At 42.4% G+C, this 212,491-nt stretch overlaps 2 protein-coding genes across 4 annotated transcripts; both read left to right on the plus strand.

Moving 5' to 3' along the window:
* Nucleotides 1-14,601: 14,601 nt before the first annotated feature.
* On the plus strand, nt 14,602-31,389 carry ING3 (inhibitor of growth family member 3). Of its 3 annotated transcripts, none has more exons than XR_014784447.1 (12): nt 14,602-14,781; nt 14,952-15,023; nt 17,200-17,300; nt 18,617-18,682; nt 21,060-21,156; nt 22,097-22,168; nt 22,455-22,574; nt 24,389-24,549; nt 25,421-25,611; nt 27,364-27,556; nt 28,962-29,649; nt 30,370-30,508. XR_014784447.1 is itself a non-coding variant. In XM_084810851.1 (12 exons), exons 1-12 carry the CDS (start codon nt 14,754-14,756, stop codon nt 30,484-30,486), a joined length of 1,278 nt encoding a protein of 425 aa, XP_084666977.1. In that variant the 5' UTR covers nt 14,602-14,753; the 3' UTR covers nt 30,487-31,389. The 3 variants fall into 3 exon arrangements, 2 of the variants coding, with proteins under 2 accessions (XP_084666977.1, XP_084666978.1); XM_084810851.1 differs by having other exon boundaries at nt 22,434-22,574; nt 29,611-29,649; nt 30,370-31,389; XM_084810852.1 differs by having other exon boundaries at nt 29,611-29,649; nt 30,370-31,389.
* A 10,129-nt stretch (nt 31,390-41,518) lies between these two features.
* CPED1 (cadherin like and PC-esterase domain containing 1) lies at nt 41,519-194,997 on the plus strand. Its single transcript, XM_084811823.1, has 24 exons — nt 41,519-41,641; nt 42,111-42,583; nt 64,881-65,058; nt 85,798-85,904; nt 87,640-87,715; nt 104,512-104,647; nt 105,659-105,827; nt 110,616-110,758; nt 112,069-112,141; nt 114,436-114,603; nt 116,421-116,525; nt 116,732-116,901; nt 119,557-119,613; nt 122,373-122,440; nt 128,977-129,021; nt 129,718-129,904; nt 133,545-133,713; nt 167,226-167,343; nt 168,195-168,331; nt 176,272-176,492; nt 179,455-179,556; nt 182,509-182,596; nt 185,869-186,015; nt 192,660-194,997. Exons 2-24 carry the CDS (start codon nt 42,323-42,325, stop codon nt 192,885-192,887), a joined length of 3,153 nt encoding a protein of 1,050 aa, XP_084667949.1. The 5' UTR covers nt 41,519-41,641; nt 42,111-42,322; the 3' UTR covers nt 192,888-194,997.
* The last annotated feature ends 17,494 nt before the right edge of the window (nt 194,998-212,491 follow it).

A 212,491-nucleotide genomic window follows, 5' to 3' on the forward strand; every position in this document is an offset into this window, starting at 1 on the left:
TGCATCTTCAATCTTCCATTGACAAATCAACTACTAAATTTAAGATCCAGAACTACTTTAGGCATGCCAGGAAGTTTGGGCGTGGGCTGTGGGATATAAAACAACAACAACACACAACTCTTTAAACAGCAGGTTCCTGTACCATGTCACTAATGATGTCTGATATTGACTTAGGCTCCAATCCTAAACACGGTGTATGGAGTAAACCCTATTAAACCTTTTGAGTGGGCTTTCTGAGTAAACGTGCATAGGATGGCGCTGTTGGTATTGCAGATATCCTTCTCTGTTGTCTTAAAAGATATACATTGTTATAATATTTTTAATTTTAATTATTTTTAGGCCACCTGCAAGCGTAAACATCCTCCCAAGGTGGTTTCCAGGATTAAATGCAGTACAACAATAAAACCTTGGGCAGAATCCAATGGGACGGTTCCGCCCCCAATCAATTCTTTTCCACCCTGTCGATTCCCGTCCGCAAGTGGTGGGTCCCGCTGATTGCATTGCACAAGCGGGACCCACTTCTTGTGCAAGGGAGACTTGGAGCTTCTTCGGGGAAGCCCTTAGCAGAAATGAGCGGAAACGCTCATTTCTGGAAGGAGACAGGTCAGCAGAGCTCCCTGTGTGACCTCTGCCAATCTGCCTCCTTCCAGAAACATTTCAGGTTGCCCTGGAAGCACTACATCACAGTTGCGCATCCGGTGGGGGGCACGTGTGCAACACAGTTGGTGGGGCAGAAGAGAATCGGCAGGCGCCCCATTGGATGCTGCCCGTTAATCAGGAAAAGCCAATGTTAATAATAAAGCATCCCTTCCCAAACATGCTAAAATTGAATAAACACTTAGCACCAAGCCATCAGCCATCCAATAAAATGCAACACAAGAAGAGGCCAATGAGAATGAATGGGAATTTATCTTTAGGGCTTTCCTGAAAGGCTGTAGTGATGCAGCCTGCCAGACCTCAGTTAATAATGTGTTTCAGAGATGTGGGGCCATTATGACTTCTGATCTCCATCCCTGGATTTATTTATTTATTTATTAAATTTATTAATCGCCCATCTGACTGGTCACCCAGCCATTCTGGGCGATGTACAACCCACCATAAAACAATTTAAAACAATAAAATTTTACCATTTTTTTTTTTTTTAAATACCCTAACCCAACCCAAACCTGATATTTTACAGGTTACTTGAACATAATAAGCAGCATGCTCAGCAGATGCAGACCTGTCGTAAGACTAACAAAATGATGTGCAATGTTTTTACATATGCAAATTGTTCTGACAGCTAGATGGCTCCATTAAATGATGAAGAAAGGCAAGAAATGTATTAACATGCTTACAGCAGCTAGAATGTTAATAGCGACAAACTGGAAGGGAAGTAAAGATCTATGTATAGCGGAATAGTACCAGAAAATTTGGTTTGTTATGGTAATGAGCAAAAGTTCAACGATGATTTATTCGTAAATCAGTAATTTAAATGCACTTTTTTCATTAAGGAATGGGACACTTTTATAAAGTATTGGAAACTTAGATTCCCTTATGATGACATTTTTTAGATTTAATTAGTATAGTATCGCCTGTTGTTTGTTGTCCACCAGTGAGAGCTGTCAGGCTGGCAGTTTCCAGGGGCAGGGCCTTTTCTGTGTTGGCCCCACACTTCTGGAATACCCTCCCCAGGGAAATATGAATAGCCCCTTTGTTATTGGTTTTTCAGATATCTGTAAAAACATTTTTATTACAGTCCACATTACAGGATACTTTTATAGAGCTGTGGTTTAGCAAATATTTATCTGCTGCTGTTATTTTAATGCTAATGTTTTGTACTATTTTATTGTTATTTTATTCTTGCATTTTTCTATTGCCTATGCAAGCCTCCTTGTGAGGATAGATACCCTGAAAGGCAGAATAGAAATATAAATGATTACTATTTTTGTTGTTATATGTGCAAATGTGCATGTGTAAAAAATCATTGGGGTTTTTTTGGTATTATATATGTTGTAAATAAATTTGTTTTAAAAAGAGAAGATTTTTTTCTTCATTTAGAAGATTTCAATCAAATGAAGACCCAAGTTCAAATCCCACACTACACCCTGAAGCTCACTGGGTGACCTTGGGCCAGTCACCAACACTTATTCTATACAAAACTACCTCACAGGGTTGTTATGAGGATAAAACGGGGTGGAGGGAGGATCATGTATGTGGCCTTAACTTCCTGGGAGGAAATATAGGATATAAATATAATAAACAAATACAGCTTACAAACACTGTATAATTAATAATACACACACACACACAGACTGAATGCTTTGCTAACTTCTCTTGTTATAAGAGGTATTGTAGCATACTCTCATTTGTGATTGAAATGTTTTATGCCAAATCGTTTCACATTTTAAAATGTTTATTAAAAAAATATTTTACAATTCATGAGCTGAATGCACAATTGCTGGTCATTTACTGTGGTCTGGAGTGACGTGTCATGTAGGTCGCATCGCCTATGTATCAGTTTTATAAAAAAATATAAAGATGGGGTTTTTATGGCTTTGGAAAGTTCCTGCAATGTCAACAATAGAAGGAGAGGGCTGCTGTTTGAGAAACAAGAATCCCAAAGTCTCCTTGGCAATGTAGAACTAGTTACACCATTCTTTGAATTTTAACTCACAGAGAATTGTATACACCAAACAAGAACAAATGCATCATGATATCTGGAGGACAATGTGTGGAGGATGTGAGAGAAAAGCTAACCAACCAAATGCATACATACATACATAAATTGCCTGGCTTTATTGACATGGTGTGCACAACAGGAAAACAGTTCTAGGGTTGTATCCAGTGACTCTTACTTTAAGTAGAATTATTTAAATGAATGGGACTCAAGTTAATCATGATGCATTTAAGTCTCATTTATTTCAATGGGTTTACTTTAAGTAGGACTAACACTGCGTAGAGCCCCCTGTGCCATTGCAGATGTGTGTAAAGGAAGCCTTATTCCAGTAAATACATTTAGGATTAATCATTTTATAAAACCTGTCAATTACCTTGCAAGATGCTGCAACCATAATTATTTTAATTAATCCCATCTCTGGGAAACTAAATTTATTTTTTTATTTCTATACCGCCCAATAGCCGGAGCTCTCTGGGCGGTTCACAAAAATGAAAACCAAAGAGCACACAGTAAAACAATACAAAACATATAAAATATTAAAACCACAGTAAACAATACAACCAGAATAAAACCTAGCAGCAATGCAGGGATTTAAAATACAGATTTAAAACAGCAAAGCTAAAAGTCTAAAGAGCTAAAATGTTAAAATGCCTGGGAAAATAAAAAGGTCTTCACCTGGCACCAGAAAGAATACAATTTAGGTGCCAGGCAAACCTCACTAGGGAGCTCATTCTACAGCTGGGGTGCCACAGCAGAGAAAGCCCTCCTCCTAGTAGCCACCCACCTCACTTCCTTTGGCAGGGGTTCATGGAGAAGGACCGCTGAGGATGATCTTAAGGTCCGGGCAGGCACATACAGGAGGAGGCGATCCTTCAGATAACCTGGCCCCAAGCTGTTAAGGGCTTTGAAGGTTCCAATTCTTACAGTGCAATCCTATACAGAAGTAAGCCCCATTTCATTTAATGGGATAAGTATGTATAGAATTTCAGCCTTAGGGACCTACATCCAATGTTAGGCCCTTTTGGGTCAACAGATAAGAATATCTGTTTTGCTCACCTTGGCTGTCTGGCTGCAGAAAAGATAAGTTGATTGTGGTTACAAGTGAACAATTACATGCAGCTGAATTCTACATCTATCTACTCAGATACAAATTAAGTCCCACTAAATTTATTTGGTTTTACTCTCAATAAATTTGCATAGGATTACAGCTGTAGGTGCTATCCATGCGGCAGTTTTTGGATTCTGTCCTGCTTGGAAAGTGACACAGCACAGTATGGGAGGTCCATCTAATTCTAAAGGATGTTTCCATTTTTTCGCTTACGCTTGCCACTTTGGCAGTCATTAAAATTCCCAACCTTACTGGCTAGCATATAAACAATGACCATTCACATCCTGTAGCCTCCAAAGAACAGCTGAAATCTGAAAGTAATTTCAGCAGACTCAGTAGCAGATGAAGTTAACACAGAGAAGAAGATATAATTGCTTGAGACAGACAGGAATTCAAACCTGAAGACAAATAGCCTCTCCGTTCTCTCACTCACTAGTCAAATAAATTATCTGAACCTATATATTTGTTTCCAGAAATAGCACTGCAAAATATAGAAATACATTACAGTAGTTTGCAATGCATCAAAAAAAAGAAAGATGACTGCCTAAAATAAATGATTATATGACCATTCCACCTCATTTTCCCCGTGAACATTCCATGAATTTCATACAAGACTACCATTTTCTGTAGATCATTGGTGCTTCTGACAAGGTTTTTACTGTACAATCACACTGCCTCATGCACAGAATTTTGCAGGGTATTCAGATGTCATTCTGGATGTCCATTTGTAGCCCTTCCAAGTTTTCCCTCATTTCTATCCCTCTTTTTTCTTACAAAAAATATCCGTTAGGGGGAAAAAGACATAACAGATGCACAACGCCTTTTGATGATGAGCACTAGAAGCCCTCCATCTCGAAGAAGCCCATATTATGGGGATGGCTTATGATCCCATTGTTCGGATTGTGTTTTAAAATACTTTTCAAAGTACCTATATTTATGGACTGACCTTAATATCTTAAGGGCTCAGTCTGAGTTTCAAACCAAAAAGTCTGGCTTCATCTAAAAGCCCAATCCTGTTTATTTCTAAATAGTTATCCCACAATCCTTAGCTAATGGGACCTCTGGAAGTGGCAAGTACACTTTAAAACATCCTTCCTCAATCTGGTGCCTTCCAAATCTGTTGGACTACAAGTCCCATCTTCCCCAGCCAGCACAAGCAATGGTCATGCTGGGAGGTGTAGTCCAACACATCTGGAGGGCACCAGGTTGGGAAGGCTGCTTTAAAAGAATGCTCTAGAACACACAGGATCTTATTTTCAGCTGCCAGTGTGTGAGAATCCTCTCCGTTTGTTCTAGCATTGAAAGCTGGAACAAACCAACCGCCTACACCACTGCTTGCGTGCAAGGAAGATGAGGCCACGCAGCAGCATTGCACATGAGGCCTTTCTCAGGACAGTGCTTAACGGGCCCCATTTAGTGCTGCCAGCCTTAAATCATGCTCTTTAAAGCACATCTATGTTTCTGGTTTAGTGCTGAAATGCACAACAGGGAATACAAGAAGTGCCTTGTTGAAAGGTAGGAATGTTTTGGCCTGGGACAGCCCTCTGCACTCCACAGCAGAAGTGGTTCCTTATGAGAAGTTCTTTAGGAATAAGGCTTTGTAAAACTAGCTTACGCTGTGCCTTATCCTCACTAGCTTCACACGAGGCAAAACATTCTTAAACCCCATATAGATTGCTATGCTGACAACTGCTTATGAACGCATCGCACTGCAATATGCACATCCTGGGAAGCCGGGAGTGACCAACGCTTGCCAGAACATGTCCACCCACAGCACAATATGAGATCCACACAATGAGGAATTTTGTCCACCTAGGAGTTTTGTCTTGCATCAGTCCACTATAAGTGCAAGCAGCATTAAGAGCTCCATTATTCTTGACAGCTCTCCATAAAAGCAGCTGGAGAGACGCTGGCTCAGCAAGTGTGAAGGGGAAGGACACAGAAGAAGGAAGGTGAAAGTGGTTGAGTTAAAAATACGTATCTTGAAGAAAAAGATCTATCTTGAAAAAGAAGAGGACAGAAGAACTCATTTTAGTTTAAGTCGTTCATTTAAGTTAAGACTCATTTAAGTCAAGCCAAGTCAGGGACATAAGATTGAAGACTGATAATTTTGTGAAGTGTTGTTTTAAGGTGATAGACCTGTACGATAGCCTACCACAGATTTAACCAAACAACTACAAAATAATAAAGACAGAGGCAGGGAAGGCAAACTGGGGGAGAAAGGTAGGAAGGTGAGCCAAGATTTCATAGAAGTGTGCTGGACCCCACTGGAACCACCTAAGTTGTCCTTTGAACTGAAAATAGTCCTTTTTAAAAAAAAAAAAAAAAGCTTGGTTGTGGGGAGGTTTTTCCTCCTTAGGATCCAAAACAGGGGGAGAAGGGAAGTAGGTAGGTTTTGTTTTCCCCACCATAGCTTTTTTGTGCCAAAGTGCAGAGTGTAAAAGGACGGCCATGTGCAATACTTGGGTGTGGGTCCCTAACCTTGACCAATGCTACTGTGTGTTAATGTGTTTGCTGGTGGTGACAGGGCCTTGTACCCAAAGCAGACATGGTAGAGCACATGCTTTGTATGCAGAAGGTCCCAAATTCGATCCCTGGCATATCCAGGTAGGGAAAAACTCCTCCCCAAATCCCTGAAGAGCTACTGCCAGCCAGTGTTGATAATACTGGGCTAGATGTAGCTATGGTCTAACTCACTGTAAGGCTGCTTGCTATGTTCCCATGATCCAGCTAAGTACTATGACTTTTTCTGTCTAGAATGAACACAGGGAGCCCAGTCCAGATTGGGACCATAGAATGTGGGGGGAGGGAGCGTTAAATCCCCCCCCCCATGCTGTTAGCATTTGCTTTAATGGATCACTATTTGGCAATAAAAATTGCAGGTGCAGGAGGGGGGAAAGGATTAAAGCTGCCCTGTCCCCGTGTCCTTAGACATGGAACTTTCTTCATCAGGGCTCCAGATAAGCCAGTTAAACATGTGTCCGGATGACTTATTGCATTAGAAACCTGGCAGAGAGTAAGACTTCTGCACGCAGCCCTTGCATAGAACAAGAGTCACTTCTGTGATGTATATTAATGGAGGACACCCAACGCACTCTGTGACTTTGATTTCTTGTCCTGGTAGCCTAAGTCCCTAGTCTACCCTTGCCAGACAAAATGGAGGTTTGAGAGTCAAAGTGCCATGGAGATAGTCAAACTGCCAGCAAGGCTGATTCTCTTTGTAACAATTTGCTTTACTTTAAGAGGTGGATCAAAAGAACAAATAAAAGATTAGTTTAAAACAGGGGTGCACAACCTGCAGCCTCCCCATGACCCTCCACTGCTGCCTTGGTAAGTTGCCAAACTCACTGCTGTGGCCATTTCCACAACTGCCACCACTTCCCTAACTGGCAATCACTGCTGCTAAGATCGCAGCTAATTAGGGATGTATGGACTATGTAAAAGCCACTCCATCTGTGTTTCACAGACTATCAGGCGCCTTTTGTTCAGTCGTCCTTTCATAGATGGATTCAATCTGTTATGTGGAAAAATATGCAACGAATTCCATGAGAAGATTCGCAACCATTTACATAATTTACCCTCATACGTAACATTTAGCGTATTGTCCCCCACTTCATTCAACTTTTCCTCAGCAGAAACATGTGTATTTTCCTATGAATAAATATGCATACATTTTGGGATAGTTAAAAAAAAATGATCTGAAAGTCCAGAGACTCCGCGTGGCCTGAGGAAGGTGGTCCACAGCGGATTCCACAGGTCGGATTCTTAGAAATCCGAGCTCATTATAGTCCGTCTCGAATTTCTCCAGCCTCCCTACTGCTAATGGTGATGGGAATGTTGATTGGGGGCATCTCTCCCAGCAACCACAAAGCTGTGTGGAGGCTGTGTGCATGCATGCATGCACACCCATGTGTGGCACCTGCCCCCAACACCAGCTGACACCCAATGTGGAACTCGGGACCAAAAAGGTTGTGCACCTGATTTAAAATATTCTGTTACTTTAGAGTGTAAAACGTTTGATTTATAGCGAATGTTTGCAAGACAAGTAACATGGATACTGCTGATTTTGAAATGTTAAATTATTGGAGGGAAACTGTAGTATCTCCTTCGGGATTCCCTACCATATACTTTGCTCCAAAGCCTGATCGCTGTATAGAGCACTTGCCAACAACAAGTATGGCAACAGAAGCAGAAAATTTAATTTCCCATTCAATTTCATGAATGTGTCATGTCTGGGGTTGGGTAGTTTAGTTTCTAAACTTTATTTGCATTTCAATACTCTCTGTCTTTCATCAAAAACCTTCTTGATTGGAAGCTATCAAGGCACTACCCAAGCCAAGTCGGTAAGCAGTGTTTATTCCCACAGCAGGAAACTGTTCAACATCAAAAAAAAATACAACTCCCTCTCTTTAACTCAATAATTTTAAAATCTAAGTTAACAAAGACATTTGCAGAGGTGAGTCACAAAAGCAATTTAAAGTGGCCATACATACAGTCCAAAAGAGGGAAGGAGAAAATTAATTTAGAGGACAGGAACTCCACAGGTACTGTTGGTACTGGAGTAATAAGGGGAAATGTTGCCAGCACAAACTTAGCATCAGCTTTGCAATAGGGTGCTGATACATATTTAATACATAACACATGGACTTTCTTTCCTAATTATTCTGGAGTTCATGCCACAATTTTAAGGCCGCAGCCCTATGCATATTCAGAACAAAGGCCTATTCACAGGGACAGACCTACCATTCGGAAAGATAAAGTGGCTGCTTCAGGCAGCAGATGCCAAGGGGCAGGAAGCACAGGTGAGGTGCTTAAATTTACAAGGCATTGCATGTCCAAAGTCATTCTGCTCCAATCTATACTTTACAGCCGTAACTGTCTAACCAGTGCTCAGGTTCTAGAATTGAGGTCTACCAAGATGCAGACCTTTATCTTCTGACATGGAAATGAAGCGTTTTAATCCTACAAATGTAGAAGCGGGCTGTAGTCAAATCAGGGGTCAAGCAAATGCTCTTCCTAAATATTAAGCAGCTCTCTAGTCTTAATTATTACTCCATATAAAACAGATCCTGGGTCTGAACTTTGTCAGTATAGGGGGCTTTCATGACAGGCCAAATATCCATAGCTGTAAGTGCAGCACGTGTTTTCACAATATAGCTGGAGGTAGAAGGAGCAAAATTTAGAACCACCCATTCAACTCAGGCATTGGGTGAGTTCGCGTACCATGCTAAGCCAAAGATAAGCCACTGTGGGTTGGTTGTTCGCTCAGTAACCCACGTTGCTCCCAACAGACGACTGGGCACTCTGCAATTTGCTGTGGTTTGTTTCCCACCTCAGTACTCCTGCCACATATCTCCGGTAACTTTGCAGCAGATATCCTCATTTCCTCATTCCCTACCTCAGCACCCTTTCAGCAATTGGTCTGCTGGGGTTGCCATCTCTCAAGGGAAACTCCCCCCCTTCCCACATCAGATTGCCAAACACATATAATTTTCTGAGCTCTTATGAAAGTTGTAAAGCATTCACAATTTTTTTAAAAAAATCAGGGTCATGTGCAAGTGTGCAGAACCACCAGACCAGCTGTCCACTTATTAGCCCAGCATACTGATATCCGTCTTGTCAATGACCTTGTCAATTTCATCTTCCACTTAGGGGTTTGCCTTGCTAGCCAAAACCATTTTTGTTTAAAGGCTGCTTCACTTACTACCGAAGTAAGTACACCTGCCCGAAAGGCTCCTTCTCCTGCAGCCACCAGCTGCTTTCAGCTCCCCACAACCCCTTTGTGCTTGTCACTTCCCTCCACTAGTCTCCTTTGTTCCCTGTCAGATATACAGTTAAAAAGCAGTGATGGGATTGGTAAAGGTATGCAAATTTTAAGGCAGAGCAGTGAGGTGGACTGGTAAAGCTATGCAAATTTCAAGGCTGAGCAATGAGTGAGATTGGACTTTCGAGTGTGTGCACTTGCATAAGACCGAAAATAAAAATATATATTTTTAAAAGGTTGAGAGCATGGTTGGGATACTCTCTGGTGTCCTTTCTTCACGATCTTTAGGAGTACAGGGCAGAGAGCACTGAGGGAGGATAATGACAGCACAACAACAAGCAAGAAAGATCATAAGGACCGAGAGGCGGTTTTGCTGCTCTTGCCAGCTGGCTCTATAGTTATTCCCGACAACCCACAATGAAGCCGCCCTGCCAGGTTCAAACGTCATGACAAGCCACCCTGAATAACCCAACAAGCTATGGGTTCTCAAGGTGGCTTGTTCATGGAAAACCCACAATGAAAAAATCACTCCAGTTTCAGACATCAGGACAAGCTACCCTGAAACAACCCAGGGTGTCAACCCAATGTGGCTTGTGTTTTATTTTATACATTTATACTCCAGCCTTCATTACATAGCTGACATGATTTCAATTTAAAAAAAACACTAAAAGGCTGAAATCTCAGCAGCATAACACCATCAAGGATATATTGCGGGGTTTTTAATTAGGCAGCATAAACATAATGATTAAAAGGAAAAATAAAAAGGTCTTAGTACCAAAAAGACATCAGAGTATGTGTCAGACAAGTTGCCCTCTGAAGAGAATTCCAAAGACATGGTGCCACAACTGAGAAGGCCCTCTCCAGTTGCCACTCTTATGTCATATAGTGGGAGGGACACTTGGAGGAGGGCCTCTGCAGATGACCTAAGATATGGGCAGGTTGATGAGAGAGATATTCCTTCAGGCAGCTAGGTCCCAAGGCATGTAGGGCTTTAAAGGGGCTCAGAAATGAACTGAAAGCCAGTGGAGCTCTTTAAGCACTGGTGAGATATGTTCCCATTGACTGGTGGCAACCTCACAGCTGTATTCTGGACCAACCTGTTTGGGGATCATCTTCAGAGGTATCCCTATGTAGAGCACGTTCAATGTCCTATTAACAGCAGAAGTCTATTGGCATGGAATTCAAATACTAGAAGGGAATAAAGGGGGGAATTCATAGAATAGTAGGGTTGGAAGGGGCCTACAAGGCCATCGAGTCCAGCCCCCTGCTCAATGCAGGAATCCAAGTCAGAGCATCCCTGACAAATGGCTGTCCAGCCTCGTCTTGAAGGCCTCCAGTGTGGGAGAGCCCACCACCTCCCCAGGTAATTGGTTCCATTGTCGTATTACTCTTACAGTCAGGAAGTTTTTCCTGATGTTCAGCCGGAATCTGGATTCCTGTAACTTGAGTCCATTATTCTGTGTCCTGCACTCTGGGATGATCAAGAAGAGATCCTGGCCTTCTTCTCTGTGACAACCTTTCAAGTACTTGAAGAGCGCTATCATATCTCCCCAGTCTTCTCATCTCAAGGCTAAACATGCCCAGTTCTTTCAGTCTCTCTTCATAGGGCTTTGTTTCCAGTCCCCCGATCATCTTTGTTGCCCTCCTCTGAACCCTCTCCAGTTTGTCTGTATCCTTCTTAAAGTGTGGTGCCCAGAACTGGACACAGTACTCCAGATGAGGCCTAACCAGTGCTGAGTAGAGGGGAACTAGTACTTCCCGGGATTTGGAAGCTATGCTTCTATTAATGCAGCCCAAAAGAGCATTGGCCTTTTTTGCAGCCACATCACATTGTTGGCTCATATTCAGCTTGTGATCGACAACAATTCCAAGATCCTTCTCGCTTGTAGTGTGGTTGAGCCACGTATCCCCCATCTTGTAACTGTGCATTTGGTTTCTTTTTCCTAGGTGCAGAACTTGGCATTTATCCCTATTAAATGTCATTCTGTTGTTTTCTGCCCAGCACTCCAGTCTATCCAGATCGCTTTGAATTTTGTTTCTGTCTTCCAAAGTATTAGCTATCCCGCCCAGTTTGGTGTCATCTGCAAATTTGATCAGCATTCCCTGCACCTCCTCCTCCAAGTCATTAATAAAAATGTTGAAGAGCACTGGGCCCAGGACTGAGCCCTGCGGTACCCCACTCGTTACCTCTCCCCAGTTTGAGAAGGTCCCATTGATAAGCACTCTTTGAGTCCGATTCTGTAGCCAACTGTGGATCCACCGGATCGTTGTTTCATCTAGCCCACTTTGAGCTAGTTTGCTCATCAGGATATCATAGGGCACTTTGTCAAAAGCTTTGCTGCAGTCGAGGTATATGATGTCTACAGCATTCCCACGGTCTACAAGGGAGGTGACTTGATCAAAAAATGAGATCAGATTTGTCTGGCAGAACTTGTTTTTGACAAATCCATGTTGGCTTCGAGTAATCACGGCATTATTGTCAAGGTGCTTCCAGATGGATTCCTTTATCATCTGCTCCAGAATTTTCCCAGGGATTGTCAGACTGACTGGTCTGTCATTCCCAGGTTCCTCCTTTTTACCCTTTTTGAAGATAGGGACGTTAGTCCTCCTCCAGTCATCTGGCACTTCCCCCGTCCTCCATGATTTCTCAAAGAGAATAGACAGCGGTTCTGAGAGTTCTTCTGCCAGTTCCTTTATGACTCTAGGATGCAGTTCATCTGGCCCTGGAGATTTGAACTCATTCAAAGTAATTAGATGTTCCTTGACCATATGCCTATCGATCTTGAGCTGCAATCCTGCCCCTTCAGCCTGTACTTCGCCTTTGCCATAGACCCTCTTTTGGGAGAAGACTGAGCCAAAGTAGGAATTGAGCACCTCTGCCTTTTCTTTGTCATCTGTTATCATTTTGCCATCCTTATTTAATAGCTGAACCACCATTTCTTTCCTCTGCCTTTTACTATGCACGTAGCTGAAGAAAGCCTTTTTGTTGCTTTTAGCATCCCTTGCTAACCTCAGCTCATTCTCAGCTTTAGCCTTCCTGACGCCATCCCTGCAATTCTGTGCTACCTGCCTGTACTCTTCATTACTTAGCCTTCTTTCCACTTCCTATATGTGTCCTTTTTTGCTTTCAGGTCATCCCTAAACTTTTTGTGACGCCACATTGGCTTCTTCTGTTGTCTTCCACCTTTTCTTCTTGTTGGAATTGTTTGTGATTGTGCCTTGAGAATTTCCTTTTTTAAAAGCTCCCACCCATCTTGGACTCCTTTTCTCGTTAGCGTCGCTTGCCATGGGACCTTACTGATCATTGTTCTGAGTTTATTAAAATCAGCTTTCCTAAAATCCAGGGTATGCGTTTGACTACACTCGGCTTTTGCTTCCCTTAGACCCAAGAACTCAAGTACAACATGGTCTCTTTCCCCCAGAGTTCCTGTAACTGCTACTTCATCCACTAAGTCATCTCTGTTGGTTAGGATCAAGTCAAGGATAGCCGATCCTCTAGTTCCTTCCTCTACTTTCTGTAGGAGGAAGTTATCCGCCACACAAGTCAGGAATTTCCTGGAGGGGCCATGTTTTGCAGAATTTGTCTCCCAACAAATATCGGGGAAATTGAAGTCCCTCATTACTACTACATCATGCTTCCTTAAAACATTGGCTATTTGCTTTTCAAAAGTTTAATCCTTGTCTTCTCCTTGATTGGGTGGCCGGTAGTAGACTCTGACCACCAGGTTCCTTTTATTCTTTGCTCCATTTATTTCAACCCAGATGCTCTCGATGTCAGAATGAGGAATTATGTCCTCATTCTGACATCTGCAGCAGTAACAGCGCTCTCCTAGATGAGGAAATATGGCAAGATCCATCAGTGTGTGGTGACTACATTTACACTGAGGAATGAGTGGGTGTACAAAATGATAGCTGGGCACTGGAAAATGGGAGAAGGTAATACAGAAACCCTAACATTGCAAAAAATAAAACCCTCCACTTTGATGAGAAGAGCAGCTGTTTTTCTCCTAGAAGTATGGTTCCAAGTCTAATACAACATGAGTAACAGAAGCTTTCATGTTGGCTGAGTTTAACAACATGTGCTTTAGACTGACTGAAATGACTTAGAAAGTGCTCACCAGGCGAGATATCACAGTATCAAAACTACTACCAAGGCTGCTTCTACATGACCAAACTGGCAAAGAGAATGAAAGAGACACAACTGAAGAGGTTTATTGAAGGTAGACGAACAGGTGAAGCATTGTCTCTGATCTGACCTCCCTGCGCCTTGCTCCATGCCAAGGTTTTGCCCGCTCAGTTTGATTTTGTAGCTGGTGTGGTGGTTGTTATGGGCTGTTTTCATGATAAAATACTGTATCGCCATCAGTGTTGCCCTTCTCTTCTCAGATTATCCCAAGGCTTCCAGAGAAATACATCAGCTTGAGCGTTTTGAACGCACCTCGCCTATGCAAGCTCGCCTGGCAGCGCGCTTCTCACCGAATACAGTGGGACTCACTTCGAAGTCAACTTGCATAGCGTAGCAGTTAAGGAGTCATGATCACGCTGCCAGTCGCACTATTTTAATGTTAAATTGTGTAAAACAAAACTTTCGTTCCTTCCAGAGATGCAGTGGTCAATGTTAATGTACCGCAGGCCAGATTCTTGACGCAACAGCTCCCTGGCTGACTAAAGACTAAAACCGCAATCCTGCCTACGCTTACCTGGGAGTAAGCCCAGAGAGACAGGCTTCCTTCCAAGTAAGCAAGAACGCCTAACGTTGCTTTCTTGGCTAATATATCAAGTCTCACAACAGGAAGACTCCTACTGGGGCGATGCGCCACAACCCACCACGGGACGATTCCGAGTTCCCCGCGCCGCTACAGCACCCAACTGCTAATACCGCGTCGGATCCCGCCGCTTGCCGGGATATGTAGTCCCTGCGTGGTCCCGTCCTCCCTCCCTCCGGCCACGGAACTACTTTTCCCAGAAAGCAACGGGGCGGCGCGAGCCGCAGGCTTACGTCAGCTGCTCGGGGAGCCAATCGCGTCGCGGCCGAAGCGAGCGCCGTCAGCCGCCAATGTTGTTTTCGCTGAGTCGAGCGACGGGTGTTGTTGGCGGCGCCGGCGCCATATTGGAAGGGACGAGGCGGTGTTTTTTTCCCCCCTCCACCCCACCCAAGCCCCCCTCCTCGCCCGTCGTAGAGACAACGGAGCCCCCTGAGCGCGGGGCTCGCCGCCGCCGCCATGCTGTACCTGGAGGACTACCTCGAGAGTGAGTCTTTGTAGTGGGGAGCACGGCGGGGGGGCACCAGGCCCGAGGGGAGGGGGGAGCGGAGCAGGGCGGAGGCTCCGCCCACCACCTCCCCCTCCCTCCCCCCCTTCCATGGCGGCGGCCGCCGCGTCTAACTGACTCGCCTCCTCTCTCCTCCCCCCTCCCTGCAGTGATCGAACAACTTCCCATGGATCTCCGCGACAGGTTTACCGAGATGCGCGAGATGGACCTGCAGGTGCAGAGTACGTGAGTCAGCCCCGCCCACGGACCGCCTCCCTGGCGCGGCCCCGCGCGCAGCCCAGCGAGCGGAGGGCGGGGAGAGTCCGCTTGTGCCAGCGACGTAGGCGGTGCCGCCAGCCGCGCGCGCGCTGGGCGGGCGGGCCTGGGCTCCGGTTCTGCGCACGCTTGCTGGGGAGCGAATCCCGTTGCGTTTAGTGGGGCTTCTGAGCGAACGTGCATCGGATTGGGCCTGTGGAGATTTACCAGCAAACGAGCTCCATTGAACTCAGTGGGACTTACTCTTCCAAGGACACGTGTACAGCGGCAGGGCGTTAGACGAAAACTTTACAACATGCGGGTTGGGGGCGCTCATCCACATTTCTTGACAGCATTTCTATAATTAGTGTTGTTGACCCCTTCACAGAACAGTTTTAGGTCGTTCAGATGTCACCAGGTGCAATTATTTAGAGCTACCCAAGCATGATATATCCAGTCATGGGACATGGGAAAGCCATATGTCATATGCTTCATTATAGAGAGAGGAAAGCAAAGGACTCTGAGGCAGGACTGTTATTTTCCTATATATAGGTATGCTATAATGCCAAACACAAACATCTATGAATTACAGTAAAAGTGAAGAGTGGTCTCTTTCATACTAGCTAGTCAGGGAGGTAGTTTCACATTCTTTGTTTTCTGGAGATGCACATTCTGGCATGTACACAGATACTTGCATTTTTGCAAAACAAATACAGAACCATTCTTTTTCTAATGTAGGTGTTTTGTCTATCAGATGCACACAGGAATACATATGTTTTCATGTAAATTCAGGACCTACACATACAGAAAGACAGACACGGGCGTGGGGAGGTGTAAGCACATTTTCTCCCAAAAGTCTGTTTACACTGATGAACGTATTCTCTGTGTGTGTACACATACAGGTACAAATAACTGTAGGGTTTAGTTCAACTTTTGGAGTCAGCCTTGCTCCACAACTGTAGTCACTCTATAGGGGTTTTGAATGAGAAAACAGTGTTTGAACATTTGCTTTTCTATTTCCTGTGCTGTAATGTTACTTTTCCTTGAGAATTCTTTGAGAATTTTGGTTGTGCTGCACTTGACAAGAATCTCAATCAAGTTTGTTCAATTAAGGAAGCAATCCTATGGCTGCTAGTCAGCAGCTAGACGGCCATAGGATAGCCGGTTTTCCGGGAACCAACCTCGAAGCCCGCACTCCAAGGTCGGTTCCCAGAGAACCAACCTTCCCCCCACCTTCTGCACTGCCTTGCGGGCAGTGCGGAACAGCTCCGTGCTCCAAAAAGGAGCAGCCAAAACGGGGCGTTCCAGGGTGAGGAAGGTGGAAATGCCGGTATGGCACATCCTATGTGTTGTCTGGCAGCCTCCTCCCCTGCTCCACCTTCCTGTGGCTAGACAGCCGAAATTTGCTGTCTAGCTGCAAATGCAGGGCAGGAGAAGCATGGAGGGAACGATCCCCTCTGTGCTTCTCCCGCCCTGCTTTGGATAGGCGGTTGCCTCTGAGTTTGGAGGTGGCCGCCTATCCCCATCTGTACCCTAATTTTGCTTCAGCAAGATAGAAGATGCAGCTCTTCCAGTCCATATTGTCCCACTGCTTTCAGTGAGGCTTGTTCCCAATTAAGGTTGCATAGGAGCTGTGCAGCACAACATTTTTCATGTTTAATCAGAAGTAAGTTCCGTTCAGTGTGTGTATTCCCAGGGAAATGTGCATAGGATTGCAGCTTTTAACTTGTGTCTGTTCTGTTGATGCACTCATTGCTTGATGTAAATAAACTCCTACTATACTGGAGTTGATCTGTTTGCTGCAGGTTTCAAGATCAGGCGCATCTTTCCTAAAAACATTACCAAAAATAAACCTTATTCTTTGTGATAGAACTTGCCTCCAACTAAGGCTGTGATCTTATGCATGTTAATTTGGAAGTAAGTCTCACTGAACTCATTGAGACTTACTGCTGAGAAATATTCTAAGGATTCTGCTGTACACCACTCAACATCTTTAAATAAGATTAATAGAAAAGCCAAATTACATTTCATGATCACTCCTGAGTGTTCATTTTCCTAATAATGTGGCCAAAAGTATATTTACCTATTTCTGTTTTCCTATTGCAATCCATTGCATATTTATAGAAGATAAATGAATGTACTCTAATGTTCTGTGTGTTTAAGATGCAATGGATCAACTGGAACAAAGAGTAAATGAATTTTTTATGAATGCAAAGAAAAACAAACAGGAATGGAGAGAAGAACAAATGACTTCAATTAAAAAGGTAAGCATAAGGCAAATTCTGATCAAAACAAACTAAACTTCCAAACAAGACTTTGAATTGGTTCTGGCACTACTACTTGTAATAGACTTGAGGAAAAACTTTTCACACAGTCTACTCATGTGAGTAGTGTAACGTGGGAGCCACAAATTCATGGTAGACTATAGCTCCTTTTTGTTAAATGCAAAAAGGCAATTTGTGATTTTTCATCAGATGTGATTCTGTTTTGCCTGAAAATGAACAAGTTACTTACAAGTAACTTGATAACAAAATAATACTTATACTACTTGATGAGAATTCCTTTTGATTTCAATAGGACATTTATATTATAGATTTAGGACAGAGGTGGGGATCCTTAGTCAAGCCCAGATAGAGATGTGAAGACCCGGAAGAAACACTGAAACATTTTCAGTGGAACTCACTGCCACAGTTTTTAATAAAGTTCTCGATTAGACCTCACCACTAGGGAATACTGCCTTAGCTCTAAAACCTTTTAACTGCTGCCACTAGAATTAACCTTCTCTACCTAAAAAACTCAATAGTCTGGTTCCTGTGGTATAGGCATGGGATTGACACCACCTCTAGAGACAGCTATTTAAAATGAAACAAAAATAAGATGTTCATTAATGGAAATTATTTACAAAAGCAAGTAGAATTCCCCTTTTCAAATAATAGGTTGAGATTACTTAAAAGATGAGACATCTTTCCCAGCTAAATAAAATCTCAGCTTTTTCTTTAGATCAGATTTCCCTAAACTCCATCCCACAAACAGGAACAAGTTTAGGAATTTTCTTAAACTTCCTTACAAAGAGGAATAGATACTGTACCGTCTACACTAGTCTTCCTCTGCCTCCAGTTCTTCCTGCTTCTTCTGGCTTTTAGGATGATTGAAATATTTCAGGGTCTACTTGCCAAAGTTCCTGAGAGCTTCTCCAAAATTGAATTTGGCCCTCAAGCTGAAAGACCATCCCTGGTTTTAGATCACTTTGTACTGTAAATTTGGAATAATAGCAGAACAAGTTCATAAGCCCACCAAAAGCAGTTGATATGAAGATAGATTTTAATGGATTACCAGAGCATGAATCATGCCTTTGGAAACAGGTTCTGAGGTTTAGGTGGGCTTCATATTTAAAATTCAGAATGCCCAAATATGAACACTAGCAATCATTCAAATGCCTCAGTCTTCAAGGACATTTTTTATTTTAATGTAGTTGTGATCGCTAGGTAACATCACCCTAGTTTAGTTAGCAATTATTAATTCATAATAATAACTAAAAATGATGTGAAGAAATTTTACTGTTATTATTTCCCCCGTACAGGATTACTATAAAGCTCTGGAAGACGCAGATGAAAAAGTACAGTTGGCCAATCAGATTTATGATTTAGTAAGTAAAACAGAGAACTTAGAACTGATTTAACTACTGGACTTTAATTGACATATTTTTAAAAACTTAACACTCATTATTCTTAACATTTCTTATAACATTCTTGTAAATATGTAATAATGCATTTTTCTGCTTATAGTTCCCTTTTTTTTTAACTTTGGGCTAACTAGTTTGTGTATACATTTATAATCTTTTAAAGAGACTGTTATGAACAGTCAAAATTCTTAACTAGAAAAACAATTTTGTATTCCAATCCATTGTGGTCTTAATATTGTAAACCGAAGTCCACTTTAGATAAATAAGCACAAGGCTTTAGGAGCACCCAATGGGATTTGTGGCTTTCTAAAAAAAAATTAGTAGCAGGCTCCCATCTATTCCATCTCACAGGGGTTTTTTTTGAAAGCCCCTCAACTTCAAAACGAGTTTGTTATGGCAAGGGGGTGAGGTGCAGCTAATTCAGTCTTCTTGGGCACATGGAACTAGTTGTATAGTTTTCTGGTCACAGCCATACATTGTAGCCATTTGGGTACATCATATATTAAAAGGTTCTGGAAAAGATAACAGTGTTCGTAAGGCTTTACAGTACCTTTTTCCCCCCTTAATTTCTTTAAAAATCTTGTTAATAAAATAGGCTTGTGAGATGTACATGGTTTGTATATGATTGCTTAAATCTCTTCAGCTAGTATGCATCCACAGCAATCTTATGCATGTTTACTCAGAAGTAATGCCCATTTTATTTATTTATAGGCTGTCCTATAATAAAGTTCTCAGGGCAGCTTGCAACAAGAAATAAAACAGTTTAAAATGTAATAACAATAATAATATAAGTATAGCATAAAAACAGGTGGAGAAATTAAGAATAGCTGAAAGCTAAAACAGATTAAAAGGACTGAAAAATAATACAGAAGAAAAAGAAGCGAAGAGGGAAAAAGCACCATGGACTAATACCAAAGAAGGGGGAGGCAGGCTCTGGTGCTCGAAAAAGCAAAATGTATTGTGCTCTGTGCATTTCGGAATACCTCCTTCAGGAGCTATAAATCAAATAAAACATTTACATTAGGAATAGTATCTTTTAAATAACAACGTTAATACTTTAAAATTGTTTTAGGTTGTGGAATTTTAATACAGAAATGTTTTTTGAACTTTTGTAACATGGAATAGGGTATAATCCATAAGATGTTATTCTTAATGTAAATGTTTTATTTGATTTATAGCTCCCGAAGAAGGAGATATACACATTAACGCAATAAATTATGCTTTTTCGAGCACCGGAGCTTGCCTCCCCCTTCTTTGTCGCTGAAAAATAATACAGCGTATTGCAGTAGTCCAAATGGGAGATTACCAGGGCATGGATAACTGAAGAGTTGTAGCTGGTGTACCAGCCTAAGCTGTTAAAAGGCACTTGAAGTCGCAGAGGCTTCTTATGCCTTCAGTGACAAAGATGGATTAGTGAGCACCCCCAGACTATGAGCTTGATAAGTTAGGGCAGGGACAGGCAACCCTCCAGATGTTCTGGACTACAACTCCCCAAATCCCGAACTATTGGCCATGCTAGCTGGGGCTTATGGGCATTGTAGTCTCAAACATCTGAGGGGTACCAAGTTGCCTACCTCTGCTTTAAGGAGAGTGCAGTCCCTTCTAGAACACTTTGAACATGACTTACCTGGGCAGATAAACCACCCCCTAACAGAACCTCTGCCTTGTCTGGATAGAGCTTGTGGGCCCTCATCCAGCCCATTACCATGTCCAGGCACTGATTTGGGTTCCAGTGCTAGTGAGGCACTCCCACTGCCTCACTTACATTGGATGAAAAGGAGAAGTAGAGTTGGATGTCACCTACATTTTGATGATACTTCACTCTAAATCTGTGGATGACCTCAGTTAGCAGTTACACTTAGATTTAGAAAAGCATGTGGGAATAAAATAGAACCCTGCAGGACCCCAAAGCACGAAGAAATCCCTCAGCACCACCTTCTGCAATCAGTTATCTAGGTCTGAGCAAAACCACTGGAAAATGGTAGCCCCCAATATGGACAGCCTCTGCAGAATTATACCATAGTGGTTGGTAACAAAAGCTGCTATAAACGGTTCAGGAAAATAAAGATGGCTTACTTCTAAGTAGGTGTCTGTAGGATTGCAGCCATGCAGTGCAATCCTATTCATGTCTATTCAGAAGTAACCCCTATTGAACTCAGTGGGGCTTACTTCTAGTAAGTGTGTGTAGTGTTTTTATGCTAAGAAATTATATTATGCAGATTCTTGTTGGTGATATATATAAAAATGTGTCAAACTTATTATCCGCAACTTTTTGATCCTCTGAAGTGATAAAGGTGGCTGGAAAGTAGTTTGACATTTTAAAAATCTGTTCTTAAATCAGGTAGACCGTCACTTAAGAAAATTGGACCAGGAGTTAGCTAAATTTAAAATGGAGCTCGAAGCGGATAATGCTGGTATTACAGAAATATTGGAAAGGCGTAAGTATGTGTGATGGTCTTTTAGAATTTTGCCAGCACATAATATTGCACTGGCCATGTTGAGACAATCAAATCCTGGCTTTATCAGGCAGGATATGCACAAGCCCCTTTGCCCCTGCTTTATTGCTCCTTTTGAGCTACCAAACAACCCAGGAAGCCGTAATCGTAGTTTCCCATTACGTCTGAACTGGGAAGGTATAATTAATGGCTTCCAAACAAGCCAAGATAGGGAAGCCAACTTTAAAACATGGTTTCTGAATAAGGAAGCTGTTAACCTATGTTTCTAAGTTCAGACATAACTGTGGCTGCCTAGGCACGCAAAGGGAGGAGCAAATGGGCTGTGTGGCTTTGTAGAATGTTCATGCGTATCAGCCAGCACTCCTATCATCCGAACTCAGCCATTATGTTGGTACTGCAGCAATAGCATGCTTTCTCCTTTTTGTCTCTTTACACAATAAACCATAATTAATAAGACTGTGGCTCAGACTTGAGAATCTATTGCTTCTCAAAACAAGTAGCATGAATACTAGCAATACTAGCAGAAGCAATACTGGAGGTAGATACCTTATGTCAGCTTTCAGTTTCATGGGATGCCTATTTTACGCTTAATTCCAAGCCATCTTTAAAGTTTACATACCACACATAGATAATAAAAGTAAATATTCAGTTTTCTTTGGGAGAATATGTATCTGTTTATTTACTGTATTGGTTGGGTTTCTTTCCAGGGCTCAAGATACTGTTGGTTTTAATCTGAGAAAAAAACTAGGATACAGAACAGAAATCTTCCCAGTTAATTTCAAAGTGCCTAGTTCTGCTGACTTAATCTTTTGGAGATGAAAATAAAATGCAGTTTACTTTAAAAATAGTAAAGGCTAACGAAACTGCAGTTTTTAAGGTGGTCATAACTGTGTTTTACTCTTAAAAACTGTTTTATCAATAGGTTCTTTGGAACTGGATACACCATCACAACCACTGAATAATCACCATGCTCATTCGCACACTCCAGTAGAAAGTAAGTTGAATATTTCAGCCTTCGCTTTTGATTTGGTGTGAATGTAAGAAATAAGAGCATAGAATTATTCTCCTGAACAAATATACATCATAAGAACTATCTGTATCTTAAAACCACCACCAGAATTTGGCACAATCTTTTGACTGAAGCCTCTAGAGTGAGACCTTTTGGTGTTTTTCATGGTGGAGCCAAATTGTGTATGCTTACTTTTTAGTGTTATGCCTTTTGCATTTAAACACTTCAAATATGACTTTTGGATTACTAGAGCATTTTTCTCTTCATAAAGAACGGAAGCATAATCCCTCATCTCACCATGCAACAGCAGATCATGTCCCTGAAAAGAAATTTAAGTCTGAAGCTCTTCTTTCAACTCTCACTTCAGATGCCTCTAAAGAAAATGCATCAGGTAATTGCAATTTCAAATGTAAGTTTTGGGCATACATATCAAATCGAGGTTATTGTCTTTGATGTCCCATATTCAGTAATGGAATTGCTTCCACTCGCCATTGGAAGAAAGGCAGGTGCTATTTTTTTTTTCTCAAGGGTTCTTTATCATAGCAGTTAAAGATAAAAACTGTATAACAGATCAGGTGCATAAACATAAAGCATCTCAAAGTTGGCCGATTGAACCCTGGTAAGTTATTTGGAGTAAGCAGAACAGAATGCTGATATTGTGGCAGCTTTCTGGGGAATTGCTGTCCCGAATTGCAAGCATGGGCCTCTGACAGAGAAATGGGTAGGGTAAAGATGAGGATTTTCCCCACTCCTTATATCCTCCCTCTGCAACCCTCACCATGTTTCTCAGCTCCATGGAGCTGGCTTTGGGGACGGCCACAGTCTTAAGCAAAGGATCTGCAGCAGCTTTCCAGTCACTGCAATGGGCTTGTGTGTGTGTGAATTTATCTCCCCAGCCTCAAATCCATCACAGAGGCTTTTGTCTTGGGCTCAGGAGAAGAAAGTGGTAAGGTGTAGTCAGTTCTTGATAGCAAAGACTTGCTTCCTCTTCCTCAGAAATGGTGGTGAACTTGGCTAGGAGAGTATGCCTATAGAGGAGAATTGCCCCCTCACACCTTGAAGAATCTTGATGGAGCAGAAGGAAAATACAGCTCTGTGCCCCTTCATCCAACAGTCCCATTTACATCCTCCCCTCACCCAATTCATCTTAACATTCGCCTCCTTTCTTCTCTCCCTACATCCTTTCCTCATCCATCCTCTCATCATTTTTTTCCTCTCCCTCAGTCCTGTCCTTACTTAACTCCGTCAGGTCCTCCATTGACACCACTGTATTTCCTGCAGCATCTTTTCAGGGCTTTGGTGTACTATTAGGAAAGAGTTCCCCAAGGCCAATCTCCCACCCACCCCAATGTACTTAAAGCTGTGAGAGAGACTCATCCATTTTTATTGGTGAGAAGGCTGTTTTAAACACAGATATTCTGTGTAACTGCAGGACAGCCAGTCTATATATACTTGGAAGGAAACCTCTTACTAATATTGTGACAGTTGTCATAGGCCAGATTGCCTCTTTAATTATGGTAGATTTAAATTTTTATTTGGCTCAGAAATATTTTATGACGTTTTAATGACATGCATTTTCTTTCTAAGAAGGATATTTATCATTGCACTGCTTTGAATTGCATACTCTAGAAAGTGCAAGAGAATTGACCCACAGGTAAATTGGATCTGTCGTCTAACAAGAGGGACAATTTTTTTAATTGCACCCAAAGCATTCATATTGCACGTCCTTGTCTCATTTTATTTTGGAGAGTCAGCATCTAATTGAAATGAGGAAAACAATTAGTCAATTATTTTATTACCATTAATTTGATTATCAAGAAATGCACTTTTGAGACTATGTATTGTAGTGTTATCATCTTCATTAAAAGGAGTGCCCTGTACTCAAATTTGAATACCAAAAGCACTGCTCTTTTAATCATTTTATATGATTTATTGATGTGTGAAGTGAAGACTCACTTTTCTCCACAGTCTTATTAAGCTTCAGTCCAGGATTTCAGTCCTGGGGTGAAAGAGCAAACAAATAGGGGGAAATCTGAACAGTGCCAAGACTTTTCACACATCATTATATCCTATCAATCTATTACTTAATTAGAGCACTGTCTAAATTTTCACTGGTAAATACAGCTGATTTTCAGCTTCTGAAATTTACATCTACTTTTAGCGTTCACTTTAGACTATATAAATATGTTCCCTTTGTTCATCAAGGGTGTCGAAACAGTAATTCATCATCCTCATCCAACAGTGCATATAATGCAAATTCTTCTCAGCCATTGGCATCGTATAACCTGGGCTCATTATCTTCAGGAGCGGGAGCTGGAGCTGCTATTACCATGGCAGCAGCTCAGGCAGTGCAAGCCACAGCACAGGTAAGGAATTCAAAATATCTTTTAAGTACCTGCCACAAGCAGTTTGATTTGGGAGCAACTTTTACTTAGTTTAGATTGTTGGCAGCAGTTTAAAATTGCTTAGATTTTCAATGATGTCATTTCTATCAGCTGAAATTAATGGCACTAGATCTTATAGAAAAAGAGACATTATTGTTTTTACACAGGGTATTCTAAATAATCTTCCAGTAAATAGTAGCCTAGTGTTTAAGATGGCATAGTCTGCAATCTTGTGCATACTTATTTGAGAGTCCCATTGAAATGAGGTGTAAGCGACAGGTGGGAATATGCAGTGATTCTTGGGACATGAAAGATCAAGTAACAGTTTTATAAAGGTTTAGGAACACTAGTGTATTCTTTAAATAATGTTATACAATTTATAGCTCAAAGCATATTTTAAATGGGTTGGTTCCAGGATCTGCTTTCCACAAGAGGAAGGGACTTTCTGCGAAAGGAAGGATTCTTCTTGCAGGAAGTGTCTCCATCCAAATTTGAGGGATCCACACACACCCTGCGCACGCGCACACACACACACACATGCATCACAGCTCACCCTGTTCATCAGGGTCTTCTGACTACATGTAGCATTTTCAAGGAGCCAGAGGAGCTGCCGTTGGAAGGAGGGGGAGGGGAAGTCCACTTGCTCCACTGTAGTTGATCCAGCATAATTCTGGATCCAGCCCAATATTTCTAAGCACAGCTCTGTAAAGTGGATCTAAATTAAATCATGCTTAGTATTGAAATCAGTAGAACTCAACTTAATTGTAACTAACTTGTCCCATTGATTTCAGCGGGTCTGCTCTTAGCATGACTCTGGATCTAACCTTATATTAATATCCCTGTTTTCTTTTAGATGAAGGAAGGAAGGAGAACATCTAGTCTAAAAGCAAGTTATGAAGCCTTTAAGAACAATGACTTCCAGCTTGGAAGAGAATTTTCATTATCCAGAGACACAGCTGGATATTCATCGTCTGCCTTGGCATCTACATTATCACAGACATTGAGTTCATCAACAACAGATTCACGGAGTGGTCGAAAAAGCAAGTAGGTTAATAAAAATGGTTGCTTCTCTTCAGCTGCGCTCAGTTAAGAATCAGAAAAACCATAAAATCTGTTATCAGTCATGTTAAGCTGTTTTTAATGGAAACTGAATTTCCTGTTGTTACCTGTCCAGATCCCTTAGGCTGAAACAAGCTTCAAGTTTAAAAAAGAAAAACTGCACACCTTCAAACTTGTGTGTGCATGGCATTTGTGCATAGAGCAATCTGATTTATAAGGGATTCCTACTAAGATAGAGTCCTTACTGAGGATAGAGCAGAGAAGTATACGTATACATAATTATGCGGTGGTAGTCCTTTCCTTCCTTCTGCCATCAGCTAAACTATCCACTCCTTTACTTCGTGGTCCCTTTTTAATAGCCTGAAAGGGCTTTTACCTGAATTCTAGAAAAAAATGAGCCAGTCACTTATGCAGTCTCTATGGCTTTACTCTGATCATCCTGAATGTATATCTTTTCATCTCTTAGGGAGCAATCCTATGGCTGCTAGACAGCAGCTAGATGGTCATAGGGTATCTTGTTCTCTGGGAACCAACCTTCGAGCCCATGCTCCGAGGTCGGTTCCCAGAGAACCAACCTTCCCCCACTTCACTGCCTCGGAGGCAGCGCGGAACAGCCCTCTCCTCTGCGCTCGCAAGAGGAGCGCCGAGTGGCCAAAAGGGGGCGTGTTTGGGGGTGTTCCGGGGCGGGGAAGCCGGAAATGCCTGTACGACATATCCAATGTGTTGTACAGCAGCCTCCTCCTCCACTCCGTCCTCCCATGGCTAGATATCTGCAATAGGCTGTCTAGTCGAAAATGCAGGGCAGGAGAAGAGCTGGGGGAATGATCCCCTCCATGCTTCTCCTGCCCTGCATTGGATAGGTGGTCGCCTCTGAGTTTGGAGGCGCCCGCCTATCTGGATAGGATTGTGCCCTTAGTAAACGTATTATGTCTGTATTAAGTGGAAGAAACACATTTTTTAAAAAGCTGGACAAGGTGAAAGGACTGTTGGGTGGCTAGAATGGCTACAACAGAATAAAATATGCTGTCATTTCTTTGAAATAAAGTTTTAAGTGCTCTAAAGAGAATGTGACTATTCTAAATGTTGCCACCAACTAATTGGTTTATAGCACTTAGAAAGAGCCTAAAAGCTCCATAGAAGATTAACAGGGATCTCCAAGGAAATGATAGATACTAATCTGTGTTGTTGGAAGTTCCAGACCAGTAAAGAAATTGACTGAGGCACCATGGTGGTTCTGAAATGAGAACATATACTGTATATAAGCAATCAATATTGCTGTTGAGACAGTAAAAAGTCAGTCTTTAAAGAACATGCTGTGTGTGACAATCTCAATCCTTTAACTATGGGATATAGTATAATTTAAATATATAGAACTTTGCTGGATAGTTTTATCAGTTCTACAGTTCACTTTTTAACAATCAAAGACAGTGTATGAGGATTTTAATATGAGGATTCTAATTCTTCAGGCACATAGTTTCTTCTGCAGTGTAGGTGTCAAGTTGATGCCTGCAATTGAGGGAAGGGTGGGGGATGGCATGTATTTGCTTATACTGTTGCCCATCTTGGAAATCCTCATATTTTGCAAATTTACAGGGCTGTAAGTAAAAAACGTTTATATGAGAAATACTTTATCATCCCACAGCTTAACTAAAATTCAGTTGTAGAGTCTCTGTAGTTTCAGTACATATCGCTTTGTGGAAAGTAAGGGGGGAAAACCTGGATATATTTATTTTTCAGAAACAATAACAAATCTTCAAGTCAACAGTCCTCCTCATCCTCCTCGTCTTCCTCTTTGTCATCGTGTTCCTCATCCTCGGCTCTAGCACAGGAACTGTCTCAACAAACAGCAGCAATACCAGAGTCAGAATCTAATAGCCAAGTTGATTGGACCTACGATCCAAATGAGCCACGTTACTGCATTTGTAATCAGGTATATTTTGCCAAATATGATGTACTATAGAATAGACATATTGTAATTCTAGTAGATGGTTTCAATTTTTAATAGGACAATTTACTTGGCTTCTTGATCTTGGCTTATTTACTGAAAATAGAATGCTTCAGGTTGCAGATATTATATAATAAACTATTCAACTTGAAATATTGGCATTTAAAATAAGATAGCATAAGAATACCATATGGCAGCGGTCCCCAACCTTTTTGGCACCAGGGACCGGTCTTGTGGAAGACAATTTTTCCACGGACCCGGGGGGTGGTGTTCGTTGGCAGACTTCTGGACACTGGGACGCAAATGGCGTTCGCATAGTGGACGCCATTTGCGTCCCTGTTCTTTGCAGTAATAGGCTACGTAAATCTTTATGTAGCCTATTACTGCAAAGAACAGGGACGCAAGTTTGCCAGCAGCTCCACAGACTCAGAGTGGAGCCAGCCAGGGCTGGCAAGGATTCCTGGGGGGGAGGGACGGATCACCCCCCCCCCCATGGACCCAAGGTAAGGGGGATTCCCACACTCCAACTGCGGCCCACTTCCTAACAGGCCACGGACTGGTACCGGTCAGCAGCCCGGGGATTGGGGACCCTTCCATAAGGGGTATAGATAAGATCTTCCAGATACTAACTTCTGTGCTTTGTCTTTTTTCTACTGTTCATGATCCCCAGTCCCTTTTACTGTACCTTTGTTCATGTAGAGATCCCTCTGTATTCCCATGGGCTCCTTACCTTCACTTAAGTTTTGTAGTTGCAGAATTTGTAGAGTGTAGTGTAGAAATCTAAGTTCATTTTCTGCCCAATAACATCCAAAAGACAATGTTTATAAGAAATGTTAAACATTTGCTCTGGAGGTAATAATGTTTATTACTTATAAAGTGGTTACAAAATCTCAATATTGTAGAAATATTAAAAGCAGAAGATAGGCCTGGCTGCATATAAACTAATGAGACAAGAAGGGGAAAAGGAAATAAGATATAAAGAGGAAGAGAGAAATCAGGTGGCATATGTCTGAATAAACAGGTCTTTAAGCACTTGCTTAAAAAGACTGAGTGAGGAAGAAGTCCAAATGTCTGATAACAGGACATTTTAGAGATATGGTAGCGCGAGCAAAAAAATCTTTCCAATTGCGTAACATTAAATAAATTGTCTAAAGTCTAAATGTAGTTTGAGGCATTTTAATGCTTTTGGAATTCATTAGGGAGATATGGTGCAGTACTGATTCAGGTAATGGAGTTAACTGATTAAAGTTTGGTTTTATTATTACTGTTGCTTCATTACACTGCTTTTCTTTTTTGTGCACTGTACGCTTTAATGCAGATCTCCCTTGCTGATTTTCATCTACCAAAAAGCAAAGCATGCTTATTATACCTTTTTTTTTTTCTTTTTAAGCCAAATCCAGTCTGTAAAAACATGATCCAACTCACCATTTTGGTCTTAGAAGAGTTCTCTGTTGAGAAACAGACAAAATTGCAACCAGGACTGTCTGCATACATACTTACAGAACATAAGATTGGTGCTAATCTCACCTAAGGCAGGTGTGTGCAACCAGATCTACAGACTGGGGCCTTTCAGGTTTTTATCTGAAAACAATAAGGCACTTAAAATGAAAGGCAGACATTCTACCTAGAATAAGAAGAAAGTAACTTGTGCTTGTCTTACCTTGTTCTTGTAGAAAGATATAATGTCCTCATAGCTTTTAAAAAAAACATTTATTTTCCTACAGGCAGTTTACTGAAGTGACTACCCAAAGAAGTTTAAAATTGATGTTAGTTTATCTAGTATCAATAAAGTAGAAAATCAAAACAGTTCTACAGTATCTAAATAGGGAGGGGGTTTGCATTCTCTGATGGTCCTCCTGTCCAGTCTGAAACTTGCAAGAACAGAAACATGAATGAATAACAGGAATGTATTTCCAGCATACAATAGTTTGGCATAGTATCACATTTATGTCCTCTTAATAATGAATCTTTGATGTGAAATATGTTTTAGTCCTGGAAGATGTTATTTTCCAAATAGTGCGTATTGTGTTCTTTCATAGGTTTCCTATGGTGAAATGGTGGGCTGTGATAACCAGGATGTAAGTATGGCAAAGCTTTTTAAAAATAGATGTAAGGTTACGTTGCTGAAAATCCCATTTTTCCATTTTAAACTAGAATTTTGAGTCATGTGCCAAAGAGATATATGGAAAGGCATGTGCATGTGTACCAGGTTTTCACTCTTTCTAGCAGTGACTCCTCATAATGTAGCTGAGGATGAGTTGGGACCAGACTTAGTCATGCATAGAGTAGACCCACTGAAGTTAATGAGACAAGTTAGCCATTATAAATTTAAGTTGCATTGGTTTTAATTTGTCTGCTCAAAGCATGATTAAGTCTGGATCTAACCTGAGAGTTTTAAAGGTTGCTTTGTGTTTCAGGGGCTGATTGTCGGCCTTAGGAGTGAATGAGTATTGTAGTTGGAAGGAGATCTTGGAAGCCCTTTGCACATATAGAGCTTTCCAGAGCTTTCCACAATAATTTTCAAGAATATTTCTATATGAAGAATTATACTACTTATATCACACATAAGGTTAAAACTATTAAGCTTTCCAAGCAAATCAGGTTTTCCTTCTATACTATATAATATTAAACATAATATTATATTTAAATAGTATGAAAGTTATTAAAACTAGTAATTTTATTTTTTATACAATAAAATGTGGCTTTAAATATCTGCCTAAATTTATACTGTATAAAAGAGTCTATCTTAATGTTTTGTAATATCAGTGCAATATGTCTTCCGTTTACTTATCTTACAGTGCCCAATAGAGTGGTTCCATTATGGCTGTGTTGGATTGACAGAAGCACCAAAAGGGAAATGGTACTGTCCACAGTGTACTGCTGCAATGAAGAGAAGAGGCAATAGGCATAAATAAACATCTTGTTCACTTCAGTTTAAAAAAAAAAATCTACTTTTGGGATGTGGGGCAGGAGGGAATGCTTCTTTGCAACCAGTCAAAGGAGGATTGATAATAGCTGTCATAAATTGTTGACTTCTTAATTTTGCTAGCTGTGTTTTAATATTGTACCTAAATTATTTATGCACTACTCTTGTGCTATAAATACTTTTCCAGTTAGCCATGGATTGTTCCAGTGGCAAATGTATGCAGGAATTTGTACTCTCAAACTATTTTCTTTAAGCAGTGGGCAATCTACTATAATTCAGTCTTCAATTAATTCCAGCAAATGGAGATTTTGAATGGTTTTATATTCAGCTGGCATTCTGCTGCATGTTCTGTACTCAAGAGCTGTTATGTGGAAGTTTGTGTATATAAGTGGTGCAGAAAGTCAGAATGTTAAGAGAATGGATTTTTTCAGATGCCTTTATAGTTTTGTTTCTTGTTGAAACTGAATTCAGCAGGCTGAAGAAAATGGTTCTTGTATACACTGGGCTAGTGTCCCCTAGAGTACCTGGTACATGAAAACAGGCTCTTGTACACATTAAACAAAAACCGTGTACCACCAGTCTTTATATGTTTGGGGGCCATTCAGGGCACAAGTGATTAAAATGGTGTTAAAAGTGATAAACCTTTTATACCAAATGTGTTTATTTTTTTGTGCAAGTGATCCTTTAAATTGAAACTGTATTAGGTGTTAACATTTTAAAGAAATCAAACACTAGTGTTAATGCTTTGCATACTTTATCCAAAAAAAGTACAGTAAAACATTTCATGGAAGCTTTCATAATATGCTGTCTAACTGGAGGATTTTAAATAGTTTTTATTTTTTTAAAAAAATATATAAATAAAAGGTTTCCATCTCTAACATACTAAGCACTATGTCTGTTGTGTGGTTGTTTTCTCTGTCAGGATTTTTCCATTTTTAACATTAAATAATGCTAGGTACAGAACAATTAAAAATGAAATGTTCTCATAAAACAGAAACCTCCTAAATTTTATAATACTCTTAGGAAACACATCCCTCTATTAAATAGCCTATTTAAATGAAAACCCATCACATAGTTGGGCTAAGTTCATCTCACATTTAGCACATGTCAGAAGTAGTGGTTTGAATCCAGATTTTGTTTCTGCCAGGAGGAGCCACCCCCTAGAGTTCTGCTCAGGTCTCTCCCATTGGTGGAAAGGCGGAGAAGGCTATTTTTGTTGAATTCCCCTTCAGCCTCCAGCTCCACCTCTCACACTGCTCCAGAGGGATGTCCAGCCCCCCAGAGCAGATTTTCAGGGGGCATAAGGGGAGGAGGAATCAAAAATTTTCACTTCCTTTCCTCCGTTTCGCCAGGATTCCTCCACTGGATCAAAAGGCTTCCACAGATGGAAAGAGCACTTTTGTTCATGGGAATATCTGGATCCAAACCAATATTTGTAAAACTTGAATCATGCCTTTGAGATGTTGAACAGTACAATATCAGAGTCCAGCTCCAACATATACATATGAAGATTGTTTCTGTGTGTGGATCACAACAAGCAGTCAGGTTTACACAGAAGGTTCTCCCCTGAATCTAATCCACAAGAGCCACTGGATGGCTTTGGGCAAGTCACCATGTCTCAGCCAAAATGATCTCACAGACCTCTTGGGAGGATAAAATGGGATAACCCTGTGTAACTTCCATGCTGCTTTGGGTACGATACATATGTGATAAATGAAATAAAACCTACTCCAAAGTGAATTTAGTTACAAGATACAAAGAATAGCCAAAGTTTCAAAAGAAGCATTAAAGCACTGTTTATGGAATCCCTCAATGGGGTAAGAATTGATTGCAGACACCACTTCTCCTTGAATGGGATAAAAGGGTAAGAGAGATGCAAGTGCTTGTGCTCCTGTGTTTAACCACATTACAGGTTCTGTTTTTCACCTAAATTCTCTTCAGGACTTTTACATTAAAAAATGGTTGAGGGGAAGTAGCTGGTCAAAATAATTATTGGATTATTAAAAAAACCCCAAATTCCTAAAACCTTTATTGCAAGAGTTTCAGTATTGTCAGCTTGAAGTATAAAAGTAAAATCGTCTTGATGGCGATCCAATTTGGAAGTAAGTTCTGTTGAAATCAAGATTGTTTTCACATACTGGGCTGCTCCATACGATCACAGCCAAGCCATGTTGGCCATTTTGAATATTCAGCCCCCGTCAGGTGGTTGCCATGGTTTGCCATGTTGTACGAACCCAGGTAGCAGGGATTGTCTGACGGTTAAACAACCCTCAAATAACCCTACAACAGACCGTGGGTTATTTGAGGGTTGAGTAGGAGGGAATGCTTCTTTGCAACCCTTAACCCATTCCTCCTGGGTTCAGGTGACATAACTATGGGCAACCACCGTTCAGGGGTTGAATATTCAAAATGGCCACCAGCATGCAAAACAACCCACCATGACTTAAGCCATGGTGGGCTGAAGTGATTGTGCGAACCAGGTCAATGTTTTTTAATGTATGAGGAAATAACCACTTTGTGTTCTTGTTTGCAAGGCAGTCTAGAAACTGAAAAAAAAACCCTAAAAGTTAATTAACTAGTAAATTATGTCCAGCAATGAACATATCAATATTGCATCTCTACATTTGACATATTATATTTTCCTACACAAAAATGATCTTAGTATGCAAAATACATACACCATTATACATGAGTTTGGTTTTGCACAAGTACACAAGACTAAATGGAAGAATTCTGAAAGTGAACTTTGAAATGTGTAAGAAAGATGGGTTTACGAAAAAATCCAATAAATTATAGTAAAACATTAATGGACAAAATAGTCTTGAATGGCAACACAAGATAAATTTGAAGAGACTTAAGATCACCTCTTGACAATAGAACAGGCTGTGCTGAATGCTAACTTCATATCAATTTCTGTCATGAAAGTAGTGCTTTAGGAGTGGTCAAAACATTCCCCCACACCCTAATGTGCTCACCTGTCCACAGCCTGCATTCCTTGACTGGTTGCTGATCTGGCACCATTCCCCCCACACAGACCTGGCCTTCTTCCTGGGAATGGTGCTCTCAGCCAATCAAGCAACACATATTATTAAGCTTACTATCATGACACTTTACTCAGTTCAGAGTAAAGGCAATATTTCCTGGGACAGCATTGCCTTATTTTTATGGAACACTTTCTCCCCATTCCCAACTTGGAAAGGGTAGTCATTTCTTGCTACCACTGAATGTTTTTGCAAAAAGGCCCCCCCCCCCCGCCCCCGGTCCTTTGGCTCAGCCCTACAATTTGGGTGGAACCCAAAACTGGATTTCGCCAGTTAACCATCTCTGCTAGCAAATGACTGTAGGGGCTTGAGATAAGCTTTTTAAAACCTCATCCTTATATATGATGCTTAAATATGTTTACACATTACTTTGACGTCAGGAAATTAAGGGTCTCTTTCCAGGGGTGGGGAACCTGTAGCCCTCGACATGTTTGACCCTGACTCCCATCAGCCCCAGCCAGCATGGCCAATGGCCAGGGATAATGGGAATTGTAGTCCAGCATCATCTGGAGGGCCACAAGTTGCTCATTTTATTTATTTATTTTTATTTATTTATTTCATTTCTATACCGCCCAGTAGCCGAAGCTCTCTGGGTGGTTCACAAAAATTAAAACCAAGCAACACACAATAAAACAATTTAAAATATATAGAACATTAAAACCACAATATAACAATACAACCACAATAAAACCTAGCAGCAGTGCAAAAGTTTAAAATACAGATTTAAAACAGCAAAGATAAAAATTTAGAAAGCTAAAATGCTAAAATGCCTGGGAAAATAAAAAGGTCTTCACCTGGCGCCGAAAGGAATACAATGTAGGCGCCAGGCGAACCTCACTAGGGAGCTCATTCCAGAGCCAGGGTGCCACAACAGAAAAAGCCCTCCTCCTAGTAGCCACCCGACTCACTTCCTTTGGCAGGGGCTCACAGAGAAGGGCCGCTGATGATGATCTTAAGGTCCGGGCAGGCACATATGGGACGAGGCGATCCTTCAGGTAACCTGGCCCCAAGCCGTTAAGGGCTTTGAATGTTAACACCAGCACTTTGAATCGGGCCCGGAAATGGACAGGCAGCCAGTGCAGCTGGAAAAGTACTGGCATAATATGAGCTCACAGGCCAGTCCCTGTTAACAATCTTGCTGCCCTATTTTGGACCAGCTGAAGTTTCCGGACCGTTTTCAAAGGAAGCCCCACGTATAACGCATTGCAGTAATCCAGACGAGAAGTTATCAGAGCATGGATAACTGTAGCTAGGCTATCTCTGTCCAGATAAGGGCGTAGTTGGTATACCAGCCTAAGCTGATAAAAAGTGCTCCGTGCCACTGAGTTCACCTGTGCCTCAAGTGACAGTTCTGGATCCAAGAGCACCCCCAAACTACGAACCTGATCCTTTAGGGGGAGTGCAACCCCCTCCAGAACAGGTTGAATATCACCTAGCCGGGCAGACGAACCACCCACTAACAGTACCTCCGTCTTGTCTGGATTGCGTTTCAGTTTATTAGACCTCATCCAGTCCATTACCGTGCCCAGGCCCTGATTCAGAACAGCCACTGCCTCACCTGGTTTTGATGAGAAAGAGAGGTAGAGCTGGGTGTCATCTGCACATGGATGGCACCTCAGCCCACACCTCCGGATAACCTCCCCCAGCGGTTTCGTGTAGATGTTAAACAGCTTGGGGGATAAAATAGAGCCCTGTGGAACCCCATGGCACAATTGCCATGGCACAGAGCAGTAATCCCCCAGCACCACCTTCTGGAAATCGGCCATCCAAGTAGGAGTGGAACCACTGTAGTGCAGTGCCTCCAACTCCTAACCCAGACAACCTATCCAGAAGGATACCATGGTCGATGGTATCGAAAGCCGCTGAGAGGTCCAGGAGAATCAACAGGGTCGCACTCCCCCTGTCCCTCTCCCTGCAGAGGTCATCCCACAGGGCGACCAAGGCAGTTTCCGTTCCAAAACCAGGCCTGAAGCCCGATTGAAATGGATCTAGATAATCCGTTTCATTCAAGAGTGCCTGGAGCTGTCCTACAACCACCCACTCAAGCACCTTGCCCAGGAAGGGGATGTTGGCCACTGGCCTATAATTGTTAACATTCTCTGGGTCCAGGTTAGGCTTTTTCAGGAGTGGTCTAATTACTGCCTCTTTTAAAGCGGCAGGCACTCCCTCTCTCAAGGAGGAATTTACAACCTCCTGGACCCAGCCGGACAACCCCTCCTTGTTTGATTTAATAAGCCATGAAGGGCAAGGGTCAAGCACACAAGTGGTCGATCGGACTTGGCCAAGCACCTTGTCCGCATCCTCAGGCCTCAGTAACTGAAACTCATCCAATAAAACTGGACCAGACGGTGCTCTGAACGCCTCTACCAATGGAACTGCATTAATGGTGGTGTCCAATTCATGACGAATCTGAGCGACTTTATCCTCAAAGTGCCGTGCAAACTTGTCACAGCGTGCTACCGAGGGTTCCACCATCTCTCTCCCTGGCCCAGAATGTAACAGGCCACCAACCACTCGGAAAAGCTCCGCTGGACGACACTGAGAAGATGCAATGCTGGTGGGAAAGAACTGTCTCTTTGCCACCGTCACCGCCACAGAGTAGGCTCGATAGTGGGCTCTGACCTGTGTTCGGTCAGACTCAGCACGAGTTTTCCTCCACCTGCGTTCTAGCCGTCTCCCCTCTTGCTTCATTGCCCTCAGCTCAGGTGTATACCAAGGAGCTGGCCGGGCTCTGCTCAGAGGGAGAGGGCGCTTGGGCGCAATCGTGTCAACCGCCCGAGTCATCTCTGCATTCCATAGAGCGACCTGGGCTTCGACAGGAGCACCAGCCATACCAGCAGGAAAATCCCCCAGAGCCCTCTGGAATCCATCGGAATCCATTAATCTCCGGGGGCAGACCATTTTAATAGGTCCCCCACCCTTGCAGAGGGGAAAGGCCGCCAGGAGTCTAAACCTCAGCAGGAAGTGATCTGACCATGACAAAGGGACAGATGTTAATTCCTCCACTTTCAGATCACCATCCTCCTGCCCAGTCGAGAAAACCAGATCAAGCGTGTGTCCTTTTATATGCGTTGGGCCAATGCTCATCCCTGCTATACATTATGAAAAATTAGATGTTATTGTGGGATTAATACCCTGGTACATATGGTAATAATGTGCACAATAAATCAGTGAGTTTTAAGATACAGTAGAATTTTAAGGTACAATAATAGGGTTCTTTGTCATTTTGTTGGAGAAGACATAATGTTGATGGCTCTTCTGGAACTGAAGATAAACAATAATAGGATCATTTTCTGGTAGCCATAGCCACAGATAGATTAATAGGACTTAAAAGTACTTAACTTTAATGGGATGCCACCCAAATTTTCTTTGTATGCAGCATGCAGTATACATTTGCCCTGGGCCTCCATGTGGGGAATAGTATTTTTTTCACACAAAGACCAGTATTTGTTTTAATGGCACGGTACCATAACTGAATTGTTGGAAGGTGATATAGCGGTGCCAGTGGTTTATAAAATTGCATGCCTGGGTATATTTGAACACATTTCAGTTATTTCTATATCCTAGGTCTTTCAGTTGGACAGTTCAAGCACCCTAACCTTTACATAAAAATTACACTATTCCAGGAATGTTAGCAATCAAGCCAGGATTAATTTCTCGTAGTCTTTTGTGAAGGAGCCAGATGTGGGTGAAGTTCCTGCTATAGCCACTAGAGGTTACTCTTGGTAGGCTTGGCTGCTTTGAGGTACCATATTCTGGTAATAAGATTTACAGCCTGATCCAATGTGTGTTTATATGGAAGTCAGTCCAAATGAGTTCAATGATAAGTATCAGTTGAATTTTATTCTATCTGTTTTGTATGATTTTTATCTTGTGCACCACCTTGAGAGGGTTTTACTGTTAAAACTGGCCTAAAAACAATTAAAAATAATAACATGAGGCGTAGTCCCCGTAACAGTGTGTAGAATTGTGGCCTTAAGGCCTAGGGCTTAATTGTGTATCCATTTTTGCAGCATTTGTAATATCTTGATATACCATAACTGGGTTAAACAATTGTTACCGATGATAATACATGAACCAAATGTATGAATCGTAATTTCATGAACAAAATTGTTCCACTGTTAGTTCAGAATGTGTTTTCCATGACATGCATAATATACAAGAGCATATTAAAGACAATTTTGGAAATTCTGTTTCATTGCTACAGAGTGATAGGTGTGGCAGACTGGCCTTAAATGGCTCACAACATGTGTGAAGTAAAATAACCCAAGTGTGTTCATTTATCGTACTTTCCTAAGACAAGGCCCACCATGTTTGGCCTGGAAGCTCCGGAGATACGTTTAAGTTTGTCAGTTCCAGTATGCCTACCCTGCTTGAGGATGTGGCTATGGAAACAAAGGGATGCGATGTGGAGATACTGTAGGAGCTTGTCTGCAAGGCAGTTACCTGTACTCACCAGCATTTGATTTTACTTATTTAAAACATATCCTGCTTTTCTACCAAATGTAGGCCTCAAAGGCATTTGCAACCAACAGTTAAAATTTCATAACAATAAAAAACAAAATAAAAACAGAAGGCAAGTCCAACTGCTGAAAGCAACAAATAAGCGAAAGAAAGAAAGAAAGAAAGAAAGAAAGAAACCCAGCAGAACAAGTACACAAATAAACCAGCGTTAATACCAGCCAGCTGTCCCCCAAGGCTCAGGCAAATGGAAAAATTATTAACTGGTGCCTAAAAGCTAATAGCATAAGCACATGACAAGCATGGCTTAGGGAACAATTCTATGGCCACTGGACGCTGTCTAGAGGGCCATAGAATATTCTCATTTCCAGGAACTGACCTTGGAGCCCACGTTCCAAGGTCAGTTCCCGGAAAACTGACCTCCCCCCTTTTCCATGCTGCCTTGGAGGCAGCATGGAGAAGCCCCATACTCCATGCTAGGAAGAGGAGCGTGGAGCGACTGAAAAGGGGTGTTCCGGGGCGGGGAGAGCGGAGCTGTGCATATGACACATCCAATGTGTTGTACGGCAGCTTCCTCTCCTGGTCCCCCCCCCCCGCAGCTAAACGGCCGAAAACAGCAGTTTAGCAAAAAATAGCAGGGCAGGAGAGGTGTGGAGGGAAAGATCCCCCCGGTGTCTCTCCTGTCTTGCTTTGGATAGGCAGTCATCTCTGAGGTCGGAGGCAGCTGCCTATCTTGATAGGATTGCGCATTTAGGCTTTGATATTCCTTTTGTCAAAGTGCCACCACAGAAAAGGCCATGTTCTTGGTAGCCACCCACCTCCACTCAGGGAACACCCTGGTTTTGCCGCTCTGCAGTACTCTTCTGAGTGCGGAGCCTACAAGACAGCATGGGAGGGGGTGGGGTGGAGGTTGGTTCTCAGGGAACCTCAGAGGGCGGGCTGGGAACCGACCTATCATATGGTTCCTGGGAACCGACCTATCATATGGCCATCTAGCTGCTGACTAGCGGCCATAGGATTGTGCCCTAAACCATTGTATGTGAAGCTGGCTCATGGATGTGAAGCTGTACAAGGATTGTATGTGAAGGTGGCTTTTGCCACCCACTACCGTACAATATACTCTCTCCTCCCTTGGAAAGTGAGGTGATAAAAAAAAGAGTCAGTAAAAAGCTCTATTCCCACCACCTGGGCTTTCTGCAGTATGGCAGTTACAAGAAGAACACTAATATTTTAGAGCTTCCATGGCCTGATAAAGAGCCAGCAACACCTCACCCACTTGGGCTGGATCTACATTAGTGCTTTTTATCGGTATTGAAGTGCATCAATAATTGTTGGGCTACATTACATATTCCGTATACTGCATTCCTAGCATTATTTACCGCTTTTTCTCCTGTATTATCCAAAATATTGTAACAGATGTCATTGTGTGTGCTACAAGGTATAAATGCACAGGAGAGATATAGCGTCACCATGATGGGATCGTATCGATAGGACATGAGCTTGTAGATATGGCCTTGATGATTGTGCCCTCTGTCTCTTTCTGGGCTGGTTCACACGGCACACTAAGCCAGTCTGGAGAATAAGCCACCATGGGTTGGTGTTTACTCGCACATTTGCAGCAGAGAAAATGGTTTGAGGCTCAGGCAGCAGCCAGCAAAATAAAGTATCCAGGGATGCTTAGGATTCATAGTAGTATGAGTCAGGCAGTGTTTCTCAAATGTGTAATATTACAGATGGATTGATTGATTGATTACATTTATTTTAAAATACTGCATTAGTAATTATGCTTAGAGTACTGGTGCTATAACATTATGGGGTACATGGCTCTTCCCCATGGCTTTCTCTGCTGTCAACCCCTGCCATTGTCTTCACAACAACCCTGACAGATAGGTTAGGTTAAGATACAATGAGCTCCAAGGATAGGTGGGGATTTGAACCTCAGTCCTAGGGCTTCTCCACCTGGAGCTTTTATCCTGCGATTGAGATTGGTTTCTTGCAGAAGTTTGCAGGTCCTTTACATGATGTCATCTACCTCCATTGCCTCTCCCAGGCTTTACGATCATTTCTGCGGCTTTATTTGAAACAGAGATAATAAGGTAATAAAAGGAAGCGGTTTGAATTGGTTTGAATTTGTCCGTGTAAAGAGGAAGTGGTGCTATAACAATAGTGGCTGTATAATGAAACATATAGAACTCACAGATAAAGGGGGGGAGGGATAAAAAAGGAAAGCGCATGTAAAGTGCTAATGTTAATCCCACAAAGAATCCAGAAGTAGAAGCTCCAGTAAAATCGTGGGATAAAAAGCCCCTGTGTAGAGAAGCCCCTACTCTGCCAATCTAACCACTACACTGGCTCTGATAGCTGATGCTCTTTGTTTCTGAATTAAAAATAGATGGCACACTTCACTATTACATCCACATCCACACACGTACATGGGTTACCTTGAGAACAGATAACAATTACCTGCCCTTAGAACATTCCGCCTTGTGTGTTTGTGCATGAGTGACTCATCTTGATAAGCTATGAGTAATATTACATGAAGGGATGCAACAGGCAACTTCCTCTGACAGTGAATAATTCCATTGCATCTCCATGTCAGAAGTGATTGAACGATACAATTGCTAGTGCTGAACCAAAACTTTTCAGCTCAAATGCGGGAAGATGAAATGGGGGTGGGGGCGGAGGTGAAATTCCCCACATCAATTTTTGGGGTAGGACTAAAACTCACTGCAGCCACCACGAGAAGCTCCAGGCAACAGTTATGATTTTTGTGCCTCCATCCTGCAAATTCAGACCCTCTGGAAATTGGCTCCAATCCCCCCTCACTTTTATGCCCTGTGTATGTGGCTGTGAAAGTGTGGCTGGCTGAGAGCATTTCGCTCAACTCTACTAGTTACACCTGATGCAGAGATGGGACAGAATTATCTGCCTCCAATAGAGACCATTTGGAAGAAGAAAAAGCAAGACCAGTAAATAATACAGAGATTTATAGTGCAATCTTCTGCATGTTTACTCAGAAGTAAGTGTGTACACCCAGATAAGTGTGTATACTCTACAGCAGCCTCCTTCAGCCTTGCGCATTCCAGATGTATATGACTACAACTCCCATCACCTCCAGCCAGTATGGCCATTGGGCCTGATGGGAGCTGAAGTTGGATTGCAGCCTTCCTCCTTATTGGGAGAGGTGTTTTGAACTCAAAGCAGTCTTCACTTATAAAGTTAACTAATTTCTTGTACCACGTTAGTATGGTGCATCGCTTGGTTTTGTTAGCTAGAGTGACAGACAGAGTCCCTTAGTGTCCTAATTTATCTTCCTGCATTAGATGTTAAACTTTCGTCTGAGTTTCCTGTAACCCAGTCACATTTTTGAAGCGCCTGGTTAGAACGTGTGAGGGAAAAGGACATTGTTTCTGTGATCCGGCACAAGTTTCCAGCCTTTTCAGAACTTAGGAAACTTAACCCCACCCCTCAGGGCAGTCCTGCTTTTTATTTATATATGTCTGTGGTCCAACTGAGTTCAGATGGAGTGCTGCGTGCGTGTGCAGAGAAGCGCCGGAGTCATCAGGCTGGGCTGTTCCGAGTGGTTTTAATCAGAAACCCGTTAGGGGAGAATGGAAAACGTCTGACAGGGCTAAGAACTGAGTAAGTAAACATAACTTTGAACTCAAAAAGCTGGGGGCTGGGTAGGGGAAGAAATCGCAGCGAGGGAAAGCGAGTCTCTCGGCTGGTTAAAAGCCAGATAAATTCTCAATGAGAGAAGGCGGCTGTGTGTATTTGCTGACAGGAAAAAGGCAATTTAAAAGATCTGGACTGAAGGAAATGGTATTTAAATCCAACAGAATGCGAACTGGAAACGCAAGAGGTCCAGCAACAGCAACAAAAACCTTGACACTGTTCAGCTGTGCAAAGCACATCCTAATTTTTAATCCATTGCTTTCTTAAATACAATTGTTCAATTGGAGTTTCTGACCCTGTTGTGGGATTTCTTCCAAACGGTAAGATTTCTTCTGCTAAGTATCACAGGATGGTGAGGTCTGTTAATTCACCGCCCTCACTGCGTACGTGTGACTCCTTTCACTCCCCCCACCCCAATCCCTGCTCTTTTGTATAGGACAGGCACTGCTTCTTGGAGGGCTGTTTGTCTGCTCTGGGACCTATAACTTCTTGCCAGCTGATGCCATGGGAAAGCTCCAGTCCAGAAATGATGGAGAGGACTTGAATGATCTGTGGGAAAACACACATTTGTCCCTTGATTTCCTGCTGACAAAAAGTAGCCACAGAGGCTGTTCCCACAATGTGGAAATGGGACGAAATTAGAAACCTATGGGGGCTATGGCTTGCCAGCAGATCCTGCCTGGCCGGAGGTGGTGTCGACTTCGCCCGTTTCTGGTGGTGCTGGTGCTGGCTGCCTGTCTTTTCTACCAAACCTTGACGCCTTCAAGAATGCGAAGATCCCTTTCAGCAGTTGGCAATGGAGTCCTACCAGGCAAAGCAGCTGAGGTGTGGCATGGGCCGTTCGGGGAGGTCTCCGCAAGTCATATCCGTTGCTTTCTTCCTTCAAGCAACCTACAAGTATGGAAGGAGGTAAGAGAGCCTACGAGTACAGAATGAAAAACTGACTCAGAAGCTGGAGGAACGTGTCTAGCAGGCACAGCTAAAATTAACCTTCAAATAAGTTGGGATGGATCTGCTTTCTAATAAATGTGCATCTAGGAACAGAGAATAGGGAAATGTTTTGACTGAGTTCCTTGGCCCAGTTATAATGCCTAGATGAGGGTGTCCCAAAGTCATGTCTTCCTGGGGTGAAATCTAAACAGCTAATTGGAAAGAAATGGGGGAGGGGAAAAAAAATAAAGACATGGGAGGGGGGACATAGAGAAAGAAAGTACAGTTGCCTGATAATTATAGCACCCCAACTTTAACTGAAATTGTGTACAGCTGTGTATATGCTGCCCCAAATTGCATAACCAGAAATCCAAGATGCTGTAATTAAAACAACTGTGCACATCCAATAGATTTGCATTTATTTATTATCTTCTGAAATTTAAGGTTACAAATTGCTTGAATATTTTAATAAGAAATTGGGTGAGACAGGGTTTGAAGGGTATGAATTAGCTGACAAATAGAATGAAGGAAGTATAGGGCACAGTAGCTATCAGAGAACAAATTGGGCAGGGTGTTATCCTGTCCTCTGGCTACAGGAAGTGGTCTACATAACAGCACCACTCAGCCTTTAGCAACCACTATCCACACATTTTCATGGTTTTCTCCACGATCACGAAGGCTAGTGTGTTGGAATTTGCTGGGCAAAGAGTCTGCCTTTCACCCTTCAAATACATAGTGACTCACATTGTGATCCAATATATGTATATGAGACTCACTCCCAAATAAGTGAGCTTAGGACTGCAGCCAAAGGCTTCTGTAGGCCCGATCTTGAAAAAACCTGATTGTGCCTAGTTGCAATCCATAACTTTCTTTGCACAATTCTGGATGGACAACACAGTAATAGGCTGATTTATTCCTTCCAAAGCGACCTATATACCCTCCAAAGTGGCCCTCTAACTGGCAAACCGCCAGAATTATGAACTGTAAAACACACACACAGTGTGAATGTTCAGATTATCAGGACGCTGCATTTTTGACAGATCCTGGATTCTGTACTTGTTCAGCAGACCTACAGAAGCACAAAATAACATCTTCTGTTCATAGCCACTAACAAGGGTGTAAAAATCACAGAAGCCTAGTTATCCGGGTGCCTAAAAAGTGGATGCAGGCACCCAGAACATAGAAATATGTTTTCCTTCTGCATGTTGGCCTAGTGTGATGCCAGCTCCCAAGCTCCCATGTGATGCGGGCATCTTGAGGAATCAAAACAATTTCCCTTGTCCTGCTCATTGTGACCTGGAACAGCCAACGTGAGTTGCAGCGTCACAACAAGGGAGGTGAGATAACAAGAAGGGGAACCCTAGCTCTCTCCTGTGTGTCACCCACATTCACATCAAAGGGTTCGGATGACCTGGATTGGATAAGCCAAAAGAGAGAGAAGCGGTGCTGCCTCTGGCTGAACTAGTAATAGGATGGCTGAATAGGGATTCTAGGAAGTGGTGTGTATTTATGGGTCTCTCAGTGCTTTGATTGATTTATTAATAAATACAGAGATAATACATAAATACATAACTATGTAAGTAAATAACACTTTTATACTGCTTAATATATTAAAATCCCTAAGTGCTTCACATTAAAGCAGTTCACAGCAAGTGGTTCTTGCTGGGACACAACCAATGGATGTCAAAGTATCCTGAGTGTGGGTGGTGATAGGGGTTGAATGTTGTCCATCATCTTGAAGAAAAAGCACTCCTGGGTTCATACCTTATTTATTTATGTATTACATTCTTCCTGCCCTTCCTCAAAGGAGCTCGGAGTGACATGCATAGCATTTCTCTCCTCCACCGCCCAATCCCACAACCACTTCATCTTAACAATAAGCCTATGTGTGGGTTAGGCTGAGAAGTTTTTTTAACATTTTTTTTTTATTTTTTTTTACTAACTTTTTTTCATTTATTTGTCTTGTAACACACACTTCCACACCAGTGGGACTCTGCTTTTAACCTCTACTGAGTAGAGGAGCAGGCACAGGCTAGTCTAGAACAATCACAAAGCTAGACACAAAAAGGGAAAAGAGGCAATGGAAGGACAAGACTCTCCAGTGGTGGTGACCTGCAAGGTGTGTGCAATGTTTGTTTTCTTGCCTGAGAACAACATGGCCTACACCTGCAACAAGTGCAAGTTGATCACGCTGCTGGAGGAAAAAGTAAGTGGACTGGAGCGGCGACTGTCAACCCTCCGGGGAATAAGAGAACACGAAGAGTTCTTGGACAGTATGGGGGAACTACAGCAGCAAAGGGCAGACCAGAAGCTTGAAGAGCAACAGCAAGATGAGGCAGTGGGAAATGCTGAGGTGAAAAAAAATGGAGTAGAGGATACTCCTTGGAAAACGGTGACAGTTAGGAGAAGAAGAACTAGATGCCACTCTGCACCAGTGGAAGCGGTGGAGCTGTGGAACCGATTCCAGGTACTTGCAGATGAGACTGGAGGACAGCCTGCAGAGGAAGAATCACAGGGGAACCTGCATGAGAGTGAGCAAGAGGCTAAAGGTCAGTCAAACAGAGGCGATGAAACCCAGGCCTACAAGAAGAAGAAGAGAAGAGTGGTAGTAGTGGGAGACTCCTTGCTGCGTGGGATCGAGACCCAAGTATGTCGCGAAGACCCGTGGACTCGCCAGGTATGTTGTCTCCCGGGAGGACAGATTAGAGACGTGACTGAAAGGTTGCCTGCACTCAAAGCCCACTGACAGGTATCCCTTTCTTCTCATCCATGTGGGAACAAATGATACCGCCAAGCGGAGCTACGAAGAGATCACGTCAGACTTTGAAGCTTTGGGAAGGAAACTCAAGAACTTTGGGGCCCAGATAGTTTTCTCATCCATCCTTCCAGTAGTTAGAAGAGGGATAGAAAGGGAACGAAAAATACTCCGGGTGAATGACTGGCTACGAAGGTGGTGCCGACGAGAGAGATTTGGATTCTGGGACCACGGGCTATACTTCCTGGAAGATGGGCTGTTGGCTAGGGATGGGTTGCACCTCACAAAGGCTGGGAAGAATGTGTTTGGCCACAGCATGAAGAACTTCATCAGGAGGGCTTTAAACTGAATCCTACGGGGAAGGGAGATGTAATGTAACAATGGACGTAGGCGCATGCACTGCAATGGAGAGAACAGCTCTGATAGCGCCCAATAATAGTCTTCAGACACAGGTAGGAAGAAAGCCAGACTATGAAGCACATGGTCTTCGATGTCTATATACTAATGCCCAGAGTATGGGAAACAAACAGAACGAACTTGAACTCTTAATACAGGAGGGAAATTATGACTTGATAGGTATAACTGAGACTTGGTGGGATGACTCTCATGACTGGAATACAGCAGTTGAAGGATATAACTTGTTCAAAAAGAACAGGAGGAACAGAAAGGGAGGCGGGGTTGCACTGTATGTGAAAAATACATATCTCTGCACAGAAATACAGGAGGAGGAGCTTGGTAGCCCCATCGAGAGCATCTGGGTTGAAATAAATGGAGCAAAGAATAAAAGGAACCTGGTGGTCGGAGTCTACTACCAGCCACCCAATCAAGGAGAAGACAAGGATGAAACTTTTGAAAAGCAAGTAGCCAATGTTTTAAGGAAGCATGATGTAGTAGTAATGGGGGACTTCAATTTCCCCGATATTTGTTGGGAGACAAATTCTGCAAAACATGGCCCCTCCAGGAAATTCCTGACTTGTGTGGCGGATAACTTCCTCCTACAGAAAGTAGAGGAAGGAACTAGAGGATCGGCTATCCTTGACTTGATCCTAACCAACAGAGATGACTTAGTGGATAAAGTAGCAGTTACAGGAACTCTGGGGGAAAGCGACCATGTTGTACTTGAGTTCTTGGTTCTAAGGGAAGCAAAAGCCGAGTGTAGTCAAACGCGTACCCTGGATTTTAGGAAAGCTGATTTTAATAAACTCAGAACAATGATCAGTAAGGTCCCATGGCAAGCAATGCTAGCGAGAAAAGGAGTCCAAGATGGGTGGGAACTTTTAAAAAAGGAAATTCTCAAGGCACAATCACAAACAATTCCAACAAGAAGAAAAGGTGGAAGACAACAGAAGAAGCCAATGTGGCTTCACAAAAAGCTTAGGGATGACCTGAAAACAAAAAAGGACACATATAGGAAGTGGAAAGAAGGCCAAGTAACAAAGGAAGAGTACAGGCAGGTAGCACAGAATTGCAGGGATGGCGTCAGGAAGGCTAAAGCGGAGAACGAGGTGAGGTTAGCGAGGGATGCTAAAAACAACAAAAAGGCTTTCTTCAGCTACGTGCATAGTAAAAGGCAGAGGAAATAAATGGTTGTTCAGCTATTAAATAAGGATGGCAAAATGATAACAGAGGACAAAGAAAAGGCAGAGGTGCTCAATTCCTACTTTGGCTCAGTCTTCTCCCAAAAGAGGGTCTATGACCCCCCTGGCAAAGGCGAAGTACAGGCTGAAGGGGCAGGATTGCAGCTTGAGATCGACAGGCATATGGTCAAGGAACACCTCATTACTTTGAATGAGTTCAAATCTCCAGGGCCAGATGAACTGCATCCTAGAGTCATAAAGGAACTGGCAGAAGAACTCTCAGAACCGCTGTCTATTCTCTTTGAGAAATCATGGAGGACCGGGGAAGTGCCAGATGACTGGAGGAGGGCTAACGTTGTCCCTATCTTCAAAAAGGGTAAAAAGGAGGAACCTGGGAACTACAGACCAGTCAGTCTGACATCAATCCCTGGGAAAATTCTGGAGCAGATCATAAAGCAATCCATCTGGAAGCACCTTGACAACAATGCCGTGATTACTCGAAGCCAACATGGATTTGTCAAAAACAAGTCCTGCCAGACAAATCTGATCTCATTTTTTGATCAAGTCACCTCCCTTGTAGACCGTGGGAATGCTGTAGACATCATATACCTCGACTTCAGCAAAGCTTTCGACAAAGTGCCCCATGATATCCTGATGAGCAAACTTGCTCGAAGTGGGCTAGATGAAACAACGATCATGTGGATCCACAGTTGGCTACAGAATCGGACTCAAAGAGTGCTTATCAATGGGACCTTCTCAAGCTGGGGAGAGGTAACGAGTGGGGTACCGCAGGGCTCAGTCCTGGGCCCAGTGCTCTTCAACATTTTTATTAATGACTTGGAGGAGGAGGTGCAGGGAATGCTGATCAAATTTGCAGATGACACAAAATTAGGAGGGATAGCTAATACTTTGGAAGACAGAAACAAGATTCAAAGTGATCTGGATAGACTGGAGTGCTGGGCAGAAAACAACAGAATGGCATTTAATAGGGACAAATGCCAAGTTCTGCACCTAGGAAAAAGAAACCAAATGCACAGTTACAAGATGGGGGATACGTGGCTCAACCACACTACGAGCGAGAAGGATCTTGGAATTGTCGTCGATCACAAGCTGAATATGAGCCAACAATGTGATGTGGCTGCAAAAAAGGCAAATGCTATTTTGGGCTGCATTCATAGAAGCATCGCTTCCAAATCCCGGGAAGTACTAGTTCCCCTCTACTCAGCACTGGTTAGGCCTCATCTGGAGTACTGTGTCCAGTTCTGGGCACCACACTTTAAGAAGGATGCAGACAAGCTGGAGAGGGTTCAAAGGAGGGCAACAAAGATGATCAGGGGACTGGAAACAAAGCCCTATGAAGAGAGACTGAAAGAACTGGGCATGTTTAGCCTTGAGAAGAGAAGACTGAGGGGAGATATGATAGCACTCTTCAAGTACTTGAAAGGTTGTCACAGAGAAGAAGGCCAGGATCTCTTCTTGATCATCCCAGAGTGCAGGACACGGAATAATGGGCTCAAGTTACAGGAAGCCAGATTCTGACTGAACATCAGGAAAAACTTCCTGAGTGTCAGAGCAATATGGCAATGGAACCAATTACCTGGGGAGGTGGTGGGCTCTCCCACACTGGAGGCCTTCAAGACGAGGCTGGACAGCCATTTGTCAGGGATGCTCTGACTTGGATTCCTGCATTGAGCAGGGGGTTGGACTCGATGGCCTTGTAGGCCCCTTCCAACCCTACCATTCTATGATTCTATGATTCTAAGTTGTGACTGGCCTTTAGGCTGAGTGAGAATTTGAACAAAAGTCTCTCAGGTCTAAATCCAAGACCTGGTCCACAGCACCACACACCAGCACCACACACTCTATTTTATATAAAAACACATGTTTGCTAAAAGGTGTGATGTGTAAGCCAATGATTTTTGCACTGCCAGTACACCAGTTGCACACTACCTAATTGATGTACTTGTTTTATTTGTTTGTTTACTGTATTTTAATCCCACTTTTCAGACAATTAGGTAGCAATCCTATGGTCGCTAGTCAGCAGCTAGACGGCCATAGGATATGTAGGTTCCTGGAGAACCAACCTTCCCCCCTCCCGCGCTGCCTCGCAGGGAGCTCGGAACAGCTCCATGCTCAGAAGAAGAACGTGGAGTGGTGAAAATCGGGCATTCCGGGGGGCGTTCTGGGGTGGGGAAGGTGGAAATGCCGGCACGACACATCCTATGTGTCGTCCAGCAGCTGCTTCCCCCGCTCCGCCTTCCTGCAGCTAAACAGCTGAAATCGGCTGTCTAGCCACAAATGTAGGGTGGCTGAAGCGCAGAGGGGATGATCCCCTCCACATTTCTCCTGCTTTGCATTGGATAGGTGGTCACCTCCGGGTTCAGAGGTGGCCGCCTATCCCCATAGGATTGCGCCCTTAGACTCTCCCAAAGTGGCTCACACCAATAAGAAAATGAGAGACAGGCCCTGCCATCAGGCATACAAACTAAAAAGACAAGGCACACAAGGGAATGGAGGGTCAGGTGGCCACTTACTCATTGCTAAAAAAGAGGACAAAGGAGGGAACAGATTTGTAATATTTGCATATGATAATTAAACACATTGATGCAAATTTAGAAAGAATAAAATCATTTAAAGAGAACTACTGTACATCTCACCATAATGGGGAAGGCTGTGACCAGGTGGCCAGTGCACCTTGCTCAGTCTGCGGCCAACCTTCAAGGCCCATGTTCTTTCTTGTGATGGTGCTTTATCTTTAAACCAAACTTGCACAGGGCAGCCCTTCAAAAGCAGGAACATCTTCAAATAAAGGACTGTCCTCTGTAAAGGAGGACACATGGCCACCCAAGGAAAAGGCAGGGGAAGGAGATCAGTTCTTCAAGGCCAGAACAAAGTGGTGAGCCATAAGTAGGCACTGATATCCAATTCAGGCCAGGCTGGCCTTTCTTGCACTGAATAGCAATTGGTGGCTCTTGTGCCTTTGACCAATGGATGGGGCCAGAATATCCTTTCCCTTTGTTTCTGCAGTCCCAGCTGAAGAAGCTGAGTGTTCTTTCTGGCAGGGAGGGGGAAAGTGAGCTCCTTGCAGGCAGCTGATCGTATTTTGGCCAATGGCTGGAGCCAGGGCTGTCTCCCCACTGCCTTGACATTATTCAAGGGAAGCCGGTCCCCTGGCTAGTGGCAGAAGTCCCAGTGTGCTTCTGTTGTGCGCTGTAGTCCCAGGACAACCCCACATATATGCATACGTGTGCAAAAACATTTGCATTGCACTTTGCACTTTATGGGGGGCAGGAATGCCCTTTCTTCTACAGAATTTATCTCAGGATAGGAAAATTAGTGTCTGAAGCAACCCTGGGTGAACTTTTAAAGGAGATTTGCCTATGCCCTCAATGCTCTGACCTGGCATTATTAAGACATTAAGGGGTATTAAATGTTGGTTCTTCTAACACATCCTTTTTGGCAAGCTTTGGCATGCATATTCTGTAACGAACTTCAAAATGAGGTTAGGAATTTCATGGCATTAAGACACCCAAGCCAAATGCTAGGGCTTCATTCAAATGACCTGAAGGTTAATTAGCACAGCTTCTTGCATCTAATTAGATGTAGAGATCTGCAGTATTTTAAAGCTACGTGAAAGGCCATTTTCAGGTTCATTAAATAATGTTCTGGAAACCTATCAAAATAACAAGAAGAAATAAAAGAGATCTTCACAGGCATGATCTAGACTCTAGCACAGGGGTTTAAATGTGCTTAACTTTGGCTGGATCATGACCCCTGTTCATACTAATCATACTATTTGTTTATAGATCCATTGTGTGACAGAAACTACAGTTTGTCCTTGAGTTACCTACTTTACGGCTGTTTGCTGTACTCTTGTGCTGAAATATTTAAACCTTGGTCCTTTGTTTGAGAGTAGTTTATGAAGTGCATTTGTGGTTGTATTAGCTATTTTTATTGTGGCATTTGTTATTAGCATTGGCGCAACTGCATCAGTTTCTGTTAAGTCTCTAGGAAGTGGAATGCTGCTATAAACCATGCGGATGGCTTTTTAAATTAAATGTCCTCCGGGCCATTTCTCTTATTACAAGCAAAACTATGTCATGACTATAAATAAAATATCCCTTGCCATCCTTGATAATTGGGCAGTTTGCCTCTAGGCAGGGTTCTGTAATCCAAATTTATTTTCATACAAGATACCAAATAATTCGGATTGCCTTTTGCTGGCTTACTTATCAGGACAAAGTATGATTTGATGACATTGTTGTAAGCAGGTATGACCAAATAGTATATCTAGATGTTTAAATTTGTAGGCTGATTGCCAGAGTTCTCCCATGATGAAAATATCACTAAGGGACACTTCCAACATCGAAAAATATGTCTAGGGTATGAACATATCCAGAAAATGGTGGAAGATGCATGGACTTTGCAATATTAGATAAAGTTTCCAGAATATCTGATAAAACTTCCAAGACCTTTGCTGGAATTCATGTGTCTCATTCTTACACCTAACTTTCCAAGATTAAAATCTTTCCAAGATTTTTTGGTCACTTCAGATATAGATTTTAAAAATGTGAGTAGGGAAAGGTAAAATCAGAAGTTCACCTTCAGCTTGAAAAAGCTTGCTCAGGTAGAGTGCTCTGATAAGAAACTGGTTGTCATCCTGGCCTATTAATATGGTTTTCCAGGCTGTATTCTCATATTATATCTGAGGCTAGGTTGCTTGATCAAAAGGTGACAGAAGGGGCTTGGCTTTACAGTCTTCCACATGTATCTAGGCCTGGTAGGAAAGAGGCTTGCTCTTGGACCATACCCTAGCAATACCCTTAGGGCATCTGTCACACCTCAAGAGGGCCCTGGGTGTCTACAGCTTTAGTCTTGTGAATGTGCGTGACACGTAGCCTTTGCAAACATGAAGTAATGCTTCACTACTGTGGAGGGGGTGGAAAATTCTGGGATCTTGGCAGTACTGGCTCCGGGTTTTGGAGAGCCCTGTCAAGTCCCTTGGTTCTCTCTGCTTGCAGTCACACACTCCAAGGCACCAGGTTTCAGGCTCACTATGTTATTAGTTAGCTACCTGGTTTTTTACAAATGCAAATCCTTGGAGACTCTCAGACTACCAAGGAAAACAGCTACTCCACACAATTAAGAATATCAATAGAGGGGACAAATGGGAATCAGTGATGTTGCAGGAACTTTGAACAAGACTTGCCAGCCAGAATAACTTAGGAGGGAATGCCCCTCCCTTACAGTTGTGCTCCCCTATGTAGGCTATCATGCATAGCCAACGGGATGGAACGTTTGAGCTCCGCCTCTAACTTTTCCTGCTTCCCTCTGTGCTGGACTCCAGCATCTCTCAGGTCACACCCCGCACTCTCCTCCGAAACCTGGGTTCTCACGGGGGAGGAAAGGGGGGGCCTTCAGGCCAAGCCATCTGCAAGCCAAGTTCCTGACAAGAATGTGTATCCATATCTGAGCTCACTAGGGAGGAAACCTCCCCCAGTTCTGGCTGTTTCCCTTCTGAGTCTGAGCTGCTAACTATCTCCACACGCCCAGAATCATTCCTGACAGACTCTTGGGCAAGACACCCTCAAAAGGCCTCTTCCCTCAGCGAGTCTACTTTCTCACTGCCATTGTCACCAGCTGCTATTGCTCCTCATCCTCATCCTCTTTCTCATCATTGCTACTGCTTGCTTGCTTGACAGGCTGAAAGCCAGTCAGCAAGTAGGCAGTGACATCTACTGCTCCTTCTTCTCTCCACCACCACTGTCTGGAGCAAAGTAAGAGGCATATGTACAAGCCGGTTGCAGTGATGAAGAGGAGGAGAAAGCCCATAAGGTTCCTGTCAGTGGGCCCTTGCTAGGGGTGTGAGCCCTCAGCAGGTGTCCAAACATGCCAACATTAACACTGGCAATGGATCTTAGTCTTCAGCTGGTACATTTTCCCAGAAATTCATAGCCACCTGCTTGTAGTTTTTCCAAAGTGTGTGCAGTCTTGAGTAAGTCTTGCTTACTGAGGAGCTGGGAAATTGTCAGGCAGCTCGTCACACTGGGGTAGAGTTCTGGCATGACACCTATTTATGGCAGCCTTCCCCCACCTGGTACCCTCCAGATGTTTTGGACTACCACTCCCAGCATCCTGACAATTGAACATGCTGCCTGGTACTAATGGGAGATGAAGTCCAAAACATCTTGAGGTCACCAGGTTGGGGAAGACTGGTCTATATATCTTTGCAAGAACAGATATGGGAGAGATTCCCAATCCCAGTTTCAATCAGTACATAAACTGGGCCCCCTATCCTTCACTTTGTGACTGTCCTGGACTGATCCTTCTCCTCTACGTATGGGAAATGTAATCAACCTAAACAAGAGACAGCTGGCTACAGGACCATTTTAGAGTCAGTTGAGCTGAAGGTTTCTAATTTTGGAGGCTCTGAATTTAAAGAATGGTGTTTAAAAAACACACACACACACACAAAGAGACTGCAGTAGGTGAATGTTTTGTGCACGGGAAACTTATTTGTATTTGTCCTCTAGATGATGTTGCAGGTCTAGAAGCAAATATTTGGTTCTAGAAGCTGATCTCAGGAAAGGAGATAACTCATAATTTTGGTCACTTGATTATAATCTACATCGTTGTTGTTGTTCAGTCGTTCAGTCGTGTCCGACTCTTCGTGACCCCATGGACCATAGCACACCAGGCCTTCCTGTCCTGCGCTCTCTTCTGGAGCGTGCTGAAGTCCATATTCATTGCATCGGTGATGCTATCTAGCCATCCCATCCTCTGCCGTCCCCTTCTCCTTTTGCCTTCGGTCTTTCCCAGCATCAGGGTCTTTTCCAGAGAGTTTCCTCTTCGCATTAGGTGGCCAAAATATTTCAGCTTCAGCTTCAGTATCTGTCCTACAGTATCTGTCCTTCAGTATCTGTCCTACATGTATAATCTACATCAGCCTTCCTCAATTTGGTGCCCTCCAGATGTTTTGGACTTCAAGTCCCATCAGCCCCAGACAGCATGAAAAGAAATGCTGGGTGTTGTCCAAAACATCTGGAGGTCATCAGATTGGGGAAGGCTGATCTACATGACACAACTCATACGTAGTGTGAAGTACAGCCTGTATCTTCCTGCTGGTATACATATAAAATAATTAAGCAGTTTTGAGCTTTAGCACTATCCTTCCTCCCAACTCAGAGTACAGTTGACTGACCACACGAGTTATTCTGCCCACTTTTGTGTGGCACCATGTCAACAATCAAAGCAACATTCTTTGATTTAGTGACCTGCTCTATATTTAGGCAGCAAACAATGCGAAGCAGAGTAACATTCCAGTCATTTCAATCCAAAGCCACTCCTTCCTGAACAAAAATACTAGGGACATAAAAAGCTAACAAATTTGAAGTCGCCTCCAAAAAACCACACACACAGGACAGGAAATTAACTTCTTTCTAGCAATGTAGGAAGCAGCCAAGCAATAAAGTCCAGTAAACCAGATCCAAGAAATGTTTGTTGGGGAGTTGTGTACAGCTCTGAGGGAGGTCCATAACATAATGCATTTATAAAGTATTTTAGGAATAACAAAGTGTACACTGGGGATGTTGTTCACAGGTAGTTTATACCATTTTAAAGAATGGCACTGACTTGGGTTTTACCTGACTCGATCTATTTCCATTGGGTTTATGGCTTTTAGCCAATGTCCGACTGACTTTTGGCACCACTGGCAGTAAGACAGCAAGACTCCACTATAGCTCCTTTCTACTCCTGGTGGTCCCAGTCAATTTAACTTGCTTCCCAGAGAGTCCCTTGCCATTCACAAACTGTCTGGGTGGTATGCAGCTGGTATGGCTAGCCCATACTATTCTCCAGCAATGCGCTCACTCACATGAAACACTCCGATGTCAGCTTGCTTTCATCTAATCCCAAATGGGTATGCTCAGTGTTTACATTCTGCTTTATTTAGTAATCCATGGTTAAAACACATTGATTTCAGGTAAGTGTCTCTTCTTACATTACTGCTTGGGGATGCAAACCTGCCCCAGGACAAACACGATGCTCAGTTGAGTAATCCCTAACAGCCATTTTATGTAACCAAGTGACTGTTGTTCAGAATGTGGGTGGGTTGAGTGAATCCAGGCAGACTAGGCCAGCTTCAGAGTATCCTCCTCCAATGTGGTTTTTCTTTGTGGATTGTGTTTCTAATCAAAGTCAGGCATAGATGAGGCAAGATTACTGAAATTACATTTTATGCCAAGAGAGTTTTATAGACCAAACTCCCGCCCTCCCCCTCTAGCTTTGAAAGCTTCATCCATTTAAAAAAGGCGTTGGTTGGGGGGCAATAATTATGTGCTCTATGAACATGTTCCTGAGCCAATTTCATATTTAAACAGAAAGTGCTTTGAAATTATGTAAGTTAAAGAGAGCACCAGAGGCCAGCAAAATGTCTTGCATTAAAAATTAAACAAAAAGACAAAGTGTTCTTTCCTAGTATATATACTTTTTTAAAAATGGAGACAGTTGATGTTTTGCCATGAACAATGAATGGCCTTTATTTGATTTAGAACTCTAACTTTATATAAAGCAAATCATTTCAGGATTGAAAACAACAGGAATCTGAAGATGATTTATTGCTTTAGGTTGCAATCCTATGCATGTTTAGACAGAAACAGGCCCTACAACTTTTTGTAGGATATTTTTCTGTCTAAACATGCATAGGTTTGTGCCCCTAATAGTTTAACCCATCAAAATTCAAGAATATTAATTTGGTTAGAACAACCCATGCATTTCTTTCTTGGTTTTGAATCAGTTATGTAAGTAATCTTATTTATTTAAATAAATAAAATATTTATTTTTATATTTATAAATATTTATTTATATCCACTAAAATATTGCAGCGAAAACACACAGAAAAAAATGACCAAGTTAAAGTAAAGCACCCAATAAAAACACATCAAATAAAACACAAATAAAAATAAAAGAGAAACAGAAGCACATCAATAAGAAAGAAATAACTACCCACTAGCTGTGTTTACACCCTGTTTCATATAATTTGTGGTTAAAACACAAGGCAAACTACCTCTATTGATTTCAGGTAAGTGTCTCATTTGCATGTTGGTGGAAGAACAGAGATGGTACTAGCCAGACCAATCTTGGCAGGGAGTTCTAATTAGAATCCTTGTCTTGACTGTAAGATAAGGTAAGGAAGTTTGTGGAAGGAAAGTCTTGCATTCCCTATTTCCCCTGCTCCCTCCAAAAGCCTTTCCAGAGATCAACAGGCCCTCCTGAATTATAGGGAAATGCTCTTCGTGTAGTGCTCCGAGCTCAATTCTGCAGCAAAACTGAAAGTAGATACAGCAGATTAACAGCCTCGTGTAGAAAAGCTCACAGAGTCCGTCTTAGTGGGTTTTAGACTATGGGAAGTGTGCCCATCATTCTTAGACATCATCCAGAAGCAGTTTGACACATGCTGCTATATGAACTAAAGAAAGAGGCAGTCACTGCATCTGGGATGTAAGGACCCACAACTTTGAGGAACACGGCAAATCAATTTCAGCTGTCTGAGTCTACAGTAGCAATCAGTCCACAAGCTATCTTTGAATGTGCCTACCCAGGAAAGGATTGGCAGAGTCTAGCTGTAGTAATGGGTGAATTGTAAGAGTTAATTTTAAGTCTTTGCTATATTTGGTTCGAGCTCAAGACTTCACCCTCAGACTGTTCTTGTGTTTCATTTTCATTTTCCTATTCAGTTCAGTTTGCTTGTTCTTCAATAAACAGCGTGTGATTTGGGCCTACAAAAGTGAGCTTTCTTACACGAGGCTGTTAATCTGCTGTATCTACATTCAGTTTTGTCACAGAATTGAGATCCAAAGACTATACAAAGAGCATTTCCTTACCGGCTTTTCTGCTACATAAACTCTAGGTGGCACTGCAGTATAGCAGAATAGCACAATTACACAAGTGGAAAATGTGTTTTCTTTCACTTTCACAAGTAATACTGCATTTTCCCTCCTGTAAAAAAACCTCACTGAAAGTGTTCTTTAAGAACAGAAGCGAAACTGGAGGGTCACGTTGTTGTCTAAAGAACCTGTAAACAACTGTGAGTAGGGAATGATGAGCACACAATAAATGCCTAGTACAGAAACGCTCAGTGAGTAGCCTCTGACTTCTTTTAAAAGTGAGGAATGCAACACGAGCCAGAGTGCCAACTAGATTTTTTGGAAGGCAGCACAGTAGCAATGTCTAGCATGGCTGGTGAGTCTCACACAAAAGCATAAGTGGGAGAGACTGAGAGAGTACTACAGCATTCCCCAACATGGTGCCCTCCAGATGTTTTTGACTACAGCTCCCATCATCCCTGACCATTGTCCATATTGGTGAGGGTCTGTGGGAGTTATAGTCCAAAGCATATAGAGGGCACCAGGTTCGGGAAATACTGGTTTACTAGACTGCTGGACAAGGGGTGGGATTTTCTTTCTCTAGTGCAGTTGTTTCCCAGTGTGTGTGTGTGTGTGTGTGTGTGTGCGCGCGCTGCTGTATGTCCCCTTCACCCTGCAGTGCTGCAGTTCCAGTAACTATAGCAACAGCAGCAGATTTGGGGAGTGTGGACTCCCTTCTCCCTCAGTTTGTATAGGGAAATTATGGGCTGCTTTCATCTTGCAGTGTCACTGGAGAAGTGGAATTGAAAAGCCCCCACCGTCACCCCCAGGAGACTAGAGAAGGAAGAATCCTGCATGCTAAGGCACATTCTTGAGAAGAACTGGGTCTTGCTGTGGAAAAAAAAAAAAAAAGGAGCTAGTGAGAGGCAGGATAAGATTTTCCTCTCCCTATGCCCCCCACAAAAGTTATGTTCAAAAACTGAGAATTTTAGTATGAATTCTAGTATGACGATTCCAAATGGATAAATCTAACAAGATTGCCATGGTTCCTCCAGCTACGGTGGACACATTAGTCTCCTTCCAGCTTCACTACAGGAACCCTTGGAACTTTTATTCCTGCAATCAAATCTTCCCTCACAATATCTCATGTGATCTTGGAACTGTTTGCCTCCTTTCCACAGAATCGTGCAAGGTCTGGCCCCAAACAGTATGGTTGCTGGGGCTCCTTTATTACTTAAGCAAGCCTTTTGTGGCAGAGATAACTATGGCAGCTATTTTACTTCTTTCATATATGTGTGTGCTGTTTTATTATTAATAGAATCCATAATTCTGCATTGTGTAAGTAATCTACTGGTTCATTTGCTTGACATTTCTAACCAGATAAATATACTCCATTAAAGTATCATGTACATTTATCTGTTTGAAAATTGTTCTTGAGTGTGGCAAATAACTCTCCTCTTGAAAAGTGAAACCATCGTCCCATACTTTAGACAGAAGAGTGTTGGGAAGTGTAAAGACTAGCAAAAGCGTAAATTACTTGAACAGACTCTTTTCATCTCTTGATATTGAGTCTTTTCATGCCAACTCTCAGTCTGAGGTACATTTTTATGGCTGAAAAAAAGGGGGGTTGAAAAAGCAAGACTGGCAAACCTTTGCATAAATTGGAACGCTGTTTCCATATAACATCGGAAATTCTGACTAGCTGCAACCAATAATTAGATCAGCACGAATAGCGATGTTGACATTTTATGTACAGAATGGTTAACAATTTAATAGGACTTGTTTAGAAGAAGGGAAACTTTATTAAGGGTGCGATTCTATGCAAGTTTAGACAGAAAAAAGTCCTACAACTCCCAGCATTCTCCAGCCAGCATGCAGAATGCTAGGAGTTGTAGGACTTTTTTTCTGTCTAAACATGCATAGGATTGCCCCCTAAGACAGGCTTTTCAATTAATACGGAGTTACAGGGTATTAAAATATAACTCGAGAAGGGGGAAGAAAACGGTACAGGTTGGCCAGAGATGTCAGTGTAACAAAAATACAAACACTGTTACTGTGTTTGTGAACCGCCCAGAGAGCTTCGGCTATTGGGCGGTATAGAAATGAAATAAATAAATAAATAAATAAATAAATTACTGTTTAATATGAATTTACTGCCTACAGTATAGCAATAACTCAGAATACAAACCTGAAATAAGTTTGAACCCAGGTCTCTCCACACCAAAACCCAAGTGTCTGCCCAGCAGATCATACTGGCTGAGCAGAATACGTAACAAAATGTCTAGTTTGGTTGAGGAAGTGCTATTAGTATCTGGCATAATTTAAAAAACTGAGGAAACTGAATTTCAAAGGGGAAGGAAAGTTTCTACGAAAGAAGCCAAATTCCTCATTGACCAGTTAAAACATATTTCTTCAATTAGTGCTACATGTGTGTGTTTTGTAGGAGGAGACATTGATGGCTAAAATCCAAATGATCTCTGTTTTACATTTTGGGCTGTGTATGACAAATGGCCAAGGAAAGATTCCCAAGAACCTGCATTTAAATCAAGTCAAGGGTGTTTATGAAGAAACTGGTTAAGAAAATATTTGGATCAATTCCTTGCAAAAGCAGAAGGATTTAGCACAAATGCCTTTTGTCTAGACATTTTGGGATTCAAAGGCTGCATGACCTATTGTGCTGTTTTCCAAAACTGACTTGTGCAGTGGTTTTTTTGGAACTATTTTTAACCATTATCACTGCCCATGATGGAAAATAACTGCTTGGTTTGGCTATACTCCAGTTGTGTCATTTTATTACCAAGTATTTATCCTGTCAGAATTTATATTTGCTCATTGTAAACACAGAAATGAAAAGGCCCTCATTTCTATTATACTTTCAGTGGTATATTTGAAACCACTGACTAGAACTTTTATGATCCTTGAGTTCTTCAGCAGGCAGGTTATACATTAGTAATTTTTCTCTCCACCTTTAGAGAAAAGTTGTGAAAAAAATCTATGACATCTTTTTGGAAAGATTTTTATATTACAGAGATGCTTATTTAACCTCTTGAGTGACACTGCTCATGGGCAGGAGTTTCACGTGTCCCCCAAATCACAGATGACAAATAACACTGTTTCTGTTCCTGTATAATTATTTATTTACCCAATTTTCCCTTAGTTGTTTTATTTATTCTCAGGATACCTGGAGGGCGCAATCCTATGGGGATAGTCGGCCTCCTCTGAACTCGGAGGCAGTGGACTATCCAAATGCAGGGCGGGTGGAGTACAAAGGGGATCCTATCCTATCCTCCGTGCTCTGGCTGCCCTGCTTTTGTGGCTAAGTAGCCAATTTCAGCTGTCATAGGAAGCATCGTAACAGCACTTCCACAGTCCCCTCCCCTCCTTGCCCCCAGGAACTCCCCTTTTTTTGCCCACTCTGCACTGCTCTTACGAGCATGGAGCCGGGGATGAACTGCACGGCCTATGAGGCGGCAGGGGAGGGGGAGGGGAGTCAGGTTCCTGGCAACCGAAAAATCCTATGGATGTCTAGATGCTGTCTAGCAGCCATAGGGTTGCACCTTAAGGGCACATGGCTGTGTTGGGGAATGCTGGGAGTTGTAGGCCTTTTCTCTGTCTAAACATGCATAGGATTGCGCCCTTAGTCTTTAAATATTGGATGATATGAAGAGGAGAGAGAACAGGGACAAGCTGACTGGGATCAGGGGGATGTTTACCGTTCATATTGTATTGAAAAACATTCCAATAAATCCTTAACAAAAAACCCCCACCCTTGTTTTTATGCCAAAATGGACAGAATTATCTCTCTATGTAAGAATGTTTCCAGTGGAAGGCCTGAAGAAAGAGGGACAGCTAGGAACATCAATGAAATCCTCAATGGATTCAAATGAGTTCAGATTTCTATGAATCCGAGCTGTGGATTCCTCAGTGGATTGTCTTTTTACTTTTGGGGAGGACTTGTGCAAATGTGGTCTTGCACAACTGCACATTAGCACAAATGCATATTTGCAAGCAGGAACAAAATCTTCTTGCATCCCTAAGGAAAAAAAAGATAAAATCAGTGATGGAGCAGATGACAGAATGAAAGACAATCCGTGAAACACAGACGGAACGGATTTAACAACATCCATACATCCCTAGGGACAACACATGATAGGCTCTAAGACCTCTAAATGGGGATGCAGAACTGTCATAGTTTTGGAATCTGAGTGTCCGCAAGCAAATGAGTCATGACTGAGCGTGAAACAGTGGGCTGGTTCACACATGCAAATTGAATAGGCCTTTTATTTTCTCCAGTGCAATTATTGTCTATAGTAGGATCATGTGGGAAAATGGCCAAGTGCATCAGGCTGTAAGTCAGTGGTGGAGAACCTTTTTTCCAGTTGACCCACAGAAATTGGGGCTGTTTCTGATGATAGGTGGAGCCAGACCAAATGATGGGTGGAGCCACATCCCAAAGTGGGCTGGGCCAGAGCCAGATGTGCATGGAGTTTGTTGCATTGCAGAATTGCATTGCATGCTTTGCTCTGTGTACCACCCCATCTCTCCCCTTCCTCCATGTAACTAAGCTGAGGGGTGCTGGTTCCCCACCACAGCTGTGTGCAGAGACAGGCATGTCCATGATGGCAAAAGCATGTTTTTGGAATCTCAGATTCAGAAAGTCTGGGGGTTCAGTTTGGGGGTTCAGCTGCCAAAAGGGACAAGTTTGGAGGTTCAGCTGCCAAATATTCCACTGTGTATCTGGATGGTGTACCTGTGATCTTTTTTTTTTACCCAATTCTTTGGCTTAACCAAATTGTTAAAAAATCAGTCCAAGTCAAAACATTTTGCAACAGTTGTGAAAGTTAGCTATGCTTTGGCAGGTTTCCAGTGGAAGGGAATTCCACAGTTGTGGGCAAGTCACTAAAATTGTCTCACTGTGTTCCTTTACTGGCTGTCCTTACCGGGCACACAGATGGCATCCTCCCTTGACCTTCCAGATTCCATTGGGACATAGGAGATGTCTCATAGGTATGTCAAACTCAAGTGGTACAGGGCTTTATAGGTAAAAAACGTGACTTGCTCCCAGATTCTACTGAAAGTGGAATTTGGCTCAAAATTTACTTTTTATTGAAGAAGAATAGATAGTGTTCTAAAACAGCTGACTTACCAAAATCTGCAGTTTTCCATCAAATCCGCTGCAGATTTATTTATCCAGGAAGTGATCTACTGCTTTGCACGCTGCGACAGTGGGCATTCTTATCTTTATCCTCACAATATTTCAGTCCTTCTGTACTGAACCAACTTCCATAATATTGAATCCTATAACCATTCTGCCAAGACTCACTGAAGTTTATGCTCCAGTATTCATTGCATTGTAATACAACTTTGTGAGATTATCTTTTGTGAACAAATGACTGCATTTCTCTGCAGATCTCAGGGCCAAACTACATCTGATAAAAAAGATATATGAATGCATATCACCTCTTTTTAAACTTTTGTAAATAGCAGCTGAGGGAGGGGGTGTCATCTGGATCAGGATCTTGGTGCAGAGAAAGCAGATTTAACCCTTTCCCCCTGCACCACTTTCCCCAGTGAAATTCCTCCCCACCAGTACCAGCTCCAGGTTTTTGAGGGCCCTTGAGCAAGACACTCTCAACGGGGCCCTCCTTCAGTGAGTCTATTTTCTTACCACCATTGTCACTCGATGCTGTTGCTCCTCCTCCTCTTTCTCATCATTGCTGCCATTTGCTTGCTTGATAGGCAGAGAGCAAGTGGGCAATGACATCTACTGCTCCTTCTCACCACCACCATTTTCTAGGCCATAGTGAGAGGCAGGTGAACAAGCAGGTTGCAATGGTGGAGAGGAAGAGCAACTCCAGGGTGCTGTTGTCAGTGGACCCCTGCTGGGATGTGGGTCTTGGCAGGTGCCCAGCCATGCCGTCCCTTGATGCTGGCCTGGCTCCCCACCCTTACTTCTTTGTTAGGAAAAACGTATGTAAGTACATTTTCTTACTGCTGCTATTTCAAAAGGTTTAAAGAGAATATCGGTGCATGCTGTCATCTCTGTTGCCACATCTGGTTTGGACTTCAGGCACCTTTTTTGTTTAAAAACAGTCAGCAGCTTTATACAGGGTAAAGACTGCAACACCCAAGATGCAGTGCAGTTGTGTGAAATATGTATATGTATAAGTGTCCAGGGCCTTTGGTTGAATTCAAATGGAAAGATGGATTTCCCATGGCAATCCATTGCCTTGCAAACAAATCCCTGTCTCCTCCTCCTCTATTTTTACAATTGAATTTCTCTACTGGCTTTTGAAGCCTAGTTAAAACCAGCACCTTGAATTGTATTCGGAAGATAGTAGGGAGCCAGAACTGGGAAGCAACAGGAGGTTTTAGTAGACCTCATACTGAGAATAATGGAATAAGGGTGCTTCCAGATGAGACTTTTATTGCACTATGCCTTGTCTCATTCATGGAATTTTACGTGGGGGTCCAGCTAGTGTTGTCTTCCACTTGTAAACCTCCTCTGTTTCCCCACCCCTTCTGTCTTTTTTGTTACCACAGAAAATCCATTTAGCTGGTGGGGTGGGGTGGGGTGGAAATGACAGAATTGCTGCAAGATGCCTTCTGATAGCTAGTGCTAGGAGCTCTCCGTCAGGAAGCACCCAATGTGAGGAAAGATAGGGAGAGGGAGAGGATAAAAGCAGCAAAGGGTAAAAAGGGACAAAGCGTGATCTAGAAGAAGGGGTATTTTGAGGTAAAACAGCACTTCATTTCTCACTATTGGACAAATAGGTTATAAATACAGCAAGGATGGAGAGAGGATAGATTACAAGACAGTGTAAGATAACTCTTGTGAGCTGATCTCTTTCTATCTACTCCTGTAACTCTTACTTTTGCTTATGAACACAATGCACCTGATGACTGGGATATTTCAAATGTTCTTGCTTTACACATTCATTCAATGTATTTAATAAAGTGTGAATGAAATATTTTAACAAGTGTCAGTTGTATTGACTGTAGCCAGGGAAAGATGCATGTTTTGTATTAAAGCAGAAAAGTGTTAGTCATTCATCTAAGATTGAACATAGTTAGGTGTCTCCTTCCTGCAAAGCATCTTACACTTGAGCTAAGTGTAACATAAATCTACTTCCTGTGACTGAGGAAAAGACTGCTGTGAGCGTCACGTTATAGCTGGCTACCAGACCCTTCAACAACTTGAAGCATTTTGAATGACACTTGTTTACACTGAAACATCTGCCATTCTCCTTTTAGCCAATAACCATTCAAAGACTCATAATTGCCTGTTTGCATAATGCTTCCTGTCTAAGCATTCCAATCATACATTTAAGCAAATATAAAGCTTTCTCTGGCCATCTTTTTTAACTTTCCAATTTTAGTTTTTGTGGTGGATGTTGGTGGCAATATCAAAAAGGCTATTGTAGAGCTGGAAAAGGTGCAAAAAAAGGTAGCTAAAATGATCACAAGGCAGGAGGAAAGATTACAAGATGGGCTTCTTCAAACGGAGCTTTTATCCTGCTATTGAGATTGCTCACTCTCGGAATTGCAGGCCCTTTAGATGATGTCATCAACCTCCAGGGTGTCTCCCGCACTAAATGACCCTTATTCCATTGTTTAAAAGATCGGAGATAATGAGCTATCAAATTACAGCGCTTGAGTTCTGCTTGGGTTCCATCCATTAAAAAGGGAAATCCGCAAGAGGAGGAGCTGGATCAATGCAACATATGGAAGACTCAGATAAGGAGGAAAAGGAGGGGGAAAGGGGAGGAGGAAAAGGAAGCACGTGTAAAGGGAGTCCAATGTGATCCTGCATTTAAAACGGATCCAGAAAGCCCCCTTGTAAATGCGAGATTTTAGGCTGGTGTAGAGATGCTCCATGTGGGGCTTTGTTAGCTTAGAGAAATGGTGGCTAAGGAAGGACATAATAGAGATGCATGACATTATGCATCATGTGAATAACATGGCTTTTTGAAATCATTCTAAGGAAAAATAAATGCTATTTTCCTTTGGAATAGGATCTCATGGTCCTCTGCATTGCTTTACACAACATATGACTATGTCTTTCTTGTTTCTTGTTTTAGATTGAGGATGCCATTTTTAAATTCTTTAGTAGCCAGGCAAGAGCAGTAATACTGTACATCCCCTCTTCTGGCAGTAAACAAGACCTTCAGTTATATCGGCACATCCTTACACAACACAGCTATACAGTTACGGTCCTTGAAGACAGGAAACTGAGCAGATGTGAAATCCCCAATCCAGGTGAGAATATTGAATATGATAGCAATATATTTCTTTACTGTAAAGTGATAAGATGTTGTTTTTTAAATGGCCATATATTCCAGAGTTTATAAATCAGATGCTTTAGGAATTTAAACATATTGTGGTCTATGATTACCACATACAATATTATAAATAGTATAATATTTTACTATTTTTATTTCCAAAAGGCAAGGCAGCCTTGGGCTTGAGTGCTTTTCCCTCCCATCTCTTCCTCTCCCCTTTTGCACCTGCAAGGAGGAGATTGGAATGTTTCACTTCAGTCTTAAACAGATTATAGTCCCCCATGACATCCAAAATTGGAAAACCATGGTTTCAGATCTTGGCTTGTTCTCAAACCGTAGTTTAAACAAGCCACAGTTTCCTGGAACTGATATTATGGAGAATTATGGTTCACTTCAAATTGGAAGCTTATTGTAAACTAACCACTATGACTGAGGAAATGTAGCTATTTACATAGCAGGAAACCATGGTTATCCAGGAGATTTGTGGCATCCTAGGGCCTCTCAGGTGCTGTCTAGGGATGATAGGAATGTTATTATGTATTTACCATGTCTGTATTTCTTATGCTCCTACCAAGTGGGCAACCATTTCTTGTTGAGGGCCACACATTGATGATGAGCAGGGCCTCAGCCAGCAGTGGGCAGGGCCAAATGCAAAAGCGGGTGGGTCACCCCCTTTCTCTTTGTGTTTCTGCCACTGCCGTTTCTCTCTCTTCCTTCCACTCCCTTTGTTTCTCTCCTTCTTCCTCCCCATTCAGTGGGGCTGGCAGTGGCATAGTAGATCGCTGTTGTCAGAGGTCTTAACTGATCGCATGGGGAGGGCTTTTGAAATTCAACTGAAGGCTACAGCTTACCTGCTACAGCCCTTCACCTAGAAGCTCAGACTTGTTTGTATGAGGGTGTGAAATCCTGTTCTTGCAGTTACCCGGTGAGGTAGGTTAGGCTGGGAGATAGTGACCAACCCAAGGACAAACCCAATAGGTCTCATGGTTGAGCAGGGACAGTGACCCATGTCTCTCCATTCCAGTTCAGCGTTCCGTCCGCTGTACCCCACTGGCTCCAAGAGTGCCAACTATAAGCACAAGGCTCCTAAAGTGGCGGGTGTCCATTTATTTATTAGAAAAATACATTCCGTTCATTCACTTACTACTGGGACTCCCAAGACAGTCAACAACATTACAAAAATGCACGGAACAATTAAAAGAAACCCATAGTATACACCATGACAAGGAACAGCAGTAAACTAGTCAGAATTTAAGAGACAACTAAGCCAAAGTCTAGCTGATATAAAATAATAATAATTTGATCTGGTATCGAAAGACCACGAGGGAAGGGCCAGCCTGACCTCCTGGGCCAAGGAGTACCAAAGACTTGGTGCCATGATGGAAAAGCCCCCCTGCCTCAATTCCCAGGACACAGCAGGACATGGGGTAGACCCCAGCTCCAGTGTTCTGAGTGGATGGACAGGATCATATAAATAGAAGCAGGTCAGGCTGTCTACTTTTTGGTTATGAGAGATGTGCATTTTATTTATTTATTGCATTTATATCCCACCTTTTTTCCTCTTGCAAGGAACCCAAGGTGGCTTACATTATCATGTAATGATATTACATCCGGCTGAACATCAGGAAAAACTTCCTGACTGTAAGAGCAATACGACAATGGAACCAATTACCTGGGGAGGTGGTGGGCTCTCCCACACTGGAGGCCTTCAAGACGAGGCTGGAAAGCCATTTGTCAGGGCTGCTCTGACTTGGATTCCTGCACTGAGCAGGGGGTTGGACTCAATGGCCTTGTAGGCCCCTTCCAACCCTACTATTCTATGATTCTATGATCATCCACCTCTCCATTTTATCCTCACAACAACAACCCTGTGAGGTAGGTTGGGCTGAGAGTCTGTGACGGGCCCAAAGTCACCTAGTGAGCTTCCATGGCTGAGTGAGGACTAGAACCCGGATCTCCCGGCTCCCAGTCCAGCAGTCTCACCACTACACCACACTGGCCCAAACTTGCAAAGAACAAGATACTCTTTTCTTTAACAATACACGGGGGCAACCTGTCGCCCTCTAGACGTTGTTGTTGAACTATGATTCCAATCATTGCCCATGGTGGAGGGCCACAGGTTGCCCACTCCTCATGTAGCATAAAAGCCACCATTTTCACACTGTGGTAGCTAAAGTGGGCTTATAGAACCAAGTTGTTCATGATCCACAGTTAACATGGTAAAGGCTTACCAAATACACCAGTGAACTGTGTAGCTCACTGCCACAGGTGATATTTATCTATGTTTTGAGATCAACAACAATCATTCCTTACATTTTTCTCCAGCAATAATGAAGGGTTTAAGTGCTTTCTGTCAACATCTGGATGTACCTGCAATGTATGGTAAATAAACATCAAATATGCAAATTTTAATGCCCACCCCCGCAAATCGGCTGCCAATTCCATCCCATGCATTGGAAGTGTTGTGTAGCTTGTTCAGATTCTCAGATTTGGGAATAAGCTTTTCAAATAACTTCAAGTGAAGTTTCTTGCTTTCATACCAAACTGATGTTCTTCTCTGAAACAGATGGAAAATAATTCTTTTTTCTCTTACTACCAAATACCATTTTTGTATGTTTTTGCAAGCCGGGTACTTGATGTACTAGTTTCTGAAGGCATATTGTTTATGTTGCATCATAACATTTTCGTGGTAAAACTATTCTGCTTTATAAAAACGTGCTCCTCAAAGGCACAATTTAAAAGATTCAGGCAATATTTACTGAAACATATGAACTGAAAATGCTAGGGTAAACAGACAAGAGTCGCTTCTTCTCGTTTGTTATAATTTAGTAGCCTTATCCAGTGCTTTTTTAAAACTCAGTTTCAAATTTCAAGAACCGTCTGGTTCTTGTTTCTCCTGGAGTTAAGAGGAATATTTTAAGGATTTTTGAAAGCTGGCTTTGAACAAGCGATCCAGGAAAGCTTATCTGAGAAAAATGAAACTTTTCACCTTTACCCTCCCTGCACCCAAATACTTGTAAGTTTTGAGGAAAATAATATTCCCATGTAAAGTCTATATCTAGTAATCTATGGCTTAATCCTAAAGACTGCTTGTTTATTGAACCACTCATAGGACTGACAGTAGTCTGGGGAACATAGCTCAGTGGTAGAGGTTATGCTTTGCATGCAGTAGGATCCAGGTTCAGTTCCTAGCACCTTCAATTAAAAGGATCAAGTAGCATATGAAAGACGTATGGCTGCGAATTTGGAGTGTGGCTGCCAGTCAAGTGTACACAATATAGAAGGACCAATGATCTGACCTAGTATAGGGCAGCCTCCCATGTTCCACATCTGCTTATGCAAGCGGTGTAAGAAGTAAGACAGGAGCCTATTGATCTCTGTCATGGAAACATCCATAGCCTTGAGACTGGGGAAACTGAATGGCCAGGCTCTGTGGACACTTCACATTTCATAAGTGAAGAGAGAACTTCTTTGAATAATGAAAGTAGTCTAGAATAACAGCTGAATAGCTCCTTAAAATGTGTTGTGATGGTAAATAAGTATGTAGGAATGGATACATCAACTAACATGCCAGCATATTACCAAGTATGCCATTAAACAGGTATTGCAGGAATTCTACAGAAGGGTTACACTCAGATACACCAGTACAACTCCTATAGGAGCGGGCAATTAGTGAACCAGAATCTTTCTTAAATTTCAGGCTGTGCCTGCAATTATACATACTCCTCTTGCTTCTATACATATGCTATATCTCCATTTCTTCTTGCTACAATCCTATGTAAACAGAATATGTCATCCAAAGGTAGCCTTTCTGAAGAACCACTGTGTGCGAGTGTGCGCGCGTGCGCACGCACATGTGTGTATTCATGTAAATTTAAGAGTCCAAAGGGGGATATATTCCCTGTGTAGCTCTTGGCACAACAGTCCTATGCAGCTGCTGAAGAAGAAGCAGAGTTGGCCATTTTAGGACAGAAAAAGAGATTGCAAAATTATAATGGGTCACAAAGTAAACATGTATCAGCAAAATGATTGCTTTGTAAAACAATGCAGCTGCCATTCTGAGCTACAGCTACCAAGACACTGTTACTTACTTTACTTACCATCTTACTGTACTTATTTTTATACCACTTTACTCAGCAGGGGTTAGACCTCTTGCTGCAGTCTGGTTTTGCTGAAACCTTTTAGGAAAGACATAGATGGAGTTGAGAAGATAAACAGATGGCAAAAAGATATAAAATGCAGAACATAGGAAGTGTTAAAGGCACTAAAATAGTCAGCTTGGAGAAAATAATGTTAAGAAGGGACATGACTGGCACTCCTTTAGGCTGTTGTAAAGATGGAAAACCATTATTCTCTTTTACCACTAAGGATAGAAAAAGATAGAGTAGCCACAATCCAATGCTGAAATAAGCATGTGTAAACCCATTGAAATCCCAACATCCATATTAGGATAAAAACATTTATTAGGCCAACTCAAAGGTCACCAAAAATGTGCAAGTTTCAAGATGTCTGGACCTCTTAATTAGACAAAATGTTACAAAAAGTGGGGTGGGTGGAAAGGAGAAAAGGTGACTTTATGTCAAAGTCAAGAAGCCTATATAGTCAGAAACTTAAGATGAAATGTGGAAGGAGGCTGCAGGCATTCAAATTAGGCTCTACTACATGGTGTGATGGTTTCAGCTCACATGTGGGACTGCCCCTTGGAGCCTTTCTACATGAGGCTTTTATTGTGTATGCATGATTCCTCACTCTGGGTAGTTTGTGGATCCTTTACACAGTGTTATAATCCTCCAGAGCCTCTCCCATGCTTTGCAGCCATTATTGCAGTTTTTGTCCCAACAAGAAAAGTGTGGTATTTTTCTCAGTGGCATTATAGATGCCTCGTGTATTTGCGCAATTTTGCAAATTCCACAGTACCCACCTAGTGGTTGAGTAATGAAACATATAGAAAGGCAGAGAAAGAAAACCCACAGAAAAAAACACATGCAAAGGAGCTGATCTTAATCACGCAAAGAATCTGGAAGCAGACGCCTCAATAAAGGTGCAGGTTAAAAGCATCATGTACAAAAGGCCCTAGGACTGCTGAGATGAAGAAATCAAACCTGAAATCAAGTTGTAAGAAGGCAGTTTTCAATATATAAAAGACGGGTTATATCAGAGGTGGGCAACTTCAACCAGTCCAGGTGCCAGTTTCCAGCCCCTGGACACCCCCATGTGCCACACCCCTGATTTGCTGCTGAAATTTGGCAGCAAATTGCTACAGAGCCAAAAAGCTAATTTTGGTCTTTTCTAAGGCTCTGTAGTGGTTTGCCAATGAAAAAAAGGGGAAACTGCCTTTTTTGCCATGGCTACACCACTGAATTCGGTGGCATGGTGGTGGGGGCTGCAGAAGAGGACAGGGGGCACCTGCAGCTCGTGGGACACGTGTTGCCCACCCCTGGGCTATATGGAACAAGTTTCCAGGTGGAATTGCCATCTCTCCTTTATTGAGGATACCTGAGAAACGTTTGTGAAAAGATGTCAAGAGCAAATGCTATCCTAAAGTACTATGTCCTTCTAATTTCTGTTCTTAGAACACCCAATTCTCATGTTACATTTTGATATGGTAAGTAGATTTTGCCATATCAGTTTTGTGATGTTGCATGAATGTGCCATGGATCACTGCCTTGTTGTGGCGAAGGGGCTTGTGTAACTCAGTGAAGCCATAAGCTATGCCGTGCAGGGCCACCCAAGACGGACAGGTCATGGCAGAGAGTTCTGACAAAATGTGGTCCACTGGAGAAGGAAATGGCAACCCACTCCAGTATTCTTGCCAAGAAAACCCCATGGAACGTATCACAAGGCTAAAAGAGATGACGCCGGAAGATGAGCCCCTCAGGTTGGAAGGTGTCCAATATGCTACTGGGGAAGAGCAGAGGGTATTTCCAAGTAGCGCCAGAAAGAGTGAAGCGGCTGGGCCAAAACCAAAAGGACACTCAGCTGTGGATGTGTCTGGCGGTGAAAAGAAAATGCGATGCTGTAAAGAACAATATTGTTTAGGAACCTGGAATGTCAGATCAATGAATCAAGGTAAGCTGGAGGTGGTCAAACATGAGATGGCAAGATTGAACATCGACATCTTGGGAATCAGCGAACTAAAATGGACAGGCATGGGCGAATTTAATTCAGGTGACCATCATATCTACTACTGTGGGCAAGAACCCCTTAGAAGAAATGGAGTAGCACTCATAGTCAACAAAAGGGTGGGAAAAGCAGTACTGGGGTACAATCTTAAAAATGATAGAATGATCTCAGTACGAATCCAAGGCAAACCATTCAACATCACAGTAATTCAAGTCTATGCCCCAACCACTGAGGCCGAAGAAGCTGAGGTTGATCGGTTCTATGAAGACCTACAACACCTTCTAGAACTAACACCAAAAAAAGATGTCCTCTTCATCATAGGGGATTGGAATGCTAAAGTAGGAAGTCAAGAAATCACCAGGATAACAGGCAGGCATGGCCTTGGTGTACAAAATGAAGCAGGACAAAAGCTAATAGAGTTTTGCCAAGAGAACATGCTGATCATAGCAAACACTCTTTTCCAACAGCACAAGAGGCGACTCTACACATGGACGTCACCAGATGGTCAATATCGAAATCAGATTGATTATGTCCTTTGCAGCCAAAGATGGAGAAGCTCCATACAGTCAGTAAAAACAAGACCTGGAGCTGACTGTGGCTCAGATCATGAGCTGCTTCTTGCAAAATTTCGGCTTAAATTGAAGAATGTCGGGAAAACCACTAAACCGTTCAGGTATGACCTAAATCATATCCCTGATGAACATACAGTGGAGGTGAGGAATAGATTTCAGGGATTAGACCTGATAGACAGAGTGCCTGAGGAACTATGGACGGAGGTCCGTAACATTGTTCAGGAGGCAGCAACGAAATCCATCCCAAAGAAAAAGAAATGCAAGAAAGCCAAGTGGCTGTCTGATGAGGCTTTACAAGTAGCTGAGGAAAGAAGGGACGCAAAAAGCAAGGGAGAAAGGGGAAGATATACCCAACTGAATGCAGAGTTCCAGAGAATAGCAAGGAGAGACAAGAAGGCCTTCTTAAATGAACAATGCAAAGAAATCGAGGAAAACAACAGAATGGGAAAGACTAGAGATCTCTTCAAGAAAATTGGAGATCTCAAGGGAACGTTTTGTGCAAAGACGGGCATGATAAAGGACAAAGAAGGCAGGGACCTAACAGAAGCAGATGAGATTAAGAAGAGGTGGCAAGAATACACAGAAGAACTATACAGGAAAGATCTGAATGTCCCTGATAGCCATGAGAGTGCGGTCACTGAACTTGAGCCAGACATCCTAGAGAGTGAAGTCAAGTGGGCCTTAGGAAGCATTAGTAACAACAAAGCTAGCGGAGATGACAGTATTCCAGCCGAGCTATTTAAAATCCTAAAAGGTGATGCTGTTAAAGTGCTGCATTCAATATGCCAACAAATCTGGAACACTCAACAGTGGCCACAAGACTGGAAAAGGTCAGTTTACATTCCAATTCCAAAGAAGGGCAACGCCAAAGAGTGTTCAAACTACCGCACAATTGCGCTCATTTCACATGCCAGCAAGGTGATGCTCAAAATCCTACAAGCTAGGCTTCAGCAGTATGCGAACCGAGAACTACCGGAAGTACAAGCTGGGTTTCGAAGAGGCAGAGGAACTAGAGATCAAATCGCCAACATTCGCTGGATCATGGAGAAAGCAAGAGAATTCCAGAAAAACGTCTATTTCTGCTTCATTGACTACGCTAAAGCCTTTGATTGTGTGGATCACAACAAACTGTGGCAAATTCTTAAAGTGATGGGAGTACCAGACCATCTTACCTGTCTCCTGAGAAACCTGTGCAAGGGTCAAGAAGCAACAGTAAGAACCAGAGATGGAACAACCGATTGGTTCAAAATTGGGAAAGGAGTACGACAAGGCTGCATATTGTCACCCTGCTTATTTAACTTATATGCAGAGTACATCATGAGAAATGCCGGGTTGGATGAATCAGAGGTCGGAATTAAGATTGCCAGGAGAATTATCAACAACCTCCGATATGCAGACGATACCACCCTAATGGCAGAAAGCGAAGAGGATCTCAAGAGCCTCTTGTTGAGGGTGAAAGAGGAGAGTGCAAAAGCTGGTTTGAAACTCAACATTAAAAAAACGAAGATCATGGCATCTGGCCCTATCACTTCCTGGCATATAGAAGGGGAAGAAATGGAAGCAGTGACAGATTTTACTTTCTTGGGCTCCAAGATCACCGCAGACGGTGACTGTAGCCATGAAATTCAAAGACGCTTGCTCCTTGGGAGGAAAGCTATGGCCAACCTAGACAGCATAGTAAGAAGCAGAGACATCACCTTGCCGACAAAGGTCCGTCTAATCAAAGCTATGGTTTTCCCAGTAGTAATGTATGGCTGTGAGAGCTGGACTCTAAGGAAGGCTGAGCGCCGAAGAATTGATGCTTTCGAACTGTGGTGCTGGAGAAGACTCTTACGAGTCCCCTGGACTGCAAGGAGGTCAAATCAGTCCATCCTAAAGGAAATCAACCCTGACTGCTCATTGGAAGGACAGATACTGAAGCTGAAGCTCCAATATTTTGGCCACCTAATGCGAAGAGAAAACTCCCTGGAAAAGACCCTGATGCTGGGAAAGACTGAAGGCAAAAGGAGAAGGGGACGGCAGAGGATGAGATGGCTAGATAGCATCACGGATGCAATGAATATGAACTTGAGCACGCTCCGGGAGAGAGCGCAGGACAGGAAGGCCTGGCGTGCTATGGTCCATGGGGTCACGAAGAGTCGGACACGACTGAACAACTGAACAACAACAACAACATGAATGTGCCATCATGGAGATAGAGTTGATACTTTCCATCAGAGCAACCCCTCCTTTTCAGAGGGCTTCTCTCTTTTGGTATTGGTAAACAACAACACCCATTCGCTCCATGGTGAAGATGCATATTTACCATAGGAAGCTAATGTAATAAAATCACTTCTTTGTGTCTCTACCATGGGCCGGTTTATATAGTCTGCAGGATCAAGTGGTAAAGCTTTTCCTGGACTCTGCCAGTTAAGGCTGAAGATGGGGTTCCTACACATACACACAAACACAACTTATACACATGTAAAAACAGCATATGAGGAAGGCTAGGCTGAAGTTCCAGGGGCAGCCAGGTTTGTATGCAATCTATGTTTGTAGAATGCAAGCTGTACTTACAAGTGATCTTTCACTGAAAAATAAACTATAGCAAACAGAAATAAAAGCGTCAAAGGCCCCAAGGAAAATGCTAGTGTGTTCTGTAAACATCTGGTTGCCATTTTCATGTATAATTAAAGGACCCACCTTTTTAAGCAACTAAAATATGTTTTTAAAAAAACCACACAGGACACTGGGTATGTTGTTCTTTTCATTGCGGGGGGGGGGGTAAAGGAAACATCATGAATAGAGAGGTCACAAGAAGCTAGCTTTTATAAATAAAAAAGTCTGAGAATTTTAAAGTGAACTAAACTCATGTTCCAGTAGTGTAAACAATCCAACAGAGTTAAGGTCAAATAAACATGACTAGGGACCCACTGATGCTAATACCAGCACAAATGTTCTTCCAATATTAATAAATCCATCTTTAACTACTACAGAAACATATTAATAACAAACTTGGGCAGAAAAACATTGTGAAGTAAATAAGAATATCAGTTTTCCTTCTTTTCTCTTAAATAAAGACCCAAGCACAACTGACATAGTACAGGGAACATTTGTCTCTTAATTCAAAGCATATGTTGCATGCATTAATTTTTGCTTTGGAAAGCAAAATATACATTTCAATTGCATCCTTTAGTTCTGTCTTTAGCAAAAGAAGTCCATAGAGCAGAACTCCAAAAACATTTTTTTAAAATAACGTTAGTTGTATATTTAGTGTAGATATTTGTGATTCAGTGTTTTGGCTTACAGTGAAATATTTGTGAAGCTCATTATATTAAATGTTCAGAATCTCAGATTATTTTTTTTAAGGAGAACAATCCAAGGCTGAGAGTAAGCATGAGGCAAGAAAATAAATGGGCATATGTTCATTTCAGTGAGATAGTTTGAATTATGTCAAGAATGGATGCAGATTGAAGAATTTATTTAAGTGTAAAGACATTAAAAGGGTAAGGCTAATTATTGGTTCGAGCATTATCTGAAAAGGCAATATAAATTAAAACATGTACACATTTTGTTCACATACTGGCTATGATCCATAGAATCAGATTAGTACATCTGATGCTACAGTGGCATTTTCTCTATTCCCCTAAGAACAGATCATCACCACCCTCACAAGCTAGTTTTGGAATCTGGGGATGTGTTGAAACCCTGGGGCACTTCCTAGCATAAATAGACTCCAGTTGATCCAGGAATTACATGATAAGCTAGCAATAACTAGAGCTGTGTGCAAATGGCCTCTCAAAATTATCCACCCTTTCTGTGGGCAGAGAAACTGGGGGGACGATTTCACCGAATTTCTCCAGGGGGAGGAGAAATTCTCAGCAGTTTCTCACAGGTAGGGCTCCCCACTGGCAGGGCTTGTAGCACAACCTCTTTTTTCATAAGGGGTTTGGGGGTTTCTGTGCTCTCACTGCAAGTGGCAACAGCGCCAACTGTGTTGGCAGGCTGGCCCCCAGTTTGCATCCACCACAGTGCAGGGGGCGTTGTTGTGTCTAGCTGCAGAGAAGAGGTGGAGCTAGTGCTGAGCCAAAATTTCCTGAAAGTTTTCTTCCCCCATGGAAGAAGCTTCCATTTTTATGCCTCATTCTCAGGGTGTTTTTTAAAATTTATTTTCATGGTGTTTTTGAGCTCACCTAGGGCCGATCTACATTGCACCTGCCATCGCAACGAAGTCAGGGTCCTGTCGGGTTAAACGCACTCGCATTAAAACGTGATTATCCACACTCAGCCATTTTCCCCGTTGCGGTTCTTGATCGAATGCGCGAGCTCGGTTCACACTCGAGAGCTGTGCTGTTTTCCTGCTCTTAAAGATGGCGGCTGTCATTGGAGGAGCAGAAACTCTTCCTGTTTCTGCTGATTCCCCGCCCACCATCCCTTTCTTCTTCTATTGGTGTGTGTGTGTGTGTGTGTGTGTGTGTAGGGATGGTACGAGCATCCTGTTGGGGCTCGAAGCCTGGTGAGAGCTTGTCCCTTGCTGCCACTGCTGTACCAAGTGGGGGTGGAGTGAAGAAGGAGTCACCTATCCTCTTCTCCCCCTCCCCACCTGCTGGAGGCCAGAGCGAGAGGCTGGGGGGTGTCTGCTGATGCTCGTTTCCTGCGCCAGCCCTTTGCAGCCAGTGCAAGGAAGAGGGACAGCAGCGATGGCACCCAGGGCTCAGCTTGGGAGGGAGGGCTGCTAGCTTCTTCGAAGCTTCAAAGCTGCCCAGCTCCACAGACCATGAGGTGACATTGCATAGGTTCCTCAGCACTCAAAGCTTTATCATGAGCAAGGAAACAGCTGGAGGTGCATGCTCTTGTCTGATCTTGGAAGCTCAGCAGGGTTGGCCCTGGTCAGAATTTTGGATGGGCAACCACCTGGGAGGGAATCAGCCTTCCTGTACTGAGCAGGGGGTTGTTCTCTCTCTTCAAATGACACTAACTTTTACCTCCTTCTATCCCCTGCTTTGGCTTTTTTTAAAAAAAAAAATTAAGGATCACAACTGAGTGCCTTTACACATGCTGCCTTCCCTCCCTCCCCCCCCCCCATTCTCCAGGTAGCTTAACTGGTGCTTTAATGTTTTCTCACAGCCCCAATCCTGGGTAATCACTTACTTGGGAGTAAGCCACATTTAACTAGGGATGCACAAAACTCCCCTTACCTGGCTCCGCCAGGTTGCGCTGGGGGGGGAGGCGCTCCGTCCCTCCCCCCGGAATCCTGGCCGGCCAGCTCCACTCCACGGGAATTCTGCGGAGCTGCCGGCCAGCTCCGCCAGCAGCCGGACATCCGGCCGCTGGCTAGCAGGGACGCAAATGGCGGCGGCCGTAGCTGCCGCCGTTTGCGTCCCTGTAGTCAGCCGTGATAGGCTACGTAAAGACTTACGTAGCCTATCACGTCTGGCTTAAAAAAAACAAAACGCGTGTACGCAAATGGTGGCGGCTACGGCCGCCACCATTTGCGTTCCTAATTTTTGGCCGTCTTAGTCTACGTAAATATTTATGCAGACTAAGACAGCGAAAATAAGGGGAATGCAAATAGCGTAGCCGCCGCCATTTGCATCTGCATTTTGTTTTTTTAAAAGCCTGATGTGATAGGCTACGTAAGTCTTTATGTAGCCTATCACGTCTTGTAAAAAAAAAAACCCCGACAAGACTGTAAATGGCGGTGGCAGCAGCCGATCGGAAGACCAGCCGAAGCCGCCGCCGGAGCTGCTGTCGCCCAGAAGATCCGCCCCAGGTAAGTCTCGTCCCAGGGGGGATCCACGGGGGGGGGGGGGTGGCAGGCCATTCCGCCACAGATTTCAGGCAGCCGAATGCACTGGCATTCGGCCTCACCGAGATCCGTGGTGGAATTCTCTGCCATCCCTACATTTAACTCAATGGAACTTACTACTGAGTAGACATAAGATCACCCTGTAAGTCTGCAAGCCTCGAGTAAGCCCCATTGAGCCCCATAGGGTGCTCTGGAACAAAAGAGGACGCTGCTTCTGAGCTTGATGGGGTGGGGGATCAGAGGTGTTTCCTTCATTGCAGGGAGGCATTTTACCCTGTGCTCCCTCTGATTGAGAAATGCAGAGGCAGGAGATGCTCAGGTCAGGGGGCATGGACTGCTTGCATCTTCGAAGACTGCCCAGTGAAGAAATTTGTGCTTGTGCGCAGGGAAAACAGGCTGGAGAAGCCCTATTCTTCGAAGATTTGAAGATCTGAAGATTTGAAAATTTGAAGATAATGCCTTAATTAAAAAAAATAAAATAAAAGATCACTCACAGGGTGATCTTATGTCTACTCAGTAGTAAGTTCAATGTGGCTTACTCCTGAGCAAGTGAGTGCCCAGGATTGGGGCCACGAGAAAACATTACAGCACCAGTTAAGCTAGAATCGGGAGGAAGGGTGGGGGAAGGCAGCATGCAGCACTCAGTTGTGATCCTTAATTTTTTTTTTTAAGCCAAAGCAGGGGATAGAAGGAGGTAAAAGTCAGTGTCATTTGAAGGGAGTGAACAACCCCCTGAAGCCTGATTCCCTGGCGGTCTCCCATCCAAAATTCTGACCAGGGCTGACCCAGCTGAGCTTCCCAGATCAGACAAGAGCCGGCACCTCTAGCCCTCTGCTGGTTGGTGATAAAACTTCCATTGCTAAGGAAGCTATGCTATCAGTAGCCGGAAGACCAGATGGGGGCATCTAAAGCTGTGATTGGACAGGAAGGAAATACAAACACTGCCGTATATGGACAGGCGTGGAAGGGGACTACGACCTTATAAGGTAATGAACACGGAACAGCAGAGCACATGAATGGGAAATACCAGGATATCAGGGTATTGAAAGTGAGAGCACAGAAGTAGGAAATTCCGGTCCCAATTCAAGGCAGATCCTGCATTGTGTGAAAGACGAGCAGTGAAACCTTATTGGACATGGGGAAAAACCTAAGTGTAGATTGGCCCCTAATTACAGCAAGATGGCCGAGGGTGCTGTGTTTTCTTCCTGTTACACATCTCTCCATTGCTCTGCAGCCTCCTAGACTACCTGCACTTCCTGATCTGAGAAAGCCCCATGGGAGGAATTACCTCATGATGTCTTCCCCTGGGCTTTAATTGAAGCATGGGAAGCTGAGGAGGCTACAGGCTCCTGGAGAGATGATTGTAGGATGAAAAAAAGGGCACACTGCTTGGCTGTCTCCTATGCAAGGAAAGCACAAGAACCCCAACCCCAGCCCATGAGAATTTCTCAGAAATTTTCTCCACTACTGAATTTCTTTTCAAAAGCAATATCTTTTCTATCACATTGAATGAGAATGGTCAAAAAAATGTGGGAGAAATTTTCAGCACAGCTCTAGCAATAACATAGCTGGAATAACTGTTGGACCCAGCATACAATAAGAGTGTATGCTCCTATTGTGGTGATGAGTGGAACCTGAATCTGGGCCCATGGCAGAACTTTCACATAGGCCATTCACCACAAGCAGACTCGAGGTAATGGTGAGTGCTGCTTACTGCAAATTAGCAGTCATGTGAATTGACACAGTAGACAGGGAATAGGAGACCTGATGATACAGAACATTCTTAGCAGAGCTGTACACAAATGGTGTCTGGAAATTCTCCACCTTATTTGTGGACAGAGAAATTTGGGAGACAATTTCACCAAATTTCTCCAGGGTTAGAAGACATTCTCAACCATTTCTCACAGGTAGGGCTCTCCGTTGCCTGGGCTTGTAGCACTTCTTCTTCTTCTTCTTCTTCTTCTTCTTCTTCTTCTTCTTCTTCTTGTGTGTTCTTTGGGGGTTTTCATGCTGCAACAGCATCAACTGTCTTGGCAGCCCGGCCCCCAAGTTGCATCCATCCACTCGGGGTGATGGTGAATGCTGCTTACCACAAATTAGTGGTCATGTGAATTGTCACAGTAAAAAGGGAAGAGAAGAATTGGTGATATAGAACATTCCAATCAATGGGGAGTGATACATTGCAGATGGAGCTGCGAGCAGCTCTTTCTCATTCTGTCCTAGGCTACTGTTATTGGATGTCAGCAGCCTGTTTCAAGGTAAAGGAATTAAGTATTGTAGTTCTAGGTTCACACATCGTGGAAGAACAAGTTCTGGCTTAGAAACGAGTTCCTGACAGATGCATCCAGGGTGTAGGAAGTAGGACTGTGAATGCCAATGTGATGAGTGCATTCTATGGAAACCTGAGGGTTTATCCAAAGTACCAAGGTTAAGGGCAGAAGCAGAAAAACATAACAAAGTACTTGAATTTCTATTACTTGTTTGCTGTGAGTCGGTGTGGTATGTTTGTCTTTAAATAAAAGTTGCCATATTTTTTCTCATTAGGAATGTTATTCAGGGCACCTGAAAGTTGCAAAGTCTTATTTATTTTGCTCTGTTGGTAGTAAAATGCATGTATTTATCCTGTCAGTAATTAATTCATTTTATAGACCCAGAATAAGAATAGTGATAGTGTATATCAAACACAATTTCATTGTGTGGGTTCATTCACACTGATCAGCTGAGTGGTTGGTTTATATTTATCTTTCTGTCCCTCTGGATCGTTCAGATGATGGCTTCCTGCACTCCTGTTTCTTCTGTGGGATGTAAAACTGGGATTATAAAGAGCGTCCAGGGGAAAGACAAGCCCCTTCTTTGTGGGAACACCCGTACAGTAAGCACACAGTCAGCCATGTAGGCTGCATGTCTTGTGCTAGTCCTCCTGACCCTCTGAGCTGAGGAGATGAGGAAGTTCACCAAGCCAGATTCCAAAATGGGAGCCAACTGGACAGGCTCTGAGACTGTGTCTGCAGTGCCAACATAGTACTCAATGGGGTGAGCATCAGCAGGGGTACAAAACTGGCACATTACATTGCAAGACAAACTGGTGCTGATGCCACTGTTGATTTGGAAAGGTCATCATGCTAGAGATCAAGCAGCTCTGCGTGACAGGCAAAAGTTCAACAGGTTCCACAGCATGCCTGCATTTCTGACTGTGTCAATTTCCTTGCACAGATTGCTTGTCCACAATATCTGGATCATTTTTAAAATGCTTTCTTGCTCCCCTGTGTAGAAACAGTAAGGAATTCACATATTAACATACTTTGGTTCTGATATCCTCATCCATTAAAATCATAATATTTAGGGTTAGTCTCCCACTGACTTCAATGGGAACTGAACTGACATAAATCCAGTTTTATTTGTGTGTGAATCAGGCTGTTAACTCCTCATCAAGCTTGTTCCCCCTCCACCTTTAAGCCTTCAAAATTTGAAATATACCAATAGTCTCAAATGTGACTCACTAAAGAAACAGATGGTGCTAATTAGCTTTCCCATCTGAACTGAAATTTCACATTTTTGGTGTATAGTCAGTCTTATCAAGTCATTTGGCTTTCTCTGCTTGACATTGTCTAAGATGTTTGCATGTGCTTTGGCTACCAGCTGGCGCTGAAGTACTAATAAATAATAATTTAAAGGGCCCTCTTCATGTCCTCAGTAGCTTGTTGTCATAAATAGAAGCAGTATAGCATGGTTTTTTCGTCATCATGGTAATCAGATTTTAATAGTTGTCTCTTCTCCTCTCCTCTGCCCTCCAGAACTGGCCTGGTGTTTTGCCTTTAACAGCACTCTGCAGAAATAAACAGGCGATAGCATGGAGATAAACATTATCACCTGATAATGTCTCTCTCTATACCTCATGCTGCTACAGACTGAGTTTTCTGCTTACCAGGGACCCACCATTGTGGGCGCATGAAGGTCCAGTGGCGGAAAAAGAAGGGAGCCGGCAGGAGCCTGCATAGCAGCGGCAGCGCCTCCCTGCAGCCCGATTGCGCTGAGCCAATTGAAAGGCTGATTGGCTCGGCTGGGGTGGGGTCATGAGGAGTCAAACTGAATGGGAGCAGCAGCAGGCGGTTCCCTGTCTGGGCCACCAACGCTCCTGGCAGGTGGGCCAGGAAGGAAAATCGGACAGCAGTCAGGCTGTCGGATGGCGGGATCCATGCCCTATGCCTCTGCCAATCCTATTCAAAATTAATAAAGTTTTGGCCAATTTAATAACCCATTTAAGTTAGTATCTCCGGTTTGTTCCTTTCTTCTGCTGCATGGACACAATTAGATGCTGCGACACACAATGGATGTTTGAAAAGTTGGCAGTCCTACACCTGCTACTCTGTTACATGTATGACTCACAGCTGTGCAGTTTTCCAAGATATCTCTCAAGTACAGATTTCATGGAATCTGTCCATTGATTTCATTTTCACAAACAAGAAATAATATGCAAGATTATTTAACATATTACAAAGAGGAGGTGTTGCTGTTGTTTTTTACCCTTTTGGTATGTCTTCTTTATTATGTCAAATGTTTCCAAAGGTACCCACATATATTTTTTTAAGCCAATTTGTCATGCCGGGTCTTTGTTTTGCTGCCTCCATTTGCAGAATAATATCTCCCACTCCAAAAGCTCTTCTGATAAAAGAATGTTTATCTTCTACTCCTACGAATGCTTTGTCCTTCTTTATTTATTGGCCATCGTAGGCATTCCAAGTGGTCTGTTTAGAGGGCTGCATTCAAAAGAATGTGTTATCTTACTGCCATCTGCTATTTGGATGAAAATATTGAATCAATGAAATGCTATTTGTAAATATGCTGCTTAATGTGTACCACATGTTCTCAGGACCTGGACTATTTGAAAAGAACATTAAGGGTGAAATCCTATGGCCTCTAGTCAGCAGCTAGATGGCCATAGGATGGGTCGGATCCTGGGAACTGACCTCCACCCCCTCCTGTGCTGCCTCGTAGGCAACGTGGATCAGCCCCGCGCTCAGCACTCGTAAGAGGAACACGGAGCAGTGAAAACAGAGAGTTCCTGGGGGTGGGCTGGGATGGGGAGGGTGGACATGTCTTTCCGACATTTCCTATGCGTTGTCTGGCACTGCCCCTCACTCCGACTTCCCATGGCTAGACAGCTGAAATCAGCTGTTTAGCCACGAATACAGGGCAGCTGAAGTGTAGAGGGGAGATCCCGTCCACGCTGCTCCTGCCCTGTATTGGATAGGCGGTCGCCTCTGAGTTTGGAGGTGGCCACCTATCCCAATAGGATTGTGCCCTAAGAGTCAAATCCTATGAACTGATATAGTGAGATGGCACCCTAGAGGGTGGGTGAAGGAGCAGGAGAGAGGGGTTAAGTTCCTAGCACCAGTGTTGTATTGCTGAACCAACACTTCCTCTTCTGCCTCCCCATCCTTAAGCAATACAGCAGAGATGGGGAGCGCGTGGCCTCCAGTTGTTGTTGGACTGCAACTCCCATCAGCCCTAGCCAGCATAGCTAATAGTGAGCATAGTTCACTGTATTGCCCATCCCTGCAATACAACAATGCTTATTTAGGAAAGGAAGGAGTTGGACTCATCTGGATATCTCTCAATGGATCTAAAGGCCCATCAGAGTGACCCCTGAGATCCCCAGGAAGGGGTAGGACTCCTACAATGGGAGTTGTAGCCTAGCCTTTCCCAACCTGGCACCTTCCCAATGTTTTGGACTACAACTCCCATCAGCCACAGTCAACATGCCCCGTAGTCAAGGGTGATGGGAATTCTAGTCCAAAACACCTGAAGGGCAATAACCTGGTTGGTTGCTATAGCCTTTTCCCCACTTTAGCTGCCATGGTGCAAACCTCTGTGTAGTTTCAACAAATTATGTCTATTTCCATTGTGCTTCCCAAAGAAAATACACATTTGCTATTGGTGGCTCTAATTCTCAGAGTTAATAATTGCACGCAACAATAATTCTGGTGACAATGGAGGGAGGTTCTAGTTGTATTAGTAGAAGAAGTGATTCTCTGCAGTGTGTTACTCAGAACCAAGGGAGACACTGAATTGTGTATGCAATGAATACTGCCAGTTTCCAACGTTCAAGAATGCTGCTACTGTGAAAGTACAAAAATGTTGTCAGTGAGTAGGCGGTGGCACTGTGTCTTGTCAAGATTTTTTCATCCCAAACCCGAGTGCTCTGAGAAGAGGTGGAGTAGCCACTACTCACGGAGTGTTGACATGAAGCCGTCTTGAGTACCATTTTTGGTAGAATGGTGGGATATAAATCAAACAAATCAATAAACAAACAAACAGTTCAGGAATAGGGCTACATATGCGTCATTTAAGAGGAGGCCATGCTGCTCCTCACTTTAACCTCCCTCCCACAGAATAGGAGTTATAGCATAAGAGGTGACCATGAACTATATAAACACAATCTTAGCTCTACACGTTTTCTACACATTCTCACCCTTTTTCCCATAACAGAGGTCACATACAGGAAAAGTCATGTGAGGCTATCCCAGAGTTCTCATCTCTTTTACTTCATAATGAAGAGGATAGTTGTTGTTTTTTCAATCTAGGATGAATAGAAACTCTCTAAGAAGGAATGGAAAGTCTGCCTTTGGAACATTAACAGAATGACTATAATGAGACAAACACTTAGCATTTATATAGCACTTACTTTTGACTGTTCAGTGTCCTTCACATACATTATCTTGTTGTAATCCTAACAACACCCTTTCCAGGGAGCCATATTATTATCCCAATATTGCAGATAGGGCATTTCCTTTGGGGAACCTAGTGGGCTGGTTCAAACATGGCAACAAATCGTGATTTGTCATTGAATGAAGGGCTCTTGGCTTGCACTGTCCCTCTTTCCTGTTCTCATGTGCAGTGATTCCACCCCACTTTTCCTGGCTTGAGGCAAACCATAGTTGAGCATTTCATATGAATTACCAAACTACTGTTTTATCCTGGTTTCCAATTTGGTTTGCAGGGCAAATGCAAACCATAGTTTCCTAGGTATGGAAAAAAATGGCGAACTATGGTTTACCACACACTGGGAAGGAAGGAGAGATCATAGCGCATGAGCCTCATGGTCCTTGAAGGCTCATTCTTACAAGCAATGGCTTGGCATTATATCTGAACCAGCCCAAGGAGTTTGTGGATAAAGTGACTTTGAAATGAGGACTTTTCCAACTCCTAATAGTCAGCTTTAATAGCAGAAAGTGACGTTTGAGTTGATGTGCCTTTTTTATGCCAGATTTAGCAAATTTAACTTTACTCTGGTCCATGTGAAACTGGGTTTGTAAGTTTACAAATACTTAGAAGTCTGATTCTTCATTTCATGCAGATGCATGTATTGAAAGGGTAAAAAAAACACCTGCTGGTTTAACATTCCTTAGCAGCCTTGTTTGTGTGATTATGGAAAGATGAAGAGTAGAGCATACAGTTTCTAATTCCTATATAATAAATTATCTCCAGTTTATCTCCATGCACTATGCAAACTAGCACAAGCTCATTTTATAGCATCTACGTGTAAAACATTGAAAGACCACCACTTTAAACTTCAGAATTTTCAGAATGGGAAATGGAGCAGCCAGAAGCAAAAGCTTCCCTCAACACAGGGGAGTTCCCACGGGACCTTCTGCCAACAGCAACAGATGTATAAAGTGTCTTTTCCAACAGCAATTGCAAGTCCTGTGAGAGACAGCATGAAATGGCACCATATGCCTCATTTCATGGTGAGGAGGAGACCCCATAGAACCTGTTATTGTCTGCAAATGATGCACAAAGTCCTATACTACCTTGTACCCTCTCTCACTTCCTCAAGGTAGGGCCTTTTTTGGCTTGGGGAGGAAAAGGGGGCGGGGTATAAGGGGTACAGGAAAGGGACATCAGTGACTAAACTGGCATTTTTGACTGTATATCTTTCACCTGAAAATCCTCTTCGAGCCATTTTGAGTGATCAACATGTACCCTCAAAAGTTGCCAGATTTTTTGTGTGGGATGATCATTGGGTACATGTAATTATCACCTCTTCATACCAGTGAATACAACATTCTAAACATTAACAAACTCAAAAGGTTTTTTGGCTCAGAATCTTTTTGGGCTCAAAAGAGTTTTTTTGCTCAAAAACAACTCAAAGTTGTTGTTTGGCTTCTGTGTTTCCTCAGACTGGAAAGTCACCCCAGTTCCTTCCCATTGTGCTTCTCTTTCTTTTTTATAGATGAATTAAGCTCTCGGGATCTGTTCATTTGCCTGTCTTCCAGCAAAGCCGATCATGAAACTTGCTTAAATACAGTGGAATCACATCCAACAATGTTACTGCAGAAGGTACAGTTCCAAAGCATAATCTTTGTTGGCATACCCTTAAGTAAATATTTTAAAACACACAGAAGTTGACCTTTTGTTTCGTTACCAAACACCCTGTCAGATGCCAGTTCTGGCACCTTTCTAGCTATCCAATGTCTACAGGAATTTGTTGATATTTGAGCAGATGCTTTGAATGAATGAAATCTCAGGTGCAATCTCCAGAATCTTCATTTAAAAGGCCTGAGGCAGCAGGAGTGGGGGGGGCATGTGTCTGCCTGAGAGCTTGGACAGCTACTGCCACCACAGTAGCTCTCCAACACCAACACAGGTGGGCCAGTGGTCTGACTCAGTCCAAGGCAGTTTTGCCTAACCTGGCGTCTTCCAGATGTGTTGGACTACAACCCCCATCAGTCCCAGCCAGCATGGTTGGGGATTATGGGAATGTAGTCAAAAACATCTGGAGGGCACCAGATTGGGGTAGGCTGATCTAAGTCAAGGCAACCTCATGTGTTGGGTGCAGGGTCATAGCCCTGTGCTTTGCATAAAAGAGGCCCCGGGTTCAGTGCGAGCATCTCCAGTTAAAGAAGGGATGCGGAACCTTTTGAGCCTGGAGTCTTCTGGGATTATATCAAGCCCCGCCCCCTGGAGAAATCCGCATGGTTATCTCCATTATAAGATCAGAGATAACAGGGAGGATTCCCCTGCACATCTCTCTCCCTCCCTTGTGGCAGCTTCATGGAGAGTGAACTGCGTTTCTCATACTGTAATCAGTGGGATTTACAACAGCTTAACTTTGGCTGTGTTGCTGAAATTACTATGTGATGCCATAATGATCTGCTTTGCTCTTACCGAATCTGGATTTTTGTAGTTCACCTCACCCACAATAGGAATTCAGCTCTCACACATTGCAGCAAAATATAGGACTCCAAAGAAATTTACACAAATGTCTCATTGATAGAAGAATGTTTGGGAACAAAGGAAAACAAAGTACAGAACACACACACACACAGCATTTTCAGAGGATTGGGTCCCATTCTGATGGGTGCAAGTGGGAGTCACAACTTCTCTTGCCAGGGCAGGCTTGACTTCAATATATTTTTTTAAAAACACGGATTGCCCTCTTACAAATGTCTAGTGTAAACATCTCTCCTAGGCAAGTGGGCAGCTGTGTCCATGAACAGCAAACTAAAAGCTGGTTTCCTTTTGGAGTGAATGCCATGGAGTGAGTGAACTATTTAATTTCAGAATCGCAGCCAATATCAACAAGGTTTTTCTGTTTCTTCCTAAGTGAACCTTAAATTACCCACCTGCTTGATATTTGCATAAATATTTGATTACATAATTTGCTTGGAGATGTTGTACACACCTATGGTGCTTTTAATTAAAAACAGAGTGAAGTTAAGGCTGACTGAAACCTTCTGCGCAGGTTTAGTCCATAGCTGACTGAAGCTATTTCTCATCCTATGCAAGAGAATGATTCCCAATTCTCTTTCCCGTCTGACATCACTGGACCACATGAGTTCTACTGGCAGCCTTTATTTGCAGCCTTCCTCAACCCAATGCCCTCCAGATGTGTTGGACTACAACTCCCCCCACCCCTGCCAGCAGCACCGCACTGGCTGGGGATGATGGGAGTGGTTATCCAACACATCTATAGGGCACCAGGTTGGGGAAGGCTGTTTTACTGGCATATAAAAGTTATGCTAAGGTTACCAAAGAAAACACAGTTGACCAAAATTTTGCCCATTCATTTCAGGCAAATGCCCTCCCTCAAATACAGCGCCTGCTTTGCAGAAAAGAAGGATTGTGCCAGATAGTGAGAACATTTCCAGGTAAAATGCTGTTTTACATCAATAAATTATTTCATTTGGTTATCTTTGGGTTTGCTTGCTCAACAGAATAAAAATGCTGGAATGTGAGTGCATGTTGTTACATCTTGCATTGCTCTTGAAAATAACTTGGTGTTACTCGTTTTAGCTCAGCCTCATTTATACAAATTACCAAAAGGCCGTCAAAAAATATTCCGCTAAAGGAGAGAGTTGTTTTCCTAGGCTTATGCTAAGGCCTGGTTCTCCCTGAGGGCAAAAACAGACATTACATTAAATGTGTGTCTAGCAGCTACGTCTTCTTTCATTTTAACTCTAGAGCAGGTACAGGGCCTCCAAGCCAGATCAGGATACTAGAGGGGGTGGGGGTGGGCATTTAAGATCGGTATTGGGCCTGATGCACCTGCTTTAGAATAAAAATGAAAAGAAGAGATAGCTGCTAGACACACATTTAAAGTGATAAACTTTTTGGCCTGCAGGTGGAAAACTTATTAGGGCAGTATCACTTCAGAGTGCAGGTAGGGGCCCTCATGATATAATGTTCCCCAATACAAAAAACAAAACAAAGCCCAAAACAAAAACAAAAACCAGCCTTGCACATAGATAATTAGGTATCTGGGGAAAGGATTCTAGCTTAGCATTCTCCCTGTCATGTTAGTTTTCTACATGCAAGGGATTATTTTGTATATAAAAACAACACCTTGTGGCACCTTAAAAACTATCAAATTTATTCTGGCACACGCGTATGCTTTCCGTCACAAAAGCTTATGCCAAATAAATGTGTTGGTGTTTAAGGAACTACAAGACTCTTTGTTGGTTTTGCTGCAATAGACTAACACAGTGACGCTCAAGATTTTGTATGTAGGAGGTCATATGAGCCCTCGGCTGTAGTCTGAAGTGAGACAGCCCAGTCATAGGTTTGCCACCTTGGTGAGCACTAGATGTGAAATACAAGGAGTTGCAATATGTTGCATAATAGTTGCATACTTTCTCCCCAAAACTCCCCAAATCTGGATGTTATTGTATCTTTTAACTTCATGTGTAGCCCAACGCAGCCTCGTTGCCCTTGTGCATTATGCTATTAAACTAAGGGAGCCTGCTAAGAATAATTGGACACAATTAGATTACAGATGTTTGGGAAAGAAGAATTTTCCATGCCCTGTCTAAAATTACGCAGTTTCTTTAGCCATTGTGAACCAGAGATGAGGAGGAGCACTTAATTTGAGGCATGGCTCATTGGCCCCGAGCACCTCTTCTAAGAGCTAGGAATCAATCCAGAAGCATAGGAAATAATAATAAAGAAGAAGAACCCTGAACCTGTGCAGTGTACCTTGATCCTGTCACAAAGTAACCCGAGGCACCTCCCAGAAAGATACAATGTTTCTTCCAGGTTGTGGCTCTCTCTGGCACAGTTTTCCCTGTTATTGCATTGGTGCTGGCTTATGCACATGTCCTGAATTTTCTGCCTTTCACGCACCTCTTAAAAAGGGTGCAGAACTTCTTTCAGCCTGGGGGCCAAATGCCATTTCAGAGCAGCTCTTGGGAACCACCTTCCAAAGGTGGGTGGGACTGAAGGCAAAAGGGGTGGAGCCAAATGCAAAAGAGAGGGGCCAAAATACCAAACATACCAGCACATTTTATCTAAAAGCTGTTACTGCCAGTAACTAGGCCCTAGGAGAGGCATTTCAGCCCTTTAGAGTGGCAAACAAAACATCATAAAAGTCGGGAGCCACCAAACGGTTGGTGGTCAGTGGAAAGCAGAGGGGGCCAGGAAAAGGAAACATGGGAAAATAGGAAACTCCAGAAAGCCAAGCTGGGATGCCCAGAGGGCCGGATTTAGCCCCTGGGCCTGAGGTCCTGCACCCCTGTCATAGCCTCTGTCAGATTTTAAAAGTGGCAGCCTCACCCTCCAGAAACCTGGGACAGGCATGGCAGGGCAGGGCTGGATAGTTCAGTGGGGAAAGTGAACTATCCAACATTTACCTATATCAGAAAGGAAAGCAGTGAATGTTCTGGCTTCAAGTTGGCTCGCGAAGCCACATGTATACCAAGGAGTGGTCCGTTCTTACAGCCCAGGGATTCCAGAGTCCTCACACAAACTTGGAGTCTTAAACGAAAAGAAAAAAACATTGTCTTTAAACGAGGCTTTAGAACATCTCAAATCATATAAGTTGATTGTTTATTCAAGATGACTGATTTTGAAATATAAATAAAGCACTTCCCTATTGTTCCACTTTCTCTTGGTTCTTCATCAGGATATCCTCCTCATTGTTTGTAGTGCTAATTTTATTCTTGTGTTGCTTTTTTCCTGGCATTAATTTCCTTTCAAGTGAATGCTCTGTGCAAGTGCCATGGCTTGGAATTATGGAATTCTGGCATGGGTAACCTTGGAGGGAAAATCAAAATGGGCTCCTTCAGAAGCTGCCCTGGATTACTGTTGTACTTGACCAGTGTGAGGTTAGAGCAGCCTTCCTAACCTGGTGCCCCCCAGATGTGTTGGACTGCAACTCCCAACATTCCCAGTCAGCATGGCCAATGGCCAAACCATCTGGAGGGCGGAGAATTTCTCCCCGAAACTTCGGGGGGCCGAGCGCCAACGTGTTCGGCCCCCCGAACAAGTTTCGGGGAGAAATCCTCCGCACCCCCCCCCCCGGGATGGGACTTACCTTCGCCGAATGTCCCTCCCGGCGGCGGGTCCGGCCGGCGGTTCGGCGGGTGTTCGTGCGGGGCAGGAGCGGCAGCCGGTCTTTTGACCGGCTGCCACCGCCACCATTCCAATAAAAGAAAAAAAAATGCCCCCGTGATAGGCTACGTGACGATTAACGTAGCCTATCACGGCTAGATTTGCAAAGTCAGCCGTGATAGGCTACGTAAATCGTCACGTAGCCTATCACGGGTGAATTTAAAAAAAAAAGCGCGTACGGATAATGGTGGCCCCCATAGGGAACCGCCATTCCCATTCCTTATTTGGTCGCTGTAGTCTACGTAAATCTTTACGTAGACTACAGCGACCAAATAAGGAACATGAATGGCGGCTCCCTATGGGGGCCGCCATTAGCATACGCGCTTTTTTTTTTTTTTAAGTCACCCGTGATAGGCTACGTGACGATTAACATAGCCTACCACGGCTGACTTTGCAGATCTAGCCGTGATAGGCTACGTTAATTGTCACGTAGCCTATCACGGGTGACTTTTGAGTTCGCTGCCGGGCAAGGTGGGAAGCCTCCTCCCCGGCCTGAATTTCGGCCGGGCAAGGCAGGAAGCCTCCCCCCCGGCCTGAACTTCGTGGGGGGAGCAGCGAAGCGCCTCCCCCCCACCGCGAACAAGCTTCAACGACAGGTAAGTGACTTTCGTCCACCCCTAGCCAGGGTAGGGAAAGCTGGATTCAAGAACCTTCCCTCCCTACAAAGTGGCAGATGGGCTCAATAAGGACAATTACAATGAGTGAATAAAAGATGCAAGAGAAAGAGATACAAAATAAATTTTGTGTTCCCCTAATAGGGGTTGGGCACCATAATGCAGATTTAGGACAAGATCCAGCCAAAGCTAAGCACTTTTTAAGTCCCTTGAGTTTTGTGGAGAGCTTTTCCGCAGATGTTTCATTTCCACATTGCAATTAATGGACTTTGAGATGTTTACTCTTGACTGGATCGCACCCTTAGTAGATTCTCTTGGATTAAAAAGTGAGCATGCTGTCAGATGGTCTGTCTTTAGTGAGCATAGCCTTTTCTAAGACATACATAAACTTGTTCCAACTTCTGAAGTGCTTTTAATATTGCCTTTGTATGGCCAGCCTCCTGCTATTTTAAAAGTGCTTTTGAAACAACAATTTTGCCATAGGCAGACTCTCTCTCTCTCTCTCTCTCTCTCTCTCTCTCTCTCCATTCTCTGGCCTGATGGGGGCATGTGGTGAGCCTGCTGCTTAGTTGGCTCCTAGCCACTGTACACTCCCCTAGTCCTGGCCGCAGAAATCTGGCTCTGTGTCCTGCATCCTTGTTGCATCATGCGGCCGAGCGTCTACAGCTTGGAAAGCTGCCACGGACACTGTGTCTCTCTTCATCCTGACAGTCTCTTCTTCAGTAGCTAAAATATAAGAAAACTGCAGATGTCAACACTGCAGAGATCGGGGGTCCCTTTGGAAGCCACATAGCCAGCTCCACTGTCTTGGAGGAAGCAAGCGCTGTTTGTGAGGCGATGCTTCCTGCTTCCCCCTCATTCTTTGCCTTGGAATAGGCTGTACTTACATGAGAGACAGTCATATCGTTTCCTCATTTTCCCAGTTATAGTTTCATAGCAGCAGGTGGTTGGCCAGGACTATCAGTTTGAGGTATGTCTTATTCAGCTGCATTCCTTCTGTGGGTTGACTGATCAACAGCTGCCTTAATGATCCACACGGTCATATCCTCTTCTTAGATTTCTCTTCACGCTGGGCTTGCACCCAAAGATCCATTTAAAAAAAAGATTATCCTAAGATGAAATTATATAAAAATGCAGTATATTCTATGCATGTTACCAACATAGGTATGAAGTAATGGTTGCTAAAACTTGAAACATGTCTGTAGAAATCACTTTGGGCGAAACCATATGTATTTGCATTGGGATGAAATCCCCCATTGGCACCAAGCAAATACCTGCTTCAGGACCACAGCAAGAGAGGAAAGGGTTAATTTCCACCTCCACGCCTGCTCTGATCCCATTGTCAGCCAACCCCCCTCCCCCCACAAATGCAATTTGCATTTTTTTAAAAACCTGCAGTAAAATGCAAAGACATTTAACTTCACCTGTCCTTTGGCCCTTGGTCAGAAGGCACTTAGGGGTAGCTCTTTTGAAAGACAGGATAAGACCTATCATTAGTTTGTTTTAACCTCATAGGTATTACTTTTTCACCATATGAGGGTGGAATAAAGAAATTTTTCCATCATCATCATCAAACTGAGAGAGATGAAACTGCCCCTCCCCCACCTACCGCGCACACACACACACACACACACACACACACTATGCACTCCACGCTATAAATGTTTCAGGAGGGTATAGCTGCAACCGGTACTCTGCTGCTTTGCCCAGCAAACATGCACAGCAACAAAGCAGGAGAGTATTAGCAGCCCAGTAGAGAAAATCTCACTCAGCTGGGCCCTTGTTGGGCTGTCACGTTTCCCTTGGGTCCCCTCCTTCCTGGTGCAGTCACACACACAAATAGAGAGGCTTCAATCTCAGGCCTTTAGTTCATTATCAACAGGTTCATTACAGATGCAAATCCTTGAAGACTCTCAGGCTACAAAGGAATGCCTCCAGGGGATTCAAATGGGAACACTGAGGTTGCCTGCAGTTTGAAGTGCGGCTTGCTGGCTAGACTAATGTAGGGAGGGATGTCCTACCCTTCCAGTGATGCTTTCCTACGTCACCTCTCATGCATCGCTAACCAGGTCGGCCGTCCAAGCTCCGCCCCTGATGTTTCGCTCTTAGCTCTGAGCCACAGTCTAGCATCTCTTAGGTCACAGCCCCCACTCTCCTCCTCATACTCCTCCCGGCTTCTCACAGAGGGGGGCAAGGGGGGGCTTCAGGCCTGACCACCGGGGAGTTAGTAACCTGAGAAGCACACCTATCCATATCTGAACTGGCTTGGGAAAATGCATCCCCCAGTTCTTTCTGTTCCTCTTCTGAATCTGAGCTGCTAACTATCTCCCTGTGCTCAGAATCAATCCTGACACTGGCTGCCTGGGCATGTTTAGCCTTGAGAAGAGAAGACCGAGGGGCGATATGATAGCACTCTTCAAGTACTTGAAAGGTTGTCACAGAGAGGAAGGCCGAAATCTCTTCTCGATCATCCCAGGGTGCAGGACACGGAATCATGGGCTCAAGTGACAGGAAGCCAGATTCTGGTTGAACTTCCTGTAAAACTTCCTGACTGTTAGAGCAATACGACAATGGAACCCATTACCTCGGGAGGTGGTGGGCTCTGCCACACTGGAAGGCATTCAAGATAAGGCTGGACAGCCATCTGTCAGGGATGCTCTGACTTGGATTCCTACATTGAGCAGGAGGTTGGACTTGATGGTCTTGTAGGCCCCTTCCAACCCTACTATTCTATGATTCTATGCCCTGCACACTCTCCTATGCATAATCTTGCTTGAAAGTTGTCAGCATCAACTCCTAATGAACAGTAGGAGCCAAGGCCATGCTATATTCAGCAGCCCTGGGTTGTTGCTTTTTTCCCTTCCCCTGCAAACTCTTGGGTTTCCCCAAGCCTGCTGATGCTTTCCTTTTGTGTGTGGATGGTGCCCTTTTGGCCATATCAAGATCCACACTCAAAGAATGAGTTCAGTGTTAATATATAGTTGAGATAATTAGCATTAGTAATTATACTAATTCATAGACTACACTTTGGGCTCCTTCACACTGACTTCTATCCTGCGATTGAGATTGCTCCTTCACGGAAGTTTGCAGGCTCTTTACATGACGCCACAATCATTTAAGGCATCTCCTGCACTAAATGCCCTTTGTTCCATTTTTAAATAGATCGCAGATAATGAGCTATCAAATTACCCCGTTGTGTTCCGCTTCAGTTTCCTCCATGAAAAGAGGAAAAGCAGCAAGAAGAGGAGTGATCAATGAAAGATAATGGAAGGCTCAGCTATGGGGAGAAGGAGGGGGAATGGGGTGGGGGAAAAGGAAGCACATGAAAAAGAGAGTCATGATCCTGCATTTAAAACAGAAGCAGAAAGCCCCATTTTAAATGCAGGATTTTAGGCTGGTGTAGAGATGCCCTTTGTTTGCACCAAACTAGATTTTCTTTACTTTATGACCACATCAAATATGTCAAATTTCCTATAGCATGCAATGGTGGTAGATTATCGTGTGTGACAAAGCTGCAGGTGCAGCACATGTACAAGCAGTGGTGAATCATCAACGTGAGGTGCAGATCCCCCCGCAGGTTTTGGTGCTGCATCTATGGGGGAATTGACCCGGCTGTGTGAAGGCCAGGACCTCATTCGGCAGGCCTTGGCCGATTCGTGAGCCGGGGATAACTACCATTTGTCTTGTGTGTTCACAAGAATGAAGTGCGGAATGTTCTGACCCAGATGGCCATGGAGAGGGCCCGTCAGAAAGTGGACTGGGAAAGTAGCCTTCTGGCTATGGGAACACGGTGATGGGATCATCACTCATCAGGAAATCAAATGGACAAGGAGGGAGCCCTACAGACAGGATGGTGTTTACCTGTCTGATGCAGGAAATAACAGATTTCTGTCAGATCTACAAAGCGGCCTGCAGGAAGTTCTTCTGCGCAGAAGGGGGCAGGGGGGGGGGAGTTTGACAAGCAGTAGGCTTGTCACTCCTGGTGGCAGCTAGGACAGGCAAAAGGAGAATGAACTTAGGGATGGTGAGCATTCAGAGGCACCTTTTGGTGACAGGTGACGCCTGAGGCCTCCCAAACAGGTTTTGCGGCACAGCGGGGGGATAAGGGTTGCCTGGGAGATCGACTCACCTCACTCACCCTATAGCTGTGCAGCCCCAGGAGGGGGTGACATGGGAAGGTCTACCTCCCCCATAAGGGCAGTCCGGGGGGCGGCAATGCTGACACGCCGCCCCTCAGACTGGGTATGTTTCTGCTGGCATAGACAGTGCCTGTCCTAGGTTTTCCCCTTTGCGGATATTTCAATAAATGTGGCCCAATTTCAATCCAAGCTTTGTTATCTGTCTCTTCATTTCCACATCTCCGCTGACAAGGCCCTTATAACCTGGTTCTGCATTATATTTACTCAGAAAAAGGGCTCCTTCACACTGGGCTTTTATCCTGCGATTGAGATTGCTCCTTCACAGACATTTGTGGGCTCTTTACATGACACCGTGATCATTCGAGGCATCTCCTGCACTGAATGCCCTTTCTTCCATTTTTAAATAGATCACAGATAATAAGCGATCAAATTACCCTGTTGTGTTCGTTCTTTCAGTTTTCCGTGAAAAGAGGAAAAGCGGCAAGAAGAGGAGTGATCAATGAAAGATAATGGAAGACTCAGATACAGGGAGAAGGAGGAGGGAGGGGGGAAAGGAAGCACGTGTAAAGGGAGTCAGTTGCAATCCTGCATTTAAAACGGAAGCAGAAAGCCCTGTTTTAAATGCAGGATTTTAGGCTGGTGTAGAGATGCCCAAAGTTTCACTTATTATACTTCCTAGAAAGTATGTCTAGGGACTATACAACCTTTGCATGGGCAAAGGGAGGGGGTGCTTGCTTATTTATTTATTTATCTGTTGCATTTATATCCCGCCTTTTTTCTTCTTACAAGGAACCAAAGGTGGCTTACACTATCCTCGTCCTCTCCGTTTTATCCTCACAACAACAACCCTGTGAGGTGGGTTGGGCTGAGAGTCTGTGACTGGCCCAAAGTCACCCCGTGAGCTTCCATGGCCAAGTGGGGACTAGAACCCGGATCTCCTGGCTCCCAGTCCGTCACTCTCACCACTACACTACACTGGCTCTCTTAAGAGGTGCTTAAGCATGAAGTTATGCATTTTCTAGGGGGAAAGTAGTGCTTTATGGGACCTCTGTTTTGCAGTGCTTATTTTTGAGGTCCAAAACACCGAGATCATTTGGCTAATACTGCTTTGCATTTTCAGAATCCTATGTCCTATCTTTGTGACTGATTGATTGAAGGTTTCACCCTTCACTGAAGGTTTTTCTGGTTTTCTGTCCCAACCACTTTGAAAACCATGGAGAATTATACAGCTGTACTTCAGAACAGTCTGCTTATTTAATAGATCATTTCACTGGTATGTGTAAGCTTTTTAGAAAATTCAGGTCACTGTGTTCTGAGAAATAAAAAAAAGTATCGTTGTTAGGCTTCCTTGTTCCATTTAATATATATATATATATATACACATATATACACACACACACACACACCAAGCTTTTTTTTTGTCCTTGCACCTCTTTCCAAGGTATGGCTACGCCATACAGCAATACTTCCTGTGCAAAATATATTGCATTATAGAAATTCATACTGTAATGGGACAGATTTTTGATATCATTGGTACATAATGTTTTTGGATTGGTTGGCTGACTCATCTATGCCACCTTCTTTCACCCAGAAGGGTTCTAGAGCAATGTACAAACATAAGATAACACATCAACAGTACAATACAGTAAAACATCAATCCCAAAATGACGGGAATAAAAATGACTCATCAACCAGCAAAAAAATATGACAATGTTAAAGACTAATGAAAATGTCCAGATAAATAAAAACATTTTAACCTGGTGACTAAAAGAATACAACACTGGTGTAATTTCCATATAATACATAGCTGTTGCAGACATAACCAATTGATCAGAATGTTTGTTTGCAAAAACCTTTCTCTCTTGATGAAGAGAAAAAATGAGTTGATATGGAAAAATTAGAGATACTTTGCTTCCCCTGATGCAGCCATTAACAGCTCCTTCAGGAACACTATAGCCCCTTGGGTCTTAAAGCATATGTTGTAGTTTGCTCTGAGATTTTGGAACAGGGTGGATTAAATAACTAATGTAAAAAGAGATGAATCAAGGACACAGTTATTATTTTCCTGATATGACTCACAACGTGGTTAACATTTGCCTAGGATTGAGGGTGCTGAATCACGCTGAAATACTCTCTTACATAAATTGGGGATTGGACAGTTGTCACAAATATGAAAATAATTTTGCATGTGTTTCTGCTAGGCCAGCTATGTGGTGGTTTTTTAAGCAATGAAATGGAAAAACAAATGGTCTTGAACTTGTGAATATGGTTGACACACCTAGGTAGACCATAGAGAAAGGAATTTTAATTTCAGTGATAAACCCTAGAAACATGGCGATTTAAGCCAAGTGTTTGCTCTGGTGAATGTTCCTTTAAAAAAAGTGCCATGATATAGCCAGACATTATTGGTTGATGATTTGCCATTTTTACCACAGAAAAATACAGCATCTAGGTATTCTACTTCAGGATGTGGCCTTACCTACAATATAATGCTGTATTAGAGGTACATATTTTCCCCCCTGTGGGCAGACTGGGAGTGTGATTTTGATCAGAAAAAGATGGCGTAGGGAGAAAGTGTTAAACACCTCTCCTCTCCACTGCTACTTCAAGAAAATTGGCCAAAAACAAGCTGTTGTCACCACCACCCACAACTTGCGTCATTGATCTTGGATTTTATACGTACCGTGGAACTTGTCTATGAAATGCCCTTTCACAGGGCATCTCTTCAAATGCCAAACTAATTCAGCAGATATGTTAGAGCCATCTTGACAGCAGAGAATAAGAAGTGCCAAGTAAAGCAGAAGGATATGTATTATTTTATCTGTCGTTATTGTTGCTGAGTGTGACAGCCCGCAACTGCTATCAAAGGAAGTTGCTTAACTTCCTAAAGGGAAATACGATAAAGGCACGTAATTTGGTCTCCTTCATTTTCATATACCCACAAACTTTAATTGAATGGGCTGCCTGATTTTTTTAGTATCCCATTGTAAGGTCTCAATGTTCTGGTTCAGATCACTGATGAAAACCAAAGAGAGTTACTGTAGCACTTTCACAATCAGCACCTTGAAGAAACCAAGAAGCAGCACATAATGGGCTTTTCTGCATGAGGCATTTATTGGGCAGTCATCGTTCCCCACTCACAGTTGTTTATGGGTTCTTTAGGTAATGTCATGACCCTCCAGTTTTGTTTCTGTGTCTAACTAGCACTTTTGGAGAGTTTTTTTTACAGCAGGGGAAATGCAGCATTTAATTGTGAAAGCAAAAGAAAGTATGATTTCCTATTGTGTGATTCTGCTATAGCACAGTGCCACTAGAGGTTATGCAGTAGAAAAGCAGGAAAGGGAAGCTCCTTGTGTAGTGCTTGGATCTCACTTCTGCAATTAAACCAAAAGTCGATACAGTGGATTAACAGCCCATTAACAGCCTTGTTTAGAAAAGCTCAGTGGCTTCTATGCAGATTACCTTGGTCTGTGTTGAATCTAACTAGAGAGTCCCAGAAGGTGGTACTCTTTAGTAGTCAGATCCAAACAAAACAAGGTAAACGTCATAGAAGCCATTGTGTGATGCTTCTAGGTTTGTTCAGGATGCTGGTTGTGTGAAGATACCATAGTTATGTGTTGCAATAACCTCCTTTGGTACAGCTTACAGCTGCTTGTGTAAAGGAAAGGCCTTCTGAAGGGCTCACCCTTGTTTTTTCAGGATAAACTATTCTTCCTTCCATCCCAGCTTAGCAGGATCAAGAAGATATTTTCAGTCTCCAAAGCACATATACAGGCCCCATCTATATGGCACCACTTTCACCCCCTACCCCGTCGCAACTGCGCAGCAATGCGCCTTCGAACAAGCATCCCCTGCAATACACTCGCGATTTACTGCAGGCTTCCCTAACAGACACGCAGTGCCCTTTTTTTGCCATTATACTTATATGTGCAGCTGTGCAGTCCCATGAGCATGGGAGTGCAACACTTCATTGGCTGTTTTGTATTTTAGGGATTCTGTTGTGTCTTTCCCTCTCTTGTTAGTTAAAAATTGGTTGTTCTGTGCTCCTTCATTTCCACGTCTTCTGTTCGTCAGTTCCCCAGCCCAAGACTCTCACAATGGTTTGCACTCACAAGTGTGAGTGGTACGTGCCTACCCATTGCTCTGAAATGGTGGCCGGACAGAAGCTGGTCCTCCCCCAAGACTCCCCCAGCCCTTGGGCACTGAGTCCAAAAGCAACCATTGCGAAGACACAAAGCTGCAAAAATCTGGGGAAGTATGATTAAATAACTGAAAACGCCTCTCTGTGCCTCTGTAACTGCGCAGCTGCAAAGGGATGGGGGGATAAAGGGCATCACAGAGCGACACAAGCACTATGCCTGCAACACGCCCACCGCAAAATGCGAAGTCAGTTTGGGGAAGGGACAGACAGCCCACAACCATGGGGAAACCCACAGCAACCCCCCAAAATCGCAGCAAAATGCCACCTCGAAAATCTGCCATTTCTGGGAGAAAACTACGGATGGCTTCAAAGTGGCAACTGCATCATCTATCCTGAGGGACCTCAACTCACAGCTGCTCCCAAGTAAAAGGCTCGTGTAGATGAGGCCACAGTTATATGTGCATTGATGAGTCAATTAGTATACAGACCTCTCTCATTTTACTTTTGCAGGGGAAAACATGGAATATGCATTGTCAGAAGGCTCAAAAGTGAGAATTAAAAAGATTAAATGTAGGAGTTAGCTATCATGTTCCATTGCCACAAATCAGCAGTTGTTAACTGCTGCTCAAAGCTCATGCATTGACGACTCTTGCTCACAGCTTACTCACTGTCATGTTAGGCCTGGATAGATATAGTGAACTCTGGGGTGTCTGCCATGGCACTGGAGCTTGGCGGGGAGGTCCCACTCAGCAGGGGGTGGGATCTCTTTTTCCAAGCGAGTTGCATGGAAAAAAGAGATCACTGTGTTTGAAGGGACTTCACACATGGCAGTGGTGAGTGAGTGAACACCTAGATTGGGTGGGGACAGCACTTCTCCCCAGCTCCACCTCAGCCCCTTTTGCTTTCTACTGCTGCAAAACCTGTTCCAGGCAGCTACTCTGCAGGCACAACTGAGCCCACACTGTTTCAATTTGTCAGCCCCCCACAAAAGATCTCTGGAGCAGCAGCAGAAGCACTGGGTGTCTGCAAGGCCAAGCAAACCTTGGGCTATGGAGTCAAGAAAAGTGAGATCTACAAACACCCATAGCAGGGCTGTTTAACCTCAAGCTCATGAGCCAAATCCAGGCCAGCTGAAACTCCAGTCTGGACCCTCCTTGGGTCCATGCCCCTTTTCCTCCAACCGCCAATCATTTGAAGGTTTCCTGGCTTTTGCAGAGTTTTCCTCCCATTCTAAAAGGCTGAAATCCCTCTCCGAAGGCTTAATTACTGGCAGGAAGAGTTTTAAGTTAAAATATGCGGGCATTTTTGGCCACACCCCATTTTGCCTTCAGCCCCACCCATCACTGGAATGCAGCCCTGAAGAGTTTCTCTGAAACTGAATTTAGCCCTTGGGCTGAAAGAGGTTCTGCCCCCCTGACCTTAGAGAATGAGGTGACTCTAAGAAAATGCAATTGTTTTCCATTTCATCCACTCTCTTCCTTCCCCAGCCCCGTTTTTTGTTCCATTCAAGATATACATTTTTCTTGAGTGGCAGATGAGTGGCAGATTAGGGTTGCAGTAAAAACTGCAGTAAAAACAACCTGTGAGACCTATTAAGGATGAACACATTTATTGTGGCATAAGTTTCTGTGGGATGGAGGCCACTTTATCAGATGCATGGTGTTATCCTCCATTGGCGGCCATAGATATAGGTCTTGCACTGTTTATAGCATATTTGATATATAAAACAAATGCAGAAAGACAATCTTTCTTTTGTTGCTCTGAATAAAACCTTTTCTTGGTGTGTGTTTGAAACCTGGACCACATTTGGTAGTGGGGGGAGGAGAAATCTTGAAACTATTTTATCTCAGTATTGATTTCCATTAACAGTACATTTGTGGCTGTTCGTTGCTTTTGGTCTCCTTCTTTCGTACCCTGATCTAGACTTCTCCTATTCCAGTTCTACTGTATCGGAAATACTGATACAAAGAGAGCTTCTGTGAACAATGTTTCTACTGAAGCATTTTTATGTCCTTTCCCTCTTGCAGTCATTTGATCACACTTGCTTTATTGCATTTGAGGGAGGCAGTTCATTCGCTCATCACTTTGCCACGTCTCTGGAATGTAGCTTTTAAATGACTCCAGCTCTGATTCACTCACCAAGCCACGTGCATCACATGTCCTTAAGTAAATGTAAACAATGATCCTCTTCTGCTCAGCAAATCTTACAGCACAATCCTGCCCATAAGTAAGTCTAAATGTCTCCAATGGTACCGACTCCCAAATAAGTGTATTTAAGATTGCAGCCTCTATTTACCTAAAATGTTCTGCTTGTTCTTTATCTTCAGTCCGGCTTGTTCTTTAAGAACTAGTTTGTGTGCAAACATAATCTTGAATTCTGTGAATACTCTAGCTTCAGCCATGGGGTGGTATAGAAATGCAAATAATAACAATAACAACAACAACAACAATAGATGATGATGATGATAGCTGAGGCTGCAGTCCTAGGGAGGAAGTCTCCTTCATATCAGTAGGACTTACTTTTGCATGAACTTGTACAAAAACAGATGGGTGAGGCAGGAAACACTGTCAGTAATTAAAACAAACTGAAACAGTGCCATCAACATTAAATACCACCAAAAAAGTGCTTCCCCCCACTCCCATGCTTACTTTAATGCAGTGGTGGTGGGGACTCCATTTCTGATGGGGCAGTGATTCCATTCTGGGTTTTAGTTACCACCAGCCAAAACTCTAAAGGTGCTATCCGAGGTGCTGAACCTTATCCCCAAAATGGGTTCAGCACCTTGAATAGCACCTTCAGAGGTTTGGCAGGTGGTAACTAAAGCCCAGAATGGAATCACTGCCCCATCAGAAATGGAGTCCCCACCACCATTGCATTCCACCTTCAAACCCTGAATGTCATCATTACCCCTCCGGAACTGGAGTCACCAGCCACCACTGCTTTAATGGACAATGACAATATACACAGAGGTATACATTGCACAATATGTGTCAAACTCCTTATGAGCATCTCACGCTAGTCTCTTTTGCACAGCTGGTGCAAGTGATACGATCTCCTGTGCCCCAGAATAGAAGCAGGGGGCAACTTCCTATTGGCTGCTAAAATCACCCAATCAATGGTTCCATCCACATTCCTTAGTATAGCAGGATCTGCTGGAAGACTTTGGGGCAATTCTATGCATTGGCTCATGTACCTAGTGGTGCAGGTTGTAGGGAAACATCCTCCCGGACTAAAGGGAAAAGGCACAAGGTCTGCTTGAGTTTTCCCTGCAGAAGATAGTACACTCTCCAATCCAGGAATTCACCAACATCATTTAGAATTTGTGGACTCCAGTAGAAGCTCACTTTCAAAATGGTGACTGCAAACTGAGTTAGTCACTTTATTTCTGCTCTCTGCCTGCTCAGGGACCTGTGTGTTTTGGCTAGGGCAAGGGGCAGATCTTAGTTATACCTGGCCTTTATGTTTTCAGAAATGGGGCTCAGCCATCGCTTCTTTGCTGCAGCATAAGAACATAACAAGAGCCCTGCTGGATCAGACCAAGGGTCCATCTAGCCCAGCATTCTGTTCACACAGTGGCCAAGCAGCTCAGCTGTCGACCAGGGACCCACACGCAGGGCATGTGCGCAACAGCACCCTCCCAACCATGTTCCCCAGCAACCGGTGTACATATGCCCATTGCCTCTGGTACTGGGGGTAGCACATAGCCATCAAGACTAGTAGCCATTGATAGAATGCCAGGTGTTATCTGTTACCTGCAACACCTACCACTAGGGACTCATTCAGTCTGCATTCACCATAGCTACGATCAGACCACTGTGACTATGGATATGCCGTTGGCAAGGTACTTCAGAATACACATACCTTTGAATAGCATTTTTTGTCACCAAGGCCTTATTCTTGTATAATCATTAGAAACCCTACAGCCTCAATTATGCTTTTACATTGGCATATTGAAATAAAATGAATCTGTTTGAAGGCAAGTTGTACTAATCACTTAATACACTTAGCACTGTGTGGTCTCATGCTAAGTAATGAGCTCTGGGAATAATAGGAACAGTTTGACTTCTCCCTTACTTAAGCATTTGGAAATGTCTAAAAATGGACTTTGCTGTAGTTAATAAAAGCCACACCACATATGAACAAAAAAGGCTTTGTGACAAAACAGGGGGGAAAGCAAAGAAAGAGAACACCCTCTGCTGGTAGATCTCATAATAATATTGTTGTACTTTCATTACTACACATAACTTCAGTGAAGAAAGGTATCAAAACCATAGTGGAAAGTATTTATGCTTGCTTTCGCTCAATTGGTTCAGTATTCCCATATATATTATTTATAAAACGTCTAGTATTTTCACTTCATGTCCTACCATTTCATGTAATATGCAATGTTATCTTAAGTCCCACAGAAATCAGTGGGACTTGCAGCCCAATCATACCCATGTTTACTCAGAAGCAATCCCCACTGTGTTCAGTGGGGCTTACTCCCAGAAAACGGTGCAGAGGATTGTTGCTTCAATCACATAGGTGTGAATCAATTTCAGTTGAATTTAGGTGTATAAAACTTTTTCTAGATTTTATCTGGTGGCCACAATCCATTACATGCTTATTTCAGAATAAGCACCACTGAAGTCAGTGGGTGTTACTTTAATTTAACCTAGTATTTGGTTGGTCTGTATTTTGCAAATACTATGTGGCTCCTGCTTGGTTGGAATAAGAGTGCAATCCTATGCATGTTTAAACAGAAAAAGTCCTACAACTCCCAGCATTCCCCAGCCAGCATGGGATTTCTAAACTATGCATCCTAAACATGCATAGGATTGCATCCTAAATGAGGTATGGTAGGCCCTAGTAAATGGTCTGAGGATGTCTAATTCTTTGCCTTTACCAATGTGAAGCAAGCTAAGCAGGTATGGATCTAATATGTGCCTGCATGAAACGCCACTGGCAATCCTATATAAGCCATTCTGAACTTTCTAAAAGAAGAACATACATATAATCAATAACGGTAAGAAGAGGGAATATAAAGCACAGTGCACACTGAAAAGTGTTAAAAGTGTGAAAAATAATAGAATAAAAGCTTTGATTTCATTGCAATTCTTGAAAAGAAAGGATTCTCTATTTTCAACTAATTTTGATCTCTCTTCTAACTCAATGTCTTTTTCAGATTTGCATCTTCCGATTTCTCTTTCCACTTGCCCAGAATCAAACACTGTACTTCTTCGTACTGTGAAGTCCCATGATAATAATGAAAGGACAAGATTGACCCAAATGTTGTATCGGCCAATCAAGAATATTCAGGAGTAAGAGAATGGTTTTGTTTTCTTAACAAAATATTTGTGGGTGGAATTAGAGGCTACATTAGCATCATGGTGGGACCAGAGGGGGTATTTGCAGATGCATAATTCTTTTCTTGTCCACCCATCACCACCCTCATTTTCAGTTTTAAAAGTCCCCCACTCCATACCACCACACCAATTATCCTCTGCAAGTACTGTCCACCTCTGTATTTCTGTTATCTTGGCAAATGCAAGGTAGAGAGGTCATGCTTTTGGTGAGATAATTGTCTAATCCTAGCCCATGTTACTTGTAATATGATCGTAAAATTGCCAGGGATGATTAAAACACACACACACACACACACACACACACATCCCAGCAGTGTTCTAGATGTAAATTACCAAGTGGGGTATTACACATATTATGGCAATGAATATTAAAGAAGTCCAGTTCCTATTAGAACACCCAAGTTCAAAATATCGCTGCATAGAAATAAGTAGGAATAAGCCTGAAGGCTAACAGCTAGTCTGTCCAAAACCCATTCCAGTAGAGAAGCACACAGGTTCTTCAGAGTTTTAGCTATACCTCTGCTGTGGCAGAGGGAGAGATATTTTGTTCTTACTTAATGTGTTCAACCTCACAGCAGCATAGTAAAACAGCATCTATAGGATGTACTGGGAAAATAATTAACACAAAAGAATAAATATCAAATAACCAGTGAGTCCAGGGCTAGTCTTAACATGCAGCATAATTAAGCAATTTGCTTCAGGCACCTCAGGATGAATACATGAACTACTGTCTGAATGGTAGAGCAAGGCTTTTTGTTGGCCTTAACATGGGAGAGGAAGCTATTTGGGCTCTGCCTCAGGCAGAAAAATGTTTTGGGCCTGCACTGAGAAAGTCTTATTATAAACTGTTATCTGCACCCGGAAGGACAAATTTGGCATAATCATTTTAGTATATTGGCAAAGTATATAAGACCTTTTTATACAGGGGAAGCAACACTTCCCTAACATTGTGTGGCAATTTTCCAGTCATCAGATACCCAATGAAGCTGACCATAAAGAAACCTTTAAAATGCAAGACCTTTCAGTCATCATCAAAGTTTATGTACTGGTGACATCTTTAACCCCTTTGAGGGCATTCATTCATTCAACTGGCGTTGTCTGGTATCCACCCAAGAAGAAGCACTTTTCAGTCAAGGTAAAACTGTGCTTTCCTCTTCATTTCAATGGGGCTGAAAAGCTTTTGGATTTTCTGTTTGTCAGTTTTGGTTTGGTTTTTCTTTTGTTTTCCTTTCCCATCTGGATTTTCTCATGAAGGATACTGTAGACATCTCTCAGGCCTCTACAACTTGTCAAATGCAGCCCATCAGTCATGTACTGTAGCCTAGCGGGAGCTCAATAACTTTCTGGTAATGCTGCCTCCCTGGTTCTAAACCAACAGATTAGGGAGCAGTTGCCACAGTATAGGACTTAATTTGGATTATCGGGTCACAAGTTGAGCAATTCTATTTTGCAATATGTGTGGCAACCACCTATCCTTTTTAATTACACCTGAACTATATAAATACAAGGCAAGGAGCCAGGACCAGTCACCTTGACGTCTAGAGGTAGTATTGGATGTGGCCCTTTTTCTTGATGCCCACATAACATCTGTGGTACAAAGGGCCTTTCATATTAGCCGAGGCTGGTGAAGCAACTGGGACCCCTCCTGGACAAAGATAACATGGCCACTCTTCTTCTAGTAGCTTCCAACTTGGACTACTGCAATTCATCTTACACAAACCAACTTTTAATTCTATTCAGAAATGGCAATTTAGAGTGTTGAATAAGAACAGCTGCCATGTTCAGCCCAAGATGGAAAGAGAAAACCCAATGTTCAGAAAATCCCCGAACAGCATAAGGATGGCAGACACACCCACAGTGTTCCTAGAAACACTGCCCAATCCCACCAATCACAGACAGCCGGGGATGATGCCCACATGCCACCTACAAATTGAGGGAGCCAATGAATGTATGATAGTGTGGACTCCCAGTACCCATCCCTGCATCACCACTCGTATAACATGCAAAATGACTTCACAGTGACCCAAGTCCATCACCCACCAACAACCCTTTAGAAAAGGTTTTGAATCCCCTTATGTTCTTCACAAGCACCATATTGGATCCCAACACCCAAAGGAAACAAGCAGCTGCCTAACAATCAACTGGGAGGTATACCTGGCCTGGATCCTGGGTAGGGCAATTCATCCCATGCATGGGGCAATTAAATAACCATAGAGTCTTTGCTTCATAACAGAGTTGAATAATGAGTGGGATTTTATTTTTAATCAGCTGATGTGTAAAGAGTAGAGGCTAAGACACAATAATACATTTGGGGTTTAAAATGATATGTACCCCAGCTAGCATTTGAACCTAATGATGTATGACTAGACTTTTCTTTCTGTTTTCGTTGATGTTCTCTGGAGACACTTTTTTGTATTTTTTTTTATTATTAAGATTTTTTCATAACAGTAAATTCATCAACATAGAAAATCTTATGGGTCTATTTTTCTATCCTTACAGCTATAGTACTGTAAGTTCTGTGTACTGTTAAAGAACAGTGTGAAGAAAATTGTGGTGGAATAAACTTCGGGGGGGGGGGTGTCCTAGCATAGCAGAAGATCTAATAGCTCTTAAGCCTTTCTCAGATCTGCAAATAAAAAACCCCTCTCCTTAAGACTAACACTGATTCTCTACACACTTACCTGGGAGTAAGTCCCACTGAACTCAGTGAGACTTACCTCTGAGTAGACATGTATAGGACTGCCTTATTTCTTTGTAAGTTGACCCAAGAGGTATAGTGACCAGGTACAAAGAGACAAGCCTCTTGTACCTTTAATAGTTCTGTAGAACAAGAACATTTTGCAGGTCATGTAGACATGTGAAAAGATGTGCCTGCCCAGATTCCTTTTTCGATACAACCATTAAAGGTTCTGGGTCCCTGTCTTCCTTTGCATAACTTTTTCCATAGTCCAACAACAAAAAGCTACCTTCAGCCACACTTGTGTCCTGTTTTCTACATATGCATATATGAAAACTTTTAACTGGGAATAACTTGACTGATTAAATCTGGGCATTACAAACATTTGACTGACGGTCCAGAACTTTGTGCATTCCTAGCAATAGGAAAGTACAACACAATTTTCCATACCACTAAGTTTATTTTAAATGACTACAGGTTTTTAAATCTAGTGTGAAATATATGAGCAACTATTTTAATACTGTTTTTGGCATTTATTTGTTTGTTTTATGGTGGCTTGTCCTAAGGCAAACGCAATTATCAATGACTTAAACTTCTGTTTCTTTCTCAGTCATCTTGCATTTAGTCAAAATGGTTAGAATCATGCAAATTGGCGCAGGCTTGGATCCTAAGAACTGTGGGCAAAGTCTGGCTTGCACAACAGGGCTTTCCTACCTCCTTCTCTCCGTGCAGCCTCAAGAGGTGCTTGAAGGTTTAGTTCAGTCCACACGTTAAGGCAAATCAACCTTATTTGCACTTCCTGAACTAGTACACAAATCATAATGCAGTCATCCTTTGTTTTTCATATTTCTCCAAATTTTGCAATAAAATTCTCATCTTAAAAAATGTACCAAACTGTACATAAAAATTTAAGATTGAATAAAAGGTTAAATGCTATAAAATTATGTATTTTAGGTGAAAATCCATGCAAAAATGTGTATGGGGGGGAATGCATTTAAGCATAATGTGAATTTCTGTGCATTTTTTAAAAAGTCATTGCTCAATGGACTTATGAATGAATACATGCAAAACGGACATGGACCAGAAAGAGGGATGATCTGTCTATCCATAATATCCCCCCACACATGCCCAAACCTGTTCCTGGGGCCCTAAAAAAAAACAAAAAAAAAAACGTCAGGGAGCCCTTCAGAACTGTGTTTGATATGTGGGCAATTGGAAAACAGAATCAGTGGAAATTGGAGACCCTATCCTTGCACAAGTGGAAATGTCTTTCACTCACACAAAGAGATCTTTTGATCTAATTCATAATGTACTGAAAGGAATATTGGCTTTATAAATATAGAGGATAAAGCCTTTTAATTCATGCATGAAATGTACTGAGTATAAACTACTTTTTTAAATGTTTCTACCAGTGTTTTTACGTTTTATCCTTATGTTGCAATACTACTTGATTAAGTAATGTTGCAGCCAGTTCCTTCAGTGTCCAATAGATGGAGTTAGTGTGTTAGTTAGATCCCTTTTTTTCAGCTAGGCTGTATATTACAAATATAATCTAGATCTCCCCTTTACTGCTATGGCCTGTCTTTAAACTGAGCTTCTGCAGCAAAATAACCAGTCAGTGTAAAGAAAGAGAAACCTTACTTTGTGGCCATTGCCTAGCAGGAAAGAAGGTGGGGGGGAATTAAAAACCAGGTGATAGCTCTAGTGATGGAGGGGGAAACCACAATCCATTCGGTAAAATAAAAACAGCAATACTTCCTATGCTACGAAAAGTATCTGCCTGCTTTCCCTGTTATGCTCTGGTTCCACAGTACAGAGCTGCAGTTGGGATCAGGACAACTAGAAAAGCACTGAGAAATGGAAAGAGGGAGTGGATGACATGAAATTTAAGATTTGAGTTTGTAGTTGCATTCAGTTGCCTTGGGCCATTCACAGTAGGATAAGAACCAAGGTTTAAGTCTAATTTGCAGGGTCCTGCTTTGCTAATTGGAGGTTAAGCTGTCCTGGTCCCTGGAGTGGGCCTTAAGGCTTGCTGTTCACTTCCTGGCAATTTGGCATGGAACAGGAACTCTTGGTCCAATTCTGCAAGGAGTAATAGCACACATCTCCTAATTGCTCAGAAGGGACACAAAGTTCTTTCTTGCTGCACTGGAAGGAGGGCATCTATTGACGAGGTTTGAAAACGTAACGGCACTGTCATGTAAGTGTAGTTCTGAAAGCATATATATTTTATATCAGCCTTCCCCAATCCGACACCTTCCAGATGTGTAAGAATGCAACTCCTGCCATCGCCAGCTGGGGAGAAAACAAACTAGCATTGGCAAGAAACCAGGGCAGTCTCAAAGAAAAACATGTTCTTTGTTATGTATTGTTTGAATAGCTCGAATTAAAGAGGAGCTTGGAAAAAGAATGAGGCAAACCTCGCATCGTGAAGTGAGAAGCAAAAGTCTAAGAAAGATCTAGAGTGCAGTCAGTAGCATTCCAAATTGGAGCTCAGGGACAGTTCACCTTGTCATTTTCCAGGGTTTCTGCATGAAAACTATTTTCAGGTACATTAACATGTGGCAAAATACATGAACAACTATTAAATACACAGCAGCGGTAACTTCTGCAGCTGTGGAGGCCTTCTTGGATTTGCGATGACTGCATTAACAGATATATACATTTTTCCAGTTGATCACATTCCCAAGCATGCCTGATGACAGCTGTGCAAAGGAGCAAAAGCTACCCAAAATGTACCTGTGAACTAGAGCTTTTTTCATAAGGCTGTTAATTGTTGTATCTACTTTTGGTCTCGTCATAGAATTGCTATCCAATCTCTGCACAACAAGCTTTTCCTTTCCTGCTTTTCCACTACATAACCTCTAGGTGGTGCTGTGCTATAGCAGAATAGCACAAATACACAAGTAGGAAAATGCCATTAGAAATAATACCCCATTTTCATGATCTAAAGTGCTCTTAAAAAAACAGATACGAAACTGGAGGATCACGACATCGTCTAAAGAACCCATAAACAACTGTGAGTATGGAATCACAAGTGCACAATAAATGCGTCATGTAGAAAAGGTCCTAGACTCCGGCTGCTAGAATACTTAGTGGGCTTTTCATCTATTGTTTGCTTAAACTGGGAGATGGCAGCATTATGATGTAAAACTTAAATTCTGAGAATTCTGTGATGTGAAAGAAATGAAATATGGTTTAGTGTTTTTAAAACACATATTTCTTTCTTTCGTTTTCCTTTTTCAGCTGCAAACCTTTTTTGAGAACTTCTTGACAGCTACTTCCCCACAGCAAGCTCTGGATGACATGAAAGAGGCAATAAGAAAACTCTTATTGATAACTGAAGTTTTCAGTGAAGCACCTTCATCTGGACCAAAGGCCTCCAGTCAGTAAGTTGGATGGACAAGAACAATTGCTAAGTTTTCTGAAGAGATATGCTTTGGAATATGACAGCATGTTGAACCTGAATCACAAGGGGTAGAGAACAATGGCATCATCCAGCCCTACCTTGATGGGCTGGTTTGCATGCTCAGATTTTTAAAAAGTAGGCCCAGTGGTAATTCTTAGGGAGCCTATTGGTGGCGCTGGCTGACAAGGATTCGGAAGAGCAGTCACAATATCTGTTTAGGCAATATCTGTTATTATTAGTGTAAAGATGTCTCTTTGCTCTGGAATTTTGCACTTTGCCCACCAAACAAGGGCATGTAATTCTTAAATTAATATGGAGGTGCATACTTAGCTCTGTTCACAGCCACAGTAAATTTCTGGACTTAATGTAAGCAAATATAATGCCAAATAAATTTTGAATTATTCATATCTTGGCTAGCATAGCACTATCACGTATTCTCTGGCACCCTTTGATTTATTTATGCATGCAGCTGGTGAACTAGTATTGAATACGGGATTATAACAATAACAAAGACTGAAAACTCCTGAGTTTTAACCCATAATTCATTTCTAAGACATAGGATGCACATTCACTTGTTTAAGCTTTGAGTCAGAAAGTTGTTTTGATCTTTGAATAATCAACTGATATTCCTGACAGATTTCATTGGAGCTGAATAATCAGTTCAGAATTGTTGTTGAAATGTGTAATTTATTGGGGGATTTAAGGAACAGCACAATCTTATAATATATTGGAAAACTCTTGTTCTTGTCAATATTATAACTTTGGCAGAGTATTGTCCTTGATACAGGAAAAACCTTGGTATTTGAAGCTGAAATGGATCCTTAAATACATATTTTACCAAGGGGGGGGGGCTTTCTAGGTTTAAACACTTTTTAAAAAGTGTCAACAAAGCTAAAAAGTAACACACAAAAAGCATCTTTTCTAAATATGCTCTCTGAAGCCACTGCTTTGTTGCTTCCTGGTAAGTGGTTGAATCCAATGTTAGTTCAACTTCGACTAGACCCATTAAAATCAATGGGACTTGGATACAACCCCTTAGATACAACTCAAGGTTGGTCCTGCTTTTAAATATGCCAGAAGAATGGTTTGCCTTGGCATCTGTGGGCAATACCCAACTGGCCAGTCAGTACTTCTCCCTGATACTGCACAGTCCCATGCTGCTATTGTGTAACAAATGACCCACAGGGAGCTTTCTGAGAAAGACATGTGGCATTTGACAATCTCCTTATTAGGACATTGTCTGTTTCGAAAGTGGAATCAGCTGTTTTGATTTCTGTTATCTTATTTCAGATGCAGTTCATGCTTTCAGATGCTAACCTTTGACATTGGGTTTAGCCACTCTTTGCATCCAGTTGTTCTTGAGGTAAGCAAGTGGCAGAGGCATTTTCACATAAGCAACTAACTAGGAAACCCTTTTATAGAATGTCTGGCTAGAGAGGAAGTTTCTTTATACCAAAGAAGCCACAGTTCTTGTATCAAAGTATTTTCTTGCAGGTTAACAACAACAGCAACTTGATTGCATATGGTTCTAAGCGATATGGAGAGCCTGCATGTGTAACAATGATGCCGAAGGACTGATGTTCTGTCCCTCTCATTCAGCCATTCATTATTGCCTTGATTATTGATTATTGCCCACATCTCCCAGGTTAATGCTTTAGATGTGCTATATATGTACTGTTTTTGTGTCATTGCTAAGCAGAACTTGGAATGGCCCAAAGGCATAAAACAATCTTATAATTGTTAGTATTTTACAAACAACGGGCAACGCCAATTTCTTCCCCTTCTGGCATATAGAAGGGGAAGAAATGGAAGCAGTGACAGATTTTACTTTCTTGGGCTCCAAGATCACCGCAGATGGTGACTGTAGCCATGAAATTAAAAGACGCTTGCTCCTTGGGAGGAAAGCTATGGCAAACCTAGACAGCACAGTAAGAAGCAGAGACATCACCTTGCCGACAAAGGTCCGTCTAATCAAAGCTATGGTTTTCCCAGTAGTAATGTATGGCTGTGAGAGCTGGACTATAAGGAAGGCTGAGCGCCGAAGAATTGATGCTTTCGAACTGTGGTGCTGGAGAAGACTCTTACAAATCCCCTGGACTGCAAGGAGGTCCAATCAGTCAATCCTAAAGGAAATCAACCCTGACTGCTCATTGGAAGGACAGATACTGAAGCTGAAGCTGAAATATTTTGGCCACCTAATGCGAAGAGCAAACTCTCTGGAAAAGACCCTGATGCTGGGAAAGACTGAAGGCAAAAGGAGAAGGGGACGACAGAGGATGAGATGGCTAGATAGCATCACCCATGCAATGAATATGAACTTGAGCACGCTCCGGGAGAGAGCGCAGGACAGGAAGACCTGGCGTGCTATGGTCCATGGGGTCACGAAGAGTCGGACACGACTGAACAACAACAAACAACAATTTTACAAACTCCTTATGTTCTAGCCTTTATGAACCTTTGTAATTTTATCCAAGTTGTTCTTCTCAAAGGACTATCCAACACTGCAATGAGCAGTTTACAGCACAACTGTATCAAGATGGTATCAAGACAATACAACAGATAGGGCCTGGGCCCAAAGGGACACCCATGATGTTGACACAGGGGTCCTTGCAGAGTGACAAGCAAAATATGGCTGGTGGGGACATGGGAGAGGGCCTTCCCAGAAGCAGCACCCAGGCTTCAGAACTAACTGCTTCCAAAAGCTCACCTGACAGCCCTCTCTGCCTGTTTTAGGCATAAAGTCAAGATGCTAACATTTCAGCAAGTTTGTGGCATGGGTGGTACAGTATGTCACTCGAGCTGCATTTTATTGACTTTTGTGCTTATGCTGTATTCTGTTTTGCTCCATTTTATGGATTTGGGGGGAGCTTGATCATTTTAATTTTTTTAGCGCAATAGGGGCCTGTGTATTAATGTCATGTTTGATGTTGTGATTGTTAGCCTTTTTGAAGGCCCCACTGAGTCAGAAAGGTGGCACAGACATGCTTAAAATAGTTCATAAAGAAATGCTAAATGTTGGAGACTCCTCTTGCATTTAGGGAAAGCACTGCAGCTCAGCAGCAGAGCACGTGTTTGCACGCAGAAGGTCCCAGATTCAACCTCTGACATCTCTGAGTGCAGCTGTGAAAGACTCACATCTGACACCCTGGAGAGCTCCCACCACACAGGTCGATCAGGGCTGGGTAACTGTGGGAGATCCGGGGGGCCTTTTTTGCCCCCAGAACCCCTCCATGGGCTTCTGGAAAAAAAAAACAGAGTTTGCTGCCAAAATTCAGAGGCGAACCACTCCATAGTGCTAAATCTGCCATTCCGGGGGTGATGCAACAGTGGGGTAGTGGGGGGCACAGTGAAGGGCAGTGGGGGCTCCCCGTGGGTCATGTGTTGCCCACACCTGGTGTAGATCATACAGAGCTAGATGGACCAATGGTCTGACTTGATGAAAAGCGGCTTCCTCTCTTCCTCTGTGTGGACCTGCTTTCTTCTCACACATGGGGCGCCTTTGATTCCAGCGTATGTGTTCGCTATCATGGACATTGTCCTCTAATAAACTGTTCTGGATGGATTCGATGTTTACAGTCATTCTGTAGATGCTACAAGCAGTGATTTTGATAAATATTTTGAAAAATATTGATGTTTTAATGTTAATACACCTCCTAGGTACATGAACACTTTGACTTCAAAGCTGATGAAGATTCAAATTTCCAGGACCAAATGGCTAAAGAAACCCTTCTTGAAGATACTTTCAGAATTCTCTTATCAAATCAAACTTCTTCCTCTGCTTTCCTTGAGGCTTTACAGAATGTATACCGATCAGCAGGAATTAAGGTAGATGTGGATACCAAATGTAGTCCACAAAGCGCTATTTCATAATACACTATTTCATAATGATTGGCATTCATTTTACCAGGGCTGCTATAGCTGTTATAGGAAACAGCAATGTTGTCACAGTATCAAACGCGTGTGTGTGTATGATGATGATGCCACAGGAGCAGAAAGAGAGCCCACAGAACAATTCTTGAGGGCCAAATACATAGCATGCATCCACTTTTGCTTAAATTAATTACAGGCACGTGTGTGTGTGTGTGTGTGTGTGCGCGTGTGAATCTTCATCAGAAAAGTTGCAAGTCTAAATACAGGGTCTCACATGCTGGCAAAATGGCATTAAATATTGTAATTGGTTCAGCTGGAGGGAAATATCCAAACTCTTTTGATATTTTACATATTTTCAGGTAAAAATAATATTGCATGACGATATTTTTGCCAGTAATTTTTGAAGCCTCAGGCAATTCCAAATCCAGGGCTAATGCAGCCTTAACACTTCTGACCTTTTAACCATGGACAGAAGATTGGGAGCATGTGCTTCCTCCCCTAGGCAATTTTCTCAAGGATGAATCCTCTTCACCGTTCCCACACCTGAATGGATCAGAGCATCCAACAAAAATATTTTTTGTGTTTGTTTTGCATACTATATCTGGGAGTAAGATTGTATTCCCTCCAACCCAGTCACTTCTTTGTCACAAAGAAACCATGTGCCACCCTCAACCATGGTTACTTTGGCACCAGTGTTAACCGTGGTTAATGCTGATGTGAGTTTATTTTATCCTGGGTTTTTAACCAGCTTCCAGCCTCTAATCCACAGCTGGAGCCATTTATCCAGTTAATACAAGCTACTAATTATGGCCCTGTGAGTAATTTAGTTTATGATTGCTAGAGCATCTTGCTTTTCACTCAGAACTAGATTATCCCTTGAGCTGTGATGCAACACACATCAGGCCTCCTGAAATATGCTGACATTATTTGGAGGTTCCTAAGTATACCGTGTGCTCATCATGCTTCTAGTGTTGTATTGCTTTAAAACTCCTCACAACTCAGAATATGGTTTCTGTTCCACTGTTAAATGGAAGACAGGCATGGACTGTCTCCGCCCGGCAGGGAAATAGAGCACCTAAAGGCAGACAGAAGAAGGGTGGCCAGGATGCCCACATGGTGGGTCATTTCAGGCCTCCTTATGCGTACATAATTGCACCTCAGCATCTGATGGTCCAGTCCTAAATGCATCTAGGGAGCAATCCTATGCATGTTTAGACAGAGAAAAGGCCTACAACTCCCAGCATTCCCCAGCCAGTCTAAATATGCATAGGATTGCGCCCTTAGTTGTTTTCACCAAGTCAGTGTGCTATAGGGCAAATTTAAAGAATCCGCAGAATTCAGTGGTGAAGCTTTTCCTGGACTGTACTACTTCAGACTGTCTGTGGTCAACTAACTGTAAATCTGAATGCCTCTAGAAGGAGAAGGAAAAAAGAAAGAGGAAAAGACACTGTTTATAAAAACAGACAGAAAAATAAATGAAAAGTTAAGCTGAATTCTTTCTCCTGCCATACTAGGCTTAGCTGTATTGGTAGATCTTTTTCCACTGGGGAAATCATGAATCATGCACATACACACCAGCAGCCTGAAGTGGTACAGCCTAGAGTGGTAGAGTCTAGAGAGGTCATTCAGTTCTGTGACTGTGTTCCCTAGGATCAGGGTGCCATAGCACCAGCAGCAAAGAGCTGTTTGGCTCAGAAGCACAGGACCCTGTTGTCATTTTATCCAGTCCAGGCTTTTCTTACTGCCTATGAACTTCTGCTGTCTTTTCACAGAATGAGTATCACTGGGAGGAATCTGAGCATTGTCTAACATTAGAAGAACTAAATCCATTGACCAGTTTTGTGAAAGAGCTTCAGAATATAGGGCAATTTGAACTGGTACGTCACATTTGTGGTTTTGTTTTGTAATTAATTCCTTTTGTTAATGTGAATATTTCCCTACATACCTTTTGATTGCTATACTTTTAGTTCATCATGGTAGGGAGAGAGAGAAAATGCCTTATTTGTAAATTGGTAAGAGATACAAATGCTTATCAGTATGCACGTGCCTTTGCTAATTTGATCTATATTCACTTTTCTTTCAGCTTTTCCCTTCTGCTGTTCCCAAGGTTCATTTTTTGCTGCATGACCTTTATCGTATGGTGAATCCAGAGGAAAAATTTGGCTCAATCCTGACTGTGCATTGGCTCCTTTCAAACTTACTTGAACAGTTGCAAGTCAGTAACAAAGTAGTACAAACAAATCTTCCAAGAAGGTAAGATAGTAATTTATGGGTTTACAGCAGGGGTACAGAACCCCTGGGCCTTATCCAGCCCACAGGGCTCCACAATCTGCCCTGCAGAGCCATGGGTTCCTCCAAGGGACAAGGCTTGGCCTCCATGCTCCACCTCCTGGAGAAATCCCTGCTGTTATCTCCAATCTGAGATTGGAGATAACAGCATTAGCTGGGGAGTGGCACACAGGGGAATCCCCACTGTTATCTCCAACCTCAGATTATCTCAGATTGGAGATAACAGTAGGAATGTGGGCAGTGAGAGGCTGGCACTGGGAAGAGCTCTTCCAGAGTAAAGTAGCTTTGCTTGGTGCATAGCAACCTCACAGGGACAGTAGGGACTTGGACACTCTTTCTGGCACCAGCCAAGTCACTTCATATGGTGACCATACCAGGATGATGGTTGTCTCATGAAGCCCAGAGCAAAGCCGGTGCTGGGAGAAGCAGCTGCTCTTCCTAGTGCCAGCCAAGTCCCTTTCTCCATGCTGAGAGAGACTTGGAACTCCATGCCTGTCTCAGTAGGGAGAAAGGTTAAAATGGGCAGGGGGTGCAGTGATGACATCAGTGGGTGCGGTAACACCCACAGATGTCATCCAGCCCACAGAGGGCCTGGAGGACAATCTAGCCCCCCCCCCATCTAGTTCTTCACCCCTGGTTTACAGCTCATCAGCTTATAGACTTGCTTCCATTAATAGGTGGCAACCTGTAGGGACTACTACAAAGATATATTTTTGATCCCTCATCTTTAAATCAATATCTGTTCACAAGTTAGGGCTACCATTGAGTTCACATTATAATTCCAGGTTTGGCTCATTAGGTTCAATACACCACAAGAGTGTGTATTGCCAAATATTGTATGTGGCTCAATCTGTAATGAACAGGAGTTAGTTGTACCTTTTACCAGCTTTCCCCAAGGTCAGTAGTGTTTATTGTGCAGAAGCAAGAGAGAAAATTACATAAACAGAAAGAAAGGAGGAGAGACTGAACTGATGCAGGCCCATTTTTCAAAGAATACCACCCAGCACTAACACACCAAAATCAAGTCATTTAGGTTGGCATAACATCCCGGCAATTCGTTGCACTGTTGCATTCACTGGTTAGCATCATCCCATCTCTCCATGCTTTATTTGCTGCTCTGCAAATCTTAAGATTGGAGCATCAGCCCAACTGTAACATTTCAGTGTTTTTCAAGATTTCAAAGACATCATCTCTAAAGAACAATATTGTTGTTAGTATAGCATAAAATTGCGTCTAACATCTTTGCTTCTGGAAACAGATGTATATTCATTCCTTGTTATCCATTATGAATTCATTAAATTTATTTCAATAAAGGTGACCCAAGACCCACCATATTTAAAGGGCAACTCTAATTGTGCATGTTGGTGACTGGAGTGGCTGGCTGCTGTGTGTGAACTGAAAGTTACATCCCAGGATCCATTGTGACTGTTATGGTGATGATGGGACATGGGGGAGTTGCATACTACTGAGTGACTGTGCAAACAGTATGACATACATCATCCTCAAAGATGGGGAAAGCGACATCTATTTAGAGAAAGTATTTTCTTACAACACTTTATGACCATTTAGCTGAGACAGATCTATTTTATTCCTGTGAAGTTGTATTAAAAGGAGTTGATGGCTGTGGTGTCTGCTTTCTATAAAACCACATTTTATTTCCATTAACTGATTCATTATTTATATAGCATTACAAAATTGATCGTTGATTTTCAAACACATTCAGCAATTGGGTAGTGGTAAACTACATATATAGTTAATAGCTGTACAAAGATTAGGGATAGATGAATCTCTCAAGTTCCATTTCAGACATTTTCTCATTTTGACGCAGTTAAGTCCATCCCATTTATACATCAATTGGCAGATTTTTTTAAAGTCTGCATGAAAATTAATACATATTTTCATTTGCATTTATCAAAATGTACACATTTTGTAGTTTTGTACACATTTTTCAAATTATATGCATTTTTGCAGGTGATTTCCCCTAAGATGAAGCATTCTGGTGTGTAGTTCTTGGTAATATACAAGTTTTTGTGTGCACTTTTCTCTACTGTATACATTTTTGTATGTATTTTTTAAATGAGCAAACTTGGATCATAAACTCTGGAAAAGTGAATATTGGTGTTTAACTATGTTCTGGTTCATGTATGGGTTCGGGTAGTGCAAATTTGGTAAATTTACATAAAATGCAAACTAAACAAATTTCTCCCCCTATCCCTAACAGTGATATACTTTACTTTCCAGTAAACAATTGCCTGTTTTCTGGATTACACTGTCCTCATTTGTTCTTCCATAGTCAATTAGTTTAGCCATAACAGCATACTTATACTTGTTGTTTTCCCATTCTTCTGATGTATGTATTTCATCAGCCTCTAATAGTTAGCATATAAGATCCTCACTGCTGTGATAATATAACAATTCTTGATAACTTCTACACTATATGTATAAGTAATAAGAATATCAAAGGATCCAGATTCATCAATTCTTTAAGTTGCTCTTCTGTTAAACTAATATTTCCTTGCAGGAAATCCACCATAGATAGTAATATGTTTCTGTCTTGTTCTTATACTTCCAGCACTATGAACCAGTGACATTTAAGAATTCTTTACAATGTTTCCACAGGCAAAACAAGGATTCCAGAAATGTGTCTTGGAGGAAAGCCAGATGGCCAGGCCATAGGTGAGAATTAAGAAGTGGATAAATAGAAAACTTGTAACACATCTGGCTTATAAGAAGCATAACCACTGTAGGAAAACCTCTATCAAAACAATAATTCTGCACAGTTCACCAGGTACTGTTACTGACAACCTCCACTCATATCAACTGGCCTTGTACAAGGTTCTCATGCAAGCCCTGTTGAAATGAATGGGAGTTGCACAAGAAGCATCTCCTGGGAAATTTCATTCATTCACTTCAGAGACAATTAATCCTCAAGTGGAGGCTGGTGGATCTGATTTCAGTGGAGCTGTGAATCCATTCTGGGTTTCAGTCAGGACCAGCCAGAACTCTAAAGGTGATGAACCCTATCCCCCAAACCAGCCAAGTTCTGGCTGAAACCCAGAATGGATTTACAGCCCCATTGAAATTGGAGCCACCAGACTCCACTGGGGACCCCTGTCGTCTTTTGCATATGGCCACCCTAGGTGTACAGGAAGAACACTAAGGATAACTTTCATCAGAGAATAAAGAATATATGGCGCTCAAAGTCAGACTGGAAGACCTAAATATCTTCTGCCAAAAAGATATCACAAAAGAACAATGGCTTGAGTGCTCTTTAATGCTTTGTATAACATAAATATGTAATAAATAGGGTTGCTTTTATTCAGATTCTGAATTCCAGACTCTGCTCATGCATTGGGACCAGATTTTTGAATCAACAAATGCTATAACTGAATATACCACCATTTGACACTAGCTGATCATATGTGTTGTCTCTCAACTCCTGAAATGCTAAGTATTATCATCATTGTTCATAAGATCCTATAATTTTATTTTATTATTTATTATTAAATTTATTAATCGCCCATCTGGCTGGTCACCCAGCCACTCTGGGCGATGTACAACATACAATAAAACAGTTTAAAACAATAAAATTCTACAATAAAAACATTTTCTAAAATACCCTAACCCACCCCAAATGCCTGCCTGAACAACCACGTTTTTAATGCACGACGGAAGCTCATTAAAGAGGGGTCATGACGGAGTTCCCTAGGGAGGGAGTTCCACAGAGTGGGGGCCACCACAGAAAAGGCCCTCTCCCTCATCCCCACCAGTCTAGCTGTCCTGGCTGATGGGACAGAGAGTAGGCCATCCGAGGCTGATCTTGTTAAGCGGCCTGTCTGGTGCTGCTGGAGGCGCTCCTTAAGATAGGCTGGGCCGGAACCATATAGGGTTTTAAAGGTCAAAACCAACACCTTGAATTTGGCCCAGAAAACAACTGGTAACCAGTGCAACTCCTTCAGCACTGGAGTGATGTGATCTCGCCAGCGGCTGCCTTTAATCAGGCAAGCCGCCACGTTCTGTACCAGCTGCAGTTTCCGAACCGTCTTCAAGGGTAAACCCACGTAGAGCGCATTACAGTAGTCTAAACGAGAAGAGACCAGGGCATGTACTACTGATGGGAGCAGATGGTCAGGAAGGAAGGGGCGCAGCCGCCGTATCAGATGGAGTTGATACAGCACTGTCCAGCTCACAGCTGACACCTGAGCCTCCATGGACAGCTGGGAGTCCAAAATGACCCCCAGGCTGCGGACCTGGTCTTTCAAGGGTAGCTGTACCCCATTCAACACCAGGTCAACATCCCCTAGCCTCCTCTCGTCTCCCACCAAAAGTACCTCGGTCTTGTCAGGGTTCAGCTTCAGCTTATTCCTCCCCATCCAGCCACTCACCGTCTCCAGACATTTGGACAGGGATTCTATGGCCAACCTTGGTGAAGATTTGAATGAGAGATAGAGCTGCGTGTCATCCGCATATTGATGACAGTGCACCCCAAACCTCCTGATGATAGCCCCCAGCAGCTTCACATAGATGTTAAATAGCATCAGGGAGAGGATGGAACCCTGTGGCACCCCACAAGTAAGTGGCCACGGGTCCGAAACCTCCTTTCCCAGTGCTACCCTCTGGTACCTACCAGAGAGGAAGGACCGGAACCACCGCAATACGGTGTCTCCAATGCCCAACCCCTCCAGGCGGTCTAGGAGGATACCGTGGTCAACAAACAAGCTAGCCTTTCCCAGTTCTTCCCCTAAATAATCATCTTTCTGTACCTAATTAGGGATCATGTCATAAACATGTCAAATTAGCACAGGCATAGAGTTAAAATAAAGGATTTCCAGTACAGTCTATTTAGGGATGCCAGGATACTACCCTCTAGTGTTGTAGCTAATAAGCCGTGGCCTGTTTAAATTATGTGATCTCATCCTTGCTACAGCCATCCCTGCAGGCACAAATTAATATCCATCTGACTTGACCATTTCATTGCTCCAATAATAAAAAATGTTCAATGGTATTAAGTGAGGGGTAAGCAAAACCTGTCCTTCTGGCAAATGCAGTTTAGCATATGCAATAGCAGGTCTTAACTGAGGGCCCCATAAGAAATTTCTAAATGATTATTAGTGGACTACCATGAAAAATAGATATGGTCCATGATAGATTTAATTACATTATCTTTCCCCATAAAGATTATTGGAATGAATACCATCTATTAAGGTCAAGCTCTATTTCCTTTATTGGCTCTTTTATTATTCTAGATTAATCTCCACCATCTTATTAATGTCAGCAGTTACCAAACTAATTCTGCTGGAAGAAAAGTACATTAAAAAAAACCTTACAGCAATATATTGCACAGCAGAAGGAACAATAGCATTTGCAAATGTTTTGTCTTTCTGTGTTTTTAATTTAGATTTATTTAATTTATTTTTTGGGTGTTTCATTGTTAGGACTTCTTTCTCAGAAAAGGGTAGCATGAAAACAAGAGTGTCTTCCCCAATCCATGAAAAACGCAAAGGTAACATGTATTTTTTTTCTCAATTTAATGCTATTTGTTGAAAAAAAATGTCACTGACTTAGGGTCACTACATCATAATTAAACCCAACCATATGAAGGCTGCTGTATGTGGCAGTGTTTCATGACGGTTTTCAGCAGCCCACTGTAAGCTATACAAATAGTGGGGTTGAAATGGTAGGGAGAAATTGGAGATTCTCATGCTGAGTGCATACGTACAAAGAAATTGGTCATTTAGACATGCTTCCACGTAGGTGGATTTACAGTAATTACCATGAATGTATCTAATGGTAGTCCTACTTAGAGTACTGACATGAATGGAACTTAAATTAGACTTACATTGGGTACAGCCCCATTTGACCACTTACATAGCTGGCCCACTAATGGCATTGTTGAACACTGGATTCGCTTTGGTCATCAGCGTGACTTTATCTTATTGTCACAATTAAGGCTGGGGCTGTATTGTTTGTTGAAGGCATTTGCCCGTTTTTGTAACATTAATCATTTAGTTATAAATTATATCAAAACCAAGATCTTGATCTTTTCAAAACAGAAAATTATATAGTTGGACTCTCAATGGAAATCAAATTGAACAAGTATATAAGTATCTTGGTATATATTTTCATCATACTTTAAAATGGAGTCTTCAAAGATCTTCGGCACTCTTGTTGGCATGTTAACAGCCTAGCACCTCTCCAAAGATTCTATTTTTCAAAGGAAAGTCAGTTAATGTATATGGCTTTACAGGTATTTCATGCTAAAATTATAATCCTGCTTTTATATGGGGTAGCCATGTGGATACAGGGCATGAATAACGAGGTTGAAAGTTTTCAGCCACTTTTCCTCAGAACAATTCTTGGGCTTGGAAACCGGATTAAACTCCATAACATGTAGAGCTGGGATGTCTACTTTACCTAGATGGATTAAATTTTGTTTTGAGCAACAGGACTCTTGCTACTGTTCTGTGATCTGGCACCACTCTTATAGAAATAGCTGGGTGAAGGCTGTACACTGTAAAATAATGGAAATGGGTATTTCTCCATTTTTTTCTCTGTGCAAGGAAAAAGCAAGAGCGGTTCTGTTGTTAAGATTGTACAATACTGAATGGCAAAATTTGATATCCTTAGCAGCTAAATTCTGTTCTTCTATTTTTGGCATTCAATTCCGAATTGGGAGAAAAGGGGCTAACTATCTAACAACTGTTCATGTTTATAACCCTCAGGTTGCATTTACATTGGCTTGTATGAGTGTTCTACTATATGCCATGCTAGAAAGAAGGTTCTTCATTGCAACCTTGTTGTCCTTGTGGTTCAGGGGATTTAGAAACTGTAATGCATGTCTTATTATATTCCAATTTCTATTGAGATATTAGGGGACAATTGATTATACCTTTAAGAACTAAGTTTACAGGCAGAGACAATCTGTTTTATGTATCTTACTATTTAGCTGACACCAGGGGCGTTGCTAGGGCCTTAAAAGATCCGGGACACAGGCCCATAACACAAATTTGCATACACACGCACGCACACACACGTATACAAGTCTAAGTGCACATCTAATATGTGTGTGTGTGTGTGTGTGGTGTGTGCATGCAGTGTGCTTGCGTGTGTGTATAGATTACATACATACAGACATACATACATAAGAAGTGTGCACAGACCCCCCACCCCACTTCAACTCAGACCCCGATTCAGCATTTTGGAAAACATCCCACTTCTGCTCTGGCCAATTTGTAGTCGGACCACTTCAGCTCAGCACGAAACTTGAGTCAAGGTTTGGAAAAATGAGTCTTTATGCTTCCTGTTGACTACCATGGGAATTTAGAAAAAAAACTGTAACTTTTTTCTCTTGTTCAGAACTAGATAATTTCAGGCATAGTAACCCCCTAGGAGGGGATTACACCTGCCCAATGTCAGAAAAATAGGTGCAGGGTTTATATTTTCTTTTAAAGGGAACTGCCAAATAACGTTTTTTTATTCCTTGGAGGAATTGGATAAAAATTTCAGGATTCATTGCCCCATCAGAGGAGATCATGTCTGCCAAATTTCAGAATGATAGCCACAAGGATTTTTGTGCAAGGGCGGCCTTGACATTTTGAGGTCTCCGAAAGAAGACATACTTACCTCCCTATGTTCCTTGTGGACCATTGTCCTGAAAATTACAGAGAGCCTACAGTTGTACCTAAGTAAGAAACCAGCAAAGTTTGAGAAGGATAAGTGCAGCAGTTCATGTGGAAGGGGAGTTCTCCAGTTTGGGGGAGGGAGTGATTTGCTTTCCCTTCTATTCACCCCTTCCCCAATAATTTTGGGTAAATTTGTAAGAAAATGCAAAGGTCATTAGAGATGTCCCCTAGGCAAGAAACCTGCCAAGTTTCTGAAGGATATACATGCATTCTAATTTAGAATGACTAGAATTTATTTACATTTCACCAATGTTAGCAGCAGGGGGACATGGGTGGGAAGGTGCTATTGCACTCATGTCCTGCTTGTGGGTGTCCTATGGGCATCTGGTTGGCCACTGTGTGAACAGTATGCTGGACTAGATAGACCTTGGTCTGATGCAGCACGGCTCTTCTTATGTTCTTAAATAGAGAGTGCCTCTGAGCATGTGCAGAATGTTTTACTTTCACCACTGAGCACTTACATTCTCCCTCTACCAATTCTATTCCCCTCCATGCAACCATCCCTCCTTATCCTACCATCCTCCAGCAACTCTTCATAAAAACAGATGTCTTGTTTTGTGCAACTCCTCTCTACCTCCTCCTTGTTATGCACAAGCTCTCACTGTATCTTCCTCCCCATAACTTCATTTGTGCCAAGACCTCACCAGGATTCAGCCAATGAGTCTGTTTTCAAAACAAGGGCTAAGTTATGGAGAAACTCTGAGCGTACACTGTTTATTTATTTATTTATTTTATTAATCACCCATCTGGCTGGTCATCCAGCCACTCTGGGCAATGTACAATAATTAAAACAGTTTAAAACAATAAAATTATACATTAAAAACATCATATTTCTAAAAATACCCTAACCCACCCCAAATGCCTGCCTGAACAATCACGTTTTTAATGCATGGCGGAAGCTCATTAAAGAGAGGGCATGGCGGAGTTCCCTAGGGAGGGAGTTCCACAGAGTGGGGGCCATCACAGAGAAGGCCCTCTCCCTCGTCCTCACCAATCTAGGTGTCCTGGCTGATGGGACAGAGAGAAGGCCATCCGAGGCTGATCTTGTTAAGCGGCCTGTTTGGTGTTGCTGGAGGCGCTCCTTAAAATAGGCTGGGCCGGAACTATATAGGGTTTTAAAGGTCAAAACCAACACCTTGAATTTGGCCCAGAAAACAACTGGTAGCCAGTGCAACTCCTTCAGCACTGGAGTGATGTGATCTCGCCGGCGGCTGCTTTAATCAGGCGAGCTGCTGCATTCTGTACCAGCTGCAGCTTCCGAACCGTCTTCAAGGGTAACCCCACATAGAGCACATTTCAGTAGTCTAAACGAGAGGAGACCAGGGCATGTACTACCGATGGGAGCAGATGGTCGGGAAGGTAGGGGCGCAGCCGCCATATCAGATGGAGTTGGTACAGCGCTGTCCAGCTCATAGCTGACACCTGAGCCTCCATGGACAGCTGGGAGTCCAAAATGACCCCCAGGCTGCGGACCTGGTCTTTCAAGGGTAGCCGTATGCCATTCAACACCAGGTCAACTTCCCCCAACCTCCTCTTGTCTCCCATCAAACGTACCTTGGTGTTGTCAGAGTTCAGCTTCAGCTTATTCCTCCCCATCCAGCCACTCACCGTCTCCAGACATTTGGACAGGGATTCTACGGCCAACCTTGGTGAAGATTTGAACGAGAGGTAGAGCTAAGTGCCTTTCCCTTACTACTGAAGCTAGAGTTCATGCAAAAAAAACCCTCCAAACCCACAAATGACAAAATATGTGTAGGACTGAGCTGAAAGGGTAGTCGATTCGTTAGACAGAATTGGGTAGGCACTGTATTAAGCCTGCAGTACCATGTTCACAACTCAGGACTTATTTCTGAATAAACATGCAGAACATCAAGGTGCAAACCTCCCTGCAAAAGTAACTTGTGCTGGAATCCTATGCACACTTTCCTGAGGGTAAGCCTCATTAAATATAATGGGACTTCTCAGTAGGCATACATAGGATTGCATAAATTAGCAATATTTATCCCCCTCCACTTAAAAAACAAACCAAAAACTCCTATTTTTATTAAAGCTTTCTGTTCAGAGGAACACAGGAAGCTGCCTTGTACTGAGTCAGAGCCTGGGTCCATCTAGCGCAGTTTTGTTGACACTGACTGGCAGCAGCGGCTCTCCAGGGTTTCAGGCAGGATTCTTTCCTGGCCCTACCTGGAGATGCTGGGGATCGAACCTGGGACCATCTGCATGCAAAGCATGTGCTCTACCACTGAGCTACAGCCCTTCCTATTGCTGGATAATGGCAACTGACAAACAAAACAGCCCCAGATTTGTTTCTCTACAACCATGTGAACCCACTTTTCTCAAAGGCTTGAGTGAGAAGGAGGAAAACCAACCCTCTTGTCTGTTTGTATAAAGTCAAATACAGTTCAGAACTTCTCTTGTCCACCAAAGAGAATTCCCTTTAAGAGTTCCCCAAGATATGCTCTGGGTAGAATAAAGAAGGGAAAGAAAGAAAGAAAGAAAGAAAGAAAGAAAGAAAGAGGAGGGGAGGGGAGGGGAGGGGAGGGGAGGGGAGGGGCGAAGAATGGTGACTGGAAATGTGTGCGGGGGTGAGGAGTAGACAGAATTCCCTAAGCCAAGTGGCTTCTTTCAGAGAGGTAGTACTTCAGAGGAATTTAGGAGGCTGTGTATGTTTTGCAAGGATTGCACGTACTTAAATGAACTTTATGAGGTGAGGTCGCTGAGGGCTTTTTCTAGCTTTTTAAAAACTGTAGAACCTATTTAAAAGCTCCAGCAGTTTCTCGATCATGACGCCACATAGTCCTAACCCTCCCTTTGGGATTATTTGATTCCTACAGCTATTTAGGGGAAATTAAAGTGGAGGGGGAGAAAGAAGTTTGTGGAGGCTGATTGGATCCTTTGCTGTACTGAAGCCACTAAACTTCTGCAGAAGCCAAAGGTTCCAGTTCGGGGCAGTAAAATCAGATGCTGTGTGAAATACCAGTATTTCTCATGGAGCTCTTTCTTCCCTTCCTTCTCCCTCTTCAAAATTTCATTGCAGGCAAGTTCCCAACAGTGGGCATGTAAGAGCAGAAAAGAAAAGTAGTGGGGAGAGGTTTTTTGCACCTCAAAAAAATTCTACACCAGAGATTAGGGATAGTGACCTCCTAATGGTCACCTTAAACACCTTCTGATTAGGATCTCTAATCCCCTGGGTGATTGGACAGTTTTTACTTTTTGTTTTAGACTTTGAGAAAAGGAAAATTTACGCATGGCTAGCGCAAAAGCCACTGGACCTAACTGTCTGAAATTTGGTAGGTTCAGTCAGCTCCATAGGGCCTGCTAGGTCCCCAAATTCCATGAATTTATGTGGAAGCACACAAAAATTATAGCTCTTTACTTTGACAGGTTTTGTTGGAAAAAAAGCAAATTTTACCTGTGGCTAGCACAAAAGCCACTAGACCTAACTGTCTGAACTTTGGCAAGTTCAGTCATCTCTATAGGGGCTTCCAGGTCCCCAAATTCCATGCACATATGTGGAAGCACAAAAAAAATAGAGCTCTTTGCTTTGACACATTTTCTTGAAAATAGCAAACTTTACCTGTGACCAGCTCAAAGCCACTGGACCTAACTGCCTGACATTTGGCAGATTCAATCAGTTCCATGGGGGCTACCAAGCCTCCAAATTTCATGTATTTATCATACAAACTAAAAACATTATGGCCGTTTTTGTTTTCCAATGCAAGTCAATGGGAAAATGTTAAAAAATGGCAATTAGGACAGCTTAAACAATCCAGGGCACAGCTCAAACAGATCTGGGGCCCATGCCCAGGTAGCCCTATCTAAACGACACCCCTGGCTGACACCATTACTGTTGTTACTGGAATCGTTGCTAAGTTTTTTCTGTTACAGTTGAGTGCTCAGTTAACATCTTTTTTATTTGCTCAGCGTGGATGGTACACTGCTCTATACATCTTTGTATCTATACATCTTTGTATCTTGTTGGTCTATATGTCTGTGTGTGTGTGTGTGTGTGTGTGTGTATATATATATATATATATATATATATCTTGAATATCTTGCTTTTTCAGGTTGGTCATGGACCACAATAAACAGATTTTGATTTAGTTATCAGTCTGCTTATTCAAGGCATCCTATCTTGCTACTCTGTCAACAGCATCTCCCTCTTTTATGACCAGCCTGAAGGCAGACAAAGGGTAGTTTTCTAGAAAACAAAGGGTACATATCAAAGCTTACTGATTAATACCGGTAGGGTTTTTAGCATTTTTGGAATGTCCCATGACATTTGTATGGGACATTTGCAGATGTATGTAGTGGATGTAGTATAAACCATCCTAAATTGTGTTTGTTTATCTTTTAGGATTTAGTTTTCCATATCTGGCTAAAGAAATACACTGCAGTCATGGTAAGTCAAACCTGTACTGACAAAACCTAAGATTTTAGCAACAGGTGGCGCCAGTTCAACAAGATTGCATCCCGTATTTGTATATCCTTTGAGGAATGATTTTGTTTATGCCTATTACTTTACCATTGGCAAACTATAGTTGTTTGGGTAAAATGAATAGTTAGGATAGATTTACAGATCTAACACAGAATAGACTACTGTCCAGTTTTAGTCCCCTTCTAATATGGTTACTGATTTATTAAATTTCTATACCACCCAATAGCCTAAGCTGTCTGGGTTGTTCACAAAAGTTAAAACCATAAAATATAACAAGATGGTAAAACATAATATAAAACGTTTAAAAGTATAAAAGTACTACTGGTAACCACCAATCATTGGTTGGTTACCAGTATTCCTCCTTATCATCAACATCACAAACATTTTCATTAATCAATGGAAAAAGCTTTTTCCACTCTAATCCATATTAATTGTTCTAAGTCTTTTGTTTGTAATTCTTACTAAATGTGGCTTCGGAAGAAGAATTGTGGAACTGCCCATGGAATGTAATTTGGCTTATTGAAACCTAAAAAACTTACCCATCTTCATATGCAAAAAACTATAAATGCCTGGCAGAAGGAACAATAAACTGAATGTAGCAAGAATAAGGGATAATTACTAATCCTTGGGTTTTAATTGGATTTCTTTCTTTTTTAACAGATAAAGATACCCTATCTCATATTAGACAGATCTTCACCAGTCCACATTTGGACTTAAATCCTAATTTTGACCCAAAGATAAAAGAATACTACTCTGAAGTTCCGTTTGATGTAGCGACAGTAAAGATTAGAGCCGAGCCTGCAAATTGTCAGTGTGAAGTTCACTTGGATGAGAAGAAAGGACCAAGGTACTTGGGATGATGGGTTGTTATCCTAAGGGCATGGAATAGAGATATCTAAATGCTTGTGCACTTGATAAGCTGTAATATTGTGGCCATTTAAAATGCTGCCATACGGAAGCAACTGGCAAGCTGTTCAAGTGAGCAACTCCCCATTGGTTTTAGCAGTTTTCCATGACAGCATGGAGAAAAGCATGCTCCTTCATGTTTTGCCATGTGAAGCAGCCTTTACATCAGGGCTGGGCAACTGTAGTCCAGGGGCCGATTCCTCCCTCCAGAACCCACCAGGGGAGCGCATCCCCCCCTGCTGCCGCAATTGTTGCAGCTGAAAGTTGGTACTGCTGTGGCGGCAAAACACCCACAATTTCCCCTTAAAACAAGGCACACGGAGAGGGGAGTGTTTTCAAACAAAATCACACTCCCTGTGTGCCTTGTTTTAAAGGAAATAGCCTCTTTTTTTGCCACCAATGCCCCACCAAATGTCATCGCCAGCAGGAATGTGGGGGCCACAAAAAGGGCCAGGGGAGTGCATGCGGCCTATGGGCCACTTGTTGCCCACTCTTGCTCAATATGGTGCCTGTTGAAGTAGCACCTGTGTTGCACCTTGCTCATATATGTTGGCCCTAACTCCATAGCACTCTTCACATGACTGAATGCATATACAATGAACAGGCACAGGGGAAGACAAAACTGCAGCAGCAAGCCCGCCCCAGCATGGTCACTGTACCTTCTTACAGTCCCTGTGCACGTACAAACTGTACATGTGTGGCTCTGTGTGTGTAGCCAGAAATCCTGCAGAAATAAGGTTGCCAAATGTGTGTACAAAGCCGTCTGTCATAGAGTTTGTATTCGTTTTACCAAAAGTATAAATCAATTACCAGTGTGCAATCTGGTAATCTGGTACCAATCTACCCTGGAGTTTTAAGAACTAAAATAAGCTTCTCTGCTGAAAATAATGCAAATGAAATGTGAGGGTCACTCAAAAGCCACTTAACCACAGTCCAGAGAGAGAACCCCATGGGATCTTCATGGGCAACAGGATTTTTTTCTTCATTTTTTCCTATCAGTGCAGTGGCCCCATCCAACATGATTCGGCCAGGTGGGAGTAGGGATGGTTGCTTGGGTATGCAATTTCATATATACATAAAATGTTCTCTCTGTATATAATGGATTGGATCCAGACTTAGTCATATCTAAAGTAGAAATCTTTAGATCTAAAGTAGAAATCAATGGGTCTGTCCTAATTATGACCACATTTGGACCCAATGCATTGTAGCTAATTATCTGCAAACATATTATTATGTTTGCAGTCATAGAGCTTTCACAAATACATATATATCTTATACGATATATGCTATCATAACTGTCTGATGTTTGAAACAGGATACATGGCTGGCTATGGAATACTAGGACTCGTAGTAGTTTTTTTCTGCCTAAACATGCACTGGATTGCACCCTAAATAAATTAAGTAATGGTGTCTTTGGTCATCACTGGGGTGGAATTTCTGGATCATTCTGAGGGGGTGAGAATATTGGTAATACTTTGAATGCAACAATTCTTCATGGTGTGAGGGGAATGCCTTTCATAGAACTTACACATCCATAAGAATTCAAGCTGCAGAAGTTCCTGTGAATGCTATCCTAGTGTCCGGGCCAATATCTAACGTATTAACTGCTTTTTGTTGGAGTATGACAATTTGTTAGGAAATTGTGCATTGCACAAAAGTCTGCTTGCAACACAAGATGGCTGCAGTGAGTGATGAATACCAGCCTAAATATTTAGAAAATACAAGGATGAGAGGCATTATGTGCTTGATGTGCTTGTCTGAGAGATACTTTCTAGTTCTTTAACTCTTAGCCATTGGAGTAGCACTCTGGAGCAAACATTCTCCTCAAGTGACAGGCTCAATGGCCCTTCGTGCTTGGTTAGCGAGCAATTTCTAGGGCTAGCTGACATGAATAATCTCATTTGACTTAAACATCTTTTGGCAACATTGACAATCATCTTGTCAGCTGTTGTGCCCAAACTGAAGCTGAATCCCATATTTAGTGATAACCTATGACATCTAAATTTTTATAACAACTGAACCCTGTATCAGTTAAAATTGGGTCAGCTTTCATATGATTACTGACACTGTTATTTTTTCTGTACAGTTTAACCCTCCTACACTTGTTTAAAGCACTTTACTAATCTGATATTGGGGGCAAAGTGACCCCAATTAAATAATTGTTGTTGCTGTTTTTAAAAATGTGATACATTTCACAATGATTCTAATTTAATGCTACAAGTATGAAATTGTATAAGGATTGTTTATAATACAGGAGAAAAGTTATTCAGTGAAAAAAAGAAAAGAGAGAAAATTGATTTTTGTTATGGTTTCTTAAAGTGGGACAGTGGGAAAGCCAGTCAACTAAAGGGACAGGAAGGGGCCACAAGAGAGAAGGCAGAGATGAGAAACAGCACTCAAGGTGTAGCAAGGATATTAGTGTCTGATGAACAGAGAAAATGAGCAGGAGAACAGAAAAAGCAACAAAGCAACAAAGAGAGATAAAAAGAAGCATAAGAAAATAAGATGAGCCCTACTGGATCTGAACCAAGGTCCACTTACTCTAGGATCTTGATTCTCCCAGGGTTGAGCTAGATGCCCCCAGGAAGCCCTGGTGGGAGATGGCCGAGGATCTGGAGGTTCCAGGTTTACTCTTTCCCCCAACATACCTCCAGATAGAGGGGGAAAAGAGGAAAAGGGGAACAAAAACTCTTCCCCACCTTTCACCTTCTGCCCTTGCTGGGATGAGATGGCAGGGCTTAGGAAGTGGCCCAGTTGCTCCAACATGGACCTCTCCCTACCACCACCAACTTAAGATTACTCTGTAAAAGAAGTTAAAAACTTAATATGAAACAGAGGAAGCTAGTGAAGGGAAACATAATTAAAGTGCAAAGAAAGAAAACTTAAGGAGAAGAGACAAAAGATAAGAGATGGCTAGATAGCATCACCGATGCAATGAATATGAACTTGAGCACACTCCGGGAGAGAGCAGAGGACAGGAAGGCCTGGTGTGCTATGGTCCATGGGGTCACGAAGAGTCGGACACGACTGAACAACAACAACTGAAAGACCAATAAGCAAAACATGACAATAGTTAGCATGAGTTAGAATGAGAGACTGAATAAGGGTTTTAGTAGAATCAGTAGATAAAAAAGAACAAATTTTTGAAATATTATAGAGAGAATTGACAAACAATAGCTAGAGCAGAAACATGAACTAGGCGAGAAAGTGAATGATCAAAGATAACACTTAAAAGTGGTGAGGCCAATTGGGGAAAAAGAAGGTGAAAGTAAAGTTTTAGGAGGGGATGCAATCAGTTCAGTCTTCTGCATATTGAGCTTCACACACAGTGTCTCACATCCGGGCAGACATAGCTCTAAGACAACTGGAAATATTAGTAAGAACAGAGGAAAAGAAGGAAGGAACAGAAAGATAGCTCTGGATATCATCATAAATTCATCTACCATATATAAAGGAAATAAAAAGCATTTTAACTAACGCTCTTACGGCCTGTTATACCTGTAAAGTGAACTGATATATGAAGTTAGTCTTTTCACTGACATTTTGTTCTTGCCTCTCCCCCACCCCCTCCTTTCTAACAGTGATTCAACTTACCCTCTTGGCCTAGGAATAAACAGAGTAAACATTCTGGTAACAGATGGATCTCAATCACTGCATGAGGTTGTGAGCATCTACAAAATCATCATTTATCGAGAAGACCGTCCAAGCCTGCCATTGTTTGATGACTTCATGCTGTGTGGTTTTGTGCAGGTATTTTTTTTATTTTTTACAAAAACAAAAAACAGTTTATCCTTAATTCTTGCCACTTCATGTATTCTTGTATACTGAAGGAATCCGTTGTTCTGTGGTGCTTCTCCCCTTTTTTGTTTTTTTCATTAGATCAGGAGTTTTCACTTGCCTCTGCTGATTTAGCCAATTTTTTTTCCTTCTTCCAATGTCTATTTTTCAGTTTCAACCTGTCGTAAAGACTTCCTACTTCTGCAAGTCCTCATGGACAAATGCATCTCCATGGGCATGTGGATGATTGCACATTTGAGTAGCCCCCACAATAAAGGACCATAGATCACTGGAAAAGAGTACATGCTTTACATCCAAAAAGTCGTAGGTTCAATCCCTGCTATCTCAATGTAGGATGGGGAAAGACTCCTCTCTGAAACCCTGGAGAGCCACTACCAGTCAATGTAGACCATGTGGGGACTACAACCCCCATCTTCCTCGAAGCATAGCCAGTGGCTGGGGATGATGAGACTTGTAATTCAACACATCTGAAGGGCACCATGTTGGGGAAACCCGGTGTAGACAATATTGACCTAGAGGCACCAGCTGTCTGAAGCTTCCTATCTGCATGCAGAAAGCTTAGCAGACAGGGAAGAGGCTTCCAGCATCACTTTCCTGACTGTCTGAGCGTAAGTGACCTTTTGATTATTATTTTTTTAAAGCACTTCATTTTCAGAACTTTTTCTCAGTTCAAATTGCTTTATTATAGAAGTGTTCAAAATTAGGAAGACTTTTCAAGGTGATAATAAAAAGATGATGGTGAGCTGTGATCATCTGGCAGGTGACTTTAAACACATCACTATTTCCATGCAACCAGGGGCTTGTGTTTCTTGGGCTGCAGGCCCCCAGGCCACATTGCAAACTGCTTTGAAAAGGGAGGTCTTCCAAAAGCAGTTTGTGATATGGTACAGGGGCCTGTGGTTTGAAGGCGGCAATGCCACTGGGCAAAGCCAAGCCTCTGGGTGCGCCTGGCCCTGACCTAGCTCCTTGGATCCCAGATGGTATTTTGTATCACTTCTAATGAAGGCACACCCTTCCGGGGACCAACTGTCCCATTCAGAAATATCACTTCTTGCGATGCCTGTTTCAGCCTCTGCTGCTTTTAACCGATCTTGCATTGTATTTGTGTTTTTATTACCAAGAACAATTAGCTGTTGGGCAACTAATACATTTTAGAAATCATAACATATGTAATAAAATACTACCTAATGATGGCTTTTATTTCACTTCAAATCTGAGTTTACAGGGTCAGTTTCCACAAGAAATTCTTCATAGTTTGAATCTTGTACTGACAGTGTGTTTTTTGTAAAAAAAAAAAACAAAAAAAAAACTGTAAATCTGAGTTTACAGGGTCAGTTATTTGAAATATTTGGCCAGTTTACAGGGTCAGTATTTGAAATACTTCAAATCTGAGTTTACAGGGTCAGATTCCACAAGAAATTCTTCATAGTTTGTATCTTGTACTGACCGTGTATTTTCTATGCAGGAGTACATTACTCATGCTGGCCGGATTTGCCTGTGCCAGAGATCAGAGACTTCCATGCTTTTTTTCTCTGTAGTAACCAGACACCTGTTCCAGGAGCAAAAGGATAAACAGAGAGCAAACGGATGAGGTCTTCTTTACACACTTGACTAGGCACAACTGGACTCATGCATAGGAAGGAAAAGGTCAAAGACAGTGTCGTGGTCTTTCTCACAGCAGGGTTTCAGTTGAAAGTCCAATCCTGAGACTCTTTTCTTTCATGTCTAATCCTGTTAGGATATTCAGGTTTCACTGCAAGCTGATACCGTGATGAAGGTTACAATACAAAGGGAGAGCTAGGGATGTTGTTTCCAGTCTGCCAACAATCCTCATACGTTTTGAGTAATCCTGGATTAAGTTCAAGGCTATTCAGTAAAGAAGTGTGCAGTTCCAAAGCCATGCAGGACCTAAGAGTACCAAATTATTGTTATTTCTCTTTTTTACAGTGCCTATAATATCCTCATTAAAAGCAAATTAGTCAGGGGATAAACTGTTGAGCCATGATGGCATCTTAAGAGGCTTGGGTTTCCTGTAGTTTGTATTATACCACTTTGTAGGACTGCATTTCCTGTAAATTAAGAGGTTGTAGGCTTTATGTTTAGTTTGTGTTAGGCTGAAAGGACTATATTTAAAATGTGCCTTCTTGTCTCAGGAAGAAAGAAAAATTGTAATTACAACTTAGGCCCAATGTCTCTAGCATCATATTCCAAATAATTTTGTAGCTGTTGTATAAGGGACACATAAAATCAGGTACTGGGAGGTGGAGCTTGGAGAGACTCAGTGTGTAACTTTCATGTAACTTAGAATCATAGAATAGAAGGGTTAGAAGGGGCCCGTAAGACCACTGAGTCCAACCCCCTGCTCAATGCAGGAATCCAAGTCAAAGCATCCCTGACAGATGGCTGTCCAGCCTCATTTTGAATGCCTCCAGTGTGGGAGATCCCACTACCTCCCTAGATAATTGGTTCCATTGTCATATTGCTCTAACATTTAGGACGTTTTTCCTGATATTCAGCCAGAATCTGGCTTCCTGTAACTTGAGCCCATTATTCTGTGTCCTGCACTCTGGGATGATCAAGAAGAGATCCTGGCCTTCTTCTCTGTGACAACCTTTCAAGTACTTGAAGAGCACTATCATATCTCCCCTCAGTCTTCGCTTCTCAAAGCTAAACACGCCCAGTTCTTTCAGGCTCTCCTCATAGGGCTTTGATTCCAGTCCCCTGATCATCTTTGTTTCTGTCCTCTGAACCTTTTCTAGTTTGCCTGCATCCTTCTTAGTGTTGTGCCCAGAACTGGATACAGTACTCAGGATGAGGCCTAACCAGTGGTGAGTAGAGGGGAACTTCATGAAATTTGGAAGCTATACTTCTATTAATGCAGCCTAAAAGAGCATTTGCCTTTTTTGCAGCCACATCACATTGCTGGCTCATATTCAGCTTGTGATCTACAACAATTCCAAGATCCTTCTATCTTGTAGTATTACTGAGCCAAGTCTTCCCCATCTTGTAACTGTGCATTTGGTTTCTTTTTCCTAGGTGCAGAACTTGGCATTTATCCCTATTAAATTTCATTCTGTTGTTTTCAGCCCAGTGCTCCAGCCTATCAAGATCACTTTGAATTTTGTTTCTGTCTTCCAGGGTATTAGATATCCCACCCAGTTTTATGTCATCTGCAAATCTGATCAGCATTCCCTGCACCTCCTCCTCCAAGTCATTAATAAAAATGTTGAAGAGCACTGTGGCCAGGACTGAGCCCTGCGGTACCCCCGCTTGTTACGTCTCCCCAGCTTGAGAAGATCTCATTGATAAGCACTCTTTGAATCCGATTCTGTAGCCAACTGTGGATCCACCGGATTGTTGTTTCATCTAGCCCACTTTGAGCTAGTTTGCTAATCAGGGTATCATGGGGCACTTTGTCAAAAGCTTTGCTGAAGTCAAGATATATTATGTCCACAGCATTCCTACAGTCCACAAGGGAGGTTACGTAATCAAAAACTGAGATCAGATTAGTCTGGCAGGATTTGTTCTTGACAAATCCAATGTTGCTTTGAGTAATCACTGCATTGTTTTCAAGGTGCTTACAGATGGATTGCTTTATAATCTGCTCCAGAATTTCCCCAGGGAATAATTAGGGATGTCCACGGAATCAGCCACAGACTCAAATGAGTCCCGGAGTCCGTGGCGGAATGGATGTACTCACTCCGCCTCCCGGACCCACGCGGACCGAATCTTCCCTCCCGGCGGCTCCGTTCAAGAAGTGATCCGGACGCAAATGGCGTCCGCGACGCCATTTGCATCCCTGTTTTTCCTCGCGATAGGCTACGCATCTGTATTTATGCAGATATTGACGTAGCCTGTCGCGTGAAAAAACAGGGACGCAAACGGCGTAGCGGACACCATTTGCATCCAGATCACTTCCTGTTTCTGCTCAGCAGCGATACGGCATGGCAATGGTGGCCGTATCACTTGAGGAACAGAGCCGGCCAGCAGCTCCGTGGATTTACCACGGAGCGGAGCCGGCCAGCGAGGATTCCGGGGGGAAGGAACAGATCGCCTCCCCCCCCGTGGACTCCAGGTAAGGGGATTCATACATCCCTAGGATTGATGTCAGAGAGACTGACTGGTCTGTAGTTCCCAGGTTCCTCCTTTTTACCCCTTTTGATGATAGGGACAACATTAGCCCTCCTCCAGTCATCTGGCACTTCCCCCATCCTCCATGATTTCTCAAAGAGAATAGACAGTGGTTCTGAGTGTTGTTCTGCCAGTTCCTTTATTACTCTAGGATGCAGTTCATCTGGGGAGATTTGACAGAATACCTATTCCTAGGGAACACACAATGGGGGAGAGCATTGACTTGATGCCCTGCTTGTGTGCTTCCTGAATGCATGTGACTGGCCACTGTTGAAACAGGATTCTGAACTAGATGGACATTTGGTGTGATCCATCAGGGCTCTTCTTAAGCTCTTAACTATAAGTCCCTGTCCCTGTTCCTGGGATAGTGTGGTCTTCTGAATGGAGATAATGAAATGGAGTGGCATAATTTCTTCAATAAATTAAATGCCTCTCCCTTCATGGACTGTCTTTATACTAGGACACTCAGACCAAGCAGGCAAGGTAGAGACATGACAATTCTTGTACAGAATGTAGAACCAGAAGGTTTTCACTAGCCATTTTCAGGTGGATTCATTGTCCCCCCAAAACTTCCTTTCAGTCAGATGATGCTGTTTGCTTTATATATGCTATTATGGGTTAAAAAATGGCCCTACTGGTGCAGTATCGTCTTGCCAAATAAAGGCCATGTATACAATAGAGTGAAGCATGTGAAATGAATCACGTGTACCCATGCGAATTTACAGATAGACACTCTGAGAATCACATAATTCATCTGAAATGTCACAGGGAAATGTCACTCATTTTCATTTATTCTTTGAAACATTTTTTTTTAAAGCTTTGTTTTTAGGGCAAGTTTCTTTGTGTGTTTTCGTTGGTTTGGCTGCATCTCCTAGACTCTGAAACCTCAGAGACCATATATCTGAGAATGCTGGATGTGTTTTTGCAGTTGATTACAAATGAATGAAATGACACCAGCAGACTATTTTCATTAATTACCAGCAGGTTGAGGAAGGATTAACTCTGTGTGCCACTTAACTAATTTAAATTCCCTTTAAGCTCCCTTTTTTGTGTGGCTTTTAGCCTTTCTCCTCTGTTCTTCTTATAGGGATGAGGCATTTATAATTGGCTATGATCTCATTCGTCATTATTGCAGAGTGCTACTCATGTCAGGGTAGTTGGTTGCTTGCAACACTGCAGATATTTTTCATGAATATCTCCTAATCTTCTTAACTTTGTCTTCCTGCTCCCCCTCCCCCTCCTTTCTTTTGTGGTTCATATACTTAACAACATCCTATCCTAGCAAGCCTAATGATGCCTAGGAAAGTAGAAATATGTGATCCTTGAACTGATGAATGGCCCAGATTCAAAAGGTGCCCCCTAAGCTTCCAGTATGCTCCTTAACTCTCAAATTGGAAAAAAGCAGTTTAAGGACTGAGTGCAAACACTGTCAAAAGGGAAATTGATGTGGGGAAATACTGCTTGTTGTTCTTTGCTGAATTGTTAAGAATCTAGAACTGTGTAAATTTGGAACTAACCTTCCCGTAATAAAAGAAATTCGCATCATTTGTTGTTGTTGTTCAGTCGTGTCCGACTCTTCATGACCCCATGGACCATTGCACGCCAGGCCTTCCTGTCCTCTGCTCTCTCCCGGCTTGCGCTCAAGTTCATATTCATTGCATCAGTGATGCTATCTAGCCATCTCATCCTCTGCCGTCCCCTTCTCCTTTTGCCTTCAATCTTTCCCAGCATCAGGGTCTTTTCCAGTCACCTTTCTCTTCGCATTAGGTGGCCAAAATATTTGAGCTTCAGCTTCAGTATCTGTCCTTCCAATGAGCACTCAGGGTTGATTTCCTTTAGGATGGACTGATTTGACCTCCTTGCAGTCCAGGGGACTCGTAAGAGTCTTCTCCAGCACCACAGTTCGAAAGCATCAGTTCCTTGGCGCTCAGCCTTCCTTATGGTCCAGCTCTCACAGCCATACATTACTACTGGGAAAACCATAGCTTTGATTATATGGACTTTGTCGGCAAGGTGATGTCTCTGCTTCTTACTATGCTGTCTAGGTTGGCCATAGCTTTCCTCCCAAGGAGCAAGCGTCTTTTAATTTCATGGCTACAGTCACCGTTTGCGGTGATCTTGGAGCCCAAGAAAATAAAATCTGTCACTGCTTCCATTTCTTCACCTTCTATATGCCAGGAAGTGATGGGGCCAGATGCCATGATCTTCGTTTTTTTAATGTTGAGTTTCAAACCAGCTTTTGCACTCTCCACTTTCACCCTCAACAAGAGGCTCTTTAGAGCCTCTTCGCTTTCTTCCATTAGGGTGGTATCGTCTGCATATCTGAAGTTGTTGATAATTCTCCCGGCAAGCTTAATTCTAACCTGTGATTCACCCAACCCGGCATTTCTCATGATGTACTCTGCATATAAGTTAAATAAGCAGGGCGACAATATACAGCCTTGTCGTACTTCTTCCCAATTTTGAACCAATCGGTTGTTCCATCTCTGGTTCTGACTGTTGCTTCTTGACCCTCGTACAGGTTTCTCAGGAGACAGGTAAGGTGGTCTGGTACTCCCATCTCTTTCAGAATTTGCCAGAGTTTGTTGTGATCCACACAATCAAAGGCTTTAGCTTAGTCAATGAAGCAGAAATAGACGTTTTTCTGGAATTCTCTTGCTTTCCCCATGATCCAGCGAATGTTGGCAATTTGATCTCTAGTTCCTCTGCCTCTTTAAAACCCATCTTGTACTTCCAGTAGTTCTTGGTTCACATACTGCTGAAGCCTAGCTTGTAGGATTTTGAGCATCACCTTGCTGGCATGTGAAATGAGTGCAATTGTACGGTAGTTTGAGCACTCTTTGGCATTGCCCTTCTTGGGAACTGGAATGTAAACTGACCTTTTCCAGTCTTGTGGCCACTGCTGAGTGTTCCAAATTTGTTGGCATATTGACTGCAGCACTTTAACAGCATCATCTTTTAGGATTTTAAATAGCTCAGCTGGAATACTGTCATCTCTGCTAGCTTTGTTGTTACTAATGCTTCCTAAGGCCCACTTGACTTCACTCTCGAGGATGTCTGGCTCAGGTTCAGTGACTGCACTATCATGGCTATCAGGGACATTAAGATCTTTCCTGTATAGTTCTTCTGTGTATTATTTCTACCTCTTCTTAATCTCATCTGCTTCTGTAAGGTCCCTGCCTTCTTTGTCCTTTATCATGCCCGTCTTTGCACATACCTTTTAGTAAATGGATGGATATGCCAATTTTTTTAAGAGGCTACCACTGTGACAATAAAAAAGGAAAGGCAGGAAATTGGCAGGGCTGAAGGTCATCACAAGACATTTACATAAACATAAGGAAGGGACATTATGGGAAGGCCATTCTCGTGTTAACTCTAAGAAACCAAGAAGCAAAATATTACTTAGAACATGGCATTGGACTCCACAAACCATTCATGATATTTCCAGATACAAAATACATGAACACAAGATGCCCTCCGTATTACCTATAGACTCATTCTTTTGTAAAAGTAGCATGTTTGATGCACAAGAAAAGCAAAAGGAATATCTTCTGAAAGACGGGAATGGGCCCCACATCACGGTAGTTTCCTGGCTGTAATAGGATGGCAGGATAAGACTTTATCCCTGATCAGACCCCTCACATCAAGAGGAGGATGAGCGTACTTGCCTTCCAAGCTCTGGCTAACCGTACAGGGAAAGCACATCAGAATGCAGCCTGTGATGATGGAACAACACACATTCCAGTGCCCACGGGGGGGCAGACCTACATTGCATACCCTATGCATATAAAATCCAGTGCGCATCTTTGACCATGCAATTTTCACCTTAGCACATTGGATTTGACACACATCAGCCATATTTTAATGTGCTGTTCCCACATGAATGGCCAGCAATGGAAGGGACATGCTGGTTCAGTAGAGGGAGGGCATATACACTTGTACCAGTACTTGGATGATGGGCATGACTAGGGGACCCTTAATTCAATTCTCAGATCCTGCACTCTGACTCCAGCCACTTTTAGTCAAATCAGGGTCTCCTGTAGCCTTCTAACACCAGTAGATTGGAGGCCACAACAAAAAACTAGAGTCCATCTGCCCCACCCCACCCCACAATATGAGCACTGGCTTGCACTCCCTTCCTCACACTGCGCTGCAGGTAGGGCAGTGGGCAGGATCACTATTAATAATTTTTCTGGAAATAATGACAATAGGCCACTGTTGATAAAGTAGGGCTAGTAACCAAATAAATCCTGGGTTCAAATCTTAAAGAGATATAGAACTTATAAATATATATGATGATGATATTCTTTCTTTAGCAGCATCAGGAAAACAAAAGGGGGTCACACAAGTATGCTGCTTCCTATTATATATTATTATATATTATGTAAAATTTAATACATTTTACATAATTATGTACAATTATGATAAAATATATGTACTTTTATGATATTATGTACAATATATTATGATAAAAACCACACCAGCTCAATGTCAGCTACTGTTCGCCATACCCTTTGCCATGTGTTTGCAAGAACCAACATGATCATTTGTAGGAATATTAATTTCACTCATCCTCCCCTGCTTGGCTTATTTCTCCTCTCTAGAAAGGAAGCCCTGTCTATTAATTAGAACATGCAGTTATTGAATCCTTTTGAGCCTTTCCCAAGTCATCACTCTTGAACTCAGTAGACAATGAGAAGTAGCCTGCTTCACTTTCCCCTTGATGATATGCACAATAACGGTGAAAGAGGATCTGTCAGTATGCAAAGTTCCTAAGTGTTAACAGATTGTGAAAATTGGCAACAACTGTTTTGCTGAGTATAGTAATCTGGAAGCTTGGGGTGGATGATTTCACAGTGATGAGCGTTTGGTGTTTGAGCCTCCTCAACGAACTTCAGGAGAGACGAAAGCCAATGCAGCTGCCTTTGTTCATCAGGCCCATGGCCCTGCCCCTCAGGGAGGCAGGCAAAGGCAGATACACACTGAGACACACAATCCTTTCTGATTAACAGTGAAAGCTGGTAAAGTTACCCTCTAAGCCTGTCTGGTCCATCAGTCCTAGAAATGTAATTTAGATTATTATCTGTGTGCCCATTAAACCTTGTGACCCACTGCTACTCTGTTTGAAGTTTGCCTGCTTAAACTTGCTAATAGGAACAATAGCAGGATTAGCTCAGGGGTTGTGAAATAAGAGAGCAGTGCAAAAAAGATGACAAAAGAGTGGAAGAGAACTTCCTACTTCCAAGTGTCTGGAACAGCAAAAGGAAGAGATTTTACGATCTAAAAAGTAGTTGTCTGCATAATACTAGTGCTGAGTTATCAACCAATAGCTCATGGGGAGGTTTGGAGAGAGAAATGGGCTGTTTAGAACTCAGTCAAGTAACAGTTCTAATTTGTTTCAGCCTCTCTATGCTGCTTCACAGAGAACATTTGGGGTGAAATCCTAAGCTTGTTTAGGATTGCAAGTAAATGCAACTGAAATAAATGGTGCATTTAATCAAATACATTTAAGGTTGGAATATCAGTTTCCAGCCTGGCAAATCACCGGAACGTTTTTCTTTAGTATAACTGTATTGCGGAGGACTCAAAAGAGCTTGCAGCAAACTATAGAAGGTCAGGCTGTGCTCAAGCTACTATAAACCAGCAGGGAATGCCTTAAAAGGAAAATGGAAATGAAATGGATGTGATACTAGCTTGAGTAACAGCAGGGTCAAGACCACTATTATTCCCTTCCTTTCTTCGCTTATTACTTTAGGCACCAAGCGCTTTGTGGAAGATAAAAATTTGCTCAAGTGTATGGCAAGCAAATTACCGTGTGTGTGTGTGTGTTTCCTTGGTTATTGCATTGCAGGCTTGTGAATGGAGAATGTTACTTAGGAAAAGGTTGCACTAAAATTCCTAAACATGCAAAGCTGCTTCAAGATATTGCAATGAAGCTGTTACCACTTTGAACTATATACATTCACAAGCAACCATTGGGGGAAAATTAGCCTGGTCTCTTCCAGGAGTTTAAAATCCAGTTACATAGCTGCATGTAACTCTCCAGCACACATTAACATTTCTGAAATGAATTATTGCCTTATCCTCTGTCTGCTTCTGCAAGGACTGGCAAAGCTGAATTCTTAAAGATCAGGATTTAAATGTATTATTTGCCAGCTGAAGCCATTTATACCTGAAATTGTTTTGGCACCTCCTTCTCCTTTCTGACAATCAGTGTTAATTTTGGTTACAACATGAATACATTTTGATCTTCTAGCACCATGTATTTTTCACCTGGGAATGCTGTTCCCCCTTGTGGGCCATAGATTGTCCTAAGCAAAATGAATCAATATCCAAATGAGAGAAGGTGACAACAAGAGTGGCAGCAGGCAAATTTACAACAACTGCTTCAGTTCCTTAAGCAATATTTTTCACATTGAATACTTGCCCCTGCAATTTATTTTTCCTTTGCCAATATATCTGTTGCTGTAAAGGCCTTAGGAATTTTAGTTAGGTTTATGCACTAGTTAATTATTTATATGCTTCAGAGTCTTACTTCTACCATCTTACCAGACTGTGATGTAACGTATGGGTGCTTCTGGACAGGCAGAAGTCCAGAGATTGGAAGTCCATTCATTCTGCACCAGCATGTGATCAAGCCATTTGAAGTGTACAATGCAGTCAACCAATTGTGAAACAGACAGCCAGTGTGCATGTGACAGGATTCAGACAGTAAACTAGTGTCTTCTGGCTTCTACATAGAGTTCAGAGCACTTTCAGCCGTGGGTTATCTATCCTATTCTTTACTGCTTCAAGCTCTATAAAGCATATTGTGGCTTCTTTTTCCTACACATGCCATAAAATCCATGGGCCAAATGCACATGCTCTGAAATACCAAGGGTCCAGCTCCGATCTGCATATGCATGCACTACAGTTCCTTCATTGTATGTACAGAGCATTCCCTCAAATTAGAGAAAACTGGGAAGCTCCTGCACACAGCCTAGCAGAAGCCCACAGAGGTTTGGAGACCTAGCACAGGTTTAACATTCCACCACTGGTGATTCACCACCATAGGTTAAGCCTTTTGTTTTTCATATATGTATGGTAGAATTCCATGGCAATCTCTTAACATTCACCCTGTAATGACATGTCTTTAACATAATGAAAAGAACACTATTTTTTAAAACTAGGAACATTGTTGCACAGTTATACAACTATTGTCTTTTATTTAACTATTGAAATTTACTGTGTATTCAACACAATACCAAAGCAGGTGACCACACCATTTGTGGTGACCACTGCTTGTCTTTGCCTACAACAATGCAATGCCATCTGGGAATAAGCATCATTCAGCATACATTGAGTACATCCCACCTTCTATGGTGTTCACCCTCCCAAGGTGACTTACAAAGCAGTCAGTAAAACGACAATATAATAAGAATAGACTAATACAGTAGCTAACATTAATGTCAGCGGCAGATAAAATCTATTGGGCAGTATCTAATGCTGTCACAGCACTAGCATAAGCCCATGCTAGTGCAACTTCATTAGCACTTGCAATTTGATGCTGAAGTTTAGTGGCAAACTGCACCACCAAAATTAGGCAACAAATCACCACTTTTTCCCTTTGCCAAGCAGAGGCAAATGACATTGCGTGAGTGTTGGCTGTGACAGCACTGGATACTACTCATTATTAAAAAAAACAGTGACATAAAAATAAAATTATCCCAAAGCAGACTGGAATCCAAATGTTTTTAGAAGTCTTCTAAAAGCCAACAAAGCAGGGGTCATATATATCACCCTGGGGAAGGTGTACTTCTGAATAAACATGCATGGGATTGGGTGTGCATGTCTGCTAAGTTGTGGCAAGTGGGTCATGGTGTTTTACTGTGTGCAGAAACTGTTTCTCACAATGACTTGCAAAATTTCCTTTTCAAAACAAAGGGGTAAGCTCTGTTTAGGGATGTGTGAGAAATCTGTTTCAGTTTGGTTTTGATCAGGATTTACCCAGTGTTCCTTCGTCCTCCCCCTTCACAATCAACACACTCCAGGATACCAGGCTTCAGGCTCACTACTTTATTAGTTAACGACCAGGTTCCTTACAAATGCAAATTCTAGGAAACTCTCAGGCTACAAAGGAAACAGCTACTCCACACAATTACGAATACCAATAGAGGAGCTGAAGTGGAAGTTAGAGACATTGCCAGCAGTGTGAACAAGAACTTCCTGGCCAGATTAGCTTAGGGGGGACACCCCCCCTTACAGTTGCTCCCACCTACATAGGCTATCACGCATAGCCAACCTGGAAGAGCGTCTGAGCTCCATCTCTAACTTTTCTCGCTTCACTCTGTGACGGATCCTAGCATCCCTCAAGTCACACCCCTCACTCTCCTCCTCCCCCGAGACATGGGTTCTCATGGAGGGGTGGTGGGACTTCAGGTTGAGCTATCTGTGTGCCAAGGTCTTGAGAAGAAGGCCTTGCCATATCTGAGCTCACTAGGGAGGGAGCCTCCCCCGGTTCTGGCTGTTCCCATTCTGAGTCTGAGCTTCTAACTATCTCCACACACTCAGAATCATTCCTGACACCCAGTTCAAAAAAATGTGTTCAACAGCATGGGTACATTTGAAACATGTGCATGAAAAATGGGTACTTTTAAAAATATGTACAAATTCGTTTAAATCAATGAGAGAAAAATTTGTATATTTCAAAGATGTGTACAATTGATCCGTACATTTGGAAAACACGCACAGAAATATGGACAATTTTTTGTGCGAAAAGAAAAAAAACAAAGCTGACAATCTGATATGGACTCAAGTTGGAACAAGCTTCAAGATGGAATTGGGAAAACTTTGGCGAGCTTGAGTTTTGCTCATTCCCACATTCTAGCTCCATTACATGTTTATCATCATCTTATTAGTTTATTTGTATGGCAGTTTTCCATACTAAACTATTCCCAAAGCAGTTCACAATGACATCAGGATAAAATACAGTACTAAGAGAACACATAAAAATACATTTCTGTCAGAACATATCAAAATTTTAATTCAAATAGAATCAACACCACCATACTAGGCCAATCAGAAAGCTTATATTGCACTAACACTGAAAAATCCACTAACAATTCATACTGAAGCCTAGTAGTAAAAATATGAAGACAAAATCCAAACTATTTATTTATTTATTGTATTTTTAATTTGCCCAATTATGAATATTCTCTGGGAAGATTAGAAACAGAAGGGTAGAATACAATACAAATAGTTAAAAGAATATAATATACTACAAAATGACAAATAGCACAGGACTATATAAATAGAGAGAGAGAGAAGGATAGCCCTAAAATTTAAGATCTGGATCTCCAAAATGCCTGGGAAGGAATTTTATCTGGGAGATGTTGGGCTTGTTTCACAAGGTTCTCGCCTTCTTCATAGCAATGCAAATTGGTTGAAAGGTTAATGAGTGAGTCTTGCTCATCACAACTTTAGCGTGGATGGCATTGGACTGGATCCAAGTCAAGGGGAAAGGGGGTGCACACCTCACTCCCCAGAGGAATGAGGGGTCATTGGGGGAGGGGCCAAATAGTTTCAGCCCAGCTTGCGGACTGGCATGCTGGTACCACTCCCAGGGGACCACGGGGGTGGGCATGTGGACTACACATGCCGTGGCATAATCAGCTCCCAAATGTATGACCCAACACTGTCTCTGTGTTGTTATGGTTGCCCTTCTCAGGACGTCCACCCAATAAACACTCCAGACACAATGTATAGCTTTTTGCAATCGAGTTTTCGCAGTCGGGTCACTACATGCTAGCAGTGCGCTACTCCAATTTCTCATGTTGTCAGCTCTGGCAACAGAGCTTAAAAATCTCAAATCAGCATTCAAATGCTGTAAAGAATTAGTGCAGGCATATAGAGTCAACTGGAAATATATCTGGATACTTTTATGGGTAGGATCAGTTAAAGAAAAAAAGCCAATTGTATTAATATTGAGTTACATGTGATGGCATTATACATAATAACCTAAAGTCTCATCTTAAAGGAGTTTATGGGATGGAGCCAACGATGTCATTTCACTTGATGGAACTGCTTCCATCAGCTGAACTGAGAAGAGAGCCATGCTGGAGCAGATTTTTGCATGGCGCCAAGGCTGCAGAAGGGAGGAGAGAGGGAGAGGATTTGGTTGTGCTAGCAGAATCTTGCTAGTGTGACATTGGATTTAACCCAATGTTTCTGTGCAGAATTGGATTGATTCAATAGTATTTTTATTCTGTTTTAAAATGAATTGTATTCTGCATGGCTTCAGCCTATATAGATACACATTTTTTAATGTGTCTGTATATTTTGAAGACTTCATTTGTTTTCATTGCGTATTTGGGAGGGATATCATACTAGTATGCTCAGAATTTCAATACGATGAAGGCATGTATGCTAACTTCTAGGAATCAGTTTAAACATCTCAACACACTTAACTGTCTCTGACATGACATAAGCAGGAAAAGAAAACAGTGGTGATGATCTAGAATCTAGATCGTTCATTCATTTTCAGAAAGGCTAAATTCAGGCCTATACAGATTCAGATGATTTGATGATGCAGATACTTTGGAATAATCATTTAGAAAGAACTCATCTGTAAAATTAATTAAATATGATTAACATTTTTGTCAGTCTCTAGTTGTCTGGTGTAGACATGATTGATTCATTAGTTGATGGAGCCATGCCTATTTAAGCTAAGTAGTAGTAGAAGAAGAAGAAGCAAAATTAGATTTATAAAAACAGCAAATAGAGTTAATAAATTCTGAAGTATCTCAAAAACAAAATTTAAAGACTCATGTCCTAACCATTTACACTGGCATATTGCCTTGTTGCAGACTAATAAAGATTCTGCCACATCATTGTGTCTGACTGTGAGACTGGAACAGACTGAAGCATCTTAAGCTGCAAAACATACATCCTACAGATTGGTCCCAGGTTTCCAGAATCAACTGGTTATAAATAATAGCTGGGATCCAAAGAACTGCGCTTGTTTCGTGTGCCCAAGAGAGCTTTTGGTGTGAGTTCCACGAACACCAGCCCCCCCCCCATGCCATATGGCAAATCAATTCACTTTCAAAAGCAGCAGAAGATACGAAGAGTGCTGCTGGATCAGACCAAAGTCCTAACTAGTACAGCGTCTTATTTCCCACAGCAGCCAATCAGACACTATTGAAAACCACAAGCAGGGCAGGAAGGTAATAAGTCCTCTCCTGGCTGTTGTTTCTCATCCAATACTATTCAGAGGCATGCTGCTTCTGATACTGGAGATATTCTATAGCCATCATGACTAGTAGCCTTCACATCCTTATCCTCCATGATTTTGTCTAATCTCCTTTTAAAGTCATCTAAGTTAGTGGCCATTGCCACATCTTGCGGTAGCAAATCTGTAGTTTATCTTTGCACTGTGTGTGGAGGTACTCTTTTTGTCTGTCTTGGATTTCCCATCATTCAGCATCATTGAATTATCTGGGTTCTAGTATTATACGAGAGAGAATGAGAGATTTTGTCCCTTTCTCCACACTATGCATAATTGTATACATTTCTCTCATGCCCCCCCTTACCCTCCTTTTTTCTAAGCTAAAGAGCCCCAAATATTGTAACCCTTCCTCATGGGGGAATTGCTCCAGTCCCCTGACCATTTTGGTTTCCCTTGGCCTTCCTCACACAGAACTTTTATCCTGGAACTGAGATTGCTCCTTCATGGACGTTTGCAGGCTCTTTACACGACGTCATGAACCTCCAAGGCGTCTCCTGCACTAAATGCCCTTTGTACTGTTTTTAAATAGATCGCAGGTAATGAGCTATCAAATTACCCCGTTGCGTTCTACTTGAGTTCCCTCCATGAAAAGAGGAAAACGGCAAGAGGAGCGAGATCAATGAAAGATAATGGAGGACTCAGATACGAGGAGAAGGAGGGAGAAAGGGGAGGAGGAAAGGAAGCAGGTGAAAAAGGGAGTTGTGATCCTGCATTTAAAATGGAAGCAGAAAGCCCCGTTTTAAATGCAGGATTTTAGGCTGGTGTAGAGATGCCCTTGTCTGCACCTTTTCCAGCTCTACAGTACCCATTTTTTGACTAGAGTTGTACACAGTTTACCAAGTTTGGCCACACCATAGTTTTGTATAAAAGCATTATGATGTTGGCAGATTTATTTTCAATCCCTTTCCTAATGATACCTATCATGGAATTCACTTTTTTCACAACTGTCACACAATAGATCAACATTTTCTTAGAGATTTGCACCATGATCTCAAATTCAGTTTCCAGGTCAGTGATTGCCAGCTCAGACCCCATCAGCGTATATGTGAAGTTAGGTGGCAGCTTCTTCTTCTTCTTCTTCTTCTTCTTCTTCTTCTTCTTCTTCTTCTTCTTCTTCTTCTTCTTCTTCTCCTTCTGTCCCAGTGTGCATCACTTTACATTTACTTACACTGAACCTCATTTGCCATTTTATTGCCCATTCACCCAATCTGGCAAAATCCTTTTGTATTTATTTATTGCATTTATATACCGCCTTTTTTCCTCTTGCAAGGAACCCAAGGCGGCTTACATGATCCTCCTCCTCTCTGTTTTATCCTCACAACAACAACCCTGTGAGGTAGGTTGGGCTGAGAGTCTGTGACTGGCCCAAATTCACCCAGTGGGCTTCCATGGCTGAGTGGGGACTAGAACCCGGATCTCCCAGCTCCCAGTCCAACACTCTTGCCACTACACCACACTGGCTCTCATATTGTATATAAATGCAATAAATAAATAAATAAATACCATCCGGATGCAGTGATTTGTTAATTTTGAATTTGTCAATAAGGCCTAGAACGTCAACTCTTGTCACCACTGTTTGCCTCAGTTTTTCAGACTCACTTCCTGAAAAAGACAGTTCAGGCATACTTCCGCAGTGAAGACAGACACAAAAAACATTCAATATCTCTTTAATCCTCCTATAGCACACCTTTAACTACCTTGTGTTGTACTGCCCTTTGTAGCCAGTATCCTGCATCTGATGTATTAATTGTTTTAAATGTTTTAGTGATACGCTCCACAAATTTGTGGTATTACATGGGAGTTTGCTCTTCAAAGAAAAACAGTCAAGTATCCCACTGGGCACGTCATTAGGCACACCAAATACAATTCTACAAATTTTAGCCAACAGATTTTTTAGTGGTGGTAACCATCAATATTTATATCCAACCTTTCCACCAAGGAGCTCAGGGTGGTATATATGGTTCTCTGTTCCCTTTTACCATCATGATATCCCTGTGAGGTAGGTTGGGCTGAGAGTTTGTGACTGGCCCAAAGTCACCCAGTGAGCTTCCATGGCCAGGCAGGGACTAGACTCCCAGTCCAACACTCTAGCCACTACACCACACTGGCTCTCTACTAATGCGTATGTGCATTAATGCACATTAGCACTGATGTGCACTTGCTCAAGTGGAATGAACTCATACATCCCTTAAAAAAAATCTGATTCTGCCAATGTGCAGACAACAGAACAAAAGATGCTTGACAATCGGTGAAACACAGATGGAACAGCTTTGACAAAATCCATACATCCCTAATTGTGACTGGCCCAAAGTCACCCATGAGCTTCATGGCTGAGTATAAATTTGAACCTAGGCCTCCCCCAGTTCTAGTCCATCCCTCTAACCATTGGTCACACTGGCTTATCCATGGAGACTGACTTAGAATCTGTGCTGGTTTGGCCAGTCTAAATTTATTGACAAAAGCTGTTTTTATGTGCTTTTAAAAGGTGTGGGTAGGGTTACCTCAGTGATATCACAAGATACAGTTATTGGTATACTTCACCTGGATCATTTGCTAGCATGATGACAAATAGGTACAGTGAACTCTCTGCCATGAATAGAGGATAGCCACCAAAGGACCCGAAAAATGAGTCAGAAGTGAGGAGGGCAATTGTATGCAGCCGTGATATGAAGATTTCTTAAGCTGTAGCAAATATGTGATGTGGTTTAAATAGCAGAATGAACTGTGAAGCTCGAGAATAAATGCCTCATCAGTTAATCAGCAAACCAGTGAAAAGAGAGGAGAATTGCTATGCTTTGATTTAAATCAAAAGAGCAGATATAATCCAAAGCAGTGATTTGCGCAACATATTTTCTCCCATATGATTTTAAAGTCCCTGCAGAAAGGGTTTATTTCTGAAATAAATGTATGCTGCATTTTTTACAGCCATTAAAGCTGGCCCATTCCTTGCTTTGATGTGAGGAATGTACCTACAATTGGTAATGCACATGTAGAAATAGTTCCAATTTCATAGACCTTTGCTATCAGTCCAGTGTTAGATGTACTCATGCTTTTTGTTTTCTTCTTTTAAACTAAGCATTTTCCTTTGAACGAAGTAATTTGAGTGGCAGGACTCGTTAACGGGGAATACATATATTACATAAAGATAAAATATACTTCAGCGTTCATTTTCTGTTGTTACATTTTAGGATGGATTGCTAATGAAGTGGTTTGTACCCAGATGCACAAAATGGAATTTTAAGCTCAGATCTGAAATGGAAATAGAAATCTACTGCCAGGGGGATATTTATGTGCACCAGAATCAGCTGTGCCATACGTGCTAATGAATTTGGTTTTTATGAATGTAGTGTGTTGAACAAACCTTGAATGTGTTAAAAAAAATTCTGCATTTCTCCAACAATGGGCCTGTTCACACGTAATGACAACCCATTGGTTTAAAAACCGATGGATTGTTGTGCACAAGTGAGCCTGCCTCTTCCGCTTTTACCCCACAGCCCATGATCGGCTCTTCTGTGGGTTGTTGAGCATGATGACTGAACCTGGACTGAAGGGGTTGTTCAGGAGCTAAACAACCCAGCAGTTAACCTCAAAACAGTGGAGGCTGGTGGCTCCAATGTCAGTGGGGTGGTAAATCCACTCTGGGTTTCAGTCAGAACCAGTCAAAACTCTAAAGGAGCTATCCAATGTGTGGAAGTACCTTGAACAGTTCCTTTAGAGTTCTGACTGGTTCTGACTGATAGCCGGAGCAGATTCACCATCTCACTGACATTGGAGCCACTCCACTCCACTGCCCAACAGCAAACCATTGGTTAAGTGCTGGATTGTCTAGCCCCTAAACAACCCATCAGTCCAGGTTTGGACATCATGTTCCACAACCTATGAAGGAGCTGATCGTAGATTGTGCAGTAAAAGCAGAAGTCCCCGTTCGTGCATAACAACCCATCATGTTCTAAGCCAATGTGTTGTCATTAATGAAGCTATAATCCTGTGTTTACTTATCAAAGAGTAAGTCCCATTGAACTCAATGGGACTTACTTCTGAGTAGACATCCATAGGATTGCACTGTAAGACACAGCTATATCCCATGACACAAAAACATACTTGTAGGAAGTTCATATCAATGGAGCTAATTATTTCATTCCAAGATGTGTACTAATTTGTCAAAGCCAGAGCAACTTGAACAAATGGCAAAGAAGTGTGTGTTTGTTTATTTATTTATTTATTTATTTCTGAGAGCTATTTATTTCCAGTGTAGCAGTTTTGCTTTTTTATCTCATATATTTATGGAGTATCTACTTTTCCTCTTGTGCTGATTCTTAATAATAATAGGTTCATGGCAAATTACTGATCTAATTACAAGTTTCTAGATATTCATTTGATTTGTCACTAACATGAAATAAGTCTTGAACATTGTTCCTCGTAAGCATTCAATAAGCCATGTTTAAATTCAAAATGGCTGTGTTGTACAATTAGCAAGACATTACATACAGTAGAAACAGGCAGCCACTCATTGGAGAGCTGCGACCAATCAAGGGGTATTTCTATGATCATACAAAGCAGCCCTGTATTGTGTCAGACCACTGCTCCACCTAGCCCAGTACAGTCTCCTCTGACTAGTGGTAGCCAGGCAGAAGACTTTCATAGCTGGAGATTGAACCTCGAAGCTTCTGGTGTGGTGGAGGATGCTGTCCCATTGCCAGTGTTGAAGAAAGATTCAACTGCCAGCCCAGTCAAGCCTTTGTACGTGGAATGGGAGGGGGAGCCATCTTGTTCTTCACCTCAGGCAGCAAAATGTCTTTGGCCAGCTCTGGATATGGGAGTGTGTGAACATATAAGGTCTTAACTACATATGACATTAACAATGTGATTAATGTTGTGGTTTAAATACTAGGGCTGTGCATGTAGTGATAGTTGTCATGTGTTTTTTAAAAATTTAATACAAGGCATGGGGAGCAGTGAAATTGCCATCACTACCACAGGACACAGAGAGGAGACGTTTAATCCTTCCCTCCCAATCTGGGATCTCAGTAAAAATTGCCCCCTTTCCTGAATGGCAGATAGCCTTAGGGCCAAAAAAGACATTACTCTAAATGTGTACCTAGAAGCAGCACCTTTTTTTCCAAAACAAAACAAATGACTACCAATAGTGCATCCAGTTTATAAATATATAAACTTTATCCATTTATAGATCTAAAATTTTAAAATGCAAAATTTATAGGTTTAAAAATGAGAGAGAGAGGTGAAATGTTTTGGTATAAAACCCCAGTTGCAGTCACAAATAACAGTGAATTTTGTGACAATACCAATACCATTTATAAGCTGAGCCAGAGCCAATCAGGAACAGGCCAAACCTCAGTGAGGAAACATGGATTAACCATCAGCATCTGTATTCAACAACCAATCAAGCCACATTAATAAACACCATGGCTTGTTTCATCTCACCCTTTACACTGATATCAGGTTTCAGCTTATCAATTTTTCAGCTTATCTTTTTTTTTTTTTTCCATTTTTACTGTAGAGTAGGTGCAGGGCCCCGATCTGGTTCAAGACCCTAGCATGGGTGGCCGTGGGGCTTTTGAGATCTGGAACAGGCCCCCTGCACCTATTCAAGAGTAAAAATGAAAAGAAAACATAGACACACATTTAAAGTAATGCTTGTTTTGGCCCTTAGACTAAAATTCTGCCATTGTTTTTAAGCCTAACCTGGCGACTGGGATTTTACCAGGATACCAGCTGGGCAAAGAAAGCTTACATTTACCCTCCCCATGTGTTGCGGTGGCTATGACAATCCCCCCTTGTACCTCATTTTTCATTTCTAAAAGCCCAAGACATGATAGGTAATCATATCATGACTGTCACATGTATTCAGGCAAACCAGTTCTGGATGCATTATGGTTGAGCGACAGTACATAGTTTCTGCATGATTCATTGGCTCCAGCAGTGGTTAAAATGGTTTAGGAAAGAGAGCATGATACCACAACACATTTTGTCTGGATTCTGGGAGAGCTATAGCTCATGGCTATCTGATTTACCAAAACAACAGAAAGGTACTGAATCACTGATAAAATATGTCAGACTAAAGAATGCGGTTATTCATTTATGCATGATAAATTAAATTAATTATAGTCAGTACTGGACTGAAAATGCAGCCAAATTCAGAAATATTTTTTTAATGAAGTGGAAGCTCCATTACAGAAATCATTTCATTACAGGATGCCTTGTACTAAGGAAATCTAAAATGTCACTGGTTTCTACTTTAACATCTTATTTTCTGTTTTCATAACTGACACAACCTGAAACTTCTGGATTTGCAGAGAAACGTCTACATTTTATTTATCTGTATTACTATTTTCCAGTGTATACGACATGAATCTCTTCACCAGCTCTTTATCTTCTATGACCTGTACATCTTAAGGCTGGTTCTTGAGACTAAAAAAAATTTAAAAAATATTCAGGCAACAGCTCTCTTATCTCTTAAAGGTTCAATCCTATGCATGTTTAGACAGGAAAAACACCCTACAACTCCCAGCATTCCCCAGCCAGCCATTCTAGTTGGGGAATGCTGGGACTTTTTCTGTCTAAACATGCATAGGATTGCACCCTAATGCACCAGCAGATGCCAGCATGATCTAGAAAGACCTAGCAAAGAAGTAGCAGGTAGATCAAGGTGTCCAGTTTGACTTGATTCCAGAACCCAGCAGAATTCTTCCATTAATTTATTCCCTTGCCCCACTTTCTTCTTTCTTCTTCTTACAGTTATAGGGCCTAATTTAGGCAGGTGTGTTTTCCATCATTCCCTTTTCTTCAGGAGCAATCATTCCTAATTTTTTTCTGACCTGCCAAGCTTCTGTGTTAACTCATTCATCATAGCCTTGTGCTGTGGAAATAAGTGTTTGAACCGAAATGATTTATTCAGTATCCAGGATTAATTTGTTGCCACTGTAGTGTGTTGAGTCACTTTTCACCACTGGTTGCTTGATTACTCTCTGTGAATAAAAAGGGAAGGAGGGAGTAGATTGCGGTCAACCGTCTGCTGTAGAGAACAAGAGGTCAGTTCTAACTCGAGTCTGTTCATTTGACATCAACCGCATCCAATCTGTTTTTTGTTCATGTGTGAAAGCTACCTGCATGTCATCAGCTATCAAGCTGCAAAAAGACTGGACTTCCTATCTGCTATTCATCAGCAGAAAGCAAACCTTTAATCAGTTTCTTTTGAAAGTTATTGTGATTAATCACCCCAACATTAAATTCACTTCTGTGATTAAAGCAGCAAGTGTGCTGAAATTCTTTTAGAGCCAATTTAGTTACTATTATGGTTTTCAAGAAGAGAGGAAGAAAGACCAGATTTGTAGTAATTTAAGAAAGGAGATTTGTCCTCCAGCTGTGTGGATTAAATGCGAGCAGGAATATATTTATCTGAGGAGTCAGCAGGGGCAATCTCACCTTAAGGTGGTAGTTCTTTGATTTTCAAAAGCAAAATGTTCCTTCTTCGGTCTTGTTATGCTACACTAATAATTCTCTATCCCAAAAATGATGATAATGATGATGTTAGGGTACAGAGGCATAACAGTCTAAAGAACGATTTTGTTTTTGAAAATAATAAAGAACTATAAATAATAATTATTTAATAGTTCTTTATTATTTATAATTAATATAATTATAATATATAATTTATATAATATAATTATAATTAATAATAATATAAGCCATCCTTTAGAATTAGTTTTAATTATTTTCAACTTTAAGCCCAATTTTGACTGTTGATTTTTATTTTACATTTCCTACCTGTATCATTTGTTTTTAATTAGGAGGTGAAAAAGAATCTTTCTGTTCTGTCTTTATGCATGTAGCTTCAGTTCCAGGGATCAGTAGGCATCAAGACATATGTATGAAAGAGAAAAGAATGGCAAGAATGGAGAAGCTCTCACAGAGCTCTCTGTGTACACTGTAGCTTCCTTTTGAGTCCAAAGGCTGTGGCTCCATGTGAGGAGAGGCTACTCCATCCTCTTTACTGTCAAAGAATGCCATGCTACACATACGTAATGAGATTGTCCATAGAGAGCATTCTCCAATGCTGAAGAGAACAAGATAGCTTTTTCTCCTTTGCAGTTGGTCTGTGAACTGAAGCTACTGTACCAGGGCCAGTTTTAGGGGCAGGAGACCCAAGTGACAGACTAAAGTGGGCTGTGCTCAGGGCGTGCCCATCACAGAATATCTACTCATCTATGTTGTGTTGTATTTCTAGTTATTTATATGCTGCTTTTTGGTGGAAGGTCCTCAGCTATCCAATCAACAGCTGAAACAAACAGTAGAAACAGTTCGTCTTCATGTGTCAGACTTGGCAACACTTGAGTTGTGTGGCAAGGGATGTGTTAATGTTTTCTTTTTTTATTCATGCGAACACTTGCTACTTCAGTGCCCATTAAATAAATGGTGGGAGTGATTGAGATCACATCTGTGCATGCACATTTATCGTCTTACATGATAGGGATAAATCATGCACAAAAACTGTGCATCAGGGTCATTTAACAGTGTGATCCTATGCATGTGTACTCAGAAGTAAGCCCAGGTGAGTTCAGTGGTACTTAATCCTAGGTAAGAGCATATAGGATTGCAGCCCAAATGGGCTAGAAATGCAATAAAAATATGACATAAAAAAGTTGAACACCTACTCCTTGCCTGGGACACCATTCCAACTAGGGCTGGCAAATAACCTGTGTATATGATACACACAAACATGATGCGTGAAAGTCTCAAGACTTCCATCTTCAAAGGCAAGGGATTTACACAGTTTCCAGGTTACTTTTCTCTCGGTGTGATGGTCCATTTTGCTGCAGCCCAGCTGTGAGTTTTCTTCTCGCCAACCGACTATGTGATGTCTTAATTTCCCAAATGGGACAATGAAGCATATGCCTCAGTGTTTTTCATATAAACCCACTGTGGCTAATATCAGACCTTGCTTTTATATAGGGCCTTTGTGATATTAATAAAATGAAAAGCATCAAAGCCCTCTGGCTTAGATCTGTTTGAAGCATATTAGAGAGTAGACTGTAAACAAGAACAAAGAGAAAGGCCTGCTGTCAACTAATGAGTAAAGTATGCTTTTCATTAGTGTGCTCTCTCAACACATATGTAACCCCCTACCTTTGCATGAAGGGTAGGAACTAATTGGGTCTGTGGCGTTGTGTGGGACAATAACCTCAGATCAGCCTAATTCTGTTTGTGTGCCTGATGCTGTGTTAGCTTCCTCTCCAGCTTTTATCTGAACATATTTAGTTCAAAGGAAATCTTCCAGATGTTTACACACCCAGAGGAGTAATCCAAATATCCAGAGAACTGGGTGTGTAGAACTGATAGAAACAACACATTTCTATGATTTGCAGCAAATCTTATAGAAATTCCCTTAATCTGCATTAGTTTGGTTTGCAGATTCTACGCTTGTTTATTTTAGCAGATTGGGGTATTATAATAAGCATCAGTGACAAAGGGCTCATGTCTACTGAAGCTACTGAAAGTGGTTGGAAGTACATGGGATGTGCTCCCAAATACTGCAGTGTGGATGTACTAAGGTGCTGATCAAAACTAATGTAAGATGCCAAGTAACTTTAAAATGCAATAGGAAATTCATACTAATTAATCCAAATTAGCTAATAAGAAAGTAAACTCCTGCCTGTTCCTGGAAGTCCACACTAAAGAAGTGGATAGGCTAAATATTGACTCCCACAGGTAGGCTGAAATATTGGCATTGTGATATCAAAGTGGGGCAAGAACCAGTGCTCAGGTTTGAGGAGACTAGGGTTCCCTGGCCTCCTCACCTTTATGACAGGTCTTAGCTACTTTTTAAAGATAATGAGGGGGGGGATGACTTGGCTAAAATCAGAGTGAGGCAGGGGGGATGTGGTTCATTAAGGGTTCCCCTAGCTTTCCTCCCATAATTCAAGCACTGAGCAGGAGTATCTTGTTAATGCAGGGAGTTGTCCTTGATAGAAATTATTTGGTAATAATACCTCCTATTAGAAAGGCAGTTAGCAGAGAGAAAAAAACAAAAGGCAGAACAGAATGTGTGTTTACCAGTCCCACATCCACACAAGGCTAAAAAAAAGGAGACCACACCGTTCTTTAGTGAAGAAAAGGTATAATGGGTTACTCTTGTGTAAAAATGCAGGTAAAGCATATAGTTTCAAACAGAGGTTGTTCAGTCCATTTCTTTGTGTTCTGAAACACTGGCAAAAGCAAGAGAGAGCAAGCATGCATGCTCCCAGCAGTGGCGGAAGATCAGAGAGAGGGGGGAAGGAAGGGGAGGAGCAAATCACAGGAAATCACACTGTACACTATAGAGATCCTAAGGCTAGCTGTGGTCTAAATTCCCGTGTATTAACTAACTAACTGCAACACTGCCCCCTACCTGTAACTTGCAGGCGATGTTGCAATATTCCCATCAGTCCTTTGAAGTTCTGTCTTTGCAGATTAGGGCTTCAGCACTCCATCAAAAGTACATAAAACAGCTGGCTGGATATGTCTTCTCTTAAATATTTTGGCACAAATCCAAACTAAGGTACAGCACAATCCTCTTTATGTCTACTGAGCAATATTTTTATCTACTCATTTATTCCCTGTTAAGTGCGTTTAGGATTGCAGCTGTAATTACACTAAACTCCCATTGAAATTAATGACTTTTGTAATTTAAATTGATTTCTTACTATTGTGCATTGTACACCATAAAGTTCAAAAAGCAGCATGTGATGTGTTCTTACAATCTGGTCACAGGACCTTTGGGGGTTTATTCCAAACCAGCTCAACTTTTTAATCATGGGCTGTAGTTGATAGCACAGTGAAAATGTCGACCCAGTGTACAGCTGCTGTGAAAACGGGAATCATTAGGAAAAGAACTGAAAATAAAACTGCCAATATCATAACGCCCTTATATATAACGCCCTAGGGTGCAGCCACACTTGGGCTGAATAGCAGTTATACTGTTATCATACCGTTAGCATAACTATTGGTACACATGGCACCACTGAGCACCAATAGTTTTGATAATGGTATGATAATGGTATAACTGCTATGTGTAGATTCAGTCTTGGAATACTGTGTACAATTCTGGTCACTGCACCTCAAAAAGGACATTGTAAAGCTGGAAAAGGTGCAGAAAAGGGCTACCAAAACGGTAACAGGGCTGGAGAAACTAAACTATGGAGAAAAGTTACAACATTTGGGGCTGAGAGAAGTGTATAAAATTATGCATTATGTGGAGAAAATAAACCTCTCATCATTACTAGAATCCGGAGTGATCCAAAGATGCTGAATGGTGAGGGATTCAGGACAGACCCGTTTACTTCTTCACACAGCACATAGTTAAGCTGTGGAATTCTCTACCACAAGATGTAGTGACGCCCAACAACTTGGGTGGCTTGAAAAGGGGATTAGACAATTTTATAGACTACAAGGTGATCAAAGGCTTGTACTCAGGATGGCAGCATGTTGCCTCTAGAAACAGAGGCACTATACCTCTGTATGGCTGTTGCCGGGCTAACCAAGCAGGAGGCTGCTGTTGCCCTCATGCCCTGCTTGTGGGCTTCCCACAGGCAGCCGGTTGGCTACTGTGTGAAGGCAATGCTGGACCAAATAGGCCTTGGGTCTGATCCAGCACAGCTCTTCCTATGTTGTTCTGGGCTCTTCTTTCTTTCTTTGCTGCTCACCAAGGCTCCTCAGGCCTCGTGGGTGTCATCATTTTCTCCACCAAAAAGAACTGTTTCACCACAATATGCTGTTGGGGTATGCAAATATTACAACAATCAGTCCAATTATGAATGGGTCAAGAATGTATATTATGGAGAATTGGGAGTGTCTTAATAATGACAAATATAAATCAAGGGAAAATGAACCAGCAGCAGTCAAGCTACCCCCGACCTGTCCAGTGAGGAATGCCGTTCCATTGCACGAACATGTTGCTTTTGATTAATTCCTTTCCCTGCATGCTATGGTCTCACCTTTTCCAGGGCTGAAGAACATATGCATTCTGATATTCCTTCACCAGCATCACCACTCTCTCTCTCTCTCTCTCTACACACACACACACACACACACAGGGCAAACAGCAGTACAGTACAACCCACTCACTGTTTTGGACTGGATATCATTCTGTTGTCTTTGGATGAAGCTTTGTGAGGAAAAGCCCAAAATGTGTCTGGGTGGGGCACACATACGCTGATCATTTAAGCCCTGGGGCAGCCTACTGCAGCAGGAGTAGACTAGAATCCACCATGCCAATTATGGTGGCATTTGCTTCTTATTTTCTGTTATGTTAATCACTTTGCTAGAGCAGAGCTAATCCATCTGCTCATAATTTATTTCTTTGCAATTAGATACTATTTTACTTTTTATGAGCTCATTCTGACTAATTTTATTAGTATACTTTTCATAGTGCATTTTAATCACTTTTCATCATACCTTGGTTATGCACAAAAATGACTGGCTAAACAGAGAGCTGAAATGACTTCATGAGGAATGCAGATTTTTCTTTCTTTTTTAAAAAAAGTACAATTAGTTGCAGATGGTAATGTCATTTTGTCCTGATTAAATGAGATAGGGGTGTATAGTCACATCAGAACAGTGCAAAAATAATACTGTTCTTCTAATCTTTAAATATAATTGGCACGTCAGGTTGCTTGGAGACTTCAGTTATTAGATCCTGTTGAGGCATGGGGTAACATTCCCTGTGGTCCACCATTATATTGAAGCTGGAGATATGTATTTTTTTCAGAGAACAGAATGTTATATGTTAGGGCTACCATTGCCTGTAGTATACATGTCCATTTTTCTGTTTCCCTATTATCATGGTCAAGTAGGTGTTGCAGATTTTGTAATAATTAAAAAAACGGCAAAACGTGTTTGATCAGAGATAACAACTAGGCCCAGAGTGCATGTGCACCATTGCAATGGTGGCTCCCTTGTGTCCCCTGCAACCCTCTTTAAAAGTATTGTCTGTCTCCAGTCAGAGTAAGCCTCTGAAGCAATGAAATAGCAGGGATAAGTTCTGTTTGTACTTACCTTGCTCTATCCAGCAAGAGACTTTTTAAATATAATCAGCCCTTCCGTTTGCTGTTGTACTGTGACCATTTTACTGTGCTTCTCCTTTGGGAAAATAAAAGGCCCATAGTTTAATTAAGTAGCCACCACTTAGAAATGTCATCTTCTGGAGCTACATGTCTAATGACATGCCTATCTCAGCCAAGGTGGTCTATTTCAGTTAGTGGGGCTGTGCTGCCCACACCAAATACAGTTTTCTCTCCCAGTTTGCACTCCTCTTCCAGGGTCTTTAGTGATTAATTAGTACGTGCTTGTATGTCCCTTAGCACTAGCAATTGTCCTTTACCCAAATGTTTTACCATTGTACTGTCTGCTTTTATCAGTCTTTTTAATTCCTTAGGGTTCAGCTATGCTGGCTGGGGAATGCTGGAGTTGTAGGACTTCTTTCTGTCCAAACAGACATAAGATTGTGGACAATCTGATTGTCCATATGCCTGATACTTTTATATTAGCTCAGGATTAGATTCACCATCAGGCAGGTGTGGGTGCCTTCTGACAGTGGCAGCAGGCAGCAGATAATGCAGATGACATCACTCCTGCCACAATATTTTTAATCTCTTGTAGCCTGAACTCCTAAGCACACTTGTGTCAGAATGAGCCCCACTAAACTCCAAAATAAGTCCCATTGAGTTCAAAACTCCCCCATGCTTACTACTCAGAAATGAGTAGGCACATATAGCACTGTTAAAATACTTATTTAAAAATAACCACCATGCAGAAATATGATGGCATAGGCACCATGTAGACTTTTAACAAGGGCACTAAAATGGCTAAGTCTCTCCCCAAGTTTTTATTGATCACTGTATTATCATCAACATCATTATTATTATTATTTTAGAAATTCAATAGTTTATTGCCAGGCTGAGGCTTGGATGAGTCTGTAAGAACCTGGTGTTGTTCAGAGCAGTCTTAAGAAGCCTGTGGTGGCACAGATATGAGAATTCCTAAATATTTTCCCCTTTAAGTTGTATGTTTTAAGTGTGGTTGTAATCATATGAGGGGATCATTATTTTGTTTCCAAAACATATTGACAACCTTTTACATACCATACTTTCTATGAATAACATGATCCCCTGGGCTCAATTATTTAAATGCCTCACAATCATAATGCAGATTACTAAATGCAAACTGGATTAAATTTCAGTCCTATGTTTCTGGGATCACTAGGTATTAAATATTTGAGCCCAGTTTGTGAGTGAAACTAGGGGATATATGGGATCTATCTATGGCAATGGCTTGCTTAGATTGTCAAAGAAAGATGTCTCTATTTTCAGTCCAAACTCCTTTGATTTAATCTAATATGACCCTGCTAAAATCAGTTGCTATAATCAAATTGGGACCATACCATTTATAATGTATTTTCCTTTCAGAATCTCCCATGCCACTCCCTCTCCCCAAAGTTCTTTATAACATAAAATTGGAGCAAGGGGTAACTCTTGGGGGGAACCTGCAGTGTGTCCAGTTTTTGGAACTAATAGCAATATGATTCAGGCAGCAATCCTATAACCACATATTGGGAATAAGCTCATTGAACACAGTGGGGCTTACTTCTGAATAGACAGAGCTTTTCTACATGAGGCATTTATAGTGTGCTCATCATTCCCTACTCATGGTTGTTTACGACTTGTTCACACAGCGTCATGACCCTCCAGTTTCACTTCTCTTTTTAAACAGCACTTTGAGACAGTTTTTTTAGAGCAGAAAAAATGCAGTATTATTTATGAAAGTGAAAGAAAACCATTTTTCCACTTGTGTAATTGCACTATTCCCCTATACCACAGTGACACCTAGAGGTTATGTAGCAGAAAAGCAGGAAAGGAAATGTTCTTCATGTAGTGCTTGAATCTTAATTCTGCAATGAAAACAAAGTAGATGCAGAGGATTAACAGCCTTATGTGGAAAAGCTCATAAAGAGGATTGCAGTGACTATGCAACCTGCATACATTTTCCTAGTTCAGCTTCTGATTTTGTGTTCCACATCAAATATTCTGTGTTCTGATAATATAAATTATATAAAGTTTTCACACTCTGATCTGATGTGCATATGCCAACCTAGTTGTTTTTTTTAAACCAGTCCAGACTGGTTTCAAAGGTTGACTGCCTTTTAAAAATGAGGGTGCCCAATAAAGAGAAATATTCTTTATTTGTCTGCCTCTCATCATTAAAGTGACTCATACTTTTGAGAACTTTGAAAGTTTTGTCAACTTTCATCTTTGGATACAGTATTAGGGATGTTACAGCACTGCAAGTGCCTGTAAGGAACTTGACAGATCCACATGCTCTTAATAAAATCCTTGGGGTGTCTTATGTGGAGAGCTAAAGTGAATGCACGCAGCTGACCTTTGGCCAATCCATTTTACAAGGCAATATTAAAGCTGCCTTTGATCATAAAGGATTGGCCCTCCCTTGTGTACTGCATACTTCCTGCATTCATCCTCTGCAAGAGATGAGGCATCAGATATCCTTTTTAAAATAATTTTGATTATTTTTTTAACTAGGTGAATTGAAGACATCTTGACAAATATGCTCTTAATGAACCCATAATGCAGTTGAAAGCAAAGATTATTGCACATTACTTAAATGCCTGCAATGTGCACGGGGAAGGAACAAGAAAATCTCTGTTCAGTTTCCTTATGACACTTTGTCGACAGCAGTAGCAGTTGGCTCAGGAATTTGGAATTTCCCTGTGATGCCTTGTGCAAATTGTTGTGCCACATGGTAGAAGCCTTTGATGGTACGGTTGCTGTTACTGTTCTAATATTGCCTGAATTCTGGACACAGGGGCTTCTCATAGGCCTCCTAACAGTTTCACAAAAGAAAAGTGCACTGACCTCCAGAAGAAGCTGCCTTATACCAAGACAGACCATTGCTTCAGTGCTATCTTCACTGACTGGATTCAGGTTTCAGACAGGAGTCTTTGCCAGGCCTACCTGGAGATGTCTGGAATTGAACCTGAGACCTTCTGTGTGCAAAGCAGGTACCATTTGGGGGAGGGCTGTACCACTGAGCTACAGCCCTCCCCCAAATACAAGAGGAGTCTCCAACATTTAGCATTTTTTTATTAACTAATTTTAACATTTCTGGGCCAGGTTTCTATCCAATGGGGCCTCCAAGGTGGGTAATAACCACAAAACAAAATAGTACATTAATAGTATATTGGCCCATATGACACTAAAAACATTGCACTGTAATTTTCTCTTATCCATATAATACTAAAAGGACAATTGTAAAAAGAGAACACTGGGCAAATTCTGACTGAAGTGATACACAAGGTGATGATGGAATAGATAACCCTAGTAGAATTTGTATTCCAACATAACATTCAGAGCCAGCCCTACCATTAGGCAGAGTGCAGCAACCACCTCAGACACCAGGTACCGGGGGGCAGCAAGTAGCAGCAAAGTGATGGAGGACAGAGATGTGTGTGAAATATGTCCTTTGTTGTACCCTCTAATCTAGCCTGCTTCCCTCAGGTACAGTCTCACCACCGGTGTTGAAGTGAGATTTAACAGCCAGTCCAATCAGCTTTTGTACAGGGAATGGGAGGAAAGGAGCCAATGTGTCCATTACCTCAGGCAGCAAAATGTCTTGGGCTTGCCCTGATAACATGTTCAACATATATTCCATATATATATATATATATATATATATATATATATATATGCAGGTGAAACTCTTGGAATCAGCTGCCTGCTCTCCAAAAGGCCATCATGTGTATAATTTCTGCAAGTGAAATCAATTGAATTATTCCTTTGGTCTTTGGTATTTCTTGACCAGAAATTAAAATGTGTTCAGAAGTCCAGTGACATGGCCACACTGCCATGGCTCAGTGGTAGAGCAACTGCTCTGAAGTAGTCCAAAGTTTAATCCCCAGCATCTCCAGGTAGGGTTGAAAAAATTCCTGCCTGAAACCCTGGAGAGCCACTGCCAGTCAGTGTCAACAGAACTGGGCTAGATGGACCAATGGTCCAGCTTCCTATGTTTTGTTTTTTTGTCTTGAGGATAACTTTACAAACCAAAATGAAAGATTATAACTGTGTTATACTTGGGGGGGTGTCTCCATCAGCGATTTACTCTGAGCTGGCTGCGTGTTGTGGTCTTTAGGGATACACCAGCAATCCTACACACCATCAGGTTAGAAAAGGATCTGGTTTTACCTGCGTGTCTTTCCCAGCACAAACATAAGTGTGTCTACTAGGAAGTAACTCTACTTCTTGTCAATGATGCTTGTCCCCTGAATGCGCATATTGGAAGTAACTAATTCAAACCTTAGTTCCTGGCAGCTTCAGGTTAGAAAGGGGCTGGTTTCCCAACCCTGTGTTTCCCTTGCATGTCTTTCTCAGCACAAACCAATTAGTGTCTACTCAGAAGTAACTCCCATTGTGCTCAATGAGGTTTGTAATGAAGAAGAAGAAGAAGAAGAAGAAGAAGAAGAAGAAGAAGAAAGGGGGGAGAGCCTGGGGGGGAGCCTCTCTTATTGGTTGAGCAGCCCTTGACCATCAGATGACATTAACTCCAACCCCAACCCTACCCAGAAGTATGTTCTGTGAAATGACTTAGAATGGTGCAATGTACTCACTCGTGGAGACCTGCCTAGGCCAAAACCAGCTCCTTGAAAAATGTGTGTAGGCCACTCCTTCCTTCTCCCTCTGTTGTCATGGAGACACCCTCTTGTTCTACAGTAGATTTATCATAGCAGCAGTATTTTGACTGTGTGGATACACAGGATGGGCCTTTCACTAGTGGACATAAAATGACATTGCAGATTTGGGATTAACTGTGTTTGTTTAATTTTGGGTATGCTTCAGGACCAGCCAACTCTGTTGAACAGCAGGAATCAGAAAAGAACCACCACCTCTGTCACATTCCTCTTAACTGTCCTTTTATTTTATCCTTGTACTGTCCAGTATACCTCATATGTGACATTACTGAGTAATAGCTATATATTAACCAAGCGTGTTTTTACATTTTAATTCAGGATTGTGGCTCAGTAATTCATCCAGAGGAATCCTGCGGTTTGCAACCTCTCTCTGCTGAATATCTGACAACCATTTCACAGCCACAGTTGAAAACATGTGAAATGGGGGACATGAAAGGTACATGAAATTTTCTACATGTTCAGAAATACATTCTTATCCCTGCTAGTATGGATGTTCTTTTAAGTCTGCCATGGGAAGCCACATTAAGGTGTTAAAAAAGAAAAGAAAAAAAAAGATCAGACAATAAACTTACATACATTCTTAAGACCTGGCAAGATTAGGTCAGAAGGAATTCTGTGTGCTTCTTAAGAAATAAATGAATGTTGAATGTCTAATTATGTTTTAATATTGCCAGCACCCATGCAGTTTATTATTCCTTGATAATTCCTTACTATTCCTAGGTATTCCAGTGCTTAATCCTATCTGGGAGTAAGTCCATTGAGCAAAGTAGGACTTACTTGTGCACATATGCATATACCTCCCTTGATTGTTCAACACTTGATGACTCTCAGAAAAATGTATGAATTAATGAACTGTCTCCATGACCAAACATTGTATCTGAATCTCAGTCTTTGTGAAATATAAAGTGATATGAACATTCTATATGTGGTGTTTGATCTATGACCCATTCACAAATGCAAAGCATTACTTCTTGCTGCTATCAAGTGCTGAGTATGCACGTGTGAACCATCCTTTAGTTGCTATTTTGTTTTCTGACAGCAGCAAGAAGTAATCTTCCCTACTGGGTGACATTCTCCATTCTTCATTAAACATTTCACTTTTTGGCAGGCGAACAGAAGATCTCTTTGTGCTAAGCACTGCCTATGGTTCCTCCTGTTCATAAGTAAATCTCTTCCCAGGGGTGGTAGGAAAAAGTTTCGTTGTATTCAAGGGCATCTCCTCCCATTAGTAGCAAATACAAGTATGCTTAACAAGAGTCCAGAGCATGATAATAATCTGTTTTCTAGGACAATGGATTGTGCCTTGTCTTAGTTGTTCAGACAACAGAACCTGTGACTGGAGACAAATAACATGGCAGCCACACAATTGTCAATATCCTGTCCTGAACAAATCAGAACTTCAACTATGTGTAGAAAACAAAAAGGTATGTTATAATTTTTGTACAGGTAAGCTGTATTAAAAGGAAATCCATTTATCATTTCACTTAAGGTATGTGTATGCATGGATTCACACGATTATTAATTTATTCAAATAACATTTGTATTACAATGGAAACACCACAATTATCCCCCTTAAACTATAACACTGCTATTTTTAATAGGTCTTCACTTGACAGCATTCAAATAGTGAATAAAATGTGTCCACATACCACCTAAGTATTGGATGTGACATGTTTCAGATGAAGAACTGCTATGTATTATTGTTACAGATTGACACACTTTGCATGAACTCTGTTTCTTTTGCTGGTTACCTAGTGCATGGCATTGCTTCTGCCTACTAATCTTATCAAGACTTCTTTCACCTTCTTGTGCAGGTCTCAGACGGACCTCACTAGACTGACTTTTCTTATAGTGAAGATTCTAAGATGGCTGCTTGGAAATGCAGTGTCTTCTTGATAGGCATGGCATGGCTGTCTAACATTTGACAGAGATCTGTGGCTCAAGTACAATTATCTGGTGATACAAGTTTCCAGAAGTAAGTAATAAAGCATTACAGAGTTTGCCTCACGTTATCTAAATTAAGAAAGCGTACTTAGAGATAAACCCAAGAAAAACAATCCCTTGAGTTAACAAAGATCTAAAATAAATACATACGTAAGGATGTGCATTCTCTCTAACACACACACACTCATACACACACTACATAATGGTCACATAATGGAACTGCAGGAGACACGTGCAGGATGGGAGAAGCCAAACAGCAATTGGTTCTAGTTGAGCCAATAAAGGAGGCCTCCGTGCCTTACTTACCTCTCCTACTGATGCAGCCAAATGGAATGGCTGCTGTGGAATAGCTAGAATATATAATCCATATATGTATTATTATATATATTAATTCTTTTTCTGACTACTCCTTTAGAACATGATCCTTCAATTCCATTTAACTATCCTTTTTTTCCTCTCTCTATCAAGGGACATACACTGAATTATATAGTCTGAAATCTGGGCCATAATCTATATCCAATTTCACTGCTGTAATTTAATCACAAAAAAGAATTATTCTAGACAGAGTGAGCCTATTTCCTTACAAAGTTAGGGTCCTGTTTATGAAAGTAAAAAGAAAACCTTAGCTACGGCACTTTGGTCTTTTTCTGATTTAACCTTGCCCTTATGAGGGGAATTACAGCATTAAAAGAGAAAGAGTCAGTGTTCCAGTTTAATAACTGGATCCTAAAACCCAAGTCAAATATAATTTTTTATGCTAAATTGCCTAAGGATGTGCAACGCTGCAAATTCCATCCCATTTAAGCCTGACAGGATTTTGCAGTGTTTCCATTCCATTAAGCAGCCTTGGACTGTAGTGGATTTTTTTCTCCTCTGCAAATGTTCATACTTTTTTTGCACACATTAAATAAATAAATAAATATTTCAGGTCCTGTGATTTGCACAAATGTGATCACTTTTTAATTGTTATTATTTTCAGGTCTTTAAATGAGTGCAAATGGGATATTATTATTATTATTATTATAGTCTTTACATTTGCACAAATAAGATCGTGGTTTCTTTCTGGTATTTAAATTTGTGCAAATGGGGTCATTGTATATGTGTATGTGTGTATATATGTGTGTGTGTGTATATGTGTATATGTGTGTGTGAACTGATCCCATAATGACCATATATATGGTCTTTTGCAAGTCCACCTGTCCACTCTGTGTTTCTGTTGTAAATATCCTTGTCAGTTTCATCCTCTCCACACACTATTTAGACTAGCAGAGACATAGTCCCTACTTGTCAAAGAACTTGCCAATTTCATCCTCCACTTTGGCACTTAATATTATTATTAATAAAAAAATATTAAAAACAAAACAATCCCACTTGTGCAAATTGTGCAAATTGTCCAAAAAAATAACATAAAAAACACAATTCTATTTGCACTAATTTAAATACCTGAAAAATAATTTTGAAAAGACATGATCTAATTTGCGCAAATCACAAGACCTAGATTTAAAAAAAGAAATGATCCTATTTGCTCAAATTGCCACTGCCATTAAAAAAAAAACAAATCTGTATATTCGATCAACTCTCTACAGATCAAGCCAATGCCAGTGGTGGGAAACAAGAGTGAAATCTGCCAGGACTGAACTGGTAAAAACCATCAAGATATCACCCCCCAAACTGAATTCTCATACATCCCTAAAATTACCACAGCTCGGATCCTAACCTGCTCTTGTAACAAGTTCTAGACATTTCTACTCACACAAGGAACCTCCTCTATACCACTTCCCACACCATTCTAGAAAATCCCCTGATCCTTAGTAGAGGTGTTTTGGAAGTGTAGGGGGTTATGGTGAGGAGAGGGGGTCAGCAGAGTCCTGCTGCTCATTTATTTATTTATTTATTTATTTATTTATTTCATTTCTATACCGCCCAATAGCCGAAGCTCTCTGGGTGGTTCACAAAAATTAAATCCAAGCAACACACAATAAAACAATTTAAAATATACAGAACATTAAAACCACAATAAAACAATACAACCACAATAAAACCTAGCAGGAGTGCAGGAGTTTAAAATACAGATTTAAAACAGCAAAGATAAAAATTTAGAAAGCTAAAATGCTAAAATGCCTGGGAAAATAAAAAGATCTTCACCTGGCGCCGAAAGGAATACAATGTAGGCGCCAGGCGAACCTCACTAGGGAGCTCATTCCAGAGCCGGGGTGCCACAGCAGAAAAAGCCCTCCTCCTAGTAGCCACCCGCCTCACTTCCTTTGGCAGGGGCTCACGGAGAAGGGGCGCTGATGATGATCTTAAGGTCCGGGCAGGCACATATGGGAGGAGGCGATCCTTCAGGTAACCTGGCCCCAAGCCGTTAAGGGCTTTGAATGTTAACACCAGCACTTTGAATCGGGCCCGAAAATGGACTGGCAGCCAGTGCAGCTGGAAAAGTACCGGCGTGATATGAGCTCGCAGGCCAGTCCCTGTTAACAATCTTGCTGCCCTATTTTGGACCAGCTGAAGTTTCTGGACCGTTTTCAAAGGCAGCCCCACGTATAACGCATTGCAGTAATCCAGACGAGAAGTTATCAGAGCATGGATAACTGTAGCAAGGCTATCTCTGTCCAGATAAGGGTGTAGTTGGTATACCAGCCTAAGCTGATAAAAAGTGCTCCATGCCACTGAGTTCACCTGTGCCTCAAGTGACAGTTCTGGATCCAAGAGCACCCCCAAACTACGAACCTGATCCTTTAGGGGGAGTGCAACCCCCTCCAGAACAGGTTGAATATCACCTAGCCGGGCAGACGAACCACCCACTAACAGTACCTCCGTCTTGTCTGGATTGAGTTTCAGTTTATTAGCCCTCATCCAGTCCATTACCGTGCCCAGGCACTGATTCAGAACATTCACTGCCTCACCGGGTTTTGATGTAAAAGAGAGGTAGAGCTGGGTGTCATCTGCATATTGATGGCACCTCAGCCCACACCTCCGGATAACCTCCCCCAGCGGTTTCATGTAGATGTTAAACAGCATGGGGGATAAAATAGAGCCCTGTGGAACCCCATGGCACAATTGCCATGGCACAGAGCAGTAATCCCCCAGCACCACCTTCTGGAAATCGGCCATCCAAGTAGGAGCGGAACCACTGTAGTGCAGTGCCTCCTACTCCCAACCCAGACAACCTATCCAGAAGGATACCATGGTCGATGGTATCGAAAGCCGCTGAGAGGTCCAGGAGAATCAACAGGGTCGCACTCCCCCTGTCCCTCTCCCGGCAGAGGTCATCCCACAGGGCGACCAAGGCAGTTTCCGTTCCAAAACCAGGCCTGAAGCCCGATTGAAATGGATTGAAATCCATTTCATTGAAATCCATTTCATTGAAATCCATTTCCCGATTGAAATGGATCTAGATAATCCGTTTCATTCAAGAGTGCCTGGAGCTGTCCTACAACCACCCGCTCAAGCACCTTGCCCAGGAAGGGGATGTTGGCCACTGGCCTATAATTGTTAACATCCTCTGGGTCCAGGTTAGGCTTTTTCAGGAGTGGTCTAATTACTGCCTCTTTTAAAGCGGCAGGCACCACTCCCTCTCTCAAGGAGGAATTTACAACCTCCTGGACCCAGCCGGACAACCCCTCCTTGTTTGATTTAATAAGCCATGAAGGGCAAGGGTCAAGCACACAAGTGGTCGATCGGACTTGGCCAAGCACCTTGTCCGCCTCCTCAAGGAATGCTCAAGTAGCATTCCTGCTCACACTGCTTTGGATCCAACCTCATGTGTCCTTTGATAAGGTCTTCTCCCTGAGGCTGTAAATCTATTGTGAAGTCACTCATCACAGGCTTACACATCTTTTATTAAAATATGGGAAACAAATGTACAGTATTAAATTATCTCTAAAAATCTGATGTTGTAACTGCAGATAACTTCCTGCAAGTCAAACTGGAGTATAATGCTGACAGGAACAGGCAAAGCTTGATGTCTCTGCTGTATGTGTCAAGGCACTTTATTCCACAGCTGATCAGGCTGCCCAATGAATGCAAGTTCAATGGGAAGGGAACCAATGAATGTGTTCAGGAATGGATTGTTAGCTCACCTTAGCTTCGTTTTCTACTAACAGTTGTAATTGCCTTTATCAGAATCACTTTTTCATTTTCCTGCATGTGACATCACCCTTGAGTTATTTCTGTCAGTACTAACTCAGGACCACCTGTGGTGAAAGAATAGACACAGTTTGGCTGAGACATGAAAAAGGGGTTATAAATTCCCTAAAGCATTTTATAAGAGGGCCTATGTAGATTAATGGTGTGTTAGCAAAGTTAATTAGTCATATGACGAGAATGAAAGAGATGGTTGGGAACATTTTTTTGTTTTGTTTTTTTTTACTCATTTCATATTATATGTCAGAATTTGTCTTTGAACTCATTATTAATGCAAACTGTATGAAGGCTATATTACATCTGTTAGCTTGTAACCACTTGGGAATGACATGAATTTAACTGGATAGAAAAAAACAGTAAAATCCACATAAAAAGTGGTTTAATCTATTTTACATCTGTATGACAAAACTTCATATACCTTTATGGTTAATTAACTCTTATCGTAATAGTTTTATGATCTGCTGAAGCATAACACTTTAATTATTGTACGAGGCAACATTTCAGAAAAAGTTGAAACACGAAATAGGTCATGAATAATAACCAGGTATACATAATTGCACAATTACATTGGAAGTGAAAGGGGACGAAGCATACATTTTATTTATCACTCTAAAAAAGGAATTTACATTTTAATGTTTTAATAAAATGTCCTCAGCAATGTATAATTATGAAAAGAAAATATAAAAAACAGTATTTGCTAAAGTATTTAAAATTCACCTGCTAAAATAGGAACATATATATTTCTAAGTTTAGAAATATATATAAATATATTTCTGGCTAAGCAAATGAATTCCATTCTTATTGTACAGTTTATTCCCAATCATATTTTATGATTTATTGCCATTTTCTAGACATAATGGGATTTTTTCATGCTTAGTCCTTGAAACAGAAAACACTGAATCCCTTCTACATTCACTGAGTTCACACTTATCAAGTAATGATTTCATTCTACTTAAGTTTGAGTTTGAAGTCATGCTGCAACAAAGTCTTCTACAATACAGGCCAATATGACTATTGTTATAGCTTTGAGCAGGATATTAATGATTTCATATTCTTGAATCCAAATTATTTCATGTGATGAGTCCATGTGGTCTGATGGACAGAGAACTGGACCATGTAATAACAGACCAGTGTTTAGTTTCCATTCCATCCTACTGGTTTACTGTGTGCATAATGCTACCTCTCCGACTCAGTTTCTCATTTGTAAAATGGGAACCAAAGTGACTTACTGCACAACGATGATTCTAAGGCATTTTGCACATTTTTAAAAGTGCTGTATAATAGAAGATAAGTAGCAAGAACAGTACTTGTGAGATACCCCTCTCTCTTACTAGTACTGTTGTCTGGCCCTTCAGAGGCAAGAGCTGTGGGTCAGTGGTAGAGCACACTCTTGGCATGCAGAAGGTCCCAGATTCAATTTCCAGCATCTCCAGGTAGGGTCAGGAAGGAACCCTATACCTAAAATTCTAGAGAGCCTCTGCCAGTCAGTATCAACAGTACTGAGCTAGATGGACCAACGGTCTGACTGAGTATAAAGCAGCTTCCTGTGTTCCTATGTTCCATTACATGTCCTTGCAGACATAGCATTAGACCAACTGCCCTTTTATCCCACCCTATTGCTGTTCCTGGACAGCAGCAGCATGTATTAAGGTCATCTTCTTTTATATAGAAATTGTATTATCCTCTATAATGTACTGCTCTTGGTAGCCACTTGGTAAAACCAGCCCTAAGTGAAACTGAAAGGGCCAAACCAATCCAGATGTGATGGCAGCAGATCTTTGCCTCCAACAGTGGGTCTGCCCTAATCATGTATAAAGTGATGTTTGGCATGTGATTTAAAGTACAAGGGGAAGGATAGCTGTAACCTCCCGCCAGCCTCTGCATTTTCTCTTGAAGTCCATCTCCTGAGGTAATTCCACCACCGCCACTGCAAACAGTCAACAATCCAGGTTCAAGTATTGGAAACGGAAAGAAAATATGGGAGATAAGGCACTGGCAGGAAACTGGAAGGTTGTGGGACGGTTCAGAAACCTCCACATGGATGTGATTAGGATGCCCCCACTTTACATGTTTAAAGATAGGGTTCTGAACCCATGAATTTTGGCCTAGATGTCGCCAGCATAATGCAATTCAGTTGTTGCCACTTCATAAAGGGAAGATCTGGGGCAGTATCACATGGGGCCATTGCACAAGCAGCCCCTCACCAGATTCCATTGCACGACCAGGATCCACCTCTTGTGCACTGGAAATGTAATGCATCCTATAGAAGCTCTGAAATGAGCAGAAACGCTCATTCCTGGATTTGGACAGGTCACCAGACTTCCCTTCTGCAAGCTCCGCTACCTGCCTGGTTCCAGAAGCAAGCATTTCCACTCATTTCTGTTGCTCTCAGAAGTGCTAAATGTTTGTTGTGCACACAGTGGGTCCCGCTCATGCAACAGAACAGGAGGGGCTGCTTGTATGATGGCCCCGTTGGATACTGCCCCTAGACTCAAACTTAAAGAGAGGGGGAACCTTTTTGAAGCACAAGAATATGAAGTTGTTAATGGAATAGCAAATAGCGACTCACCTTAGGCCTGATTTGAATAACTGGAAGCCACTTCAAAGCTTTCTGCATGGCACTTGCAGCTGAATGAGCAGGCAAAAATCAATAGCCTCTGACCAGGCGGATAAATGCAGAGTTACACATACACAACCCCTCAAAACTGTTAAGAAATCTAGGACAATAGAGGCATGACATCAAAACTGTTTAGAAATCTAGGGACAATAGAGACATGATAAATACTGGTTCTAGTCACTTGGCTGGAGGTACAGATGGCAGATTTTTCATAAGCTCAGCTTTAAATTACTGTTATGGCTATATGTATCCTCTTTAGCCATTGTGGCACATGCACAACATGACTGCAGAATTCACATCACACATCTCTACTTTAGCCACACTTCTCCTTCTCTTTTGCTAGAACAGTGTGTTCTGTTATTTCAAACCAGAGAGTCGTTAAAGGGGAAAGTCAGTTACAGATCACAGAACAAATACTTCTAGGGACATTTTATCCTTGCCAGAAGTAGAACTGGAATACAAATACCTGGAAAGTGGGACTGGATACTTATGCTACAGGTGACCCAGCATGAGGAAAGTTACTGTAATATATTTATGATGTATATCCCCATTGCACAACCTGATTAAACCAAAGCATATAGATTTACGTTGCTTTAGTTCCACTAATGTAATCAAACCTAGACATTAAATGCTGTATGGTTCTTGCCTTTAAAGGTTCTTTTCATTGGTGATTCAACTAACAGAGGGATGATGTATTATTTGATAGAGAGAGTGAATGAGACCCTTCAAGAGTGGCAAAAGGCTCATGACATGAAGTTTTATCATAATGTAAACAATGGGAACACTTTTATTAGCTACTCGTATTACCCCCAGTTTTGGATCAATGTAAACCAAAGACCAACATTTGAAGAAGCTCTAGAGCAGCTGCTACTCAGGTACAGTAGAACATACGTTGGCAAGGTATCCTTGCATTTTTGACAGTAATTCATTAATTTTCCTAGTGCACAGTCTGTCTGTGCCAGCGTTCTAAAGCTATATGTGGGAAGGAATTTGTGTGAGATTCAAAGTCTTTGGGAAAAACATTATACAATGACTGTGCTGTTGGCAAGAAGGGGCTGCTACAACTCAGAGCTGCAGTAACTCCCTCTCAGTCTACATCACACTTTCCCTGTGTAGAGATATTACAGAGAATTTCTTCTTCTCCTCTCCTGCTCCAAACCCCAAAGTTGTTGATCAAAAGTATTCTTGGGTACTGATGGTACTGTTTAAATTGATTTTATCTGTACGCCGCCCTGAGATCTTAGTGATATAGGGCAGGATACAAATGCAATCAATCAATCAATCAATCAATCAATGGTGATTTTGGCATAGGGAAGAAAACAGAAAAAAGTTTATGGGATAGGTTCCAGCTTCTTCCTTCTGATGAAGTGGACAAGGTGCTTTCACCTCTAAGGCTGACCACCTGCTTACTTGATCCTTGCCCATCTTGGCTCATTATGGGCTGCAGAGAGAGATTGGGTGAAGGGATCAGGGCAGTGGTGAATGCCACCCTTGAGGAGGGAGTGATGCCATCAGCCCTCAAGGAGGCAGTGATAAGACCACTCTTAAAGAAGCCCGCCTTGGATCCCCAAGTTCTGAACAACTCATCCAGTCTTGAATCTGCCATTTTTGGGCAAAGTGATTGAGCGGGTGGTGGCGATTCAGTTGAAGGCACACTTGGAAGAAGCCGATTATCTAGATCCATTTCAGTCAGGCTTCAGGCCTGGGCATGGGACAGAAACGGCCTTGCTCTCCTTGGTGGATGATATGAGGAGGGCTCTGGATAGGGGCGAATGCTCCTTCCTTGTTCTCCTCGACCTCTCAGTGGCTTTTGATACCGTTGACCACACTATCCTCCTGGACTGCCTGGAGGGGTTGGGCATTGGAGACACCATATTACAGTGGTTCCAGTCCTTCCTCTCTGGCAGGTACCAGAGGATAGCACTGGGAGAGGAGGTTTCAGACCCATGGCCGCTCACTTGTGGGGTGCCACAGGGTTCCATCCTCTCCCCAATGCTATTTAATATCTATGTGAAGCCACCAGGGGCTATCATCAGGAGGTTTGGGGTGCGGTGTCATCAATATGTGGATGACACGCAGCTCTACCTCTCGTTCAAATCTTCACCAAGGTTGGCCGTAGAATCCCTGTCCAAATGTCTGGAGACGGTGAGTGGCTGGATGGGGAGGAATAAGCTGAAGCTGAACCCTGACAAGACCGAGGTACTTTTGGTGGGAGACAAGAGGAGGTTGGGGGATGATGACCTGGTGTTGAATGGGGTACGGCTACCCTTGAAAGACCAGGTCCACAGCCTGGGGGTCATTTTAGACTCCCAGCTGTCTATGGAGGCTCAGGTGTCAGCTGTGAGCCGGACAGCACTGTACCAACTCCATCTGATATGGCGGCTGCGCCCCTACCTTCCTGTCAGGGTGGAAACTGAGCCCATAGAGCCCCAGAGCAGTTCTGATTCTGAGGAAGAACAGCAATCCATGGGAGAGGAGCTCGCTCATCTCTCACAAGCACAGCAGCTGGCAGAGATTCCTCCTGCCAGCATTCCTGGGATAGATAGTGACCCTGGCAGTGAGAGAGCACTGGAGGGGGGCTTACTGGAAGCACAGATGCAGGGAGCAGCAACAGATGGAGGGCACCAAAAGGAGGCGCTCTGCTTGTTTGGCGCTCAAGTAACAGTCGTGTTCCGAGGACCCAAGGGAAAGAGGGAGGACCTCTCCATAGCCCGTAAGTTCAGAGTCTTCCTGTGGTTCTCCTTCAAACGGGGACCAGCTGCCTTACCTGGAGCTTAGGCTACTCTGCTATCTTTCCCCAGTGCTGTTCCTTGCTTAGTCGCTAGTGATTAGTATCTGAAAGAGTCATAAAGTAATAAAGGAATAAAGCCTTGGAAAGAATCCTCGTCGTTTGTGTCCTCCTGAGTTGGCTATTGGAGGGGACTGCAAGAGGCAGCTAAGGTGCTCCTGACACTTCCCAACCATCTGCTCCCATCCGTAGTGCATGCCCTGGTCTCCTCTTGTTTAGACTACTGTAATGTGCTCTATGTAGGGTTACCCTTGAAGACTGTTCGGAAGCTGCACCTGGTACAGAAGCGGTGGCTCGCCTGATTAAAGGCAGCCACCAGCGTGATCACATCACATCACTCCGGTGCTGAAGGAGTTGCGCTGGTTACCAGTTGTTTTCCGAGCCAAATTCAAGGTGTTGGTTTTGACCTTTAAAACCCTATATGGTTCCAGCCCAGCCTATCTCAAGGAGTGCCTCCAGTAGCACTCCCTCCCTAGGGAACTTCGCCATGCCCCCTCTTTAATGAGCTTCCGCCATGCATTAAAAACATGGTTGTTCAGGCAGGCATTTGGGGTGGGTTAGGGTATTTTTAGAAATATGATGTTTTTCGTGTAGAATTGTATTGTTTTAAACTGTTTTTATTATTGTACATCACCCAGAGTGGCTGGGTGACTGGCCAGATGGGCGATTAATAAATTAAATAAATACATACATACATACATACATAAATCCACTGCAGAGGCTGCCATGGGCAACCAGTGCCGGTGCGATGCGGATATCCTTGTGTGTTGCTGGAATAGTCTTCCCTTGCACCAAAAGAGAATATATTGCCTTTCCCAAATGTATCTAATAGATTTGTGCAAGTAAACTAAGAAAAAAAATAATAAATGCTTAAGCTAAAAATACACAAAGCCATATTATGTAATCGAAAATGACATCAATCCGCTGTGGCCAGGGATAGCTAACATGGTTGATTGAATTGGGATGCAATGCTACTAAAAATGTTGCCATCTGTTCTGATTCTGAGGCAGGATTTATTCTGTGGTTTGGGCTTTCATTTCTTATTTCAGATCACAGCCACTAGAGAATACAGGCCAGACTATATTAGTTGTTGGTGGTGTCCAGTGGCTGAATTTCAATCACTTACATATTATTCAAAAAGTTCTGAAGCGGTAAGTGTTAACACTACAGATTTTCTTTTCTTTTGTATGGATCATCTTAAAGAACTACTAATAGCCCTAACAACAATTTCCAATATTATTCCATTTTTACAGATGTAGACCCAAAAAACGTTGCATGTTATGCTCGTTTTGGGGCATGATTCTTCCCACACCACTGCCTGTATTGACTATAAATTACAATAAATTAAATACAATGTTTAAAAATGTTAACTATTACATGTGAACCAAACAAAAATAGTTAATTGAGGAGGAAGAGGAGGAGGAGGAGGAGGAGGAGGAGATGGAGGAACTCTCTCTCCACTCCCTGCCAATGCCCCAGTCCAATGAAGTAGGTTTCTACATGCATGTCAGTTGCATAGTCAGGAACTGAGAGTAAACTGGATGCACATTAGAATGCTCATCTGACTGCAGAAGTGGTCTGAACATATTGCATTGCTTTCTATGGGATGTGGGGTGGGATACAATTGCACATCTGAATATACATCTTGGTGAAGGAATTGTAGTATGGATAGACATGATGTCAGGATTTTCTTGGGCCTTTCAATTTACATTTGGGTACAGTGTGGGGTATGGAGAGTTTAGAGTTTAAAGGGTAAGAGACAGTGCTTATGGGGGGGAGTTAACAATAGTGGGGTAATGAGGCAAGTAGGAGAGCAAGATTAGAATCTTGCTAGATGCCATATATAAAGTGATAAGAGATGTCATGATAACCTTCCAGCTGTCTGTATCCTTATAAGGGAACTAGGTAAAGGGTAAGGGGTCATAGACAAGAATACCTTGTGGTTTGGGATGCCCCTGTCTGGAAATAAAGGGAAGCAAAAGGAGCTATTGACCACATAAAAGGAGAACTAAGGCTGAGTTCAAAGCAAACAGTATACATCAGAAATAGGAATTTGGGGGGGAAAGGATGGACTTTCTGGGAACAGGATGACCTAAAAGATTACATGAACCAACAGATGAAAAGATTTTAGAATATGTAATAATGAGGGGGTCACCATATTTGGAAGATAATTTAAGTCCATGCATAATGGGACTGGGTGTGGCTTTCTCCTGGTTACAAGGCCTCCATGGAGGTCCTGTATTGTAAAAAAAGTTCCAAATCATTACCAGAGAAAGGAGGATCCCCTTGCTGGTAAAGTACAGGTGTGAGTGGTAGGCATACAGCTGCAGGATTTGTGAGTACGTCTTTATCTTTGCTTGGCTGAAGGTTTGCATGTGTGTTCAACTTTCTTTATCTTTCTTTAATAAATGCATTTTGCTTGTGTCATTGTTTTAGTCCTTATTTGTAGAAGCTATGTAAATCTGAGTGAATGTGTTCCCAAAGGAACCTCACCTACATCAGGGCCAAGCTGAGGCTGTTTAAAGTAAGTGTGCCCAGGTATACAATACCAGGGACCCTGAAATTTTAGTCTTTAGCCATTAGTTTTTCCCTTACAGTGAAATGTTGTATCTGCACTTGGATGCACTTCCAGTTCCTGACCCAGCAAATGCTGTGCATGTGGCAATCCGCTTCAGTGTGTGGCAGTCCTTCCTCAGACTGGGCCTCCTGGCTGCATGGAGCTGTTTTTGTGGAAAGCTATGGCAGTGCCTCTGCTCCAGTGAAGCGCCCTGTTTGAACAGAGGGCCTGCTGCAATTGGCTTCCCTATGGGGAGAACTGGGTTGATATCATGCACCTGAGAGAACATGTTCCCTGACGCCAACCACCATTCCACAATCCTTTACAAAGCAAAGGGACAGTCCTTCAGGGTAGGCAAATTAGGCTTGGAGGGGACAGCCTTCCTCTAAGCCTGGTCCTTTTCTCTTTAGGGCTCAGACTGAAGAGAAGCAAGTGCCATTTGCTTCCCTTCAGTTTAACTACCAACTCCATTACCAAGGTCCAAGGCATCACAAGAGCTTTGTTCGTCCACAGTCCTTGCTCCCCCCCCCACACTAAGGTTGGGATTTTCTTGGGAAGCCAGAGCTTGTATAATGATGATGATGATGATGAGGATGATGATGATGATAATAATAAACACACATGGGAGGCAGATGCTGGATCCAGGATCTGCCTTCCACAAGAGGGAAGGACCTTCCTGGAGAGGAAGGGTTCTGCTCACAGAAGGTCTCTCCTCCCAGTTTTTAGGGATCCCCCTCCCACATGCACACACCACAACTCAATCTATTTAGCAGGGTCTCCTGCCTCTCTGTGTAGTATTTTCAGGGGCTGGAGGGGCTGCCATAGGAAGGAGGGGGCAGGACAGTCCACTTCTGCCAGTCCAATTTCTCACGTTTAAAACTGGACCCCACCCAGGCTTTTCTTGCATACACCTCCTTCAATATGCAAGAACTCTCTCCCTGAGCCCATTTTGGCACTTGGTACTTTTCCATCTGGGTCACCCATTTAACCAATAGCGGAGAAGGCTTTGTATTCCATCCCATTCCACAGGCCGGGGATTGGTGTAACGCTAAACTGTAAAGTAGCTTCCACTTCAACTGGAGGGCCACTGCACACGATGGCTTGTCCATCTCCAGAAGGTTTGCAAGCCATCATCTTCACAGAGCCTGTTCTTGCCAAAGAGTTCACTGCTCACTCCGGTGTGCCATCCCCAGACCTACCTGCAAGCTTAATTTTACCTGTGAAATACGGGATGGCACAAAGAACCCATTCATCAGAAAGAGCTCACACTAGAGCTCTCTGAGACAAAACGTAACCAAAAAATATCTTCAGTTGATAGCCAAGGACACGTCAAGAGGCTGCAATCCTATATACATGTACCTGGGAGGAAACGCCATTGATCCCAATGAGATTTCCTTCTGAATAAACATGCATAGGATTGCACTGTGAAACTGCATTTTGTTGGATCTGAAATTTATACAATATAAAGACATGAGAAGTTTTACAGTACATCATTTTTATCAATATGTAAACAAAATATGTTTATTTTATTTCACTTGATCTATAGAGCAAATCTCTCAAATATCCTGGTAGTAATAAAATCCCTGGGAATGGGCTTTCATCTGCCAGTGGATGGAGTGCACACTTTGTCAATGGTAGGTTGTATTTTGGCTATAATTCATTCAACCACTTTTGCCTTTAAGCTACATCCTGATCCTAAGAACTATTGTGGTGCCAGTGGGACACTACTGCTATGTCAGCATAACATGTGTTGTCAACTTGTGCTGGTATGGCCTTTCCTAAGCACTTGCGTGCTTGTGCAGCAAAGTTTGGGGCTAAAGTTGATTACTTCCTTAACTACTAAATTGGCCTTAAATCCAAGTACTTGGTCATACTTGATTGGTGTTTGGGGCCATTTAACTCTAAACCATTGCTTGAGAATGCTGGTGAAACAAATGGAATTTATTCCAACTGTGAAAGAAATGTAGACTGAAGCCTTAAGGCAGGGGTGCAGTACCTAAACCTGGGGGGGGGCAAATCTGGCCCACCTGAGGTCCTAATCTGGCCCCCCAGGGTTCCTAATCTGGCCTCCAGGGTTCCCCACAGGGCCATGTCCCTTCCATTCACCCCACCACCTTTCCCCCAACCACCAATCATTGGGTGGCTTCCCGGATCTTGTGGAGTTTCCTCCCCATTTTAAAAAGGTTGACATGCCTCTCCTAAGGCTTAGCTACTGGCAATAAGAGCTTTAAGCTAAAGTATGCTGGTACTTTTGTATTTTGGCCACATCCACTTTGTATTTGGCCCCATCCAACATTGGAATGTGACTTCAAAAGCATATCTGAAATGGAATTTGGCCCTTGAAAGAGGTTCTGCAACCCTGCCTTAGGCTTCGTAGCTGCCCATTCCACTTGGTCACAAAACAAGAATTAGTGCCTGAGTTTGCTCATTTTCTTCTTGCATCTCTATCTCCCCCCCCCCCTTTTAAAATGATATCTATTACATCAGGGGCAGACAGACTTGTGGCTTGTACGACCTTCTCTCTCTCTCTCTCTCTCATTTACTTATTTATTTATTTATTTATTTCACCACAATGCCAAGCTGGAATCTGCTGCAAACTGGAACCTGCAGCAAAAGAAATACACTTAGAATGGAAGATTCTGAGCCCAGAATATGTTTTGAGTACCAGAACTGAACAGAGTGCACACCCCTGTATCACATTGTAAGCCTGTAGGCAGGGGCTGTGTAGTTTTTTTAATCTTTGTACAGTGTGACAATGAAGATGGATAAATAAAAAGCAGGGCCAAGTCTGTCTGGGCCCTTTGTTTTAGAAGCCCTTTCCCCTAAGTCTAGGTGATGGGACTCTCTATAATTACTCAGTGATGAAAGAAATGTACTCTGCACCCACCCAGGGTCCTTTTCATCTGTTCTGACTTCATATGTTCCAGGGTTGAGCCTTGCCATTAAAAACAGATTCCTGGCACAAATTAAGCCATGCCGTTTGTTCAGTTATTAACCACCAAACTAAAAGCATGTTTACACAATGACATGTAGACAACGACATGTAATCATTATCATCTATGTAGTGCCATCAACATGAATGGCACTTTGCAAAGTAACAGCAAAAAGGCAGGTGCCTGCCCTGTGTAGCTTGCAATCCAAAATTCAACACAGGGAAAGAAATAGAGCAAAGAGAAGAAAGGGAGGAGGATAAACCAGAGAAGGGGTTGAATCCATACTTAAATCAATAATGTCCAGCTAAATTAGTCATGACCAGCTAAAATTCCATTGACTGCAACAGGTCTACTTTAAGTGTGACTAAAGGCACAATCCCATGCATGTTTAGACAGAAAAAGTACTACAACTCCCAGCACTCCCCAACATGGCTGGGTTGTAGGACTGTATTCTATCTAAACATGCATAGGATTGTGCTCTAAGGGTGCTTCCATTTGAAGCTTTTATCCTGCAATTGCCTTGCCTCAAACATGGCGTTTTATAGGGGGTCCAGATGATGCCAACTTCTATTTGTTATCCTCCCGTGTTTTACCACCACTTCCTCCATCTTTTTTCTTACCAGAAAAAAAAAAAATCAGTTGAGATAAAGATGGAATAGCTGCACAATGTCTGATTGATAAGAGCTCTCCATCTGGATGTAAACCTGTCTGGATCTAATCATATGTGTTCACTTCAGTTACATTCTTAGGCTGTCTGAATCCCCAAGTTTTATTGATTTTTTTTTCCTCCTTCCAAATCCAATTAGTAAAGGTTTTGCTTGCTGGCTAAATCAACTCTCCTGCAGTGACATTGACCTGGTTCATACAACATGATCGTGTTCATACAGCACAATAACCCACATTCAGCACATAGTCAAGGTTGAGTGTGAGTTGAGTGTGGGTTATCGTTGAACTGTGGGTTGTTGTCGAAATGTGGGTTGTTGTGTTGTGTGAAGCCAGCCATGCTAACACTTTATAACCAAACAAACCATAGGTTTTCTTTGTCAGTTGTTCATGGTTAACAAACCATGGTTTGTTAGTGCAGCTGGATTCACACAACCAGCCACATTTCAACCTTGAGTATGGGTTGAGTGTGGGTTGTCATGCTGTGTGAACCCAGCCATTGTCATGCAAAGAAGCCTATGGTTAATTACTGTAAACCAATTATGGGGGTGGGGAACAATTTATGCCTCCCTGAGCTCCTTGGAGGAAAGATGGAGTATATATGTAGTAACGGTATAGTAAGTCCCAGATGTATTCATATTAAAGTGTGAATGCTAGGATATAATGCTCAGCATGGTATACTAATGCACATTAGCAGTGTGGCTAAGTGATGAGTCAAGTCAGGTTTGCATGCTAGAGCAACAGGAGAGGTGAGCATAGTGCTAACCTGTGAAGCTCTGATACAGCATCAGTGCAGACAGAAAAGCAATGTGGGGCATGCAGCACAGGTGGGGCCAGGGGCAATCTGTCTACACATGCATGTGCTCATCAATCCCTACTCACGGTTGTTTACGGGTTCTTTAGATGACAACATGACCCTCCAGTTTCGCTTCTGTGTCTAACCAGCACTTTTGGTGAGGTTTTTTTTTAGAGCAGGGAAAATGCGGCATTTAATTATGAAAGTCAAAGAAAGCATTATTTCCTCTTGTTTATTTATGCTATTCTGCTATGCCACAGTGCCTCTTAGAAGTTATGTAGGGAAAAAGCAAGAAAGGAAATGCTCTTTCTTTGATTAAGTACTTGCTGCGGGGGGGGGGGGGGGCTATAAAAAATAAGAATTAAGGTTTTCTTCTCTCCTGTCAAATGTCTGTACATATTATTCATAGACTTATTACCTCATGATAACATGTCTTTTTTTAACTGAAGTCTGAATGAATGAATGAATGAATGAATGAATAAGATAATATGTGTTCTCTTGATTAAAACTGCAGGCAGAAGTGCAGAATTTGTGGAATGAAAATCTAGCTATTTTGAACACTGCAAAACAATATGGCTATGACGTGGTTGATACTTTTATTATTACTATGGGACGGTACAAGGAATTTTTGCAAGGGAAATGTGGATGTCATTTTCATGAGGTAATCATTTGTTGCTCATTTTGACGAATAATTTAGAGGATTTGTGTTGTCATTGTTTGTTTGTTTAATATCCCACTTTCCCACTAAAAATGGCACTCAAGGTGGCTAGTTTAGTGAAAACATTTGCATTATAGGTGCACTGGGACAACCAACTGCTAGGACTGTGAATATTTCAGCTGCAATCCTATACACACTAATGAGGGAATAAGCCCGATTGCACACAGTGAGACTTACTTCTGAGTAAACATGCATAGAGATGCAGGGTGAGGGGAGGGGCTGGGAAGAAGAAGGTCTGCTTCTTATGCTCATTTGAAGTGAGGATCAGGCACACTTCAGTATTACTTCTCTCTATTGGATTTTGTGCATACTTATATGCAGTGCTATGCCTGAACATACATGCACCATAACTGTAATGCACTTTATGTGGGGCTACCCTTGTGCTTGGTCCGGAAGCTGAGCTGGTGTAGAATGCAGCAGCTAGGATGCTGAGTGGAGCACCTAGCCATGCACATATATGACACTGATGTTGAAGCAATTGCACTGGCTACTCATTAGCTACTGAGCCAAGGTCTTGCTGTTGGCATATAAAACTCTGAACAGCTTGGTCCCTTAACAGCTTGGGAAGGCAGATTGCCTTCCCCGATACAAACCTGTGCAATTATTAAGATCATCAGAGAGGCCTTGCTAGTTGTACCACGATCTGCAGAATGCCATCTCACAGCAACCCAGAAGCGGGACTTTTCTGTGGCAGCACCCACCTTAGGAAATGATCTCAGGAGGCACCAACTGTAGCATGCTTAAGGTGATAATTAAAGACCATTTCTTTACCCAGGCCTTCTGTCAGTGCTGCCCAGTTTGTTTGTAATAATGGTTCCAAAGTTTTATATAAATGTTTAGCTATTGTTATGTATTTTAATGTATATCACAATGTATTTAATGTATTTAATTTTCTTGCAAACTGCTTAGAGATATTTTAAAATATGGTAAGCGGTATGTGAATCTATTAAATAAGATAAATAAATAACTGCGAAAGCCTGAACTGCTAGATGATGCCACAGTTAGGATGGCGTCTGACCCCTTTTGACGGGGTCAGTTAGTGCAGCAGATGGCCACGCCCCTTCCCCTGGCACCACCCCTTTCCCCCAACCACCTATGGTTGGGTGGTTTTCCAGCTTTTGTGCAGTTTTTTCCCCACTCCAAAAGGTTGCAATGCCTCTCCTAAAGCTTAGTTACTGGCAGTAAGAGCTTTAAGCTAAAATAGGCTGGGATTTTTGCCCCTGCCCCTTTTGACTTCAGCACCACCCACCATCCACCACTGGAATGTGCCCCCCAGGAGTTTCTCCAAAACTGAATTTAGCCCTTGGGCTGAAAGAGATTTGACACCCTTTATCTAAACACCATTAACTCTGGAGTCTAAATTACCTAGCTGCTCTACGCAGAAGGTGGCCATCCTTAACCCTTAGTCCATCTCAGGAGTGCTTAGGGTTAAAATCACTTAATCTACCAAAAATACTTTGGCCATTATGAACATACACTCAATATTTAGAGTTAATACTTTATGGAAAAACTGTGCTTCTGAAGAAGCCTCAGTGGAGAATATGGCGTAGCACTTCATAACATTTCAGCATATTGCTTTGACTCGACCTGATGCAAGGCAATGAAATGAGGATAGGCAGCTGCATCAGCTTGCTTGGTTTCAGGTATCTGACTTCAAACTGGAATGATTCCTCCTACTGTGATGAGCAGGACGGGGCACTCAGAGATTATCAGTTATGCGCCATTTCAAATTGAAAACAGCTTAGCATTCGAGGAGACAGGTCAATCTGCCGTAATGTCAAAATGTTTCAGTTGTCTAGACATGGGAAGGGGCAGCCGCAACAGCCCATCTCTGTGCCTCGAAGCACAGAAATGCAACTTTGGCAACACAGATGACACTGTGTGCTGCAAAACGTCATGACTCCCTTTGTGGAAATCTCAGCCACCGCTTACAGTAATAGAGGATTTTGTACACAGTTGTTGAACAAGGCTTCAAAAAGAACCCTATTGTTCCTTGAATGTATGTCACAAGGATTCCCTACTTCCAGTGGGAAAGATGAGCAAGAAATTGATTGGTGGCAAGATTTCCTCTGCCCAGTGTGAAAGAGGCCCCCATGCTCTCCACGTGAGCATCAGCATTGCTACACCCAGGCTCCCAGCCCTGGATTTCTGAAGATCCAGCAAGCGTTGTTAGGATTCATTGGCTATGCGGAGCACTCAGAAGTAAGACATTCACTACCCTCCAACATTCCACAAAGAAACAGTGCTTGGAAGCCTGACTGTACTCAGAGAGATTACTATATGAAGACACATGCAGGGGGCTAAATGTAATGTAATGGCTCCACAGAAATACGACACCCTTTCTAGCACAGACATAAGCACAATTTCACCAGCTTCCATTCATATAGAAAATGAGATGTCAGGGGGAGGCTAAACTAGGACCCTAGTCCCTGACATCAAGTTTTCTATGCAGAGGGCTTCCCCCCCCTTATTTTTGTATGGCTGCCATCTTATTGCCCAAAGACCCTGGGATAGAGTGATGATATAGTGTTGATGATGCTAAGTGATGGATGACCCATGCTTTCCACAGTGGAGGGTGTCTGAATGTGAGAGAAAACCTGTTGAAATCTACATGCATAGGCATGCATAGGCAACATGATAGGAGCAATTAGCTGCAATGTATTCCCCAGTGAATGGGTGACACCTCTGGAAAATTCTATGATACAGTAGTAATGTTCAAAAAATGTTGAATACATGTATTTATTTTATTTCCTTCAGAAATGTGTAAGTTGTCTTACAGCTCAATGCTCAAATAAAGGGAAGTGATTACATAATTTATTCTGACAAATATTAACAACATCCAATTGGTTTGATTTAGGCTGACTATTGGGCAAAGTAAATATGTATTATGGAAATAGTGGTAGCATTACTGATGGCGACACTTGAAATATATGGAGCTATAAGCTACTTTCTTTGTAGGGAGATTCTTAGCAATTTATGTGCAGTGATATAGTGACTCTTAAGCAGAATCAATCCCTACAATTTAACTGGAATTATATTTTGTATACTACTGTTTTTAGAGTTTTTGTAGAAGCTTTACAAGTTATTTCAGTTTATGGAGACCACTGAACACTTTGTGTTACATTCCTAGTCAGGCTCTTTGCTTAGGACCACGTGTAAACACTGCCTTGTTATGAGCAAGAACTGGAGATTTTCATGAAGGCAGGCAGGAAGAACTGGGTGAAAGAGTGGGGGGTTTACTGGGGAAGAAACTTTTTCACAAAGATCTATTAAAAGCAAATATGAATGTAAAATTTACTTCATTCTCCTACATGCATGGAAAATGAATGTGCTTAGGTAATGACGAATCATTTCCAACAAATAAATACAAATCTCAGAATCACACCAGTTTTTTTAAAAAGGGGGGTGTTTCTGGGGTATCACCTGACCCTGCTACGCCTCCCACTCATTTATCTAATGAGGTAGGTTGCTTCCCGAAAGCTTGCACGTGGTACAATTCCGCATTCCAGTTGTAATCCTGTTTTGAGGAAGATCATGATTCAGGTAATGTCAGTTTGTATGTTCTTATTATACAGCAGTCTTCCCCTACTGGATGTTTTGGACTACAACTCCCAGAATTCTGGACCACTGGCCATGCTGGCGGGGGCTGCTGGGAGTTGAAGTCCAAAACATCTGGCAGGCACCAGGTCGGGGAAGGCAACAGGTCAGGGGTGGCTGCCCCGAACACCAAACATGCATGCAGCAGATATACCATTTCAGTAGAGATGCTTCCAAAGTTATTTTTTGTCAGGATTGGAAACAAACTTCAGGGGCTCCTAAAAGTCCACCTCAAATGAGAACTGAGTTTTTAAACTCTCCAAATTCTTACTTGGCATGGAAAGAAACCCAAGATGGAGAACAATTCCCGACTTCCGTCCCATCTGTCTCTGTTGCCCTCCCCTGTTCCCAGAAGCCATTCCTGCTTGTGCCCCTCAAACACACTCCCTGTTCCCTTCCCCTTAATTGGCTGTAGAGGGAACAGCAGTAGAGGAACAGTGAGAGGAGGCGCTGACACTGGAGTAACAGCGCAGGACACCATGGGAAATGGTGTTCTCCCAAGGGCCGCTACAAAACCCCCATCCTTCCTCTCCCCTTGCCACGTGCCTCTCCTGCTCTTCTTACTGCCAATTAAAGGGAAAGGGGGTGTCGTGGTCCTGCTTTGAGGCATAGGACCTTTCTACACGAGGCTGTCAATCTCCTGCATCGGTTTTTGGTTTTGTTGCAAAACTGAGATCACGAAGAAAGTTTCCTTTCCTTCTTTTCTGCTACATAACCTCTAGGTAGCACTGTGGTATAGTGGAATAGCACAAATTCACAAGTGGAAAAAATGTTTTCTTTTGCTTTCAGAAATAGCACCACATTTCTCTGCTCTAAAAAACTGTTTAAAAACAGAAGTGAAATTGGAGGGTCACAACATCATCTAAAGAACCCATAAACAACCATGAGTAGGGGGTGCCTCATGTAGAAAGGCTCATAGTCACCTCCTCCTTTATTAGCCCCCTTCTCTTATTTGTTTGTTTGTTTAATTTCTTAATCGCCCATATGGCCGATCACCCGGCCACTCTGGGCGATGTACAACAGTACAAACAGTTGAAAACAATAAAATTCCACATTAAAACATTGTATTTCTAAAAATACCCTAACCCACCCCAAATGCCTGCCTGAACAACCACATTTTCAATGCGTGGTGGAAGCTCATTAAAGAGAGGGCATGGCGGAGTTCCCTAGGGAGGGAGTTCCACAGAGTAGGGGCCACCACAGAGAAGGCCCTCTCCCTAGTCCTCACCAGCCTAGCTGTCCTGGCTGATGGGACAGAAAGGCCATCCAAGGCTGATCTGGTTGGGCGGCCTGTCTGGTGTTGCTGGAGGCACTCCTTGAGATAGGCTGGGCCGGAACCATATAGGGGTTTAAAGGTCAAAACCAACACCTTGAATTTGGCCCGGAAAACAACTGGTAGCCAGTGCAACTCCTTCAGCACCAGAGTGATGTGATCACACCGGCGGCTGCCTTTAATCAGGCAAGCTGCTGTGTTCTGCACCAGTTTTAGCTTCCAAACCGTCTTCAAGGGTAACCCCACATAGAGCGCATTACAGTGGTCTAGACGAGAGGAAACCAGGGAATGTACTATGGATAGGAGCAGATGGTTGGGAAGGTAGGGGCGCAGCTGCCATATCAAATGGAGTTGGTACAGCGCTGTCTGGCTCACAGCTGACACCTGAGCCTCCATGGACAGCTGGGAGTCTAAAATGACCCCCAGGCTGCAGACCTGGTCTTTCAAGGGTAGCCATACCCCATTCAACACCAGGTCAGCATCTCCCAACCTCCTCTTGTCTCCCACCAAAAGTACCTCGGTCTTGTCAGGGTTCAGCTTCAGCTTATTCCTCCCCATCCAGCCACTCACCGTCTTCAGACATTTGGACAGGGATTCTATGGCCAACCTTGGTGAAGATTTAAACGAGAGATAGAGCTGCGTGTCATCCGCATATTGATGACACCGCACCCCAAACCTCCTGATGATAGCCCCCAGCAGCTTCACATAGATATTAAATAGCATTGGGGAGAGGATGGAACCCTGTGGCACCCTACAAGTGAGTGGCCACGGGTCCGAGACCTCCTCTCCCAGTGCTACCCTCTGGTACCTGCTGGAGAGGAAGGACCAGAAACACCATAATATGAGGTCTCCAATGCCCAACCTCTCCAGGCGGTCCAGGAGGATACCGCTGTCAATGGTATCAAAAGCCACTGAGTGGTCGAGGAGAACAAGGAAGGAGCATTCGCCCCTATCCAAAGCCTTCCTCATACCATCCACCAAGGCGACCAAGGCCATTTCTGTCCCATGCCCAGGCCTGAAGCCTGATTGAAATGGTTATCTTGCTTATCTGAGTAAGATGCTTTGTCCTTGAAGCCCCAGCTGGAGCAGCAGAATTCAGGTTTTTGGTGAATGTTTTGCCATCTGCTCTTCCTGTATTTGTTCTTGTCGTTGACTGTTGGGAGTCCCCTTCCACCAAAGCCCCCACTTGTACATTCATAGGTCTTTAGACGTGGTGGATTAGTCATGCCTCCAAGCCATGCATCTCAGTATATACGATCTGATTTCCTTCCTGGTATTGTGCTGTGATTGACTTGTAAGTTAGTTGGTGTCCTATCCGTGATCCGGGGGGTGGGGGCTCTCTATTGACTCCTGTGTATGTGTGTACAGTTTACACTGGTTTGAGAGGTGGAGAATAGGATTTGAACTAAGTTAGCCATTTTTCTCCTTCAAAGCACACCTCAATGCCAGAAACGTCCCCTTTGTAGCATCTAATTACGACAAGCTTGTCGTAATTAGACTCAGGGCAACTTCAAGTTACATCAGTATAGGGGTTTAAGCTGCAAACCTTTCCTCAGCAAGTCGGAATAACCTGGGGACAGGATTGCACTGTAAGCCTTTAAACCAGCCCAGCAATCAAATAGCCATCCCTCTGTTACGCATGAAGGGGCGGTGCGTTCTTTTGGTTAGCCTGAAGCAATGACATGATGTCCCAAGCATTCAATTTCTTCTTTTTCAGGTGGTGAAATCCAAAACATCTGAAGGAAGCTCTGCCATGGCCATGACGTTATCAAGGCCCTATGCGCTGGGCAAATATTTCAACAACCAAAGCAACCTGATGAAATTGCAAGCCTATGCAGCCAGTTCTCAATCCCCTTATCATGTGAGGGGCCCAATAAACCAAGTGTATTCAGAAATACTCCTCAGCAGGATCTGTGCAAATGGCAGGACAGTTGTTGAAACGTAACTTCATTCGACTGAAATGCAGAGCCCCAGCCGCCCTACCTTCCCATGTGGTGATCCACAGGCCAGACCAGATTTATTACACACTTCTCCAAGTGGCTGAGCATGCCAGCATAACTCAAGACATGTGGCAGTTTCCGCAAAGCCTTATAAAATCAAGATGTGTCTCCATATATCTGTGGTTTCAGAATGGGAGACAAGGAAGCACAAGACGAGGGAGAGAAGTTATTTGAAATGTTGCCAAGAATTAAAACAGTTGTAAGCTAAGTAAATGTATTATTATATGAAAGAAATATATATTTTTGACGTATCTGTAGAGACTGCTCAAGTATAGGTACAGGTTATAATGATATATCAGCTGTAAAGAAAAATCTCATTTCACTTTAAAGGGTTTTATGACACTGCAAAATGGCAATATAAGAATATGCACTTAAAAGTAGGCATTGCATTTGTATGGACAGAACTAGATATGACTTCTAACATTTGCACTGAGAGAATGATGGCAGCAGCTCTCCTCCACTGTTGTTCTAAGAGCCAAAGAAGACATGAACAAGGGAGTTTCACAATTGGAGTTCCTGGCATCTTGTTCCTGTCCAAGTCAACCCGGTTGGGGTGAACTGATATGGATCAGGTCTGTAGGTTAACCCCCTTCCTACTCCGCACTCCAGTGCTAATTGAAATCACACTCATGCCCCATGGCTGCTTTATGGACAAGAAAAAGACTTCAATTGCATCACATCTAGTTTGGCCCTTCAGATGTTGTTTCTTACTTCATTGTCCTTTCTTGTTCTTGTGCTTCACTTTGTGTGTTTATTGGGCATACGTGCAGCTTCTCCTTCCAGTTTATGAAACATTCTTTCAATTTTGGGTAAATTTCTTTTTGAAAATTCAAAAAAAGGCCTTCAGGCCTGCACCTTTGCAGAAACCACTCATTTTATTGGACAGGTAAAACAAATGAAAAAGGGGAGGGGGAACCTTGGGATAGCTGAGGTTGAGAGATAATGGGCTCACCTAAAAATCCCTAGTGAGTTTGTAGCATGGCACATAAATTGAACTGGGGACTTCTTGGCTCACACTCTTAGGGTTTTTCTATACAAGGCTGTTAATCTGCTTATATCCACTTTTGGTTTTGGTGCAGAATTGAGATCCGAGTACTACATGAGGAGCACTTTCATGCTTTCCCACTACATAACCTCTAGGTGGCACTGTGATACAGTGGAATAGTGCAACTACACAAGAGGCGATCACACTTTCTTTCACCATCAGAAATAATACCCCATTTTCCATGTGCTAAAAAAATTCACAGAAAAGTACTATTTACAAACAGAAACACTGGAGGGTCAACAACATGATCTAAAGACCCATTCTCTAAACAACTGTGAGTAGGGAATGACGAGCACATGATAAATGCCTTGTGTAGGAAAGCTCTTAGCCACGACTACAATATATCTGTTATCTTTCTGACTATAGCTTCTTGTGCTATGTCAAACATCACTCCCAAAGGTCTGGAGCAGCACGATGGATGCTACAGAAAGCCAGAGACTGCATGCAGAGATCACTGAACTACCCCTTTGGATTCAAGCCATGACTTAGCAGCTGCATGGACTGGGTGTAGAATTTCTCATGGAATTTTGTACATATCCAAATGGTGGTCCTGCTCATCCTGCTGAGTGCACAACCAACAATCATGCCCATAAAAAAGAGCTATTTCCTAATGCTCTTGTGATGGCCTCAAACATTGCACATATGTCTTGCCTTAGTTCATTTGCATTCTAAACTAGAATGAATTCTCAGTGTTTCTCTTTGCGCATATATATATTTTAGTGGCTTTATAAAAAAAAGTTATGTATTTATCTCAGAAATAATTCATAAATCAACTCCAAACATGAAGGATCCTGTGATGGTGCAAATGTGTGGTTGAAAGGAAGACAAACTTGTTTATTGAACAGTCTTAAAATCACTACTTTTTATCATGCCTCTATATTTCTGCATACTAAAGCTCATTGTGTTAGTTAAAGTTTTTCTTTTGTACATTACGTGCTTTCCATGTGCTGGATTCCTTACAATAGAAGCAGAAACTTAAAGAAGGTCGCCTGTATAAATATATTTATACTAAAAGTAATGTTAAAGTTGGACTCTTGCTAAACAAAACCCCAGGAAGAATTCTGGTCATGTTATACTCCATGCTGGCAAATGTGCAATGCAATTTCTGCATATTCACCATTATATGGTTTTCCTATGCTGGCATTCACTGTAATGTTTTTCAGATATTGCTATTTTGAAAGCAACCTTTCAATACTATATTTTTATACATTATAGTATTTTATATACTATATATTTTTATATAAATGTATTGCTGTTACACGCAAACCAACCTATATTTAATTTAATAGTTAATATGGACCGGAGATTTCCAGTCAGTAGTATCTAATCCATAGTTAGGTATTGATCAGGGTAAATGTATAGAAAAACAAAAAAGATCAGTAGAACATATGGTACAAAATTTCCTTGAGATAACTTTTTTTTTTTCTTTCACATACTGGTGGGTGAAGAAGTTATGATATATCAGATGAAAGTATAACTTTATTGCATATAGATGATTTTCAGTCTTGGGGGGAAAACATACTTCTTCGGTACCAATTATATTACACTGTGGTATTCCTGTTCCATTTTCACATGTCAGAACTATCTAGCATGAGGATGCTAAAAGTATTTCATTGATTTCAATGAACTTATTTTCAAGCAAGTATGTTTATGACTGGAGTGTGAAGTTATGGAAATTCCAGAGACGTTGGCTGAATCTACACATAGCAGTTATACCATTATCATAACTATTGGTGCCGATTGGTGTCATGTGTACCAATAGTTATGATAACGGTATGATAATGGTATAACTGCTATGTGTAGATTCAGCCGTTGTGACTTCCATTCAGTAGGTCTGTGAAATCACTCATATGTTAAACCAACACTGCTTTTCTAAATTGTTCTGGAGTAATGACAGTGACTGAACACAATTCAGTGCAACAAAAGGATCAACTTGCACATGTGTGAACCAGTCATTTTCTTCCCCACACAATCCTTCATATGAATGTGGATGGACTTGTTGATGTTGTTCTCACTGAGATTTTCACTAAGTTTTTTTTTGGGGGGGTGCTTTTTCCCAAATACGTGTGCACATTTCTCTAATGTACCCGTTTTTGTGCACTTTACACTAATATGCACATTTTGGGGCACATTTTCCCCTCAACAAACTGAATCACCAGGCTCAGGAAAATACAGATTTTGGTATGCAACCCTGTCTTGGCTTTCTTATTGATTTGGGACATGCAAATTTGGTAAATCCACATAAAAAACCTCTCAAGGAACAAATTTTTCACCCATCCATAAGGCATCACATTTGAAAAGGGCAATGTGAATCAAATTGTCCGCAGAAACAGCTCAAAGTTATTGCAGTGACACTTTTTCCCATAGTCACTGACACGTTTTGTTTGCGTACATGCACGTTGTCTGTCTGGTTAATGCTAAATTATGTGAATTTTGCAGACATTTGTTTAGGACAGTCAATGTTTCTTTACAGGGGATAAGGTCCTGCATGGTTTAAATGAGGTGATGAACCTTCATTCCTTTAAAACAAACAAATAAACCATTGTTGTGTGAATAGAGAGGACCCAGACAAATTTAGGGCTATATCCAATCTTCCCTTTTAAGGGAACAGCAACTCAAGGAATTCCTGGATGAAATATCTTTTTCTCAGTCCATCAAGAATGTTGTATTTCAAACACATCTATTGTTTTTCTGTACTTTTGAGTGACACAATCTCTGGTCTATAGGCAACACAGTTCTGACTGGAATATGCAGCCATCTACTGTATTAGATGGAGCTGTACCAAAGCTAGCTATGCATTCTGCACCATTAACCAGAGGTAACATTCCCAAATAGAGATTAAGGAAAAATGGTCCTTGGCACACACTCCTATTTCAATCCAGGGGTTAATGGTGCAGAACTGTAGTTCTGCACCACTGAAAACAAGAGAATGGTGTGCCAAGTGAGAAGAAATCAGTCAGATACACCTCCAGGCCTTAGTAAAGTACCAGGAAGCAGCAAGGAAATTAATGTTATGAACATGTCTTGCAGTGAACGGTTAATAACAAGCACTCATTTGAATTATGGTTTCTTAGTGGTGTCAGAGTATTTTCAATGGGACAGTTACATTTTTCCCATTCAAATAAGCACATAGGAAAACATGTTTATGACACTGTGTACAGATACTGAGTTCTGCAATTGCATACATACATGGCAGAGAAGAAAAATGTGGCAAACCTGAATACCTGATAGTAAATGTATAGTACAATGTACAATAATTTTAACAGCCCAGCAATCTATTTGACAAAGATCCCATCTGATTAATGTGTCTGAAGAAAAGGAGAGTCTTTTCGTAATGTATTAGTGGTTTTATTTTATTTCATGTTTTCCCTTAAATGCTCCTACTCTTTGCTGAACAATACAAGCTTTAGCCCTAAACAGCTGTAAGTGGACTGACCTCTGTTACTAATATATTTGCTTTTACCAAATTATATATTCCTGACACAAGAAGAAGCCTACACTGACAGTTTATTTTGAGTAGCAATTTCCATGGAGACATTTTTCTCCCTTTCTCAAAATACTAGAACCTGTGGTCATCTTATGAAGCTGATTGCTGGGAGATTCAGGACAGAGAAAAGGAAGTACTTCTTCACACAGTACATAGTTGTGTGAACTATAGAATTCACTACCACAGGATGTAGTGATGGCTACCAATTTGGATGGCTTTAAAAGGGGGCTGGACAAATTCCTGGAGGAAAAGGCTATCGATGACTACTACTCCTGATGGCTATGTGCTACCTCCAGTACCAGAGGCAGTGAGCATATGTACACCAGTTGCCGGGGAACATGGGTGGGAGGGCGCTGTTGTGCTCATGCCCTGCTTGTGAGTTCCCAGTCAACAGCTGGTTAGCCACTGTGTTAACAGAATGCTGGACTAGATGGACCCTTGGTCTGATCCAGCATGGCTCTTCTTATGTTCTTAAAACAAACAGTTGTTTTGCAGCAGAAACTACAAAATGGTCAATACCTTAAAGAAAACACCTATCGGTCTTTAAAGGTTAGTACTGAAAAGGTGATTTAGTGGCCAATTAAAACTCTTCCTTTGAAGTTAATTAGACTACACCAGTGTAGTTTTCGATAGGGCATTAGACCTAAGGATTCTGTATATTTAGCAAAGTTATGTATGACTGTTCTCTAATAACAACCACTTGTTACCATGTAAATACATACTTACAACAATTCTAACAAGTAGTCCAGTGTGATCGTTTTCAAGTAACTGACCACATTTTGTCACTTCTGAAAGAGTTTTCAGCAAGCATTGAGTCACAGAGCATTTTCTACATGAGCGATTTATTGCACACTCATGATTGGCTACTCATGGAAGTTTGCAGGTCCTTTACATGACATTGTCAAACTCCAGGACATCTCTCATGCCTTTCCCCCTTTATCTCATTTTCAAAAAGATCAGAGATAAAGCGACAAGGGACGTTAATCTGTTCTATCAGCTGTGTGTGTGTAGTGACGGCAAAGCACCCTAGTCAGTTTACATTCCAATTCCAAAGAAGGGCAACACCAAAGAGTGTTCAAACTACCGCACAATTGCGCTCATTCTGTATAGAACTTCTCCATCTTTGGCTGCAAAGGACATAATCAATCTGATTTCGATATTGACCATCTGGTGATGTCCATGTGTAGAGTCGTCTCTTGTGCTGTTGGAAAAGAGTGTTTGCTATGATCAGTGTGTTCTCTTGGCAAAACTCTATTAGCTTTTGTCCTGCTTCATTTTGTACACCAAGGCCATGCCTGCCTGTTATCCCGGTGATTTCTTGACTTCCTACTTTAGCATTCCAATCCCCTATGATGAAGAGGACATCTTTTTTTGGTGTTAGTTCTAGAAGGTGTTGTAGGTCTTCATAGAACTGATCCTCAGCTTCTTCGGCCTCAGTGGTTGGGGCATAGACCTGAATTACTGTGATGTTGAATGGTTTGCCTTGGATTCGTACTGAGGTCATTCTATCGTTTTTAAGATTGTACCCCAGGACTGCTTTTCCCACCCTTTTGTTGACTATGAGTGCTACTCCATTTCTTCTAAGGGATTCTTGCCCACAGTAGTAGATATGATGGTCACCTGAATTAAATTCACCCATGCCTGTCCATTTTAGTTCGCTGATTCCCAAGATGTCGATGTTCAATCTTGCCATCTCATGTTTGACCACCTCCAGCTTACCTTGATTCATTGATATGACATTCCAGGTTCCTAAACAATATTGTTCTTTACAGCATCGGATTTTCTTTTCACCACCAGACACAGCCACAGCTGAGTGTCCTTTCGGCTTTGGCCCAGCCACTTCACTCTTTCTGGCACTACTTGGAAATACCCTCTGCTCTTCACCAGTAGTATATTGGACACCTTCCGACCTGAGGGGCTCATCTTCCGGCATCATCTCTTTTAGCCTTGTGATACGTTCCATGGGGTTTTCTTGGCAAGAATACTGGAGTTGGTTGCCCTTTCCTTCTCCAGTGGACCACATTTTGTCAGAACTCTCTGCCATGACCTGTCCATCTTGGGTGGCCCTGCACGGCATAGCTTATGGCTTCACTGAGTTACGCAAGCCCCTTTGCCACAACAAGGCAGTGATCCACGAAGGGGCCTGAAGCCATAGACACTCCAATGACTTTGGGAGGAGGTCTTTGAGATCCAGTCCCTCTACCCACTATCTCACAGCCACTGCATAAACAACCGCAGCAGAAGTGACCTCACATGACCTTGTAGTGGTCAAAATTGGAGTGTTCCAGTGGGAGGGGACAGGCCAGGATCTCCAGACTCCTATGGCCTCTCCAGCTTCACCCCAGGCGGCATGACTCCTCTGACATGTTCGGAGGCCTGGCTAGAGGAACTTTTTTTTTTTAAAGGAGGATCAGGATGCAGAGGCAAAGTTGCCTCTGTTGCTCCTCCCGCCCTGCTGGCAGCAGCCCAGAAGGGCACAGGAATCTCGGGAGCTTCCTGGATCAGAGGCTTCCATCTAGCAGGCAGCAACCCAATAGGGTTACACCGTAAATAGGAAATCATCAAACAGTTCTTCTATCTGACAGTAAAGAATCTGTGGCTCAATGTAAGCTATGAAAGATAGGATGAGGATGAAGAAAGATAATGTATTTATTAATACATTAATTCCTTTATGAAAATACATGGTTAGAGAGCTAAAATGGGGAGAGGGGAGGTAAAAATGAAAAGTATGTTTTATTGTTTATCATTGTGTTACAGTTATTGTACTTACTGTATTTTTCCTTTTTTTGTAATTGAGTTTTATATTGCAATAAAAAGGGGGAAAGTATATTAATGTTTAATTTGCAGTCAATACTTCAATATTAGTGCTTTACAGAGCAAACCTATGGTTCCTTACAGTGTCCCAGACAATATAGGATGTATAGATTTCTCACCCCCTTTCCATCTACAAATTCCTACCCACTCACCCATCCCAGCTGAGAGGCCCATCTAGCTGAAAATGATATTATGATGGAATAGAAATCCTGGAGCTCCACAGAGTCATTTGGCCTGCCTGTTGTGATGTCATGAGTCCAGGAAGGGCTCTGGGGTAAGGTTTTGGGGACCTAGAACAACTTTTATTCCTGAGTCACAAAGGTTTCCTTACAAAGCTCAGGTGAGTGGTGGAGAAAATTACCTAAATGTGCTATCATTTCTCAGAGTTGGTGTAGCATAGTGGTGGAGGTCCCTCTCTGTTCCAAGTCATTATTCACATGCATCTTGAATATACCTGGTGATACTAAGATCTGTGAGAAGCCAAAATATGAGGACTGCTGTAAACCAGAGCAACTACAGTGATCAGAAGACATTTTGAACCACATATGGTCAACTTGTTGGGCATGTGAAGGAGACAGAAGGGAAGAAACTTGGCTGTGAGAAAATTATTTCCTTCTTTGAGATACGTTACACTGATCAGAAGCCTCTGATCCCAAGGCGATGTATCTCATATTTCCCTCCCGATTATTACATGAAGCCACAGTGGCTGTGAGCGCTTCACAGCATCTCCTTACCAATGCAATTATGCCGGCGTACAGCAGTTGCTCCATGTGGTTGCTGTTACTGAATGGGGAGCTCATCATATGCAGTGGCTTGCTATGCAAAGCACGTTATTTCCTTAGGGGTGTTTGTGGTGTTGGGAGCACAATACCACCAGATCTTGTGCGGAGAGGCAGTATGCAAGCAGCTCACCACACAGTAACAGTAGTCTGCAGATCCTGGTCTCTCCCCTCCCACTGGAACACCCCCTTTGGGGCCACTATAAGGTCATATGAGGCCACTTTTGCTGCGGTTCTTTACGCAGTGGCTGCCAAGGGAAGCAACCAAAAGGAGCCTCTGCATGGCATTCCTAGCATCTCACTGACTCTCGTTTTACAAGGAACAGAATGATGCCAGGGAAAGACCTGAGAAGAACTCCTTCAAGACCGATGCTCCTGAAGCGGTTGTGGCATCATGGGGCAATAAACAGAAAGATTAAAGTCCCAGCTGAAGCTTCTGTTATCTCTTAATTACATTAATCCATTAAAAAAATGGACATACGAGTTACTTATTACAGTTTGAGCCTTGGGAATATGCCTGGGTGAACAATTTGGATAGCTTGGTGTGCTACAGTGAGAAGTCAAATCACTACAGAAATGCTTAAAAAACAATAGGGGTCTTTCTTCTAATCCAGGGGTGGGGAACCTCAGGCCCATTGGCCAAAACCGACCCTTCTGGGGTCCCCAGATGGCCACACCCCCTTTCCCTGGCCACACCCTCTTTCCCTGGCCACACCCTCTTTGACCTGACCACCAATTCTTTGGTGGCTTTCCAGCTTTTGTATGTGTTTTTTTTCCACCTTCTAAAAGGTTGAGATGCCTCTCCTAAGTCTCAGTTACTGGTGCTAAGAGCTTTCCAGCTTTTGTATGTGTTTTTTTCCACCTTCTAAAAGGTTGAGATGCCTCTCCTAAGTCTCAGTTACTGGTGCTAAGAAATACACTGGTATTTTTTTCATATTTTGGGCCCATCCCTTTTGTCTTTAGCCCTGCCCACCACTGGAACGTGGCCCCCAAGAGCTTCTCGAAAGTGATTTCAGACCATGGGCTGGAAGAGGTTCCCCAGTCCTGTTCTAATGCTTTGGTTAGGAGAAACTGCTAAGCAAACTGGAACTTTGGTTACTTATTGGTCCAAAAGTGTTACAAAAAATAAATGCAAATGAATGGAAAGCACTGGTCCAGCAGGCTATTTTATGCTGGATTCTAAACTCTTCTTTCAGTAACTTTCAAATGCAGTTGTACAGAGGGTTTCCAACTTTGTCCTTAACTCAGAGATTCTTTGCCGTGTGAATAAAGTCATGATCAGTGTTAAATATGAACTAACTTAAGTAAGTCACATAATACACTGCCTCTAGTTTCTCTCTGTATGTATCAGTAAATGCTGTGTTGGACTTCTGTATGTATTTCCATCAGTGACGGCATCCACTAATAGGAAGCTAGAATGAGTGGTAGTCCTGCAATTTAGTTTTAACATCCCCTCTAATGAAGATTAAGGGGGGGGGCGGTTAGTATGTTTTATCCTGTCCTTTCTCTAAGGATAGCAGGGTCATGTACAAGTGTTGTCCATCCCCCAATTTTATCCTAAGAACTACCCTGTGAGGCTAAGAGAATGTGACTGGCAGGGCCAGCCCAAGATATTTTGCTGCCTGAGGCAAAGAACAAGATAGCATCCCCTCCCATTCCATGTACAAAAGCCTTTCTTCAAGAGCAAATATCTGTGTTCAACACCAACAAATAGGATAGCATCCGCTGCCACACCTGAAGGCAGCATGCTAGCTTAGGGGGCGTAGGGAAGGCCACATGGCACACAATTCTGTCCTCCATCACCTTGCTGCTGCGTCCCAGCATTTGCCGCCTCAGACAACTGCCTTGCTTTGCCTAATGGTACGGCCGGCCACCCAATGAGCTTCATGGTCTAGTGTGGTTTTGAACCTGGGTATCCCCAGTTCAGGTCCAGCACTCTAACCACTACACCACACTACTTCAGTCAAGCTGATAATTATGTGAGTCTGAGCTTTTTAAGTTTTATTAAGCACTAGTGCTTCAAGTGAGTATTCCACTCTGCTGATTTGATCTGTTTTAATGTTTTACTGTTTATATTGTTCCAGTATTACTGCTTTTAAAAACAGTTTTAGCTTGTACTGTAAATTCTGGGACTGTACTATAAATTCTGGGAGATTTTTTTTTTTTTAATGAAGACCAGTATACAAATAGTCCCAAATAAATAAATATACACTTATCTCAGAATAACCCCCATTGAATTCTGTGAGACTTACTTCTGAGTGACCATTGGGCTACAAGTAAAGGTTCTTCCTTCCCAAAGAGTTCACACATCAGTGATATCACCTGGAAGAAAATCCTGAATAGCGTTTTTTCTAACCACAAGCATGCACAGGAACACACTACATCATCTTCCACCTGCATGCTGAGAAACCTCCTTATAGGGTCCCAACATAGTTACTCACCTGACGTGAGAGAATGAGACATTAATTTCCCATCTATTGTGTCAGGAACATTCCCTCCCCTTGTATTTTACTCTTTAAAAAAAAGGTAAAGGAAAATTATATGTATGTAAGCTGATACTCCACATTTGTATTTAACATATTTTCCCAGCTCCTCCCATATAGCTTTGGAAAAGCTAGAACTAAGGGACATAAGAAAGTATTCAGAACAAGTAAACACATCTATGGCTAATGACTTTGAATTGCGCAATTTATTCTGATCACAGAATATGTTGTACACGGAATATGTTGCGCCGCCCTTTCTATCCCTCTGACCCAACCAAAGGTGCCTTCTTAGTAATGCCATCCTTGTGCCACTTTCAGTCCACAGAGAGACATTTTTGTGGAACAGACCACCATAGGGAACAAGTAGCACTTTGGGGAAAATGATGTGGGGAAAGAGTTAATGCCCTACTTCCCTAGTTTTGTCCATCTGAGTGCCTCCCAACCCCTGGCCTGGCTGCTATTAACCCTAGTTTCGCCCTCATTGTACCACCCTTAAAGATGGTCTAAAATTAATTTTAAATAAATAGAAATGTTCACTTTCACTTAATTAAAGCAATTAGATCTCACATGGCCTTATTAATGAGGTGTAGGCATTAATTTGCACCCCCAGCCTGCATGACTGAGATAAACCACTGGTATTAAATGGAAACAGCTGGTAGCAACATGGCTATGATATGACTAATGCTCTTCTATAACAATGTTTTCCTTCTCCGTCGACATTTTCTTGTGCCTTCATCTGCATATCTGTATGTGTGAAAGGGAGTAAAATGTTGATGTAGGAGGAAAAATGCCATGTCAGAGTAGCTATATAGGGGGAGTAAATATTGTTTTCCCTTAACTGTTAAAAAAAAAAGTTTTGATAATTTAGATTTTCCTTAAAATAGTTCCATGAAGTTAGTAGTTCACATGTCAGTGTCAGCACCATATTCCATGACAAGAGTTTGTATGCTTTTTTCAGCTGGGAAGGGATGGAGAGCTCACCATAGGCATGGCACACAATAACTGGATACATAGCTGTAGGTACAAAGGCAGCCTTCCCCAACTTGCTGCCCCCAAAATGTGTTGGACTACAACTCTCATCATCCCCATTGCTATGGTGACTGGGAGTGATGGGCATTGTAATACAACACATCCGGTGGGCATCAGGTTGGGGAAGGCTGTAGAAGGTGACAGGAAGATTCATGCTCTCTTAGCATGACACCCACTTCACCCATGAGGATGAAAATGTGCTCCTTTTCCCAATACATCAATAAGTTTCCCTTCAAGAAGACCTGCATGTGTTACAAATGTGCCAAATCTACAAATGCCAGACAGTTCTTGTGCAATGCTAATTCAGGCCTATACCCAATCGGCTGTCACCCTTCCTTCAATATTGTGCTTTTTGGAAACGGTGTGTCTCCAGAACACTTCCTTTTGGACACTGATGGAGCACAGATTTGCTTGATGCGAGGTGCATAAGATTTTTACACACACACACACACACACACACAGAGAGAGAGAGAGTTCAGCAAGAGAAAACACCCCTGAATTGGCTGGTATTAATGCAGGGAGTACAGTGCCATCAGGTGACTGACCCTAGAAGATGCTATTCTTATTGCTTTTGTCTCTGTCTTAAGAGGTCAGATAGGGGTTCTATTGCTGCTTTTTCAGAATGGCCTGCTGTGGGATTACTTGCCCTCTGACCAGGGTCAGTCAGAGAGTGGGCCAGGAAGGCCATTTGGCCTGGGCCTCAAGCTCAAAGAGGTCCTCACATTTAGAAAATTGTTAATTGGGGCATTTGATAAGCATTTGATGGGGCATTTGCATCATGTTTTTATCTGCATCCCTACTGGACCAAGATCTGATGCACTCTCTCAGATTAGACCTGAAAATTTAAGCAAATAGATGTGAAAAAGCCGAAAAAAAGTTTACTGATATCGATTTTGCCATATTAAGGAGTTTAAAATGTTCATAAATATTAATACAATATATTGGTTTTGATGCCACAAGATTAGACCATGATGAATGTGTCCTCTCAGATCAGCTGATTATATAAATAAACCACTGAAGTCCTATACAGGCAGGGTTGGCCCTAGGATACATAGCGCCCTGGGCAAAGACTGCCTTTGGTCCCCACCCCCACCCCCCGTAGCCAGGTTTGCAGGGCCACCCAGAGGATTTATGGGTCCTGATGCAGGTCCATCGAGAACAACATTGCTCAAAACCGGGATCTCTCAGACACTGCTACATTCAAGTTCAAAAAGCCACATTCTGAGCAGTGGCAGTGCACTATGCAACATAGCAAAACTATTACGGGTTTTACTTATGTTTTGTTTTGTAGCAGTTCCTACTTTTTGGTAAGCATTCTTTTATTGTGGAATATCCATTATTTTTATCTTTAAAAAAATAAAGTTCTAAATAAAAAATGTACCCAGCTGACCTCTTACAGCTTTCAGCTTTATTTTATTATTATTTATGCAGTGCTTATGGTGTTAACATATTTGAAAAATTAAGAGCTCGGTAATGTTGCCTCAAAGTAAAGCTGTGTTCCACTGATTTTTACCTAGCACAGATGACATCACAGTGGAAACAGTGGAAAAGTATGAAACCCTGTTTCAGTATGAAACTCAGTGGAAACTCGGTAACGTTGCCTCAAAGTAAAGCTGCGTTCCACTGATTTTTACCTAGCACAGATGACATCACAGTGGAAAAGTATGAAAACATACTTTCAGGTAATCATTTTTGTTGTTAGCACCCAAACAGCCTGCAGAACCTTGAAAGAAAGGTTACAGGCACTTGCATTTTGCCACCCTAGCTCACTGCAGACAGTACATTAAAAAAACACAGCTACTGAGCTCAGCTTTGCACCCCCTCAGCTCACGCCCCGGGTGACCGCCCAGCTCGCCCACCCTTGAGGCCAGCCCTGTATACAGGCATTCACCTGCTCGCATGTACAGATAAAGCAGGGAGGGGGATGTGGGCACATATGTAGGCCCTGTCCCCAACGTCCCTATGCCCCTGGTTGCTAGTTAGACCCTTGTGTGTTGAGTGGAATGGTCTGTAAAGGGCTCTGTAAGCAAAGGGCTCTAACAGAAGCAGCAGCTAAGAGATCAAAGCCAGTAAGTTCATTTCTCAAACCACTGGAAAACACTCCTTACCCAATAAGCAATGCTACAGATAATGAAAAATCTGCAACAGCAACAGGTGATATTTCAGCGCCAATACCTGAATGTGAGGACAATAGTCAAGAAGGAGATGTGCCAACAATAACAGATGCAGCAGATGATCCTGTATGAACAAGAAACTCAACAGTAACAAGAAGATGCAATTAATAAGTACTACAGGTTTGATTGTGACTGACATGGAATTGTTAACAGAAGCAATGCTGCCCAAATGCAATCTTTTCTTCACATTTCGAAGAATTCTTTGAATGTCTTGCCATTCCATGAGATGCTGATAATCACGCGTTTCCTGCTCGTCTGCAGGCAAAAACTCTTTCAAATTGTGGGACCAGCACAAGAGACTGGTTGTGCCAAAATATGGAAAAACCATCTCTGCGCTGTGCATACTGCTTCATTTTGAACAAAATTGCTGCATCCTGTCAAGAACACCAGCTTGCTTCTCCACCATGAAGCTAGGCCTTGCTTTCATGTCCACCTGGGGTGTGTTTTCTGGGAAGCTTCTTGCTCCTGCTGTTCAAGGCCAGGTTCAGTCCTCATTAACTGGGAAAGTGATAACAGCTGGGTTTGGTGGGAAGATGCTACCTCCTTCTGGGGTGAGAGTGGGGGATCCAAGAACTGGGCTGGTGACTGACTGGGGAAAACCTGCCCTGGGTTGCCAGGACTGAGCCTTAAAGGGAGCTGAGGCAGAAGCATGATTGTCTTCCCTCGTTATGGTGGTCTTTGGACCTGGCTCTACAGTTGGACTCTATCCCGGGAGGCCCTTACTTTGATATGTAGAAGGATAGGTTAGCCAGCTTTTGTTATTCTGCTTGGGTGTGTGGTTAAAAGGCTCTCTATGCATAAAGGTTCCTTTCTTGAATATTTTTGCTTTGTACCCCTCTGTACAATCTACTACCACCACCCTTCCATTTCCCTCTACCTTAAATAAACATTTAACCAACTTAATGTTGGTTTGATTCTTTTTGGGTAACCTCAGTGCTAATTTCAGTGCCGCTTGGCCTGGGAGGGTGGCTACTGGGTGTCTTTTGGGAATGTGGGGCCGGAATTGGCTTGTCCTACCTTGCAGGGGAGTTGGGACTAGTTTCAGCTCTCCTTCATACATCCGTTCTCTCTGAACAGTCAAGATGGAGCATCAACAGACTGGAGGAAAGTGAAGGGCCAAACACCAGCATACAAGAATTTAATGTCACACAAAGACAACTATGTTGCATGAAAATCAGCCAGTACGCCGGCATCACCTGAAAGTCCAGTTTTAAATTTACTCTTGACTGAACTCTGTACTTGGGGAGTAACTAGGTGTGTGGGGAGAAAGACTTATTGCGTGCATCCAGAATGTAATCCTTTTTCTTTCTGAATGGGGATTGGCTTTCTTTGCTTCCAGTCAACATATTGGTGACCATGCAAATGGAAACTTTCTAGGCATAGTTGAGCTTCTCAGCAAATACCACCCACTTTTATCAGAGCATGTTAAATGTGTTTGAGAATTGCAAGAGAGTCAAAAGTGCATGCAAGTCCATTATGTCTCCACACCTATATAAAACAAATGTATTGACCTATGTGGGTCATTCATACAAACGACAATTTTTGATGAGATTCAAAATGCCAAGTAGTTTTCATTTATTTTTGATGCCACTCCAGGTTAACCTCATAAGGAACAGTCTACTATGGTTATTTGATATGTTAAGCTTGTAGACAGCTGAAATTTTTCCATTGAATAAAGATCTATTTGGTTTGATAATTTCATGAGAACAATGGGGAAAGTAATTGCTGCTTGAGTTCTAGCAATTATAGAAGGGTTTAAATTTGATTTTGAAGTCTGCATTTTTTCAGACCTATGACAATGGATCTAATATGGCTAGGAAGTACAAAGGTGTATAAGCACTTCTGCTTGAACATAATTCAGACTGTACTTCCTCCAGCCGTGGAAGCCACATTCTAAACCTCGTGGGTGTTGATTGTGCTGAATCATGGAAGGAGGCAATTACTTTCTTTGGGACTGTTCAGCAGATGTACCATCTCTTCAGGAGCAGTCTACAAAGGTGGGCAATTCTTAAGCAACATCTTCCTGTTTCACTCCATGGGATGTCCAAAACATGGATTGATGGTTTTCAACCAGGGGCATCTCTACACCACCCTAAAATCCTGCATTTAAAATGGGGCTTTATGCTTCCATTTTAAATGCAGGATCATGACTCCCTTTTTCACCCACTTCCTTTTTTCCCTCCCCTTTCTCCCTCCTTCTCCCCGTATCTGAGTCTTCCATTATCTTTCATTGATCTCGCTCCTCTTCTTGCTGTTTTCCCTCTTTTCATTAGGGATGTTAGAGAAATCCACTGCGGATTCAAATGAGGCCTGATTCTTTGGAATCCAGCCTCAGCAATCCGTGGCAGATCGGCCCCACTTACCTCCTCTCCTGGAGGATTCCACGCGGGACAGCACGGCTGCTTGTTGCACCGGGAGCCCTTCGCCTCTGCACCGATCGCCTTAAAAAACAACAACAAGGCAATTGGCGGGATGTCCCCATAGACTTATATGCAAAATACAGCCGTGAAATACAGCCGTGTGTCCATAGGCTTATATGCAAGATTCACGGCTCTATTTTGCATATAAGTCTATGGGGACATCCTGTCATTTGGCATTTAAAAAAAAAATAATGGCGATCGGCACGGAGGCAAAAGGCTCTGGTTGATTCAGGTAAGTGGCCCTCAGCTCTGCGGAATCCTCGCAGAGTGGAGCCGCTCTGTGAGGATATGGGGGGGAGGAACGGATCGCCTCCCCTGCCCTCCCTGTGGATTCCCCACCAGAACAGACGGTGGGGAATCCGTACATCCCTACTTTTCATGGAAGGAACTCAAACAAAACACACAGGGTAATTTGATAGCTCATTATCTGCAATCTATTTAAAAACAAAGGGCATTTAGTGCAGGAGACGCCTTGAACATTCATGGCGTCATGGAAACAGCCCGCAAACTTCCATGAAGGAGCAATCTCAATAGCAGGATAAAAACTCCGTGTGAAGAAAGCCCAGGTACGCAGCATTTGAAATCAGTGACAAAGGTTTTAAATGAGCTTGAATCTCTCAATCTCATGGCACAGGGCTTGAACTGAACTTCATTCTCTTGAGAAGCACATGTCCAAATTTGAATGCATTATGTCATCTTTGTGGATGAAGCTACTTACAATGGCCCACCAAACTAATCTGGTAATACAAACATGCAATGCTATAGATGTTGAGAGGGGTACCATTGAAAATCTTACCACTGACATTCAACACATTCATGAACAATGGGATGCGATCCTGACTGAGTCCAAATTAGTAGTATAGAATATTGACATTTCATCTGAGTTCTCCATCAGCTGCAACTTACCTGCTGAATCCAATGCCAAGCAGCATTATAGGCTCAATGTCTTCATTGTCATCACTGATTCTATTCAATCAGGTCTTACATGTCAATTTGAGTCACTGCAACTAATTTGTACCCTTTGGGAGTTTCTTTGGCAATTCAACAGATTGAGTAATGAAGATCTGCTTTCTGCAGCTGAACAATTTCAGCAACAGTACAACAAAGAAATCCTGAAAGATCTCAGTGGTGAGGTCATCTTCCTCAAACAAATATATTCCACAAATTTTAAATTGGATTGCAAGCCAAAGGAATTGCTTCAAGAAATACCCCCTGGAGCGTTTCTTAATAGCACAATTGCATTGAGTATTTTTGTCAGTTTCCTGCATTGGTGGATTCAGCTGAATGCACTAACAAACTATTATCATTCACCTTTGGGACAAGAACATTTAAAAGGGCTCAATATCATCTGTGACACTGCACAAAAACTAGACGTTTCCTCAATCATTGGTGCATTTGCACAGAAAAAGGGCTAGAAAAGCATTGGTTAAAGAAATATTAGAATTATGACTCTTTTTGGTGCCTTATTTTGTTTTCATATGTTATCATTTTAATTTTTATTACGGCTAGAGCCTCAAAAAATGGAAGCGACCCAAGCCTCTCTGGATCTCTCAGAGGGCCTAATAAGAATGAAGGATGTTTATACTGGCACGTCCCCAGGGTAATACATTAGGGGTTAACTCATGTGAAGGTCACAGCAAAAAAAGAAGTTAATATAATTGTTTATTACCAAACAGGAACAGCTTCTACTGGGCTCCTCTCTTGGTCTGCTTCTGGCTCCACTCCAGGGATCATCTCCAAACTTCCCTCCCTATGTTCCCTGTAAGGAAGTATCCCTAAATTACATCAGTGCTGCTAGTGCCTAATTTCTACAATAAGAGATGCAAAGCCTTTCTAGAATTCACAACATCTGCTCTTCCCCAAATCCCAGGGGTTGGATCCAGATTTAGACATACATAGAGTAGACCCATTGAAATCAATGGGACAAGTTAATTATGCCCAACGTAAGTCCCATTGATTTGAATGGATCTAGAAAGGGAGTACTCTGAATATGACTGAATCTGGAAAGGATACTGTGAACATGTTCAAAGGCAATTATCATTCTTGTTTCTTCTCCTTTCTTGTGTTTTAAGGACACAAGGGACTCATCTAGCCCAGCATCCTGTTTCCATCAGTGGTCAGCCAGATGCTTCTGGAAAGCAGCAAATGGAGACAACAACTCTGCTCTATTGTTTGTTCCTAGAATCTGATCTACAGGTGTATACTGTGTCTGTACATGGAGGCTCCATTAAGCTATCTTGGATAATAGCTTCTTCTTTTTTAAGCCCCTGAAGTTAGAGGCCATCTCCACATCTTGTGGTAGTGAAGTCCAGAAGTTAATTTATACATGAACTATTTTCTTTTTCTGGTCATGAGCTGTCAATCAATATCATTGCTTGACAACAAGTTCTACTGTTAGGAGAGTGGGAGAGTGACAAAGAGTTCTCCCTATGCGCTTTTTCCATACCAGGAATAATTTTATAAATGTCTCTCGTGCCCCCCCTAGTCTCCCCTCCCCCCACCGCCCCCCCTAAACTGGCTCCTGGAACTGAATTCAGCCTTTAATGAGCCCTCACTCCAATGAAAGCTTATGGAGGTGTTCATATGGACGTCCTCATGCATTCATAAGGGGTAGCAGGAACATGCCTGCTGGATATCCCCCCCCCCCACACACACACACACTGACACTTTCACTGGATGCCTCTGAATACCAGTTGCTAGGGACAGTTGCTCATGTCCTGCTTGTGGCCTTCCCATAGGTATCTGGTTGGCCACAGTGTGAACAGAATGCTGGATTAGATAGGCCTTTGGTCTGATCCAGCAGGGCTCTTCCTATGTCGCACTTGTAGTGGCTGCACATACAGTGTTAGTGAGGGCCCTACAAGCATACAGTTGTACACAACTGGAGTTCTTCTACCTGACAGGAAATGTTGGCCAATGGCCATTGGGGACATAGTCAACCTGTGTGTCAGCACAGGACTGCTTCATAGTAATAGCTCTCATGAGTGACTCTTAAAAGCCAAAGGTATGTGAGATGCAACCAACTACGATGAGATTCTTTAAAAAAAAAATCAGGTCAAAGTCAAACACAGAGTTAACTCTGTGTTGGATTGTGGCATCACTCTGTGTGTATAAAATAAAGATTTGAGGGTCAGATTTGAGACCCCCAAATACGTGGCACTTTTCACTGTTATTTCTCCAAACCACACAGACTCAGGAAAAATTACCACGGCCTCTTGGAGCAACTTGGTGTTTTGCAGAGCCAGATGTTCCTTATTGTGAATGGATGTGCTTGTGTGGAACCTTGGAGAACATTCTCTCAGAAATGTCATCCCACAA

This window comes from Heloderma suspectum, chromosome 7, assembly GCF_057233095.1.
Source record: "Heloderma suspectum isolate Gila_16-S chromosome 7, 16-S_ref, whole genome shotgun sequence".
Classification (NCBI taxonomy): Eukaryota; Metazoa; Chordata; class Lepidosauria; order Squamata; family Helodermatidae; genus Heloderma; species Heloderma suspectum.

Coding starts and splice junctions, on each gene's coding strand:
- ING3 (XM_084810851.1), top strand. CDS start 14,754: ATGCTGTACCTGGAGGACTACCTCGAGA. Junction 22,169..22,433: donor TTCGCACACTCCAGTAGAAA/GTAAGTTGAATA, acceptor TTGGATTACTAG/AGCATTTTTCTCTTCATAAA. Junction 24,550..25,420: donor CAGTGCAAGCCACAGCACAG/GTAAGGAATTCA, acceptor GTTTTCTTTTAG/ATGAAGGAAGGAAGGAGAAC.
- CPED1 (XM_084811823.1), top strand. CDS start 42,323: ATGGGGGCTATGGCTTGCCAGCAGATCCTGCCTGGCCGGAGGTGGTGT. Junction 85,905..87,639: donor CAACAATGTTACTGCAGAAG/GTACAGTTCCAA, acceptor CATTCATTTCAG/GCAAATGCCCTCCCTCAAAT. Junction 129,905..133,544: donor GATGAGAAGAAAGGACCAAG/GTACTTGGGATG, acceptor CCTTTCTAACAG/TGATTCAACTTACCCTCTTG.